Below are 242,772 nucleotides of genomic sequence, written 5' to 3'. Positions count from 1 at the left end.
TGATATATATATATATATATATATATATATATATATATATATATATATATATATTCAGAATAAAAAGTTTTATTTGAAAGATGACGTAAAATCCGTTTTATGAGGTAGAGTTGCAGGATGTGATGTCGCCGTCATTCACAGACAGGTATAGTAATGTACGTAGAGGTTGTGAGCATTGCTAAATAGTCATCTATAGCTGTAAAACATTGTATCAAAATATACCCCAAAACATATAAAATCACACTGCAGGCAGGAAAGACCTATATAAATAATAAAAGTATATAAAATAAGGAAAAACTGGCTGCTGAACACACATCAATCAGCATGTAAAAGCATACAAAAGGCCAAAAAAGCATAAAGGGACAAGCACAGGCCACTGCTCACATGGTCAAATATACAGAATTTACAAATAGTAATAGACATAATAACAATAATTCAGTATCACATAATAAATACAAAGGGGGAGATTTATCAAACATGGTGTAAAGTGACACTGGCTCAGTTGCCCCTAGCAACCAATCAGATTCCACCTTTCATTTTCCAAAGAGTCTGTGAGGAAGGAAAGGTGGAATCTGATTGGTTGCTAGGGGCAACTGAGCCAGTTTCACTTTACACCATGTTTGATAAATCTCTCCTAAAAAGTCAACAATATATTTTAAAGATAACCCTGTCCACTGGGAGGCGCTCTTAACAACTCACTGAATGAATGAGAGAGATGTAAGGATGGACTAGGAAACTTCTTAGGTATATCCTTGGTCAGTTTTTTTTTTTTAATTGATGAATCTGTATTTTAACTGTAGCTAAGGCTAAGGCCACACGCCATTGTTGCAATCCGTTTTATTTGCAAATAACAGATGAAACGGATGGAAAAATAAACGCATTTCTGTGCAACCATTTTGATCCGTTTTTTTCCAGTGACTTCCATTATAAAAAGATAAATCAAAACGCATCCGTTTTTTTAACTTACACAACAACAGGGCTACAGGGTTGTAGTTTAAAGTCAGGGCATGCTGAGAGTTGTAGTTTACAGTCAGGACATGCCGGGGGTTGTAGCTTACAGTCAGGACATGCTTGGAGTTTTAGTTTACAGTCAGGGCATGCTGGGAGTTGTAGTTTACAGTCAGGATATGCTGAGAGTTATAGTTTAAAGTCAGGACATGCTGGGGGTTGTAGTTTAGAGTCGGGGCATGCTGGGGGTTGTAGGTTACAGTCAGGGCATGCTGGGGGTTGTAGGTTACAGTCAGGGCATGCTGGGGGTTGTAGCTTACAGTCAGGACATGCTGGGAGTTGTAGTTTACAGTCAGGACATGCTGGGAGTTGTAGCTTACAGTCAGGACATGCTGAGAGTTGTAGTTTACAGTCAGGATATGCTGGGGGTTGTAGTTTACAGTCAGGGTATGCTGGGGGTTGTAGGTTACAGTCAGGGCATGCTGGGAGTTGTAGGTTACAGTCAGGGCATGCTGGGGGTTGTAGCTTACAGTCAGGGCATGCTGGGGGTTGTAGGTTACAGTCAGGGCATGCCGGGGGTTGTAGCTTACAGTCAGGGCATGCTGGGGGTTGTAGGTTACAGTCAGGGCATGCTGGGGGTTGTAGGTTACAGTCAGGGTATGCTGGGGGTTGTAGGTTACAGTCAGGGCATGCTGGGGGTTGTAGCTTACAGTCAGGGCATGCTGGGGGTTGTAGGTTACAGTCCGGGCATGCCGGGGGTTGTAGTTTACAGTCAGGACATGCTGGGGGTTGTAGGTTACAGTCAGGGTATGCTGGGGGTTGTAGGTTACAGTCAGGGTATGCTGGGGGTTGCAGGTTACAGTCAGGGCATGCCGGGGGTTGTAGGTTACAGTCAGGACATGCTGGGGGTTGTAGGTTACAGTCAGGGTATGCTGGGGGTTGTAGGTTACAGTCAGGGTATGCTGGGGGTTGCAGGTTACAGTCAGGGCATGCCGGGGGTTGTAGGTTACAGTCAGGACATGCTGGGGGTTGTAGTTTACAGTCAGGACATGTCGGGGTTGTAGTTTACAGTCAGGACATGCTGGGGGTTGTAGCTTACAGTCAGGGTATGCTGGGGGTTGTAGTTTACAGTCTGGACATGCTGGGGGTTGTAGGTTACAGTCAGGACATGCTGGGGGTTGTAGTTTACAGTCAGGACATGTCGGGGTTGTAGTTTACAGTCAGGACATGCTGGGGGTTGTAGCTTACAGTCAGGGTATGCTGGGGGTTGTAGTTTACAGTCCGGACATGCTGGGGGTTGTAGGTTACAGTCAGGGCATGCTTGGGGTTGTAAGTTACAGTCAGGGCATGCTGGGGGTTGTAGTTTACAGTCAGGGCATGCTGGGGGTTGTAGCTTACAGTCAGGGCATGCTGGGGGTTGTAGTTTACAGTCAGGACATGCCGGGGGTTGTAGTTTACAGTCCGGGCATGCTGGGGGTTGTAGGTTACAGGCAGGACATGCTGGGGGTTGTAGGTTACAGTCAGGACATGCTGGGGGTTGTAGTTTACAGTCAGGACATGCTGGGGGTTGTAGGTTACAGGCAGGACATGCTGGGGGTTGTAGGTTACAGGCAGGACATGCTGGGGGTTGTAGGTTACAGGCAGGACATGCTGGGGGTTGTAGGTTACAGGCAGGACATGCTGGGGGTTGTAGTTTACAGTCAGGACATGCTGGGGGTTGTAGGTTACAGGCAGGACATGCTGGGGGTTGTAGGTTACAGGCAGGACATGCTGGGGGTTGTAGTTTACAGTCAGGACATGCTGGGGGTTGTAGGTTACAGGCAGGGCATGCTGGGGGTTGTAGGTTACAGGCAGGACATGCTGGGGGTTGTAGGTTACAGGCAGGACATGCTGGGGGTTGTAGGTTACAGGCAGGACATGCTGGGGGTTGTAGGTTACAGGCAGGACATGCTGGGGGTTGTAGGTTACAGGCAGGACATGCTGGGGGTTGTAGTTTACAGTCATGACATGCTGGGGGTTGTAGGTTACAGGCAGGACATGCTGGGGGTTGTAGGTTACAGGCAGGACATGCTGGGGGTTGTAGTTTACAGTCCGGACATGCTGGGGGTTGTAGGTTACAGGCAGGACATGCTGGGGGTTGTAGGTTACAGTCAGGACATGCTGGGGGTTGTAGTTTACAGTCAGGACATGCTGGGGGTTGTAGGTTACAGTCAGGACATGCCGGGGGTTGTAGTTTACAGTCCGGGCATGCTGGGGGTTGTAGGTTACAGGCAGGACATGCTGGGGGTTGTAGGTTACAGTCAGGACATGCTGGGGGTTGTAGTTTACAGTCAGGACATGCTGGGGGTTGTAGGTTACAGGCAGGACATGCTGGGGGTTGTAGGTTACAGGCAGGACATGCTGGGGGTTGTAGGTTACAGGCAGGACATGCTGGGGGTTGTAGGTTACAGGCAGGACATGCTGGGGGTTGTAGTTTACAGTCAGGACATGCTGGGGGTTGTAGGTTACAGGCAGGACATGCTGGGGGTTGTAGGTTACAGGCAGGACATGCTGGGGGTTGTAGTTTACAGTCAGGACATGCTGGGGGTTGTAGGTTACAGGCAGGGCATGCTGGGGGTTGTAGGTTACAGGCAGGACATGCTGGGGGTTGTAGGTTACAGGCAGGACATGCTGGGGGTTGTAGGTTACAGGCAGGACATGCTGGGGGTTGTAGGTTACAGGCAGGACATGCTGGGGGTTGTAGGTTACAGGCAGGACATGCTGGGGGTTGTAGGTTACAGGCAGGACATGCTGGGGGTTGTAGGTTACAGGCAGGACATGCTGGGGGTTGTAGTTTACAGTCAGGACATGCTGGGGGTTGTAGGTTACAGGCAGGACATGCTGGGGGTTGTAGGTTACAGGCAGGACATGCTGGGGGTTGTAGGTTACAGGCAGGGCATGCTGGGGGTTGTAGGTTACAGGCAGGACATGCTGGGGGTTGTAGTTTACAGTCAGGACATGCTGGGGGTTGTAGGTTACAGGCAGGGCATGCTGGGGGTTGTAGGTTACAGGCAGGACATGCTGGGGGTTGTAGGTTACAGGCAGGACATGCTGGGGGTTGTAGGTTACAGTCAGGACATGCTGGGGGTTGTAGGTTACAGGCAGGACATGCTGGGGGTTGTAGGTTACAGGCAGGACATGCTGGGGGTTGTAGTTTACAGTCAGGACATGCTGGGGGTTGTAGGTTACAGGCAGGACATGCTGGGGGTTGTAGGTTACAGGCAGGGCATGCTGGGGGTTGTAGGTTACAGGCAGGACATGCTGGGGGTTGTAGGTTACAGGCAGGACATGCTGGGGGTTGTAGGTTACAGGCAGGACATGCTGGGGGTTGTAGGTTACAGGCAGGACATGCTGGGGGTTGTAGTTTACAGTCCGGGTATGCTGGGGGTTGTAGTTTTGCAGCATCTAAAGGGGCACAGGTTGGAATCACAGCTGTAGCATGCAGAGGCGCTTCTATAAGCCTGCGTTCACACATTCAGCTTTTTTATGTGATTTCATAAATAAATGGACAGTAAAAAAAGAAGCTTGTCGGCAGAATAAAACCACTCGGTCCATCTAGTCCGCCCTTATATTATTTCCTCTCCAATTACCTCAGGTTACATAATATAGAAATCTGTTCCTGGCTACGGCCTAAAAACTGCATAAAGAATTGGACGTGAGAATGCACCCTCATAGCTTTAATGAATGGGGGGAGGAAAAGGTCATTGTTTTGTTATTAATATCACGCAACTCAATAAAGCTGATAGAAAAAAAAAATAACGTCACTTCAAATACTCTACTCCTATTGGTTCGTCCGATTGCCCCGCCTATCGAGTTGGCCAATGACCTGCCGAATTTCTGTTAACAAAAGCCCGGCGTCTTCCTTGTTCCATTGGGCGCCACGCCCCGCCCTAAGAGGTTTGCGGCCAATAGTCACACGGGAGCATTCTGACGTCACCTCGAGTAGGCGAATCATCACGAGAGGGAGGAGCTTGGATTCGGCCTTCTCTCTTCTAGGCCAAGCGGCAGGGTCAGCTCGTAGCACACGTGGAGGTGTAGCCGGAGAAGAGCAAAGGTAAGAGGGTCCGGGGATTCGGCGGTCCGGTGGGGAACAGTTGCGGGATAAGTGAGCGGACGAGGAAGCGGAGAGTGCGGCCGCTATACAGGATGTCCGGGCAGATCTGGCGGGCGCTGCTGTATATGGCGGATAGTGAAGCCCGCGGGACACGATCTGTGAGTCTGTGGGGTCTGATAGGCCATAAGGCTTAGGCGCTTACTATATAGTGCGTGTGTGATCAGTAATGTCGGCTGTATACAGGGAGGACGAGGCCCGGGGACCGAAGAACGGGCGGTATAGCGAGCATTTCCGGTGTGAGCCGCAGCACGGGCCCGGTCTTTATCTCCCAATACCGAAATGTTATCTTGTTTAGTATAAATAAAGTTTGTTGTGACGAGCCACATGTTCTGTTCTGCTAAGACCCGTGCTCGTTTCATCAAACTTTATTTATATTTAATTTTCTATATATAACAAACTTTATTTATATTCATATGTATCAAAGCTTGTGCACAGAAATCATAGCATGGCAGCCAATCAGAGGCTAGCTTTAATGTATAACACGGCTTCTGAAAAATTAAAGCTCGGATCTGATTGGTTGCCATGGGCGGCTGCTCTGTACCCCCAGATTTGGTATAAGTCCCCCCTGTGTGTGTATATTCTCAGTCTATACTGTCAGGTGCTCGATATTCCCTGTTAGTGTGGGCAGAGGGCGTTTGCTGTGCTAAGACTCCACCTGTACCTTAAAGGGGTACTCCGGGTGGGGGTTATTTTTAGGGTATGGCTGGGAAAGGGGTGGAAATATAGAGGCCGCCGGTCACTTACCTCCCTGGTTCCAGGTCCTGGATCGCACTGCCCCGTTCTCCCGTCTGGATGCCGCTTCCTGGTCTGATCAGCTAAGCCATTCAGCAGTCGTAGTGGAATCCCGCACCTTAGACCAGGAAGCGGCAGCCGGACGGGAGACGGGGCGGCGCGATCCGGGACCTGGTGCTGGAACTGGGGAGGTAAGTGACCGGCGGCCTCTATATTTCCACCCCTTTCCCGGCCATACCTTAAAAATAACCCCCGCCCGGAGTACCCCTTTAACACTATTGTAATCACAGAGCCATACGAAGCTGAGATACAAGGCAGTGTCTAGAAACAAAGTTGCAGGTGGACGCAATAAAGTGATCATAGGGGTCATTGCAGCTATTCTCAGGCTTAGATTGTTGGGGTCTGACTCTTGCAGTACCACGCATTGCCCATCATACGGCAGAATGGCAGTCAGGCCGTGACTAATCCTGAGACTTGGTCACAAAGCTGTATAACCCCCCTGTGAAGGAAGCTCTAAGCAGATTTATCATGTGAGGGGATTACAAACAGCACGCCATACCTCAGCTTCCTGAAATCTTTAAGCTTTGGTGGCTTGTACACTACGCAGCGGTAGACGCCATTCCGTTATTTGGGTCAGTAACATATGACTTTCCTCTCTTAGACACAGACACCATGACGGAACAGGATGTTGAGAATGAATTGTTGGACTACGAAGAAGACGATGAACCCCAGGCACCCACCGAGACCCCCGCACCGGCCGGCAGGAAGGAGGTGAAAGGCTCCTATGTGTCCATCCACAGCTCCGGCTTCAGAGACTTCTTGTTAAAACCCGAACTGCTGCGAGCCATCGTGGACTGCGGCTTTGAGCATCCCTCAGAAGGTAGGTGTTATTGTAACATTGGTGTCTAACCTGTCGCCTTACAGCTGCTGCAAAACTACAGTTCCCCTAATGGCTGAACAGTCACGGCTTTTGCTGTGCAGACATGATGGGAGTTGTAGTTTTGCAGCAGAGGTTACAGGTTTACCACCTGTGGATGATACTGGGGGAGTGTGTACATCACAGATGCCACTGCAGCCCTCCAGCTGTTGCAAAACTACAACTCCCATCCTGTCTGCACAGATTTGTTTTTGGCTGTCCAGGTGTCATAGGAATTGTAGTTTTGCAACAGATGAAGGGGGTTGAGTTTGTTATCCCTGGTGAATGTGTGAGCTAAACACAGTCCCCTTTTAGGGTATATATGACTGATCTCTCTTGTGGGAGTAGATGGGAAATGGCAATTCATCCTGATCAGACTATATATGTATAGTTGTTGATCACTTACTGGGTATAGACTTGTTGTGCTCGTTATACCGTAGTGTTATTGCCTGTCGTAAATGGACAGCCTCGTAGGCCCTAGGCTGTCATGGAGACCAATGTATGTCTCATGACTGCAGCCAGGAACAGTAAATTGCCATAGCTAAACCTCATTGGTGTATTGGCTGTTTGCTGTGGGGAAACAAGGCTGGGATTAGTGTTGAGTGGATTTGCCATTCTGTTTGTTTGGGTTTGGCAACATTTTCCAAAACCGAATGTTCGGCATTGGGACTCCTGGTGGCTGGAGAAGTTGTATCAATGATTTCCTGGACTCCCTAGGGCGGCATCCAACTTTGTTAGTCACCATGCTGGGCGTTTAGGTTTGGAGCATGTTGTCGCTACCCCAATGGTTCAGCAGGTCTGCTCAACCCTGGTTGCGATCTGAGTTATCACTGCTTCCATCCTTTGCAGTGGGATATTGAGTATATTAAGCCATGAAATGCCACTAATGACGCACCCACTTTAGAGTTGGCTACGTCCATTTGCTAGAGGCGAGGTACCTATGAGCGGTTTTGGATTGCAGCTTGGCCATATAAAAGCTCAGTGTTGCCACCATTTGAAGTCATGGCTTGTTACATGCATCCTTGGCAGTGAAGAGTTAATAGTAGATGATTGGCAGCAGAGACGTTTGGACACTGCAAGCTTCCCTAACTTTGTACTGATTTTCTTGCTCTCTCATTGCAGTACAGCATGAATGTATTCCTCAGGCCATCCTCGGCATGGATATCTTGTGCCAAGCCAAATCCGGTATGGGGAAGACCGCCGTCTTTGTCCTGGCCACTCTCCAGCAGATTGAGGCAATAGAAGGACAAGTCTCGGTTCTGGTGATGTGCCACACGAGAGAGCTGGCCTTCCAGATCAGCAAGGAGTATGAGAGATTCTCCAAGTACATGCCAACAGTGAAGGTAAGTCACCGACAGTGCCACCCTATTTGTGTGTTTTTTTTTTCCCTTTTGTGGTATTATGGATGTATTTACGTGACTATTGTGGTTACAGGTCGCAGTGTTCTTTGGTGGGCTTGCCATAAAGAAGGATGAAGAGACAATACGCAAAAGTTGCCCTCACATTGTGGTCGGGACTCCCGGGCGTATCCTGGCACTTGTTAGACAGAAGACCCTTAGCTTGAAGAACGTCAAACACTTTGTTCTGGATGAATGTGACAAGATGCTGGAGCAGTTGGGTAAGGAGTGTGAATTCCCCTTTAAATTTATTCCTAGCAGGGAGTAGGGGGGTTATAATCAGAATTTCCCCTCACAGGTGTCAAACTCGTGGCCCTCTAGCTGTAGCAAAATTACAATTCCCATCATGCCTGGACAGCTAAAGCTTTGGCAGTCTGGGAGTGATAGGAATTGTAGTTTTGCAAAAGCTTAAAGGGGTTACAAAAAAAAGTTGCAAAATCTACAGCTAGACAGGAGACAATACCGGGTCTGTCTCTGGAAGCAGGTGGCCATGTTTTTGTAGCACTGGATAACCCCTTAAAGGACCACAAACTTCCTGCTGTGCACATTGATTTCACATAGTGTAATGCTTCATCAGCACCATCAAGTGGCAGGACATGAGATTGCACAGTGTTATAAGTATGTTATTTGCTCTTCCTTTAGATATGCGTAGAGATGTGCAGGAAATCTTCCGTCTGACCCCGCATGAGAAGCAGTGCATGATGTTCAGTGCCACACTCAGCAAGGAGATCCGTCCGGTCTGCAGGAAGTTCATGCAGGATGTAAGTCCCACATCTTATCTATGTAATGTAGCTCAGAGCTTCACCTGCCCTTTATACTGGCTTAGACTTTTGCATCTTCCACGGCAGGGTTCTGCTTAAACTTCACCCGAGACATTTCTATTATAATGACCGGTTAATTGTAAGATGTCGTCTTTGCCTCCATGTGACTAATCTGTTTTCCCTTCTCTTCAGCCTATGGAGGTGTTTGTGGACGATGAAACCAAGCTGACACTTCATGGTCTTCAGCAATATTACGTCAAGTTGAAGGACAGCGAAAAGAACCGCAAATTGTTTGACCTGTTGGACGTGCTGGAGTTTAACCAGGTTAGTATGCAGCTGCGGTTGTAGAGGGTGGTAGTGGGGAAGGGTCATATACCTACTGAGTGATCTGACAACCACTTGTGAGACATTAAAGGGGTTATCCAGGATTTAAAATAACAAAAAACACAGGAACACTCTTGTGAAAATAGTGCCACCCCTGTCCTCAGGTTGTGTGTGGTATTACAATTAATGGTACTGAGCTGCAAAAAAGTACCCAACAGGAGATGGGCTGTTTCTGGAAGAAAGTGGTCATGTTCTTAAAGGCCTGGATAACCCCTTTACATGGAGGAGTGTAATGCTAAAGGGCACACACAATCTGTAATCACTCCAGTGTAGAGATGAGCGAACCGGGTTCGGGTTCGAGTCCATCCCAACCCAAACTATCGGTATTTGATTAGCTGTGGTTGCTGAAGTTAGATAAAGCTCTAAGGTTGTCTGGAAAACATGGATACAGCCAATGACTATATCCATGATTTCCACATAGCCTTAGGGCTTTATCCAACTTCAGCCGCCACCGCTAATCAAATGCCGAACATTCTGGTTCGGGATGGACTCGAGCATGCTCCAGGTTTGCTCATCTCTACTCCTGTGCCATGATTGGAATGAAATGGCAACATAACCTTTAGGTTTTTCCATAAAGATATGATGCAGTAGTTTCTCCTGGTGTAATAATCAATACTATGTGTATGTTTGTTTCTCTTATAGGTGGTGATCTTTGTAAAATCTGTGCAGAGGTGCGTGGCCCTGGCACAACTCCTGGTAGAGCAGAACTTCCCAGCCATTGCCATTCACAGGGGAATGGCCCAAGAAGAGAGGTGAGTTCTTGTGGTGTGAATAGGTGTTGTCCAATCACAGTGCAGATGCTAACTAGTTGACTCCCACCAACAACTCCTTTACGATTCCAAGGTCGGCCCTTGGTAAATGAAGTAGCAGTGTGTGTCTTTAGCCGCCCCACTATACTCATTTTGTGTGGAATATCTATCTATTGTAGCCGAGTACAAAGTAATGTGGAGGCCCAGCACCATGTGTGCTGCTCCATTTACTTGGAGGGCAGTTGGCATCCCTAATTTAAAGGGGTTAACCAGTATTAGAAAAGTACAGATACTTTCTTGGGGAAAACAGCGCCAGCCCTGTCCTCAGGTTGTGTGTAGTATTACAATTTAGCTTCATTTGCTTCAAACTGAGCTGCAAAACCCACATCCAAACTGAGCAAAAGGGTGGTGCTGTAAGAAGGCGGCCATGTTTTTCTCGACTTGGATAATCCCTTTTATAATATTACTTGTGTAACACTAACTGCAGCTCCATACCAGGCACTACAGTGATGTTATGATGGTGCTGTATATCCCTGACTTGTCTTAAGATGGTGGATTAACATTTGGAGATTGTTCTGCAGGCTTTCCCGATACCAACAGTTTAAGGATTTCCAGAGAAGAATCCTGGTAGCTACTAACCTCTTTGGCCGTGGTATGGATATTGAACGAGTTAATATTGTCTTCAACTATGACATGCCTGAGGACTCTGACACATACTTGCACAGGGTAAGAACATAACTGATATCTGGCATTATGTTTTCCCTTAAGTTGTACAGTCTAGTGTGTATTTCAGTCATCCCTATGCCTAATCCCATTTCTTCTCTCTGCTCCAGGTGGCTCGTGCCGGTCGATTTGGCACCAAAGGTTTGGCTGTTACTTTTGTGTCTGACGAGGAAGATGCCAAAATTCTGAATGATGTCCAAGACAGATTTGAAGTCAATGTTGGAGAGTTGCCGGATGAGATAGACATATCCACTTACAGTAAGTATTGTGGTTGTTCCGACCCCCCCCCCCCCCAAATAACAAAGATGTAGTGGCCCTTATGGCTCTTCTCCTATACGCTTTGTGCCCTTGGTTGGGGATGTTGCTTTATTGAAGTGGTTTGGGGTTAAGGAAATACCTTTAACGCCCATTGTAAGATTAGCTATTCCTTCAGTGTCTTTACTCAGACACCCCCTGTAAGAGATGAGCTGTATATGTCGGCCGAATCAGTAAACTGACATCCAGACGAGCAGAACACGTACTAATATTTATTAGCATAGTTTACAAATACAGTGCATCTCTATATAAATAGGTACCTTAGGCAGAAGCATATTGCATACAAGAATATTTACACAGTCGTGAAGAGTACTGACACTTTTTCCTCTCTGCTCTCTCCACAGTTGAACAGAGTCGATAACCCTGCCATCCGTTCTCCAGCGTGTCTCCTGGCTCCTCCTTTGCTTTCTTATCTGGCCGCACCAACCATGCCGGGAACAATTCTTCTGATTTTACAACATTGTGGGATTTGTTTTTTTTTTTTTATTCATGGCTTTTGTGTAAAGAAGGGAAAAATTAAAAACTTTTTTATGGTTTGGATCTTGTGTTTGTGACATCTTTGAAAAAACATGGAGTTTAAGGTCACTTAGTGGCACAAGGTGGGGGGGGGGGGTTTCCTTGTTGAGGGAAAAAAAAAATAGGGAAGACTATAGGACGGTTTTCAGGAAGACTGATTTAAGGAGTCCAGTAGTAGCCGTGTACCGCTCATCATAAGCCAGACTCCTTGCCTGTTTTACTCTGTAAGAAAATAGAAAATGACATATTAGAACATGCGGTTTGCGGTACAGTAACCATGATGATCTATTATTAAACTCCTAAAGCTTCTCTATTTCCTGAGCAATTTAGGGAGTTAAAGGGGTACTCTGGTCTGGGGGTATTTTTTACCAATGTCCGGGAGGGGGTGGCCCCGTCCCGCAGCCGCTTCCTGGTGTGAGCTGCCGCATGAGATGTGACATCTCAAGGAAGCTCAGTCATTCAGCGACCGAGGCGGGACTCCACTATGGCCGCTGAATGGCTGAGCTGCCTTGACGTCACGTCTCATGCAGCTGCAGGGCGGGGGTACGGGGCGCCGAGATGCTGGAACCGGGGAGGTAAGTCACCTGCGCCCGTTTGGTAAAAAATGCCCCCAGACCGGAGTACCCCTTTAACACTGGGGCTCTGGTCACTGTAGGTAACAGCTGCCTTATTTATCATGACTTGCGCATACTCCAGAGCAGGTTCAGATTCGCTGGATTTACTTAGTAAATCCGACATGGGACATAAGGGACAAATTCCCCTATTGTGGTAACCAGGGCTGTGGAGTCTGAGTCGGAGCTAGCTTTGGCTGAAGTCTGAGTTGAGTCGAAAAAAAAATGTACCGACTCCAGCTTTAAAAAAATGTAGAATTGAATTTTGATATGAATTTTACAAGTTTTGCTCATGAATATATATTATGAGCAACATTCTAATAGGACACTGGCCCGATTACATAAGGGTGGTCGGGGAATATATCAGTAATAGGACACTGGCCCGATTACATAAGGGTGGTCGGGGAATATATCAGTAATAGGACACTGGCCCTATTACATAAGGGTGGTCGGGGAATATATCCGTAATAGGACACTGGCCCTATTACATAAGGGTGGGCGGGGAATATATCAGTAATAGGACACTGGCCCTATTACATAAGGGTGGTCGGGGAATATATCAGTAATAGGACACTGGCCCTAGTACATAAGGGTGGTTGGGGAGAAGTTGTCGGTCACTATTTGGCAGTTTGTTTCTGAGCTGGAAGAGTCCATTGTGTGGGGGGAGATCTGTGCTGTTCTCTTCCTGGATGACTGTATATGAGCAGCAGTGTAATATAAAGATATCCTGTGTAATATAGAGGAGGAGAAGACATAGGTAGTGTAACAGTAACCTCTGTCCTCAGTGTGGTGTTTTCTCTCTGGGAGAAGATTGTGTTTTTCTTGTGTTCTATGGCTGCAGCTGTGTGTGTGTGTGTGTGTGTGTGCTATGGCTGCAGCAGGCTGTGTGTGTGTGTGTGAGATTGCGTGTCCCCACAGTGTCCTTCTATATCACTATGTGTGACCCCCTGTATATCACTATGGCTGACCTCTATATTACAGGTATCTGGCATTGTTAGCAGTGTTTCTGTGTGTATGGTGAATATTAGTTAGAAACATAGAAGATTGTCAGCAGGAAAAGACCACCTGCTCCATCTAGTCTAGTTGTGAGTAGTTCAGGACATGGAGGCTGGAGACTGGCTGCATCCACTGCACACAGGAGAAGCTGCTTTATATACAGTATTCCTTTATTCCCTCAGGAGTCGCCCCAGGATCATGTAGGATATTAGGGAGAAGCTGCGGAGTCAGTGTGATAGATAACTCCCCTGGTATATGACCGGCCATTTATGAAAGAGCAGGAGTCTGAATCGGTCCTGATAAAATTCAGGAGTTGGAGTTGGAGCTGCGGCTTACCAACTCCACATCCCTGGTGGTAACATAACACCTGTATGATAAATGCTTCCTACTAAACAGGTTCTGCCTTCCATTGTTCAGCATGTAGTTTTGTGTTATTAAAAGGGGAGATGCTTTGAAGTTGCACTATGACCTACAATTGTCAATACCTAGTGGGCACTAGATCTGTTAGCTGGCCATTAATGTGAGCATTGCGTCTGGGACATCTTGATTCTCAAAGTGGCCTGTTCTATGCTCTGAGCCAGGATGGTGCCCATGGAGTCCCTGCAATGCCATTCTGCACAGGGATCATCCATGAGAAGCAAAGGCTGAGTTCTGATCTGGCTATGTGTACAAATCCTAAATGGTCAGTTGCTATATTAACAAGTATACAGGATGAAGACGTGGGTTACACTGGGAATCTTTGGGTACGCTCTGACACCCCAGTTGCCGCGTTTAGACAAAACCTTGCTCTTGTGCATTGGTGAATGGGCACATGATTCACTGTAAAAATTGTGCATCCATTGGCCACCACATGTGGGTGTAGATTCGTCTGCACCCTTAGGGTTTGTGCACACTACGGAACCCGTGAGGATTACCCGCTGCGGATTCCGAAGCTCGCGGCTGTGCACATCGACACCTGTGCCATAGACTCCATTCTATGGTCAGCCAGATTCTGCCAGCTGGCCTCAGAATAAACGGGTTCATTCTTCGGGCAGACGGCCGAATCTGCCTGACTATAGAATGGAGTCTATGGCACAGGTGGAGATGTAAGTGGGAGACCAGCGGTGGGTGATCCTCCCTGGTTCTGTAGTGTGCACATACCCTCACCCATTGTATGATTGCTTCTAACTATGGAGTTCTGGCTCCTCTGGAAAGCTTATAGGACACAGTTCATACATGGTTGGACTTTGGCTGCTCCTTACCTTGCTGGTTGTGTGTGAATTGCTGGTGTCGCTGAATTCAGAGTAAATCGGAGCCTTGAAATGAGCGAGAGCACACAGCCACATCTTATACTCCTTCCGCACCTAATGAGGAAAGACGATAGAGAATGAATACGGGCACATGCTGTATTATGATTGATTACAATTGACTTTCCAATGCCCCGTCTGCTGCTGCCCTCCTCACCCCACACAGCGCCCCCTTCTTTGTACCTTTTGGTGCATCAGGCAGTGCAGGCAGAAGATCTGTAATCCTTGCAGAGCATTGAGGATGGTGAAAGCGTATGCAAAGAAGAGTGTGGCAGAGCCGAACATGAAGAATCCGAAGGCCCAGCAAGACCCCAGGATACACAGCTGTGCCAGAGACGTCACCGTCAGGGTCCTAGAGAGGTTGTGACATCATTATTTAGCCATACAAGCACAGTAAAATGAATGGGATGTATTTGAAGACTGTCTAAGCTTCCACTGTCTTAAGAATTAGACGGTTATAGTAAATCTGGGCCTATGATTGGCTGTTTTATTGGTCTGTATAATGACCCCAAAATTACAATTTAACAGCAATAAAAGAAAAAAAAAAAAAATTGCCACTAAGTTCTAATAAAGTCAATAGGAGATTGTTCCCTAGTGGCCATACATTGTAATTGTACATCTGTAACTGGTAAGGCTGAGTTCACACTGCGTTTTTGCAGTCCATTTAAGGGGTAGTGCGACGTTTGACATTTCTTCACTAAATAACACACATTACAAAGTTATACAACTATATATAAGTGAATGGCCCCCACTCGTGTTCCCCCCACCCCGGAAGTATTGGTGCATTATACTTATGTGTTCGTTGTCGACCCCGGCCGCCATCTTGTGTCGACGAAGTTATCTTCAAGAGGCTGGCCGAACCACTCCATCAGTCCCCCTCTGCTGTGTCATCAGCTGCTCAGCCGCCATTGGATGAGCACAGTTATGCTCAGCCAATCGCAGCTGATGACGCAGCATAGGGGGGACGGCATGAGGGACGGCTGGAGCGGTTCGGCTGGCCTTCCGAAGATGACGTTGTCGACACAAGATGGCGGCCGGGGTCGACAGCGAACACGTAAGTATAATGCAGCACACTTCCGGGGTGGGGGGAACACGGGGAAGGGGGCCATTCACTTAGTTGTATAACTTTGTAATGTGTGTTATTTAGTGAAGAAATGTTAAACGCCGCACTACCCCTTTAATGTATATGTTTTTTTGAGGAAAAAAGGATGCAAAGGTTTGAATCAGTTTTTCTATTGACTTTCATAAAAAGAGGATCAAAGCGGATGTTTTTTTTGTGTACGCAAAAATGTGGTTGACCATGTTTTTGTGCATGTTAAAAGTAACCATTTGTAAACAGATATGTTAAACAGACTGCAAAAAACGCAGAGTGAACCTAGCCTGAGACCGTAAAATTGGCAGCTTTTTACGGGTCAAATAATACGGCAATAATTTGGCTGTTTTCAGACATTTTTATATGGATAACATAAATGTGATTTATACATAGCCTGAAATTATTTCTGAAGGTGTGGACATATTTTAGGCTGGTTTAATACTAGAATTAAAGGTATCAAAGTTCCTGTAGTTGGACTGATCCTTGAAGCCATAATATAGACAAAAAAGCCGCCATATTATGTTTGTCTGAAGTTGGCCTTAAAGGGGTTATCTCACAATCAGAAGTTGTCGCCTATCCATAACTAGGGGTTCGACCATTGAAACCTTCTACAATTATCGGGGCCAAGCTGAAATGTTTCCTGCACTCCCATTTGTTCTCTATGGGCCAAGCTCTGCTCTATCTTCAATGGTTGTTTGTTCAGATGACAGCTATCATTTTAGATTCCTCCATACGCTTGGACACTTGGTACAGCCGAGTGAAGGTGCGTGCACGCTACGGAATTCCCGCGGCGGATTCCGTCGGTCGTACCCACACTATTCTATGCACAGACGGATTCCGCCGAAAGAATTGACATGTCACTTCTTTCGCGGAATGCAGAATCCGCCCGTGCATAGAATAGTGTCTATGTCACGGGCGGAGATGCGCGCCGCCGCGTGCGGGTACGAGCGTCGGAATCCGCCGCGGGTCATACGCAGGAATTCTGTAGTGTGCATGCACCCTGATGTTGTATTCTCTGTAGATCCTTCTGTCAATGGGAACTCAGGAGGCCTCCATACACAGCGAGTTCAGCCGTCATGTCACAAGACAAGGCGTATGGCCACCTTTAGGATTTATTCACACTGTGTTATGGTTAGTAGTTCTCCTGAGCTACACACAGAACATGTCCATTGGCTAAAATGGGCCCAGTATACACCAGAAGGCGGTATTTTTGTCATACTTTTGGGTAATACACACTATTTTGTTACCTTTATTGGAAAGCATAGTTTATTAATGTATTATTTATAGTACATTGCATATATATTTGTATTCTTTACAATATGAGTGGATTAAAGGCCATTGTGAGACTGTATGGCTCCCAGGCCTTTACTAGGTGAATATGGCGGCACATAACCAGAGGTTGAAGGACATGTGGTAACAACTGAGCGTCACATAAAAAGATAGACATATAAAACATCCATCTTCTGTTGTATATTCCATCATAGACATAGATGTCAGTCACAGCTCACTCCTCATACACTGTACACCTATATCTCTCCTATGAGGAACAAGCTATCAGGCCCCGCCCCCTCCTCACTGCGCGCCATCCCCGCTCCACCACAGCCCGCCATTTCTTCTCTGATGACGTCACAAGCCGTTTTGGCGCCCAGAAGCGCAAGATGGCCGATATTTCCCCTCAGGAGAACTGTGAGGTAAAACATATCCACTGCCCCCCCCCCCCCCCCCAAAAAAAAAAAGTCATATACAAACAGCTTTAACGAATGTAAACGAAGAAACATGATCACTGGCCGTCATAGCACTGAGGAGAGACGAGTGTGGTGACAATGAGGTGAGTGGCCATTGATACAATACAATGTGTGTATACTGTGTGAGGTAAGTATATCGGTCTTGGGTCACCTACCTGATTCTTTTCAGGTTCCCATGGTCTGGGCTGACTGAAGACATCTTGTCAGCCAGTTTCCACACAGTGAGCACGAAGATGCCGCAGTTTATCTGAGGAGGAAAGGGGAAACAGTGAGGCCTGCAGGGGGCGCCATTGAGCTCGGGCTGAGGAAATTCAAGTCAATGCTTATGTCAATGTGGTGACAAAGTGTAGAAGATAGTATAACCCATTTTAGGGATCTATGTTTACATTATTTATATATCTATTCATCCACATCTATCTATTGTACAAAGCATCATCTCAAGTGCTCTGCAGTACCTGCCATGACCAGAAGGTGGTGCTCAAAGAGTTTTTTTTTTTTTTTTTACTAAAGAAAGAGGAGGTTGCTGGAAGAAATATCTGACAGGCTTACATTCACTTAGGGCTGATTTACACTATGGAATCAGCACAGAGAATCCGCTTGAAGCCCCTGCACGCGCACACTCCGTGCTAAATACCCCTAGCTATGTCTTTCAATGGGAGGTCTTGTCTCATATGCCTCCGCTGAAAGAATTGACATGTCAATTCTTTGAGCAGGGAGGCGCGCAAGATCTCCCATTAAAAGACATAGCAGGCGGGATTCGGCACGGAGTCCATTGGCCCTATTCACACCACATAACACAGGAAAACTGCACAAGATAACAATAACAGCCTGTGAATAATACAATGAGTAAGGTATGGATAAGTAAGGGCCCTATTCCACAGGACGATAATCGTTAGGGATGGTTCGTAATTGAACGATTATCATTTTGTTTAATGGCAGACAATGATTAAACGACCAATGAGAAATTGTTGGTCGTTTGATAGAATTTGGACATATTTTAATCGTTGATTGTTCGCAAATTGTTAGTGCATCGTCTGGTGTAATAAGACGTCGTTTGCAGTAGCGACTAGAGATGAGCAAACCGGGTTCGGGTTCGAGTCCATCTGAACCCGATCGTTCGCCATTTGATTAGCGGTGGCTGCTGAACTTGGATAAAGCTTTAAGGTTGTCTGGAAAACATGTATACAGCCAATGACTATATCCATGTTTTCCACATAGCCTTAGGGCTTTATCTAAGTTCAGCAGCCACCGGTAATCAAATGCCAAAAGTTCGGGTTCGGATCCACTCGAGCATGCTCCAGGTTCGCTCATCTCTAGTAGCGACGACAGGACGACCACATGAACGATCATAAGTAACGAATTACATTGTTCCGTGTAATTGGGTGAACAATTTTCGGTCGTTTGCCATAGCGATCGTTTATCGTTAATCCTTAATTGTCAAAAAATCACTTCATGGAATATGACCCTCACAACTATACAGCCCTGCTCAGGGCAGCATATAGGGCACATATAACATGAGTCCAAGAATACCAGACAACAAACATGTCAGACAGACAATCTAAGATTAGATAGAAACTAGGGATGGTCCAAACCCTCGGAGGTTCGGGTTCGTATGAACCCGAACGCTCGGCATCAGATTCCCGCTGTCTGCCTGCTCCGTGGAGCGGGTGGATACAGCGGGAGGGCCGCCTGGAAAAATGGGATACAGCCTATGGCTATGGCTGTATTCTAGTTTTCCAGGCGGCCCCCCCGCTGGATCCGCCCGCTGCACGGAGCAGGCAGACAGCGGGAATCATTACCGAGAGCTCGGGTTCGTACGAACCTGAACCGAACTCGGTTCGGACCATCCCTAGTAGAAACCCCATCCATATACCCGACACACGTTTCGCCTGCAATCTTCTGTTGGTGGCAGTAGAGAGGGGCCATGTTGCCCCTTACTGCTGCAACTCAATAGAAGTGCAAATGTAAATTAACTATATTTATTTTAATGAGGTTATATTACAAAGTATTTTTTCCCTCCAGATTACCCCTATAATTTTACTGAATTTAGAAGTAAATGCGTAGGACTTCAACATATGTGTCATATGAAGATCTACTTACCAGAATAATGACACACACAGGTCCCAGAAATGCCCATACAAATCCTTTTTCAAGAGACAGCCAGCAGCTAAAAAGTAGGAGAGGGGAGAGGGTTTACTGTACTTCATGCAGCCATTCACGTAGGGGTTTCTAAGGTCCAACAATGTAAATTTCTAAGCAAATTCACTCCTTAAAGTGACAGCCCTAAGGGTCCATTTACACAAAAAAGATTATCTGACAGATTATCTACCAAAGATTTGAAGCCAAAGCCAGAAACAGACTATAAACAGAGAACAGGTCCTAAAGGAAAGCTTGAGATTCCTCTTTTCGAATCCATTCCTGGCTTTGGCTTCAAATATTTGGCAGATAATCTGTCAGATAATCTTTCTGTGTAAATGGACCCTAACAAAAATCTGATAATTAAGAATTAAAGGGTTATCCAGGATTTGGAAAACAAAAACATAGATACTTCCTTGTGCAAAAAGCACCACCTCTGTCCTCAGGTTGTGTGAAGTTGTACTATTTAAGTGTCACTGTCGCTCTGAGTTTGAAAAAAAAAAGAGTCAAGCTCATAATGTAAGTCTATGGAGCCGGAATCTTTTTTTTTTTTTTTTCTAACACAGAGCGGGGAGAAGACGTGCTGCAGCGTGGTCCTCTCCCTGCTTGTTCTCCTGATCAGAACACTCGGACTCGGACCGATCAAAACTTTTGATATGTCTCTATGACATGTCAGAAGTTTTTTAAAACCACGGTGACACTTTAAGCTTTATTCGCTTAAGTAAACTGAGCTACAAACCCAGCCCTAATGGATCTTCAGGAACCTGATGTAAGCAACTTACCTGACCTGACTCCAGTGTTGCATCATGCTGCGCCCCGGAGCACTGTCCCGGCCCCTTAGAGGACCGCCCTGGCAGCCTAACACCACCAGAGTGTGTCCCTGCCTCACTACGGCAGTCCCTGGAAACCAGGGACACGGCTGGCCCACATCACAGGCGGGGGAGCTTTGATGCTAGCAGCTGTGCTGCGATTCTGTGGGGTTGACTGGCAAGTGTTCCTGCCAATCAGCCCCAAGCTGGGTAGGATCAAAGAGGCCGGTCAAATCATCTGGACTTGACCCCTGACCTGCTGTAAAGTGTGTCCACAACCAGGATATGACACTGGCTATTGAGTTTAGGCTTTAGCAAGCTTAGCATTCTATTATCCTCCGTGCAAGTGTTCTGGCTCTGACCTCTGCTTATTGTACTTTCACTATCCTGGTTTTCCACCTGCTCTGACCTTTTTTACTTGACCCGACTATCCCGTTTGCCTCTGTTTTTGTTTTGTTTGCGGTCCTCTGGTTTTGACCCGGCTTCCGGACCTTGGGCTGTTGTGTTTTGTCTGCCTTGTCCTCAATCTGTGTACCACTCTTATATAAGTTAGGGACTGTCACCATGGTTGTTCGCAGCCGCAGAGGCAAGTAATAAGGGACAGTGGGCAGGGGACAAGTGCAAGGTCCACTGTCTGGGTGTCCTCCCTTTGTATTTCCTGACCGGGTTTACCTCTGGTCCCAACACCTGATAACTTTAGGGGTGGTTTGAGTTTCTTCATTTAGAGAAGGCTTTCTTTTTTTTTTTTTTAGATTGCATTACTATATCTTTATAGCAGCCCATGCTTTGGGTTTCTTTTGATACAAAGCTCCATTTTTCCCTCCAACAATTTAAGGTACCAGGGACTCACAGTGGCTGTTGTGCTGTAAAAAGAATTAGCCGTCTAATCACTGACTTCCTTGTAAGCCTGTGATAGACTTGTGTTTATACACAGTAGCCAATCAGGGGAGGCTGAGCTGCAGGGGGAGGGAAAGAATATCAGACTCTGAACCAATGAGGAAACGAGGCGTGTCTGTGACTACATCAGACTCTCAGTAGACACTGTAGCTAAGCCTAATGTCATAGATCAAAGCTCTGTTCCAATGGTAAAAAGGCAGGCAAGTACTCCATATAATTTGTGTACATGTTAATGAGCCTTTAGTGTTATTCCATTGCTGACCTTAATATATGGGTATAATTCTCTTTTTCACTCACTATTTGTCAGTGCCGTATCCTTTATGGAATATTGCTGCGCTTATTGTGACGATCACAGCTGGTATACCATATCCCACTGCCAGGAGGTATCTCTTCTTCAGATGGGTGTTAAATACCTTAACCAGCATTAGGTATAGCTCCAATCCCTCCAGAGACATCCAGCAAAAGGCGCAGAGGTATAAAGCATGAAGAAGTCCTGCAACTATCCCACAAAGAACCTGATGCAAAAACATTCATGTTAACAAGCACAAAAATATATCATCACACCAGATCATAACATGAAAACCTAGTGTGGCTTTTCCCCTTTGGACTGATGGTGAATTGCTTAGATGAAAACAAATTTCTGAAACCTTTTCTTTTATAAATAATTCAGCCCATTTTGGAGTTAAAGGGATGTTCCCATCTTTGTTTTCGGCCCCCTCCAGCCTGTTTGTATTTGCTGGATGTGGTCGGGAAGCTGAAAAGTCAAAGCATGTGAGTTACGCAATGCCTCAAATTTGATTGACTTCATAGGAAGTTGCTTGAATGGTATCCTGAGAGATACGCTGTGCAACCTGCTGTGGTTGTTTTCGGCTTCCCGGTCAACCTATAACTGTATATATGTAACAATAATTGTATTCAGTTTTGGTATTCCATGTCCAATAGCCTCTTGTGCAGAAGTTGCGTTAAGGTTAATGTTTATACAATCTTTTTACAGCTGTGTTTTTAGATGGCAGTCATAATGATAGCGAAATACAGCCTAATTATGAAAATGATATTTTCTTTTTGTCTTAACATGATGTCCGTCTAAATAGACAGCCATGAAATGGCATAAAAAAAGGTTTGTGAACATAGTCTATGGGCACTAGCTGAGTTTAGCAAACCCTTTATTTTAATGAAGTCCCCTCCGACAAGCTGCTGATTATTTACTAATGGTGCGTTTACACAGGCAGATTTACCTGACAGATTTTTTAAGCCAAAGCCAGGAACAGACCAGAAACAGGGAATGGGTCATAAAGGAAAGACTGAGATTTCTCCTTTTTTCAAATCCATTCCTGGCTTTGGCTTCCAAAATCTGTCAGAATAAATCTGCCTGTGTAAACGCACCATAGCAACTAGATCAGCCTAGAAGTTGTAGATGACTACGTTTTCTTTGCAGTATCCCATTAAAGGCTTTATTGTAACCACCTCCACCCACATGGGAGCCAGTTTTTCTTTGTACTTACTAATGGAGAGAGGTTTAAGGGGGAACTTGAAAAAAAAAATTCAAGTCAACTGGTGCAAGAAAGTTATGTAGATTTGAAAACTACTTTTATTCAAATATCTCCAGTCTTCCAGTACTTATCAGCTGTTGTATGCCCCGAAGGAAGGGGTGTATTCTTCCCAGTCTGTCACAGTGTTCTCTGCTGTTACCTTTGTCCGTGACAGGAACTGTCCAGAGCAGTAGGAAATCTCTATAGAAAACCTCTCCTGCTGTGAACAGTTCCTGGCATGAACAAAGGTAACAGCAGAGAACACTGTGACAGACTGGGAAGAATACACCCCTTCCTTTGGGGCATACAGCAGCTGATAAGTACTGGAAGACTGGGTATATTCAAATAGAATTACATTACAAATCTATATAATTTTCTGAGTTCCCTTTTAATAAGTTCATATGGAAACTTTCTTCTCTGATTAAGATTTTCAGTCAGATAGAAGTATTTTTTAAGTTATGTGACATTGATCCTGATTTTTTTTTCAGGTTCCCCAAATACAAAATGAAGCAGTGAGTTGTGATGACAGTCTAGCCAGTGATAATTAATATTATTCAGGCTGAAAAGATTTACATCACGTTTATGGAATCATTGGGTCATGGACAGTCTGTAAAGATCACTCAGAAGACAATGGGTCATAAAAATTAGGTATGTGAGCTTTTTGAAGTATGATATAATTTTTTTTTATCATTCTTTGTGTGTTTTCTTAATACCAGCCCTATTTTAAATAAAGTAAAAAATGGCATAACTTTTTGGGTTATCCAATGTAACACATTTTTGGGATGCATGTTTAGCTAATGATTAGAGATGAGCGAACTGGCCGAGGTTGGGGTTCGTATGAACCTGAATTCTCGGCTTCTGATTCCCACTGTCTGCCCACTCCTGCAACCTTGAGGACCGCCTTGAAAACTGGGAAACAGCCATAGCCATAGGCTGTATCCCAGTTTTCTAGGCGGTCCTCAGGCTGTATCCACCCTCTCCACGGAGCAGGCAGACACGGAGCGGAGTGGGCGGCCATACGAACCCGATCCTCGGCCGGTTCGCTCATCTCTCCTAATGATACTTAAAACTATGGTAAACCACCAGTAGAGGGAGCAGAACCAACTATATCCTTCCACTTTATTATGTATTATCTTATACACTACTCACATTAAGATTAGGGATATTAGGCTTTTGGATATTGGGGTGGAATTTCAGGGTGAATTTAAAATGTACTTGAACATTTACAGGTGACCTACTCTCAAACTTTTGAATGCACATGTCAACTGTTCATTGTTTCCATACTCTTTGCACAATTAGCTTTTTCAGGGACCTTGATAGGTGGTGTTTGATGGTACAGTGTTGTTGGGTGTGACTAGTCAATACAGAACTGCCCTACACTGTGTGAATGGTACAGTGTCAAGACCATACTAATGGAATAACATCAGTAATCCAGTCATTGTGTCTCTGCATGAACAACACGGGTAATGTCGTCTAATGTCATCTTCATCGACAACAATGCTCTCCAACTCATAGAGGTCTCATCATTAGGAAATGACTGCTGGAGACTAAGGTGCTCCAAATGGAGTGGTCTGCACTTTGTCTAGTCCAAAATACCATAGAAAATCTATGGGATCAGCTGAATCTCCGTGTAGAGGCTCAATACTCTGTACCCCAGAACCTCAATGACTTTAGGGCCGCTCTTCAAGAAGAGTGGGATGCCTAAGCAGACAATAAGTCGACTTATTGATGCTGAGGGCTCATGACAAGTTATTGAGACATTTGTTGTTGGGGTATACCCACCACTGGTGTTGGCTTTTGTTTCAGTAAATTGTGTGAAATAAGGAAGTCCCCATTGCTGCTTCTACTTAAAGGAAATGTGTCAGAAAATGACTTGTTGTTTAAATCATGTTTTTATGTTAAACATATTTATTAAGAATTGTTGGTGACATTTTTTCTAATTTTCCATTTTTCTATCTATATTATAAATTAATTCTGAAATCTTGACGTTTTCATTCTCACCACTGGGGCTAAAACTAAGCTGAGAATTCCTATTGTGTCTGTAATGATAAAAGGAGGCTGCTGTAAAGTGACCTATACAGCATTGCAGCGACATGTGACCCCAGTAGATAGAGGAGACAATAGCAGCTGCCTGTGGAATGACCTTTTCATAGGTACCAGACTGTTTCACATTCATCTCACATTCACATTAATAGACTGTCTAATCTCATCTGTGTCCATGAGTCTTGCTGTAAAGCATGTCCCTAAACTCTGTTAAAAACAGCTCCTGCAAGATAGTGATACATGCCCTTTATATATTCTACTTTCATGATATATCTTTTATGTTTTCCATAAATGTTACCCTCAGGCCAAGTTTCCCTATGTTTTTGTGAGTAGTGTATATATAAAAATTAGTTGTTTCTTATGCGTGGCCAAATGACTGAACCAATCTGCTGCAGATTTGGGGTATCTAGGGTATAACTATATTAAAAGCTATAGTAACTAGACTTCTGGGTAAGGGTCATTGATCCTAGGATTTATTATGATTTCCAAGTTTGGAGATGGGATTTTTTTCCCTGTGATGTAGAAAATTGGCTTCCACAGGAGGATGCGTGTAGTTAGCTCCATCTAGTGGTGGCTGTAAACAGACAGATGTTTGTTTTATAGACACATCTCTGGCTGTGTGAGAGGTGATATGAGCAGAGCTCTGACCCCTTTGAAGATATGTTGTAAAATAATCAGTGTATCATTTTTATTCACATACCAAAACCATTATCTAGCACTATAAAATTATAGAGATATATACATGTAGCAGATGTTACCTGGTTGTGAGTTGCTGAGATTCCAAGTAGAAATATGCAGTTGCCAAGGAAGAGACTGATGCACAGGTGCATGTGGATTGTGTTTCGTTTACCATGGAGCGAACGGCAAAAGCAAAACGTGATGATTGCCAGAACGAGGCAGAAGATCGAGATCGAGAGCCCAATCTGTGTTATGAGATCCAACGTCCAGCTCTGTTCTACAATCTATTAGGAAACAATTTATACGTGGAATAACTCTACATGGAACTTATGTTCTTTCCTGGCAACATGCTGTATACTTCATTTTGAAAATTTATTAGTGATTCTGCTACAGTCCACTATTACCTAGCAAGCTATAGATGACTATAGTTATCCTATAATGTATGTGGATTATCGCAGATTACATAAATTACGTAAAGAGTAAGATTGGGAACATGTACATGGTACACGTTGTCTTGTAAAAAAGCAAATGCATTGTCAAGAGAATCTCACCTCAGCGTCATGCAGAAGCATCAACACGGCAAAACTGGTCAGGTGAGTGCAGTTGCAGGTGACTCCATGTTCATCGCTGTGCACCATCACACAACCTCTACTAGTCCAGATACTGTTTGGCACCGACCAGGACACACAACTCATTTTTCTGGACACCTGCAAAATAAAAAGTTTAGAGAACAGCTAACATTTCAGCGTTAAAAAAAGGTAACATTATTATTTGGTTTTAATTCGAATTTTTTTTAGAAATTAATTGAAAGAAATAGGTGATAAATTATTTTTACACCATGTTCCTGAATGCTGATAAACACATACATAGTAAATGTGGCCTAAGGTTGTCCAAAAGGTTAACCTTAGTCCTGAATTGCTGTGAGTTTCTTCATATTCCATTAGGCTATGTTCACACTACGTATGAGTCCGGCCGTAGTTCGTACGCAGCCGTACATGTGCGGCTGAAAGTACGGCCGTGGGAAAAATAGACATGCGGCCGGATTGCGAACATACGGGCGAACCGCAAACATACGCCCGTAGTACAGTTATGCTTCCTAGCTTGTTTTGAAGCGATCTGAAACAGGTCATTTACTTGGAAATCTTCGCCCAGCCCAATAAAACACACAGAACCTTTTGGATCTAAAAATCAAGTTCAATTTGGCTGAAATAAGCACTTCGTACGGGACCGCATGGAAATCCACGGCCGTGAGTTGGAACATTTCCGTCCTCAAACAATGGTCTTGTTCATTTTTCACGGCGCCGTATACGATCCGGCCCTAAGCTCATACGTAGTGTGCACTGTGCGGGCGTATATCGTATACTTTCAAGCGAACGCATCAACCTCAAAACTACGTGCGTATATTCGCAGTTCGCACTACGGCCGGAAAGATACGTAGTGTGAACATAGCCTTAAGTGGTAAAAGCGTTCAGTTGTGTAGATGTACAAAATGCATAGAAAGATCTTACTGTCTTTGTAAAATTCAGTGTCATTGATACTGGTTGTTGGAGACTCGATGTGTTACTGATGCCAAGGAAGACGCTGACCACAGGGGAGACAAGTTGAAAACTTTTACTGTTTGATATTTCTTCTAAAAAATCAGCTTCTTTCAGGATGTGAGTGATATTGGTATACTCCAGGCATCCTAATATTGCTACATCTGTTGAAGAAGAATAAAAATGATTTAGTTACTACAAATGAAATAATACCATGTGACTACGGGTAATGTGGATAGTAGTCACTCGTCAACACATCCCTTGTCTATATATCTCCATAAAGAGGAAAGCAGTACGTGAACATAACCTCTGCTCTGATAGACCAGACCCATCTATTTATTACATGGTTGATGGTTCATGTGTGACCTGAATTTGATAATACTTTTCCCCTTCAGTGCCTATGGACTGTATGGGCAGATGAAAACTTTAGTAGCTGTTCTTTTTGGGAAGAGAGGTATCACAATTTTTCAACAGGGGGGACTCTGAGCAACATGCGTGGAATTTGTATGATTATGTATATATCTACAGTTTTCTTATCTTAGTATTTTCTCATGATTTCTCCATTTTTTTTTATATTAGGTTTCAATATAACAGGTAGCCCAGATTTACACCTAGCCAAACCACAACCAACAAAAAAAAGTAGCAATTCTAGAAAAATGTTCCTTTGAAATGCTTCTAGGGAAAAGTTTTCTGTAGATTGCACACTTGGGCCTATAAGTTAGTTCTTTATTCTTCCCTCCAGGCTCTGCCAACATACAAGGTGTATGCCATGCCCATACGCTGTAATAGCTACTGTACATAGAAAAAAAGCTGTTTACTTGTATTTCCTGCGGCTGTTTTAGAATCCAGTGTAATACTGCTTTTGCTGCCTTGAACTGACAGTGTGCCACTATTCGAAGGACCATGTGAAACTTGAAAACCTGTGGGAACATAACTCGTTTTTAGGGTTCAGTAGTGATCAGTCGTATAATTGATCGTAAAGCAGTGTACAATGTTCAAGTCATAAGTATCAATCATTTATTTTACACCTATGCAGTGACATAATTGTAATGGGTGTCAGCTATTGACTAGACATTTATAAGCGTCACTAATTAAAAAACAACTTAATGGTGCGTTCACACCTACAGGATCTGCAGCTGATTTTCTGCAGCAGATTTCATTTAAATAACTGAACACAGCATCAAATCTGCTGCAGATCCTGTAGGTGTGAACGCACCCTAAGGCTATGTTCCCACTATGGGAATTAACCATCATTCAATGGCAAAAGGCTTCCGTATTTTCATAATGACAGCCACAAATAAAGTTCATGATCATTATTTGTGGCCGCCCTTTCGCGCTAAAGTCCCGTAGTGGTAACAGTGGTAGCCTAAAACATAATTTTTTGTAAATGAATCCGGCAAAATTGAGTTTTTCACTTAGCATTACTACTATTGATTATCAATAAAGGCGTTTACCCAGGGGATAGCATACTGTTAGGATATGCTATCACTTCATGATTAGTGGTGATCTGACTTCTGCTCCCCCCCTTCCCCCCTGTACAATGGCGTACCTAGTTGTGTAGGCTACTACAGACAGCCCCACAGTTTTTATTTTCGGTGCTATTGTCTTCTACTACCTTTTGGAATTTTATTTTATTTTTTTTTTTTATCTACCGGAAAAAGCATTTAAGAGCAACCAATATGTGACTTTCCAGATCAGCTGTTTGTAACGAGACATCCTCGGTGTTAGGTCGGGTTCACACAGGGTAAGACACTGGCCGTTCTGTGACCCGGCCATGTCACAGAACAGCCGGTGTCAGTGAAGTTAGTACTGGCCTTATAAACCTAATTTCTATTGAATTGGGACGCGGGCACGTGCGCGTGTGCCCGCATCCCAATTCACCATTGCACACAATGGAAAGTGTGGCCGGAGCTGCACCCTCCATTGTGCGAACTGACAGGTCTGTGCGGCCACTATTCAATGAATAGTGGTCGCACAAAACTGACATGTCAGTTTTTGTTGAGGACGCTTACAAACCTGGGAGGAGCGTATACTATGTGTATACACTCCGACCAAGATTCCATTGTTTGCAGCACAATGTAAATTATCAGTCATGGCCGTTGTTGCAAATTCAAACAATAGCCGTGATTAATTGATCATTTACGTTGTGCGAACTTAGCCTAAAGATGCGTTTCCATATGTGCGTTCAGAATGCAGCCAACAACCCCCCCCCCCCCCCCCCCACCACCATTTCTTTCTCAATAGTCGCACAATGTTGCCAGGATTATAGGGTATTGGTAAAGGAATGCGGGCTTGGTTACAGTTTGGAATGCATTGCACATGTGGACCATAAACCTGAACCTCTTCACAGTGAAGAACACACCATGGGAATACTCACTGATTGTCTTTTTTGCGTTGACATGTGACACAGATTTCTGTTCCACGAGAGCTAAGTTCTGTACTGTTTCTTCTACAGTTTTCAGGAGGCTTCCTGCTTTCTGTAATCTTTCAGTCTTATTGAGGTTGCTTAATCCATCAATCAGATCATCTAAGCCATCTATCAACTTCCAGAAGCAAAGAGGCAGAAATCTAGTTATTAAAGGGATCATTGTTTGCCATGTTCTAAGACTTTGTTCTCTCATACCCAGGAATGCATGGGTCTGATCATACATGAGAGGGGTGGTTTTGGCCACATGTGTTCTTAAGTATGTAAGATTGCGTCCTACGGGTAGCTTCACACGCAGCCGATTTCACTCTTTGAGTTCCACAGGAAAATCCACTGTGATTCCCGCTACAGTGAGTTTAAAAGGGGTTTTTATACAATGAAAATTCCACTGCTAGTATGTAACTACCGGCCTCCTTAACTAGCTGCCACCCGGAGCATACTTTACCTGGTCTGCTCTCCGGCTGCATCTGAGGCTCCAAACTCCCGTAGGTCCCGCTCAGCCAATCAGTGACTACAGCGGGACCTACGGGAATCGGGAGCCTCAGATGCATGAAATGATGAATGAAAATTTCGCTGCAAGTATGTACACTAACGTTCAAACGTTTAGGGTCACCCAAACAATTTTGTGTTTTCCATTAAAAGTCACACTTTTTCACCACCATACGTTGTGAAATGAATAGAAAATAGAGGCAAGACATTGACAAGGTTAGAAATAATGATTTGTATGTGAAATAACATTGTTCTTACATCACACTTTGCTTTCGTCAAAGAATCCACCTTTTGCAGCAATTCCAGCATTGCACACCTTTGGCATTCTAGCTATTAATCTGTTGAGGTAAGATGGAGAAATTGCCCCCCACGCTTCTAGAAGCAGCTCTCACAAGTTGGATTGGTTGGATGGGCACTTCTGGCGTACCATACGGTCCAGCTGCTCCCACAACAGCTCAATGGGGTTCAGATCTGGTGACTGCGCTGGCCACTCCATTACCTATCATAGAATACCAGCTGCTGCTTCTGCTGTAAATAGTTCTTGCACAATTTGGAGGTGTGTTTAGGGTCATTGTCCTGTTGTAGGATGAAATTGGCTCCAATCCAGCGCTGTCCACTGGGTATGGCATGGCGTTGCAGAGTGATAGCCTTCCTTATTCAGAATCCCTTTTACCCTGTACAAATCTCCCACCTTACCAGCACCAAAGCAACCCCAGACCATCACATTACCTCCACCATGCTTAACAGATGGCGTCAGGCATTCTTCCAGCATCTTTTCATTTGTCCTGCGTCTCACAAACGTTCTTCTTTGTGATCCAAACACCTCAAACTTGGATTCATCTGTCCACAACACTTTTTTCCATTATTCCTCTGTCCAATGTCTGTGTTCTTTTGCCCATCTTAATCTTTTTCTTTTATTGGCCAGTCTCAGATATGGCTTTTTCTTTGCCACTCTGCCCTGAAGTCCAAAATCCCGCAGCCGCCTCTTCACTGTAGATGTTGACACTGGTGTTTTGCGGGTACTATTTAATGAAGATGCCAGTTGGGGACCTGTGAGGCGTCTGTTTCTCAAACTAGAGACTCTAATGTGCTTATCTTCTTGCTTAGTTGTGCAATGCGGCCTCCCACTTCTTTTTCTACTCTGGTTAGAGCCTGTTCGTGCTGTCCTCTGAAGGGAGTAGTACACACCGTTGTAGGAAATCTTCAATTTCTTAGCAATTTCTCGCATGGAATAGCCTTCATTTCTAAGAACAAGAATAGACTGTCGAGTTTCAGATGAAAGTTCTCTTTTTCTGGCCATTATGAGCGTTTAATTGACCCCACAAATGTGATGCTCCAGAAACACAATCTGCTCAAAGGAAGGTCAGTTTTGTAGCTTCTGTAATGAGCTAGACTGTTTTCAGATGTGTGAACATGATTGCACAAGAGTTTTCTAATCATCAATTAGCCTTCTGAGCCAATGAGCAAACACATTGTACCATTAGAACACTGGAGTGATAGTTGCTGGAAATGGGCCTCTATACACCTATGTAGATATTGCACCAAAATCCAGACATTTGCAGCTAGAATAGTCATTTACCACATTAGCAATGTATAGAGTGTATTTGTTTAAAGTTATCTTCATTGAAAAGTACAGTGCTTTTCCTTCAAAAATAAGGACATTTCAATGTGACCCCAAACTTTTGAACGGTAGTGTAAGCCCATTCAAACTCACTGTAGCAGGAATTACAGGGGATTTAGCTGGGAATTCACAGCGTGAAATTTCCTGCGATTCGTTATGTGTGAAGCTACCCTAAACGATTAATTTTACTTCAAGCCTGTATATTTTTGCCATTTAAAGAGAAAAAGTAATCTGATATATTATACATGCATGTAGTAAATCACATTGGTGAACAATAAAAATGAGCAAGCTTATCAAAAGTTCAGTTTAGAAGTACAGCAAAAAGTTTAGTCTGGACCAAACAAACCTAAACTTCACCAGTATCAAAAAATTGCTTAAAGTGTCACTGTCGTTATAACTTTCAAAATCTAAATCAACAGTAGATGCGATATAAAGCAAGTTTGCAATTTACATTCATTTTTTTTAGTTCTGAAAAACGCAGCACTTCCTGTTTTCTGACTTTTTTTTTTCTCAAAAAACAGGAAACAGTCAGAAAACAGGAAGTCCTGTGTATCTCAGAACATCTGAGCGCTCACAGAGAGAAGGCAGTCATGTGACTGATGGATACATTGAGTGACTAACAACAACAGCATGATAACAACAAAAAATGAATGATGATAATGAATGTAAATTGCAAACTTGCTTTATTTCACATCTACTATTGATTTAGATTTTGAAAGTTATAATGACAGAGACACTTTAAGAGCCATAAAACCCTGTATAACATTGTTGGGTGACTAGGAGTTTACCTAAGTACATTTTTTTAGGGAAAGTTAATGGTAAAGGCTATGGGTAAACAGATGGTACCCAGTGGTAACTAACTGCCATTATTAGTCATAAAATGACGGCCATCCACTAAATTTCAACATTGTGTGAACATAGCCTTTCTGTGTTTCCAATCCACTCCTGGTTTTGGTTGCAATATGAGAACCAAAATACTGAACAAAAATACTGTGTGTAAACCCAACCTAAAAATGATGCAGCAATGAGTAGCAATAGGTTTTGCATCCAGAAAATGGAAAAACACCTTGAATTTGAACGTAAACAGATCACTTTTTGGATCTCTGAACTGTGACCCTGCTGTTTTCTCCCCAAATCCTCCTTTGCTTTTAGACTAAAGGCCCTATTCCACGGAACGATTATCGTTCGTATTCGGCCGCTACGGACGATAATCGCCCGGTGGAATAGAGTGCAACGATCAGCTGACATCGTTCATGTCGGCTGATCGTTGCAGTCGCTTGTTTTTCAACATGTTGAAAAACAAGCGACTGATATAGCAGCGATCTGCTGCCGGCGCTCCGTTGAATAGGAGCATCGGCAGCAGACGCTGCTATATCCTATGGGCTGCCCGGACAATCAGCGATCCCCTGGGCAGCCCCCATGCAGCTCCCCGCCGCCCCCTTCCGCACTCACCCGCTCGCTGCAACCGCATTGAATAGCGGCGGCAGCAAGCGGGGAACGAGGAGCAAATGAGCGCTGAGAGCGCTCGTTTGCTCCTCTAAACGACCTGTGGAATAGGGGCATTAGTAGGGACCAACTGCCAGTACTTCCTGGAGATTGCACTTGAATTGCGCATGACTTAGTGGATTGTAACCAAGAGCAACAGGTTATCAAAATAATGCAGGTACAAGGGGGGATAGTGAGTCTATATATCTCGAACAGTACATAAATGGGTTTTATAATGTGTACGGCTGGAATTTTGCTGCGTTTGGGCAGTAAGTTGGTGGCATATGTTGGAAAATCAGAAAAGGCTTTTACTGTGGCATCCTTACAGCAGGTATGTAGACTTTAATGGACCAGTTAGTCAACAAGTACACTGCACTATGTCTGCATGCCATTTTACTGGTATCATGAGGTATACCAGGTATGTATAGCTCAAATGTGATGTGAACAAAGTCTAAGTCATGTCTACCAGTCACATTTGTTTGATATCTTACCTTCTCCACCGAGAGCTTTTCCTGGCTAGTGACATTCTCACAATATGGTGTAAAGTTATCAGTTAATTTCTTCAGGTTACATTCAAACTGGATGACGAGAGACAGAAATATGTATTAATTCTCATGATCATATTTTCATCCTTGTTAGCCACTGTCAAGTACCTATAGAACCCCTTTTGTCACTCCTAAGGCCATATTACACAGCACGATATTAAGGGGGAAGTGAGTACCGACCTGTCAGCTCAGCGCTCGCTTCCCCCTTGTTCACTACTCATTGCCTGTGCTATTACACGAACAGACAGTGGGTAAGAAGCAGCAGGAGGGGCCACCTGAACAATCCTTAGGACACAGTCAGAAACATTGGGATCGGCACAACTCAACTCCTTTTTAGCCACTCATAGCCTACATGTATGTGCTCTTAAACTTTGCTTAACGTGGTGCAATAAACCAGAAAAAAGCAAGTAGCTCCTAGACAATCAACTTCCAATCCGTTGGAGGTTCTGGACAAAGCCAATAAAAAAGCATTTAGTAAACAACAGAAAGACTTGCTTCTTCCTAAAAAATATCATAAAAAACGCCCTGACGAATAAAGGAGAAGGAATAAACTAACACAGTAACGATCGTAACTAACAACCATCGTTCTTTGTAATATGGTGAACAATTTCAGGTTAACGATAAACAATCTCGTTTGCGATCATTTATTGTTAGTTGGTAATTGTTAAAAATCGCTTGTGTAATAGGACACTTAGATCATTCCGGCTGCCCATTAAAGTCAGCTGTGATCTACTGGTACCGCTCCTATTACATGAAGCGACGCAGAGCAGACCATCGATGACATGATTGTTTTATTTGAACATGATGAAAGACCACAATCAGCAGACATTGGTCTTCTTATAACAGGGCCTTTAGCTCCCCTTTTTAAACACTTTTTGAGATTTTTTTTCTCTCTAGTAAATGTCATGTTTTTTTTCTTTTTTTAAGTGAATGTACCATCATGTATGTCGCTTTAAGATTTTTACATCAAAAGACCGGAGCCGTGATGCCGTGGTCCTTCTTTTGAACCATGGCCCAATTCCTGTGCACGATGATTCTAATGGAGCTGCGTCACAGAACGGAGGGGTATCGTCACACTGGGGCCAGAGGGCCCACCCCCAGGCCGGGCCAGGGCCCGGGAATAGATGGGCATACCCACAACGATGCCAGTCTATTGATATAAAAATCTTAAAGTGATGTACCTGATGGTACATTTGCTTTCATTTATTTCTACAGATAAAGCCGTCACAGCACTTTTTTCAGTGATCTACACTACAGCCACAGCAATCTGAATCTAATGAAGCTCATGACCGGAAAGTCATATGTATATGTAATAGCTTGATTACTTATCCAAATAAACTTCACAAGCAATTTTGAACTGTTATGTGGAGTACCTCTCTCTATATTAAGGGTATATGCACACGGAGTGATTCTCGTGGAAAGCTTTGTGTGGAATCCACCGCTCGCTCCCCTGCGCGCCCAATGAAGTTCCACCTGTCACATAGGCTCCATTATATGCTCGAGCGGATTCCGTCATTCGCCAAAAGAAATTACATGTCTTTGGAGCCGGCGGAAAGAGAAGCGGGAGCGAGTGGCAGATTCCGCACAGTTTTCAGCACTAATTACTCTGTATGCATATACCCTTACGGGGACACCCCTTCTCCTGTTCCTAAAGAGAGGGCCCATCCTGTGTGTATCCATACTGTTATGTACTCCGAGATAATAATTTTTATTTATATAGCACCAGTAGATTCCGCAGCACTTTACAATTCTGTGGGTACATACATACACAAAAATCAGACATTACAGACACACACTTGTAATTATCAAACCATACATGAGGAATGAGGGCCCTGCTCAAAGGAGCCTACAAACTATGCGGAGAGATTGGCGGGTGACTGTCTCACCCAACACAGGTACGTTCCAATCCTATGTACAATGACTGGACCGTTTAAAGATAAAGCTCTTACTGCCTCTTCTGTCACCCCCAGTCCTCCTAGTCTGTAAGCTCTTTCGAGCAGGTCCCTCACTTCTTTGTATTTTTATTTTAATTCTTTAATTCTTTAATATGTGTATGTAAATGTAATGCCTGTATAAAGAATCGACAGCTGCGGAATCTGTTGGTGCTATACAAATAAATTATTATTATTATATTTTAACAATCTAATTTTAATTTTGATTTATGGGTTGCTTCTAAGTTTAGTATACTATCACATCTCTAGTGTAGAGTTCCAGTATTTAAATTTTTCTGTGGAATCTCTTACACATTTCCCACTTTAGGCTGGTTTACACTGCGTATATTTCAGTCAGTATTGTGGTCTTCATATTGCAACCAATACCAGGAGTGGATTAAAAACACAGAAAGGATCTGTTCACACAATGGTGAAATTGAGTGGATGGCCGCCATATAACAGTAAATAACGGCCATTATTTCAATATAACAGCCGTTGTTTTAAAATAACAGCAAATATTTGCCATTATATGGCGGCCATCCACTCAATTTCAACATTGTGTGAACAGAGCCTTTCTGTGTTTTTAATCCACTCCTGGTTTTGGTTGCAATATGAGGACCACAATACTGACTAAAATATATACGTAGTGTGAACCCAGCCTTAAACATCATTATATGCTATTCAGCCTTTTTCAATGATTTTGGAGTGGGAGAAAAGTTGAATTTGTATTTTCATTGTAAACCCAATCGGCAAAGGATAGCAGAAGGAGACCATGTATATCTTACCTGATCTTGTTCACATATCTCTTTTCTTGAAATGTATTTGCATTTTACTGGCAAAAAAATAGGTATATGATACAATTAGGCTTGGGGATATTGGAACTATTTATCTATCTAAATATATTTCCTTAAAAAAAACGTAAGCAAAATAATATTGGTAGTGCATGCAAGCTGTGGGATTATCTTTTCACCAGGATATTGTGGACACACGGTGTTGTCTGTGTTTTGACTTATGGAACATTGATATGCTACAATAATAGGAATGAACACAAGTTCATTAAAATTTGTCTTTTATCTGTAATAAGAGATTCTACTGTCCGACACCCAGAAACAAAGAGATAGTAGATATATGTAAAACCCTCCTCCTTTGCCCTAGTTTAATATCAATTTGTCTTTCATTAAAGTGGTTGTCTGACAAATTTCCTGTCCTTGTTTTGTTGCTATTGTTATTAAGCTATAGTCACCCGTTTAGTCTCTTTCCACCACCACTATGCCATTCCTCCGCTCTGGCTTTGTCTACAGGGCAGCAGCATTGACATGGATGTATAATACTGGTATATCTTTGCTGTATCCCTATAAACAAGGCTGGTGGGGAAGGAAGGCTGTAAGGGTCTATACTCACTGCTGATTATTGGCAGACTAGATAAGCGTCACTGCTTATGATCGGCCTGTGTTAAAGGGCCAGAGATCTACCGATGAATGAGAAATCTCTTGTTCATCACCTCTTTGACACTTAAGCACTGATCATGACATATAGCTGATAGATTCTCTTTAATGCTTGACAGTTTAAGGTGCAGGGGAATTGTTCTTGTGTGTCTTATGTTGTTTATTGAGAAGTTTGACGTAGCTTATAATGACGATAGGTGATACAAGGAATGGGAGGCAGAAGCAAGCGGTAATACAAGCAATACTGCCAAAGAAAATCCTCTGGGTTTAACTGCAGTGTGCAATTTAAGGGACCATTGATAGTCACTTAAAGCGTAACTGTCATATTTTTTTTATTGCAGAAATCAGTAGTATAAGCGATTTTAAGAAACTCTGTAATAGGTTTTATCAGCCAAAAAAGCCTCCTTCTGTACTCAAGAAGCAATCTCCCAGCCTCCCCCCCTGACTTCTTATCTGTGCATTATCAGGCAAACACGTCTTCATTACAGAGAAGCCAGTGAAGACGGGCTCTGCTCTCTCCATTCTATCCTTATGGAGGGGGGAGGGGCCGAGGTAGATGAGGGAGCAGGAAGAGGTGACATGAAGATCAGCTGTTTGTAGACTGTCTGGGCACCTAAAACGCAGGACTCTGGGGTCAGAAAGGTCAGTGCTTATCTATGAACTTGCTGAGAGAACATTGCAGGGTGTTGTGCTGTGCAGGACTGCTCCGTGCTCAGTCACTCCTAACAGCCCCTCCCCTCTTCATAGCCACATAATGGAGACAGAAATCCTGCTTTATCTGATGTGAGGGGGGAGGCTGGGAGATTGCTTTTTCAGTCCAGAAGGAAACTCTTTTGGTTTATGTAACCTGTTACAGAGTTTCTTAAAATCACTTGTACTGTTAAAGGAGAAGTCCGGCGAAATTTTTTTTCCCCCACTTCTTCCCTACATAAAAAGTTATATAAGTTCCTAATGTACACTCATGTCAGATTATGGTCCCTTACCAGACTTTCCCCTGGGTCTCCAGCTGCAGGAAGTGGCTTACTTCCTCATTCTGTGCTGACGTCACGACGAGTGCAGGGTCCCTGCTGCACCTTGGGTCGTGATGTAGGGCTTGCCACGTCACTGTACAGGCGTGCTCTGAGCTCCTGGCACGCCTCCCAGCCTCATGCATATTCATAGAGATGCCTCCTTCCTGTACAGAGACACTGACTACAACCCGTTCTGTACAGCAATCAGAACGGGATGAGGTGGGGGCTGCTGAGGGGGAGAAAGTACGGCAGACTAGAGCAGCCACACTGAGAACACCTCAGTGTGTGCTGTAATCAGATCGGGAGGAGGTGGGGGCTGTGGGAGAGAGCATGAGACTGGAGCAGGCAGGCTGGGAGCTCTGTATGAGCTGTGATCAGGACGGGAGGAGGTGGGGGCTGCAGGGGTGGAGGAGAGAGCATGAGATGCTGGAGCAGGCAGGCTGGGAGCTCCGTATGAGCTGTGATACGGACAGAGAAGGTGGGGAAGAGATGCTGGAGCAGGCAGGCTAAGAGCTCAGTGTGTCTGCTCTTACCAGAACGCTGATAAGGAGGCTGGGGAAAGAACATGACAGGCAGTGCAGGCTCACTGAGAGCTCCATGTGTGCTGTGATCAGAAGGGATGAGGTGGGGGCTGCAGGGGGGAAAGAACATGACAGGCTGTGCAGGTTCACTGAGAAGACAGTGTGAGCAGTGACCAGAAGGGGAGGAGAGGGCGGCTGTGTATACTATGTGGTGATTTGTTAGTGTAATTTACCATTTTGCAAAGCTGCACATTAGGTGTGCAGACACTAGCAGTGATGGCACAGAGGATGCAGGTGGCAGGAATACAGGCTAAGCACTGGGAGGGTGGTAACATTCAGGGGGTGGGACAAACAGCAAGGTTTGACTGAGTGGGCTGGACAAGGAGGAGAGGGGCGTATACAGTGGGCGTGACAGAGTAACAGAGCTTGGACAGGAAGTGAGGAGACACCAGCTTATAGTCAGAACGGGCGATGTGGGGGTCCGAGAGTGGCGATTCTGGGCTCAAACTGTTACTATACAAAAGGTGTACATGATCTCTTGTTTTTTTGGTTATTGTTTTTTTTTTAACAGACCCCGGAATTCTCCTTTAATATTTAATGTTTTAAAAAAAATGACCCTGAAATGACAGTTATGCTTTAAACCCCTGCAAGTGGCAAACAGGGAGAAAGAAGAGCCAGAAAGCAGCATGGAAGCCAAGATAGTCACAGAAAAGCCAAGGAGAAAACTAGAGATGAACCAGCTGGGAGAACCAAGAGATAAAGAGGGATCAGTATGACAATCATCAGGAGCGTATTAAAGAGATGGAGATTTAAAAAAGTATCCATTTACAGCTGGTGTGCATAATTGTACCTTCACTAGTGTTCTCTTCTCTCTTCTGTATATTCTGTGTGACCTTTTTGTGTTTTCTCATTCTATTTCTGCCTATATATATTATCTCTTGTTTTTGACCCAATCTTTCTGTGGTTTTGCCCTGCCTCTCTTTGGTCTCAGACATCTTTTCCTGGTTTCTAGGTTCTGGTTATCCCTTATTTGTGCCAATTCAGCCCTTGAAGTACCCTAATTTTTTCATTCAGACTGTTAAGCTTCCTACCCTGACTGCATAAGCGCCTAGTAAGAGTAGGGTACGTTGCCCAGTTGGGGGCTGCTGGTTGGCAGATTGTCCAAATAAGTAGGGACTGTGGGCTGGGTTCAGTTCAGCACTCACTGTTCCCCTACAGAAGTGACTGTTTCATGTTCTGAGCTTGCTGCTGAAGCTAATATTTTTTTTTTCTTTTGTAGTTTTCCTTAGTAATCTTAAAGGAGAAGTCTGGCAAAAAAATGTATTTAAATATTGTATTGCCCCCCAAAGTTATACAAATCCCCAATATACACTTATTACGGGAAATGCATATAAAGTGCTTTTTTTTCTTCACTTACTACTGCACCAAGGCTTCACTTCCTGGATAACATGGTGATGTCACTTCCTGCATAACATAGTGATGTCGCTTCCTGGATAACATGGTGATGTCACTTCCTGGATAACATGGTGATGTCACTTCCTGGATAACATGGTGATGTCACTTCCTGGATAACATGGTGATGTCACTTCCTGGATAACATAGTGATGTCACGACCCGACTCCCAGAGCTGTGCGGGCTGTGGCTGCTGGAGAGGATGATAGCAGAGGGATGCTTAGTGTCCCTCCAGTGCCCTGTGTCCCTCAGTGTCCCTGTGCCATCATCCTCTCCAGCATCCACAGCTCTGAGAGTCGGGGCGTGACATCACTCTTTTTTATCTAGGAAGTGACATCACCATGTAATCCAGGAAGTGACATCACCATGTAATCCAGGAAGTGAAGCCTTGATGCAGTAGTAAGTGCAGGGAAAAAAGCACTTTATGTGCATTTCCCGTAATAAGTGTATATTGGGGATTTGTATAACTTTTGGGGGGCAATACAATACTTTAATAAAAATTTTCGCCGGATATCTCCTTTAATGCTACTTGTTACATCTTTGATTTCCAAACACCTTGAGGAATTGATACAGTACATTACAGATCGTATCACCTTTTGTAAAGCTGACCACCTACATAATGCAGAGAATACATTTTATTAGCTTAAAATATAGCTAACTTTAATACAACACCTCGTTCATTGAGTTAAACAGTGCACATTTGTGTAGTTTATGGATGTGTTAAGGTCACTAGAGTGAATGTTACACTCATGCAGTTTCACTTCCCAAGTGTCAGTTTGAAAAACTTCAAAAGTTTTGATCGGTCTGGGTCGCTGAGTGCTTAGATCGGGAGAACAAGCTGGGAGAAGACTGCTGCACTCCCGCTCTCTGTTAGGGAAAAAAACCCACTTTCATTATGTAAGTCTATGAAGCGGCTTCTTTTTTTCTTACACAGAGTGGGGATTTGGACGTGCTGTAGCACCATCCTCTCCCTGCCCGTTCTCCCGATCGGTATGAGCGTGAACATTCAGATGCGGACCAATCAATACTTTGTCAAAAGTTTTTCAGTGATCCCCTAGTGATCTTTTTTGAACTTTTCTAGAATATTGAAAGTGGTAGTAAAAATAGAAGTGCTGGTCAAGTAAGCAAATATAACAGAAAAAAAGAATAGAAAGGGGGGTAAAGTATGAGAAGGAATAAAGCAAGCATCATGTGCCATGGCTGCAGGAACACTTGTATTCACCATTGCATTGTGGGTACTGTAATCCCAGTGAAACTGCTCTGTATCCTTCTTGACAGGAACAATTTATGTATGTTTTTTTCCCCACACATAAACCTTTTAAACCACATAAAGACTTTTCACACTTCACTATTTCTGTGGCAGAAAATAATAAAAACTTAATTAGGATTAGAAAAACATAAATATTCTGACATCTAAAAAATATTTGGTATTGTCACATGTGGAATTTTACCAAAGTATTAAAATAATAATCTTGGACGGGAAATGTCCTTGGGATAAACATCTCTCCTAAGATGATGATAACAGTAAAGTAAGTAATATAAATGCTATAAACTTATAAATGAAGAAAAAACAAAACACTAAACGCTAAAAGTATTGATCTCTGATCATTTACATTGATTTTTTTTTTTTTAGATAAAGATCAAAAAGTGCCATCTACTCAAAAACTACCAATTATGGCACAAAAAGTGACCCTTATACAGCCCCTTAGATTGAAAAATAAATGTTATAGGAGTCAAAATAGGGCAATTTTAGGTATATTAAATTCAAGAAAAATTTTCATTTTTTTTTAAAGGTAATAAAACAAAATCAAAACAAAGCTAGCATTGTAATTGTACTAACCCACAGAATATAGATAACATGTCAATTTTACTATAACTTGCAAGGCATAAAAATCAAATAGCCCTCAAATTTTCAAAATTCTAATTGTTTTATGGTAAAATAAAAGGTTTAATTGGAAAGAACAATTGGCCCCACAAAAAACAAGCCCTTATTTGTTTCGTAGATGGAAAAAATAAGTAATGAGATAGTTCAGACGTTAATGAGAAATTTAAAATGCAAAAATAAAAATTTCTCAGAAATGAAAGGGTCAAATTATAGGACCTTTTAGGAGTTTATGTATATGTAGTTCATAGTGAGAATACAAGGAAGCGGATGACATAACAAAACATGCACTAAAACCCTGATACTTACCAAATGCTGTGACATATGAGGGACGGTGGCTTGAGCTGGTCTATAGAGAAGCTGCTGGGCTGCAGACTGAACAATGTGACTCTGCCTGAGTAACAGCCTGCAGGAGGTTTTATTTTGGCCTTTATCAGGTAAATAGGTGCCGATGGCTATGTATGGCCACTGATCACTAGATTGGTGCTCTAGAGTCATGTCATGTGGTGTGAGATGTTATTATGGTTGAACATGCACCCTGACACTCCTTTCAAAGTCTCTGTGACAAAGTAAAGTACATGGTACCCTGCAGGACAGCGTATGTGCACACAATAAAGACCATGGCACAGAAGAGTCATCGTCATTCATAGTGCAGAAGACTTTTTCATTTAATACAGTCAGATTGAATATAAATGGAATAATAATGCTGTACTCACCAGAACATGTGTTGGAAACATTTAGGTATCCGCTAGCACAGAGGCACTTATATGAACCCGGAAAATTCTTGCAGACGGTGTTAGAACCACAGATACCCCAGCTCTTACTGCACTCATCTATATCTGTTGAAGAAGATCACATTCCACTTTTTAATGTGTTGTAAAAAACAAAACAAAAAAAAAACGTAGAAGAATGCACCTGTCAGCAGCCGTAGAATGGAGTCTGACTTTGTGAAAAACAAAGTGTTGCAACCACTAATACTTTATTCTATATGTTGTAGAACAGTCATGTCAAACTCTGGCCCGCAGTGCCAGTGCCATTGCAGCAGATTATAATATGGGTGGTCCAGACAGGCGCTCGGACTGGTTACTATATAAGAGACTATTTGGAGGGCTGGCTACTATATAAGAGACTATTGGCGTGAGCTTGCTACATTATAAGACTTGGAGAGAGCTGGCTATTATTTAAAAATATGGGGTAGTGGTGGTATTGTATAAAAGACTATTTTAGGGACTGGCTTCTATATAAGAGAATATTGGGGAGGACTGGCTTCTATATAAGAGAATATTGGGGAGGACTGGCTACTATATAAGAGACTATATGGAGGGCTGGCTACTATATAAGACACTATTGGGAGGGCTGGCTACTATATAAGACACTATTGGGAGGACTGGCTACTATATAAGACACTATTGGGAGGGCTCGCTACTATATAAGACACTATTGGGAGGGCTCGCTACTATATAAGACACTATTGAAAGGGCTGGCTACTATATAAGACACTATTGGAAGGGCTGTCTACAATGTTGGGCTCTAAAAGTAGGCCTGGCTAGTATGTGGGGCACTATGGGGGGGGGGGGCTACTACATGGGGCACAATTATGGGATTACCTACTGCTTGAGGGATATAATGGGTAACTACCATGTGGGGACAATCACTTTAGGATAGGCAGTGCCAGGAACGCTGTACACTGCTCTGACAGTGCCAGGAACGCCGCATGCACTCTTTATTAATTATTAGGGTTGTCCCACGACTTTCTAAATTTTTTTTATTTTGGCCCACTGTGTATTTGAGTTTGACACCCCTCTTGTAGAAGGACACTTTTTTATGTAGTTCAGTTTTATTTGCATAGCAGGTAGTATCCTATATGGGGCCCTGAAGGAGCCTCAGGGGTAAGGGTAAGTTAGGATTTGATGTGGTTGACAGCTGTTAAGGGAGAAGTTTGTGTAGACCAAAGGGACACTGAAATTCACAGTAGTTACATGCCTTTCATATTTTTCAAGGTTAAAGGGGTTGGACGCTTTCTAATAAAATGCTTAGGTGTACTATAATAGTAGGCCATGCTCCTACTTACAGTGAGTTGCCGCTGTGCCCTGGTCTTGACGTATGAGATGTTCTCCACTACGCCTGTATATGCCTATGGAGGACTCTGAGGGAGCAGCCTGGTAACAAGGGGTAGTAGCCTCTTATACTTTAAGACCAGGCCACAGCGGCAGCTCCTTACTGTAAGTCGTATTACTATTAAAGTACACCCAAGTGTTTTATTACAAAGTCCCCAACCCATTTAAAATATGGGCTGTAGGTTGCTTTCCCTGTCTTGCAATGGGACACCATGATTACGTCTTATGCTCCCAAGCCTAGATGTCAGGAATCAGGAATAGACCCAGTTTATTAGCAAGGTTACAGAGAAAGAAGCCAATGGCCTTATAAATGCTAGTATACATTTACTAACATGAGTAAACCTTCTGAGAAATTGCACACACTGTTTAGGGACTTCCTCACCTTGTGATTTCATAATCAACATTTATGTATAAATTAACTGGAAACACATAGGTTGAGATTCTTCTCGCATCTATAAGCCTGTGTTTGTAATAGCATTTCAATGAGGTTTTAGTGTATAACTTGAGGGCTGGAAACCAAGGAAGGATTTAAAGAAAGTTATTTGGCCAATCTTGAGTTAATATTTGTACCACCTTCCTCAATATTCTTTAGTGGGGTATAATATGCGCTGGAGACTTCACAACAAATAGACTATAGCTGTGGCAGTAATATTTAGGGGAAAAATAGCTTTATGTGGTGCATGTGTCATCTGTTATTGTTTCTTCTGCTGCACATCACTGACCTGTACACGTGTTCTCTGTTTTGTTGTTGGAAGGACAGAATGAGGTCTGATTATCCTTCAGGAAGCCGCCGTCACACTTACAGTAATAACTGCCCGGTGTGTTTTGACATGTAGTGCTAGAACCACAAACATGTGTGCGATCTCTGCACTCGCTTATATCTGAAAAATATAGTAGAGAGAACAAACATGTTTTTATTGTATGCCCGTTGAGTAGAAATTTTATACATCTTTAGTTGTTTTGCTGCATTTTCACAAAGTTATGGGAACATAGCCTCAGGGTGTATTCACAGAGTCAGGGATTTAACCCCTTCAAGACCAAGCCCATTGGTGCACGGATGTCCGGGTCAAATTAATGCAATGTTCCTCCCCGCCTTCTAAGAGCCATAGTGCTTTTATTTTTCCACCTACAGGGCTGGTTGAGGTGTCATTTTTTTGCACCATGATCTCTAGTTTATATTAGTATCATATTGGTGTAACAGAAAAATTTAGATTGCTTTTTTTTTTAATTTTTTTCTGATTATATAATTAAAAAATTCAGCAATCTTAGTGTTTTTTTTCTTCTTCGTTTACGCCATTCACCCTGCAGGAACAGTAATGTTATATTTTAAAGGGATAGTGTCGCTTTTTTTTTCTTTTTTTTTTAAAAATGTAATAATAAAAAATATGTGGCTTATTATTTTTTATTTTTTCCTTGGCATGTGGCATCAGTGTTGAATAGTACAGTGTCTGTGTAGGTGTCGTGCTATGACACCATACACAGACGCTGTACGGCACAAACAGCATTGAAGTGAACGGACGGAGTCCGTCCCGTTCACTTACACTGTGTTTCAGAAGCTGTGTGCTACGCATGTTCAAAAACATGCGCAGTACACAGCTGTGGGAGGGTGGCGGCGCCATTGTAAAGAAGCCTTTACTATGGAAAGTAATGTGTGCTGTGTGCAGTCCTGCGGCTGATGCCCGTCCCCATTATCCCTCTCTGCCACCCCAGCCCCCCTCCTGTTCTGGCTGATGCCCGCTCCAAGGTAGTGCGTCCCCATACACCTGCCCCAGCTCATGCCCTTCCCCAGTATCCCTCACCTCCGCTGAGCACCCCAACCCCCCGTTCCTCGGCTCATGGCCGCTCCCACTGCTGCTGGGGTGACCGCTCTGCCCCAACCCCCTCCTGTCACTGCCGGCAATTGCCCTGGGCCCCGCTTAAGTCCGCCGCCTCCAGCCTGGCAGAGCAGTGACCTGGAGCCAGAGCTGTTCCTAGGCTCCATTCACTGTCACGCTGCTACAGCTATCCCCTCCGTGTAACTGACAGCCAGCAGCAGCTCTCACAAGGTAAACTTACTACTGTGTGCTGCTGCTGTCCATGCAGCCCTCCCGCGAAACTCATAGCTTTCTTGTTTAGCTTCTCTGCTGCTCTGTCTCTTGTTACTGACAACCAGAGGCAGAGGCTGAAGGAGAAAGCCTCCATGTACACACACAGGCTCTGGATATGCCTGGAATAGCAGAGCTGTCACACAGGAGGAGACAAATCTCTATTTATACACTATATGCACACAGGAGGAAGGAGGACAGTCCCCTTTCCTCCTGTGTCTACATAGTGCATATATAGAGACCTGCCCCCCCCCTCCTGTGTGTATATATAGAGACCTGTCCCGACTAGAGACTTTTGGTCTGACGGCATCAGCGCCCTCTCGTCATGCCTGTGATCCCGGCCGCATAGTTGCGCACCCGCGAATATGCGGCCAGGATATTCCAGGGAATTCAACAGCAATTCCCTGGAATATCCTGGCCGCATATTCCCGTGAGCGCAACTATGCGGCCGGGATCACAGGCATGATGAGAGAGCAAACTGCTTTCAGACCAAAAGTCAGAGCAGTTCGCTCATCTCTAGTCCCGACCTGTGTGCAGGGGAGCTATGTGTGTGGAGCCTGCTGCACATCTTTCCTCCAGCCTCTCCTCCTCTTCCTGGGTGCTCCGTTCACAGGGAGCAAAACTGGCCGAATCCCGCCAGCCTCCGTGTCATAATGACCGTGAACATGTTCATTCTTCAGCGCGGAGAAAGGAGGCACGCGAGCCTCCTATAGACTGTCATTATGACACGGAGGCTGGCGGGATTCTCTGCCACGGAATTACGCCAGTTTTGCTCCCTCCATCACTGCTTTGGTTCATGCGCGGGATCAGCTCTGCTATGTAATTCATGGGATTGGCTGCAGAACGTATTGCACCAACATATACCGCAGCGCTGTGCATGGTGGGGCAGGCATTAATGTCGCAGAGATCAACGCAATCTCAGCAATGTGTAACATTTCAAAAATGTCTTAGGCCGCCCGTTAATTGTGTCCCATCAGGCTTAGTGCCAACCTGACCTGTCACCTGTGTAGGAAGATGACATGTTAGGCGCTGTTCATACTGTGCATTTTTATTTTTGAGGCAGCCCACTGTATAGGGAAGCATAGTCTGCTGTGTTTTCTTGTGACTCTTGAGACCACTAGGACACCATCGGGACAGTGAAGGCCTATGGTATGTTCAGTGCTAAGTGCTTTCAAGGGACATATGCAGAACGCTTGTGGTGAATTGAAGTGATTCCATATGCGACATTGTCACCTTAAAGACATAACGTGACAATACATTTTGCATTTTCACCTTTCTGTAATATTGATGACTTTCAGCATTTTAGCTATTTGCCCCCTACGTACCCACCTGTATAGTAGTGATGCCCCCTGTAGTGAAGCTGTCTGTGATTTTTCATGTATGAGAGTGCCTGTATGAGCTGCCTGTATGAGCTTGCCTGTATGAGTGTTCATGTATCAGTGTGCATGCGCGAGCTGCCTGTATGAGAGTGCATGCGCGAGCTGCCTGTATGAGAGTGCATGCGCGAGCTGCCTGTATGAGAGTGCATGCGCGAGCTGCCTGTATGAGAGTGCATGCGCGAGCTGCCTGTATGAGAGTGCATGCGCGAGCTGCCTGTATGAGAGTGCATGCGCGAGCTGCCTGTATGAGTGTACATTAAGGATGAGCAAATGTACATTAGTATTGAAATGCTTCGCTATGCTCGGCCGTCAGCCGGCTTCATTTGAGCTCTGCTCCGGGTGTTTGGAAAAGCTGGATACAGTTCTGGGAGAAGTTCCCCAGAGCTGTCCCAGATATTCCAGACACCTGGAAATTTCACAGGCTATGATATACAATATGTTTATTTATTTTTTAAAAATATTTTTAGTTTCATAATGGGCAAGGGGTATTTTAAACTTTTATTGGGATGGGGGTTTGTAAGTTTTTTTTTTATACCTTTAAAAACTTTTTTATTACACTTTTTAACATTTTTTTCACTGTAAGACATGCAATCATTAGATTGCATGTACTGATCTATGCTATGCCATAGCATAGCATAGATCAGTGTTATCCGCGATCTATGCATCGAGCCTGCCTGAGAGCAGACTCTATCCATAGATGGCTGATCCGACAGGACGGAGGTAAGTGGATTACACCCCCGCCCGTCTGTACAAGCCATTCTGCGGGGGTCCCGATCACTCAGTAACAGGAGCTTGTCCTGTCACTGACTACCTTCTGCTCCAGGGGCTACAAATCCGGATCTGCCGCGGGCAAGTGGGCGTCGTCAATCTCGTGGGTGCACGCGGTTGGCTTAGCGATCTAGTGAGCGAGTGGGTGGTGGAATTGGGAACAGGTGGCGAATGCGATCTCCTGGATGCGGACGGGCATCTCGTTGGTGTGGGTGGCCCGGTGGGGGGTCTCGTGGGAGGGGGGGGCATGGTGGCAATCTTCTGAGTGTGGGCAGGTGGCCCAGCAGATGGTGCTCTGACCTGCAGGAGGAGCAGTCACTTGCTGCACACCCGCACTCTGTGCACCAATAATTTAATTTTTTAAAAATTCTATTCAAATTTTTCTAATTCACCATTTTCAAAGAGATTTAAATCTATTCCAAAATTATAGGCAAATTAGTCAAAAACCCAAAGGTTTTTTTTCTTGATAACGAACAATGTGTCTCAAAAAGTGGTTATATGTAGTATATGTGCCAGCCGCTGTAAAAGATGCCACAACTAAATTCTGGCAAACTGTTCAAAATGAAAACTACTGCACCACATACAGTTGGCACTTGGTATGAACTGTAAAGTGTTCTTTTTTGGCACAGTTTGCCTAGAATACTTCCCCCACTGTGTTATTAGGTTCACCCACAGCACTTACCTAAGCAGTCATCTCCATCCTTTCTATACCCTGGTATACAGGGATACGATCTATTAACCGTCCCGTCTTCAGAGCAGATATGATTCCTGCACCTCTGTGTACCTGAGGAATAATAAAAGGAGTCAGTTCTGCTTTTCCTGAAAGCATCTGTATTCTCGCTCTTTCTGCTATATTTAAAGGGGGTTGTACGGCTTTTTTTTTTAATTTTTTTTAGCTAGATTTATTAGTAGTACACAATTGCCTAATCCCAATCCACTACTGCTCACCGCTTCCTAGTATCTGTCTAGAAATGTGTGCCAGTTACTGGCCTCAGCAGTATAGGACCCTTGAGGACAATGATGATCTGCATCAGTGACAAGGGTTTAGGGGCACACTTCTTTGTTGTGAAGTGGAGTAGACGCACTTTCACGGTTGAGCTCCCGAGTCAGTGCGCCTGTGCCACTTCATGATGCAACAGCACATGCGCAGTGTTTGTATGGGAAAAGGGTCCATAAACCAGCTCAGGGGCGTTGCTGAAAGGCCTGGAGGTGGGGAGGAAGCTCAGAGAAGCGTTGCAGCCCTAGGCCTCATCTCTTTGACCCCACCGCCACAGGAATAAAAATATTTTTCAGGAAATAACGGCACCAGCAAGATTTCTGAAAACAGCCATGCTCTTCTGTTATTATCAGCTACACTAAAGTACCAGCTTTAAGCTCTCTGCAGTGACAGAAACCCTGTGACCTTTGTATCGGACAGACATTTATACATACCTGGAGGTAGAGTTCCATTGGGACACCATAATTCTTGATTAGTTGTTGATTTACTGGCACCTAGAAAGGAAAAGACTGTTAGCATACAGAAATCTCTAAAGATTAATAAATGGAACTGTAAAAATAGCAAAATACTATTATGCAAATTTACTTTAAAGTGTCACTGTCATTATTTTTATTTTTATTTTTTTTGCAGAAATCAATAGTCCAGGCGATTTTAAGAAACTTTGTAATTGGGTTTATTAGCCGAAAAATGCATTTTTATCATGAAAAAGCAGTTTAAAGCTCTCCCCCCTGTCTTGATTGTTGTCTATGGAGGAGAGAAGATGAGGCTCCAAAACAGGACAACAAAGAGCTAATTTACAGCTACATCACCAGGCTATCTCCTCTGATGTCACCACTGACCTCTGAATACTGGATTTCAGCCGGCTCCCTGTTGTGTAATCCTTTGTTCTCTGCTCTCTGCTGTCGACTCATCTCAATAATCTCTCCTCCCCTCTCCATAGCACAGACAGAACCTGTCTGATTGAGATTTCCTGATTCTGAGCAGTGGATGGCAAAAAAGAGAGGAGGGGGGACCTGGGAAAAGTCTTTTTAAATGCAGATAATGGCAGATTTGCCAAATAAACCCAATTACAAAGTTTTTTTTAAATTGCCTGGACTATTGATTTCTGCAAAAATAAAAAATTTATGACAGTGATTCTTTAAGTGATTTTCCTATTAAGGTTTTTTTGTTGACATTTTGATAGGAATGAAGGCCTTCTTAAAGAGCTGTACAGCCTCCATGTTCTGCCATATATAGATACTCTCCACTGGCTACAGTGGGGTAGACTTACTATTAGCGGTCCTGTTTGTGCATATCTCTTTAGTGCCATAGTGTTTGATATAGCAATCTGCTGTGTGCCAGATCATTACCCAGGCGCAACAATGCACAAGGAGAAAAAGTTGAGACACAGAAAGCATTATGCCTTTCCCCATTGTCTCCTTATATCTCTGTACAGCATCCAGTGGTAAACAACACAATTTTTTAAAAACAATCGAAGGAATTACAATTATGAAATATTTACTAAATGGAGCCAGAATATGACTGACGGAATGTATTTTATAGCTGTGATATCTGTTCTTGAACCTTATGCACGGTCATATTTCTGATCTATTTTGGACAGATTTAATATTAATATGCATTTATCATAATAGGCAATCAATGGAACGGCAGCATGCCTGTGTGACTACACTTCATACTTACAGGAGACTGTGGCCCTCAGCTTTCAAGATTAGAGGGGTCTGATGAATAGGCCATAGGTGTTTTTGGTAAAACAAGATTTTAAGGATAGATTTTTTTTTTCTTCTTCATTGTAGCATTACAAGAACCATAACGTTTTTCGCTGCCAGATAGTGCCAATGGTAGTTTCTTCCTCATACACACACACACCTGAATGTTCATGTATTCCCTATGGAGAGGGTTATGCCACAGCCAGGCAGCTCTAGTGCAGACTTATTACTTTGACAACAAAAGGGTTGGGCTGCAAAACTCTTGCAAAACTCTCAATTTTTATAAGCACTGGTATTAGTGGTAGAGTCAGGAGGCCCCTTTACATCTGATACTGTCAGCCAAACCAGCCTCTTATAGACACCTTTACAGACCATTCATGCTCCACTGGGATAAAAGTACAGTGGTACCTTGGTTTAAGAGTAACTTGGTTTAAGAGCTCACAGTTTTTCAAAATTGTGACTTGGTGTAAGAGCATTGCTTTGGTGTAAGAGCTCCCTGTACTCGGTGGGAGCACGAGTAGAGGAGGGGCATGGTCTGCATAGCGGGGTCTACAGCCCTGTACTCTGACCCAGGAAGTCTCCCTCACCTTCCAAATCATAGCAGATCTACTTCAGGCTGGGGCTTACATCAGAGGACAGGACTGTGGAGGTAATCTCTCCATAGCTGTAACCCCTCTCTCCCCGGACAGAGTGCTGCATGTATGTGCCCACATATACCCTGCTCATTCCTTCATACTCCCTGCAGTCTCTGTCGGCCCTTGTGTTTCCCATCCTCTCCATTACTGTCCAGTAACTTATAATATCACATATTCTGCTGTTTTTGAATGTTTGTTTCATCTGTTTTCCATGTTATTCAGAATAATAAATCATTATTTTTGGGGTGTGGAACCAATTATCTGCATTTCTATGATTTCTTATGGGAAAATTTGCTTTGTTTTAAGAGTGAACTTGGATTACAAGTGCCGTCCTGGAACGAATTATGCTCGTAATCCAAGGCACCACTGTGTATGCAAAAAAGCTCCCTCACATAAGGAAAAAAAGCTTCTTTGCACAAGAAAAAATAATAAAATATTTCTTTTAATCCTGTAAACCCTGTTAAAGTTAAAAGGGTTGTCTAGTGAAAAACTTTTTCTTTTAAATCAACTGGTGTCAGAAAGTTATATAGATTTGTAATTTACTTCTATTAAAAATTATCAAGTTTTCTATGGGGATTCATAGAAAACCGAGACAGAGTTACTGTCTCGGCCACAGATGTCAGCAGAGAGCGCTGTGTCAGACTGAAAATAAAACACCACTTCCTGCAGGACATATAGTAGCTAATAAGTATGGGAAGGCTTGAGAATTTTTAATATTTCATATTTCTGACACTTCTGATTTGAAGAAAAAAGTTTTTCGCTGGACACCCCCTTAAAACTGCCCCCTCCCCAAAAGAGGGAACCTGTCATTAAAAGCCTGAGTACTTCTCTTGGACAGCAGTGCAGTACACAGTACTAATACATGCAGGACATACTTAAATCCTTGCTCTTTGACTCTAAAGCTTATATGTAGATACTGCTATCAAACTAGGACACTATCTGCCCATTCTCTCACATTGTACTCGGCATTTCCTGTCACGACTCTTCTCTCTCGCTGGGGCGGCTTTATATACTGTGTGGTCTCTATAGAAAACAGGAAAGGCTGCAAAATGATTTTTTAAACATATTTCAGATTATGATCCAGGGCAACATCTGGCGGCATTTTGATAAAAATCTTTTCTAGATTCTAACAAAACCAGGAAAGGCTTAGTCACCAACACATCTCACTCCTGAAATCTGTACGCGCTCTAAAGTTTTGTACTTTAGGTCGGGCCATAGTGTTATTTGCTGCTTAAGAACCTAGTTCAGATGGAGTGGCCATAGACATTAGGTAAAAGTAGGTTGATGGTTGAATAGACATTAAACAATCGTTTGATTAATGATTAATTGTTTTACAGATATGCACATTTTATTCCATGTCGTCAAATTTGTTACAGCTACATATACATAATCGTCGACACAGGGCGGAGGATGGGCGATCTTTATAGGCGTATTCTGGGAAAGTTCTGCGAGTATTCTTCCCTGAACGAGCGATCATTTATGTGTGAATGTTCTTTCGCACAATAACCATCTGTTATCTGTTGGCTATAATGATTATTTTTTGTCGAAGTTTATTTACTTTATTTGAAAATGACAAAGGGAAATGATTCAAAATTTTATTACATTTTATACTTTAACAAATATTTTTGACTTGGTACGTGTATTTTATTTAAATCCCCTTAGGGGTCTTGTATAATGACTGAATGTTCTTTCGCATGATAATGATCTGTTATATGTTTGCTATAATGATTGTTCCGTGGGGAATTGGGGGGGGGGGGTGCTAGGAAAGAATACCCTTATTGGCTTTGTTAACACACATCAAAAATAGAGAGAAGGCGGACGATTTTGATATTTTAAAAAAGTCAGTCTTTGCCGCAATTTTACTGACTGCAATGGCAATGTATTGAAGTCAATGGAAGACGGACGTCCAATGCACACAATGCATTGAATAACGGACGTTTTTACCGCGGCCGTCAAAATAAGGAACATAATCATTATTTTCAGACGTCTTTTGCAAAAAGCAGATGTTTTTATTAGTTCTTCACACACTTTTTTCTTTTGTCCCCGTTCTATCTCCGTTTTTACCATTAAACTCAATGGACTTTTCAATTAAGCCGCACGCAAAGTACGATTAGTAACCCCAAACTAGAATAATGTGCAAACACCAGGGGAGGCCAGGCTGCTAAATGACGTCTGTTATTTTAGACTCAAAATGACGGACGTAATTTTAAACGGAGCTGAAAAAACTTGTAAACATAGCCATTTACACTAAAATTAGTAAATGCCATAAAAAATAAACATCATGGAGGAAAAACTGCTCGCAATTTTCGGGTGCTTTTCATGGTGTTTTTTCAGCCTAAAAAACACTGTGCTAAATTCATGTCTAAGGGAAGCCTGAGGGCTTTTTCCATGGTGGTCTGTGTCACAGCCATGGCGGTGTCGCCTGCTCTGAGCCTCCACCACACCTGCTCTTCCCGCTGGCTGTTCTCACCGCACTCCGGAGCCCATGTGCAGGAGTTCCTGCTACCCCTGGACTTCACCTGTCTGCTCTTCTGCTCCATCCTGCTGTGCCCTGCCTAGGAGGCGGGGACCTGCACCGGATCATGCAGATGGGAAGAGCTAGTGTGCCCTTAATTGATTAACACCAAACACATCCTTGTTATAAACATGTCCACCTGCCCTGACCTCCCTTGTTGGAGCCTCTGCATGCTAAACCTTAGTATTGTTGTCCCAGCTCTCCTGCTGTGATTCCTAGCTTTGAATCCTGCTGTGTTGCTGCCTGCTCTCCTGCCTACGTGCCTCCAGCTGCACCTCACCCGTTACTGCTAGCAAGCCAAGCCAGGGTTAGCGACCTGGGGATCCCCTGCCACAGCAAGTCCATGGAGGCTCTGGTGAAGACAAGTGGCCCTTAGACTCTGCTTCCTGGAGCAGCAGTTCAGTGGATTCATGACTCCAGTCATTACAATCTGTAATTTCTATTAACACCATTTTCACAGAAATTGGACTTTTTGATCCTTGTTTATTCCAAATTTTTTCGGAGATATATGACAAAAACACAATTCTGGTATTTAGTTATGCGTTTTTTTTTCTTTTTAATACTGCCTTCACTGTGCACAATCATTACAGTTTAACAGTCCAGACATTTCTGCATACCAAGTATGTATATTTTATTTATTTTAAAATGGTAAAGGGAAAAATTAGAAATGTTATGACATTTTATACTTTTAAGAACGTTTTTAATTTTGTACCCTTTTTTTTTTTTTGTATTTAAATCACCTTAGGGGCCTTGTATAAGTAGTTATTAGAGTGCTTATATTGATAAATGCAATGCGTATTTATTGGATTGGTCTGTTAACTTGGTGATCTACTAGTACAGCCTGGTTATAGGAGGCTGTAGTGGTAGATCGGTTGGAAGTCCTCAGGCTGCTATGATAACTGATTGGCACACAGTGATTGCTCATTGGGGAAGCCGATTGGACCCAAATGTAGCAGCGTTTAACTGTCAAGAGGGCAGATGAGCTCACTTACTGTGGCTGTCAGTTGAGCTGAAAGCAACTGAGCTGAAAGCAACTGACAGTCACTGAAGGAGAAAGCAAGAGTCTGACTTTAAGGGTGGTATTACACGGGCCGATGGGGGCCCAATAATACCTGTAAACGAGCAGCGATCTGCTAGATTGTCGCTCGTTTACTGGGCCTATTACATGGCCCGATAATCGTTTAACAAGGGCTGCAAGGACATCGTTACCGATGTCGTTGCAGCCCTTGTTTAAACTACATACATTACCTATCCACGTTCCAGGGCTGCTCCTGCGGTCCGCTTCTGCCCGGGTCCCGAGCGCTCCAGCTTCAGAGTGGCCTGTCAGCTGACAGGCCACTCAGCCAATCACAGGCCAGGACCGCCGTGGCCTGTGATTGGCTGAGTGGCCTGTCAGCTGACAGGCCACTCTGAAGCTGGAGCGCGCGGGACCCGGGGAGAAGCAGACCGCTGGAGCAGCCCTGGAATGTGGATAGGTAATGTATATCGTCAGTTGCCGACCACGCACCGCTGTTACGCCATTACACGTAGCGGTGCGCGGTCGGCGCTCAACAAATATATGTCCAAACCTATATGAACGATCAGCCGATGATCGTTGTCATCGGCTGATCGTTGTATTTATTACATGGAACGATAATCGGCCGAATCGGGACGATTATCGTTCCGTGTAATAGTACCCTAAAGCAACTAAAATCTGCTTTTAATCCAAGATCTGTCCTGCGGTCTGTCCTAAAAACAACTTTTAAACTTGCAGCCCTATGGCCGTGGCCTAGAGTGTGTGTGCATTAGGCTGGCACAACCTCTCTGTCCCTCCTCCCTGCCCTCTTCATCATTAGGAATGCTCCTGGAACATTTTCTCCTGTCTGAACATTGCACAGGTGCCTTAATTATCCAGCCCATGTTCAGTATTAACACAGCTGATGAATAGGAGGCAATCTGTCTGGAGCATTCCTAATGATGAGGAGAGCGGTGGGGAGGGACAGAGAGGTGGTGCCAGCCTAATGCATACACAATCTAAGCCGGCAAGTTTAAAAGTTGTTTTTTAGGACAATAAATGCATCACCTGCCGAATGGATCCCAGGACAGATCTTGGATTAAAAGCAGCTATCCGAAGGTACAAACGGTTTGGGGGGGTCAGATTGTGGGTACAGAGTCGCTTTAAATCAACTGGTCAGGAAGTTATATAGATTTGTAATATACTTCTATTTATCTCTAGTCTTCCAGTACTTATCAGCTGCTGTATATCCTGCAGAAAGTGGTGTATTCTTTCCAGTCTGTTACAGTACTCATACTGGAAGAAAACATCACTTTTTGAATAGTAGAAATTACTAATTACTTTTGAATAAAGTAAATTACTAATGTATATAACTTTCTGCCACCAGTTTATTTGAAAGAAATTATTCTACAAAGTACCCCTTTGCTGAGTATTTTGGTCAGTATTTTGCAAAACCAGGAGTGGTTTGAAAACACAGTAAGGTTGGTATTACACGGGCCGATAGGGGCCCGATAATACCTGTAAACGAGCGCCGATCTACTAGATCGTCGCTCGTTTACTGGGCCTATTACACGGCCTGATAATCGTTTAACAAGGGCTGCAGGGACATTGTTACCGATGTCCTTGCAGCCCTTGCTTAAACGATATACATTACCTATCCAGGCTCCAGGGCTGCTCCTGTGGTCCGCTTCTCCCCGAGTCCCGCACGCTCTAGCTTTAGAGTGACCTGTCAGCTGACAGGCCGCTCAGCCAATCACAGGCCAGGACGCCGCGGCCTGTGATTGGCCAGGCAACTTGTCAGCTGACAGGCCACTCTGAAGCAAGAGCACGCGGGACCCGGGGAGAAGACCGCAGGAGCAGCCCTGGAACGTGGATAGGTAATGTATATCGTCAGTTGCTGGCCGCGCACTGCTATTACACGTAGCGATGCGCGGTCGGTGCCTGACGAATGTAGGTAAGAACCTATTTCAACAATCAGCCGATGATCGTTGTCATCGGCTGAACGTTGTATTTATTACACAGAGGGATAATCGGCCGAATCGAGGCGATTTGGCCGATTATCGTTCCGTGTAATAGTACCCTAAGGCTATGTTTACACACTGCTGAAATTGATTAGATGGCCACCATTTAAGGTAAAATAACAGCCTATATTTGTCATAGAATGATGGCCAACCACTAAATTTCATCAGTGTGTGAACATAGCCTTTCTATGTTTTCAATCCACTCCTGGTTTTGGTTGCAAAAATACTGTGTGGGAACATAGGACATTTAAAGATCCATATTAAGGCTATCATTTTGAAAATGCAGTCCATTCTGCAGGCAGCATCTTATAGAAAGGATGAGCTGAGCAGATTAATATGTAGTTTTGTAGTGAAAATTCTAAGATAAATTATCATTTATTTGTTTAAATTTCTGCTTATTCTGGGTTAAAGAGGATGTACCACCAAGGTACATCCCCTTGAATTTAACACACCGATAGAACGGCGCCGTTGTATCCAGCGGTATCGGGCCATGCTGAAGTGGTGGAGGTCGGCTGGCCCACCCCCAGTGGGAGGGAATTCTCTCCCCTCTATGACGCGGCTCCATTGATTTTTTTTTTTCTTTTTTTTTTTTTTAACTTCTTTTGGTTCTGTGGCAGGTTTGGCGTTTTTTGATTTTTCAGCAAACTGTGGCGTTTCTTTCTCAGAGTTTAATTGAATTTTTTTCTGTTTGTTTCAAAACCACATACTCCATTATGCGCACTACGGGGGAGATTTATCAAACATGGTGTAAAGTAGAGCTGGCTCAGTTGCCCCTAGCAACCAATCAGATTCCACCTTTCATTTTCCAAACAGTCTGTGAGGAGTGAAAGGTGGAATCTGATTGGTTGCTAGGGGCAACTGAGCCAGTTTCACTTTACACCATGTTTGATAAATCTCCCCCGTAGTGTGAACCTGGCCTAACAGTGCGAACCACTGAGTGCATGAGTGTGATTACAAAATAACAGTTGGTCTTACAAAAAAAGGAAAAAAGCCTTTATTACATCTCTGTAGATGGAAAAATAAAAACATTTTCGCTCCTAAAGGCAAAAAGGAAAAATGAAAACACAAAAATAGAAAATGGGCACAGACTTTAAAAGGAGCCCATATCTTTTTTTTCTACATAACTAAAGAGGAGTAACATATTGATAAAAGTTTTTTGTTTTTTTTTTACCTGTGGTACTTGGAGGTCTCGAACTTGAATGACCTGGGGAAAAAAAATGATTTAACGTTTTATTATGTATGGTAGAGATGGTTCGTTTTACATTTTAATGTAAGAATATGAACACTTCTGTAATTATATTGAAAATCAGAATGAAGCACTCTGCAGATATGAGTCTCTCTGGGTACAGACTGCACATAAACCGTGTACTGTCAGGGTACATTTCTCTGTAGTCTTTGCAGCATGCACTCCGGGCCTGTTCCCTTTGCACCTCATATAAGGGTCATGGCTTTCAGCTATAAGTGTAGGAAGGGGGCAGCTTAGCAGCTGTACCTTCACTACTCCACTAAGGAGGGGCCCAACAGAGGTCAAGTGTGCAGGATGAGGGGGGGGAGTAAATGCAACTCAAAAAACAAGAATGTCAGGAACTACATGTAATGATATTTTTGTATTACCACAGTGTTTTATGTAACATATACAATGAGATATCCCAGTATTGTGCTTCATACAGAAAAAGGGAACTATAATAAGAATTATTCTAGAAATTTTAGCCACTTAACAAAAGATACTATAGACTGTAAATCTAAACTTTAACTTAGTCTAGTAGTACAAGCTCAAAGAACAAAAAGCTATTACAATCTGTATAAAACGACTGAAATCTGTGTCTAATAATTTCTTACCTTCTAGGGGTCGAACGCCTGCCATACTTGTGAGGCCTGCAAAAAAGACATGTTACAGGATTAGCTAAAATGTCTCCCATTAGTGGCATCCAGTGGATTTATATTCTATACAAGGGCCATTCCATCCAAACTGAACCTTTTCGTAACACCCGTAACACCCAGTTAAACCTAGTAAAAAAAGAGTCTTAATGTATATTTATAACTTTTGTGGTTAAATTGTATTTTTTTAAATTAGCTGTTAAAAAAATAAATGTTTAACTAGGTGTTACGGGTGTTACGAAAAGGTTCAGTTTGGATGAAATGGCCCACAACCAGTTCACTTTAACAGCATTCTAAAAGAATAGATTTCCATTTTACAACCTACAACCTTTCATATGGATCTTGTTGAATTTGGGTTGTGTGTTGTGGCTTTATGAAGTGGTGCAGTGATGATCTGATGTGGAGAATGGCTTCAGTACGTGTTTGAGGACGCTTCATGGGGCCACAATATAGCTTAGGGACCGGTTCTAGTTGCTTATCTTAAAGTGAATCTGTCACTCCCTGACCGCCCACCGATCTGGCAGCACCACTGGATAGATATCAATAAAGTCATTTAAAAGATAACTATGTTGCCTGTGTCTGTATTTGTATTTTATTCAGGCCATGAAAAGCGTCAAGGACGCTTATAGTTCCTGGGTCCCAGCACCTCCACGATTTATAGTGCTGTATGTGCGCTCCTTTGCACAAAATACGACACACACGGAGAATACAGCACAGTAAGGTGTTAGGGGCGCAGTGGCCCAGGAAATGATGGGCCCTGCTTCCCTGACAGTATTCATAGCTCAAATAAAAAAGTTTATTCACGAAGCACAGACAGCAACAGTAAGTTCTGAATGCTTTTATGGATCTAGTGGTGTGGTCAGCGGGTGACATTCACTCTAAAAGATGTCTGCATTGGAACGGATTAGAGGTTACCAGGTGGTGGCTTTGTGCCAGTGCTGTAATGCCAGTGTTCTAGCTGGTGGTATCATTGTATCTTGAGGGTTCAAGTTTGCCTAATATTTATATGTTTAAAGATTTGATTCTAAAAAAAAAGATATACAGGATGGAAGACACACAGGAAATACGATGGAAAGATAAAATATATATATATTCAAGATATTAACAAACTGCAGGAAGCTAGTGGATGTAAGCAGATGTCTCCTGGAGCCCTGAATGGGCTATGAAGGGAGAAAACCACAAGGTAAGAAGCTAGAAACTTTATTATTAATAGAAAGCTGGTTAGATCCGTGGAATAGTCCCAGCAGTTGTGGTGGAGACTTTGTACAATAACATCATTTACACGGCAAGAAACCAACATAAGGAATTTCTTCATTTCTTTATATTATTGGTGATAGACTGACATGGAAAGTGTTATCGTCCCTATGGTTGAGACTAAGAAAAAGGTTTTTATTCACCTTGAGCACCCGCCATAATAAGGCTTTAGGAAAGAAGCTCTAAGGGCCCTATTACACAGATCGTTCTGTGTAATTGGGGGCAACAATTGAAAAATCGTTCTTATGTCGTTGATCGTTCATTTAGATCTAAACCTAAAATCGTTGTTAATCGTTCGCTGATTGTTCACTGTAATTCCACATTCGTTCGCTCAAGTTCCGCATTTGTTCACTAATTGTTTAGTGTAATTGCACATTGTTCATTGTTTTGCTGGGATCAGAAGAAATAAACTAGGGATGGTCTGAACCTGCCGAGGTTCGGGTTCGTAAGAATCCGAACTCTCGGCAATGATTCCCGCTGTCTGCCCGCTCCGTGGAGAGGGTGGATACAGTGGGAGGACCGCCTGGAAAACTGGGATACAGCCATAGCCATAGACTGTATCCCAGTTTTCCAGGCGTTCCTCCCGCTGTATCCACCCGCTGCACGGAGCGGGCAGACAGCGGGAATCTGATGCCGAGCGTTCGGGTTCATACGAACCCGAACCTCGGCAGGTTCGGACCATCCTTAAAATAAACGATCTTAGTAATGATCGTAACTAACGACTATGGCTCTGTGTAATATGGTGAACAATTTCAGGTTAACGATAAACAATCTTGTTTGCGATCGTTTATCGTTAATCGTTAAAAATCACTCCATGTAATAGTACCTTAAAACACTACTGTAACAATTAGAGATGAGACATTGAATGCAGCCTTAGGGAGTCCTGGAAAATATGGCAACAGTCTATGTCCTATGGCTGTATTCATGTTTTCCAGGGAGTCTTAGTGCTGCATCCAACTTCTTTAGCCAGCGGTAATGAAATTCAGAGCGTTCAGTGTTCAGACAAACATGACAGACATGTACTTGAAGTTCTCTATTCTCTAGTAACAATCATTAGCTGGGCTCAACCCTTATAGTAAAGAATATCCCTTTAAGGGTTGGACCAGGGACATACTATACAATTTATGGCCTGCTTTAGATTGGCCCAACATTTAATACCAGCATCAGCTTTTAGAGTTAAATGATTCATCCTGTCAAGCACCCATATGTGTAATACCAGACAACCCGAGGGGAAATCCTAGCAAAGATGAGCAAAGATTTCCCTTATTGCAAAGTACAATGTGGGTGATTTTTACTTGTGTTGCTACAATAGAGACAAAAGAGAGGAAATCCCCACTGTAGATTTTTTTTCTTCACCCTTTAATGTGAATACAATAAGTTTTGCCACACACCTTTGCACATACCTGACCTCTAGTAGGTGAGGTCAAGAAAGGGTGCTGAGCCAAAACCTCAGCATTTTTAGGAAGCCAATTTTTATTCTTCTTAAAGGAAGCTTGTAACATTGTGCAGTCTGAACTGTTGTCTTTAGATTATTGCACATAAGGAGCGGAGCTGATTAACTTGTGTGAAAAAATTCTGTATAATGTAACTCTGTTTATTTAATTACACAATTTATTCAATTATTACAATTTTTCTGGATTTGATGTGACAAAAAATGCGCAATTTTGCACTTTGAATTTTTTTGGGCGCTTACGCCATTTACCGTGAGAGATCAGGAATGAAATAAATTAATAGTTCGGGCAAATACGCACGCGGCGATACCAAACATGTTTATTTATTTCTTTTTATTTATAAAATGGGGAAAGGCTTTTATTAGGGGAGGGCATTTTTTATTAATAATTTTTTTTTTTTTTTTACACACATTCTAGGGGGACTTCTAGTATAACTACACTAATCTGCTGCAGCCAAAAGCAAAAGTGCCGAGCCAGGATCAGCGACATTACGGCGCAGACTCCGGTCGAGGGGGCAATCCCCCCCACTAGACACCAGGGAAGGGGAAAAGCAGTATTTTAAATGCAGCTGTCAACTTTGTGTGCAGTGGTGAATTGGGATGCAGGCACACACGGATGCGCCTGCATCCGAATTCACCACAAATGAAGATCATCCAGCTGGTACCGCAGTACCGGCCGGGATAATCATTCTGGTTAACCCCGGACCATTAGGAGGGGTTAACATGAAGGAATGGGCAGCAGGGGAAGGGTTAAAGAGAACCAATCATGGAAGAAAGTAAAAAAAATTTTATTCCCTAATTAGATGTAAATCGTAATTTTATTGACATTTGTAAATAAATATAATTCATTATTTTTATTGTCACGTTTTTGAATTATTCCCTTTTTACTTTCCTGTCTCGAGCCGGCTCTTTTCAAAAGAGCCGGCGCGAGACAGGAAACTCCCGTCATGCAGAGCGGCAGGAAAGGTTCCTATGATCCTTTGCCCGCCGCTCCGTTAATACACAGTGATCTCGCGCTATACAGCGCAAGATCGCTGTGTATTTTCTAGTCCCTCTTCTCTAATCTATTTATTAAGATACAGACTGCCTCTGCAGTCTGTATCTTTATACTTTACCTATCCTCTTCTTCGGTGCAGCAAGGCCGGCGCCGCAATCTTGATTACGTCACTTGCGTTCCAGCGGTGGAACGCAAGGCCCGTAATTAAGATGGCGGCGCCCGGCCGTGCGGCACTGAATCAGAGGATAGGTAAAGTATAAAGATACAGACTGCAAATGCAGTCTGTATCTTCATGAGGTCTATCTATGAAGATACAGACTGCATTTGCAGTCTGTATCTGGGTTATACTGTACCCGATGTACATCCCTGCTGCGATTTTGTCTGCAGCCCTCCCCATTAACCCCCTAGCCGCCGGACATAATACATTACCGGGTCCCCGTTCCTGCTTGCTTTGGGGCTCCCGGTGTCTTCACGGCCCGCCCGGCCAATCAGTGCGCTGCGGCAGGGCAGCGCACTAATTGGCCGGGCAGAATGTGCCGGGAGCCGCCGAAGCAAGCAGGAACGGGGACCCCCCGGCTGCAGGATCGCCCCCCACACCCCCCGGCCGCATGATCGCCCCCCGCTGCACCCCCCAGCCGCATGATCGCCCCCCGCACCCCCGGCCGCACGATTGCCCCCTGCACCCCCCGGCCGCACGATCGCCCCCTGCACCCCCCGGCCGCACGATCGCCCCCCGCACCCCCCGGCCGCACGATCGCCCCCCGCACCCCCCGGCCTCATGATCGCCCCCCGCACCCCCCCTCTGCACGATCACCCCCCGGCCGCACGGTCGCCTCCCCGCAGCCCCCGGCCGCACGATTGCCCCCCGCAGCCCGTGCGGCCGGGAAGTGCGGGGGGCGATCATGCGGCCGGGGGCGATGGGGGCTGCGGGGGGGCGATCGTGCGGCCGGGGGGTGCGGGGGGCGATCATGTGTATGCTGGCTTGGGATTGGTGGCTTTAAGGGAGCTTCTGATTGGTTAAGAGGCAACCTATAGAAAGAGTGTATCTGGGGCTTTAGGATAAAGTTTGCCTCAGGGGGACATGTAGGGATTGGAGGAGACACAGGGAGGGGGCGTGGTCAGAGCTTATTTAGAAGCTGGCACAGGGAATTTTCTGTCACTTTGCCCACGCTGTGGAAGATTTAGGAGAAAAGAATAAGTAGCTGCGACCCGCTCTCCCTCCCTCTGGTCTTGTATCGCTTATGTATGTTTAGTTTCTTTTCCTGTGGGGTAAAGCCGTTCTAATAAAGAAAAGGGCTTTCAGTTATATATATATATTTATTTGTTTATGACATGGTTGAATGTATGGTCTGAGCTGGAAGAGTGAGACTATTGATGTCTGTTGATATATTTATGAATTTAAGTATCTATAGGTTTTTAAAATGTGTCTATTTTAAAGAATTTTAATAAATTAAGTTAATACCAATTGTTTGGTCTATTATTTGATTATAGTAAGTTTAGCTTATTATAAAGGGTTACAATTAGTATGCTCTATTCCTCCATGTGACCAGGCCGGGTCACAGAACGGCTGGTGTTATACGTAGTGTGAACCTGGCCTATGAGTGACCCAACACATATCTGTCAGGACAGTATAAAGAGTTACCAAGGAGCTGCATGCTTGTAGGAATATAAAAGTTTGCCTCATTCAATACACCCAAACATTAACCAAGACTTTAAAGAGGTTTCCCCACCATACTTAGACATTAAAAAAAGTACAAGAAATGCATTGCTTCTGCTTGTATGAATAGAGAATATCCATCTGGACAGAAACAAAGGCAGATTTGTTTCACAAATTACAGTACTCATTCCCCCTTAGAAGGGCAAGGATTTCCCATTGACAGATTACGCCTAATCATGTTAAGCAGAAGTGTAGGAAAATAGTTTAAGTAGTTGGGTAGTAGTTTATATGGCTAAAGAGGGGGAATATGGGGGAAGGTTTCTCCTTTCTCAAATTGTGATGGAAATGTAACTGGGTTTGGGAGGGTCCTGTAAGGAAGGGTGTGGGAAGTTTTGGGAGAGAGGGTTTCTTGAATGCGCTTGGTAGACATTATCTTTGTGATATGTGAAATTGCTTTTTGTATAATAAAATTTATCAAAATAATAAAAAAAATACATACATTAAACAGATTAAATTATTTCTTTACTCTCTATAGTGCAAGATGTAGATTCTTTGACTCACAGGGCCATCTTGATACTATTGGATTTAGGCTGTCAGCCATCTAGAGGTCCAAATAAGTGGTAATATTTGCTAAAAAGCCGCTACTCCTATTGTCTGGCATCCAACAGCACAAATCACTTATGTTATAGTAAGGTCAGTGGTTGACCTGGACTGATTGGTGTAAGACTGTAGAAATTTTACTTTGAAAGTGACTGTTATTAGATGGCCCAATTATAAACTGTAAATGAGTGCTGATCTGCTAGATCGGCGCTCGTTTACTGAGCAATTAGACGAGCCGACTATCGGGCAGCAATGGCTGCACGGACATCGTTAGCGATGTCCATGTAGCCCTTGCCTTTAATATAAAATAATAAAGTAATAACTCACCTTACCACGTTCCCTGGTGTCCTCGGGCCTTCTCCGGTGTCCTATTACTTTATTATTTTATATGACAATCAGCCGTCAGCTGGGCATCGCTATTACATATAGCCATGCATGCCCGAGCTTCTTTATTATGTTCCTGCACCCCCTGCCTGCAGTGGATTTTTTGTATTTTCCCAGAGTTCTTCTTTAATAATCATAGTGCTAAACAACACTCACGTATCAGGCAAAGGGAACAAAAGCTTCTAAATAAAAAACGGGACCTTTTTGTTGTTTGTCTGACGTTTCAGCAAAGTTGCAGATTTTTAGTAATAATTGGGTTTGATGCTTTGTTACTGGCATGCCCGAGCCTTATGCTTCTAAAGATCTTTGATAATAAGAAGAGTGTTATAAGAGAAGTATAAAAACATGTTTGACGGTATGTGCTTAATTTCCTGTTATTTGTATTGCACCAGCATATAGTACGTTGTAAGGGTTTCAGCATGCAGCTGCAGGTTCCTGTGTCTGCTTGAGCACTGGAGAGTTCACCTCTTTTGTTACACAAGCTTTTACCTTTCTTTACATTGCCCCATGTGTTTACATTGGGCTGTGTAGATGATGCGTGATGGCAACTCACATTCCAGGAAAGCTCACTCCATACTATGACAGGAAAAGCAAAACAACATTATATCTAGTGCTACTGTTTTAAGGGGTTATCCAGCGAAAATCTTTTTCTTTCAAATCAACAGGTGTCAGAAAGTCATATAGATTTGTAATTTACTTCTATTAAAAAAAAAATCCCAAATCTTACCATACTTATTAGCTGCTGTATGTTCTGCAGGAAGTGTTGTTTTATTTTCAGTCTGACACAGTGCTCTCTGCTGACATCTCTGGCCGAGACAGGAACTCTGTCTCAGTTTTCTATAAATCGCCATAGAAAGCCTCTCCTGCTCTGGACAGTTCCTATCTCGGCCAGAGATGTCAGCAGAGAGCACTGTGTGAGAGTGAAAATAAAACATTTCTTGCAGGACATACAGCAGCTGATAAGTATGGGAAGATTTTTTAATATTTTTTAAGACTTTTTAAAGATTTTTTAATAGAGGTAAATTACAAATCTATATAACTTTCTGACACCAGTTGGTTTAATGAAAAAGATTTTCGCTGGATAACCTCTTTAAGGATTTCACGAGAATTACATAGTAGGGTTAAAAAAAGACACTTGTCCATCAAGTTCAAACTAGGAGGGGATGGATACAGGGAAGGGGGGTATACAAGGAGGGGATGGATACAGGGAAGGGGGACGGATGATGATAAGTTCTATACATATGCATTTATGTTACTTTGGTGCACAGATTCACTGTTCTCATGGTAAAGAAGGCTTGTCGCCTCCGGAGAACCTTTTGAGGAGGTTTTACCTGGAAGATTTTTTTTTCCCCATATTTCTTGTAGGGGCCATTTATATATTTAAATAAATGAATTGTATCTCCCCTTAAATGTCTTTTCTCCAGACTAAACAAATGTAATTCTATTAATCTCTCCTCATAACTAAGATGCTCCATTCCCCTTATTAGTTTAGTTGCCGTCTTTGTACCCTCTCCAGCTCTAGGACGTCCTTTCTGTGTATTGCTCAAATGTTACCAGGGTTCTGCTAACAGTAAATAATTTACTCTTTCAGATCAGGTTTTTCAATTTGAATAATTTACTTAAAAAAAAGGTTTATGTGCCTAGAAATTGCTGTTAAATACTTGTTATTACACACCAGTGCACCTTCCCTCTCAGAATGTCCACCTCGTGGTCAGTGCCAGTGGTCACATACCTAGTAGCTCGGTCTCAGGGTCTGAATCATCCTAATGAATGATGAGGGTCTGTAATTCCTGTTATTGTGCAGCTCAGCAAATAAGGGTCTTTTTGCATCAGCACTGGACACATTAAATGGACACTCATGAATTAGTAGAATAGCAGGGGGCACCTAAAACGTTACTATCTAGACATATACATATTTAAAATAAATAAATAATTCCAATTTTCATTTTGATCCATTTCACCCCAAAAATTGTTAATGAAACTCGATAAGTTATATAAACTCCAAAATTGTGCCGTTAAGAAGTACAGTTCAGCAATAAAACAAGCTCTTACGGCTATGTTGACATAATGATAAAAAAGTTACTACTCTTGAAAGGCGGAGAGGGAAAAAACAAGAAAATTGCTTGCTCAATAAAGTTAGTCTGTCATCCCCTGACCACCTACTGAGCCTGCAGCACCGCTGGGTAGATGTCCGTAAAAGCATTAAGAACATGCCTGTGTTTTTGTTTTAATAAAAAAAAAAAACCTTGAGGGTGCGTTCACACCTACAGGATCCGCAGCAGATCCGCAGCAGATTTGATGGTGCAGATTTGATGCTGTGTTCAGTTATTTAAATGAAATCTGCTGCAGATCTGCTTATTTTCCGCTGCGGATCCGGTAAGTGTGAACGTACCCTTAGGCTATGTTCACACTGTCAAAATGATGACTGTTTTTATTGCTAACGTCATTTGACAACAAATAACGTTCGTTAATTTTAACAGTAGCTGTCATTTTGACAGTGTAAACATAGCCTCATTTGGGATGTGCCAGGGTGGCAGGGCTGTCATCCCCTGTGCCCTAGCTTTGCTATTCCTTGTACTGTATGCAGTGGGCATCACTGATTTATGCCAAAGGGCGGGCATACAGCACAATGAGGTCAAGAGTTGCTAGGACCAAAGAAACAATAGGCCCCGCCTCCTTGACACTATTTACAGTCCAAAAAAGGATGCAGCAATAAAGGTACGGTATGTTCTGAATGCTTTTTTTTCTTTTATTGATATCTATCCAGCTCGGCAAGCTGTCAGGGGGAAAATGGGTCAAAAATGTCTGTTTTGCATGATTTTACATACCATAGCAATATTATTACAGACGTCACGAGAAGACCTAATTCCCAGATCTGGCAACATACCAGCTTTGTAAGTGGCATGATTTTAAGATGATTATTTTAACTCCATTAAAGCTCAGAAGCCAGTGTTCCTGCCCAATCCTTATCCAGAAAAAAGATAAGTCTCTCTCCTTTGGCAGGCAAGGTTAGCCTATTTATGGTTTACCTTGTCAGAGTGTTGACAGGACTAATCCTTGAAATTTTCTGCTATCATCCAGAGATTCCCTTGGCTTTTGATAGATAACAGGAAGGGATAGGCTCCTTTTTATAGTTGTTTCGTACTGTGGCTTTTCCTTGTCCACAATATTCTTTGTTTTTAAAATATTATCCACAAGGCTTTTCATATTCTGACTTCTATAACCTTTATTATTAGTCTACATTGACGTATTTTTTGCATTATGATCTGTACTTTTTATTGGTACCAAACTTGGGTGGATTGGACACATATTTTTTTTTTATTCCATTCTATCTAAAGCATGATATCACCAAAATTTGGCCATTTTGGTGTTTGGTGTTTTTCGTTTACGCCGATCACTGTAAGGGATCAATAATGGTTAATTTTAATAATCCAGACAATTTCACTGCTGGCAATATCACACACCTTTTTTTGTTTGTTTTTTATTTGAAAAATGGAAAAAGGGGGGTGATTTAAACTTTTAATAGGGAAGGGTTTTTTGTACTGTTAAATTAAACTTTTAAAAAAAAATTGCTTCTGCATAGCATTGATCAGTCAGATCAATGCTCTACTGATTAAGTCTACCTCACGAGGCTGCCCCGAAAGGTAAGTATAACCCTCCAGCAGCCACAGCAACTGATCAGCACTGCTGTTCTTTGTTGCGGGGGTGCCAATCAGAGCCCTGACAGGTCCAGTATCTATCAAGGCTGTCTGTGCATGCTGCGATCAATTATGATCATGGCATGCAGAGGGTTAAATTCCCGGGAGCGAACTCCAATCTGCTCCCTGTAATTGCAGACAGATGTGAGCTGTAACAAACAGCTGACACCCACTGCATATAGTGCGAGCTCAGCTCTTGAGCCTGCGCTCTATGCAATGACCGCCAGGCCGCCTTACAAAGGCGTATTGGCAGATGTTAAGAGGTTAAGCATATGGGTAAGGCTGTGTTCTCACAGCCGTCTTATGGCAGCCTTTTTGGACTGCCATCATTTTCAAAAGCAAATATTGGCCATTATTTATACAATCATGGCTGTCATCATGAAATAGCGGGCGTTATTTGCTTTGAAAGTGATGGCTGCCCAAAAGGTGCCCATTAAATGGGCCGGAAAAAAAGCACACACAGTCTGATCATAGCCTTAAAGTTTTTTGCAGAAATCAATAGTACAGGCGATTTTAAGAAACTTTGTAATTGGGTTTATCAGGCAAATCTACCATTATCTGCATGTAAATAGCCTTTTTCCCAGGTCCCCCCCCTCCCTCCTTTCTGTCATCCACTCTTCAGAATCAGGAAATCTCGACTGTTTTTTCATCAGTCGGATCTGTCTGGTCTATGAAGAGGGGAGGGGGGAGGGGGAAGGAGTGAGATTAGCGGGCAGCAGAGAGCTGAGAACAAAGGATTGCTCAGCAGGGGAGCTATTCAGAGCCCTAATTAGAGGTCAGAGAGGTCCATGGTGCCTGTCAGAAGAGAGAGCCCGGGATGTGAATGTAAATTAACTCTTTGTTGTCCTGTTTTGCTGCCTCTACTTTCTCACTCCATAGGAAAACCATAAAGACAGGGGGAGAGCTTCAAACTGCTTTTTCATGATGCCGACAATCGTTGTCATTGGCTAATGGTGTCTATTGGTCCTGTCCTAAATTCATCAGCCCCGACCATGCATTGCTACATGTAATAGGAATGCTTAGCAGGCAGCTGATGGTCATGTTAAAAAATAACATACCTGTCCATGTCCCCTGATGCTGGCAGCTCCCCGGTATCTTCCTGCCTTCTGCCTGATGTCTGCAGCTGCAGGAAACTACCATTCTCTGAAGTGACAGTCCGCTCAGCCAATCACATCGCTAATGATGTCTGTGCAGCACTTGAGCCATGTAATAGGCTTAGTAAGCAAGTGCTGATCTAGCAGATCGATGTTCGCTTACATAAGGTCATCAGGCCGTGTAATACGGCCCTTATCTGTCCCTCCATACTGCCATATCATACGGACAAAAGTAAAAACAGAAAAAAAATATTTAATACCAGTACCTCACCCCCTTCATAAAGTGATGGAATGAGAATACCTCTTTAAAAACAGAAACCTTGGTTTCTAGGGATGGTCCGAACCCGAACGCTCGGCATCGGATTCCCGCTGTCTGCCCGCTCTGTGCAGCGGGCGGATCCAGTGGGAAGACTGCCTGGAAAAATGGGATACAGCCTATGGCTATGACTGTATCCCATTTCTCCAGGCGGTCCTCCCGCTGGATCCGCCCGCTGCACAGAGCGGGCAGACAGCGGGAATCATTACCGAGGGTTCGGGTTTGTACGAACCTGATCCGAACTCGGTTCGGACCATGCCTATTGGTTTCTTCAGAAGTCCTTTCATTACTACTATAATTACTATGAGGCTATATGACTAAGTATGGGGAACTGAGCTAGTTTGATTTAACCACATAATTGTACTTTGGGTTTCTGAATGAATTTAACATTCTTCTTAATTTTGTGCACTTCCTTTTTCCATTAACATAGCAGAAGAAGAATACTGTATTCTTTCCTCCATCGGGCACAATATGAGCTTTCATTCAATGTCCTAAGAATATTTCTTGCCATTGTAAAGTAATAGCACACGAAGACTCTGTTCTCTTACTAGGATGCAGCTATTGGAATACCATAGGGTCACTGGGGCAGTTTTGCTATTGCAAGTGTCAGATTTTATACAAGGCTGACTTATTCGGCCAAACCCTGTCCTATGAGACCGCAGTCTGTTACTGGACGGCAGATCCGGCTCTGGGTGACACAATGAGATGCTTTCCCTGTGGCTGCCATGTAATTTCTTCTCCACGTTGGATAACCCTGATAGGATGAAAGCTGCTGTGTGACATGTTTCTCTATCCTGCTGGTAGTAGCTATTAGAACACTATGTCTACATTGTCACCTAAGCTATGTTTTAAAGCTACAGCTAATGGGTGTTAAAGGGTTTTCCTGTTTTATGGACTGACAGTTTGTCTGGACGTTCATTTATAGCTGTCTGCAGTATCCTACAAGTCTACAATTTGTTTCATTTCAGCTCAGCTGCATCCTTTACATCTGGAGCCCTTACATTCTGGCAGCTGGGGCATGTGATCCCCAATCTTAGCACCAATTCAAAGACTTCTTCTCTCTATAGTCCATCTAACAGACCCCTCCTCAGGTACCTCCTCTTCCTGCTTAGTTCCTTTATCCTTGTGATCTTCCCATGCCAAGAACATCACTCTGCTTATTATGTAGTTTCTACTGTAAGGGACCAGATGTGCAGTGATATAGTAGGTGAGCCAGTTATACAACTTCTCTCTACTTTCTTTTTCTGCAATTTGCCTTGTCCTAAGATTTGTGTATGTTGTTACAGTCTGCAGCTTCACGCTGCTCTATTCTGCCACCTGCTGACAGGAAGAAAACTATCAATTTCAGTAAAGGGTCTCTTAGGGTGCCTTTACATGTACAGTATCGCTGCGTATTTAACGCTGCGTATTTATCGCTGCGTGTTTGGTGCGATTTTTACATGCGAGTTTTGATTTTCAAAACTCGCATGTAAAAATCGCGATAAAAACGCAACGTTAAATACGCAGCGATACGGTACGTGTGAACTACTCCAAAGCTGAATCTCTCCACACACTGCACTGCTATGTTCGGACCCTCTGCATTGCTATTTACAGGAATACATTGAACACTCTGCACCACAGAGCTGTTGTCTCTTTTAGGGATACACTTGTATGTATATACTATGCTGCACTCTTTAATGTCAGGATTACCACTGATCATAGCCACACACGGGACTCTATGCACATAACTGCTGCAAGTCATTGGAATACACAGGACTCAATGAACCCGAGCCAATGCAGGCCTCGACATAAATCTCACTACATTAGAGTTGCCCATGTTCCTACACTGAAATCTATGCCAGCTTGTAGCCTGCGTGTAGGCATACATTGTGCTAAATATGGCATGAACTGAAGCCACATCCACTTCACCTCCTTCCACTCCCACCATCCTGCCCCCGTCCCCCAGGCTTAGAACGAGCAATAACGTTTTTTTTTTTGTGGTCCTATCCAAATAATGAGAGGACACATGTTCTATGTCACTGGGATCTATTAGCTTCTAGATGAGACTTGAAGCAGAGTGTGTTGAGACTCTGCCCCCTCTGCCTATGAAAAGCCAGTGGAGATCTATGCTACTGTGCGCTGGGGTCAGTAGAGAAGTCATTGCGATGGAACATTCTGTCCTAATACAGGCGCAGAAATGTGCCGCTGAACAGACTTAGGCCATGTTCACATGCTGTAAGACACCGACCGTTCTGTGACCCTGGCCAGGTCACAGAACGTCCGGTCTCTGAAAAAATCTTCCCAGCTGGTACTGCAGTACCGTCCGGATGCTCTTTCTGGCCGCACTCCCCACAGCACACAACAGAGCGTACAGCCGGAGCCGCTTGCTCTATTGTGTGCACTGACAGGGTTTTCTGCGACCACTATTCACTGAATAGCGGCCGCAGAAAACTGACATATCAGTTTTCTACAGCGCCGTAAGGGATCCCGGCCGGAGTGTATACCATCTGTATACACTCCGGCTGGGATCCCATAGAGCACAAGTCAGCATATCTTTTCGTGAAAAGTTTAGCCGTTGTTGCCGATTGCAACAACGGCCGTACTTTTACGAAAAGATACGTTGTGTGAACACAGCCTTAAAGTGAATGTGCCATCAGGTACATTGCTTAGTTTTTTTTTATCTTAACAGATTGGCACTGGTGCAGGATGCCGGTGGCATGGTCCGTTTCTCCCGAGCACCGATCTGGACGATACCTGATGGTACATTCACTTTAAGTCATCTGGGCTTTCTATAGTTGGGCGTACATCTTAAACATTTCTCCTACAGTGGCCGGGCACCTGCAGGTGGCCATGAGCACCAGCATTCTTAAAGGAATTGTCCATTACATCCTTTTTCTCTTTAATTCTAATTTACATATTCACCATACCATTTTTTTTTATTCTCCGTTTAGCATGAAATACAAGCAATACATTTAGTTACTTCTGCTGGGTATCACTGGAAACCGTCTACAAGTGTGCAACTTATACCAGCTCAGCTGACCTTGTGTAATACAGTAGGACATACAGCACTGTATACTTTCCCCTCCATCAGTGTACCGTACCGACGACCTTCACCACAATGCAAATCAACAGGCAAAATTAGTAGAGCTAACAATGAATACTGGTAGATGTCTGCTCTGAACGGTAAATACAGCTGTAGAGTATTACATGTAGCACCAAGAGAGTTAACAATATGGGATGGGGTCAAGTTAGACAGCAACTTCCTGGAGAAAATTCACAATGTAACGAAAAAAATCTAAATTGTGTAATTTTACAGTGTGATGAAACATTTCAAAATTTTGACTCAGCAGAATAATACCCTGTGAACCAAGTGATCTGTCCATCAGCAATTTACAACAGTGGAGGATTCATTGCATGCGTTCATGTAAAGCTACCTCGAATTTGTATAAACCAGGTCACCATAACAGGACGCCATATTCCTTGTACATTGCCCACTGCTGCCAGCAAGTTTATTTTTCTCCTGGCCTGTCAGAGGCAGCACCCAAACTAGGTTCTCCAAAGAAAAAGGACAGCTCTAAAATATTTGTAAGCCCATGTGACCAAGATGCCAAGAGTTGTCTATGTAATGCATGGCACAACATGTTGTCCGTATAGCTGTCAGCTGCCTCTCCTCTTCACCCCATACACATGAAGCTGTGGCTTGGCTGAACGTTCATATTGTGTAAATAGGAAAAGGGGAGGTAAGCTGCTGCCAGACACCTCTGGTGGTGGTTTATTTCACTGAATACAAAAAGGTGGAGTATTTGAAATCCAACAAGCCTATGTCCCCTCCATCCAACGTCATCTATCAGGTGTCAGCTGACTTTTCTCTAACATTCATAAGTGTCTCTTATGCTGCGTTTACACGGAACGATTAGCGTTCGAATTTGCACGATAACGATCGAATTCGAACTATAATCGTACGTGTAATCGCAGCGAACGATCAAACGACGACCGAGAAATTGTTCATTTTGATTGTTCCGTGTAAACAGTCGTTCACCGATTTAACCTATGTGCGAGATAGGCTTAAGCGATCACAAAACAATCGCAAAACGATTTTTCCGTACGATATATCACTCTGTCTAAACGCTGATCATTATAAAAAAAAAATCGTTACTTCGAAATCGGTAATCGTATGATCGGGCGAATTACGCTCCGTGTAAACGCAGCATTAGGCCTTGTGCTTCAGTTTCAACCCTCCCCAGTGCTAAAGTTCTGTACTACAAACCCTGAGTCAAGGGATTTTCCATAGCAGACAACCACTTCAATGTCCGGCCATTCTGTAATTGCCTGTTATTCTGAGGCTATTTTAGTCTAGTGCCAAAATTAACTTTTGACCATTGAGTATAAGAGTGAGTAATATACCTGTATATAGCGTATACATTAAGCTCTGAATAACCTCTCACAAAGCCTATATACTAGACAAAGAATACCCCTCCACAGCTACTTGACGCTATGTTTTCCTATGAAGGGATAAACACAGGACATTGGCAAAGAAACTGTTTTTAACTTGACAGTAATAATGCTGCAAGTTTTAGGGTGCGTTCACACCTACAGGATCCGCAGCAGATTTGATGCTGTGTTCAGTTATTTAAATGAAATCTGCTGCGGATCCAGTAAGTGTGAACGTACCCTCAGTGAACACACACTATATTGCACAGATGTGTGTGTCATTTTGTAGCGATAGCAATGCTCAGTTTGTAGCACATACAGCACAATGAGACATGATCAGCTGTGCCAGGTTCTAAGCTCAGCTCCTCTACATTGGGCAAGCTTAGTTCTGCTGGCTTCATTTATTAAATGAATATTTTATTTCCATACTGCATATACATTAATAAGACTCTACACTTCAGTACCACATGTTATATTGTTTGTGTTACTAGATGGAATTCTGCCTCATGAACAATCCATAATGCCACATAGCACAAGTAGGGTCAGCCTCTGGATTCGATCACATTATAATCCTCCACTTACTAAACACTTCATCATTATCACCCATGTACAACAGAGCCAGATGTACTATCTCAATGTCTAACTCATGGGTCCCTAAACTGCGGCCCCCAGCTGTTGCAAAACTACATTTCCCATCATGCCTGGACAGCCAAATCCAAAGCTTTCGCTGTCCGGGCATGATGGGAATTGTGGTTCAACAACAGCTGGAGGGCCGCAGTTTGAAGACCCATGGTTGATGCAGTCACCAGGTAATGGTAACACTTTCCAGATGTTCTCCAAATATTTTTTCATTGGAGCCAAACCAATAGTGTCTACAGTACTTTGTAGCATTGGTGGCCAACCTTTCTCCAGGTGTAGTGACGCCACAACCCCCACTATGCCTCTGTTCACAAAAACATGTATTCCTTCAAATCAACTGGTGCCAGAAAGTGCCAGAGCTTTGTAATTTACTTCTATTAAAAAGTCTACAGTCTTCTTGTACTTATCAGCTGCTGTATGTCCTGCAGGAAGTGGCATTCCTTCTAGTCTGAAGAGCAGGAGAGTTGTTTTTTTTTTTTTACATGGGGATTTGCTACTACTCTGGGCAGTTCCTGACACAGACAGAGGTGGCATCAGAGAGCACTGTGTCAGACTGGAAATAATACACAACTTCCTGCAGGACACACAGCAGCTGATAAGTACTGGAAGACTTGAGATTTTGAGAAGTAAATAACAAATATCTGTCACTTTCTGCCAACAGTTGATAGAATTTTTTTTTTCGTGAGAAACCTCTTTAATAAAAAAAAAAAACACCATAAAACTCAGTTTGCAGAACATCTGTATGTAATGTTAATATTTAAATTTTCCATTGATATAAGGATTTTCAAAAAAAAAAAAACACCCCCTCCCCCTAAGCGTTGCCATGGGTTACTTAACATACAGAACTATTTTGGAAAGGTAATATTACCATTTAAAAGAAGCACCATCAGACCAATTCCAGTATTCCAGAAGCGTGGCATAACAGCTGTTCTATGTAATCCAGTCTATCCAGGAAAAAGGCTCTGGTGTGAAGTATGCGCTGTATCTCTGCCTGTACACAGCACTCTCTGTCTTCTATTATGACTTCTTATCTTTCTTCAGAATCTCCGTCCTATCTGCAGACAGTTCCTCCATGTACCTCCGGGCAGGTTTTAGGGTCCGCCAACACTATATGCCCTGTTATTTCTCTTCTGAGTCCCTGTGTATAAGTCCTGTGTTAACTCTGTGTCTATTGTATCCTTCCTGCCCAGTGCTCTCTCTCATTCTGTGTACATTTAGGGGAAGTGACTGAAATAGGGGGTGTAAGAGTGAGGGCATGATCAGGATACAGTAATGAGGAGAAAAGGGAGGTGTGGAGGCGAAGAGGAAAAAGGGGAGGGGAAATACAAAAATGTTCCAAAGAGAAAATAGTACCCACAGAAATAGAAAGTAACCCGGCACAACAAGGGTGTATATTATAATTGTACAAGATCAGTCTGGCAGCACAACAAGCGAGTAGACAGTAATAGATATACAGAGCATGGGACCTATTGAGAGCATACAGTGACGTGGGGACTGACTGGAGCGCAGCATAAGGGGAGTCCCTCATGACAGGGATTTGACAGGCCAGCAAGCAGTAGTGCAGGGGTTAACGGTATAGGAAAACAGTGGGGAGCACGTGTACAGTGAGGGGGGAGGAGGAAAGAAAGGGGGTTAGTCCTGGGGAGGGATAATATAGGGGGTGATTGGTTAAGGGAGGGGTGGAGTAGCTGGGGGTGGGGGGACAGGTTATAAAAGTTGGCCACACAGGGGGGTCGACAGCCATTTTAGGTTTACAGTGTAGAAATCGCCCTCCCACTCACCCTTTAGGCTTATGGTTTTAGGGTTGTTTCCTTGGGGTACAGCAGCTGTGGGGACTAGGGTGTTCACTTGTTTGTCACGGCAGCTGTGTTGGCGGTGGGGGTCCTCGGGGTTGGTGTTGACTGGAGTGGACTTGGACGTGGTGGAAGGGGACCTTGGAGTAGTTCCGGACTCCCAGGAAAATAAACAGTGTTGGGGACGGGTGGCAGTAGTTAGCCACTGGCTAGGATGGGGTACGACCACCATAAAAGGGGGTCTAGCGATACGCACGCAGGTGCTTAGTTGCTGCCTCTGGGCCATGTTGCCCGTTGGTCAGAGGCAAATCCTGTGTGCAGCTGGTGTTAGGTCAGTAAAGCCGCCTGGGTGAATTTTGGGCTCCGAGGACCGCCCGTCAAATAGAAATATGTTACAGGTTACATGGTGGGAGGGTAATTGGACATGTTGGTTCTTTGATATGTTTATACTTTGTGTAATAAATGGCTGCTGTGGCCATTTAATTCCAGGACGTTGTCTGTTTATTGGGAGTGGGAGTGGCGGTTGGGGGGTGGGCAGAGCAGGCTGGGCCGTGATGGGGCGGAATGGCCTTGTCAATACCCTGGTCATGATAAATAATGTTTTTTTTATGCAGTTCATTGTAACATCAGCTCATAGGGACCCTAAACCTTAAAGTCAGCAAATTGTAAAAATGCTAAAGTGTAGGATATTTTACACAAAGTAGTCGTATAGGGGATGGGATAAATTGACAATATGATATATAAGATATACATGTTAACAGTTTTTATTCATAGTTAGAAAACCAAAGATTATAAAAAGTAAGATTTAAACCAGTGGAAAAAGGAAGCTTAGAAAATATAAGCAATAAATAAGGGAATGAAGAAGGGGTTATTATTGCAATTGGTGCACAACCCATAAGGAATGCCATGAGGGGACAGACTGACTGGTTTGGCCTTAAAGTGTCACAGTTGGTCACTTTAAGACAGACCCAAGGGATCCTGCAGGTTGTCCCACGCTCCTTGGATTGATCTGGAAAAAAGTGGGGCACTGTTACTTGTCTTGATTATGGTTTCACCAGGGCACAGTGTAGTGTAGGTGTCAGGTATGGTGGAAGTTGGGGTGCCCCGATGTTGTAGCATGGACAAAAACACCAGACACAGGGTTAAAGAAAAAAGAACTTGGGCAATATACTGTGAAAATACTGTTACCGTGGAGGTGATACATGTGATGCCCAAATGGGCTTCTTTCGAAAGGGATGTGGCTTATAAAAGGAGCATATCATAATTATCGTTATAGTGGCTACATGTACGATTAACCATCATATTAATTTGGGCCATTATCAGCCAGCCTTAAACTGCAGCATGCATGCATCCTCCCTCCCCCACTCCTCCCTATGTTGCAAGAGATGACAGCTGACTTCAATAGGCCACCCGGACGATGTAAGGGCCCTATTACACGGGACGATTATCGTGCGAAAAATTGTTATATTGTTGGAATTTAAATGATAATGGTTCTGTGTAACTGCAGGCAACGATCAAATAATCGTTTGTATGTCGTTAATCATTGATTTAGATATGAACCTAAATGTATTGTTAATCGTTCACTTATCGTTCACTGTAATTCCACATTCCTTCGCTTAAGTTCCGCATTTGTTCACTAATCGTTCACTGTAATTGCACATGGTTCATTGTTTTTCTGGGATCAGAAGGAGTAAACGATGTTAGTAACGACCGTAACTAACGACTATCGTTCTGTGTAATATGGTGAACGATTTCAGGTTAACGATAAACAATCTTGTTTGCGACCGTTTATCGTTAGTCGTTAAAAATCGTTCCGTGTAATAGGACCCTTAGGATTGTCTGGACAGCCCCTACTGCAGCTCCCCGCTCTTCCCCACTTGCTCTCTGTGCATGTAATAGCAAAGACAGCGAGCAGGGAAGCGAGTGCTTACCTGTCCCAATCTCTTTTCCCCACATTTCCGGCTCCTCACAGCTACCACTGACTCTTCTTTGTCTCTGCAGTGACAGGCAACTAGGCCAATCACTGACTGAGATGGGACAGCCCTGCGGCCAATGATTGGCTGAGCGGCCTGTCAGTACACATACGGGGCCAGAAGTGTCAGAGGCAGCTGTGAAGAGCAGGAAATGTGGGGAGAAGAGTCACCGGGACAATGGGGGGAGCCTGGAAATGTAAGTCTACAGTATTATTTTCCTGACACTGTCAGCAGCCGTGCATCCCTATAACATGGAGCGATGCACGGTTGGTGGCCAATCATTTTTAAACTTGCTGAAAGACTAACCTCAGCTAATGATCAATGTCTTTATTACATGGAGCGATAATCTGCCGAATTGGCCTGATTTGTCAGATTACCACTCGGTGTAATAGGGCCCTTACCCTTGTATATTCCATCCTGTAAGGATGCTTTTGTCATGATGTAATCAGTGTTGTTAACTTCACCACTCAGTAGTTACAGTGTAATAGCTGATTGTGTGTTATTCTACACATAGACAGAGGAAGACACCTCTGATCCCTCTTAACCCAAGGGACAGAAAAATCCAGAGAAAGAAACCATCCCAGGCCAGTCCTCTGCCAGATGCACACTTTACTGTCAGCAGCTATGTATAATGGACGTGAGCTTAGATAATTGAGGATGATAGACAATTCACATAGTGGTAATCTGTTTCTCACAAACAATCTGTTCCATCAGTATGAGCAATTCTCTCCAAAGATCATCATCACTGTGACTTATAATCATGTGGGATTTTTTTTTTGTTTTACCATCATGTAATTTCCAATGATAAAAAAGTCTGTGCAAGTAATCTATAATGTCATTTACTCTTATAAAATATCAAATCTAAATCAATTCTTTTGAATTTTTTTTTATATCTATTTAAAGCATGTAATACAGGAAATGTGACTCACTGTTAGTCATGTTATGGTTTGCAATGTTCTTAGTTTGTCTCATAGTTACAAAAAGTCTCTAATGGAAGAAGATTTAGTTCTTAGCTATTAGTGGAGTTAGCATAAACAATAAAACTTTAAGAAATTGTATATATTTAATATATACTGTATATAATATTAGCACTAGAGATGAGCAAACCGGGTTCGAGTCGATCCGAACCTGAATGTTCGTATTTGATTAGCTGGGGCTGCTGAACTTGGATAAAGCTCTAAGGTTGTCTGGAAAACATGGATACAGCCACTGACTATATCCATGTTTTCCACATAGCCTTAGAGCTTTATCCAACTTCAGCAGCCACCGCTAATCAAATGCCGAAAGTTCGGGTTCGGGTGGACTCGAGCATGCTCCAGGTTCACTCATCTCTAATTAACACATAATAAGTCATGGGTCCCTCTGTACCTTACCAGGTACAAAGCTACAGAGTTAAAATCAGCCACACTAATAGTATTGCTGATCACTGTAAAGTTATAAAAGTGCCTTTTTTTCAGAAGGAGAAGAATCAAATTTGCATATACTTACATCCTCTTAAGTTTTTTCAAGCCTTTTATTATATACTTATGTCACGAAAGTGCCGGACGAAGGTAGGGAACAGAACAAGACAGTGAGCCCCAGCCACTAGAACCCATCTTCTGTCCCTACCTACTTGCCTCAATGGCCCTAAACAGCTGCAGACAACCACGGTGACAGTTCCTGCCCTACACCAGGTGATACACAAAACAAGGACAGACGAAACAAACACAATAAAGAAGAGTCTTCAGTCCGGGTGGGCAGCATGACAAAAAAACGTAAGTCAGAAGGAGAGTTGGGGACAGGCAAGGAGGTCAAGGCAGGCAGCAGACAAAACAGGTAGGAAGATCAAGCAATAGGTCAGGCAGCAGAAGTAACAAAACCATGAGAGATGAAGCGCTTAGCTGAGTAAGGGCCCTATTACACCAGACGATTATCGTTCGCATAATCATTAACAAATAACAATCTCAAACGACCGCTATTGTGAAAGACCTGAAAACATTCACTCATTTCCATTGAACGATAATCGTTACTTATGATCGTATTTGCAATCATTTTTTCTTCGCTATTGCGTTCGTATCTACTGCAAACGCCGTCTTATTCAATGCGAACGATTTGCGAACATTTTGCAAATGAGCAACGATAAAAATAGATCCAGGTCTTATAAAGCGATCAACGATTTCTCGTTCGGTCGTTAATCGTTAACTGCATTTCAACCGAACAATTATCGTTTAGATTCGAACGATTTAAAGAAGTGTAGGCCACTGCAGCCAGCGCCACGTGGCATCGAGCGTTGGGCGAGTTTTTAAAGAAGTTACAATATACGAAATGTTTAGGGACGAAGGTATTTATTGTTTTCCTCACTTGGCACAAGAAATTACGTAAGGAGGAAAGGGCCCTTCGTCGACCGGAAGTGTAGGCCGCCGCAGCCAGCGCGACGTGGCATCAAGCATTGGGCGAGTTTTTAGAGGAGGGAAGTTTTAACATACCAAGTGTTTTGTGACAAAAGTATTTATTGTAATATTTTCCACCCTTGGCTCGAGAAATTACGTACGGAGGTAAGGGCCCTTTCGAGTGCGCGGTCTTCAACTGGAAGTGTAGGCCACCACAGCCAGCGCCACGTGGCTGTAAGAGTTGGGCAAGTTTTTAGAGGAGGGAACTTATAACATACGAAGTGCTTTGGGGAGAAGGTATTTATTGAAATACTATGCAACTGCTGCTATTTTAGTGGGCCACGCACCTGTCATCTCCAGTTCAGGTGTAGTTTTGCAATGGCATACAAGACCAAACCCAATATGGAGACAAGAGATTCTGCTTGAATTGCGTACGAGTGCGTAACAATGAATACACCCATAGGAGGTAGACAGGACAAAAAAAAATTACTCGCCCCACCTACTTGAACGATAATCTGATGCTTCTCATTCAGTTGAATCACTGTGAAGCGAACGATCAACGAGCTTAAAACGACCGCAAGAACGATCCGATTTAATGACCATCGCTTCATTGAAATGCGCAAACGATCTCAAGAAGCTCGAAAAGCGTTCGTTTGAGATAGTTTATCGTTAACGATAATCTGATAATCATCCGGTGGAATAGGCGCCTAAGATGCCAATCCGATCTGTGTACAACCGTATATATGGCTGTCGAGCTTATATCACAACAGTCATACATGAGTGCCCATTTTTGGCTGATAAGAAATGTAGCACATCTAGCATCTTTTTCTTCTTTTACTTCCTGTGCAGTAGAAATACAGGATACAGCATTTCTTCTGATTCACCAAAATTGTTTTTGCTTGCTAAAAAGTTTCTGCAGGATGAAGCATTATACAATAAATAGGTAAGGGCCTTATTACACGGCCCAATTTACAGGAGGAAGCGAGCGATGACCCGTCACTTCAGCACTCGCTTCCTCCTCGTTCCTCGCCTGCTGTTTGTGCTATTACATGTATAGACATCGAGCAGGGAGGAGCTAGGAGGGGGGGGGAGCTGCAGTGTTCGCTGCCTGGACGATCTGGTTGGCCCACTGTAGAGAGCGTCGGTCTGCTGCTGACGCTTCTGTTGTGGGGAGCTACAGCCGGCAGACCATCGCTATGACTGTCGGAATTATAGAGAAATGGTGGAAGACAACGATCAGCCAACATGATCATAGTGTTCAATTTGACGCCTACAATGTAGAAACATCTGCATGAAATAGAGGGCCCTATACTGATTCTGTAAAAACAATGGGAATTTTGTGACTACAAAACATGTAACTACCCATTGTGCAATCCAGTAACTGTCCTAATGTCTTCTGCCCTCATAGAATAATAGATACGGGTCAATACACATGACTGAGAGCGGATGACCAGTACTGTGATGTCCATATGATGTTGTGCCTTGTAAAGCCTCATCTTAAATATGGGTTTCAATTATTATTATATAAAATAGGATATAGGTTAGTGAATGCTGGTAGATAGGGCTAGATAGAACTAGATGACGGACTGGAAGGCATCATGGAGGAAAGATTGTTATCTATAGAATAGCAAACCAGAAGAGTAGTAATGGCAAGATGAGTATCTGAATATAAATGTAATGTGTTCATACATTGCAGTACTGTCTCATTTCAGTGAAACTTCTTCAGTACTGCAAAGAAACTGCAATGTGTGTGAACACCAGATAATAAGATAATAAGGAACGATCACATAAGGACCGGGTCACAGCTCTAGGTGTAGAAGTAGCAATCGCATCCAGGCCTAGTGCCTGACAGCCGCTCTGCCACAAAAGAACGTACATGAACTATAAATGGCACATGGTAGGCTGGAGTCCAGCAGTAACAGACTAGTTGGTATGGGGGGGGGGGGGGCAGTTTCAATCACAGAGGTCTGAGAAAGAGCTCTTTATGGATGCACATTTTTTCATCCTTACCAGTTATGTAACTATAGTAAGTAGCTGTATAAACAACACAATAATTGGTAAATGACATCAGCGCTGGCCTCAAGTTTAATGGTAAGTGGATATTTGTGGACTTTATTAAGAAGGGCTCTTGATATTTGGACATTTTTACTTTCAAAATGAGTTTTCTACTGGGAAAATTAAACCATGGAATTTGCCCAACCCCTGGGAATCTCAATAGATCAATTTTGACATGTGGGAGACTAGAGCCTCTTACATGGAATGTGTAATGGAAAACACATTTCCCTTTGATGGAAGAAATAATGTATCTTGCCTTTGAGACTGAGAAACGACACCTTTAAAAAATGGGCCTACTGCACGGATTCGTGTCATACTGGGAGTCTAAGGGAGGCTCGTGCGTCTCCTCTCTCCGTGCTGAAGAATGGACATGTCAATTCTTCAGCGCGAAGAGAGGAGGCGCACAAGCCTCCCATGGACTCCCAGAATAACACGGAGGCTGTGTGAACGGAGCCTTAGGGTATAAAAGCCAAAAAGATAGACCATGGGTAATTTTGTTTTTTGTCATCATTAACTCCTTAAGGATGATGCCAAATTTAATTTTTTGTTTTCCTCCGTGTCTTCTAGATAAGCCAAGTTTTTAATTAGAAAAAAATGTTTTTTTTTTGTGGGACATTTAACATTTAAGTTTTTTTTTTGGCCTAGGCTGCCATAACAACAGATCAGCTTCCTGCAGTCTTGTTGCGGGGAACCGATTCGTCCCACTAATGATGCACATCCCCTGTGTTTAGATTCTGCAGTTTTGACAACATTTACACAGTAAATAGCCTGGAAATTGCTAGGGTATGGAGCACACAGGATCCTCGAACCCGCTCCATAACAGCCCCTAAGGCTAGGTTCACACTGCGTTTTCAGCATCCGTTTAACGGATCCGTTTTTTTTAACGTCCAGAAAAATAGGGTCAGCAATGTTTTTTGGTCCGTTTTGGTCCGCCAAAAAAAACGGATCCGTCTTTTTTTTTATAATGGAAGTCAATGAAAAAACGGATGCACACAAATTAATCCGTTTTTTGCAATCCGTTTTTAATGCGTTTTTTGCAAAAAAACGGATGCGTTAAATGGATGCTGAAAACGCAGTGTGAACCTAGCTTAAGCAGTTAAGGAGGTATAAGACTGTGTTAACATTGAAATTTCAGAATTATTTGCCAATTTCCAACTGACAGGCCAGTGGGCATTGACAGGCCAATGGGGAGATGGTTGGAAGGTATAAAAAGAGATTTCAGATGTTTTCAGATGGAATTAGGGGAAAATCTGAAAGAAAGGAGAAATATAAAAAGGCTTCAGAATAGACTGGTAAATTTTCTTGTTAAGAACCTTGCCCCATATTTGATATTGTGCCCACATGCACAGGGCAGAGCTAGACAGTGGCATGTGAAGCATTTCTCTCTATATATTTAGCTCTCGGTGCTATGGATTAATGGTGTTTCTTTGGCCGCAAGCTTCACAGGATGATTTTAAAATAAACATATTGTTACTGTAAGGAAGATTTATTATCAAAACTATGTTGTCTTCTGCAAGGGCATAGAATGGGGCCAAATCTGCACCAAAAAATTGTGCCATTTTGGTAAAAGGAAGAATACACCTAACACATAATGTATGAGTCTGTTGTGTTCATAATAGCACTGTCCCTACCTCTCTCGGCCCTTCTCACATTGCTGGGCTGCTATGTATGCAGATACACAATAGCCAATTACTGGCGAGAGGGGTGATGACGGTGTGGGATCTCATTCCTTTTGAATACTTTAGGCATGTATAAGTTTTGCACCAGAATTAATAATATGTAGAAAATTGTGGAGCATGGCACATTTGTGCTAGAATTTACAACTTTATAAGGCTCGGTTCACACGTTGTAAGAGTGCGGCTGTATTTGCGGCTGTAATCGTGCGGCGGTATTTTTGATGGTTCGTGTGTATGCTGGGAAGTATAGGATATGCGGCTGCACAGTGCACACTCCGTATGAGTTTCGGGCCTGATTGTATCCGGGTCCGTAAAAAATGAGCAAGACCATTATTTCCGGCCCGAAAATGTCCAAGTCGGCCGTAGGAAGTAACATTCGGTTCCGACGGAACCTCTGATTACAGCCGGATAAATCCGGATTCTGATTTGAATAATTGATCAATGCGTAACGCCCCTTGATTTTAAAAGGCCCAAGTGAATGGGCTTCAATAGGTGACCATCCTTTTAGGTGTCCCGATCTGGAGCTATGGCACGACGAGTAGCGGAGCATGGTGGTGCTGGTCGTGGGCGATGTGGTTCCTGGCAGAGGGACATTGATGTTCCCCGCCTGATCGCAGAGGTAACTTTTCTCGAAGAATTCGACTAAGATTTCTCTAATGATTTTGCTTAGAAAATAGGATGTATAGTCTGTCTTTCTCTCTCTGTGTTTCTCTGTATCTATTTATCCCTCTCTCTCTATATATATATCTCAATATATGTATAATAATATGTAATGTATGTTGAACAAAAAATCGATATATATGTTTATATATTTATCTGATGTTGGAAAATTGTTTTATTTTACTTATCAATTCACACGGTGGTCTCGGCCAAGAAAGCCGCACCTAAGCCACATGTAAGACACATATGAATATCATGACTATTAGTCGTGTTTAATATCAACGGTTTTGTAATGCGAGACGGGCATGTGAATGTGGCCTTAAAAAAATAAATAAAAATCCTTAAACTATTCATTTCGCAAACAATCAGCATATTGTAGCGTGATGTGTTTCCTTATATGCTATAGTATTAATTTCGAGTGCAGTTCAAATATTAATGAACTACTTCCATATGTGTAATTTTGGATCCGTTGTGACTGTACCGTTGGTTTAGTTCTTCGAGTGTATATTTTTGTAACAGTTACATGGGTTAAATGTAATATGTATTTTTTGGTGCTCACAATTATGTAGGTCGCGTTTTTGATGCGTTTTTTGTGGGATATAGTGAATGTCAATATGATTAAGCGTTCGCACTCGATTGTTTAGTAAAGGAATGTTTGTTGAATGGTTATGAAATATATTTTCTAAAGGTTGCGTTTTTGATGCGTTTTTTGTGGGATATTGTGAATGTCAATATTATTCGTCGTTAGAAATGTATTGTTTAGTAAACTTCTTGTTTGGTAATGGCTTTTTTAATGGTGGATGATATGTAAGTGTAACTTTTGCCTGATCTCAGGTAGTATCCTAAATGGATGTGTTTTTGATGCGTTTTTCATGTAGCTTTCTTTGCCACGTTGTTGAATGTTATTGTCTGTCCCTCATTGAATCTTCTACTTAATGCAATACCTAACCTTCCATGTATTTAATTATCAATATATATTTTTAAAAATATATCAACTACTGTTTTATTGATAAATGTTGACTATAGTTATTCAAAAATGTCGAGATCTAGCACCATAGTCGTTGGGACATGTTTTATCCACACACTACTGATAGCAAAACACCACACACACCAGAACAACCACCGCAGTAGTTAAATAGTTAGCTTCACTCGTTTGCACATGTGTTGATGTATTTTCGAAACAATGTTGATTTTCTTTATCATCAGGTGTGAATGCAAAGCTCTCATTGAGCTGGTCTTGTGGACTACTAATTAGTGCTAGTTAAGATACAAAGGCTTTCCTCAATTAAATAATTGCACACAAATCTTAGTTTTTTTTCCTAAGTGTGTTCAAAGAGTTCTGGCATTCCTTTGTTTAGTGAGTCTTGGCTCAGTGGTTATTAGGCTGTGTTCATTAGATTACACAGGTGGTCTGTTGGAATCCCAACACCACTCTATGTAATTTCATTATGGAAAACATGTTATTCTTCAAATCGATGTAGGCACACAGAGAGGTGAAGTCAGATGGAGATGTCTATTGATTTCTGTGTTCATATATTATTTTTCAGGTGCGGTCCCGTCCACATTTGTGGGACTTGACTGTGCGTGGCTACCACGACCGCGTCCTGCGTCGCGAGACGTGGGAGAGTATAGCGGCTGTGGTAGTCCCACAGTGGGGCGATGTGACGGACTCAGAGCAGCTGCAGATGGGTATGTGGTGTTGTCAAATAATGTATGACCTAAAATCGTTACAAGAATGCCCGATATTAATACTAAGCCCTCGAAATAGAGTCAAATTATTATTATATATATTTTTCTTATCCATTTTTTCTTTTGTCAGTACGAGCAGTGGAGACACGCTGGTCAAGTGTGAGGGACCAGTACCAACGGGCGATACGCACGGAGGAGAGGGGTGGGGAGCCGACCTCCATGCGCTATGCGCCTTTGTTGGATTTTCTCCCGAGCCGCAGTCAACGGCTGTAAGGATATTAGTATTATTAGCTAATGTATATAGTATCATATAGTGTCCAATATATAATCCATGATATAAAATCTTATATGGGAGGAATTTATAAAAACTCTGCCTTTGGATATTCAGCTCAACATGCTCGATACTCACTGGCAGATTATATAATCCAATTTCAACCACATTCGGCTTTATGTATAGATTTTATATGAATGGCCAGACAATTATCTTAAATGTATACATATCATTTCACAACATACACTATTGCCATTATTTATAAGGCCCTAGTTGTGTCATGTTTATTAGCCTTCATGCTGGTGTATGTGACTGTCCACAGAGGGTTAATGTATCCTGATCAATCACAATAGTCCCCTTTGCTCACACTCAACCAAATGCTTACACACCACTCTGACTCATGCTTGAACATCCTGTCATTTAACTAAAATATGTTACTTTCTGTCATGGCGCTAGACCAACATATAGTGATTTTTGCAGATCACGGTCACTCCCTCAGTTGTTTAGCGTGTGCTGTAGGTGGGCGAGCCAGTAAGCATGGTGAATGAAATGGCCTTTTACATGCAGCGGATAAAGTTTAATATTTTGTGTCCTACTGTACAAAGCATTCAGAGAGCTGTTGGTCGCCCCACACTATTCACTTCCTGAATACTCAATGCTGGGTGGTCTCCTGCTCTCTCACTGTCAGTGTGGCCTGCGGGGATCAATGACAGGTACACAGCCCTGTTACTGGACGCTTGTGTCTCTGGTCACATTACTAACTCACGCCCCTCTCCATGATGTGTGACATGAAAAAACACTTGTTATTGTGTTGTCACAAGAATGCTTCCATGGCCACAACATGCCATGAAGATGAGAGCATTGTTGCCACAGTGAGAAAGGGGAAAATATTTCAACAATATGCATTATTTTATTTTTTATAACACACTAATGTGAAGGAGTTTGAATAAATAGTTGTATGTCGTTACCTAGGATGCTGATAGTACTACATAATGTATTCCTGTTAACAAAGCACACATTTCAACATAGTGTATGTTATCAAAACAAAACAATTCTATATATTAAGTGACTTTATGAATGTGTCTAGATTAGCTAACCTTTCTGTCTCTCCACAGAACCAGTGGCAATTTCTCAGAACCACCGGGAGGACAGGATGCTGGTGGTGCCGACGTTGCAGCATCCCAGCAGGAGGGGGACAGTGCCACGCCACCGCCATCACAGGAGCTTAATGTTGAGTACAAGACACCGGGTGCGATTTTTAGGTAATGTCCTGTCTGTGTCTACAATGGATGGTTTTACCTTAACCCTCAGTATTCACTAAGTGATATTCATAATGTAATATAATCTGTACATAATGTAAATATGTTTCAGAATCATATACTTATTTTACTTTGTTTTTTATAGATGAGGCGACACGGATGAAGGAGGCATCAAATGGACCACGGAGCAAGCATGCAGACACGCAATATGATTAACCCTTGTGTTGGGGTGTGTTCACACTTTACGTTGAAGACGCGGCACAAGTAAAGACAGACCTGGAGAGGTCGAACATGGGTTCTGGAATAACTCAGCTGTTCCTTCTTTGAAATATTTCGGGGGAGTTGAAGGCAGAGTGATCCTGAACCCGGACGTGTGGCAGCCGCAAGAGACGTAAAGTTCCGAGAGTGTTATTTTAAGATTTATGGCAGATGAGTTACGTCTGCTGATTACATTCTTTTTGCATGCTTAGTAGTTCTCCGCCTTGGTTCCATAGGATGCTTATCCCTTCACCCAAAAACCGCCCAATGAAAACATGAGTCTATGTTTCAAGCAGGAACACTTTCACTTTGGTTGGGGGTTGAATGGTTAACACTGTGAAGTCCGTGATAGGACTCTGAAAACTGCACTTACACAGATGGACTCTAATTGTCCCGTACACTGATTTAAGACTTTCATTTGATGGACACTTTGATGCACCAATACGGTGGAATTTGTTGATTTTGCACTTGTGTATAAAAGGAATGATATGTTCACTTAGATTTGAGCTTGAAAATGGCCGTGTGAGACGGCAGAAACGTCGTTTTGCTATTGTTTGCTGTGCTGCATCTTTGAAAATGGAATAAAATACACGTTTTTTCTTCACTACCCCTTCACTACTATCTCCTATCTATCTATCTATCTATCTATCTCCTATCTATCTATATTCTATCTATCTATCTATCTATCTAGCTATCTATCTATCTATCTATCTATCTATCTATCTATCTATCTCCTATCTATCTATCTAATCTATCTATCTCCTATCTATCTATCTATCTCCTATCTATCTATCTATCTATCTATCTATCTCCTATCTATCTATCTATCTATCTATCTATCTCCTATCTATCTATCTATCTATCTATCTATCTATCTATCTATCTATCTCCTATATATGTATGTATCTATCTATCTATCTATCTATCTATCTATCTCCTATCTATCTATCTCCTATCTATCTATCTCCTATATATGTATGTATGTATGTATGTATCTATCTATCTATCTATCTATCTATCTATCTATCTATCTATCTATCTCCTATCTATCTATCTCCTATCTATCTATCTCCTATATATGTATGTATGTATCTATCTATCTATCTCTCTATCTATCTATCTATCTATCTCCTATCTATCTATCTATCTATCTATCTATCTATCTCCTATCTATCTATCTATCTATCTATCTATCTATCTCCTATCTATCTATCTATCTATCTCCTATATATGTATGTATGTATGTATCTATCTATCTATCTATCTATCTATCTATCTATCTCCTATCTATCTATCTCCTATCTATCTATCTCCTATATATGTATGTATGTATGTATCTATCTATCTATCTATCTATCTATCTATCTATCTATCTCCTATCTATCTATCTATCTATCTATCTATCTATCTATCTATCTATCTATCTCCTATCTATCTATCTCCTATCTATCTATCTATCTATTCATCTATCTCCTATCTATCTATCTCCTATCTATCTATCTATCTATCTATCTAGAAAAAGGGGAAGAAGCCGCACCTCCGGTTCCAGGTGGCGGCTTGTAGTGAAAAAAGAGCAGTATTTATTGCAAGTAGCAAAAACACAAAAGAGATGCAACGTTTCCGTCTACTCCAAGACAATGCTTGGTCTTGGAGTAGACCATCCTGAAAAAAGTACTTTCTCCTAGCCTCCTTAAAGGGGTTATCCCTCAAAAATCTTTTTCTATCAACTGATATCTGAAAGTTATATAGATTTGTAATTTACTTCTTTTAAAAAATCTCAAGTCTTCCAGTATTTATTAGCTGCTGTATGTCATACAGGAAGTGTTGTTTTATTCTCAGTCTGACACAGCTCTCTGCTGACATCTTTGGCCGAAACAGGAACTCTGTCTCAATTTTCTATGAACCCCCATAGAAAACCTCTCCTGCTCTGGACACTTCCTGTCTCGGCCAGAGATGTCAGCAGAGAGCACTGTGTCAGACTGAAAATAAAACACTTCCTGCAGGACATACAGCATCTAATAAGTACTGGAAGACTTGAGAATTTTTAATATAACCTTCTGACACCAGTTAATTTGGAGGAAAAAGATTTTCGCTAGACAACCCCTTTAATGTGTTCTCTGTATGTCTTATTTATGTATAGTGTATTGTGAATAACGCCCCTTACATTAGAAACAAAGGGTTGGAGCCATACTGTGAAAAGAAGAATCCAAGAAAAAATGACTATTGTGGTGAGCCTTAAGTATTATAGAAAAAACAACTTTATGGATATAAAGTGCAAAGGAAATAGTGCAATTAGTCCAAAGTCTGTACAGTAAGAGTGTGGACAGGTGCTGATGGGCTAGGGTGCTGTCTGGGAGGTAGCCCTATTGTACCCTACCTATCCTAATGGAGGGACCGCTGTCAGTCATATAGTGAGTATACAGGCTGTCAGGGGGTAAGAGATCAGTACCCCCTGACAGCCTGTATACTCACTATATGACTGTCTAGTGTAGGGCCAGAGACCGTCTGGCAAAGGGACGCCTGACCCAGCGGTCCCTCCATTAGGATATGTAAGTTACAATAGGGCTACCTCCCCGACAGCACCCTAGCCCATCAGCACCTGTCCACACTCTTACTGTACAGACTATGGAGTAATTGCACTATTTCCTTTACACTTTATGGATATCTAATAAAGTTGTTTTTTCTATAATACTTAAGGCTCACCACAATAGTCATTTTTTCTTGGATTCTTCTTTGTCTGTTCTATAGACTTGCGGGAGCCACACATACAATAACTCAGTTAAGTACTTTCTCCTTTTTCATTTACATACTGTGAAAAGGCAACATTTAGTGATAAAAGGGACATGTGAGCCAATGCGAGTCCTAAAGTGCACCTGTTGTTATCACTTTCAAAATCTAAATCAACAGTAGATGTGATATAAAGCAAGTTTGCAATTTACATTTATTATAATAATTATTATTTTTTTTGTTATCATGGAAAACACAACACTTCTTGTTTTGTGACTGTTTTTTTCTCTCAAAGAGTCAGAAAACAGGAAGTCCTATGTATCCCAGGCCATCTGAGCCCTCACAGAGAGAAGGTAGTCATGTGATTGATGGACACATTGAGCGGTGACTCTCTGTACTGGCCGGAATTCCTGTGATTTGTCTGTGTTTTTTTAACCAGCACAAGTCAGAAAATCTGCCTTCAGGAGACTGGACCTGGATTTCTGGTAAGTATAGCTGTTATATAGCTGCCTTCAGGAGACTGGACCTGGATTTCTGGTAAGTATAGCTGTTATATAGCTTCCTTCAGGAGACTGGACCTGGATTTCTGGTAAGTATAGATGTTATATAGCTGCCTTCAGGAGACTGGACCTGGATTTCTGGTAAGTATAGCTGTTATATAGCTGCCTTCAGGAGACTGGACCTGGATTTCTGGTAAGTTCAGCTTTGTTTTCCATGATAACAACAACAAAAATAATGAATGTAAATTGCAAACTTGCTTTATATAACATCTACTGTTGATTTAGATGTTGAAAGTTTTAATGACAGGTACACTTTAGACCTAGTGGCAGATCAAGGGACAGCTTTGACTTCCGTAAAGTGAAAAATCTTTTAGCGAATATGAATGAGGGCTAAGACAGGTAATTATTATGTGCAGATTGAGTGTATTTAGGACAAGCAACAATATGGTGGTCCTCTCACTTTCACAAAAACAACACAGTCCTAAATTATTTGTTTACTTATTCCTGTTTCAAACATGTTTGAGGCATCTTGTGCGTGAGGTTTCCAGTCATGACACACATACACTAACTGTAGAGATACAGGCTCTGATCTACATTCTTGGAGATGGGAAAGTATAGATGAGATAGAGGTCCTTGTTGATGGTGGCAGCAGGATCACAGTGGGTAGGTGAGCACTGATAAGATGCCGAGCATTACCAGAACATATTTGCAGTGTTGTCTTACATTCACAAACTAATCCTCCGACTTTACTTGGGGACTGTTCATGTACATTTCTCAAGTTTGCAGTTATATAGGCTCTGAAAATAGCCCAAATAAGCTGGTTCCTCCTTGACGCCTCATTTTTAAGCGAAAGAGGAAATGGTCACTCTCATGCAATGTTTTCATTCTCTTATCTCCTGTGTGGTGGCTACAGAAGTTGCAAATGATCAGACCACCACTAAATGCCAAGTTGTAACCAAAGCAAATTTGTAACAAATACGTTATGTTCAAAAAAAGGTTCCCTGAAAATGGTTACAAGAAGCTCTGCAAAACCAAAACGAGTCTTTTATTTACTCCCCAAGACAACCTTCCCCATTAGTGTAGTATAGTACATATGTTACACATGGATCAAACTTCTTTTTAAATACATGTTCACTTTATCCAGCCAATAGAAATGTAGTATTTATAGTCCATTGCAATAATCAGCCCTTACTAGATGATTACTGATGATCCATAGTATGGATACTTATACACCATAATTTACATTAGGACATTTTTGCCTGGACCTGCTGCTCCTGAGTCCTCATACAGGTAAGTAATAAGAGAGCATATGATTTGCCCCACAGCTGACATCCGTGCAGTGCACACCGTGTCACTATAACTGCACCCCTGATAATTGCCACATCAAGCAGGAAACACAATGGGTGACTTCTCATGCCTGTTTTATCCAGGAGTTAATGCGGTAGCTGAGTGGTGCCTTGGGTTGCCGGTACACCCCATATGATCTTATATTACTTTACTGTATGGGGATTTGGGAGCTGCAGATCGATGCAAAAATGTCCTAATGTGAACTATGGTGTATAAGTATCCGGACTATGGATCATCTGTTTTAGTAAGGGCTGATTGTTATTGAAATGGACTATAAATACCACATTTCTATTGACTGGATGTAGTATTCTTTACTACACTAATGGGGATGGTTGTCTTGGAAATTAAGGGCCCGTTCACATTGAGTAAAACAGGTAGAATTCAGCGATAGGGTCTCAGCTTAGAATCCCGCCTGCGCCTGCGGCCATACGCTCCATTGTGTACAGTGGGGAACTCGGATGCGGGAACATACTGATGCACCTGCATCCGAATTCAGCGGCAGTAAAGATCAGTACCAGCTGTACTGCAGTAGCGGCCGGGGTGATCTTCTCTGACACCAGCCGTTCCGTGACCTGGCCGGTGTGTCACGCCATGTAAATATGACCTGAGGCAGGTCTGCCTGTTTTATTCAGTGTGAACATACCCAAAGGCAGATTGGGCTACTTTAGATATTACAGCTCTGTCACACTCTCCAAATGTAGATCTGTCCAGGTTATCCATGGTAGTCCTAGCTTAGAAGTACAATTACTGGTTACACACATGGGAGTAATGTACTGTAACTTATCGGAATATACTAGAGAGAAGCTGCTCAGCTTTTTCTAAACACCAGGGGAATTAACCTAGAGAGCGGAGTGCAAGTATGTAAGCCCATGTATCCTACTGGACTGGAAAATAGAGGAAGTACAGGACGACGCTGCTCTCAAAGCCAAGACAGGATCTTTTGTATAATTTGCATATCATATTTTGTTAAACTATCTTTTTACTGTATTTCCATATGTTCATAAATATTTTTCCACTGGTACATTTCTATACTTAATGTAAATTATTACAGAGGATCTACTGGACTTGAGCTAGTAAAGCGTAGGTAGGTACAAATATATGTATATACTAGCCATTAATTTGTGATTAATGGTTGCCGCAATGAGCTTACATAGGTATACACACATTCACACAAGCAAGCACACCCTACCAACCCTCACTCCCCCCAAAAACATCCAAAGAGACTTTGCAATATCAATGGTAGTGAGTTTCTCTAACCAATAAGACCAGATCTTATTTCTGAAAGCATCCGCAGTTTATGTTTAGTATCTTATAGAATGATATATGTGAATTAACCAATTTAGCCCACTGAGCTAAGCGATAGGGCCCTTGCACACTAGGGAAATCAAGCGCATAACTTGCCACAGATTCTGTGCCCTCTACCGTTTGACTTTCCGCCCATCCCACAGACTCCATAGTATGCTGTCTGCCTAAAGAACTGACATGTCACTTCTATGGGCGGATGGTGGAATCCGCCTGACCATAGAATGGAGTCTATAGGACTGGCGGAAATTCAATGGGAGCGCGCGGGGGGGGGGGGGGGGGGGGGGGGGAATGGAATGTTGGGCGAGAGATGGAATCCGTGGAAAGTTATCAGTACAATTTCCATAGTGTACAAAGGCCCTTACAGTGAAAGAAAGCAATGCATAACGACAAAGAAAGGAAGCAACATGTCACTTCAGCGCAGTTCCCCATGCCCTATTGAAGTCAATAGGAGCAGGATTTTTGACACCACTTTTTTTTTTGCAAAGAAATCAATGCAATTTCCATGTAAAGATGCAGTTATAAGCCATTTTTAACATATCCTAAGGCAGATGACGAGAAAAGGCAAAACTTTGTTCGATGACCAGACAGTGAAGAAACGTACATTGTTTAGTGGTATTTAAAACATTCATCAAATGAAGCAACCCTAGTATGCAGGATGCACTACAAATCCCAGCAATACAGTGTAGTACACCAGGACCACCAGACCCAAAATCAAAAAGGAGTACACTGAGCACTTCTTAGGGGGGTGTATGCAACACCTAATGCCCCCTTTCTGCCAGCAGCCGGTCACCACAGTGTGCTGGTTAAATCATGGTAGCAGCACTGCAACTCCCAACCAGCAGTCTGTAGTAATAGTATTAATAAAAGCTTTTAAGCCCTGAAAAGGTCTGTTTGTTTATATTGCTAGTATATACCCTGCCTACTGGAACGCTAAATCCTACACTGACACTCTCCCTGACCAGCAGCAGCTCTGTCCCTGATCTCTCACAGCATGCATCTGAAGCGAGCACTGCCGGCGCCAAGTTTTATATGGAAGGGTCATCTGATCTGGCCAACCAATCGCTGCTATAGCCATGTATGGGTCCCACGTCATCGCAGTCTCCTGCATGTTTATTGGCTGAGAAATAGCGCCCAAACAGGAAACGGATGATGAGATTCCCTCGAGTATCGCAAGATGCTCGTCCGAGTAAAGAGTACCATCGAGTACACTAATACTCGATCGAGTACCAAGCTCGGACGAGCATGCTCGCTCATCACTAATCAGTACCTGTCTTTAGTAAGTAAAAAAACAAATCTAGGTGATACGTTCCCTTTAAACCCTCCACTACACCTAGAGAACTATTTTCAAATTCTAAAAAAACTACTTGTGCAAACCTCTGCAGTTAATGTGATGTTAACAGGAAGGAACAAAGTCACTCGATGTTCTCTGAGCTGATGATGTGTTCATTATAAAAACTTTTGAAGAGAAAGAAGATGAGCAATACAAAGGATACAGTAGGATATAATGTTTACTATCAAAGATAAATAAACCTTTGAAAAATGGCTGCAGAGTTAAAGGAGTATTCTCACCTTGACAAGTTATGCCCCATCTATGGGATTTGACATAGCTAAAATATTCCCCTATCATGATCACAAGTACAGGGATGCTGAAATCCCTGCTGGAGCTTTAAGCAGCTGCTGCAGATGAGTTCCTCTATCTTTGATGGCTCCATAGACAATGAATGGTGTTGTGTTGTGTATGTGTGGCCTTCTGCAGGGTCTCCATTATCAAGATTACAGGGCACCCCAGTGGTTGGACCTCTGCGATCTTGTAGCTATGTTCTGTCTCTTGAATACTGTGGACAGGGCATAACAACATATGAATACCTCTTTAAAGGGGTTATCCAGAAAAAATCTTTTTCTTTTAAACCAACTGGTTTCAGAAAGTTATGTAGATTTTTAATTTACTTCTATTTAAAAATCTCAAGTATTCCCATACTTATCAGCTGCTGTGTGTGCTGTAGGAAGTGGTATATTCTTTCCAGTCTGACACAGTGCTCTCTGCTGCCACCTCTGTCCGAGTCAGGAACTGTCCAGAGCAGGAGAGGTTTTCTATGGGAATTTGCCACTGCTCTGGACAGTTCCTGTCTCGGACAGAGGTGGCAGCAGAGAGCACTGTGCCAGACTTGAAGGAAAACAACATTTCCTGCAGGACATACAGCAGCTGAAAGGTATGGAAAGACTTGAGATTTTTTAAATAGAAGTAAATTACAAATGTGTATAACTATGTGAAACCAGTTGATTTGAAAGAATAAGATTTTCGCTGGAGTACCCCTTTAAGGTTTTAACTAAAAAAAAAAAAAGATTCTAAAATCTTACAGAAAGGTTCATTTAAAGTGACAGGAAGTAGTCCAAGATAACCGTATCAGCGTGAAAAGGGCAAATACAATAAAGAGAACTGCAAATGTTGAAAATTTAGGGGAAAGAATAAGAGGAAGAATGAACACAAGAGAGATGGTGTAATGTTTAAAGCGTGAGAGAGATAACATAGATGACGTTTATGTGGTTATTTACATCATATAAGTTTTGATGCCTCTTTTCAGGTCACAGTTTCCCAAAAAAAAGGGAAATTCAGAATTGTGTGTGAAAGGGAAGAGAGAGTCATTCTGGGAAATAAGACCCTAGAGAAGGGACAACAGATGAGTATCCTGCTGAAAAGCTCTTGCCAGGAAAAATATATTGCTAATAGAATCAGCTGGCTCTAAAAATAGAAAGCAACCACAGGAATGACTTAAACAAAGCCTATGATGGACATTGACACCATTTCAAATATTTCAAATACTTTCATTTTTCTCATTTGGAATTATTTTAGTTGTAACCAACAGAAGCAGGCCGTAACTTGTGTCTGGTTCTGTGAAACCTGTTAGCACTACAATTTTTAAAAATCGTAGCCTTCCCAGCTTAACATATTTTCTCAATCATTAAAAGGGTTATCCAGTGCCACAAAAACATGGCCACTTTCTTCCAGAGATATTATGACTCTTGTCAGGTGTGGTTTAAGCTCCCTTCACTTCAATGGAACTGAGTTAGGGCTCGTTCACACCGAGCAAAAGTGGCGGAATTTCAAGCGGACACCACTTGAAATTCCGTCTGTCACGTTATTTCAAAGGGATTTCTTGTGTGCCTCTTCTGTCAGCCTAAAGAAATGACTTGTCAATTCTTTGGGTGGAGACCGAAGGTGCATAAGAAATCCCATTGAATCCATGTATCAGACGGAATTTCAGTTTCTCAGATGGTAAAGCTGCCCGTTCTCCTTGGCAAAAAGCCTCCAGTTCCTGTAATCTGCATGCTTGAGATTTCCGCAGAGTGGCTCAATGATATTGAGGTCAGTAAAATGAGATGACAACTACAGAACCTTCACTTTGTTCTGCTGCAGCCAATAACAGGCCGACTTGACCTTGTTTGGATTGTTGTCATATTAGGTACCCCGCTTCAGTCACTGATTGGCTGAGCGACCAGTCCATCAGCCAGGACAGGCCTTGACATCACGGGGGAAAATGGCTTCTGGTGAGGGTCGAAAGGCCGCTCCAGCTGCTCACTGCGGGCATGGGGGCTTGTAGCAAACACTGGACTTCTCCTTAAAGTGGAGTGTACCCAACTTAGTGAGACAGGGTTCAGGAGAACAAACTTTGACAGAAATGCTTGAAGGTTATATTCTTCATCAAGGCACAGTACTTTAAGAATAGTTGCAAACAGTGGCTTGTGGTTTCCTAGAGATGTTGCTAAATGGCCTTTTACGCAGGGAGTGCTCAATTAGCCCATGACATTGTCAGAGATCAGCCTCTCATCAGTTTAGTTGATCTTTTGTGCGTCCGTAAATTTTACCGTTATCAGCTGCACAACAGTAGCAGAATTCAGCTCACCGTGAGATGCTTGGATGTGTTTGTCTTCCCAACGAACAATGAGGATAGAGCACTCACCTCTATTTCCCATGTTCTTTATTGTAGCATCCTGTAAAAACAGACTTCATACGGAGACCATCTGCACATCCCTCTGTGGAAACAGGACATGTGTGGCTGATAATGTATTAAAACGGGTGCACAAATAATGCAGCGATGGTGATGCCTTGGGTCATTGATCGGGATGACCCTTCTCCAGCCTCTAGTAACTATAACCTGTAGTATTATTACATGCTAGAGATGTTTCTAGGCCTCTTTTAAATTATTTTAGTAATTCGCACATGGCAGTTTCTTCTGATTTTCATAGTCCCACTGCTCTTACAGAAAAAATCCCTTTCTGTACTGGTGTAAAACATTTCTTCTTCTATTGTAGGTATAGAGGATGCTCCTTTGTTACCATTGTGGTCTTGGGTATAAATAGATCATGGGGGAGATCTTTGTACTGCCTCCTGATATATTTATACAGATGCTAGGTTGCCCTATCATTTTTCTAAAGTAAATAATGTTAATCCCCTTTGTAATTGTTGTTGACCATCCATTCAATTAATAACTCTGGTGGTCTGACTTTGAACCTGTTCCAGCCCCACTGGTGCTCCACTCCACAACATTGCCCAAAACTGTACGTAATGCTGCATGTACTATCTGACAGAACTAAAAAAATTACGAAATATTTCACTTACCACTATATAGATGGTGGGATGCCTTTGAGTTATCCTATGTTTTATTGAGGCCTTGGTATATACATGACCTAATTTGTAGCTGCTTCTCTGTTTTTCAATGGAAACCAAAATTCTAAGTCTTTGTCTATGTGGCTATGATGTCCTGTATGTAAGCGTATGATATAACTGTTTTAAATGTCTCTGTGCCATCATATGGCCTAACACAATGAGCGATGATCAAACCCAGATACCTTTTAGAACTGGGAGCAGTAGAAATATTAGAGTAAACATTAGAAATAAGTGAGTAATATTTGCAAATTTAAATATTCATACATGTACACTAATATACTATGAATCTACTTGTGTAGCCAAGGTCTGGTAACTTCTGATCTACCTGCACTGTATGCATCTGATACTACCAGCTTTGTAAGAGCTTGATACCACCTTCACTGTAAGTATCTGATACTTCCAGCATTGTAAGAGCTGGACACAGCCTGCACTGTAAGTATCTTATACTACCAGCTTTGTAAGAGCTTGATACCACCTGCACTGTATGCATCTGATATTACCTGCTTTGTAAGAACTTGATACCACCTGCACTGTAGGCATCTGATACTACCTTCTTTGTAAGAACTTGATACCACATGCACTGTAAGCATTTGATACTACCAGCTTTGTAAGAGTTTGATACCACCTGCACTGTAAGCATCTGATTAGTACCAGCATTGTAAGAGCTGGATACCACCTGCACTGTAAGCATCTGATACTACCAGCATTTTAAGAGCTGGATACCACCTGCACTGTAAGCATCTGATACTTCCAGCATTGTAAGAGCTGGACACCGCCTGCACTGTAAGCATCTGATACTACCAGCATTGTAAGAGCTGGATATCACCTTCCCTGTAAGCATCTGATACTACCAACTTTGTAACAGCTGGATACTACCTGCACTTTAAGCATCTGATACAACCAGCATTGTAAGAGCTGGATACCACCTGCACTATAAGCATTTGATACAAAATAAAGGATTATTCAGGTCACTACACCCGCCGCAGTTCACCCGCCAGAAGCATGGCAGTGCAAGCATTACCAACAAACAATAGGATAAAAGCCGGCAATCCTGGGATTCGCTTTATTGAATCCTTGCATACAAAAATAACAAACTCTGCGACAGAAGTTTGTCTATCCAAGCTGTGTGTAGGCAGTCAACTGTCAATCAGCTGCTGGAGGGCGGGGAAGGGGTGTGGTGACAATCTTATTTTCCTGCATATTAGGAGAACGGCTGAACAAAATGACGTAAGTAATACACCGATCTGTTCAGCATTTCTGTCACTAGTTTATGCCTCCCTTATTCTGTCCAGAGTAATCCAGAAGAGTCTGAATACAGATTAGGATCATGTTTAGTACAGCATTTAAATAATAACATAACAATAATACATTATGCTAAATTACATTCCATAAATAGTGATGACAAAGGCAATTTGGTTTTATAATTTTTCTGCTTTTTCTAATATTGGCAGCGGTTTTGTTGATTATGGTTTATCTACCAGTTGTTATGTCGTGTACTGTACCTTATCTCTGTTCAGTGTATCTGAAGAAAACAGTTTCACATAGTTCCACTGAATTTACTTAACCAAACAGATGATAAGAAGATAAGATACATAGAAGAGCCTAATATGCCAGTGCCTGCACCTACTCCTGTTTGTACCTGTCTTTGCATATAAGAAGGAAGTATATCCTAACAAAAAATCCACTATAGAAAAGAAAACCGAGCAAGAAAGCTTAAAACAGTAAGGGCCGTATTACATGGCCTGGTCACTAATGTAAGCGAGCGACGATCTGCTAGAGCCTATCACACGGCTCGATAATTAAGTAGCAGGGACTATATATATAAATCATTAGCGATGTCTGTGCACCCCCTTGCCTTAAGGGTAAAATAGTAACTTTATACGTACACTCCCCAGTGTTCTTCTAGCTTCTGCCTGCCCCCCCCCCCCCCGCAGCCGCTGCTGGCACTTCTAAGTCTCTGAAGTGACAGGCTGCTCAACCAATCACTGGCCAAATAGGACAGGGCCGTGGCTTCGGCTGATCATTGTCTTTATTACACGGGGCAATAATCTGCTGAATCGGCCTGATTGGGCAGATTATTACTTCGTGTAATAGGGCCTTTAGGGTTTGTTACACAAATAATATTGGAGAATGGTATAACTTTTAACCCCTTAAAGTGATACTTCAGGCATTCAGCTTTTTTGATATGTTGCTGCCCCTGCCCCTTTCAATCCTGTAAGTCCCTCAGTTCCTAGTGACCATGGCATTTATAAGGTTAAACTGCAGAGCTCAGCAGCAGTCTAGTTTTTGCAGTTGTGATGGGAGCGTACCCACATTTGCTACTCAGCCCACTGATAACCAGGGTGTACATATATGTCCTGGAGTGCCAACGACATGGCTCCCAGTACATACTTGTATGCCCTGGTGTGAGAAGTTAACTTTACTTGTAAACTTAACCCCTTTAGATTTTTTTGATGTACTGTTTATGTATATTTAGGACACAGATTTAACAAAATTCTAAAAATTTTCTCTTTTCTCTTAATTAAATTTGATGGAAATATGTTTTTTTTTAGATTCCCTAAGCTTGATTGACAGTCAATGGGCTCCCTGCAATTTTGTCATGGAGAGCGGATCCAGACCATTACACCACCTTTTGCCTTTTAAATGTCAATGTTAGTTTTGGCAGCGGCATCTAAATAGTAGAATAGCTACCATAGCGTTCGCTCCATCTCAGCAATTAGTAGCAGCTGCTGAAAGCTGACAATTTCTCTTTAAAGAAGTCCAGCGATAATTTTTATTAAAGTATTGTATTGCCCCCCAAAAGTTATACAAATCACCAATATACACTTATTATGGGAAATGCTTATAAAGTGCTTTTTTTCCTGCACTTACTACTGCATCAAGGCTTCACTTCCTGGATAAAATGGTGATGTCACTTCCTGGATAACATGGTGATGTCACTTCCTGGATAACATGGTGATGTCACGACCCGACTCCCAGAGCTGTGTGGGCTGTGGCTGCTGGAGAAGATGATGGCAGGGGGACACTGAGGGACACAGGACACTGGAGGGACACTAAGCATCCCTCTGCCATCATCCTCTCCAGCAGCCACAGACCGTACAGCTCTGGGAGTCGGGTCGTGACATCACCATTTTATCCAGGAAGTGACATCACCATGTTATCCAGGAAGTGACATCACCATGTTATCCAGGAAGTGACATCACCATGTTATCCAGGAAGTGAAGCCTTGATGCAGTAGTAAAAGCAGGAAAAAGCACTTTATAAGCATTTAACTTAGTATAACTTTTGGGGGGCAATACAATACTTTAATAAAAAATTTCACCGGACTTCTCCTTTAAATACATAATATCTATATATCTCTATAATCTGTTTGTGTTATCTTTTTTTTTTTTTTTGCTCTTTTCAAGTGAACCAGAATGTGTATGTGCTGTACAGTGTTCACAAGTGTTACTTCCTTTTCAGGTTTGTCTGCAACCTGTGAAAAGATAGTGTGAAATATTTCTTTTTGTTGCTAGCACCTTTCTTTCATTTACAGCATCTTTAGGTCTTAGGTTTATACTGAGGTTTTATTTAAAGGAAAACTTACAGGAAGTTAGAAGAATCTAACCTATTGTTATGTTTCTATTGGGCCAGGGGCACTAAGTAAAAAGGTAGCACATAATGAATACCATATTAATACAAAGAAGGATATCAAAACAATGAAGTTGTCATTGAAATAATTGTTATTGGGGCACTGTCATTGTCCCTGGTATAAGGTCATCATGGCTGTTATGTTTATTAGGGTATTGTACAGTTTTGAAGTCACTCTTATTGTTACTGTTCACTGTGATTAGTACTGTTATGAGGTCATCATAGCGGTCATTGTTTTAGGGCCACTATGGTTATCACTGTTATGAAGGCATTGTTGTTGGTACATTTATGAGGTTCTCATGGTTGAAATTTTCATTGAGGCATGTGGCTGCTACTGTTATGATGTCGTTTATTTTTCCTTTGTTTTTGGGACTTTGCCACTGTAACACATTCCAAGCTTTGGCTTTGTCTGCCCAGGCATTATGGGAATTGTAGTTTTTTTTCAACAGCTGGAGGGCTAGGGGTTCGCCATTCCTGTCCTAGAAGATAATGGTTAAGAAAAGACTACATAAAGAGATTTAACCTCTTAAGGACTGGGCCAATTGTCACTTTTGCGGTTTTGTTTTTTCTTCCCTTAATGCGTCATTGAGGGTAAGGGCCTGGCTGCAGATAGCAGCCGGTCCTTACCGTCTATGGAGCAAGCTCAGCTCGTGAGCCCGATCCACCCGGGACCCCGGCGGGGCGAACATTTACGCCCTCTTTCGTTAAGGCACAGGCAGTGGGGGTGTAAATGTACGCCCACAGTTGTTAAGTGGACAACTATTTGTTGGAGTCAATGGTAGTTCCCAAGTTTCCTCACCATTATCTATACCCTGTATCTACACTATTTCCTCTTTTCACTTTTTTGCATAATGCAAAGAGTTTAATCAGGGTTTAATAAAGAGCCGAACTTCTGCATAACACAAAGACGCAAATTTATCAAAACATTTATAGAGTAACAGTGCAGCCATTGCTCATAGCAAACAATCAGATCACTTTTTTTTATTTTAGGTAGTATCCCCCTATGTAGCTATCTCCTGTGTAGGTAGTGCACCCCCCCTCCCCTATTAAATGGTATTCTCCCTGTAGGTAATTCCCCTGTAGTTAATCACCCCAGCAGTAAGCCCCCCATGTAGGCATCCTCTCCCTGTAATAAGAAAAATAACACCCGACCCAGTACTGGTTGATTATAGTTGGAAGTAAAATCCCTTTTTGTTACAGATGTGTAATTTTACCCTTTCAGTTTCACTCCTGATTTTGGTTGAATAAGAGTAACCAAAAGAATGACGGAAAAATTATGTGTGAACATAGCCTATAACTGTATATCTTTATTCAACTGTGTAGTCTCTTCTTATGTGTGACTTCAAAAAGGGTTATTGAAGACCCACTTAGCCAGTCAGCAGTATCTCCCCCCCTCAAAAATAAAAAATACTGTTCCCCCCAGTAACCAAGTCCTAATGGTGGGTATACACCTTCAATAACCATTGAATAGTTGAACATTCGGGTGAAAGTTATCTCCTGTCCTCTCCATATATATTAAAGTGTCTCTGTCGTTATAACTTTCTAAATCTAAATCAACAGTAGATGTGATATAAAGCAAGTTTGCCATATACATTTATTATTATTATTTTTAGTTATCATAGAGAACATGGCACTTCCTGTTATCTGACTCTTTTTTTCTCAAAAAACAGGAAACAGTCAGAAAACAGGAAGTCCTATGTATCCCAGGCCATCTGAGCGCTCACAGAGAAGGCAGTCATGTGACTGATGGACACATTGAGCTGTGACTCTCTGTACTGGCCGGGATTCCTGTGTTTAGTCTGTTTTTTTCAACCAGCACAGTAAGTATAGCTGTTATATAGCTGCCTTCAGGAGACTGGACCTGGATACAGTAAGTATAGCTGTTATATAGCTGCCTTCAGGAGACTGGACCTGGATACAGTAAGTATAGTTGTTATATAGCTGCCTTCGGGAGACTGGACCTGGATTTCTGGTAAGTATTGCTGTTATATAGCTGCCTTCGGGAGACTGGACCTGGATTTCTGGTAAGTTTAGCTTTGTTTTACAGCATGATAACAACAAAAATAATGAATGTATATTGCATACTCGCTTTATATCACATTTACTGTTGATGTAGATTTTGAAAGTTATAACGACAGGTACACTTTAACCCCTTAGCGACCCATGACGTATCTAATACGTCATGGCGCCGCGGGGGGTGTTCAGAGCGGGGTCCCGCCGGGACCCCGCTTTGAACGGCGCTGATCCCGGCTGACACGTGCAGCCGGGCAGGGCCTCTGTTAGCCGGCGCGGGTCCCGTTGCCGCGCCGGCTAATTAAGCACTTCAATGCAGCTGTCAAACCTGACAGCTGCATTGAAGGGCTTCAGACATCACATCCCTGGTGTCTAGTGGGTCGGATCTCCCCCCCGCGATGCGATCACGGGGGGGGAGATCCGTTCTTCTGGCCGTGCCGGGCCTCAGCGTCGGAATGACGCTGATCCCGGCTCGGCAGTAGATTGCTATGGCCTGCAGCAGGCCATAGCAATCTATGACCGATCTCATGGATCTTTGCTGTGTATATACACAGCAATGATCTCTATGAGAGATCAGTGCTATGTATATACAAGCCCCCCAGGGGGGCTTCTAGTGTATGTAAAAAAAAAAGTAAAAAAGTGTTTTTATTAATAAAAAATCCCCTCCCCTAATAAAAGTCCAAATCACCCCCCTTTTCCCATTTTATAAATATAAATAAATAAATAAATAAATAAACATATTTAGTATCGCCGCGCGCGTAATCGCCCGAACTATTAATTAATCACATTCCTGATCTCGCACGGTAAACGGCGTAAGCGCTAAAAAATCCCAAAGTGCAAAATTGCGCATTTTTGGTTGCATCAAATCCAGAAAAAATGTAATAAAAAACGATCAAAAAGTCGTATATGCGCAATCAAGGTACCGGTAGAAAGAACACATCATGGCGCAAAAACTGACACCTTACACAGCCCCATAGACCAAAGGATAAAAGCGCTATAAGCCTGGGAATGGAGCGATTTTAAGGAACGTATATTTGTTAACAATGGTTTGAATTTTTTACAGGCCATCAGATACAATATAAGTTATACATGTTATATATCGTTGTAATCGTAACGACTTGAGGAACATGCATAACAAGTCAGTTTTACCATAGGGCGAACGGCGTAAATGCAAAACTCCCCGAAATCAAAACAAATTTGTTTTTTTTTCAATTTGACAGCGCAAATGATTTTTTTCCGGTTTCACAACATATTTTATGGAAAAATTATGCCTGTAATTGCAAAGTACAATTGGTTTCGCAAAAAATAAGCGCTCATATACGTCTCTAGGTGAAAAAATGCAAGCGCTATGGACTTTTAAACATAAAATGGAAAAAGCAAAAGCGCAAAAACGAAAATTGGCTTGGACCTTAAGGGGTTAAAGTTTGTCCCGAACACTAAAGATCCTAGCAATTATTTTTTCTACTTCCTTTTCTCTGTTTTTATTAGTGATGATTTTAGTCAGGAGAGAAAAAGCTGCTGAATTTTCTTTGGATTTTGTTCTCTTGTAGTACTTTTTTTTTAAAGAGGCATCAGACTTTATCAGGATGTTGAGCTCATGAGTGGCATTCATGGTTTTCCTACACAGATACAGGAAGGAAGCATAGAGACTCAGGTGGTAACTTGAAGTAAGCTTTATTTATGAGAAGAAAGCAAAATACTTAGAGGCAAATTTGTTTGACTACAGACTTAAAAAGGTACCTGTCATTTCAGGTGACTTTTCAGGTTGTATGGGGGACACTTATGAAGTCCGGCATTTTTTTACGCCGGGCTTACAAATGTCCCCGCAGCTCAGGGGATATATATAGAGGCGCATTGCCTCTACATAAATCCCAATCCCACTGAGCCAGTCCATGCGAAAAATTTGAAACCTAAGCCAGCTCTGAGCTTGTGTAGGTTTCAGTATAATTTTTTCACAGAAAAAATGATAAATGCGGTGCACGCAGAGGCCGCGCCCTCTGCGTGCAGCCGCACCCCCCATAAGGCCCCCTCTCCACCCCACTGGCAAAGGTGGCGCAGATGCGAAAAAAATATTCACAAAAATACCGTTTGCAAATATTTTTACACCGATTTGCCCCATCTGCGCCTACAAAAGGCATTTATGCCTTTTCATACATGTCCCTCTATGTGTTACATAAGGATTAGCATCATTTCTGGCCATTACATATTGTATATATGACATTTTTTCTGCTGATTTCTGCTTTGCAAGCTAAACTGGTAATTTTCAGTTCTCCCAGGGCAGGAGGGGGGAGCTTAACGTCTATGGTGTCTTCACACACAGAGGAGGAGAGCTTGCACTGTCTCTGTGCACAGCACAAAAAGTTGCAGCAGTAGCATGTAAGCCATGAACAAGATGAAAAACCTGTATAAACTATATATAAAGCCCTGAGGTGAGATCTCTTACACAGCTCTCTGCGTGAAATACAATCTAGCAGGGAAGGGGGTGGAGGGAAGATGCTTAATAACAGGAGAATGAGGCATTTTTGTCTGATAAGATATATTCCAAGGTTTCTTATATTCTCTTGTACTATTCAAAGTGCCTTTTTGTGATAGTCTTCAGTAGTAGCGTTTTGGTGGTTGTTTATGACAACATCAAGACAAATCCAGTCGGGTGGATGAACTGTTACCTGCCACCTGCTCCAGAACGCTCTGTATCAGTGCATCCGTTGTAATGGGCTTTAAAAATACCTGCCCATGATTCTGCCTTTCAATGGCAGCCCGTGTGATAAAGCAAAAGTCTCAGAAACTGTTGCCACCAAAGTCTGGGACACAATGCTGGTGTGACCTTTTGGTGGCTACAGCTAGTACTTACTATGCCCATCTACGCTTTACAGCTTAGCATAGTACACATGTACAGGTGTCAAACAATTTCAGCATAATGGCTGGTCTGTACATTTGGTGTGGTGCACTGTCCCTATGTTTTTACTGTAATAGCAATGAAAAACTCACAATTTTACAGCAGTTGTAGAATTTCAGCATTTTCACAAAATTGTGCAAAAAAGGCAATAGTAACACAACAGTATAAAGTATTGTGGAGAGGACTGTCGGTAGGTATTCATTGCGGTGCACACATAAAGAAGTTTAAAGTTATAAAGAGGTTTGTGGGTGAGGAGACCTGAAAGAGTGATACTGCAGATCAGCATCCATTCTAGGCTATGGGTGAGCTAGCAGAGAAAAAGAGCGACATCATGTACAATGGTCCAAGAAAGTTTCACTCATCTGAGGTACGATGCGTGGAGTCCCTTAAAGGTGTCTAACAATCTAACACCACGACTCCCATCATCTATCGGACTACTATCCGTGGCTGATTCGCTCTGCGCCAGGCTTCCAGGGACTCCACGCATCGTACCTCAGATGAGTGAAACTTTCTTGGATCTTCTCACCGAATTTACGGACCCTCGGATGGGCAGCGGGCATTAAGTTGGTTCAGCTAAAGCTTCAGGCGGTGTCGGGCTCGTAGCGCGACCGCCAAAGGTGAGCAACACCATATCTGAATTAATTGGACACAATATGCTACAGTAATACACTATGTGCGCCGGGCGCTGTTTTCTTCTATTTCCAGTATCATGTACAATGGGGCTGACATAAGTGCAGATCATGGATAAACGGGTGCTGCTCTGAAGGTCACATGATTCCTGCAGTGCCAAAACCCTAGGGAACTAATAATAACAACAGAAAATTGACCAATTAACTACAATGAACCAGCGTGTCATAGGGAGCCTATAGCCAAGGAGAATCTTGGAAAACCCCTTTGTGGATCATGTCACTTGATGGAATGCCACGATTGCTTCCATACTTGATCACTGCGGGTGGCAGCAGTCGGATCTCCATTGATCTGATTTAAACCGGGGAAATATAAAATAGACAATGATACAGACACCCCATTATCTGTAAGCATTTGTTTGTTTCCATAAAACACTGATCAAGGAATGGTTAGCCACACTGACTTAGGCTATGTTCACATAAATAATTGACATACTTATTATTTCAATGGCTGTATCAAACAACCAAACAACGGCCATTGTTCAATACATTGTGTGAACAACAGCCGTTGTTTGCATTGACTTCAAAGCAACACATTTCACTCTGAAATAAACGGACGTTGTTTTAATGGAGAGCGGCTGTTCCTGTCATAAAATCTACGTTGTGTGAACATAGTGAACTGAATGAAATACTGTGCATAATATTAGAAAAATGCTGTGGAGGTACAAGAAAAATATATAATGCCACTATGTGGCATTAAAAGAAAAGCTTAAAGTGTCCCTGTCGTTACGACTTTCAAAATCTAAACCAAAAGTAGATGTGATATAAAGCAGTTTGCAGTTTACATTCATTTTTTTTTTTAAGTTATCATGGCGAACACAGCAATTCCTGTTTTCTGACTCTTTTTCTTGGGAAACCGTCAGAAAACAGGAAGTCCAGTGTATCCCAGGCCATCTGAGCGCTCACAGAGAAGGCAGTCATGTGACCGATGGACACATTCAGCCGTGACTCTCTGTACTGGCCGGAATTCCTGTGTTTAGTCTGTTTTTTTCATCCAGCACAAGTCAGAAAATCTGCCTTCAGGAGACTGGACCTGGATTTCTGGTAAGTACAGCACGATAACAACAAATAAATAATGAATGTATATTGCAAACTTGCTTTATGTCACATGTACTGTTGATTCAGATTTTAATAGTTATAACGACAGAGACACTTTAAAGTGCTGATCTAATTCATCCCTTCGGAGCGCTTCCACCTGGCTCATCCATATTGTAGGCTGTTCCAAATTTACTTTCTTCTAAGCCTCAATGTTCTCTTCGTTGGTCAGATTTTTTCTTAAGCCTATCTGGGGAGGAACAAAAAGGGAGATTTAGATTTTAGAACAACTTTGCGTAGGAAAATGAATGCTGTAGTGGAAATGTACCCATTTACTGCCCATGTTAGGGGCGGAGTCATCCGATGACTGTTTGCTTCTTTTTTGAGCTGTGTTGTACAGTTTTCTGTACTCTTGTCTCACCTGCAAAGTACAAGACAACTACTAATAATAACTCCTTTATTTATATAGCAACAACTTATTCTGCAGCACTGTATGTTTTGCTATCACTCAGATCTGTCCCAGTCCCCATTAGGGCCCACAATCTATATTGACCTGTCTGCATATTTTGCAGTATAGGAGGAAACCGGAGCACCTGGATGAAACCCACACAAACACAAGGAGAACATACAAGCTCCTTGCAGATGCTGTCCTTAGTGGGATGTGAACCCAGGACCCTAGGCCAGCAGTGCTAAATGACCAAATTAAAGCGAAGATAAACTGTTCAGATCAACTGGGGTCAGAAAGTTATACAGATTTGTAAATAATGTTTTTTTCATAATTTCCAGTACTTATCAGTACTTATTCTGTGCAATTTGTTGAAACATTAGTATTTTACAAATCTATATAACTTTTTTGCTAAACCAGTTGATTTAAAAATAATTTTTATTATAATATATTATAATAATAGTTTAAATAAAGGAGTATGCCAATATATTCCAAGCATTTTGTGGTGACCTTTGGGGGGTATAAATATTTTCCAAGCAAATCGTTACATATGAATGAGGCAAATCTAGACACAAAACCCTACACATCAGGGTTTAGTATCTTGTCTGATTTCCTTTGGTAAATTTGGCAGGGTTTTTACATCACACTTGAGCCTGCCGCTGGTGGAATTCTGAGTTTTCATTCACAGATGATGATGATGGACATAGGGGTTAAACATGATGACATTTCACTGCCCGACGCATTTGTTCTCGGAGAGATAAGCTTTCTACGTCTACGAGGCCATGTCAGGGCTTGTTTTTTTTCAGGAATAGTTGTACTTTGTAATTGCGCCTTTCATTTTACCATAACATGTATGATGGAACCCCAAACATATTATTTATGAAAATATAAATTGGTGAAATCGTAAAAAAGAATGCAATATGGTAACGTTTGGGGGGTTCCTGTGCCTACGTAATACACTATATGATAAAAGCGACATGATACCATTATTCTATAGGTCAGTCCGAACACAACCATATGCAGGTTACACAGATTTCTAATGTTATATATTTTTTTAATTAAATCCTTTTTTTTTTTTTTGCAATTACGCTTATAACAGGTTTCGTTTTTCACCTACAGGACTGTATGAGATGTCATTTTTTGCGCCATGATGTCTAGTTTTAAATAATACCATATTTGTGAAGATTGGACGTGTTGATCACTTTTTATTATTTTATTTTATGTATAATGTAACAAAAATCTGCAATCCTGGCCCTTCTTTCCCTCTTTTCGTTTACGGTTGTTATATTTTAATAGACCGGACAATAACGCACGCTACGGTATATAATATATTTATTTATTTTTATATGTTTTATTTATACAATGGGATGGGGGGGGGGTGATTTCAGCTTTTATTGGGGAAGGGGCTTCGGGGTATTTTTAAAAACATTTTTTTTTTTTAACACATTTTAAGTCCCCCGGGAGAACTGTTACATGCAATCAATAGATTGCATACACTGATCAATGCTATGCCATAGGCCTGTGGCAGACTCAATCAGCAAAGCGCCAATAGGACCTCACGGAGGAAGGTAAGAGACCTCCGGCGGTCCGTTAAAACAATCTGGACCCCTGCAGTCACACTGTGGGGGTCCAGATCGGTAAGTGATAGGAGTTGCTCATGTCACTTACACTTAAACACCGCAATCGTTGCGTTTAAGGGGTTAATGGCAGGCTGCAGTGTGATCGCTGCGGCTTGGCATTAACGGTGAGGGCCCAGCTGCTCACTGCAGCCGGCCCCAACCTGCTATGAAGCGTGCTTCGCTCCTGAGTGCGCTTCATGGCACCTTAGACATCCAGGACGTACAGTTACGTCCAGGGTCATCTAGTGACAGGCGGCCAGGGTGTAACTGTGCGTCCAGGGTCGTCTAGTTAGGGGTTAATTTTGTTGGTCTCTGCTTTGTATTTCCATTACATTTTAAATCCACTCCTTTGGTTAAAAAAAAGTGTACAAAGCTGCTACAATAACGAAAGTGTCTTTATAAAAAAAAAAGAAAAATGCGTTTAGCCCCTCCCTAAAGATATTCTTCTTCTAATGACTTTACAGCTGCTACATATTTTGTTTAGGAAGAGCTCCAGGCTATAAGTCAGAATGCCGCCATTGGATTGTGGATTGGGAAGGCTGAGTACATTATACTGGCAATATGTCAGGTTGCTGTAGGTTACAAGTTATGGTTTACCATACATATACTTAGGCTGCTTTAATGCATGGCAGTTTTTTGGGAATCAGCCATTGAAGTAGATCCAGCAGGAATCAGAAGTATAAGTCCTTCCTTTGTAGCTCCCGGTCCATTTGAATCCACCCTTAGGCTATGTTCACACAACGTATAACTACTAGTTTTGTAACATTAATACAACAATAATTCCAATTTACAGGGAAATACTAAATCAATCGCATGTGCAAAACAATATACCCTGCAATCAATCAATACCAATGTGACAAGGAAAACTCAAGAAACTACCAAAATATACCACAAACACTGAGCACAACTTCCTTAACCCTTTGAGGACCAGGCCCAAAATGACCCAGTGGACCGCGCAAATTTTGATCTTAGTGCTTTCGTTTTTCCCTCCTCCCCTTCTAAGAGCTCTAGCACTCTCAGTTTTCTATCTACAAGCCATGTAAGTGCTTGTTTTTTACAGGAATAGTTGTACTGTGTAATGGCGTCATTCATTTTACCATAACATGTATGATGGAATTCCAAATATATTATTTATGAAGATATAAATAGGTGAAATCGTAAGAAAGAATGCTATATGGTAACGTTTGGGGGGTTCCTGTGTCTACGTAATGCACTATATGGTAACAGCGACATGATACCATTATTCTATAGGTCAGTCTGAACACAACCATATGCAGGTTACACAGATTCTCTAATGTTATATATATTTTTTTATGAAATCCTTTTTTTTGGCAATTAAATATTAATAAAATAGGCCTATTGTGACGCTTATAACGGTTTTATTTTTTCACTTATGGGGCTGTATGGGGTGTCATTTTTTCCGCCATGATCTCTAGTTTTTATTAATACCATATTTGTGAAGATCGGACGTTTTGATCACTTTTTATTGATTTTTTTTAATATATAATGTAACATAAAATCGGTAATCTGCGCACTTTTTCCCCTCTTTTCGTGTACGCCGTTTACCGGTCGCAATGACGCTTGTTATATTTTAATAGATCGGACAATTACGCACGCTACGGTATATTATATGTTTATCTATTTATTCATTTTTATATGTTTTATTTATATAATGGGAAAGGGGGGTGATTTAGACTTTTATTGGGGGAGGGGTTTTGGGGTAGTGTAATAGTGTTTTGAACTTTTTTTTTTTTTACACTTTTGAAGTCCCTTTGGGGGACTTCTACATACAGTACTTTGATTTATACACTGATGAATGCTATGCCATAGGCATAGCATTGATCAGTGTTATCGGCGATCTGCTCATTGAGCCTGCCTGTGCAGGCTTAGAGTAGCAGAGCGCCGATCGGACCGCATGGAGGCAGGTAAGAGACCTCCTGCAGTCCGTTTCAACGATCGGGACCCCCGCAGTCACACTGCGGGGGTCCCGATCGGTAAGTGACAGGGGACTCCCCCTGTCACTTACACTTAAACGCCGCGGTCGTGCCGCGATCGCGGCGTTTAAGGGGTTAATGACACGCGGCAGCGCGATCGCTGCAGCGTGTCATTACCGGTGAGGTCCCGGCTGCTGATTGCAGCCGGCCCCCACCTGCTATGAAGCGCGCTCCGCTCCGGAGCGCGCTTCATAGCGGGAATAACACCCATGATGTAAGGTTACGTCATGGGTCGTCTGGGGACAGACTTCCATGACGTAACCCTACGTCCAGGGTCGTCTAGGGGTTAATGCAAAAAAATTCTTTATTAATAAAAATAAAATGAAGATGTCAGAACATAGAAAATGAGGGGGTGTGCCAGGGAAACAGCAATATGGGTAAGACTTGACTACTATCTGTATGTTTCTTTGGGCTAGTGGCAATCATATGAGTGTAACGTTTACAGGTCCCAATTGTGTTTAGGCGGTTAGCCTCACATGCACCGATGCACTTATGGATTTTGAGATTTATTGGGATCATGTTATTTGTACTATTGATTGAACCTGTGCCCTTTGTATTTGTAATATTTCTTCACTCATAGTCTTTTTCATTCATATTTTGTTTCCCCTGGTTTGTTGTACTGTCATCACCTTTTCCCTCATTTTTTATGTTCTGACATCTTCATTTTATTTTTATTAATAAAGAATTTTTTTGCATTAAGGAAGTTGTGCTCAATCAGTGTTTGTGGTATATTTTAGTTTTGTAACATAACCTTACTTTCAATGGGATCCCGGCCAGAGCGTATACACATCTGGGATGGGATGGGCTGTGATCCATGCGGCGCCGGAAAAAAACTGACATGTCAGTTTTTCTGCGGCCGGAATTCATTGAATTCCGGCCGCAGAAAGAACTGTCAGTGCACACAGTGAAGCGAGAGGCTCCGGCCACTTGCTTCACTGTGTGCTATGGGAAGCTCTGATGCGGGCAGGCGCTCGCTGATGCGCCTGCATCAGAGCTCCGCGGCTGGAAAGATCACCCGGCCGGCACTTAAGTACCGGCCGGGATAATCCGGGCTAAGACCGGCGTTCCGTAACCTGGCTGGGGTCACAGAACGGCCGGATGTTCACAATGTGTGAACTTAGCCTAAGTTTTGGCTGAAAGCCTCCGGTGGCAGTTAAAAAAATAAAAATTGTGTTTTACGGCAACCTGAATATAATTTTTATGATCCTTACGTAATTATTACCTGGTTGTTGAACAGACAATGTACAAGGAAGATGTAGACGCCCTGTAGACTGTTACATATAGTAAATAGGTAAGATATGACAAGGGAATGACTTCCAAAGTGGAAGAAGCCAATACCCCAAGTACAGCCAAGAATAAATGCTTGAGCCATGGTTTTAAATGTCAGAATCCTAAAGAGGAAAAACAGGAAAATGAAGAGTGAAGTGAAAGAAAAATAAAAATATTAATCCAGTAATTTATAAATTATAACTTAAAAAAAAAAAAAATGGTATTAGACCTTGCTGAGATAAACTTACCTATTCTTATTCAGGGTGGATACATTTGTATTCAGAGAGGCAAGCCTGATCCTTAGGAATATGAAAGTGAAGACTAAGAGGATGGTGTTTGTCTGGGAAGGAGAATGACATAAAAAAGGTAAAAGGTTCAGTCCTATTCACACAGTTTGAGCGGGAAACTTGTGGCCACCAGGAAGTACAGTCACCTCGCCTTCAAGCTGCATCTGCCCTGTATTATTTGCAGACTCCCATCCAGCTCTGTTTTTTCTTATTCTGTGTCAACTTTACACCAAACACTGAGCCGTAATCTGATATCCAGGAAACAAAGTGATCCAAAAAGCTGTGCGGCGCATGATTGTATCTCCATTCCCTAATCTCTATTAAGCTTGTCAATAGAGGCATCTCTCTTTCCAGGGAGAACCAGCAGGATTATGAATGCAGCTCTAGGCTATATCTAGAAGAATGTGTGGACGGATTCTTTTTAGGAAACCTAGAGAATTTACTAAATGTTTTATATGTACAGTATATGGAAATTTGAAGAGTAAATCAATGTTAAATTTATTGTAATTCCCAGTCTATTATTACGGTGTGTACTCACAATAATGAAAGCAGCGACTGGACCAAGGAAACTCCAAATTCCTGACTGGGATTTGAGCCAATAACTACAAAAAAATATAAGATAAATATAAATACAAACCCTTTATGGAGGCTCACTTTATATTATACATGTAAATATAAACAGTATGTATACACTGCTTTGTTTGTAATGGTGTATATTCTGAGCGGCCACAAGGGTCTGTTCTGGGTCCTGCTCTTTTTGATATGTGTGTGAGTGACATAGGAGAAGGTTTGGTAGGTAAGGTTAGTGACATAGGAGAAGGTTTGGTAGGTAAGGATAGTGACATAGGAGAAGGTTTGGTAGGTAAGGATAGTGACATAGGAGAAGGTTTGGTAGGTAAGGATAGTGACATAGGAGAAGGTTTGGTAGGTAAGGATAGTGATAGAGGAGAAGGTTTGGTAGGTAAGGATAGTGATATAGGAGAAGGTTTGGTAGGTAAGGATAGTGACATAGGAGAAGGTTTGGTAGGTAAGGATAGTGACATAGGAGAAGGTTTGGTAGGTAAGGATAGTGATATAGGAGAAGGTTTGGTAGGTAAGGTTAGTGACATAGGAGAAGGTTTGGTAGGTAAGGATAGTGACATAGGAGAAGGTTTGGTAGGTAAGGATAGTGACATAGGAGAAGGTTTGGTAGGTAAGGATAGTGACATAGGAGAAGGTTTGGTAGGTAAGGTTAGTGACATAGGAGAAGGTTTGGTAGGTAAGGACAGTGACATAGGAGAAGGTTTGGTAGGTAAGGATAGTGACATAGAAGGATTGGTAAGTAAGGATAGTGACATAGGAGAAGGTTTGGTAGGTAAGGATAGTGATATAGGAGAAGGGTTGGTAGGTAAGGTTAGTGACATAGAAGAACGTTTGGTAGGTAAGTATAGTGACATAGGAGGAGGGTTGGTAGGTAAGGATAGTGACATAGGAGAAGGCTTGGTAGGTAAGGATAGTGACATAGGAGAAGGTTTGGTAGGTAAGGATAGTGACTAAGAAGAAGGTTTGGTAGGTAAGTATAGTGACATAGGAGAAGGTTTGGTAGGTAAGGATAGTGACATAGGAGAAGGTTTGGTAGGTAAGGATAGTGACATAGGAGAAGGTTTGGTAGGTAAGGATAGTGACATAGGAGAAGGTTTGGTAGGTAAGGTTAGTGACATAGGAGAAGGTTTGGTAGGTAAGGATAGTGACATAGGAGAAGGTTTGGTAGGTAAGGATAGTGACATAGAAGGATTGGTAAGTAAGGATAGTGACATAGGAGAAGGTTTGGTAGGTAAGGATAGTGATATAGGAGAAGGGTTGGTAGGTAAGGTTAGTGACATAGGAGAAGGTTTGGTAGGTAAGGATAGTGACATAGGAGGAGGGTTGGTAGGTAAGGATAGTGACATAGGAGAAGGCTTGGTAGGTAAAGTTTGTCTGTTTGCTGATGACACAAAATTGTGCAATAGGGTTGATATTCCTGGAGGTGTCAGTAATATGGAGAATGATTTAGCTTTACTAGATAAGTGGTCCAAACAATGGAAACTGCAGCTCAATGTTTCCAAATGTAAATGAATGCACATAGGAACGAGGAATCCTTTATCCGAGCATCATATTGAAAGTACTGTGTTAGCAAAGAGTTCAGAAGAGAAGGATTTAGGGGTAGTGATTTTTGACACCTCACAACCAGGCGGTAGGGAAAGCAAATAGTAAGCTGGGCTCATATACATTATATATATATGCTGGGCTGTATAGCTAGAGATATAACCAGCAGGAAGAGGGATATTGTGATCCCGCTGTATAAAGCTCTAGTGATACCACATCCGGATTACTGTGTCAAGTTCTGGAGACCTCACCTACAGAAAGTTATTGATAAAATAGAACAGGTCCAAAGACGGGCTACAAATATGGTGAACGGTCTGAAGCATAAAAATCTGGAATGACTTATGGATCTACACCTGTATAGCCTGGAGGAAATGGGAGACGTGATCAAATACTTTAAATATGCAAAATATTGCAAGGAAAAGATTAGAAGCAACATGGAAGTTAATTTTTTACTAAAAGAGTAGTAGATGCTTGGAACAAGCTTCCAGCAGATGTGGTTGGTAAATCTACAGTGAATGTAAACCTGCCTGGGATAAACATCTATCCTAAGATAATAATAAAGGAAATAATATAAGGGACTAGACTGGGCCATGTTTTTTGTTTTTTTTTTGCCGACAAGCTTCTATGTTTCTATGTCTGTTACTAGAGATGGGACCGAACCTAACTACAGGCAGCGAACAGGAAATACAGTGGAAGGGAGACCCCTAGTGGCAAAAACTTGACAAACATTGCTCAGTGAAAAACATGTTAAATATGAGTAAAGTGAATTGCCCTTCTGTTGCTGCTCACATATACTATTGAAACACAGTTCCATGATTGAATATAGGTTGTATAAAATGTTAGTCACCATTTAAAAGTTTCACCTAAGATTTTATAGTTTGAAGAAGGAATCTGGGCTTTGGGGATGCCAGGAGAATTTATATTGCATACTGTAAAGTTTGGGGGACATTGGCATGGGAATGTGTTTCAGTGCTCGGATCCTTTCTTCTAGTGATTGATACTGTTAATGCTCCAGTATACCAAAATATTTTACAATATACAATATCTAATTTTTCTGCATAAACATGACTGTGAGCGGACAGTTTCCCTCTGAGAGTAGAAGTCTTTCTTATCTATCATTGTAAGTTATTTGTTGTTGACTATTTGTTTGTATAGACTTCAATAGTTGTAATTTTAATGGCTCATTGTCTTTCCCTAGCTTTTAAACTTCTACAAAATTAAGTTTTATATTAAGACAAGAATCTAGAAATCTAAAAAAAAAAAAAAAAAACCTTATTAATGCTTTTTAGTGCAGTTTGTGCCAAGACCAGAAGTGGATCGAACAGGAAAGAGAAATACAAGTTCTTCCTTTATATTTCCCATTTGAATCCACTTCTGGCTTTGCAGTGGCAGTTTTCCAAAAAACTGCTATGTGTAAAGCCAGTATAAAGGGCTTTTCTAGGTAAAATGTACTGATGAGCTAACCACAGGATCAGTGTCAGTGACCAGCAATGGGCAGACACCCAGTACCCACGCCAATAAGCTGTTCAGTGCTGCGCTACACATTGGACCGAGCTTGTCTCCATTCATTGTGTAGCAACGGTGTTGTGTGACTTCCGCTTAGCTTCTATTCACTAGATCAGCGCTCGTTTACTGGGCTTATTCCACCGCCCAATAATTGTTTAGCGAGGGCTGCATAGACATCGTTACCGATGTTCTTGCAGCCCTTGTTTAACCCCTTAAGGTCAAAGCCAATTTTTGTTTTTGCGCTTTTGCTTTTTCCACTTTATGTTTAAAAGGCCATAGCAATTGCATTTTTTCACCTAGAAACCCACATGGGCCCTTATTTTTTGCGACACCAATTGTACTTCGCAATGACAGACTTTATTTTTAGAGATGAGCAAACAGGTTTGCCCGGTACGGGATCCGGTTCGGATTTTCCCAAAAATCCGAGTCCGATCGGATTCAGATTTTTGGAAATCCGCTACGATTTTTTTTTTCTTGCTCTCTAAAATGGCAGCCACCATTCTAGAAAGCAGGAAGTGTTCCGGGCGGGGAAAGTGCTTTCCCATGATGCCCGGAACACATCCAATCAGCAGGGATCTTGTACTAGCCCACCCCCAGTGTGACGTCGGTATTGCTTTAAAAGGATCGGTCACATGACCGCACCACGCAGTGTGTAGAGGGAGAAAGAGAGAGAGGAAGCAAACTGCTGTTGTGTACTACAGACTACTGAGAAGATATAGTGGGAAAGGAAAGGAAAGATTAGGAAAGTGGAGAGGAGAAACATCTAGTGATTGAGAGAGAAATATAGAGAGGGCGAAAGATAGATAGATTAGGCATAGGACAGAAAAGGGTGCACGGAACCAAAACGAGCAGTACAGATATACAAGTCCTATACTTCTGATCCTAAGAGACAAAAATACCTGGTTCAGGTGTATAGCATTGTATCTTAAAAAAGTGCTATATACCCAATTTCTATACTTGGACCCTTCTGATTGAAAGTGTGTATATCACATCCGTCTTATCCTGAGAGACTAAAATACCTGGTTCAGGTGTATAGCATAATATCTTAAAAAATTGCTATATATATATATATATATATATATACACAATTTCTATAGTTGTCCTATATATTACAAGTCCTATATATTACAGAAAATACTGTTCTCATCTACCAAGTCTAGAAATCATAATTTGAATATGAAGTCATGGCACAGCGGCAGCAGGAAACCTCACAAAGCGTTTCAGGCAGAGGGCAGGGCAGAGAGTCTGGCTCAAGGGGCAGAAGAGGAAGTAGTGCAGGAAGAGGGTCCAGTGGCAGGGTCGTGTCCAAACATTTAATTCCACAGTCCTGGAGTGGCTGGCTCACACATCGACGTCCACAAGGATGAGTAGTGACACAGCGAGCCAGGTATCTGTGGGTACCTCGGACACAACCCTGACTTGGCACGGTCACGCAGCAATTCCCCCACGTCCTCCATCTGACATCCTCAGCAACATCCCGCTAACTTTTGAACCGCCGCCTGCAAGGGAACTGTTGGAGTATATGAGATGCCAACTGCTCTTTGATGACGATGAGCACGTGGAGGATGAGACAGGGGACAATCAAGTGCAGGGCATAGCTGTGTCGGAGGCGATATCAGAGCAGGCCCATGATAGGCCTGGCAGGAGAGCAGTAGGCAGTAGACGAGAGAGGGCTGGGCAGGAGCCTGATGAGGAGGATAGCATCATTCTGGAACCGGATGATGCTACATCGGATGTTACATAGGATCCACGGCAGGATTTGGCTTATTCAACTGATTCGTCACTCGGGAATCCATCCGCCAGCAGGCCTGCCACAACTAAGAAACAGACATGCAGCAGTAGTCAACTAACAAGTCGGAAGCGTAACCAGGACAAGCAGATGACCACTGGGGAACCCTCCTCCACTGCAGGTCCTAGTATCGGCAGCGCCCGCCCATCCTCGCAGCCTGTCTGTCATAGTCTCTACACCTCCCCTGTGTGGCAGTTTTTAAAAAGTGCCCGGAGGATACCTATGGGGTGATCTGTCGCCTGTGCGACAGGCGCATTAAAAGAGGCAAGAGTTGCCATCCTGGCACCAGCGCCATGGCTGCCCATATGAAGCGCCACCACCTTTCCGTCTGGGAGAAACGGGGTGATAGTGGGTCACAGCAGGCCCAGGGAGAGCCGCGGTCAACAGCAGCAGGAATCAGCAGTAGTCAGGGGGGCCTTTCACAGAGTCAGACCTCCTCTGTGGAAGGGAGTGTGTCTTCACTCCCTTCTTCGGCTGGTGGCCCCTGTGTTGCTAGCAGTAGGCAGCCTGGCATCATGGAGTCCCTATACCAGAGGCAGACATATGCACCCAGCAATCCCGCAGCAGTCAAGCTGAATGCCCACCTGACCAAGTTGCTGGTGCTCCAGGCTCTGCCGTTTAAAGTTGTCGACTCGGCACCTTTTTCGTGAACTGATGTGTGCAGAGCCACGGTGGAAGGTACCGAGTCGACACTATTTTTCCAATACAGCTATCCTGGCCATGTACAGTATAGCTATGTGCGCAAAAAGGTTGCTGACTCGCTGAGCCATTCAGTGAGCAGACATGTACATTTAACCACAGACATCTGGAGCTGTAATTACGGGCAAGGGCAGTATATGTCCATTACTGCTCAGTGGGTAAATGTAATTGTTAGGACTCGGGCCGTGCGGTCGGCTCCTGGCATCGCCGATGTGTGCGGCCAAAGCGTTCATAACAACCGCCTTGTCCGGTTGCTGGGGGCGCGACGATGGCGTTCATAGCAGCCGGACTCCTCATGTTTTTCACCTACTCTGCTCTGCTATTCCATGTTGTAGCAGAGGCCAGGGTTCACTCCCCTGGCTCATCAACATAGGTGTTGTGTGTGCTCACTGATTGTTGACTTACAGCTGACTCACCAGTAAGGGCCCTTTTCCACAGAAAGATTATCTGACAGATTATCTGCCAAAGATTTGAAGCCAAAACCAGGAACAGACTATAAACAGAGATCAGGTCATACATAAAAGCCTGGGATTTCTCCTCTTTTCAAATCCAGTCCTGGCTTTGGCTTCAAATCTTTGCCAGATAATCTGTCAGATAATCTTTCTGTGTAAAAGGGCCCTAAGCTGTCAGTATCTGTGCAGGACCTGGAGCCTTAGGGCCCTTTTACACGGAAAGATTATCTGACAGATCAACTGCCAAAGATTTGAAGCCAAAGCCAGGAATGGACTATAAACAGAGATCAGGTCATAAAGGAAAGCCTGAGATTTCTCCTCTTTTCAAATCCATTCCTGGTTTTGGCTTCAAATCTTTGGCAGATAATCTGTCAGATAATCTTTCTGTGTAAAAGGGCCATTAGCTCCAATCAAGCCTGAGGCTGGGACTACAGGCTCCATAAGTACCAGCATTTGTATCATGTTCTTGCCTGCGATAGTATATAGCTCCTAGTTTACTTGACCTAGCATTTTCCTGCATTTATTCTCTGGTTACCTGACTTCAGCTATTAACCCTTTGACTACCCCTCTGGACACGATTTTGTACTTTGTTGCTCAGTTGGTTTTGACTTGGACTCCTGACTTTCCCTTTATTGTGTTGTGTATTGTCTTGTTTTGTTCTGTGTTCCACTCAGTGAGATCAGGGACTGCCGTCCAGTTGTCCGTTGCTATTAGAGCTTCTGAGGCAAGTAGGTAGGGGCAGCGGGGCGGGTGCCAGCTTCAGCGCTCACCTGTCCTTGTGTTTTCCTGTCTCTATCTTAACAGTAATATGGCTGGCGGACCCGCAGCAACTTGGCCAGGGAAGGGCGATGACACCACCCCGTTGTCACAGCAGAGTTCCTGTGTCGCGGTCCTCCTCCAGTAGGTCCAAAACCTCCTCAACCGCCAGTGTTCCTCCCTTGTACCACTTGGGTGTAGCACGGAGGTGTCACGCTGTGCTGCATCTAGCTTGCCTGGGTGAAAGGAGACACACATGGGAAGAGCTGCACTCCAAGCCATCTTAAAGTTGGGACGGTGGCGAGTGACAATGGAAGCAACATTCTCTCCACGCTGTGTCGAGGAGGTATGAGGCCCGGCCCGTGTATGGCACATGTTTTAAACCTAATAGTTACACACTTTCTAAAGTCTTCATCCCAGTTACAGACTGTGCTGTCAATGGTTCGAAAGCTGTGTAACCATTTCAGTCATTCAAGTCGCTCTCACCATATCCTCCTCGACCTGCAGTAGAGGAATGGTCTTCCCAACCATCGTCTCATTTGCGATGTAGCCACGTGGTGGAACTCCACCCTCCACATGTGGACCGGCTCTATGAGCAGAGGAAGGCCTTGACTGATTTCCTCTTGATGCAGGTGGACACGGGGACTCCCCTGTGAAACCTGGAGGTCGGGCAGTGGCAGCTCATGCGTGAAACCTGCCGCTTGCTACGACCCTTTGAGGAGGCCACCTTTCTGGTCAGTGGGCAAGACACAGGACTGAGCGCCATCATACCCACGCTTCATGTACTGGAGCTGATGCTGATGCGACTCAGTGGCGAGGGGGAAGAGGTCTTGCCACTGTCACAGCCTGGGTCGCTGGAGGAAGGCTTGGCGGAAGAGGAGGGAGAGGAAGTTGAGGAGGAGGACCTGAACACACAGGAACTCTTAGGGGAGACGGGTGGAGGAGAAGGAGATGAGCCTTCCTGCCAGACCAGAGGGGGGCCAGAGGAGGATATGCAGGGCTATGAGGAGGATGGAGGCAGTAGCCATTGGCAGTATGCTGTGGAGACGGAGGCGGGGACTCCTTCCCACTCCCTGGTGGAAATGGCTAAGCGCATGTTGATATGCTTTCAGGCTGACCCACGCTTGCAAAGGATTCGTCAACGGGTCGAGTTCTGGCTGGCCACACTACTGGACCCACGGTATCTCAACAAGCTGTGTGAATTCATTCACCCTTGCCAACGGGAGGAAAAAATGAATTATTATAGAGAGGAGCTGGGTGCACAGTAAGTGGCAGCCTTTGGAACACGACACTCTCATTCACGCCGTTCCCACCAGGGCCACACCAGCAGCGCTGCCTCCTCCACATCCTCCTCTAGCAGCTTGGGTGGCATGAGCAGCGGCACCAGTCTGAGCCTGATGTCCATGATGCACGCTTTCATGCAGCCACAGGCCGGGGTAACAGGGGCACCCGCACAGCAGCAGGACATGGCAGCACACCTCAAACAGCAAGTCCAGGTGGTTTTGGACTCTACGTTGCCACCTAACGTCCCCGAACCCCTGGACTACTCGGTAGGAAAATTAGATGTCTGGCCACAACTTGCTGAATTTGCTTTGAACATACTCTCCTGTCCGGCCAGCCGTGTGTCATCCGAGCGAGTTTTCATATTGTCAGTCCCAGGAGAACCAGATTGTCCTGTGATAGTGTGGAGCATCTGACTTTCTTCAAAATGAACGCCACATGGATAGATAAGGACTTTGTGACACCTGCTCCTGATACCACAGAGTAGGATTTGGTTGTGTTGTCACCAAAATGTAGGACCTTTTCTGCTTCTATTATGGCCTATATGTGAACTAGACCGTACTGGTCATTCCACCATTCCTGCTGCTGCTGCCCTGCTACCTCTCGCCTGTCCATGGACCTCATTATTCTGCTTCCGCTGCTCATGTCACCCCATTACAACTGCTACTCCTGCCCTGGCCTTCATGTTGTCTACTGCCACTCCTGCCCTGGCCTCCATATAGGCTACTGCTGGGCCTTCACTGACCTCCATGTTGACTACTTCTGCTCCTGCCCTGGCCTACATGTTGGCTCCTGCCGCTCCTGCCCTGGCCTCCCTGTTGGCTACTGTTGCTCCTGCCTGGCTTCCATGTTGGCTATTGTTGCTCCTGCCTGGCCTCCATGTTGGCTACTGCTGCTCCTGCCCTGGCCTCCATATAGGCTACTACTGGGCCTTCACTGGCCTCCATGTTGACTACTGCCGCTCCTGCCCTGGCCTCTATGTTGGCTACTGCCGCTCCTGCCCTGGCCTCCCTGTTGGCTATGCTGCTCCTGCCTGGCCTCTATGTTGGCTACTGCTGCTCCTGCCCTGGTCTCCATATAGGCTACTACTGGGCCTTCACTGGCCTCCATGTTGACTACTGCCGCTCCTGCCCTGGCCTCTATGTTGGCTCCTGCCACTCCTGCCCTGGCCTCCCTGTTGGCTACTGTTGCTCCTGCCTGGCCTCTATGTTGGCTACTGCTGTTCCTGTCCTGGCCTCACTGTTGGCTACTTTTGCTTCTGCCTGGCCTCCATGTTGGCTACTGCTGCTCCTGCCCTGACCTCCCTGTTGGCTACTTTTGCTCCTGCCCTTGGCTCCATGTTGGCTACTGCTGGGCCTTAACTTAACTGGCATCTAGGTTGACTACTGCTGTGCCTGCCATTGCCTCAATGTTGGCTACTGCTGGGCCTTGACTGGCATCTAGGTTGACTACTGCTGTGCCTGCCCTTGCCTCAATGTTGGCTACTGCTCGGCCTTAACTGGCATCTAGGTTGACTACTGCTGTGTCTGCCCTTGCCTCAATGTTGGCTACTGCTGGGCCTTGACTGGTATCTAGGTTGACTACTGCTGTGTCTGCCCTTTCCTCAATGTTGGCTACTGCTGGGCCTTGACTGGCATCTAGGTTGACTACTGCTGTGCCTGCCCTTGCCTCAATGTTGGCTACTGCTGGGCCTTGGCTGGCATCTAGGTTGACTACTGCTGTGCCTGCCCCTGCCTCAATGTTGGCTACTGCTAGGCCTTGACTGTCATCTAGGTTGACGACTGCTGTGCCTACCCTTGCCTCAATGTTGGCTACTGCTGGGCCTTGACTGGCATCTAGGTTGACTACTGGTGTGTCTGCCCTTGCCTCCTTGCTGGCTATTGCTGCTCCTGCCTGTCCTCCATGTTGGCTACTGCTGATCCTGCCTGGCCTCCATGTTGGCTACTGTTGCTCCTGCCTGGCTTCCATGTTGGCTACTACTGCTCCTGCCTGTCCTCCATGTTGGCTACTGCTAATCCTGCCTGGCCTCTATGTTGGCTACTGCTGATCCTGCCTGCCCTCCATGTTGACTACTGTTGCTCCTGCCTGCCCTCCATGTTGGCTACTGCTGTTCCTGCCTGGCCTCCATGTTGGCTACTGCTGCTCCTGCCTGGCCTCCCTGTTGGCTACTGCTGATCCTGCCTGGCCTCCATGTTGGCTACTGCTGCTCCTGCCTGCCCTCCATGTTGGCTACTGCTGCTCCTGCCTGCCCTCCATGTTGGCTACTGCTGATTCTGCCTGGCCTCCATGTTGGCTACTGTTGCTCCTGTATGGGCCTCCATGTTGGCTACTGCTGATTCTGCCTGGCCTCCATGTTGGCTGCTGCTGCTCCTGTACTGGCCTCAAATGACTATTGCTGGACCTCCACTGGCCTCCAATGACTACTGCTGCTCCTTCACTGCATTTGTGACCTTTTTCCTGCATAGACCCTGTAATGGTGAGTTTCCTGCATAGACCCTGTAATGGTGAGTTTCCTGCATAGACCCTGTAATGGTGAGTTTCCTGCATAGACCCTGTAATGGTGAGTTTCCTGCATAGACCCTGTAATGGGGAATTTCCTGCATAGACCCTGTAATGGTGAATTTCCTGCATAGACCCTGTAATGGTGAATATTGAAGTCTAAAAAAAAAATTGACTTTGAGATATCAAAAAGATAATGTTGTTACTGACATGTAGAGCCCTAAATTCAACCAAATACACTACCCCCGTATCATATAGATGCTTTAAACTATGAAATCTGAAGAAATCCGAAATTTGGTCGGACCGAACTTTCCAAAAAAATCCCGTCAGACCGAACTTTTGAAAAGTTCGCTCATCTCTAGCCAGGAATGGATTTGAAAAGGAGGAATCTCAATCTTTCCTTTATGACCTGTTCTTTGTTTATAGGCAATTCCTGGCTTTGGCCTCAAAAATCTGTCAGATAAATGTCTCTGTGTAAAGGGACACTTAGGCTCTGTTCACACAACGTCAAAAATAGAGAAAAGGCGGCCACTTTTGCTATTTAAAAAAATGTCCGTTATTGACACACTTTAACTGACTGCCATGGCAATGCATTGAAGTCAATGGGAAAATGGACGTCCAATGCACACAATGTATTGAATAATGGACATTATTACCGTGGACGTCAAAATGTTCATATTTATTATTTTCGGACGTCTTTTGCAAATGGTGGATGTTTTTTATTAGTTGATCACACAGTTTTTCTTTTGTCACTGTTCTTTCTCCGTTTTCACTATTAAATTCAATGGACTTTTCAATTAAGCCGCACCCAAAGAGCAATAAGTAACCAAACTAGCATTGCAAGGGGAGGCCAGGCTGCTAAATATCCGTTATTTTAGACACAAAACATTGTGTGAACATAGCCTTAGGGTGCCTTTACACAGAGACATTTGTGACAGATCATTGAAGCCAAAGCCAGGAACAGACTATAAGGAGAGAACAGGTCATAAAAGAATGGACTTATATATGCAAGACAAAATGAGTAGAAAGAATTTTTTTTTAAACAGATAAAAAAAAAAATTCTAATAAAATGTCCCAATAAAGATTTATATTACCCCTTTTCCTATTATACAAATAAAAATATTTAAAATTACATAAAAAATAAACATATTACATATCGTAGTGTGCGGAATTGTCCGATCTATGAAACTATAACAATATTTTTGCCGCACGGTGAATGGCATAAATGAAGGGTTTTGAAGCAATGAGAATTGTTCCCTTACAATAATGATGCCAATGAAAGGGAAGAATGAGAACTGGACACCCTGGACTTGGATGAGGTAACATTGGGGAAAATGTAAGACCTGGTGGCTCATACTAGGGCCCAGTATCTTGACGGCTAAGATACAGCAGTGTAACAGCTGAATCCAGATGTCCCAGTATTTAAGGATCATTTAGAGAGCAATTGTGGATCATACACAGGAACATTATGCGGCCTTGCACCTTTGTGGATTGAATACTTGAGATGGAACCTGTAGCGACTCCCATTCCTGAGCCAATGAACTTTAACCCCTTAGCGACCCATGACTTACCTGGTACGTCATGGTGCCGCGGGGGGGAGTTCAGAGAGGGGTCCCGCCAGGACCTCGCTCTGAACGGCGCCGCTCCTGGCTGATATGTGCAGCCGGCGAGCGCCTCTATTAGCCGGCACGGGTCCCGTTGCCGCGTCGGCTAATTAAGCCTCTAAATGCAGCTGTCAAACCTGACAGCTGCATTTAGAGGCTTTGCCCGCATGTCCCTGGTGTCTAGTGAGGCCGTTCTCCCCCCCGAGATGCGATCGCAGGGAGGGGGGGAGATCCGTGCTTCTGGCCGGGCTGGTACTCAGCATCCCAATGACGCTGATCCCAGCTCGGCAGTATATTGCACTGGCCTGCAGCAGGCCAAAGCAATCTATCACCGATCTGATGGATCTTTGCTGTGTATATACTGTGTATCTCTCTATGAGAGATCAGTGCTGTCTATGTACAAGTCCCCCAGGGGGACTTCTAGTTAATGTAAAAATAAAAGTAAAAATATTTTTTTATTAATAAAAAGCCCCCTCCCCTAATAAATGTCCAAATCACCCCCCTTTTCCCATTTTATAAATAAATAAGCAAATAAATAAACATATTTAGTATCACCGCGTGCGTAATCGCCCGAACTATTAATTAATCACATTCCTGATCTCGCACGGTAAATGGCGTCAGTGCAAAAAAATTCCAAAGTGCAAAATTGCGCATTTTTTGTTGCATCAAATCCAGAAAAAATTTAATAAGTGATCAAAAAGTTGCATATGCGCAATCAAGGTACCGATAGAAAGAACGCATCATGGCGCAAAAAATGACACCTGACACAGCCCCATAGACCAAAGGATAAAAGCGCTATAAGCCTGGGAATGGATTGATTTTAAGGAACGTATATTTGTTAACAATGGTTTGAATTTTTTACAGGCCATCAAATAAAATGAAAGTTATACATGTTATATATCGTTGTAATTGCAACGACTTGAGGAACATGCATAACAAGTCAGTTTTACCCCAGGGCGAACGGCGTAAACATGAAACTCCCTGAAATAAAGACAGATTCTTTTTTTTTCAATTTGACAGCGCAAATGATTTTTTTCCAGTTTTTCAGCATATTTTATGGGAAAAAAATGCCTGTCATTGCAAAGTACAATTGGTGTCGCAAAAAATAAGGGCTCATGTGGGTCTCTAGGTGAAAAAATGCAAGTGCTATGGCCTTTTAACCCTTTAAGGACATGGCCCATTTTCGTTTTTACGTTTTCGGTTTTTCCTCCTTGTGTTTAAAAGGTCATAGCACTTGCATTTTTCCACCTAGAAACCCACATGAGCCCTTATTTTTTGCGTCACTAATTGTACTTTGCAATTACAGGCTGAATTTTTGCATAAAGTACACTGCGAAACCAGAAAAAAATTCAAAGTGTGGTGAAATTGAAAAAAAAAACGCATTTCTTTTATTTGGGGGAAATGTGTTTTTACGCCATTCGCCCTGGGGTAAAACTGACTTGTTATGCATGTTCCTCAAGTTGTTACGATTAAAACGATATATAACATGTATAACTTATATTGTATCTGATGGCCTGTAAAAAATTCAAACCGTTGTTAACCAATATACGTTCCTTAAAATCGCTCCATTCCCAGGCTTATAGCGCTTTTATCCTTTGGTCTATGGGGCTGTGCGAGGTGTCATTTTTTGCGCCATGATGTGATCTTTCTATCGGTACCTTGATTGCGCATATATGACTTTTTGATCGCTTTTTATTACATTTTTTCTGGATTTGATGCGACCAAAAATGCGCAATTTTGCACTTTGGGATTTTTTTGCGCTGACGCCGTTTACCGTACGAGATCAGGAATGTGATTAATTAATAGTTCGGGCGATTACGCACGCGGCGATACTAAATATGTTTATTTATTTATTTATTTGTTTACTTTTATTTAAAACCTGGGAAAAGAGGGGTGATTCAGACTTTTATTAGGGGAGGGGGCTTTTTACTATTAACAACACTTTTTTTTTTTTTTTTTACACATATACTAGAAGCCCCCTGGGGGACTTCTAGTATATACACTTGGATCTCTCATTGAGATCTCTGCAGCATAGATATGCTGCAGAGATCCATGAGATCGGCACTCGTTTGCTTTCGGCTGCTGCAGCCGAAAACGAACGAGTGCCGAGCCGAGGACGGCGCCATCTTGGACGCGTCCCCGGCCGGCATCAGTAACGGAGATCGCTCCTCCGGGAGAAGGTCCCGGAGGAGCGATCTCCCCCACTAGACCCCAGGGAAACGTTGCCTCCGGTAATTGGAGGCAGCTGTCAACCTTGACAGCTGCCTCCGATTAGCTAATTAGCGGGCACGGCGATCAGACCGTGCCCGCTAATAGCAGCGGTCCCGGGCTACTCGCGGCACCCGGGATCGCAGCACTTCAAAGCGGGGCCGCCGCGCGGCCCCGCTTTGAAGTGCAAGTGCGGACATATGACGTACCGGTACGTCATATGTCCTTAAGAGGTTAAACATAAAGTGGAAAAAGCAAAAGTGCAAAAACGAAAATTGGCTTTGACCTTAAAGGGAACCTGTCACCCCCCGTGCCGGGGTGACAGGCTCCCGACCCCCGTTAGAGCCCCCTATACTTACCTAATCCCGCCGGGTCCCGCTTCTGGAGGTGGTCGGGTGATGAAGATCTCAGCCGCTGCAGCCCGGCGCGCGCGCTGAGAGATGAGTCCAACACCCATAGAGAATGACAGGAGAGTCCAGCGCTCCGTCATTCTCTATGAGCGTTGGACTCATCTCTCAGCGCGCGCCGGGCTGCAGCGGCTGAGATCTTCATCACCCGACCACCTCCAGAAGCGGGACCCGGCGGGATTAGGTAAGTATAGGGGGCTCTAACGGGGGGTCGGGAGTCTTTCACCCCGGCACGGGGGGTGACAGGTTCCCTTTAAGGGGTTAAAAAGAAGTGGTTGTCCCCCCAATGCCCACTCTAGAGCACTGGGAAGGTAAGCATGGATGAGGGAGACTATCTTTGCACAGGAACCCCACTGAACACATTGGCTTAGTAACCAATGTTTTTTGTTTGTTTTTTTGGCATTGTGGCTGGAACTATGGTAGTAATATTTTTTGTTCTATGACTTTTTTTTAGCTTTTTTGGCGAGCAGAATAATCATACTTTACTCTGCTGTTTTAACTGCTGAACATAACAGAAATGAATGTGAATGCAGCACTATTTCCCTATCACAACAAGCGATACCACAGCATGACTTGATGGCTCCCACTATTAGGGGGTCCCTCTGGCACTGGTGATATCTGTCTTACAATAAATCGGACATTGCTTCCTGGTTTCCTTTTATAAAAGAAACCATGGTTAAGGTATAAATAAGTCAAAAGGCAAATTCTGCCTTTACATATTTGTATATACAGACAATGACATCTCTGCCAAGTTCCTTCTAGGTATTCAAATGTATCATAAAGCAAGAATTACTACTGAAAACTCCTTGGGTTTTCTTTATATTATACAATCATTTCTGGCTTTTTGTTCTGTCATAAAGTGGTGGATCCAAACCAGCAACACACAGACCCCGAAGACTTTTATAATGGGGTCTTGGTGCCTGTTGTTTTACCGTAATAAACCGTTCTGCATACTGGGCTTTTCTCTGTCTAATGTGGTCCAATCTGTGATGGAGCCCCCAACATAAATGTGAACAGGGCTTTAGGCTGATTCCGTCAAAGCCTGCAACAAATATTGAAATAAATAAGGAACACAGCGACATCTAGTGGTCACCTAGTAGTAGTGTAAAGACACAAAGACACCTGTAAATGTTAAAGGGAACCATTCACCCTGTGGCCCCTGGCAGAAACTGACATACAGTGACATAAAGGTCAATATACTTACCACATCGCTCCCGGTCCCGTCCCGGATCCCGTTGTTGACACGGAGAAATCGCCGATTCTTCTTCTCGCGCCCATTATGGTAATGAGCGCCGCCGGGCCCCAAGTCCAGCCTTCTCCCCGCCTCCGACACTTGATTGACGCCGGGTCTTCTTCCTCCTCGTCTTCTTTCTTCTCGCTGAATCCCGCGCAGGCGCCATGACAGTCATTTTCGGCGCATGCGCAGTTCACAATTGAAGCCGCTCCGCAGCTTCACTGTTTACTGCGCTTGCGCCGATTGTCTCGAGCACGTATCCTGTTTACCGCGCAGGCGCAGAAGAGGTGACGAGACCATCGCAACGGCGCCTGCGCGGGAATTCGTCAGAAGACCGAAGACGTCAATCAAGTTCCAGGAGGCGTGGATGGGCGGCGACGAGAAGAGGACCTCATGAATAAGTTGGACTCGTTCGTCGTTTCCTATGGACGTTGGACTCATCTCAGCTCATTACCATAATGGGCGCGAGAAGAAGAATCAGCGATTTCTCTGTGTCAACAACGGGATCCGGGACGGGACCGGGAGCGATGTGGTAAGTATATTGACCTTTATGTCACTGTATGTCAGTTTCTGCCGGAGCCACGGGGTGAATGGTTCCCTTTAAAGGGAATCAGTCACCACATTTTTTGTCTATTAACCACTTGCGATGCCTAACAAGCATGTATACATGGGGGAGATTTATCAAACATGGTGTAAAGTGAAACGGGCTTAGTTGCCCCTAGCAACCAATCAGATTCCACCTTTCAGACTCTTTGGAAAATGAAAGGTGGAATCTGTTTTGTTGCTAGGGGCAACTGAGACAATTCTACTTTACACCAGTTTTATAAATCTCCCCCATGTCTGTTTTTAAAATGATTTAGTTCCCAATAATTAAGTTTTAAGACTGCCAGATGTACATTACTTCTAAGAAGGCATTGTGTCAGGGAGTCAGTGTTATTTACTCTGCTTTTGATTGACATAAAATTTTTGGTGAGATATTTTCTAATTTTCCATTTTACTATCTATATTAGAAAATAAATCCTGAAATCTTGCAGTCTTCATTCTGGCCACTCGGCTTATTACAAAGCAGAAACTTTCTGTTCTGTCTGTGATGATAAGTAGGGGGCTGTCGGAAAGTGATCTGTACACAATTACAGAAAAGGGTGACCCTTGGTAGATAGAAAAAGAACAACAGATTATGCTCAAAGCTTAGCCTCCCCTTACTTTACCTGTAGAATGATTTTTGAACAAGTCTTAGCAGTTACAGAGCATACTTACAAGTGTGTCCCATATAAAGAATAGACCCCCCCCCACACACACACACAGTGCCTGTATCACTGACAGAGCTGCTGTGTGTGCTGGGAGCCTCCAGCTTGTACTGTGAGATAGAGGCAGCGATCATGGTCATCATAGTTAATCAGTTGCCTCCATCTTACAATAGGACCTTAGCAGTAGATGTCAGCATGGGAGCAGCACAGGTAAGTATCAAATACTGCAGAGGCGGTTACAGTGTATTATATCTCATTAAGGAGGATTGTGTGTTGTGGGTGAGCACAGGGGGGCACAGTGTGGGGGCCGCAGGTGAGCTCAAGGGGGGGGCGATCCCTAGCAGAGTATACCCAGGGGAAGGGGGACTGATGTGGGTGGCACAGGGAAAGATGATGCTCTCATTGGTTAGCTGACCTGCCCATGGATCACATAACCTCGTGAGGGAAGAAGAGAAGAGGAGCGTGTCGGAGTGGCTGATTCCATCATCTGAGAGGAAGGAACAGAGTGGCAAGCGGAGGAACGGTGCAAAAAAACAAAAATAGAAGCATATTACACAATGCAGGTAAATATGCTTCTACATTTAACTAACTAATAAAAGTTTTGAGAGGAATACCCCTTTAACTAGTTCCATCATGGTTCCCGTCATTGTATGATAATTAACAGTGCTGTCTGTCTAATGTGGTGGAATCTGTGACAGAGCCAACATAGGTGTGAACAGGGCATAAACCTGTTTTCATCAGATCATTCTAAAGCAACCTTTGGTCAATAAAATATGGAACAGCGACATCTAGTGCTCACTGACCAGTAGTGTACATGTAAGGACTTACCTCCATTAAATTATAACAGAGAAAAGATTAACATTACCATATACCATAACAGCACTGGCTACTGTAGTTTTAGCACTGACTTAGTTGCAGTGCAGTGTGTTGTATGTTTTGTATCTTAATGATATTATCTTTTTTAATAAGAATTGAAGTATTGTTTGTAGAAGATGATTATTTGAAACAGAGTAATTATTGGCAAAAGACAAGGCATACAGCTAATGTTAGTTCTCCCCGATCCTATGGGTAAGGGGACAAGTTAGTTTTACCTATTTAATTTCAGTGCTGCACATAAGTTGTAGACAGGTTATCTTGTACAGCCCCTAACAGTAGGCCACATTTATGGCATAATAATAGAACAAGCTATGGGTCCGTTTACACACACAGATTATCTGCCAGATTTTTGCAGTCAAAACCAGAAATGGATTTGAAAAAAAGAGAAACCTTAGTCTTACCTTTACCTGTTCCCTGTTTAGAGACCATTCCTGGCTTTGGCTGCAAAAATTTGTCAGAAAATCTGTGGCTGATTAAAAAAGATTAAAATTTGCATTCCTTCCTGTGCATATATGTAACTGATATAATATATAAAGACTAGAGGTATACTCATTGCCTAAGGCACATCTCCCTAGAGCCACCTGCTGGGTACCTGCCCCATCTTCCAGTATCTACTCACCACTGGCTTCTTCTGCTTTGCACATTGAGCACAGCGGAGTGTTTACTATGCAAAGCAAAAGCAAAAGTGTTAAATTATCGGCAACACTACACAAGTTTTCTAAACACCACACAACACACATTACCCCATAACCCTGCTCCCTATGTTAACTTGCAATCTTTCTCTCTCTCTCTCTATCTCTTTTTAGTGGTGCACAGCTTGTTCAATGTTGGGTGCCAGCCAGGGGCGGGCTGGGCCTGGGGGCAGGGTGGCATCTGCCCCCCGGGCCGGTCTTCCCCTGTACATTAGAGGGCCGCACTGAGGCTGCTTACCTACCCAGCGCTCTCCTCTGTGCCTCATAAAGAAGCTGCAGGGCCGGCCTGTGATGCGGGCTGAAGCTGCTGCTCCCCCCCCTGTTAAGCCCCGCCCCCTGTGGACTCGGACCACGTTCCTCCTGGCCCGTGACTTACTGCCTCTTCTGAAGGAGTACTGCCAGCAGCCTAGAGATTAGACTAAAATCTCCTCACTAAATAGAGACATAAAACAACAATGTCTCCTTTCCCCTATACTACTCAGGATAGGATGTTGTTTTCCCACCCTTGGCCAGGTGATCACTGTGTGATGTCAGTGGTGGACGGGGTTACAGATGAGGTGTTACAGTGCCTACCTTTCAACAGAAGAGACAGAGATCATGTGACCCCGGTCTCAGAAGGGAGGAGCAGGACAGAGTAGTGGAGACAGAATGGACCAGGAAGTGAGGATTTTCTGCCGCTTGATGGTGTGAGTCAGGATGTGCTGCAGAAAAATTGCCCAGTTGATGTAATAGAAACCTATTACACACAAACTTAGATTATGGGTGGGGATTGAACAGGGTTAACACATGAAGGGGAAGCAATCTCATGAGGAGGCCACAGGCCTAATGGGTGCTAACAGGCCTATGGTTACAGAGTGACTCAGAGTGACAGTACATCGCTTGAGTTGCAAACAGAAGGAATGAACACACATTGAGGCTTCACAGGGAGGGTTACACATTTTAGAGCAGTATTAGATAAGTACAACACAGACTGTGATCAAAGGCAAACTTTATTCCCAACTGCATATAGCAGCTATAAAAAAGAGTGCATATATGCAGAGTGCATATATACAGCTTCTCAGCCTTCACATTATTAACTCCTCTCTGCCTTAGACATGTTAAAGGCCATACCCCTGGCCTATCCCTCATCTGCATGAACAGGTGTCAGTCAACAACTATATCAAGCTGGACCGTAGACTCAGCGCAGCATTGCTGTCAACACCAAGCAATAAACGTTACTTTTCAGTGTACAATGTACAAATGATATGATATTGTCACATCATGTAACGTCACAGCTGACAGTGTATGTGAAATAGCATTACAATGAACATAATACTGTAGTACACAACAATAATAGGCACATATAAGAACATATATACAGTATTCAAGAAGAAATTCCACTGCTACTCATAGCCGTCGGACTTTCGCTGACATGATATTGACGGCCTGGGCCCTTATCTTTTTTCTCATCATGAAAAGCCCATTTCATTAGGAAATTAAAAAAAAAAAATATTTAAAATGTAAAATTTTAGGGTTAAAATTGGTGAAGACTGGTGTACCCAAATAACATAATACTTTATATAATAACCTTTCTCTGGCATGGAAAGATTTAAAGGACATAAGGACATTGACACATATTTATATTGTGCTAGGGTCACATTTAACATAACAAACATGCTATTCTCACCTCACTTCACCTCACTCGCACTGGCCGTAGCATTGTCCAACTTAAAGGGGTTATCCAGCGCTATAAAAACATAGGCACTCTTGTCTCCAGTTCCGGTGTTGGTTTTATAACTCAGTTTCATTGAAGTTAACGAAGCTTTATTGCAAACCCCACATTCATTCACTTCAATGGAACAAAACCTACACCTTAACTGGAGACAAGAGTGGGGCTGTCTCTGGAAGAAAGTGGCCATGTTTTTGTAGCGCTGGATAACCCCTTTATATCAGCTGTTAGTCTGTCTAGGAAGTGGCCGCGAGAGTGTTCAGTGAGGGACCTGATGTCACTGCCGAAGGACCCTGTGGTAGCATGTTGAGGTAAGAATAGGCTCATTTTTATGTTCTATGCAGCCTTAGCACAAAAAAAGAGAGTACCCCTTTAGAAAAGAGCTGTTGCCAACTCGAAACAACAGTATTAACATCGTTCTACATTGGTTCTACATTAGTATTAAGATCGTTCTACAGTGTCTTGATATGACCTCCTGTTCCTGGGATATATGTTTTTATAGTTTGACAATTTAGTAAATAGTCAGATGGGCGTGAACTTTGATAATAAGAGGGACTATTGGCCCGTTTACATGGAGCGATAATTCACCCAATCGATCGTTTATCGATTTTGAAGCAATGATTTGATTTTTAAAACAATCATCGTTTAGATGAAGGGATAAATCCTTTGCAAAAATCGTTATTGCGATCGTTTTAAGATCGCTTAAGCCCATCTCACACATTAGGATGAATCTGTAAAAGACAGTTTAGACGAAACGATCTGCGATTTTTTTTGCAAACGGCCAACGACGATGTTGAAAGACCATGATGAGCAATTTCTTGCTCGCCGATTGATCGTTTGCTGTGAAATTTCAAACGATAATCGCTCCGTGTGAACATACCATAATATGGTATATTGTTGGAGGTGTAAATGTTTCACATTGTGGGTGGTGTATGCATATCACACTCCCTGACTGTGTAACCACACCCATAACCTGATATTCACTCCCATTATAGAAATTAAGTTCATGCCCATTTGACTATTAACTGAATTGTCAGACAAACTATAAACCCACATATCTCAGAAATGGGAGGGCATATCAAGAAAATGTAAAATTATAACTTCTTTTTTTTTTTCTTTTTCTTTTTTTACAGATCTAATGTTTTATTCACTGAAGAGCAGCATAATCTTCATTGTAAGCTATTGCCAGTGCACGGCCTTCTCAGCCTCCGAGCTCTGCTCGGTATTCACAGGTTTAGTAATTTCAGTTAAGTTCATCTGAGGAAGGAAAAAAAGGGGATTTAGATTCAGAATAACTCTGGGTGGGAAAATATATGTTGTAGCGGAACCTTACCGATTTAGTGCCGGTGTTAGGGGTGGAGCCATCAGATGATGACGGCTTGCCGCGCTTCCAAGGTCGGAAGAAGACTTTTCTGTACTCTTGTTTCACCTTTAAAACAAGAATAAAAAAAATAATGAATAGATGGAGAATAATCATCTCTGACAAATCTTCTCAGCCCCTTTGAATTATATGTATTGTCATTTTTATTCTGTTCAGTCTGTATAAATGAGGCACATCAGGATGTGATTCAGTACACCTATCAGGATGTGATTCTGTACACCTATAAGAGATGCTGTTTTTTATTTATTTTATTTTTTTTACCTGTCTCTAACCTCTCCTTTTCTATGCACTCTCTTCTCCACCACTTACAGGAGCTGTTACATACATCCTGTAGGAAGTAGTCCCATGGGGAGAGGAAGTGTGGGTCCTTTCTGATTCTCAGTGAAGCAAGACACACAGATCAGGCATCCTTGCTGAACTTAGCCAGGAGCCTTTCTTTCTATAAGCGACACTTATATTCAAGATGCAGTGCTAAACACTAAAGGGAGGACAAATCAGAGAACATCTCAACACACGCTGTGAACATATCTACACAGTGCAGGACAGTATCCTAGATTGAGGAACCGATCTGGAAAGAGCAAAGCAGCCAAAGGCCTACGTACTCTCTCGCAGCACAGGTGACACCGGGACACGCTTGGACACTTTGATCAACTCAGGTGACCAGTACTGGGGCTTGTCACCCATGTAAGACGGGTACCCCTGCAGGGCAGAAGGTGGTTTATAGCGACAAAGGTCGAAACACGGGCACAAGTATTCTTCTTTCAAGTATTTCTTCTTCAAGTATCTCTTCTACTAAAGTTCCGGCAGAGCACACTACTAAACTGGGTTGAGACTCTCCCGACACACTCCTCTCTTCTCTTCTGAACTCTCTACTCAACCAAACTAGCCCTACTGTTCTACCTCAGCACTTCGGCATGTCTCAGTACAGATCCAGTGAAAGCAAGTTTGTATCAGTCACGTATTATATAATTATCCTGTATTACCAGAGATTTGTCAGTAAAGATCAGTTTAATTGTTCAACTGGGACTCAGTAATAATTGCACCAGCACCCGTTTACACAAGCTACACTGTCCTTGGGTCATTTTCCCCTTTCTGTGGGTGGCGGTACCGATGGTCCGGGTGGGTCATATCTCCACTCTGGACCACCGTGATAAGAGCCTAAGGGACCCATCAAAACCCGGCAGGTCACCGACCATTGGCAATGAATACAATCAACCACAAAATACTAAAAGCAGGTACAACACCATACCTGTGTGCTGAGTTAGCACTGGCATCACGAATATACCTCCATTGGCTCAGCTGTATTCCTACCACCAACATAACATAATCCCAGTGGTTGGGCACCATACAACCCGGTGCACAACATCAGCAGCACCGTGGCACCACATAATAGTGATGCGCGTCTGACAGCTGATGAATGTGTAAATAAAACAATGAAGTCCATACATTGCTTCTCCACGCTCCCGGAGTTCTCTTCGCTTTTGCCCGCTCAGCCAATAACTGGCCCGGACAGGACCACCACGGCCAGAGACTGACTGAGCGGCCTGTCACTTCAAAGAGCGGCTCTGAAGTTTTATCGGCAGTTGCGGGGAACGGGATAAAGTGAAGAGAACACCAGGAGTGTGGAGAGGTAATGTATGAACTTCACTTTTAAAGCAAGGGCTGCACGGACATTGCTATATACTGTGTGTATATATGTATATATATATATATATATATATATATATATATATATATATATATATATACAGCCCTTGCTGCACGTTAGTTGAGCCATGTAATAGGCTCAGTAAACGAGCGCCAATCTAGCAGATCGGTTCTTGTTTACTATAGTGATCAGCCCGTCTAATATACTAGTCAAGGTAGTCAAGGTAAGGTGTTGTGGGACACCATGCTGTGATTTACCAGCTTTATATGAAATATAATCTTCAAAAGTAATTATTACCTGGTTGTTGAACAGACAATGTACAAGGAAGATGTAGACGCCCTGTAGACTGTTACATATAGTAAATATATAAGCTATGACAAGGGAATGACTTCCAAATTGGAAGTAACCAATAACCCAAGTACAGCCAAGAATAAATACTTGAGCCAAGGCTTTGAACGTCAGTATCCTAAAGAGGAGAATAGAAAACAAAATAAGTGGAAACCATCAACCAGTTGCAGAGAAATTTACTTTAGAGCTTCATGTAGCCTATTTATCCTGTTACTTTAGGAGGTAGACACCTAAAATATTCACCATGTGCATCATGTACTGATCCTTACATCACTGTCCTTCATAGTTACCTATTGTTTTTCAGGGTAGACACATTCGTGTTCAGAGTCGCCAGTCTGATCCTGAGGAATGTGATGGTGAGGATTAGCAATATGGTGTTTGTCTAGGAGGAAGAATAATAATAAGGGAGATAAGGTAAAATATTTAGGAATTGCTATGTGCAGTTGGCACTTGCTAAGTTTCATTTTGAGTCAAGTTGAAGGTTAGGACTATACAGAGTTGCATCTAATGATTGTCAATGTAGTTGCACTGCAGCCTGTGAATTAACATACTTGCAAAAAATCCAAACCTGTTGTAAGATAAGGAGTATGTTGTTTATCTGTGATTTGGCCTTTTTTTTTAAAAGTGACTCTGTACCCCCAATCTGACCCCCCCCCCAAACCGCTTGTACCTTCGGATAGCTGCTTTTAATCCAAGATCTGTCCTGGGGTCCGTTCAGCAGGTGATGCAGTTATTGTCCTAAAAAACAACTTTTAAACTTGCAGCCCCATGCCCAACGGCCGGGGCTTAGAATATCTGTGCCCTAACTTAGCACCACCCCTCTGTCCCTCCTCCCCACCCTCTTCATCTTTAGGAATGCTACTGGAACATTTTCTCCTGTCTGAACATTGCACAGGTGCCTTAACGATCCAGCCCATGTGCCAGGCTGACACAGCTGATGAATAGGAGACAATCTGCCTGGAGCATTCCTAATGACGAGGAGGGCGGGGAGGAGGGACAGAGAGGTTGTGCCAGCCTAATGCATACACAATCTAAGCCTCAGCCGTTGGGCACAGGGCTGCCAGTTTAAAAATAGTTTTTTAGGATAATAACTGCATCACCTGCTGAACGGACCCCAGGACAGATCTTGGATTAAAAGCAGCTATCCAAAGGAACAGGCGGTTTGGGGGGGACAGATTGTGGGTACAGAGTCGCTTTAACAACCAAACTGGAACTCTGAAACTATGTGCACACAGTATTTTAAGACCAAAGTTCACATGTTCTCCACAAACTGTCCGTAGGAAGAGTATTTTTACCAAAACCATGAATGGGTCCAAAACACAAAAACGATGCAACTCTGTCCATTATAGTTTTACTGTGTCAGTCCTAATCTTGCTTTTGGCTAAAAATACTAACAAAGAAAAATATAAAACTGACCAAAGTACTGTGTGCGATGTTAGCCTGAAGTCTGTGTTCACACACTGTATTCTTAAAGTGACACTCTCACCCCCTTTTTGCATTCTGATTTCTCTACAAAGGTGTAAAGGGTAAATTTAGCAGTTTTCATTTCTTATTTTATATCATATGTCATGGTGCTTGTTCAAGTAAAAAGTGATCTTTTATCATCTGCAGATTGTGCTTAGCGGGTGGGGCTTCACGGCAACAGCATCACTTAGCCCTGTCCACAGTGCCACTGTTGGCCCCGCCCCTCCGTGACTTTATCGTTACATAGGCCTCCCCGCCTCGCTTCCCATTGGTATGGGCCGACCTAGAGGGGGTGGGGCCTAGACCTTTAATAGGGATAAAAACTGCTAAATTTACCTTTTACACCTGTGTAGAGAAGTCAGAATGCAAAAAGGGGGTGAGAGTGTCACTTTAAGCCTTGCTATGAGACCCAAGAAATGGCCACCAAAGTTGCTGGCATTTCATTTTAAAGCGGCACTATCAGCAGGTTCGGGCCAGTGAACCTGCTGATATGTGTCAGCCGCTATTTACCTCCGGATTCCAGGGCTGTAAAGGCCCTATTCCACCAACAAATCTGACGACAGATTATCTGCCAAAGATTTGAAGCCAAACCCAGGAACAGACTATAATCAGAGAACAGGTCATAAAGGAAAGACTGGATTTCTCCTCTTTTCAAATCCACTCCTGGGTTTGGCTTCAAATCTTTGGCAGATAATCTGTCGTCAGATCTGTTGGTGGAATAGGGCCTTAAGTCATATTTCCTTGGGGTACGGTATGGTGCAGTTTTTCCGCTAATTGCTAATATGCTAATTAGCGTGCTCGGAGCATTTGGGGTGTTCCCCATGCTCCTGGAGCACCTGCTCGACCGCCCTAGCCTGCATCCTCCCGGCCCGCCCCACTATGCATATTCATATATTCAAATAGACCATTGTGGGAAACGGACGGCGGTTCAAAAAAGGGACCTTGGCATTGGCTCCCGGCGTCAATCAATTCAGGAAAAAAAACTAAAGTGATGTACTGTACCTGAAGGTACATTCACTTTAAACCATGCTGTGTAAAAATTCTTGATGTCATGTAGGAATTTATTGTAATCTTATTGTAAAAACCTTACATTTGTCCCTAAAGATCTATAATTTCCTGGTAGAGGTGGGTGCATTGTGTGCTGATATATCCAGCTGTAATGATATGTAAAGGAACCTGCACAAAGGGTTTGATGCTTAGCATCTACATCTAATCATATGCATAGAGATGTGTCAATAGACGATGTCAAGAGGGGTTTTTTTTGTCTTCGAATCATAGGAAAGTGTTGTATAGAACGCCCACAGCGCTGTGTCAGAAGAAGGTGATGTATAGCAGACAAAGTCAATAAGAAGATATGTAATTCCTCCTCCATTTTGGTCCATTTGGACCTTTGTGCGGAATGAACATTAGACATAAATACATAAAAATAAATGCATGACGAAAGCAAATAAATATGGCATAGGAATTATATCCTGCATAATAGATGAAGGCGGCAACTCCGATCTATTGGAGTGGAAGAGATAGCTGAATGAAGTGTGGAGTGAATGAAAACTTGAAGACAGCTTGCCTGTATGTGTACCAGCACTGCTCATGCCATAGGCTCAGGGCCGATTCTGGGGTCTCTGCCAACGCGTAACCAAAACCCCCCGCCCCTGCAGCCTCTCACCTGTCCTGCCGCAGCCGTCCCTCTGCCAACGCTCACCACTATCCCCCTCCGCGCTCCCGCGCCGTCAGTCAGCGGCTGTCATCGCCGCCGTCCCACCACCGACGATAACCGCTGTCCCAGCTCATCGCGGCCCCCGCTGACTCCGGGCACTCACGACTCGCTGAAGGACCATGACAGCTGCTGATTGACGGCGCTGGAGCGCGGCGGGGACAGCGGTGAGCGTTGCCGGCGGGACCGGACGGCTGTCATAGGACAGGTGAGCGGCTGCAGGGCTGCTGTCTGCCGCCCCCTGTAGGGGCGCAAAATCTGCCGCCTGAGGCGGAATACTCATTCCGCCTCATGGCAGAAGCGGCCCTGCATAGACTGTTTGGAGTTTGGAGACACTGCAGAGACAGGAACTGTACAGAGGAGTAGCCAATCCCCATAGAAAACCTTTTCTTCTCTGGACAGCTCCTGTCTCAGACAGAGGTGGCAGCAGAGAGCACTGTGTCAGACTGAAAAAAACCCACACCATTTCCTGTAGGACATACAGCAGCTGATAAGTACTGGAAGACTGAAGATTTTTAAGTAGAATAAACTATATATCTATATAACTTTCTGAAACCAGTTGATTTTTTGCTGGATAACCCCTTCACTAGCGGTCAACCGATCAGTAAGTAGATGCCCATTTGTTGGCTGATCGTGGCATTCTGCCCCATCAAAAAATTGTGGGCCGCACATCTCTCTGGGTAATAGTTGATGTACGCCTGATGGCTGTAGCCAAGAGCCACAAATCCCAACTCTCTAGTTACCCTGCCTAATCCAGTCATTGCAAAACCATCCAGTAGTATTATCAGGCTCTGATGAAGCTTTGGTGATTGTCATTCAAGTAAGTGTCATTTTTGTACTAAGCACTGAGCAGTAATCTTACATTGAGGACACAGACATGATGCTTGGTCTGGTATTATAGTATGTACTCACAATAATGAAGATGGCGACTGGACCAATAAAACTCCATATTGTAGACTGGGGTCTGAGCCAACAACTACAAGAAATAGAAGATAAATGCAAACCGTTATGGCGACCCATTTTATATTATATATCCAATATAATTATATGATTGATGACTAGAATAATACCTTTAACAATAGTGTAATTCTAGCCGTATATTGACCCTAGTAGCTCAGAAAGGTAAGTGACGCAACACAGGTTTCACTGGTCATACACTATATACATGTCAGTGTAGGCTCTGTGCTCTAGTTTAATAGTGTTATACATACAGGTGGGTAAGCATATAACCTAAGAAACTGTCTGTCTAGGGTCCAGTTTCTGTAAGCAGGTCCTTAGGATGGAACTCCTAGAGTAACCTGACAATTGAACATTAAAACACTCAGAGTCCATGTTTTGCATTACAGAGGGGCCCCCTATGAGTCATGGGCCCCTGGGCCTGATACAGTATGTAAATGATTACAGGTGTGGTCTGTGTGACACTGGATGTCAAATTGCTCCCCTGCTGTACTATAAAAAAGGCTCTCAGAAGTTACTTTTGGGAAGTGTACCTCTGGGCTTACAGGTTCTAGATAGCCCAGACAGACACCCTAACAAGCATGAGCAGCTCCCACAGTTTCCTTGTCCACCTTCATTACCCCTTGTCTCTGTTTGGACCATTTACAGGTGCTTAGCTATGGGAAATTTGGCATCACAGCACTTATTACATGTCCTGCCATTCATTGACATCAGCCATTGTCGTCTTCTTTTGCAGCTGTGTTGTAAACAAGAAATCTGGACTGCTACAGACTAGAACCGTATATGTGTTTCCCAAGAATATTGCAACACATCCTTGGCCTACCTAGTCGCCAGATTTATCAAGCATAAATGGAAACCTACAAGTATAGGCCTAACAGCAAAGTCTTGTGTGTCGGGATGCCATATGGGACCTGTATGCTTCGATGTTTTGCTCACAGATACATACACAATACAGAGGTATCCTCTCATGAGCCTGGAGGCACCATAAGGCTCCACATAAATTGACTATGTAATATAGACCTATAGGGTCTGAGGTGTCATTATGGTTTTTTTGTCATTTAAGTGGGTCTCATAGTTGGTCTGAGCATTAGAATCAGGGAAAGATACTTTATAGTAGAACGAATATGAATCTTAGAATGCAAAAAAAAATGTATTGTTTATAAACAATCGGCAACATACCAGAGGGAAGACAAAAAGGCACTTACTATGTATCTGTGCCATAGCCATCTGGCTGTATTGCTGCGGAGATCCCGACGATGACAGCAGGAACCCCAAACCCCATCGAACACATCAATGGGAAGTTAGACCGACGAGAGGTCATATAATTCACAGCTCTCAGGTTACGGACAGTCATGAACAACAAGAAACTCTCTATGGACATCCAGCAGAATGCACAGAGGAATAACAACTGAAGCCCACCAGCAATAACAGAGCAGACGACCTGTGTATAAAGGGGAAGGGGAAACCAGAGTAAGTACAACATGTTAAGATCTCATTGTACATAAGGTCAAAATGTTTTCCAGGGAGTATGAAGCAGACACAAGAGCTGAGCAAACCCAATACATGACAAATGCTGGCTCTCTATGGCAGCTGATACCTGCTGCCGATGGATTCAGACCCCATAGACGCCACAATCAATAAAGGAATAAAAGACCCCCTTCCCTTTGTCGCTGGATTGCATACAATGTGATTGTGGAGTGCTGAACAGTAACAATGACAACCAGGTGAAGGCCCCTGCTTGTTCAAGTCTTCCATGGGGACGAATAAGTAAGCCAAAAAGTAAATAAATATAGTTTTTAAAAAAATAAATTTTAAAAAATGGTCAAAATTGAAATAAAAAATACAGGTACATATACCAGAAAAATAAAACTACCGTATTTTTCGCTTTATAGGACGCACCTTTTGATAAGACGCACCCCTGATTTTAGGGGAGAAAAATAGAAAAAAAAATATTTTGCTCATTGTCACAGTTTGGAGATAGCATATAGTGCCCACATAGTAGCCAATCCCCCATAAAGTGCCCCACATAGTAGCCAATCCCCCCATAGTAGCCAGTGCCCCTCATAGTAGCCAATCCCCTCATAGTAGCCAATCCCCCCATAGTAGCCAGTGCCCCTCATAGTAGCCAGTGCCCCTCATAGTAGCCAGTGCCCCCCATAGTAGCCAATCCCCCCATAGTAGCCAGTGCCCCCATAGTAGCCAGTGACCCCCATAGTAGCCAGTGACCCCCATAGTAGCCAGTGCCCCCCATAGTAGCCAGTGCCCCCATAGTAGCCAGTGACCCCCATAGTAGCCAGTGCCCCCATAGTAGCCAGTGACCCCCTTAGTACCCTGTGCCCCCCATAGCAGCCATTTCCCCCCCTAAAACAACAAACCAGTAACTCACCTGTCCGGCGGCCCCAGCAGCTCCTGTCTCCCGTCGGCCGCGCGCACTTCCGACATCCTCCGGGCACAGGCAGCGGGGTACAGAGACGCTGCCTGTGCCGGAAGTGTCCTGCAACCTCTATCATGAATGATAGAGGCTGCAGAACACATCCAGGACACAGGCAGTCTCTGTACCCCGCTGCCTGTGCCCGGAGGATGTCGGAAGTGCGCACGGCCGACGGGAGACAGGAGCTGCTGGGGCCGCCGGACAGGTGAGTTCCGGGACCACCTCCGCCCGCTCGCTCAGCTGACAGCCGATCAGGAGCCCAGGAAAGTGCTGCTCATTGCACTTTCCCGGGCTTCTGATCAGCTCAGCTGAGCGGCGATGGAGGGGCAGGCTGGGCGGGCGGAGGGGATCGCTCAGAGCCGCTCACTATGCATATGCATAGTGAGCGGCAATACAGGGGGCGGGCGGGACGGCTTCCATGCGGTGCTCTGCACTGCTTGGGAGCCGTCTTCGCTTTATAAGACGCACTTAGATTTTCCTCCCACTTTGGGAGGAAAAAAAGTGCGTCTTATAAAGCGAAAAATACGGTAATATGTTGTGGGCACTAATTTATTTCAATTTTTTTTAAGCAGTAAAACACAATATACGATGTGTGTGTGTGTGTATATATATATATATATATATATATATATATATATGGCTGCAAACAGCTGTATGTGTCTGTTCTACCAGCTATTTTTTGTACAGTCATGGCCAAAAGTTTTGAGAATGATACAAATATTAACTTTTACAAAGTCTACTGCTTCAGTTTTTAAAATGGCAATTTGCATATACTCCAGAATGTTATAAAGAGTGATCAGCTTAACAGCAATTACTTGCAAAGTTAATATTTGCTAGAAATCGAACTTCATCCCCCAAAACACATTTTAACATCATTGCAGCCCTGCCTTAAAAGGACCAGCTAACATCGTTTCAGTGATTGCTCCATTAACACAGGTGTGGGTGTTGATGAGGACAGGGCTGGAGATCAATCTGTCATGATTAAGTAAGAATGACACCACTGGACACTTTAAAAGGAGGCTGGTGCTTGGCATCATTGTTTCTCTTTTGTTAACCATGGCTATCTCTAAAGAAACACGTGCAGTCATCATTGCACTGCACAAAAATGGCCTAACAGGGAAGAGTATCGCAGCTAGAAAGCTTGCACCTCAGTCAACAATCTATCACATCATCAAGAACTTCAAGGAGAGAGGTTCCATTGTTGCCAAAAAGGCTCCAGGGCGGCCAAGAAAGACCAGCAAGCGCTAGGACCGTCTCTTAAAAGTGTTTCAGCTGCGGGATTGGGCTACCAGCAGTGCAGAGCTTGCTCAGGAATGGCAGCAGGCAGGTGTGAGTGCATCTGCACGCACTGTAAGGTGGAGACTCTTGGAGCAAGGCCTGGTCTCAAGGAGGGCAGCAAAGAAGCCACTTCTCTCCAGAAAAAACATCAGGGACAGACTGATATTCTGGGAGGGGACTGCTGAGGACTGGGGTAAAGTCGTTTTCTCTGATGAATCCCCTTTCCAATTGTTTGGGACATCTGGAAAACAGCCTTTTTGGAGAAGACAAGATGAACGCTACCACCAGTCTTTTCTCATGTCAACTGTAAAGCATCCTGAAACCATTCATGTGTAGGGGTTGCTTCTCAGCCAAGGGAATCGGCTCTCTCACAGTCTTGCCTAAAAACACAGCCATGAATAAAGAATGGTACCAGAATGTCCTCCAAGAGCAACTTCTCCCAACTGTCCAAGAGCAGTTTGGTGATCAAGAATGCCTTTTCCAGCATGATGGAGCACCTTGCCATAAAGCAAAGGTAATAACTAAATGGCTCAGGGAACAAAACTTTTGGGTCCATGGCCTGGAAACTCCCCAGATCTTAATCCCATTGAGAACTTGTGGTCAATCGTCAAGAGACGGGTAGACAAACAAAAACCAACAAATTCTGACAAAATGCAAGCATTGATTGTGCAAGAATGGACTGCTATCAGTCAGGATTCGGTCCAGAAGTTGATTGAGAGCAGCCAGGGAGAATTGCAGAGGTCCTGAAGAAGAAGGGTCAACACTGCAAATATTGACTTGCTGCATTAACTCATTCTAACTGTCAATATAAGCTTTTGTTACTCATAATATGATTGCAATTATATTTCTGTATGTGATAAAAACATCTGACAAACACACATAAAAACCAGAGGGCAGCAGATCACGTGAAAATATAATAAGTAATATTATTTCTTGGATCAGTATGATCACATTGATATCAAATATATATATTTATTTGGTATCCATGTCATCTTAATGACCCACAAAGTAATAATACTTATAACAAATGGTGAACTACTTAAAATGATCACTGTCCCAACAAAAAAATTAGATATATGAATAAAAGTCAGAATTGCATTTTTCTCCCATTCCACCTCAAAATTTCCGATTTTTCAATAGCTTATATGGTACATCCAATGGTGTCATTAAAAATTCCATTTGGCCAAAAATAAAATACAGCTGTAGGAGTTAATGTAACTTTAGCAGGAAGGAGTTAATGTAACTTTACCTTAAAAGTCCGGAAACCAACCAAGTACTATTGTGGGTAACTTACCTTGTAGCCTGTTTGATGGAGTCCCACCAGAAACAGAGCTTGTCCAAGGAAAAGACAACTCCACATGGCTGTCAAGACAGAAGTGTGAACGCTCCTTAAAGGGCGACACAGGATGAATGTGAGGAGGGACAGCAGCAGGCAGAAGAGGGATAAACTTAGGCCAACTCTCGAGATAATTGTAAGAATGTAATCGTCCTATGAAAAAAGAAACAAAAATATTACATACTAACATTACACAGGTCGGCAGCTGCACTATGACCCTTCGGATCCACACTTGTGCCGGGCCACACAAAGGATCACTGGATCATTTGTGCAGCCCTTAAAGGCCCTAGTACATCAAACGATCAGCTGTACTTGGCTGACTGGTAGCCATTCCAGCCAATAATTGTTTGGTGTAATAGCACATGTTAAGAGACCACGATCAGCTGACATACATAATGTCAGCTGATTGTGGTCTTTCAACATGTTGAAAGATATCGATCCTGTCCGAGACGGTCTGTTATTCACCGCTCCATGTAATGGGATGATCTAAGGACCATCAGGACCGTCCGTCCTGCTGCTCCCCGACAACCCCCCCCCCCCCCCCCCCCCCCCCCGATCCTTGCTCACTCTTTGTGTAATTGAACAGGCAGCGAGCGTGGAACGAGGGGGAAGCGGCAGGTCAGCGCTCACTTCCCCCTCATTATGGTGCCTTGTAATACGCCCTTTAATTTCATCAATGTCGGCCGCCCATCACCGGTTCACCCAGAGCAATGTGCAGCCAATAACAATAATCTAAATAATTGCTTCTTGATCGCTGGCCCTTTTACATGAGCTGTTTATCGGGGATGAAGCTTCCTATGAACGTTCATACAGCCAGTAATTGGCCCCTTTAGAAACAAGGAGGGGGCTGAGTTTGCCTGAGCCGGAAAAAATGGTTGTGGGATCCCTCTCCGTCTATACAGAACTTGCACATCTATTACTGTACTGTACATCAGTAAGCTTGGATTATTTGTGAATTCTCCCATTAGAAATAGACCCCAGTAATAGGTAAATGAGCCCAAAGTCACCTCCGAATGGGGCAGTCTAATGCTGCGTTTATACGGAGCGATAATTCGCCAAATCGTACGATTAACGATTTCAAAGTAACGATATGTTTTTTATAACGATCAGCGTTTAGACAGAATGATATATCGTTTGGAAAAATCGTTATTGCAATCCTGTTACGATTACTTAAGCCTATCTCACACATAGGGTAAATCGGTGAAAGAGTATTTACATGAAGCGATCTGCAAATTTTTAGCGAACGACCAACAACGATTCGAAAACATGTTGAAAGATCAAAATGAACGATTTCTCGATCGTCACTTGATCGTTGATTATCGCTCAAATGCCATCGCTAATCGTTCCATGTAAACGCAGCATAATACTAGACCTTGGGTCCTTACCTTTAACCATGAAGATGTCAGTGATACATCAAACCAATAATCTACATGTCCATGTTTACTGGAATAGTAAGCAGGAATATTATATAGTTATCCCTTGTAATTCTTATATCCACAGTCATTATTTTACTTTTACCTAGAATCCTCTCTGTTCTTGTGGATAAATAAATAAATAGGTAAAACATTCTAATTTTTGGAACATAACCTGTATATTTACCTTATGTCCAGATGGGGCCATGAGTACCGCAAAGCTGGATAAGTGGTTGCAGGCGCAGGTGATGTGTGTCTTATTATTATCTTTAATATAACATCCATTTGTGCTCCACTTATTATTTTCAGGATCCCAGAACACACAGTTCGGACTGAAAGAAGGCCGAAGAACCTGAAATGAAACCTAAATATTTCTTGTTTATTTCAGCGAACTTATTGGTCTTCCCACTCTCCCACCCTCTCTAAATTTGTAAATTACTTTTATTAAAAAAAAAATCTCCTGTCTTCTAAACACTTATTAGCCGCTGTATGTCCTACAGGAAGTGCTCTGATACAGTGCTCTCTGCTGCCACCTCTGTCCATGTCAGGAACTGTGTAGAGGATTTGCTACTGCTCTGGACAGTTCCTGACATGGACAAAGATGGCAGCAGAGAGCACTTTGTCAGAGCACTTCCTGTAGGACATACAGCAGCTGGTAAATATTGGAAGACTTGAGATTTGTTAATTTGAAAACATTTTTGGCCTGAGTACTCCTTTAACTTTCAATACTACAATAACCATTAACAAGTTTTGCTCACTCTTTACAACTAACAAACCCAATTCCTCATTTTACAAACCTGGATAAGAGCAAGCGTGAATGACACTTCTGAAGTTAGATTGAATGTAATGGCTCCAGTAACCACCTTTGAATTGACTTTAGCCTCATCATTGTCCTTTCTTGAAGAAAGTGCTTCATTCCCATTAAAGGTGGCGTCAAGGTCTTTGTAGACAATAAAAATGGCACCATCTATTGGAAGAATGTCAATCAATATATACAATACCATATCTATGGTGTGTATACAATGAATTAGGTACAAGTCTCAGTGCACTTATTGTTGTCAAACAAACTGTCACAAAAGAAGGCAGGTACAATTTTTTGACAATGTAGTGAGAAAGTTGTTACTGATAGTACTGTCCTGATAACAGGCCTTACACCCTGCGTTATGCTGATTCTCATTGAGAAGAAAAGGTTGAAGGTACAGAGTCTTATAGGCGGTACTGTATGAGAAGAAAACTGATCCTCCAGAGGTAGCTACCCTTCAAGTTAATGTCCACAACATGTCAGTACAGTAGTGTGGAGATTTAAAGTGTACCTGTCCTTAAAACGTTTAAAGTCTAAACCAACATAAGATATGATATAAAACTAGTTTTCAATTTACATTTATAATTTTTTTTATCATGCTATATAACAAAGCTATACTTACTTGTATCCTGATTCAGTCTCCTGAATCTTTTTGGTCTTGGTCTTATTAAAAAAAAGAGGCTAAACGCAGGAAGTCCCGGTCATCTGCACTCACAGAAAAGGCAGTCATGTGATTGAGAGCAAATTCGTCAGAGTCGTGACCCCCTGTACTGGCCGGGACTTCACGTGTTTAGTCTCTCTTTTTTAAAACCAGCACAAGACTAAAAAGCTTCAGGAGACTGGACCTGGATACAAGTAAGTATATTTGCCATGATTAAGGGTTATACCCAAAACGAGTCGGCGCGATTTTTATTACTTTGTTATTTTTTATTTATGTTTCATTAAATTTTCTACATTTTATCGGAGCTGTGGGATCCATTTCCATTTTTTCTATATTACAATTAAGTATAGCATAAGAACTAAGAAAATAATCATGATTGTAAATTGCAAGCTTGCTTTATATGACATCCCCTATTGGTTCAGATTTTGAAAGTTACAGTACAATGACAGTGCCTAATTAATTATTTTAGAGCTGGGAGTTTTGATAGCGGAGCCCCACATTGGCCGCTGACTGGCTCAGCAGACCTGACACATCACGACCCCGCTCCCACTCAAACCAGGAAGCATCCATCAGCGGTATTCACCTACCAGCATTGGAGCCAGGGAGGTCAGAGCATGTTATTTCTTTTATCCTCTCCAGCACTTGTGAAAAAAGTCTGGACTACACCTACGGTATGCATGAGTACAATCTCTTAAAGGGAAATTATCAGCAAGTTAGTCAGATCTAACTCGCTGATAGCTCCCCATTTTGCACAGGGTGCTGAAGATGAAGGTATATCTTTTACCTTCATCCGCTGCATCATTTCCTTGTTGTTTGTAGTTTAATCCAGCATCTGGTAAGGCTGTTAAAAAAATTGGATAGGGGGCTGCTGCCCCCAGAGCACCGATCCGCCCCTGCCAGGCCCACCCCTTCTAATGATTATTAGTAATGCCAGCCAAGGACGGGCCAGATCAATGCCCAATAACCCCGCCCAAAAGGTCCAAATGCCTTACTGGATGCAGGATTACACAACAAACAGCACGGAAATTATGCTGAGGATGAAGGTAAGAGACACACCTTCATCCTCAGCACACCATGCACAATAGTGAGCTATCAGCAGGTGATAATTTCCCTTTTAACATCCACACTTCTGACTACCTGTATCTCGAAATGAACATGGAACTTCCATAAGGTTTTCATTTACTGTCAGTATAAAGGAGGGGACATCGGTAGTACAAATGTCACGGGAAACTTTCATGGAGGCATCTGAAAAACAAAGAAGTAAATAACCAGATAAATACTAATTTCTACTCATATCCAATGTAAGCTTTACAAAGAGCCAAAGGTTTTGGACCCAAATAGAAAATCATAAACATTTGCCACATAGTAAAGTGACACTGTCACCCCCTTTTTGCATTTTGACTTGTCTCCACAGGTGTATGGGGTAAATTTACCAGTTTTCATACCTTATTTTACATCATACGGAATGGTGCTTGTCCAAGTAAAAAGTGATCTTTTATCATCTGCAGATTGTGCTAAGTGGGCAGGGCTGCACAGCAACGGCACTACTTAGCCCACCCACAGCACAACTGTAGGCCCCGCCTCTCTGCGACGTCATTTGAACTTAGGTTCTACCCCCTCATTGACCAGTGAAACAGGCTGGCCTAAAGGTCTAGGCCCCATTCCCTCTAGGTCGGCCCATTCCAATGTGCTAAGTGGATGAAGCCCCACCCACTTAGCACAAACTGCAGATGATAAAAGATCACTTTTTACTGGAACAAGCACCATGATGTATGATGTAAAATAAGGTATGAAAACTGCTAAATTTACCCATTACACCTGTGTAGAGGAGTCAGAATGCAAAAAGGAGGTGACAGTGTCACTTTAAAGCAACTCTGTACCCACATCTGAACCCCCCCAAACCACTTGTACCTTTGGATATCTGCTTTTAATCCAAGATCTGTCCTGGGGTCTGTTCGGCAGGTGATGCAGTTATTGTCCTAAAAAACAACTTTTAAACTTGCATCCCTGTGCCTAATGCATACACAATCTAAGCCACGCCTGTTGGGCACGGGGCTGCAAGTTTAAGGACAATAACTGCATCACCTGCCAAACCGACCCAGGGCAGATCTTGGATTAAAAGCAGCTATCCCAAGGTACAAGCAGTTTGGGGGGGTCAGATTGTGGGTACAGAGTCATGATCTCTTGTGTGGAGGAGTGGCCTATTGTGCTGAGTTTCGGTTGCAGCGTGTTGTTATTTACACACATTTAAATTGCCAAAAGAGACCAGGGATACCATTGGCACAATAGAGGTGTATAGGTGTCACTGTACCCCAGATGGTAATAATGTCTGGCATGTAGGTATATTCTCCCATGATTCTCCCATGATTATGCTGACTACTGTATTTTACAATGTTTTTGTTAACTGGGTATCACATATTGGTTTATTTTAGAGTAAGACCATTAAAAGCTAAGTTCTTGGGTGAACAAATCTTCATTTTAGCTGGGAAGATTAGATATAATTGGATCTATGTTATACCCAGGGCCGGCCTTAGAGTAGATGGCGCCCTGTGCGAAACTTTCTTTTGGCGCCTTTTTGCGATTACACCGTTAACTGTGCAAGATCAGCAATGATCATTTTATAGTTTGGACAATAACACTTCAGATATCAGAGTATGCTGGGGGTAGTAGTTATGCACTGTTTCAGCTATGAGGGTATACTGGGGGCAGTAGTTATGCTCTGTTTCAGCTGTTGGGGTATGCTGGGGGCAGTAGTTATGCTCTGTTTTAGCTGTTGGGGTATGCTGGGGGTAGTAGTTATGCATTGTTTCAGGTTTCAGCTATGAAGGATGCTGGTAGTAGTAGTTATGCTCTGTTTCAGCTGTTGGGGTATGCTGGGGGTAGTAGTTATGCAGTTTCAGCTGTTGGGGTATGCTGGGGGCAGTAGTTATGCAGTTTCAGCTGTTGGAGTATGCTGGGGGCAGTAGTTATGCATTGTTTCAGTTATGAAGGATGCTGGTAGTAGTAGTTATGCACTGTTTCAGCTGTTGGGGTATGCTGGGGGCAATATCTATCTATCTATATATCTCCTATCTATCTATCTATCTATCTATCTATCTATCTATCTATCTATCTATCTATCTATCTATCCTATCTTTATGTACACATACAACATAGTATATCCAATTACCAAAACCTAGTGATCTAAATTTTTGACATGAAAAAACTACTTTCATTTATTTGTATATCAACAGGGTTTTAGACAGATCATTCTATAGATGAATATAGTATATACAGATATACAGTATGCCTTTAATAGATAGACATGAGATAGATAGATAGATAGATAGACAGATAGATAGATAGATAGATAGATAGGAGATAGATAGATAGATAGATAGATAGATAGATAGATAAATAGGAGATAGATAGGAGATAGATAGGAGATAGATAGATAGGAGATAGATAGATAGATAGATAGATAGAGATAAAAGAGAGGGAAAGAGGTAGATGGGAGGGAGGATAAAGAGCTAGACAGAGGAGAGAGAAGAAGCATCAGGCTTACATCAGGGGCAGAGGATACTGGACGCTGCAGGAATTGCTAAGGAGGAGGGAGGAGGCACATGGCTAGGCAGAGGTCACAGGTCACCACATTGATGCTACTGAGAACGGCTGACACACACAGCTGATGACACTCTAGTTCAGCAGGCCATTGTGGCAAGGAGTAAGTATCCCACCCGTGGTGGGTGCCGGGGCGGGGCTTGTCAGCGGGGGCGGGGCTTGTCAGCGAGGGCGGAGCTTATCTGGACGTACCCGGGACGTTAATTTGCCAGGTCCCCAGCCTGTCTGGCTTCAAGAGCGCCCGAACCAACCCCCATGCAAGGAGGGCAGGTGGCCAGCTAGGGGGGCGCTCTGGCAGATAGACAGAATGTCTGTCTGCCAGAGCAGTTAGATGTGCAGCTGACTGTCTGCCAAAGCGCCCCCCTAGCTGGCCAGGAGTGATGCGCCCTTTGCAAAGGCACAAGTCGCACACCCCAAAGGCCGGCCCTGGTTGTACCATACAATCATGGTATCTGTTTCAGTTATTTGTGAAGGACCATGGCCTGCTTCTCCAGACTCCACTTCTTTCTCACTCCTGTGTATCATTACATTTCTTCTATGTTCAACCCAAATTACTAACCTAGTACCTGTCCCACTGTGCCTCCTTGGCCCTCTCACCTGTATCTGACTTGGCCTTTTCCTGTCCCTTGTGTACCCAATCAATATCTGACTACACTTTCCTGACCGACCCCTCCTTAGTGTCAAATACCTTTATCTCCTGTACCACTGAGCCCGCTACTGCCCACACCAGGCCCATGCTTGGTAAGCAACCTATCATCAGGTACATTTGCTTTAATATAAACCATGTATAGAACGAAGCCGGCGCGGGGAAGCTGGTGTCTCGGTCTGTTTTTTGAACCGCGGCCTGGTTCCCATGTACGGAGCTGTTCTATTCACGGGTACCGGGCCGGGGCTGAAGCACTGGAGACATCCCGGCCCGCCCCCAGGAGGAGGAAACCCTCGCCCCTTGATGATGCAGCTCCCTGTGGTCCTCGTCCATTGCCTTGTTACAGTTACACACGTACTCACTTATCTGAGGTGTTGAGATGGTTTGGTTCCTAGGTATATCAATAAAAGACTTCAGTATAACTGTCTCCATAGTCTTTAGGATGGTTGTAGCGATCACACTAGTTTCTGGGTTGTTAGCGGTGGAGGAGCTATTGCTAAGTAAATTAAAGGTGTTACTGAGTTGATTTGTATCCTGTTCCACTTTCTTTATGGCTTCCTATGGAGAGAATGGGGAAAGAAGAGAAGTGTTAGTGCGCACAATGAACAACAATAAACAATTAGAGTTTCTCTTTTCAATACAATTTAATATTTTAATGGAGTTGTAAATGATCCCATAAAAGTTTTCAGGCAGTGATAACAACAGATGGTAGTACACAGGACATCTGATTTTTATTTTTTTTTCTTAAAGGGGTAGTTCACAAAAAAATCTTTCAAATCAACAGAGATTTGTCATTTATTTCTATTAAAAAATCTCAAGTGTTCCATTACTTATCAGCTGATGTATGTCCTGCAGGAAGTGGCATTCTTTCCAGTCTGGAGACCAGGAGAGCAGGGGCGTAGCTAGGAATTTATGGAGCCCCATAGCAAAAAACTGTATGGGGCCCCCTCCCCTTCGGATAATAAATAGTACTAGTGAATCAAAATAGTGAATCAAAATTCTATAACATGCTGCAACACAAAAGAAAAAAAGTTAGAAAAGGAAGACAAAGAGATCTTTGCTTCACTGCTTGTGCACCTATGACCCCTGACCTCTGGCACACTTTCCTACTTGATTGCAGCAGCTGGAGAACAGAGATCAGGGGTTATCAAAGGAGTGAAGCAAAGATCTCCCTGTCCTCTGCATATTAACCCTTTTTATGTAGCAGCATGTAAGTGAACACTGGGTCACTTACACACAGCAGTACTTAAGGGGTTAAGCAGAAGGACACAGGAGGCTCTTATCTTCCCTGTGCATCCGGCCCCCCTCCTTGGGTCCTATAGCAACTGCCTTCCCTGCCTCTATGGTAGCTACGCTACTACAGGAGAGGTTTTCTTTGGGGATTTGCTACTGCTCTGTACAGTTCCTGACATGGCAGCAGAGAGCACTATGTCAGATTAGAGAGAATGCACTACTCCCTGTATGACATACAGCAGTTGATAAGTACTGGAAGACTTGAGATTTTTTAATAGAAGTAAACTATAAATCTCTGGCACCAGTTGATTTGAAAGAATTTTTTTGTGAACTACCCCTTTAAATTTGCATAAGGTTTTATAAAATATACATAGATGTACTTCTAATTGTTAAAAGAAGCACAGGGACCTTATTCCTATCATGGGCTTTGGGCAAAGGAGAAGTATGAGGAGGTTGGTAGGAGTAAGAACATCAACAGAATACATACACAGACATTATTGCATGTTATCCCATTGATAAAGCTCAGATAGTAATGCGTGTTACTATTATGTGTCACCACATGGAATTATCATTTGAGCAGTGTATAGCAGCATTGTGTGTGGTCTGTGTAGTAGGTACAGGATATGATGAATGCATAAACAGCTATATGTACAGGCCTATAAGTATTATGTACTCACCTCCTTGGTTATATTGCTATTTGAATTACAGGTAGTATTCAGAAGCGCAAATGCAGCTTTCAGCACCATACAGGAAGCATCCTACAAGTATACAGATAAAAATATTACGGACGTTACTATCAGGACTTATAGTCTGCATTCAGTAGATGCTGATTTTTTTTCTTTTACCTAATCTGTTTCTATTTTTTTATTGTAATTTTCTATTTTTAGTATGTTATTATAAGGGCTGCCATCTTGCCTGAGCTATTTTAATAGCTTTTAGTTACACACTTTACAGCAAGGACATAGACCATGGGCATAGACACAATACACATTTCTAGAAACATAGAAAATTGGCGGTAGAAAAATCTTCTGGTCCATCTAGTCGCCCCTTATATTATTTCCTTTGTTATTATCTTAGGATAGATATGTGTTGTTTAACCATGAGTGTTTTTGGTATTGCGCAGCTGAGGAGGTTCATGGGTTAATGTTTTATTGTATGTCATGTGTTATTTTTGCCCAATAGGAGATGCTTTCTACTTCTGCCAAATCTCTATTCTTCTCTCTTATGCACAGACTCATCCCCACCACTCACTTGGCCCCTGTAGGAGGATTGTCTTGGTGGAGGGAGTGTAGTTCTGAGTTCTAGTCAGATTCTCGTGGGAGAAAGACATACAGAGCAAGTGTCCCTGCTGTAGCCAAGCCAGGGCCTGGCTTATGCCAAGAAACTTGTCTGAGACCAGAGGTTCAGTCTAGTCTGAGACACCAAAGTGTATAGATGCAGCTAGAGACAACTAGTCCTTTTAGTATTACTTCTACTATATCTATTATGCAGTGCTAAGCACTTTAAGGGAGAAGAGTCCAGGAACACCCTAACCCATGCTGAGAACCAGTCTAAAAAGTGCAGGGCAGTATCCTAAGAACCAAAGGAACTAGCCTGGATAGGATAAAGCTACCAAAGGAAGGTCTATGTATCCTCACAGTGCAGGTAATTGGGGCACCCCAGGAAACTTATCTTCACCCAGATAACCACAGCTGGGGCTTGTATCACCCTATTAAGATGGGTAACTCAACACTGTAGGGCACAAGGTGGTCAGACATAGTCTAAACATGGGTACAAGTAAATGTCTAACTACAAAGTATTGTCTAAAGTTCCGACATTGCAGAGTACATTGCTACACTGGGTCAGGGCTACAGCAACCAACTCTTCTCCTCTACTCTACTCTACTCTACTCAACTCTCCAGGCACTGCTACAACTACCTCTACTTCTACTCTATTTCTCTAAGCACCTCCTCAAGCACAAACAAGTTCCTGCACTAGAGTCTGTGTGAAGATTTATCTATACTACTGAAGTGTATTGTATTGTTGAAGGAACTTACAGTACAGCTTTGATTTTTATATCACTGGGACTCTGTTATACTTTTTACCACCAGCACCCATACACACACAAACTGCACACCTTGGGTTATTTTCCCCCTTCTGTGGGTGGCAGTACCAATAGTCCATAGTTGCCACTCAGGACTACCATGACAAGAGTCCAAGGGACCCTCTACAACCCGGCAGTCATTTGGGGATTACAGCTAGCCACAAATTCAAAGCAGGTACCAACATCACACCTGTGTGCTGGACAAGCACTAGCGTCACAACAATACCATCTCTTTCTGAGCTGTCAGGCACATACCATCTAGTGCCACAAGTGGGAAAAAAACTACCACAGATATATGTTTATCCCAGGCAGGTGTACATTCACTTACTGTACCCACTACATCTGCTGGAAGTTTGTTCTAAGCATCTACTACTCTTTCAGTAACGTAATATTTTTTCATGTTTCTTCTGATCTTTTGCCTAACTAACCTCAGATTATGTCCCCTTGTTCTTGTGTTCAATTTCTTGTTAAAAACCTTATAGGGCAGGTTTGTAAGCATGCTCTATGACCTTTGTGATAAGTGTAAAGGTGATTCTTACAATGCAAAGAGATTGGAGACAATTACTTATTAGTTGGATATGTTAGCAAACAGAAAGTGGTCAGCATTATATTATGCTATGATGTAAACAACAAATTTCAAAGTCACCTCCAAATGGAGTTTCCTTCTGGCAGACCTCTCTGGCCCTCTTGCATTTGAGGCCAATGGGTGTTTTAAATTCTGGCCCCTGCTGAATGCTTTATTGGGCATATTCAGCCTTAAATCTTACTTATAAGAGATGAGCAAACCGGGTTCGGGTTCGAGTCCATCTGAACCCGATTGTTCGGCATTTGATTAGCGGTGGCTGCTGAACTTGGATAAAGCTCTAAGGTTGTCTGGAAAACATGAATACAGCCAATGACTATATCCATGTTTTCCACATAGCCTTAGGGCTTTATACAACTTCATCAGCCACCGCTAATCAAATGCCGAAAGTTCTGGTTCGGATCGACTCTATCTGGTTCGCTCATCTCTATTACTTATACATGTGCCATAACAAAATTGTATGTAATATATGGCTTCTACCTAGAGAAGAGTACTGTACATTTACATAAGAACTTACTTGAGAATTCGTCCTAATACATTCCTCCAGTAACGGTGAGCTCCTATGTTCACATGCATCCTGCACTTTTTTGGCTAAAAAAAAAAATTAGCCTATGTTAGGCAAAATAATGCAAACTTTTTGTATTTTAATCAAATGACATTGTTGTGTATTAAAGAGTCACTGTCAAGAAAAATTATTTTCTACATGTCATCAGGCATACAAAACACAGCAATCGCTGAGCTCAGGGAGACCAGCGACAAAAAATCGAATGGAGTACTCACTGAAGAGTCTCAACTGATGCATTGCCCCCTATAAATTTAAATATGCAAAAGAGGGGTCTGTGGAGCCTCAGTTACGAGTCTCAAAACACAGGAATAGCCAGATATCCCTCCAGGAGAGGAAAGCCTATTTATGTTCCAATACTCGCAAACGAGTGGGACTTAAGGGGCTACATATCAGGGTGGTTTGGTGATCTCCCCACTGGGAGGCACCCCCTTGGCAATAGGCTTCCCTCTCCTGGAGGGATATCTGGCTATTCCTGTGTTTTGAGACTCGTAACTAAGGCTCCACAGACCCCTCTTTTGCATATGTCATCAGGCGTGTCAAAAGTTATTGATTACAGTGAGTACCACTGCTGAGACCTGTTGTGATCAGGACAATTGGGCCGAGGAGAGAGTGCCGCAGCAACACAATCAACTCCTCGGCAGGCTACTAATTCTGACAGCGTTGCGTTTGTCAGAATTGGCCGATATGGTAATACAGTCTGAGAGTGGATGGAACTGCTGCCGTGCTCTCTCCCTGCCTATATCTCCTGACTGCAGTCAGTCTAAGCAGTGAGACCCGCTGCAATCAGTAACTTTTGACATGACAGTGACTCTTTAAAGGAGGAGTCTCATGGAAGTTTAAAAACTACAGACAGGCTGGTAGGGGCAGAAAAAAAATAAACAACTGAACTCACTCACCCTCGTGCCCCGATGCGCTGCTCCCGGCCGGTGACTTGCAGCACTTCTAGCTGCAACATCACCTCTCTGGCTGAGTGATTTCCTACCCAGCCAATCAGTGACTGGGGCGGGACACTGCCCCAGTCACTTACTGGCTGAGTGGGCAATCACTTAGCCGGGCCATGACGTTTCAGCTAGAGAAGACGGGCACATGACATACCCAGTTTCCAGCTGAAGATGACAGCTGGCTGATGTGACCCAGGAGTGGTGCATCGGAGGCACAAGGACATCTTGGAAATAAGAGGAGGAGGCAAATGGAGACACAGAGAAAAAGACTCTTGTCATATGTGGGGTAATAACTTTGGTGAGAGCTTCTGTATATGGAGATTTATGGATTTTATTTAGCTGCAATTATTGCAAAAAATTAGTGTGGGCAACCTCATGACCAAAATGCATCATGACTTCCTGTTATCTGAATACCTTGCGTGAGTGTGAATAACTCCTGTGGATGTTATCATCCCATTGGATGCTAAAAATCCATCAAATATTAATAAAAGGTGAGTGACAATCCACAGTACTGTCATTTAAGTCACACAAAATGACAACTAATACAGTCAGGCCCCCTTCACACGTCCGGAAAATCTGTCCGGATTTCCTATCAGGAAATCCGGACGGATTTCCGGACTCATAGGCTAACATTGGACACGGACACCCTTCCGGATTTTTCCGGAAGGGTGTCCGTTCCGGAAAATAGGACCGGATTTTTTAGATCCTGTCCTATTTTCGTCCGGAAATCCGGCACGGACGCCCCCATAGAAGTCTATGGGAGCGCCGGAATCACGGGCATTTTCCTGATGTATATCAGGAAAGTGCCCGTGATTCCGGAATGGTAGAGAGCCAGGACCTCACCACGGGGCCGACCGCCCGCCCGCTCTGCTCCGCTCGCCCGCCCCGCTCGCCCGCCCTGCTCCGCTCGCCCTGCTCCGCTCGCCCTGCTCCGCTCGCCCGCCCGCTTGCTCGCTCCGCTCGCCCGCCCGCTCCACTCGCCCGCCCGCCCGCTCCGCTCGCCCGCCCGCTCCGCTCCACCCCCCCCCTCCCGGAAACTCACCACCGGCCCGCCGCATGCTCCGGACCTCCGACCGCTGCCGCCGCCCGGATCTCTGCACTGCACTCTGCCCGGACCTCAACCTCGCTGCCCGGACAGAGCAGGATCCAGGACAGGTGAGATTACCCTTTTGAGAATTACTACTCCCACCATGCTTTGATGGAGTTGCCAGGCCATGATGGGAGTTGTAGTTCTGCAGCCTGTGGCCATCCAGGTTGCAGAAGTACAACTCCCATCATGGCTCTGCTGGCAGGCCATGATTGGAGTTGTAGTTCTGCAGACTGTGGCCATCCAGGTTGCAGAAGTACAACTCCCATCATGGCTCTGCTGGCAGGCCATGATGGGAGTTGTAGTTCTGCAGACTGTGGCCATCCAGGTTGCAGAAGTACAACTCCCATCATGGCTCTGCTGGCAGGCCATGATGGGAGTTGTAGTTCTGCAGACTGTGGCCATCCAGGTTGCAGAAGTACAACTCCCATCATGGCTCTGCTGGCAGGCCATGATGGGAGTTGTAGTTCTGCAGACTGTGGCCATCCAGGTTGCAGAAGTACAACTCCCATCATGGCTCTGCTGGCAGGCCATGATGGGAGTTGTAGTTCTGCAGACTGTGGCCATCCAGGTTGCAGAAGTACAACTCCCATCATGGCTCTGCTGGCAGGCCATGATTGGAGTTGTAGTTCTGCAGACTGTGGCCATCCAGGTTGCAGAAGTACAACTCCCATCATGGCTCTGCTGGCAGGCCATGATTGGAGTTGTAGTTCTGCAGACTGTGGCCATCCAGGTTGCAGAAGTACAACTCCCATCATGGCTCTGCTGGCAGGCCATGATGGGAGTTGTAGTTCTGCAGACTGTGGCCATCCAGGTTGCAGAAGTACAACTCCCATCATGGCTCTGCTGGCAGGCCATGATTGGAGTTGTAGTTCTGCAGACTGTGGCCATCCAGGTTGCAGAAGTACAACTCCCATCATGGCTCTGCTGGCAGGCCATGATGGGAGTTGTAGTTCTGCAGACTGTGGCCATCCAGGTACACTAGGGGCTGTGTGGGTACCTGTGATTTATGTTGGCATACTAGACCATCTCATCAGGAAATCCTGAAGGTTTTTCCTGATGGTTTCCTGATGGTAAAAACGGATTACTGTCAGGAAATCCTGATACTATCCTGATGACATTTGAGGTCTCCTGATCAGGATTTCCTGACAGTAAAAACTGACACGGACGTGTGAATGGGGCCTCAAACCAAAAAGCTTTTCTCCTGTGACAGATAAAAAATAATAGGAAGGAAGAAAATAATAAAAAAAAAGATTTTTGTACCTACCCACACATGTGTTGGATTCACTTACGTATCCATCAGCACAATCGCACTTATAGGAGCCCAGCGTATTAGTGCAGATGGCGTTAGAGCCACAGATATCTGGTTTCTCGCTGCATTCATCTATATCTGGACGATGACATAAAACAATGGAATACTGTAGTTTTGCACCGATTAGACAAACTAACATCAATGGTCATCCATTTCTACTTGAGGCAGAAGTAGCTGTGTTTTTAGAGAGTATTTTAGCACAAATTTTACAGGTCAAAATTTGCACCCAAAACAAAAAAAAAAAAAGAGAATATGAAACGCATTTCAAGGTGACCTTGACCACCAGACGGCCACGACCCCACAGTTGCAGAAAATCCATTTAGTCGTGTGACTGGGAATTTCCATAGCCTATAACAGCCATTTTATTCAAAATATAATCCAATTAAAGGAGAAGTCTGGCGAAAACTTTAGTATTGTATTGCCCCCCAAAAGTTATACAAATCCCCAATATACACTTATTACGGGAAATGCTTATAAAGTGCTTTTTTCCCTGCACTTACTACTGCATCAAGGCTTCACTTCCTGGATAACATGGTGATGTCACTTCCTGGATAAAATGGTGATGTCACTTCCTGGATAACACGGTGATGTCACTTCCTGGATAACACGGTGATGTCACTTCCTGGATAACATGGTGATGTCACGACCCGACTCCCAGAGCTGTGCGGGCTGTGGCTGCTGGAAAGGATGATGGCTCAGTGTCCCTCCAGTGCCCTGTGTCCCTCAGTGTCCCCCTGCCATCACCCTCTCCAGCAGCCACAGCCCGCACAGCTCTGGGAGTCGGGTTGTGACATCCCCATGTTATCCAGGAAGTGACATCACCATGTTATCCAGGAAGTGACATCACCATGTTATCCAGGAAGTGAAGCCTTGATGCAGTAGTAAGTGCAGGGAAAAAAGCCCTTTATAAGCATTTCCCGTAATAAGTGTATATTGGTGATTTGTATAACTTTTGGGGGGGCAATACAATACTTTAATAAAAATTTCTGCCAGACTTTTCCTTTAACTATGCCTTACCATTCCTTATGGTGTGTCCCACATTGTGCTTCCTTATAGAGTGGGTACCATGCCCATGTTCATTGGGCAGTAGTAACATGATTTAACTAATAAAGCTAAAGTACAGTAGGACCATTTGTGGTTTTGAATACATACGGCAGCCATATCAGATTCCACTTTTCAATCCTTACAGGTGGAATCTGGTTGCCAGGGGCAACTGAGCCAGTTTCACTTTACACCACGTTTGATAAGTCTCCCCCATGTTTCGTATATACAGTCCATAAGTGGACTGTATGTACGGACTGAACGGTTAGGGCTGTCTTGATCATAATTAATTATGATGACATGGTTGTGTCAGCTCAGTAGCCCGGTAGTGTGTCAGCCCTGTCAGCTCAGTAGCCCAGTAGTGTGTCAGCCCTGTCAGCTCAGTAGCCCGGTAGTGTGTCAGCTCTGTCAGCTCAGTAGCCCGGTAGTGTCTCAGCCCTATCAGTTCAGTAGCCCAGTAGTGTGTCAGCCCTGTCAGCTCAGTAGCCCGGTAGTGTGTCAGCCCTGTCAGCTCAGTAGCCCAGTAGTGTGTCAGCCCTGTCAGCTCAGTAGCCCGGTAGTGTCTCAGCCCTATCAGTTCAGTAGCCCAGTAGTGTGTCAGCCCTGTCAGCTCAGTAGCCCGGTAGTGTGTCAGCCCTGTCAGCTCAGTAGCCCGGTAGTGTGTCAGCCCTGTCAGCTCAGTAGCCCGGTAGTGTGTCAGCCCTATCAGTTCAGTAGCGCAGTAGTGTGTCAGCCCTATCAGCTCAGTAGCCCGGTAGTGTGTCAGCCCTGTCAGCTCAGTAGCCCAGTAGTGTGTCAGCTCAGTAGCCCGGTAGTGTGTCAGCTCTGTCAGCTCAGTAGCCCGGTAGTGTCTCAGCCCTATCAGTTCAGTAGCCCAGTAGTGTGTCAGCCCTGTCAGCTCAGTAGCCCGGTAGTGTGTCAGCCCTGTCAGCTCAGTAGCCCAGTAGTGTGTCAGCCTTGTCAGTTCAGTAGCCCGGTAGTGTGTCAGCCTTGTCAGTTCAGTAGCCCAGTAGTGTGTCAGCCTTGTCAGTTCAGTAGCCCGGTAGTGTGTCAGCCCTGTCAGCTCAGTAGCCCAGTAGTGTGTCAGCCCTGTCAGCTCAGTAGCGCGGAGCTTTATCTGTTTCGGAGCTAACTACATCATAATGAATTATTATCAGTTCAGTCCGTGACATACAGTTTGCTTACATGCTGAATATACGGAACGTGTATTTGGACCTTTAGTATTTTACTTCATCTTTTCCTTTCCCAGGGTGCATTGCATTACAATTTTGGGACGCACAGCGTTGCTGCTTAGACCACACCCCTTTTTATGTATCACAATACCACGCCCCCTTTTGGTCCTAGCAGAAAAGTGTCTCTGAAGAGTATAAAAAAAAGAGGAAGGAACATAGGAAAAATAATTCTGTACCGACCTTGACATGTGTTGGAAATATTTCTGAATTCTGCAGCACAAGTGCACTCATAGGAGCCCGGGGTGTTGCGGCAAAGGAGGGTAGAACCGCAGATATCTGGTTTATTACTGCATTCATCTATATCTGTAGCAGAAGATCACATCAGCCAATGGATAATTACCAAACTAACCTCAATGTACTGTACATCCATTTTTATTAGCGGCAGGATTTACAGAGAGTTGTTTGAGGTGTGGAGATAATGCTGATTTTATACATAGAAGTGTTAATAGTTTTATTTTAATCAATTTAGCAACTTAAGGCCCTATTGCACAAAACGATTATCCGCCGTATTCGGACGACTTTCGGCCATCACGGACGATAATCGCTTTGTGTTATAAAAGGTAATGATCAGCTGACAGGCGCAATGACGGCTGATCGTTGTCTTTCAGTGTCTTTCAACATGTTGAAAGACCAACGTTTCAAATAGCAACTATCTGCTGCCATTGTTCCCTGTAATAGAAGCGGCAGCAGCAGACTGCCGCTATCTCGTATCAGCTGCCTGGACGATTTAACGATCGCCCGGGCAACTCCTCCCACCCCCTGCTCTTACCCGCTCACTGTCGCTTGCTCCTGCTGACCGCTCCGTGTAATAGGAGGTTTACGTCCTCTTACCAGTATCGGTCTTCTGAAGTTTTTTTGGTTTTGGTGAAATTCGATTGTATAAACATTTACAAATTAGAGCCATTGGACCACTGGGGATGTTCCTTTAGACCCCTCACGCCTCACGCTCACGCCTAATTATGCATATGCTGCACTGGTAAGTGAGAACTATCAGCAGTGTTTTCCTTTAGGCTATGTTCAAACAATGTATAAACAACACCCGTTGTATGTAGTGAAAATTGCACTGAAATCAATGCACAACGGCCGGAAATAATTGACATGCTTATTATTTCGACGGTCGAATCAAACAATACATTGTGTAAACAACAGCTGTATTGACTTCAATGCAACCCATTTCACAATGAAAAGAGCGGCCGTTGCTTAATTTAAACCAACAGCCATTGTCATAAAATGTTGAATGAACATAGCCTTAAAGCGACTCTGTACCCACAATCTACCCTCCCCAAACCGCTTGTACCTTCAGATAGCTGCTTTTAATCCAAGATCTGTCCTGGGGTCCGTTCGGCAGGTGATGCAGTTATTGTTCTAAAAAACAACTTTTAAACTTGCAGCCCTGTGCCAAACGCCCGTGGCCTAGAGTGTCTGTGTATTAGGCTGGCACAACCTCTCTGTCCCTCCTTCCCGCCCTCTTCACCATTAGGAATGCCCCAAGCAGGTATTCTCCTATTCATCAGCTGTGTGAATACGGCACATGGGCTGGATCATTAAGGCACCTGTGCAATGTTCACTGCAGAGGAATAGGAAAAATCCTGCCAGTAGCATCTGGTGTGAATAAAGTGTGAATTCCTTTTGGAAGTGCGGTCTCCATCTTCTCTTTGGATATCCGATACGAACCTGGGTCCGGTTTGGTGAGACGTGCACCCGCATATTGTATTTTTTCTAGTGCTGCTGAACATATTTTTGAAGTGTTATTTTTTAGTTTTAAGGTTTTTTTTTTAAGCATTTCAGCGCAAAAAGGTTAAAAAAACTGTGCAATTTAATGCATGGCTTGCATTAAATTGCCCAGGGGTGCAATACATCCAAAAAAAGTACATTGCACTCTTTAATGGCTGTGAAATATAATATAAAACACAGACAGGTAGCAACCAATCACAGCTCATTCTGATAAAATGAAAGCTGAACTGTCATTGGGTGCTGTTTGTCTCTGGCTGTCCAGTCATGATGGAAATTGTAACAGCTGTAGGGCTGAAGGGTCCCCATCCTGGTTATAGTCCATGGTGTCCATGGAAGTCTTTTTGTACAGAATAATTATATGTCTCTTTGTTGCTTCTGCGGCACATCACTGACCTGTACACGTGTTCTCTGTATGGTTGTTGGAAGGACAGAATTTGGTTTTATTATCCTTCAGGAAGCCGCCATCACACATACAGTAATAAGCATCTGGCGCATCTTCACATGTAGTGTGGGGACCACAATGATGTGTGCGCGATCTGCACTCATCTACATCTGAAGGACAAAGGAGAGGAAATTTGAAAGAAAGTTTTTCTCTGTGGTTTAAAAGGAATCTACTGTAGGTAGCATTAGGTTTTACAAACCACTGGGACTGATCAACAGGGAATCACTTTAGGGTGCGGTTATCTGATATTTAGACTCACAGTGACATGTCGGCAACAACTGGGTCGGCAACATGTAAGTAACCCCTTCCTGAATTTTGATGTGCTATTATATCCTGAGGGTGGGTTCATACTGAGGAATTCTCGTGGATAATATCCGCGGAATTCCGCTGTCTGTGCACGCGCACGGCCGCACGCCTTTCCGCCGGCTCCATAGACACCATTCTATGGGCCGGCGTATTCCGCTATCCGCCGATCACTTCTTTTGGCAGATAGCGGAATACGCCGGCCCATAGAATGGTGTCTATGGAGCCGGTGGAAAGGCGCGCGGCCGTGCGCGCGGACAGACAGCGGAATTCTGCGGATATTATCCACGAGAATTCCTCAGTATGAACCCACCCTAATGATGGATGTTATATATGGGATCAGGCTTAAACCGGGTTCACACTACATATAACACTGGCCGTTCTGTGACCCGGCCGGGTCACAGAACGGCCGGTGTTACTGAAGACTAGCCTAGTGATGATCTTCATTTCTGGTGATTTCGGATGCAGGCACATCCGCATGTGCCCGCATCCCAATTCATCGCTGCACACAATGGAGTGTGCGGCCGAAGCCGCATGCTCCATTGTGTGAACTGACATGTTCTGTGCGGGCCGTATTCAATCAATAGCGGACACAGAAACCTGACTTGTCAGTTTTTTGTGCAGCAGGATGGAATCCGTGTATACGCTTTGGCCGGGATTCCATCAATTCACATACACTGTATGTTTTGTATAAATCACGACCATTGTTACAAATTGCAACAATGGCTGTGAGTTATACAAAACATATGTTGTGTGAACATGGCCTTAGGAGGTGAACCCACTTCAAACTTGCCTGGTACTGGTTGGTATTTACAGCTGACACTTTCATCTGTAGAACAGTCTGTTGTCGGTGGTTTAAAGGGGTATTCTGCTCAAAAAGAAATTTCATTTGTTGCTGCCCATAGGATAACAAAAAGCATACTCTTACCTTTCCGCACTCCCCTAGTGTCACCTTTCCGCACTCCTCTATGTTATATTCAGGTCAATGTCTGAGCTATCCCACCTCCACTTCTGAGACAGACTCATATGGGGGTGACAGCTCATTTAAGCCAATCCCTGGTTAATATGGGACGTCACTGTGGCTGTCACCCCTCAGACGAGTCTCTCCCGGAAGTGGAGACAGGGTCGCCCAGCCGGGGACCTGAAGATGACGTAGGAGGACAGCGGGTAGCTTGGAAAGGTAAGCATACACCTTTTGTTATGCTTTTCCCCTGGGCAGCACCATATGAAAAGTTATTTTTGAGTGGAATACCTTCTTAACTCCCTAGATTCTAAGCTCAATAGGGACACCTGCAGGGAATTATTTAACAGGTGCCAGTCCTGTCCAAGTCCTAATAGGCAACCCCACAATGCAATTACAGGGTGTCAATTGGTTGGTCTGAGGACCCCTGTGGCTGCAATGTTAGATCTACAAGTGCAGACTGCCATAGGCAGGCTGTATCAGCAGAGCACAGATACAACAGTAGTATTGCAGTATACCATACAAACAATTCAAATATTGTTTCTACAGGTAGGTGAAAATGATACATACTCTGAGTCGACGTTCCTCCGGGACAAGTCAAGCCTTTGGTTGTGTAAAAAAAAAGAAAGAGAAAGAATAGACAGTGTCAGTGATAACACATATGATGATAATGTACATATATTCCTAATAACAAGCAGACGGGTCAGTGGTCTATGGAAAAGGACAAGATCTGCTAGTTTCCTAAAGCAAGAAACCCCTTTACCCCCAAACAGCACTGACATCATTTCTGGTTATATAACATGATGGGTGCACCTCTGTATTATTACTGACACCGGACCGCCAGTCGCCTGTTTTTAGTCTTATATAATAGTATCAGATACAGTATATAACTATATACAGTAATAGCACAGTCCTCACTGACTCCACCAGGGTGTGGTATATAATAGTATCAGATACAGTATATAACTATATACAGTAATAGCACAGTCCTCACTGCCTCCACCAGGGTGTGGTATATAATAGTATCAGATACAGTATATAACTATATACAGTAATAGCACAGTCCTCACTGCCTCCACCAGGGTGTGGTATATAATAGTATCAGATACAGTATATAACTATATACAGTAATAGCACAGTCCTCACTGCCTCCACCAGGGTGTGGTATATAATAGTATCAGATACAGTATATAACTATATACAGTAATAGCACAGTCCTCACTGCCTCCACCAGGGTGTGGTATATAATAGTATCAGATACAGTATATAACTATATACAGTAATAGCACAGTCCTCACTGCCTCCACCAGGGTGTGGTATATAATAGTATCAGATACAGTATATGTATTGAGCCCGACTAATTAAGGAGGGTGCAGGCGGACTGCATGTGCCACTCTCCATAGTCAGATACTGCTGCCGCATGCTGGTGCCGCCAGGAATGAGTTAAAGTTTGCCTGTCCTGTGTGTGTGTCTCTATTCCCTCCCTCTCCATGCTTGTGCTCGCCCCCTCCTCCAATCCTGTGCTGCCGCGGGTCTTTTGGCCTATGGAGATGCTCGGGGGGTGGTGAAGAGGCGGGCACAGTATATATACATGGGGCTCCCTTACCTCAACCCTTTCCGCCACTTGCCGTGTTTCCCTCCCTCCCTCCCTTTTGTCAAATTTTCTTTTAAAAAAAAAAAAAATAAAAAATAATAAAAAAAAAATAAAAAAAATATATAATAAAGAGAGACATATATATATAGATATATATATAAAAAAAAAAAAAAAAAAAAAAAAAGGAAGAAAGAAAATGGAGATTTCTTTTCCATGATTGTTTTTCTAAAGTTTTATTGCAAGTCACAGCTTGGCCTGAAGTTTATATGGAGGATGATTCGGAGCAGCCAGACATGTACGGCGGGAGTCCGCCGGTGGCATACCACGGCTGTTGCATCGGTTGGTTGGCACTGGAGAGTGCCGGGTTACTAAGGTTTTAAAGTTTGAGAAAAGTTAATAAAAGCTGTGGCCGATCTCCACCCAGCAAAAGGAAGAAGTTGTGTGTGTCTTTATTCCTGGCGGTAAGGGGTATGGGCCTTGTTTAAGAGTTCATGGAGGTCAATGCAGTCTAACTATATACAATAATAGCACAGTCCTCACTGACTCCACCAGGGTGTGGTATATAATAGTATCAGATACAGTATATAACTATATACAGTAATAGCACAGTCCTCACTGCCTCCACCAGGGTGTCTTATATAATAGTATCAGATACAGTATATAACTATATACAGTAATAGCACAGTCCTCACTGCCTCCTCCAGGGTGTGGTATATAATAGTATCAGATACAGTATATAACTATATACAGTAATAGCACAGTCCTCACTGCCTCCTCCAGGGTGTGGTATATAATAGTATCAGATACAGTATATAACTATATACAGTAATAGCACAGTCCTCACTGCCTCCACCAGGGTGTGGTATATAATAGTATCAGATACAGTATATAACTATATACAGTAATAGCACAGTCCTCACTGCCTCCACCAGGGTGTGGTATATAATAGTATCAGACACAGTATATAACTATATACAGTGTTCAGCACAGTCCTCACTGCACCCACCATGGTGTGATATATAACCAGGCCAGACACAGTATCTACAGTATATATATGCCCACTGCACCCACCAGGGGGTGATATATAACCGTGCCAGAGACAGTATCTCTCTCTCTCTTTACACCATGTTTGAGAAATCTCCCCCTATGTCTTATTTTCGGAGTATGTCTTATTTCTCTCCCCCTGGCTGAGGGGAGAGAAATAAGACATCCTCCCTGCAATACGCACATCATTGCTGGACTGGTGCGGCTGCGGGTCCTGGCGGCGGTAATATTGTGTGTCCGGACGTGCGAGCGCTGTTGTGTGTTGGGACATGCGTGCTGCGTTGTGCGTCGTGACGTGGATCGGACGTTGGGGGCCGTGGACCAAGCTGCTTGCAGCGCTGGCAGTGAAGCTCCACAAAGGGATTAGGTGAGTCGTGGGTGGCGGCGGGTGGCGGGCAGCCTTACTGTTCACCAGGCCTGCCCCCCCCCATCCTACTGTAACTATGGCGGCACTAGCGTGGTGTCCATAGTACAGGATAGAAAATGTCATAATGCAATTTTTTGCAAATCATGGTATAACTGTAGCCAGGAGACAATACACCACTGAAAGTATAAGTGTGCTTGGGTGGCCATGGGCCCCCCAAGAGCTCAGGGCCCCGGGCTACCACCCAAAACGGACCAATTATAATCCACTACTGCCTGCTGCTTCCCATCCCACCTGTGGCCGATTGATCGCTCTCTGACCATACACAGCATAGACGGAAACCTGCCAATCAGTGGCCACCGTGTGGAAGGCTCATCAGCTCATGAATATTCAGGACTACTGACATCATTGGTAGGACTAGTGGGCTGCACTCAGCGTCTGGGACAAAAATGTTAATAAAATCACATGCATGAAAAGGCGTAAGTGATAAATGTTCTGTGACTGATTAAAAACCAGCCATGTTTTACATGGCGTAACTATTGACATGGTGATTTCACCAGATCTCACCCCTGAGACCCTCTGTGACCCTCTTTTGCTTTTGCATCATAACAGTCAATGAAGCCAAAGAGTCAGATGTCTGGCTGGTCGGGGAGTGGATCGCACTGCTACCAACCCCCCCAGCTGTATCTCGGGATGGGTTCTAGGAGTGAGACACAGTACAATCAGTAAGTTTTCATATGTCTGATGATGTGTCAAAGGTTACTTTAAATGACAGAAACGCTTTAAGAAAGCGTAAGGAACCGTCTCACCAACCACATTGTCACCAATAACATCCACAGCCCTACACAGTGACTGTAATGTAATCTTGTAATCTCATGTCCTTCTGTCACTTGTAGAAAAGTCTTGTCCTGGAAGATGGCATCTGTTTGGCGGCATGCTGATACCCACCCAAAGTAGATGGCTGGTTAGTGATGTGCCTACCTTCACAGTAATCCTGTTTTCTGGTACTCGGGCAGAAGTAAGAGGTGTTTCGCTTGTCACATATACAATAATAGCTCCCAACTGTATTCTTACATGTTGCTCCATTTCCACATCCATGGGTCTTGTTACATTCATTCAAGTCTGAAAGACAGAACATATTCTTGCACCTAGGCTGGGTTTACATTATCACTGATACAATGGGTAACCGTGGGACATTGTTGGATCCATCGTACGATGGACATCACCCATGTCTGACAGACCTCGTTGACTTATGGGGTCCATTGGGCTTTGTCATGGTATCTGTCATGTTGGGGAGAATGTATTCAAGAATAGAATTACATGCTGTGTTATTCTTCTGTCAAATCTGATGGAACTGTTGATAGAGCCTCGGACAGTAGTATGAACACAGCCAAAGTGATTGGCTTGACGTGCGCCACGGACGACTGCGGCAGCACCTCTCGTGTCCCCCCGTGCTCTTGTATGGCTGGTGGGGTGGGTAGATGTTTGGATGCCTGGGGGTCTGAAGGGGTCGGATAGTTGTTTGTATGGCTGGTTTACTTGTTTGTATGGCTGGGGGGTCAGGTACTTGTTTGTTTGGCTGGAGGTTCAGGTAGTTGTTTGAATGGCTTTGGGGGTGGAAGGCTGTAGGATTTGAAGGAGCTTTATGTCACCGTTAGAGGGTCACAGCAGTGGCCCAGGGGTTAGGGGGGAAGGTGCTGGGCGCCATTTACCCTGAGGCCAGCCCTGTTATACATAAATCATGCAGGGCAGGGAGGGGTGGAGGAGGCAGCTGGCATGCATGCTGTTGCTCAGCTCCACCACCGTAAAACTGAAAGCTATAGTAGTCCTGTGATAACAGAAAGAACAGAGCGCTCACCTTTACAGTATAAGGAACCCTTCTTCTTACATTGGTAATAACCTTTTTTGCAGCGGCACACGGTATGGTTACAGTTCGCATTTGAAGGGCAGATCCAGTTGCCTGTGCATGATTGTTCACCTAAGAGGAACACATTGGTTCATATAATTACACAGTTATTGATATTTTGTTAAAAAATCCATCAATTAGTTTCTCTGTTAATTTTAAGGGTTATAAAAATTAAAAAATGTAAGTAAATACCTGACCATTCACACTGCCTTAAAAAAAAAAAGCAATGGCGTTTTTACTGCCGTATTTCCAGGATTTTTTTTTTTTTTTTTTCCCAAAAAACGCCAGCGGCCAGATGTTAGGTGGAAGTTTATGATCCGCCTTAGGCTATGTTCCCACAATGTTTTTTCTTGTCCGTTTATAATTTTTTAAATGACGTCCGTTATTTTTAAGGATTGGCTGCCCGTCAGTGCAGTGACAGCTGCTGGCACATTATTCTGGTTTGCATGAACTGATTGCGCTTTGGGTGTGTCTTTAATTGAAAAGTCCATTGAATTTAACCCTTTGGACCCTATTGCACCAACAGATTATCTGACAGATTTTTTTAAGCCAAAGCCAGGAATGGATTTGAAAAGAGGAGACATTTCAGTCTTTCCTTAATTTTTCTTTTAAATTCAACAAATTTTATTTAGTTTTAAGAACATACAAAACCCACCCGTTTGATAGGAATCTAAAATAAGAAGTAAAATTTAAAAAACAAACAAACACACACACTCCGGCTCACCCCCCCCCCCCCCTCCTCCTCTGTATATTAGTTACTCCCATAAAACCCTTCACTATAAAAACTGCACCCCTCAAAGTATTAAAAGTAACATTTCATAAGTCTATTAACCCTTTAGGTGTTTCGCAGGAATTTAAGCAAGTTGGAGGGGAAATTTGAAATTTTCATTATTTTGGCAGATATTCTATTTTAATTAATTTTTTCCTTTACACAGCAAATACTAACTGAGAAATAACTCTCACTATTTATTCCACTTATTCCAGTGTTTCAAGAAATCCCCCATATGTAGCCGCAGTGCGTCACCTGACTCAACCACGGGCCGCAGACATGACAGAGACCTGGTGTATTTTTGGGGTCTTTTCTTATTTCAGGGTTTTTTAGTCATTATACCATGTCACGGAGGCCTTGGGGTGCCAAAATATTTGTGTAAGACGGGTTGACGTTTCCATCGGTACCATTTGGGGGGACATGTGACACCCTAATCATTTTTTATAACATTTTAGCAGCAGTTTTTCACCATTTTTTTGGTACACTGTTTACTATACGTTACATATGAGATGTTATCGTTATTCATCAGGTCGGTACGATTACAGTGATATCCATGTTATATAGAGGTTACTATACATTACATATGAGATGTTATCGTTATTCGTCAGGTTGGTATGATTACAGTGATATCCATGTTATATAGAGGTTACTATACATTACATATGAGATGTTATCGTTATTCGTCAGGTCGGTACGATTACAGTGATATCCATGTTATATCGCGTTTGTTATAGTTTATGGTATTTATACTATAAATACTGTTTGTGTCTTGCATATTGTAAGAGCAGCAATATTTAAATTTTTTCGTCAAAGGAGTTATGTGAGGAATTTTTTTTTTGCGGCATAAGCTGACGTTTTTAGTGGATTTTTTTTGCGGCATTAATCAGGCAGGATAATTAATGTAATGGGTTAATAGATGAGTTAATAGACTTGCGTGGCTCCGGGGGGGATGGGGGGGGGGGTCGGGTGGTGAGGGAGAGCATGATGTTCCTGGAACGTCATATTGCAGCAAGGGGTTAACAGATATCTCTGTTATACCGTTCAAGTGTACCAGTTACGGCCTTCCATTCAATTATAGTAGGAGTCTTTCCTTTATTACCTGTTCTCTGTGTATAGTCCATTCCTGGCTTTGGCTGAAAAAAATCTGTCAGATAATCTGTTGGTGTAATAGGGTCCTTAAAGTGCCTTTACACTGAGAGATTTTTCTGAAAGATTTTTGAAGCCAATGCCAGTAACAGACTATAAACAGAGAACAGGTAATAAAGGAAAGACTGAGCTTTCTCCTCTTCTCTAATGCATTCCTGGCTTTGGCTTTAAAAATCTGTCAGATAAATCTATGTAAAGGCAGCCTTACACACAAAGGGAGTAATTTATTACGGACTTTGCGCCTATTTTTAGGTGAATAATTGGATTTTTCACCCATTTTTGGTCCAAGTTCTATTTATGAACCAGTATTCGACGGGCGAATATTTTTTAGATGTGACTTTTTTTTAATTTGCCTGTTTTGAGTATTCACCCAAAAATTCAGATAATCCTGGATTAGCGCCCAATTTATCATTAGCAACTTTTTAAAAAGACGCACAAACAGGTGCAGCAGGCCTACGTCTAGTCAGCACCTTTTTACTTAGATACATTCACTATGACAGTGCTACATTTTAATAAATCACTAAATCACAAAATATTGGACCAAAATATACACACCACTTCTCATTCGAATAGTTGAACACATTAGACTCCTTAGTAAATGTTCCCCATAGAGTTTTTTTTGGGTGGTGTTTTTTTCGTCCCTGGTGTTTTTGAGGCTTTGGCAGTTTTGTCAGCATGCTGAGGGTATGGCTTTGTTTTTCTCCCCTATGCTTCAATGAGATTGTTCTGGTTGTTCCAAAAATGCCATTGCTGTACATATGGCTTTTTTTCCCACCTTTTGTGGTCCAGCAGCTAGGTCATTTGATGGCAGAGAATCTAAGGAGGAGAACTTGGTCTTGGCACTCACCATGACGGTGGCTGGGGAATAAACTGCATGGTTCTTGCTCATGTAAATAGCATGACCGAGACACAAGATATCATTCCAATCCCCTCCCTGATCTCTATATAGATCTGTCGGCTCACAATCATTCATAGAATCCCTTTATTCCGCACAAACATAACTTTTGATATGTTGCTGCCCATGGTGAGACTAACAATTCCCTTCATACTGGTTATTATTTTTTCACAAAAAGGCACAAAAATCTGTGTGCAAGCCTTTCTCTCTTTCTCCTTCTCTTCCCCCCTCCATTCTAAGACAGCTGATGTAAACAAGTCCCTGACTGGCTTTATCTGCAACTTTGTAGCTTCTTTGTAATGGGGGAGGGGGGTTAATCACAGTGAGTTCATCAGCAACTTGACCTCAGAATAACCCTCCCAGTATTACACAAAAGCTACAATGTTGCAGATAAAGCCTGCCAGAAACTTGTTTACATCAGCTGTCTCTGAAGGGAGGTGGAGGAGGGGGAGATAGAGAGAAAAGCTCACACACAGATTTTTGTGTTTTCAACAGAAAGCAGCAGCTCAAAACTGGGGGAAGAAGAATAAATAGATAATAACAAGTATGGAAGGAATTAGTCTCACCATGGGCAGCAACATATCAAAAGTTTGTGTTTAGTTTGTGTTTGAGTTTAATACCCCTTTAATATCACTTCTGAAACATTCTCTGACCTTGAAGAGGTTGATCTGTTACGCATTGAAGCTGATCTTGGGCCATGGCAAATATAGTAATGCCTGTGAATGGAAAACGAAAGAATTGTTTTACTACTGTTTTTTTTTTATTTTTAATTTTCCATAAATAATATACAAAACAACAGAGTTGTAGGAAGCATTATTAAAAATCTTAACCCCTCCCCCCTCCTTGTTTTACTACTGTTGTTTCCAAACTTTTCCAGGAAGCCCCCAAAACAGTTAACAAACCCACCAAGGAACTCTGACCAGCCTGTTAGCATACTGTACTGTGTATAGTTGGAGGAACACTCAGGCCTCAGGCCTATTAATGGCACATGCTTGGTTGGGGGGGAGGAGCCTGTTTACCACTTATCTAGTAAAGCTACTAGATTACAGAAACTCTTGGGAACTAGAAAATTAGAAAATGTTATCAGCCAGAATTGTCACTGAAGCCCTGGTGCATAATAATGGCAGTCAGTAAAGTTCATCCCGGACGGTACAGCAGTACTGGCTGAATGAACTTCATTTCTTTGGAATTTGGATGCGGGCGCATCTGTGTGCGCCCGCATTCAAATCACCATAGCGCACAATGTAAAGTGTGGCCGGAGACACACTTTACATTGTCTGCTCTGGCATGTCAGTTTTTTGTGCGGCCGCAAGGAATACCGTCCGGAGTGTATACAGAGTGTATACACTCCGTCCGGGATTCCATTGCAATCAATGCAATGTATTTTTTCATTTAATAACGCCTGGTGTTACAACAAAAAAATTTATGAAAAAATATGTTGTGTGAACTTAGCCTTAGGCTGTTTCCAATAAGTAAAAATTTAAGCACAAAAAGACATCCTTCTATTGGTAATGACAGACGCAAATAATGTTCATGGTCAATATTTGCAGCCGTCAATATCAATAGACGGCCACCTTTGGCCATAAAGTCACGGCCTGTTCCCACAGTGGGAACATAGTCTTAAAGTGAAACCTAGGGTGTCTGGAGGAAGTATATTTCCATTTTTTAGCAGTTAGCAAAACAATCTAATGGTACTCACGTATACAAATATTTTCTGCCAGTTCCTCCAGTTTTACGCAAATAATAGGCAGTAAAAGAACACAGCGTTAGTGTATTCTGGTACATATGATATTTGTTAGGACGGAAAGTCTGACTTTCTCTTTTTACAAGATGAACTTCCTACAATGGAGAAGTGGAAAATGTTTGAAAAAATCCAACAGCCCACAGATGGTTAGGCTATGTTCACGCTATGTAAGTTTCGTAATAATCATGGCTGTTGCAACAACGCCTGTGATTACTACGGAACCTGCAGCTGAGAGCATCCCTGCCGGAGTGTATACACATAGTATACGCTCCGGCCGGGATCCCTAGCGTCGCCGTAAAAAAATGACATGTCAGTGCACACTATGGGGCAAGCGGCTCTGGCCACACGCTTCATTGTGTGCAGCAGGGAATTCAGATGCGGCGCACTTATGCAGGTCCAGGTGCTGAGACCCCCAGTGATCTCTAGAATGAAGGGGCAGAAGCTTTCAGCAGTGCGCACTCTGCCCCTTCATCTTCGCTATACGGAGATGAATTCCGTAGATTGCTAATACAAGCAGTCTATGGAATTATACTGGGAGCCTATGGAACTTCCAGACGGAAGTTCCGTAGGCTTCATTATTATTCAGTAGACTGCAGTTATAGCGGAGATGAAGGGGTAGAGCACATGCTGCTCAGCACTTCTGCCCCTTCATTCTAGCAATCGGCGGGGGTCTTAGCACCCGCCCCCCCTCCCAATACGCACTTCTGACATGTCATAACCGGTCCTATTACACGAGCCAATTCAGAGGAGCAAGCAAGCGCCGACCTGTTAGGTCAGTGCTCGCTTGCCCCTCGTTACCTGCTCGCTGCCAGCACTATTACACGCGCCGACAGCGATTTAAAGATCGTCTGGGGAGCCCATTGGAGATAGCGGAAGTCTCCTGTCGGCGCTCCTGCTACATGGGGCGGCAGCTGCAGATTGTTTCTAGGCTAAATATTTGTGTTTCAGCCTGTTGAAAGACAATGATCAGCCAACATCGTGCATGTAGGATGATCGTTGTCTTCTATTACACAAAGCAATTATCGGCCGTAATATGTAATACGGCCTTATGCCATGTCATAGGCCAGTCCTTAGGATGCCATTTATCCAGTAGTGAAGCTGAGAAGCCTCTATTTTCTGGATGGCTCCGGCAGAGAAGAGTTGAGGAGCCATGAAATAAAAAAATGACCCAGCATGCTCAGTAAACTTCTGCTTTGCTTTATTTAGAATTCCGTAAGAACAGGACAATTCACGGACACAGACATAAACCAACCCTCCCTACTAGGTATAAATGCACATAATACAGGTGTATTCACTAATTACATAAATGCAATACCATTGGGGACAAATTTACAAGTGAAATACACAATACCAGTCCAAAATACAATACATATAAAAATCTAAAAGCTAAAAACATCTTACGACTATTGCATTGTATGTATAACACTGTCATCCTACATATGGTATTGGATACCACAAACGCATTGCACTACTGATCACAATGTGAATAAGTATTTTAAATGATACCAAAAACGCAATGCAACGCCGGTTCCAATTCACCTCAGTACATCGAAAATATTCATAGCCAAAGAAAGGTTACACACCATATTGCTAATGTCACTACACAGACCTGCTACAAATAATAAAACGGTAATTCCTTACGGATGTTAAGGCCATATGGCATACTAGTTTTAGGTGTATACTCCCAATAAGATTCTCTGACTCTAAGACGCTTGACCAAGTGTCCTCCTCTCATTTTTTGAACTACTTTTTCTATCCCATAAAAAACAAAATTCTTGATGGAACTTTGGTGTGCTTGTATAAAATGTAATGGTGCTCCTGACTTTTTTCTTGTCATATTACCTTTAATATAGTTAAAGGGAACCTGTCACTGGGGATGCAGGCACAGAGCCCGTCTGACCCCCCGGTGCAGCCCCTGGATACTTACCCTTTACGGCGAGTCCCACTCCTGGAGCCGGTCCCGGGACGAAGATATCAGCGCCCAAAGCCGTTTGGGCGCTGATATCTTTGTTCCGCTCCAGGAGTGGGACTTGCAGGAAAGGGTAAGTATCTGGGGGCTGCACGCGGGGGGGTCAGACGGGCTCTGTGCCCGCATCCCCAGTGACAGGTTCCCTTTAATGTGTTCTAATGTTTGTATTTTTAATTTTTGTGTTGTGCATTCTACATATTTTTATTGCAACTTGTGCATTCAATTATACAAACTACATTTGTAGTGTCGCAATCTATATGTTGTTTTACATCATAACATTTGTTTCCTTCTGTGTCATAAAATGACTTACATGGTTTACACGAATGTCTACTGCATTTAAAGAACCCAAATTGTTCCTACCAGGTTGCTCCTTGTTTTTTTTGTAGTTATTGTACTGGGTGACAACTAGAGATGAGCAAATTTTTCAAAAGTTCGTTCCGACCGGACTTCCGGATTTTTTTGAAAAGTTCGGTTTGACCGAATTTCAGATTTCTACAGGTTTCATAGTTTAAAGCATCTATATGATACGGGGGTAGTGTATTTGGTTGAATTTAGGGCTCTACATGTCAGTAACATCAATATCTTTTCAATATCTCAAAGTCAATTTTTTTAGGCTTCAATATTCACCATTACAGGGTCTATGCAGGAAAAAGGTCACAAATGCAGTGAAGGAGCAGTGAAGTGTAGTTTTATTCTACACACATGCACAAGGTATATATTTGTGTTTCAGGAAAACACGTACGTCATATACACTCTGGCAAGGGTCTAAGTATAGTACTTGTATATCTGTATAGCACTTTTTTTATTTTATTCTACACACATACACAAGGTATATATTTGTGCCTCAGGAAATCAAGGGCGACAGTATAGCACTTGTATATCTGTATAGCACGTTTTTGTTCTGTGCACCCTTTGCTCTCCTATGCCTAATCTATCTACCGGTCTATCTTTTGCCCTCTCTATTTTTCTCTCTCAATCACTATATGTTTCTCCTCTCCGCTTTACTAATAATCTTTTTGTCTTTGCTTTGTGTTGTGCGGTCATGTGACCGCTCCTCTTAAAGCAATCCCGATGTCACACAGGGGGTGGGCTAGTGCAACATCCCTGCTGATTGGATGTGTTTTGGGCATCATGAGAAAGCGCTTTTCCCGCCCAGAACACTTCCTGCTTTCTAAAATGGCGGAGCGAACTTCCAAAAATCCGAATCTGACCAGACTCTGACTTTTGGAAAAATCCAAACCGGATCACATACCGGGCGAACCGGTTCGCTCATCTCTAGTGACAACATGTCACCAAGAGTTCTAGCTTTTTTGGGAACAATGTGACAGCCATCAGTTAAAATTATAGCTAATTTGGAATCCTCTTTTAATATATGTTTCTATTAATAATAGATTTTACTTTATTAAATCATGGATTGTATGTCATGGACACTACCGGTTTCATTTTGTTACATGTTTTTTGTTGTTTTTTCCATGTTATTAGAGTATGTCTGTTTCCGTGTAACTATCTGTTTTGCCCTGTTACAGTGTTGATTAGTGTATCCTCTTTGTTTTCATCTATTATCCAAATCACTAACTTCATTTTTGTACATCCCTTTATCCAAAAATTTTCTTTTGAGTTTAGTGCATTCCCCAATAGGGATGGTGTGTGGAGGGTGATTGCTGTCAGACCTCAACAGTGTGTTCCCAGATATTGGCTTCTCCCTATCTCTCCTGTTAATTGTAAATCCAAAAATGCTATACTCTTTTCCTGTAAATCATAAGTAACCTTAAAGTGGTACTCCAGCGAAAAGCTTTTTTCCAGTAATTAAAACACATTACAAACTTATATAACTCTGTAATATGCTTCAATCACCTATCTCCCCCCCTTCCCTATCTTTCCCCCCTCTACCCCCTCCCACCAGGAAGTGAAGTAAACTCATTCTTACCTAATGACTGTTGACCCCAGGCTGCTCTGGGGCAGCCATTTTGTGACAATGACATCAAGAGGGAGGTGGGTTTAAGCCCTGTTAGGCCAGCCTCCCTTTGTTGGATTGCTCAGCTTGCTTAGCTCTGATTGGCTGAGCAAACTGTAAGCCATCTAACAGTTCTACAGAGTCAGTTAGACATCAAAGGAGACAAAGTGCATCATGGGAAAGCCCAAACCAGGAAGCTGTGCCTATGCAGATGATGTCATTGTCACAAAATGGCTGCCACAGAAAAGCCTGGGGTCAACAGTCATTAGGTAAGAAGGAGTTTACTTCACTTCCTGGTGGGGGGTTTAGGGGGGAAAAGATAGGGAAGGGGGGCAGATAGGTGACTGAAGCATATAGCAAAGTTATATTACTTTGTAATGTGTTTCAACTACTGGGAAAAAGCTTTTCGCTGAAGTACCCCTTTAAGATTATAACAGTGGTAAGGGAGACACATCGCCCGACCATATAAGCAATATGTCGTCGATGAATCTCCTATACCACTGAACATGGACCAAAAAAGGATTGTCAACTGAAAAAAAGACACACCACTGTTTTGCATAAAGTATTTGACATTAAACTTAAAAAAAATGTTCGGTAACAAAACACACATGCATCCATCAAAAATTCCTGTAATTCATTAGGCTAGGTTCACACTGCGTTTTTGCAATCCGTTTTTTTTCATCCGTTTTTTTTTGCAAAAAACTGATGAAAAACGGATGAAAAAAAACGGATGCATTTATGTTTATCCGATTTGATCCGTTTTTTCATTGACTTCCACTGTAAAAAAAAACAGATCGAGACGGATCCGTTTTTTTTGACGGACACAAAAGTAGTGTCAGCTACGTTTGTGTCCGTTAAAAAAAAAGCGGATCTGTTTTGATCCATTTTTTTTACAGTGGAAGTCAATGGAAAAACAGATAAAAACGGATGCACACAAATGCATCAATTTTTTTCATCCGTTTTTTTTGCAAAAAACGGATTGCAAAAACGCAGTGTGAATCTAGCCTTAGAGTAGTTACTATATTTGGTGAGATGGAATTGCAATGCTGATAATGCAACTTTCCAGGGTATGCTGGTGTACAACAAAGCGACATCGCATGTTAGCCAGTGCTGACAAGAGTTGAGGAGCCCTGCTCTGGACAACCCGATATAGGGACTGTCTGGCTGATACAGTGAGGGTCCTGTAAGGATCATTTATAAAGTATTGCTGGAAGCTGCGGCCACACTGAAAAAATATATAGCCCAAACTCTTCTGATGACATGGCGCTTTAAAAAACAAAAAAGGAGAATAATAGGAACAGAAATTGCAAAATGGACAGACAGATAAAAAAAATCTTACTAAATTAGCCAGACCGCAGGCCACTTCCTCTAAAGTTTGTTCACACTATTCTAGTTCTAAATTCTGCAGAATTGCTTCTACTTACAATGCCACAATGCAGAACCTTCCAGTGTGAACTCATTTAACGTCCTGACATAGCATCTTAGAAGACTACAAAAATTGTGGATCCTCCTTATTATATACAAATGGACTTGTTCTCTTGTTCTTGCGTTTCAATTTTGAGATGATCCTTGATGTTTTTCCTGGTGAGCCGTGGTCATCATGTGGATACCACTCTTTCTAATAGAATCATGAATGATGAGCATGTCTTATGGTGCATTTACACAAACAGATTTATCTTACAGATTTTTGAAGCCAAAGCCAGGAACAGACTATAAACAGGGAACAGGTCATAAAGGAAAGACTGAGATTTCTCCTCTTTTCAAATTCATACCTGGCTTTGGCTTCAAATCTCTGTCAGATATCTCTCTCTGTGTAAACGCACCATTAGTGATTTGTCAGTGAGCTCTAGATGTTTCCCCAGGCCCACCACTTCTGGAAACGTTCATCACTTTTCAAGCGTGCATTTTCATATTAGTGTTTACTTAATTTGCGTAAAAAATATCAAATTGCTGCAACATGGGTGATGAATGATTTTTTATTTTTTTTTCCAAAAGGTTGCATGCAATAAATTTTTCTAAAAAGCCATAAATCCTAAGCAATGCCTGCTTTTTAGGCCAAAAACTAAAAGTAACAAGTATGGTAAAACAATAAAATGCATAGAAACGTTGATTCAAATATATAAAAATTTGTACAAAATGTGTAAAAAGCTGGAACTAAAAGTTTTGTGAGTTCCCCCCACTGACTGTTACTGTTTCATGTAGTCCCAGAGCCTTATATATGGCTTTGTAATCCTTTGCATACTAGCTCAATAACTTTCTATCCCAAAATATGCTGTTTTGCGTAACCTCCATGGAAGTTATTGGAAGTTGCATAAACAGCATCAAAGCACAAACTACACTTAGATCTGCAACTTTGAGTTACGTAAACACCTAACTAGAAAAACCTCAATTTGTTAAGAAAAAGAGTGTTAGGGTCCTATTACACTGAGCAATTTTTAATGATTAACGACTAACGATAAACGATCACAAACAAGATTGTTTATCGTTAACCTGAAATCGTTCACCATATTACACAGAGCCATAGTCGTTAGTTACGATCAACAATGAACAAACAATGAACAATGTGCAATTACACTAAACGAGTAGTAAAAATAAAAAGAACTGGAGCGAACAAATGTGGAATAACAGCGAACGATTAGCGTACGATTAACGATAATTTTAGGTTTAGATCTAAATCAACGATCAATGACATACAAACGATTTTTCGATCGTTGCCTGCAATTACACAGAACGATTACTGTTTAAATTTGAACGATATAACAATTTTTCGCACGATAATCGTCCTGTGTAATAGGGCCCTTATCCCTGTTCCTCCATGTCCAAGGCTTACTTCCGAGACGTGGAATCTCAGGAAGTTAGCACCGGGCAGCAGAAGGCTGCAGCCGTCTACTGCTCCCCAGACAACCCTCTTTTAGGTTACAAACCCACTTGGCGGGTCTGCAGCGAGTCTCCATGCTGCGTTTTTGCAGCGAGACTCGCTGCAGATCCCGGCCCTATGCTTTTAATGGCAGACAAACACGCAGCAGGGATGTACATCCCTGCTGCGAGTTTGTCTGCAGCCCGCCCCATTAACCCCCCGGCCGCCGGAGCTGATACTTCACCTGATCCCGGCTCCGGCGGTTCCCGATGTCTTCAGCAAGCCGGAGCGGGGACCAGGTGAAGTATATGCTTCAGCCAGCCGCCCGCAGCCCCGGCCGCCCGATCGCCCCCCCGCAGCCCCGGCCGCCCGATCGCCCCCCCCCCCGCAGCACCGATCGCACGCCCCCCCACAGCCCCGGCCGCCCGATCGCCCCCCGCAGCCCCTGCCACCCGATCGCCCCCCCGCAGCACCGATCGCACGCCCCTCCGCAGCACCGATCGCTTACACGCCCCCCTGCAGCCCCGGCCGCTCGATCGGGTGGCCGTGCAATCTGTGCTGCGGGGGGGGGCGTGCGATCTGTGCTGCGGGGGGGGCGATCGGGCGGCCAGTGCTGCGGGGTGGGTCGATCGGGCTGCGGGGGGGTGATCGGGCGGCCGGGGCTGCGGGGGGGCGGCCGGGGCTGCGGGGGGGCGATCGGGCGGCCGGGGCTGCGGGGGGGGCGTGCGATCAGTGCTGCGGGGGGGGGCGATCGGGCGGCCGGGGCTGCGGGGGGGCGATCGGGCGGCCGGGGCTGCGGGGGGGGGCGTGCGATCAGTGCTGCGGGGGGGGCGATCGGGCGGCCGGGGCTGCGGGGGGGCGATCGGGCGGCCGGGGCTGCGGGCGGCTGGCTGAAGCATATACTTCACCTGGTCCCCGCTCCGGCTTGCTGAAGACATCGGGAACCGCCGGAGCCGGGATCAGGTGAAGTATCAGCTCCGGCGGCCGGGGGGTTAATGGGGCGGGCTGCAGACAAACTCGTAGCAGGGATGTACATCCCTGCTGCGTGTTTGTCTGCCATTAAAAGCATAGGGCCGGGATCTGCAGCGAGTCTCGCTGCAAAAACGCAGCATGGAGACTCGCTGCAGACCCGCCAAGTGGGTTTGTAACCTTAGAGATGTTTAGATTCAATAGGACTAGGATTGACCAACTCTCCGCATTTATGGCGCTAATAAAACCCAGTTAAGCTTTATTTACATATATATTTTTTCCCCCCAGAATTTTTGTTTTGCTTTTATTATGTACTCCCTTTTTCCAATTTGAGTATTCAAATTCATAAAAACAAACAAAAAACCCATCAAAGTTTGTTCTGAAATGGTACATGTGATTACAACCCTGCCAATTACTTGGTTTACTACAGGGGCAATTATTTTTTTCACACAGGACCAGTTGGCGCTCAGTAACATTTTTTCCTAACTAAATGGAATTATTATATAAAATTTGTGGTGATCCTGGATGATTTCTTAATGTTTCAATTTGTTTGAAGATCTGGAACAATTAGGTATAAAACAAAAATTGGGGACAACAGGTAGGAAGAAATCCAAATGCTTTTTCATTGCTCTGTAGGTCAAGGACCATTAAACCAAAAACATTCATTATCTTTCAATTAGTAGTTATTAGTAGTGTAGAAGTGTATGGCATCACATCTGGTAATTTATGGATTTTCTCCTTAGGGAGGGTTTCTCTCATTTTGTTTTTGTTTTTTTTAACAATTAATTTTGTTTTTAATTGCCCCCGATGCAAACTGAGAACTGATGACATCACAGCAGGTAAGTGTTTTCTAAAAAGGAATCCAGATGTCCCTCTGGCATGTGATCTGGAAGCTTACCATATGGCGGGAAGCAGGGCCTGCATCAGCACAAGCCTTACCAGGGCAAGTGCCAGGGCCCACAGAGAGGGAGAGGAGCTCGGTGTTCTAATGTTCAGCCCCCTCACTGTAGTGCAGGGTGAGGGGCTGAACATCAGAAGACACAGGAGAAAGGACAGGACCTGCACAGAGAGAGAAAAGGGTGAAGGACCCGATCACATGACCTGAAGGTCCTCAACCTTACAGTGTGGAAAGCAGCCTGACAGAGAGGAAGAAGACTGAACTGTAAGTGCTGTGTGTTAGTAAGTCAGTGTCTGTGTCAGTCAGTCAGTTTCAGTCAGTGTCTATGTCAGTATGTGTGTGTGTTAGTGGTGTCTCAAGTGATTGTGCATAGTGTGTGGACGATGGGTGCATCGTGGATGGATGAGGGGCCCGCTGAGGCTCTGTTGCCCGAGGGCCCGCACAAACCTGGAGCCGGCCCTGACGGGAAATCTAGCTACAATTCTGACTCTAAGGGCGCTAATACAGAAAAATTCTTTTGCAAAAAATCGTTGTATCGTTTCAATTTAAGCAATAATCTTTTCATGTGTATGCAGGCAACGAGCAAACGACTAACGAAAATTTGTTCTTATGTCATTGATTACATCTTTTGAGAGGACCATACAATCGCTGTTAATCGTTCTCAAATCAAATAAAAATGATCGCAATTGCGATTGTAACCAAGGACTATAGTTCTGTGTGTTATGGTGAATGATTTCAGGTCATTCACAAAAGTGCACGCTTTCAATCGTTTATCATTAATCATAGACAATGAAATATGGCTTTGTCTAATAGGACCCTTAAAGCCAGGGTCTGGCCTTATTTCCCTCCCAGCGCTTTGATGGTGTTGCTCTATTACATTAAGGTGCTTCTATGTACAGGTCGCTTAAATGGCTGATGACCGAAAATCTAAGAAAAATTGGCTTAGTTTCCTATAGCAGCCATTTAGAGCGCAGCTTTTATTTTCAAGGATTTCAGTGTGAAACATGCTTACATAGTGTGACATAAGATGATGACATCAAATAAAAAAAAAAAATCTTTGGCGTGTTGAAATTTGTAAGAATGAGGACAACAAAACTTTTAGAATACATTTGGTAACTGTGCCCCCCATTTTGTGGTGGGTGAGGCAATTTGAAGTTACTGGGGGTCATGGGAAATGTACGGGCCGCCTAAACATTTCAAAAGAAGCAGAGAATAAGATTTCAGCTGTGTACGAACATAGGGGGAGATTTATCAAACATGGTGTAAAGTGAAACTGGCTCAGTTGCCCCTAGCAACCAATCAGATTACACCTTTCATTTTCCAAAGAGTCTGTGAGGAATGAAAGGTGGAATCTGATTGGTTGCTAGGGGCAACTGAGCCAGTGTCACTTTACACCATGTTTGATAAATCTCCCCCATAGTCCTAGAAAGTAGACTTATCCTGACTAGATGGAATCACAGGTGACATAATGCATGCTATGAAAACATCTGCTCAGTGAAAAGGCTCCGGATATCGCAGGCAGACCACCAGTAGAGATTTGCTATTTGTCCTGCCCTTGACAGCCGGTCAATGACCAGTTGTCATCACCTTTGCAGGTGTGTTTTGAACAAAACCCAGACTGGAACATATAGTATTTTGCAACAAATCCAGGTTGTTTAGGATGTGGTGATGGTTGGGTCGGAGTATGGAGGCCTTGTTGTCTTTGCTGTTGAGCGAATTACAGCCCCCTTCTGGTGTGATCAGCTGAGGGGCAGTCATAAAGAACCAGGACCAGGAGCACAGGACCAGCTGTAACATCTGTGGGCAAATGTGCTATAGGATGCCATACAAAACCTGTATCCTCCATGCCCAACAATATCTCATCATATCATATCCAGGCTAGCGATGCCCAACCATATCTCATCTTGTATCCAGGCTAGCGATGCCCAACCATATCTCATCTTGTATCCAGGCTAGCGATGCCCAACCATATCTCATCTTGTATCCAGGCTAGCGATGCCCAACCATATCTCATCTTGTATCCAGGCTAGCGATGCCCAACCATATCTCATCTTGTATCCAGGCTAGTGATGCCCAACCGTATCTCATCTTGTATCCAGGCTAGTGATGCCCAACCATATCTCATCTTGTATCCAGGCTAGAGGGGCCCAACCATATCTCATCTTGTATCCAGGCTAGTGATGCCCAACCATATCTCATCTTGTATCCAGGCTAGAGGGGCCCAACCATATCTCATCTTGTATCCAGGCTAGTGATGCCCAACCATATCTCATCTTGTATCCAGGCTAGTGATGCCCAACCATATCTCATCTTGTATCCAGGCTAGAGGTGCCCAACCGTATCTCATCTTGTATCCAGGCTAGAGGGGCCCAACCGTATCTCATCTTGTATCCAGGCTAGTGGAGCCGAACCGTATCTCATCTTGTATCCAGGCTAGAGGAGCCGAACCGTATCTCATCTTGTTTCCAGGCTAGAGGAGCCGAACCGTATCTCATCTTGTATCCAGGCTAGAGGGGCCCAACCGTATCTCATCTTGTATCCAGGCTAGAGGTGCCCAACCATATCTCATTTTGTATCCAGGCTGGAGAGGTCCAACCATATCTCATCTTGTATCCAGGCTAGTGATGCCCAACCGTATCTCATCTTGTATCCAGGCTAGAGGAGCCGAACCGTATCTCATCTTGTATCCAGGCTAGAGGAGACGAACCGTATCTCATTTTATATCCAGGCTAGAGGGGCCCAACCGTATCTCATCTTGTATCCAGGCTAGAGGAGCCGAACCGTATCTCACCTTGTATCCAGGCTAGAGGAGCCGAACCGTATCTCATCTTGTATCCAGGCTAGAGGAGCCGAACCGTATCTCATCTTGTATCCAGGCTAGAGGAGCCGAACCGTATCTCATCTTGTATCCAGGCTAGAGGAGCCGAACCGTATCTCATCTTGTATCCAGGCTAGAGGTGCCCAACCATGTATCCAGGCTGGAGAGGTCCAACCATATCTCATCTTGTATCCAGGCTAGACGGGCCCAACCGTATCTCATCTTGTATCCAGGCTAGAGGTGCCCAACCATATCTCATCTTGAATACAGGCTGGAGAGGTCCAACCATATCTCATCTTGAATCCAGGCTAGAGGTGCCCAACCATATCTCATCTTGAATCCAGGCTGGAGAGGTCCAACCATATCTCATCTTGAATCCAGGCTAGAGGTGCCCAACCATATCTCATCTTGAATACAGGCTGGAGAGGTCCAACCATATCTCATCTTGAATTCAGGCTAGAGGTGCCCAACCATATCTCATCTTGTATCGAGGCTGGAGAGGTCCAAACATATCTCATCTTGTATCCAGGCTAGAGGTGCCAAACCATATCTCATCTTGTATCCAGGCTAGACGGGCCCAACCGTATCTCATCTTATATCCAGGCAACAGGGGCCCAACCATTTCTCATCTTGTATCCAGGCTAGAGATGTTCAACTGTATCTCATTTTGGTTCCAGCAGTAGCGGCCCAACTGTATCCATCTTGTATCCAGGACGTTCTTTTCATAATGAAATGATTTGAATTGAAGTCAATGCAAACAACATCTTTTTCCACACAATTTTGCGAACAATGGTCGGTGTTCGCCAGAGCTTTAAAAATGCTGAATATGTCATTTATTATCGACCAATGTTTTTTTTTATTTTTGATCCGTTCTTTGCAATAATTTTAAAGGAATTTTATAACAAGACACAACCAAAAGGGACAGCAGCCAATATTGGGCTAAAATGATGTTTCTACAGGTGATATGGCAATATCAGCAATAGGAACATGCTAAACCACGGCCATTGTTTGTACAGCGTGTGAACAGAGAGGGAGATTTATCAAACATGGTGTAAAGTGAATCCGGCTCAGTTGCCCCTAGCAACCAATCAGATTCCACCTTTCATTCCTCACAGACTCTTTGCAAAATGAAAGGTGGAATCTGATTGGTTGCTAGGGGCAACTGAGCCAGTTTCACTTTACACCATGTTTGATAAATCTCCCCCAGAGCCTTCTCCTGTAATCGCTTCCATATAACATCATTACATTCACACATAAAAAGTTTAATTTAATTCCTGCAACTTCATGGTGCTTTATTTGTTTTTGCCAGTGAGTATATTTTGATTGGAGTTCCCCTTTAACTATTTGTACCAAGCTATATGCAGTAAGTTAATTTCAGTGGGAAATACAGCTGTTATTGCATGAAACTGAGATTACACACAGATAGATGACATAATCCATTGGGGAAATTGGGGAAGAGTCACTACTGCAATTAATCGTTAGAAAGTTTTAAAATTAGAAAGTGATCTAGTAACAGAGAACTTCTGACATATTACCCGATATAAGCTTTTTTATGCGCATCTGCACAAGTTGCAGATGTGAAAATAGGCACATAGAAACCAATGGAGCAAAATTTATTTGCAATTATGGACATATGTTGCGGATGTGTGAATGAGGCCTAAGGCTTTGGTCACACATAGTTTTTCCATCAGTCTCTTTTCAACCAAAACCAGGAGTGGAAATGACAGGGAAAAACTGACGCTGACTGTACTACTACTGTACTGTATATGCACTCCAGCAATCCTATACAGTACAGAATGGGAGATGGTGGTGCACTGACTGTACTACTACTGTACTATATATGCACTCCAGCATTCTTATACAGTACAGAATGGGAGATGGTGGGGCACTGACTGTACTACTACTGTACTATATATGCACTCCAGCAATTTTATACAGTACTGTACAGGATGGGAGATGGTGGTGCACGGACTGTACTACTACTGTACTGTATATGCCTCCAGCAATCTTATACAGTACAGAATGGGAGATGGTGGTGCACTGACTGTACTACTACTGTACTATATATGCACTCCAGCAAGCTTATACAGTACAGGATGGGAGATTGTGGTGCACTGACTGTACTACTTCTGTGCTGTATATGCACTCCAGCAATCTTATACAGTACAGGATGGGAGATGGTGGTGCACTGACTGTACTACCACTGTACTGTATATGCACTCCAGCAATCTTATACAGTACAGGATGGGAGATGGTGGTGCACTGACTGTACTACTACTGTTCTGTATATGCACTCCAGCAGTCTTATACAGTACTGTACAGGATGGGAGATGGTGGTGCACTGACTGTACTACTACTGTACTGTATAGGCACTCCAGCAGTCTTATACAGTACAGGATGGGAGATGGTGGTGCACTGACTGTACTACTACTGTACAGTATATGCACTCCAGCAGTCTTATACAGTACTGTACAGGATGGGAGATGGTGGTGCACTGACTGTACTACTACTGTACTGTATATGCACTCCAGCAATCTTATACAGTACTGTACAGGATGGGAGATGGTGGTGCACTGACTGTACTACTACTGTTCTGTATATGCACTCCAGCAGTCTTATACAGTACTGTACAGGATGGGAGATGGTGGTGCACTGACTGTACTACTACTGTACTGTATATGCACTCCAGCAGTCTTATACAGTACAGGATGGGAGATGGTGGTGCACTGACTGTACTACTACTGTACAGTATATGCACTCCAGCAGTCTTATACAGTATAGGATGGGAGATGGTGGTGCACTGACTGTACGACTACTGTACTGTATATGCTCTCCAGCAATCTTATACAGTACTGTACAGGATGGGAGATGGTGGTGCACTGACTGTACTACTACTGTACTGTATATGCACTCCAGCAGTCTTATACAGTACAGGATGGGAGATGGTGGTGCACTGACTGTACTACTACTGTACAGTATATGCACTCCAGCAGTCTTATACAGTACAGGATGGCAGATTGTGGTGCACTGACTGTACTACTACTGTACTGTATAGGCACTCCAGCAATCTTATACAGTACTGTACAGGATGGGAGATGGTGGTGCACTGACTGTACTACTACTGTTCTGTATATGCACTCCAGCAGTCTTATACAGTATAGGATGGGAGATGGTGGTGCACTGACTGTACTACTACTGTACTGTATATGCACTCCAGCAATTTTATACAGTACTGTACAGGATGGGAGATGGTGGTGCACTGACTGTACTACTACTGTACTGTATATGCACTCCAGCAGTCTTATACAGTACTGTACAGGATGGGAGATGGTGGTGCACTGACTGTACTACTACTGTACTGTATATGCACTCCAGCAGTCTTATACAGTACTGTACAGGATGGGAGATGGTGGTGCACTGACTGTACTACTACTGTACTGTATATGCACTCCATCAGTCTTGTACAGTACTGTACTGTATGTGAAGCCTCACCAGTGGTAAACCCACCACATACAACCCACATTCCAAAAACCGAGCAAAGCTTGAATTCTGAACATTACTTCCAGGTAAAATTTAATTTGAATACCGCGGTATTACTCTACTTCAAGACTGGGTGCCCAAAAAGTGTTTGAGAACCAATGCAAACTTTCCTTGAATTCTGATTGAATTCTGAGCAGTTTAAGAACTGAGGTACCACTGTATTATATTTAAAAAAAAAAAAGAAAAAGAAATCTTATGTATTAACAGTCCATAAGCAGTTGTTAGTGTATATTATAGGCCCTAAAACTATGTATGCCCTAACAACTTAGAATATGGTCTTGCTTCTATTGACCCTGAGCCGTCCTAACTATGAGCAAGCGCGATGACCGAGCTCACCAAACCTTGGAATCCTGACATAAACTAATCCTAACATAAAGTTCATTCTCAATAAAGCTCTGGTAGACCATAATAATCCACATTCTAACCTTCTATCATAAACAACGGACAGTGACTGACCCAACAATTGTATAGTAACATGACAAATCACACATAGACACACAGTATTACCGAGTATCAGCAACAGGAAATGTGTGGCGAACCTCTGATCCATTCCAAATTCTTTCATGTTCCGGATCCGTTCTGTATAGTCTTGGTTTGTCTAGCATCAGAACAGTTCCCACTGTCTGTCAAGTAACAATTTCCATTTGGGATAGCTGCATAGACTAGGATCACTTTCCCGTTGTTTCCACCACTACCACTATATCCAGTCCAGTATCTCCAGAGGTCTTACATACAGGTCATACCGGTTCTCTCTTCTCGGGACTGGTCGAAATGAGAAGCTTCTTCTAAATATTCTTATGCACCAGCTGTATTTCCTGCCTTTTTTTTAAATTCTGCTCTATCCTGTATACATTAGAAGTGTCCACTGACTGTCATACGTCTGTTCTACTTTTAGCATTTCTCTTTTGCCATGTCAGGTTGTGTAAGTTTTAGAGGAAGTTGTAGAGGTTGGGGGGGGGGGGGGGGGGGGATCTTCTGGCTACTATACATAGTAAGTAATGGGATGGACAATATGCAAGCAAGGAAATTTACAAGCTACATCCTTTGGCTGTAGAGAATCAGATATAGTGAATGTCACACATGGCTGTGGAGCTCCAAGGCATTCATGTAGACATAATGGCTCAACATACATCTGTGCATTCTCCTTGTTTAGCCAGTAGCCGACAATACTCATCCTCCATTGTAAGATCCTCTCACTCCTGTCTGAAGGAATTCTCCAGATTTGCACCAATTTGGTGGATTAGACAATGCAACTTCCTCGTAGTGTTCCTTGCGGCTAAAATAGAAAGGTGTCAGAAGACACAGGGCATTTCAGCTTGCCATGTACAGTTGTGCTGAAAACGTTACATATCCCGGCAGAATTTTTGATTTATTGTCCTTTTTTCAGAGAATATAAATGATAACACAAAACCTTTTTCCCCACTCATGGTTAGTGGTCGGATGAAGCCATTTATTGTCAAACTTCTGTGTTTTCTCTTTTTAAATCATAATGATAACCAAGAACATACAAATGACCCTGATAAAAAGTTTACATACCCCAGTACTTAATACCGTGTATTGCCCCCTCTAACACTAATGACAGCTTGAAGTCTTTTGTGGTAGTTGTGGAGGAGGCTTTTTACTTTTTCAGATGGTAAAGCGGCCCATTCTTCTAGGCAAAAAGCCTCCAGTTCCTGTAAATTCCTGGGCTGTCTTGCATGAACTGGGTGCTTGAGATCTCCTCAGAGTGGTTCAATGATATTGAGGTCAGGAGACTTAAGTGGCCACTCCAGAACCTTCACTTTGTTCTGCTGCAGCCAATGACAAGTCAACTTGGCCTTGTGTTTTGGGTCGTTCTGGGCTGATGAGTGCAAATTTGCCTCCAGTATTTACTGATAATGTTCCTCATTCATCTTTCCTTCAACTTTTACCAAGATTCCTGAGTCTTTGTAGCTCGCACATCCCCAAAACATCAGTGATCCATCTCCGTGCTTTACAGTAGGAATGATGTTCCTTTTTATCATAGGCCTTGTTGACATCTGTCCAAATGTAACGTTTATGGTTGTGACCAAAAAGTTCGGTTTTGGTCTCATCACGTCAAATGACCTTGTTCCAGGAGTGTTGAGGCTTGTCTATGTGCTGTTTGGCCTATTGTAGATGAGATACTTTGTGGCATACGCGAACTAACGGCTTTCTTCTGGCGACTCGGCCAAGCAGCCCATCTTCGTCAAGTGCCTCCTTATTGTGCATCTTGAAACAGTCTAATCACTAGTTTTAAGAGAGTCCTATATTTCAGCTGTTGTTATGTGGGTTTTTCTTTGCATCCTGAAAGTCTCTTTCAGCAGAATAATGCTTTGTCCACACAAAAAAAAAAAAGTTTAGGAATGGTTACAGGAACCTTACAAGGTGTTGGCATGACCTCCAGATTCCCCATATGACCTGGAAAATGTGCTAGAAAAGTCTGAACTGTGAGGGTTCCACCCAACAAAAGGACTTAAAAAGGGGTATTCAGAACTAACCCCCCCCCCCCAGGATTGGGGATACGTATCAGCTGCTGGGACTCCCTGTGATCTTGAGAACAGGGACTCAAGTCTGACTTGTTTCACTTGTTTTGTAATAGAGTGAATTGCCTTAGTGCAGCACTAGGATATCTTCGACAGCTTCATAGACAGTAAATGGAGTGACCACGGGTGTGTGCAACTCACCGTTCCATTCCAAAATAAGGACCCGATTACACAGGACGGTTATTGTGCAAATTATCAGTATGTCGTTCGAATTTAAAACGGATGTACCACCAGGTACATCCTCTTTAATCTGAAGCCACGAATTGAACGGCACCGTCCCGGTTCCCGTGCACTGCGCCGTTCTATGCACTGGAACCTGCTGGTGCTCAAGCACTGGAGGTAGGCCGGCCCGCCCCCAGTGGGAGGGAATTCCCTTCCCTGTATGACGCGGCTCCCTTAGAATGAATGGAGCTGCGTCACACAGGGGAGGGAATCCCCTCCCACTGGGGACGGCCCGGCCTACCTCCAGTGCTTGAGCACCGTCCGGTTCCGGAGCATAGAACGGACCACGGCACTGGCTTCCCCATGACGGCACCGTTCCCCATGACAGCGCCTGGTGGTACATCCTCTTTAAACAATAATCGTTTCATGTAAATGCAGGCAACAATCAAACGACCAACGAGAAATCGTTCATCGTTGCTTACACCAGAATCATTGCCAATTATTCGCTGTAATTGCACATCATTCCTTTGATGGGATCAGATGGAGTAAACAATCGTAGTGATGATTGCAATGTACAACTATCGTTCTGTGGCATATGGTGAACGATTTCAGGTTAACGATAAATTATCTTGTTTATCATTAAAGGGGTAGTACGGCGTTTAACAATTTTTCACTAAATAACACACATTACAAAGTTATACAACTTTGTAATGTGTGTTATGTTAGTGAATGGCCCCCTTCCCTGTGTTGCCCCCACCCCGGAAGTGTGGTGCATTATACTTGGGTCGACGACGTCATCTTCGGGAGGCCGGCCACACTACTCCAACCCTCTCTCATGCCGGCCCCCCCTCTGCCGCGTCATCAGCTGCTCAGCCGCGATTGGCTGAGCATAGTTAGCGGACGACAGCGAATACGTAAGTATAATGCACCACACGGGGAAGTGGGCCATTCACTTAAATTACACACATTACAAAGTTGTATAACTTTGTAATGTGTGTTATTTAGTGAATAAATGTTAAACACCGCACTACCCCTTTAATCGCTGATTATTAAAAATAGCTTTGTCTAATAGGACCCTAAAGCCCCTATGTCACGGACTGATCTGGAGGAGCAAACGGGTGCCGACCTGTCAGGTCAGCGACCGCTTGCTCCTTGTTCCCGCTTGCAGCTGGCACTATTACATATAGCAAGTGAATAAGAGCATGGGGGCTGAAGGGAGCTGCAGGAGGGGCTCCAAGGAGCCCATAGGAGATATCGGTGGTCTGCTGCCGCTAATATTGCACAGGGCAATGGCCAGCAGACCGTAGTTATTGTTGTAGTTTTTTTCTACATGTTGAAAGACAAGGATCAGCCAACATTTTGCATGTCGGCTGATCATTGCCTTTTAACACTAGGTATTACACCAAGCGATTATCGGCTGTAAATACGGCTGATAATCAGTTGGTGTAATAGGGCCTTAAGACTCTGGTTACCATTCTTGAGATCGTAGGAGAGAGGTGTGTTATAACTTAACACCTATTTAAAGGATAACAATAATATTGGGACATAATAATAATAAAAATAATAATAATCTTATATATATATATATATATATATATATATATATATATAGCGCCAACATATACAGGACTCCCTCACAGGTCTTGTGGAGTCCTGGACAGTCCATATTTTTTTTTTAGTTAGCAACAGAACAAAATGTGAAAAATCACATAGCTTACAAATATTGTACCAGTATACAGCACCAAACAATCCGTATTTTACTGTATGTTACTATGAGGTTGTAGCTAAAATGGAATAGGATAATTCCCATGGGATCACCCATTACCTTGACATAAGGAATAAACCCTGTGTTTTTTGGGATTTGGGGTGATGACATGGAAATACCTTGTGTTTTTAGCCGGCAGCGTCTTCTGTCTAATGCTAAATTGTAATTGAACATTAAAATAATACATAGAGCTTAATTTCAGTTCATTGTATATTCGGGTGGGTTTTATTGTTCGGTAATAAGGGGTATGCTCTTTTATATCAGGCAATTGATCAAAACTAATTACTTTTAGAATCTCTATCATTCTTGGATGTTTCTATGTTAGAATGGTTTTTATTGTTCAATAAGCAGAGATATGCACTTGTATATGAGGAATTTGATCAAAACTAATTACTTTTAGAATATCCATCAAGCAGTCTGTCTCTCTCAATTTTGTTTTTATCTTGATGTAATTACGTGGCGTGGTGGAACCAAGACATAAGCCTTTTAGGATAAATTACAAGACCTTTGAGTATGTCTGCAGATGTGATGACCAAACCAATGACGTGATTTCAAGTATCTGTCATGCATGAAGACCAAATAAGATCCGGCAAGGTGAAGGTGACCATAGAGATCAAGTTCAAAGAAACGTAGAAGATTCCCGGCAGGAAAAGCCCCCCTGGTCCATCTGGTTACATTCTGTTTCTGTACATTTCATAAAAACATAGAAGATTGTCAGCAAAACAAGATGACTTGGTCCCTCTAGTCCCCATATTAGTAACTCCTTTTTTATTATCTAAGGATCTATATATGTTTATCCCAGGCAGGTTTACATTCACATAGAGCCCTATTACACGGAACGATAATCGGCCAAATCGGCCCTATCCGGCCGATTATCGCTCCGTGTAATAAGCACAACGATCAGCCGATGACAACGATCATCGGCTGATCGTTGATATAGGTTTGGACCTATAATTGTCGGGCGCCAACCATGCATCGCTACACGTAATAGCGGTGTGCGGCTGGCGATTTTCAGACTGTATACATTACCTAGCCTCTCCTCTTGCGCTCTGCTTCTCCCCGGGTCCCGCGCGCTCCAGCTTCAAAGCGGCCTGTCTGAGCTCCCAGGCCACTCAGCCAATCACTGTCTGGGACCGCTGTGGCCAGTTATTGGCTGAGCGGCCTGTCAGCTCAGACAGGCCGCTCTGAAGCTGGTGCGCGCAGGACCCTGGGAGAAGAAGAGCGCAAGAGGAGCCCTTCAGCCTGGACAGGTAATAAATAAAGTAAAAGCAAGGGCTGCAAGGACATTGGTAACGATGTCCCTGCAGCCCTTGTTAAACGATTATCGGGCCGTGTAATAGGCCTAGTAAACGAGCGTCGATCTAGCAGATTGGCGCTCGTTTACAGTTATTATCGGGCCTTCATCGGCCTGTGTAATACAACCCTAACTCTAACTTAACCTAACTTTTTCATTATCTAAGGATCTATATATGTATATACTACTCTTTCAGTAAAGTAATATTTTCTCACGTTGCTTCTGATCTTTTTCCCCAATAACCTCTCACTGTGTCCTCTTGTTCTTGAGTTCAGTTTTTTTTTAATTAAAACACTTCCCTCCTGAACATTATTCCTTTAACATATGCAAACTGAAAGTCTGGTTGGGGGAGGGTGAAAATTAATATTGGGCAGGGGATTGGGGGAAAATAACAAAGAACATATGTTTACCGGACTTCATGCTCGCGTTGCGCCACATTACCGAGTTCCAGTACCCTGCCAGATGCCATTTTCTCCCAGCTGTGAGGTACATCGCGACCCGGCTGCCATGTCACTGAAGGCTGGGATTTAGCCTGCTCAGCCAACTGGTAACTGCAGCAGTGCCCCACCCCAGTCACTGATTGGTTAAATGGGGCATCTCTAGGCCGGGTTGTGATGTAGAATCAGGGGTAGATGTGCAGGCTGTTGGCAGGGTCCAGGAGCGGGCCACTGGGACAGGTAAATATAGCTTCTTTATTGTGTTCCCCTCACCCCCAGGCCGAAATAATTTTTTTGCCCCCTTCCCCCCAGCTGAGCTTTCGATCATGTCCCCTCTTTCCCATCTTTCCTGCAGGTTATACAGATTTGATTCAAAAGATCATTTGAGTTACTAGTAGAGATGAGCGAACCGGGTTCGGGTTCAAGTCCATCCGAACCCGAATGATTGGCATTTGATTAGCGGTGGCTGCTGAACTTGGATAAAGCTCTTAGGTTCTCTGGAAAACATGGATACAGCCAATTACTATATCCATGTTTTCCTCATAGCCTTAGGGCTTTATCCAACTTCAGCAGCCACCACTAATCAAATGCCGAAAGTTCAGGTTCGGATGGACTCGAGCATGCTCCAGGTTCGCTCATCTCTAGTTACTAGTCTTTAAAGAGGATGTAGCACTAGGTACATCCTCTTTAACCTGAAGCCACGGATCGAACGGCACCGGCACGGGGAAGCCGGTGCCGCGGTCCGTTTTCCGGACCGAGGCCCAGTTGCCTTGCACTGCACCGTTCTATGCACAGGAACCGGCCGGTGCTCAAGCACTGGAGGTAGGCTGGCCCACCTCCAGTGGGAGGGAATTCCGTCCCCTGTATGACGCGGCTCCATTCATTCTAAGGGAGCCGCTTCGTGGAGGGGAGGGAATTCCTTCCCACTGGGGGCGGCCAGGCCTACATCCAGTGCTTGAGCATCGTCCGGTTCCAGTGCATAGAATGGCGCTGTGCACGGGAACCGGGCCTCGGTCCGGAAACCGGTCCGCGGCACCGGCTTCTCCGTGTCGGCGCCGTTCGATCCGTGGCTTCAGGTTAAAGAGGATGTACCTGGTGGTACATCCTCTTTAAATCCAGTTATGTATCGCCTCCGGACTATAGTTCAATTCTGAAAAAAATTATGCCTGGACCCCCCCCTCCTCACTAGAAACACACAGTAAAAGACTTGCCTAGGACACAGCAATATACTACAGGCTTTCAATCTGTGCTGGATCGAAAATTGAAAGGGAACCAAATAGCACGATTGTGCAGATATAGCTGCACTAAGTACCGATCGTACACAGCTTCCCTACCGTATATACTAATGGCCGTTTGCCTGTCAATCACCCCCGCAGAGCGTGCTGACAGGCAGAGAGTCAGGACTTAGAACTTTGTCAGAAGGGGCCAAGGCAAAATTTCTAAAACTGCACAGTAGCAGCAGTAGATGAATATTGGGGGGCGTAGCAATATTGAGGGGGAAGGGGGTGGTTATTTTTTTTTTTATTAGGTATAACTTCAGGAAAACCAACATCAACATGTTCTCAAATCGTCGTTGATCGTTCGCAAAAAAATCGCAGATCGTTCCGTGTAAACATTCTTTCAATGACTTCACCTATGTGTGAGATAGACTTAAACGATCGCATAACGATTTTTCCGTACGATGTATCGTTCCGTCTAAACGCTGATCGTTAGAAAAAAAACATTGTTCATTCAAAAATGTTAATCGTGCGATCAGGTGAATTATCGCTCCGTGTAAAACCACCATAAGGGTCCTATTACACTGAGCGATTTTTAAAGACTAACGATCGCAAACGAGATTGTTTATCGTTAACCTGAAATCATTCACCATATTACACAGAGCGATAATCATTAGATATGATCGTTATTATGATCGTTATTGCGATCGTTACTATGATTGTTTATTCCTTCTGATGCCAGAAAAACAATGAACAATGTGCAATTACACTGAATGATTAGTTAAAAAAAATGCGGAACTTGAGTGAACGAATGTGGAATTACAGCGAACGATTAACGAACAATTAGTGAACGAGTAACCATAATTTTAGGTTCAGATCTAAATCAATGATCAACGACATACGAATGATTATTCCATTGTTGCCTGCAATTACACAGTACGATTATCGTTTAAATTCAAACGATTTAACGATTTTTCGCACGACAATCGCCCTGTGTAATAGGGCCCTTCTTCCCAGGTTTTGTTCTTTAGTAATAGAAATGGTGTTTGGATAAGAAAAGTGGGATGTCCTGGCATTAATCTGTACTTTGGTCTTTAATGCAAATTATCCATGTACAATTGCTTATCAAACACATATGATATATAAGCTAATGTCCAATAATGTGACTGCAGCCTCTGAGACAGACCCTGAACCTCTAATAATGTGACTGCAGCCTCTGAGACAGACCCTGAACCTCTAATAATGTGACTGCAGCCTCTGAGACAGACCCTGAACCTCTAATAATGTGACTGCAGCCTCTGAGACAGACCCTGAACCTCTAATAATGTGACTGCAGCCTCTGAGACAGACCCTGAACCTCTAATAATGTGACTGCAGCCTCTGAGACAGACCCTGAACCTCTAATAATGTGACTGCAGCCTCTGAGACAGACCATGAACCTCTAATAATGTGACGGCAGCCTGTGAGACAGACCCTGAACCTCTAATAATGTTACTGCAGCCTCTGAGACAGACCCTGAACCTCTAATAATGTGACGGCAGCCTGTGAGACAGACCCTGAACCTCTAATAATGTTACTGCAGCCTGTGAGACAGACCCTGAACCTCTAATAATGTGACTGCAGCCTCTGAGACAGACCCTGAACCTCTAATAATGTGACTGCAGCCTGTGAGACAGACCATGAACCTCTAATAATTTGACGGCAGCCTGTGAGACAGACCCTGAACCTCTAATAATGTGACTGCAGTCTGTGAAACAAACCCTAAACCTCTAATAATGTGACGGCAGCCTGTGAGACAGACCCTGAACCTCTAACAAGTGACTGCAGCCTGTGAGACAGACCCTGAACCTCTAACAAGTGACTGCAGCCTGTGAGACAGACCCTGAACCTCTAACAAGTGACTGCAGCCTGTGAGACAGACCCTGAACCTCTAACAAGTGACTGCAGCCTGTGAGACAGACCCTGAACCTCTAACAAGTGACTGCAGCCTGTGAGACAGACCCTGAACCTCTAACAAGTGACTGCAAACAAAAAAATTGGTTAGCACATCCAATAGAACTGCTATAACTATGCAGATGTGTGCTGTCCTGCATTATACTACACCTACACATCCTGGGCATATAGGACCCATCCCCCTGGGTGATTCAGACAGGGATCCTACATGTTAGCACTAGCCCAAAAGAAGCATATCTATAGTGTAGACAGTAGAGCATGCCCCGTTGAGGTCATCTTATCGTGGTTGCATAGTACACACTCCTTGATTAAATGGTATGCTAAGAACCTCATTTTTTCTAGCAGTATGTATGTATATATATAACACGTTGGTGTTTGCTTCTCTAATAATGTGATGTAGCCTGTGGGGCTGTCTCAGGTTATCAATGTTTATGTACACCAGGTTCAAGTGGAGTTCATTTGAACATACAGAAAATATGGCTTTCTATGGGGCAATAAGGCTGCATTGTGTGCAAAGAACATTTCCTCCACTCCTGGTTCATAACATATAGACACCCCAAAAGCTCAGTTTGTTTTCATAATGTCTTCCTCAGAAAGAAAATGAAGAGGGTGCCTACTTCTCGTTTCCCCACAGAAACCTTCTGAAACTCACTGTGTGTGCCATGTGCTTTGCCGCAGAAGTCTTTCATCTAAGCATGCAGGCTTCCCTTTTTGGAGACAGAATTGGTCTCGATGGATTCAATTAGACATGAGTGAAGCCGTCCGCTCATCAAGTCGGCTGGATGTCAGCGCTGCTCTGCTCCCCGCCGCTCCACCCTGGGTCCTGGGGAAAAGCTGCATCCAATCCTGGGAAACCCAGGTTGGATCCAGCTTTTTCCGGCATCCTGGGGAGGAGCGGCGGGGAGCGGAGCAGCAGACTTGATGAGCAGAGCGCAAAGCAAAACAATTTGTGGGGGATTTCACATTCAGATGGGTATAACCATGGATTTTCACACAATTAACCTATAATCTAGTGGGGCTTGTAGAGGTTTCTCTCTATGCTAAAGATCACCTGTTTAGCAGGCATATCTATGAAGCACTTCGTATGGGTTTCTACATTTTCAAAAGTCCCTCAAAAAGGAGAAGTTGTGAGGGAACATGTTGTAAGTCCTGATTTATAGATAAGATAAGAAAAACAGAAAAAATGTACCAGTATTTTAAGATAGCATGTTTATCAGCTACATATATGTGTATATACAGTATATATATATATATATATATATATATATATATATATATATATATATATATATCACAATGAAGGCGTATAGGGTGCTGAAGATGTTTCATACTACTGAATACACTGCCTTGAGTATTATAGCACTGTGCAAAAGTTTTAGGCAGGCGTGGATACAGCAAAGTAGGATGCTTTCGTACATAGAAGTGGTAATAGTTTATTTTTATCAAGTAATGTGAATGTCTCAAATATGGATTTCTCCTTTGAAGAGACACCACGGGGAGGATTTGTCAAGACCAGCGTACTCATACGCCAATGTAAAATTAGGTCCCCCCTTTTCCCCGGCCGAATTCACAAAGAGGCACACGCCTTTTAGTGAACCTGGGCCCGGCGTACCATGCATACATCATGATAAATGAGGTGCAGGAGGAGGCTACACCCATCAGGCGAGCAGGGAATATGGCAGGCGTACGCCAGCGAGAAGGGACAAATCTGGGTCTTCACCCTGGTGTACGCCCCTGCCGGACCCTTCATGAATATCCCCCCATAAGTCCATGTCCATTCAGGATTGGTGGAGTGTGTCGGCAGGTTGACATCCGGCGGATTGAACCTGTTTTAAGTTCATGGAATCAGTCCCTGTAAGGTTCTGTTCCAGAGACTGCTATAGGACATTTTTAACAAATGGGGTTATCTATGATTAAAGAAACATGGCTGCTTTCTTCCAGAAACAGTGCCACTCTTGTCTTTAGTTTGTGTGTGGTATTGCAGCTCATTCCATTGAAGTGAATGGAGCCACATTGTAATACCACATATAACTTGAGGACAGGGCTGATGTTGTTTTTGGTAGAAATCAGCTATGTTTTTCAAGTCCTGGATAATCCTTTATATAGGTGCTGTGTCACATACAGATACAGTCTACGCCAGGTGTTTTATTCTAATAAACAGTTCATCTTTATTTATAACCTAGAATAGTGTATATAGACCCGCAAACAGTCCATAAAAAGTAGCAACAATTTCCAGTTATACAGTCTCCGTCTACTGTCGCTCACTCCCAATGTTGTGCTGCGTGTCTCACACTTTAGCTGTCTCACATGTTCGGTGGTAACCTGACTGTCTCACACTTATTAGTCCCATCTTAAAGAGGATGTACCATCAGGTACATCCTCTTTAATTTGACCCACCGATAGAATGGTGCAGTCACGGGGAACCCGGTGCTGCAGTCCGTTTTTCGATCCGTGGCCCGGTTCCCGTGTACGGCGCCGTCCTATGCTTGGGGGCAGTGCTCAAGCACTGGAGGCGGGCCGGCCCGCCCCCAGTGGGAGGGAATTCTCTCCCCTCTATGACCCGGCTCCATTGATTCTAAAGGAGCCGTGTCATAGAGGGGAGGGAATTCCCTCCCACTGGGGGCGGTTGAGCACCGACCCCGTACCCGTGCATAGAACGGCGCCGTACACGGGAACCGGGCTGCGGATTGAAAAACGGACGGCGGCAACGGCTTCCACGTGACGGCGCCGTTCTATCGGTCGGTTAAATTCAAAAGGATGTACCTGTTGGTACATCCTCTTAAATACACAGGAAGTGTCTGCTCCTTGATTCACTGGCTACTGTGGGTCACTGGCTTGAAATTGGGAAACTGTATTTCCTGGTAACCAGGGGATCCTGTATCTTTGGTGGCGCCGCAGTATCTAGCAAATGTGGACAACAAAGACAGAGATTGAATGACATAGGAAGAAAAGCTATAGCCTGTTTCTCCAAAAATAATACCTCTAAAATAGGCCTAGCTTAAGTTTTTAGAGTAAGCTTGAAATATAAGCCCAACTCAAAAAATAAGCCCTAGTTTCAGTCTGCACCTCCAGCACTAGGTTATGTCACATGCCATCATGGAGAAGGAGAATACGCATACCGTAGCTCCCAACCATCCTGGACAAGTGCCCCTCTTCCTTCCGCCACTGTAGGGCAAAATCCGTAAAAAAAAAACAAAAAACTATCTGTAAAGAAAGGGATTGTTGTTCAAATAAAGGCCTATCCGAAAAATATGCCGTAGTCGATTTTTTTAGAGAAAAAAATAAAAGATACTGTCTTATTTTAATAATTGCAGTAACATCAAACCCGATCAGGGGCTCCGTTAAGAGCCTCTGCTGTAGAGTCCATTCAGAATCCCAAATAATTTTTTTTCAGCATTTTTTTCTCCAATTACACTTCTGTAAAATGACAGACATAAAAGCTAACATACCGCATTAAAGTCAATGGTGCCTCTTAGGCTTGGTCCATGTCCATTGGTGCAGAAGTCTGTTTTGCTTTATTATCAGTGCGCATGGCACCTGCGACGGATGCCAAAATAAAGTTTTTGGCTGGTCTCCCTGAGATCAGTGATCTGTTTCTCTTATGATTCTACTAAGCATTGCTCCCACCTAGCCAGAATCCTGCTCCACACTGATGAGGGGCAACACCCCGAAACAGCTGTATGTAGATGGAACCTGGCCTTGGTTTCCCCCTTGTCATTACATTGGCTTATAGGGCCACTTAATATGGTGGTTTCCCTGCAGGAGCCACCCCTTGGCTGGGTCCTTCCCGGAGGGATATCTGGCTAGTCCTGTGTTTTTAGACTCTTAAATGAAGCTCCATGGGCTCTTTTTTGTATATTCGTGTTTTCGAGAGAGCAATGCAACTAGGACTTCACTGTATTGAACGCTTTAGCCGGCAGCCGACAATAGACAGTGGCTGGTCTACCTGAGATCAGTGATCTGTTTCTCAATAAAGTCTGACATAGTGTGAACCTAACTTAAAGAAGAATAGGGTTACCACGCACACACAGAAGACCCTACACTCCTGTATTAAATAAACGTGTCCTGCCATATGGTGCCCCCCATACAGCACTGTTTTAGTCTTCCCTAATATAACTACCAGTCAGGCCTGGATTGTCATGGATCCCATATGTCTCCATAATGGGGGTCTCCCTAGTTTAGGACTCCCTTCTCCTAAGCCAGAGACACTGTAGAAAAATCAGGCCATTGACTTCAAAGGGCACCACGTATGGATTATTGCCAGGAGCCCTACAGTATAGGAAGGCATAGTCAATATCATATTACCCTATGTGTACAGGAATGATAGAGCTGCTTATTTGTGCAGAAATCTTTTTTTTCTCGTATAGTTTTAGTTCTAATGATGTCTAATAATTCATTTTACACCCTCAGATGCTAAAAAAAAAATAGTAAATAAGATCGTGGCATAAAAATCCATTTCAATTCACCACAGGCAGGAACAAAAATAATTAGATTTAGATCCATTAATTCAATTTAGTCTTTACGTGGCGAGCATTACAACCCTCACAACTAGCCGAGATTAATAATTAAACCCGTCATAAACTGCACTAAATGGGGGGATTTGGGGGAGCAGATTGACTGTGCGCTGATGGGAAATCTGTTCATTTATTGAATCTCAGTTTTAACAATCAGTGAGTTCCCTATATCTTCCTATGTGGTAAAAGGGGTACTCCGACATCAGGTAAAAAAGGAGGACTCCGACATCAGGTACAAAAGGGGTACTCCGACATCAGGTAAAAAAAGGGTACTCCGACATCATGTACAAAAGGGGTACTCCGACATCAGTCTTATTGATCTTATTTGTAATCCTTATGGTCCGTTTACACGGGACGATAAATCGCTCAATTGATCGTTAAAACGATTTTGAGTAGCCGTTTTTTTTTCCCAACAAACGATTTGCGTGAGAAAGAGTCGGTGAAATTGTTGAAAATCGATTGACATGAAAAGATCTAGAAGCGATCGAGACATGATCAACGATGATTCGTGAACATGGTGAAACACCACGTCTGCCGATTTATCGCTCGTTGTTGATCGTTAAGAGAGAGCGTTTACACTGGCAGATAAGCAATAAGATTTGGTCGTTATTACGAATTTATTAACGATAATAGTCCCGTGTAAACGGACCATTAGAAACATTCCTGGCCGTAGATTAGTGACAGCATCTATATTTCTGGGACCATATCTTGTCTTACCCTTTGTGCTGGGATTCCTTGCTTGAATTTCGACAGCAGTAAGATCCCTCCTCTCCTGACAACTGCCCGTTCTGCTGCCCTGGTAGGTGCTCTTTGCTTTATAAAGGGGTTATCCAGTGCTACAAAAACATGACCACTTTCTTCCAGAGACAGCACCACTCTTGTCTCCAGTTTGGGTGTTGGTTTTATAACTCAGTTTCATTGAAGTTAATGAAGCTTAATTGCAAACCCCACCTGAACTGGAGACAAGAGTCGTGTTGTCTCTGGAAGAAAGTGGCCATGTTTTTGTAGCACAAATAAATAAACATGCTGCCACAGTTCTAAAACCAAACCAAAAATCCATTTACTTTGGGGGTCTTAGTTTTGTATTTTGTGGCTGTACCTCTCAGTTGAGCAGAATGCATTGCTTTCTCTCAGTTGATCACAGTCCTCCCACCCTGCCTACTGCACTCCCACTGCACTCCTCCCAATTATCATTTTACTGCAGACTAATGAATCAAATGTCGCATGATTGTGTTCCCATGGACCAGAGCATGCTCAAGATTTGTTCATTTTTAGTAATTACACTATGTTAATAAGTTATGTAACGTGGACTGATTATGTTTTGATAAAGCTTTATCTCTGATATCGGAATTCCCCTTTAATCACATGAAATATCTGTAGATCTTTATTTAGTCCTGCCTCACACTTTTAGGCTGGGTTCACACTGCGTTTTTACAATTCGATTTTTTCATTTTTGCATTTGTGTGCATCCGTTTTGATCCGTTTTTCCATTGACTTCCATTGTAAAAAAAAAAAAAAGGATCAAAACGGATCCCTTTTATTGGGCGGACACAAAAACGTAGCTGACACTACTTTTATGTCCGTTAAAAAAAACAGATCCGTTTTGATCAGTTTTTTTTTTTTTTTTTTTTTTTTACAATGGAAGTCAATAGAAAAACGGATGCACACAAATGGATCCGTTTTTCATCCGTTTTTTTGCATAAAACGGATCACAAAAACGGATTTCAAAAACGCAGTGTGAACCTAGCCTTAGTTGTCTCCAAAGGAAACTTTTCTTATACCTGTGCTGCACACCTGCCCCGTGCTTCTTGTCCCCTCCACACTCTCTGTGCCCAGTCTCATCTCTGCCCAGTCCTCGCTACATTGAATAGTCTACTCTATATACCTGAGGATGGGTATTCAGTTGCCAAATTGATGCTGCACGCTATATACACTGCTTGACTATTTTGGCATATGAAGAATAAAAACTTACATCGTGATTCATGTCTGGTTTGCTGACTTAATATTTCCTTTGGATTAAGTTTTGGTGGCAGCGAGGCAAACCACAAGCCATCGGTAGGAAAGTGCTGTCCATTATGCTGAATCAGTTTTAGTTGCCTTTGTGTCCTTGGTCATTTCTATTATTTTGCTATCCTCTTCCCATTATCCAAGTTTTGGCCCTTGGTTGACTTACGTCTGTACCTGAAATTTAGGACCTGTCTGTTCAACCTCTGTTCCCATTTCATAGAAACATAGAAGACTGTCTGCAAAAAAAGATGACTTGTTCCCTCTAGTCCCCATATTAGTAACTCCTTTTTCATTATCTAAGGATCTATATATGTTTATCCCAGGCAGGTTTGCATTCACTTACTGTAGATTTACCAACCACATCTGCTGGAAGTTTGTTCCAAGCATCTACTACTCTTTCAGTAAAGTAATATTTTCTCAGGTATACACAGCCCAGCATACCATTAAATATATATATATATATATATATATATATATATATATATATATATATATAGCCCAGCATACCATTACATATATATACAGCCCAGCTTACGATTTGCTTTCTCTACCCCCTGGTTGCACTGGTGACTTATTTTAAGGCTGTGAGAAGTCACTACCCCTAAATCCTTCTTTTCTGAAGCCTTTGCCAACACAGAGCTGCCGACACCGTGGCTAGTGCTTGCAATTTTGAAAATTCTAGGATGGGACCTGTATTTGCAGTGTTAAGAATGGCAAGTCCAGGTGTAGCCTGCATTTATCAGTGAATCGCTAGTGCTAGCTGCTTCCACAAGGGCCTGAAATTAGCCAATAATTGTGACCTGCACCTAGACCTGCCACTGTTTTAAGGCAGTGTTTACATGTTCCCAATTGTGTTGTGGTTCTTTGTTTATGTAATTAGAGCCTAACTAGTTATAAGGACTCTAAAATGCTGTCCAAATTGACTGTCTGGGTCGTGCCATGTGATTGGCATTGCCAGGCTTCATCAGATTGTTTATAACAAGAAAAACACCAGCAATGAAGCCTGGTAATGGTAATGCTGATCACATGATAAAGTCCAGGCCATCAATTTAGACAAATTTTCAGCTGCCAAATAATCAATTAGGCTCTTATTGTGTAAACAAAGACTGTATTGTGGTATTGTGCCAGAACCTGGTTTGTATGGATTTTTATACTACAAAATGGGGTGTCCACATGGGGAATACTATCTATGGGAAGGTGGAGTGGAGGTGGGGGTTACTTACTTACTGGAGGGTTAGCTATGCTTACATGGTTGGTTACTACCTCGTGGATATAACTACCTCAGGGAACTACCTATAAAGAGGGGGATGTATACATGGAAGATACTACCTAATGGAGGACCTACTTACATAGAGAGGCCTAACTACTGCCTTGGGGAATTACCAATTACTAGGGGATAGATAGGAGATGAATGAATTAAAGGAGAAGTCCAGCGAAAATTTTTATTAAAGTATTGTATTGCTCCCCAAAAGTTATACCAATCACCAACATACACATTACAGGAAATGCTTATAAAGTGCTTTTTTCCCTGCACTTACTATTGCATCAATGCTTCACTTCCTGGATAACATGGTGATGTCACTTCCTGGATAACATGGTGATGTCACTTCCTAGATGACATTGTGATGTCACTTCCTAGATAACATGGTGATGTCACTTCCTGGATAACATGGTGATGTCACTTGCTGGATAACATGGTGATGTCACTTCCTAGATAACATGGTGATGTCACTTCCTGGATAACATGGTGTCGTCACTTCCTGGATAACATTGTGATGTCATGGTGATGCTCAGTGTTCTCCAGTGCCCTGTGTCCCTCAGTGTCCCCCTGTCCCTCAGTGTCCCCCTGCCATCATCCTCTCCAGCAGCCACAGCCCGCACAGCTCTGGAAGTCGGGTCGTGACATCACCATGTTATCCAGGAAGTGACATCACCATGTTATCCAGGAAGTGAAGCCTGAAGCCTTGATGCAGTAGTAAGTGAAGGGAAAAAAGCACCTTATGAGCATTTCCTGTAATAAGTGTATATTGTTGATTTGTATAACTTTTGGGGGGTAATACAATACTTTAATAAAAATTTTCACCGGACTTCTTTAAACCTAGATCAGCTGTCCACACCTACACAAACACACCTGCACAAAATGCAGCTCTTCGAGTGTCTGGATGTATACGTGACAGTAAGTAATACTATTTATACCAAAATTGCTTTCAAATCTGCAGAGGAAAATTGCTATCATCTAGCATTCAGTTACCATAACAGTCAATGGATATCTAATATACTGAGGGACGACTTCCCCGCAACGAGAAAAAACAATATGCAGATGAGGTCTCTGGAATCCAAGGCAAGGTTTTATGAGACTTCTCAGTAAAGGCTATTACTTCAAACAGGAGAGCCAGAAAGTCTGCAGAGACATCACAGCTCGGGGTAGAGACAGGGCTCTGGGAAGATGCAGTTTACCGTACAGGTGTATAAGGAATATACAGTATACATTAGGGGGGATTTATTATCGTTGCAGATTCGCCCCTTCTTCCTGGTGTATGCCAGCTATAACCCCTGCTCGGCTGATGGACGGGCTGTGTGTGTTGGAGGGTGCCTCCTGTGCTTGATTACAGGAGAAGTCCAGCAAAATTTTTTTATTAAAGTATTGTATTGCCCCCCCAAAAGTTATACAAATCCCCAATATACACTTATTACGGGAAATGCTTATAAAGTGCTTTTTTCCCTGCACTTACTACTGCATCAAGGCTTCACTTCCTGGATAACAATGTGACGTCACTTCCTGGATAACATGGTGATGTCACTTCCTGGATAACAATGTGATGTCAATTACTGGATAACATGGTGATGTCACTTCCTGGATAACATGGTGATGTCACGACCCTCAGTGTCCCCCTGCCATCATCCTTCCCAGCAGCCACAGCCCGCACAGCTCTGGGAGTTGGGTCGTGACATCACCATTTTATCCAGGAAGTGACATCACCATGTTATCCAGGAAGTGAAGCCTTGATGCAGTAGTAAGTGCAGGGAAAAAAGCACTTTATGTGCATTTCCCGTAATAAGTGTATATTGGGGATTTGTCTAATTTTTTTTTGGGGGGGGGGGGGGGGGGGGAATACCATACTTTGATAAAAATTTTCTCTGGACTTCTCCTTTAAGGTTTACATATGGAAACAAGCGTAAACCATGCATTTTTGCACAATGCCTGTGCCGGGCTCAGGGCCAGATACTAAGCCTCTTAGTAAATCTGGCCGGTGAAAAGGAGGCGGGGCTTTATTTATGATTGGCGTACAAGTACGCAAATGCCCCCCACGTTCTTAGGTACCTACCTTTTTAATTTTTTAGCAATTTCATAGACTCTCATTGATTTTAGAATGTATACAAACTCATCTTTGTGTTTCCTCTTGCAGTCCACTATGCAACAACATAGCACATAGCATGCAACTTCCTGCCAGATAGTAGAAGATAGTGACTGGGACTTTTTAGTGAGAAAACATATTTACAATGTACAATCATTTCTGAAACTGTCTTGTATGGGAGATATAGACTTGTGCCTGCATTGTTTGGATAGCAACCGTTATGGTGGGCCAGGCATGCTCAGTTCCACTCGCAGTCTCCAGGAAGTACTGGCAATTGGTGTCCACTGTGCATGTAAGCAAGGGGATCGTGGGAAAGTGTGTGCCCTGTTGCCTGGCAACAGCAGGGTCACAGTTTAGAGAGGAAACCAGGAAGTGATCAGATCCATGGGGGCAATAAACTGTATTCATCATGTCATCAGCATTACCAGGCTTCATAATGTGATTAGCATTACCAGGCATCATCATCTAAAATGTGGAAAGATCCAAAGACACCGCAGAGGTCTTGCTTAGTTACATGGCCACCAGGGGCATGCATGGTGTATGGAGGTCAACCTAAGGCATGAGCTATTAAGAGGTCTTGCATTAAAGGGGTACTCCAGCGGGGGGGGGGGGATGCGTTTCAAGTCCGCTCAGATCCCGCCTCCACTGAGTGGCTGAGCGGACCTGAGACGTCACGTCTCGGGCCCGCATCAGACACCCTGTAGCGACCGGGAACCGGGCACTGAAGCGCCGCGATGCGGAACCGCTGCTGGAACCGGGGAGGTGAGTGGACGTCTTTTCCCTCGGCCACCTCCTCTTCGGTCCTAGCAAAAAAGTGCCCCCCCCCCCGGCGGAGTACTCCTTTAAGCCTCATTGTAACCATTATTATAGCGTGAACTTTTCAGAGACTCCCCCCTCTCACCCCCATCCGTTACTGAAACAACATAACGTTTTTGGCAAGTGCGATTTTAATTGTGAAAAGTGTACAATGTCAGGCTATGTTCAGACAACGTATCTTTTCGTAAAGCCATGGCCAATGTACAACGGCCGCGATTATTACGAAAAGGTACGTTACCTTGCCGTGTATGGGATCCCGGACGGAGCAAATACTCATAGTATACGCTGTGGCCGGGATCCCTAGTGGCGCCGCAAAGAATGGACATGTAAGTTTTTTGCGTCCGCTATTCACTTAATAGCGGCCATAGAAAGTCCTGTCAGTGCACACTGTGGAGCAAGCGGCTCCGGCCACTCACTCCATAGCGTGCAGTGGAGAGTTCTGATGCGGGCGTGCACGGGTGCGCCCGCATCAGAACCATGTGGTCGAAAAGAGACTGTGGAAAGCAGTGATACTATGGAAATCTCTGCCACATGATGTTGTCCTGGTTGTTTCATTAAATAAGTTCAAGGGAGGCCTGCATGCTTTTCTTGAAAAAAATATAATATTACAAGTTTCAGGGATTTCCGGGATAATCCAGGGATTATTCTGATTGCCGCTGGAGCCAGGAAGGAATTTTCTCCCTGCGATGGGGCAATTGTCATCTGTTTCTTATGGATTTTTGCCCTCCCCTGGATCAACACAGTAGGTTTTCTCAAGGTTGAACCTGATGGACTCTTCTTTCAACCTTATTAACTATGTTGCTATCATGTACTCACCATTGCCAGGCTTCATCATGTGACCTGCAGTACCAGGCTTCATCATGTGACCTGCAGTACCAGGCTTTATCATGTGATCAGCAGTACCAGGCTTCATCAGATTGTTCATAAGAAAAATACATATGATGAAGCCTGGTAATGCTGATAACATGATGAAGCCTTGTAATGCTGATGACTTGGCAACGCCCAGACCGTCACTGTAGACAGAATTGTGAAGCCCACATAATCAATAAGGCTCTCAGTAACAAACGCAACAAAACTGAGAATGTGTGAACACAGCCTATGGAGTAAGATCTGAAATTCGTCAGCTGCTACAATCTCATTTATAACATGCTTGGTATCTAGAGGAAGGTACATATTCCACCTTCTATTTTCTTCAGTAACACACCTTAGGGTTCTTTGCAGTATTAACCCCTTAGTGGCTGACACAGCCCCTTCCTCCTTTCTTTAATGGAGCTACTAAGAATAGTATATAAGAAAAAAAGGAGAAAAAAAAAACTCTCTTTCTGACTTGTATTGTCCCCGTTTGTGCAGATACGAGGGGGGCATTATTAATAAATCTTCTATATAAGGCAACTTCTATTGTAGGTTTTGTAAGTAAATCTATAAATTAGATACCACGCGGACAGGCTGGCGGGGGTCCTGGACAATAAATGGTGCTGGTTTAGCGCAGGGGACAGAGCGACGCTGTTTAATGTGTGTGACAATAACTGGCACAGTGGTAACTAATCTTTGAGACGTGAATGACAGCTTTCTACCAGCTGCTGATCATTCATCGAGAAAGGGGATTAACCAGTGAGGTTTTACTGATGATCCTGTGTGGGTATTTCAGGTACAAGTGCAACAATGGAGAGAGCTATTTAGCTGCTAATTCTCAACACAAGGTTAATGCTTATGTAAATGACAGAGAAATAGAAGAGGAACCCAGCTGGCTGAACAAGGGATTAGACTAAGGTAGACTCAGATGTAGGAAGAGAGACATTCATAAAACAATCCCCGTATATTACCACTAAGCCAGTGACTCGGGTAATAGGATCAGAAATTAACACCAGCCAGGAGGGAGAGGAAAGCCTCCATATATGAACATGCAATCAAAAATATCTAGGCTTTTTTTTTAGATTTTTCTACAATAGTGTGTCTTCAAGAACAAAAGTTGCTTAAAGGGGTACTCTGGCGAGAAACCCTTTCTTTTGAGTGAACTGCTGTTAGAAAGTTATGTAGATTTGTAATTTACTTCTTTTTAAAAATCTCCAGTCTTCCAGTATTTATCAGCTGCTGTATGTGGTGTGTTCTTTCCAGTCTGACACAGTGCTCTCTACTGCCACTTCTGACACCAGCTGATTTGAAAGATTTTTTTTTTCTTATCATTGTATTTAAAAAAAACTAATTTTAAAACTCATTTGGACCTGAAAAATAAATAACTATATTTAATTTAAAACCAGGGGAATCGAACCAAAGAAGAAACTGTTGCTGGTCTCAAGACAGGTGATTAATCCCTAGACCACAGCTATAACACAGGCTAGGAGATTCAACTATATGTGATTGCAGATGAGTCCACTGTTGGCAGATACTGACTGACAGCTGAGGGAGCAGGAGTCCTGACAACATTGATTATTAAGGAAGGATTGGTGAGGCGTGCCAAAGTGTGGCTCAAATGCTCAACCTTAACTTCTCTTTGACTCTTCAGTACAGTAGGAGACGTGAGATTGTGCATAATCCACTTCATGGACAAATTACTAAAAGGCACCATGCTCACTAAGGGACTGCAAGCTACAGCACACTGTCACCACCTTAGGTAAGGCCCGAGTGCTGACAGATTCCCTTTAAAGTGTTACTGTCGTTATAACTTTCAAAACCGAAATCAATGGCAGATGTGTTAAAAAGCAAGTTTGCAATTTAATTCATAATTTTTTGGGTTATCATGGAGAATGGGGCACTTTGCGTATTTAACCCCTTCCAGGGACGTCATGAAAAGCAGTGGCAGAATGCATCATGACGTCCCTGGACGTCATGGCTTCTCTGCCTCCCCCCTCTGTTCTTAGATGCGATCGGGCAGCAGGAGAAGGCTGTGTCACACAGCCTCCTCTTGCTGCCACTGCCCAGAGAGGAGCCGATGCGACCGCAGCGTCTATGGGGAGATATGCTCCTGCCTGCCGATCAGGTGCCTGGGAGGAGGCTGCGGCACATGCTGCTGTGCTCCCCCCAGGCTTCCCTTCTCTGCTGCCGAGCCCCCCCCCCCCGTGTGGCCGCCCGATCCCTGTGCTCCCCCATCATGAGCCTCCCCCCTTCAGATCGGGTGCCTGGGAGGAGGCTGCGGCACATGCTGCTGCTCTCCCCCCAGGCTTCCCTACTCTGCTGCTGAGTTTCCCCCCATGCAGCCGCCCCCTCCCCGTGCTCCCCCCCCCCGTGCGGCCGCCCCCTCCCCGTGCTCCCCCCCCCCCGTGCGGCCGCCCCCTCCCCGTGCTCACCCATCTCCCGTGGCTCCCTCTGCATTCTCTGGCTCCGGGAGGGTATCCATAGCAACCTAGACGCTTCCCAGTGCGTCTGGGTTGCTATGATTTATAATGATCAGGCCCCTGCACTTTGGCAGGGACCTGATCATTTGAATGATCTGTCAGTGTAATACTGACAGATCATTCAATAATGCATTACAGCACAGATCATGTGCTGTAATGCATTATAGATGTGAAAAAGTGAAAGTAAAAAAAAAACACTAAACACATACATACATACATAATTAAAGAAATAATTAATTACAATAAATAAATTAAATACATAATAAATAATTAAAATAAATAAATATATATATATATATATATATATATATATATATATATTAAATAAATATACACATTCCACATCCCCCCTTTATAAATGATCCCCTATAAATAAGACACACATATTTGGTATCGACGCATCCGTAATGACCCCGTCTATTAACCTGTTACATTAATTATTCCACCAGATTAACGCCATTAAAAAAAATAAATAAAAAACTAACAAAAATGACAATTTATAGTTAATCCCGCCCCTTAAAAAATAAAGAATAAACCTATCAAAAAGTCACATGTACCCAAAAGGTGTACCACTAAAAGCGTCAGCTTATGCCGCAAAAGAAAAGCCCTCTTATAACTCCATTGGTGAAAAAATTTAAATATTACAGATCTTACAATATGCAAGACACAAATAATATTTATAGTATAAATGCCATAAACTATAACAAGAGCTATATAAAATAGATATCACTGTAACCATACCGACCTGACGAATAAAGATAACATGTCATATGCAACTTATAGTAAATGGCATACAAAAAAATTACGAAAAACTGCTGCAAAATTGTGTTTTTTATTTGTACCACCTCAGAACAAAATTAATAAAAAAATGATGAGGGTGTCACATGTCCCCCGGAATGGTACCGATGGAAACGTCAACTTGTCTTACACAAATATTTTGGCACCCCAAAGCCTCTGTGACATGATATAATGGCCCAAAAAAAACTGAAATAAGAAAAGACCCCAAAATTCCCCAGGTCTCTGTCATGTCTGCAGCCTGTGGTTGAGTCAGGTGACGCACTGCGGCCACATATGGGGGATTTCTAGAAACACTGGAATGAGGGGAATAAATAGTGAGTTCCATTTCTCAGTTAGCATTTGATGTGTAAGAGCAAAAAAATGGATTAAAATGGAATATCTGCCAAAAAAATTAAAATGTTAAATTTCCCCTCCAACTTGCTTAAATTTCTGCAAAACACCTAAAGGGTTAATACACTTGTGAAATGTTACTTTGAATACTTTGAGGGGTGCAGTTTTTACAGTGGAGGGATTTATGGGGGTAACTAACATACAGGCCCCACAAATCCACTTCAGAACTGAACTGGTCCCTAATGAAATCAGAATTTGTAATTTTCCTGAAAATTTGAAAAAAAGCTGCAAAATTTCGAAGCCCTCTAACATCCTAACAAGTAAAACGACGTTCACCAAATGACGTCACTATAAAGCAGACATGTTGTAGATGTTGCAGTAATAATTAGTTCATGTGGCATGACTATCTTTCTTAGGAAAAAAGAGTCTTGAAGATAAAGAAACATACATTTTTCATTTTTTTTGCGCAAATGTTGTGTTTTTTACAAAAAACTACTGAGTGTATCAACCAAAGTATACCACAAACATAAAGAGGAATATGTCACAAAAAAACAGTCTCAGAATAATTGCGATAGTTAAAAGCATCGGAGAGTTATAACTACATAAAGAGAGACAGGTCAAATTTGAAAAATAAGCCCTGGTCATTAAGGCCAAAACAGGCTGCGGAGGCAAGGGGTTAATGTCTTTTTTCCAGGTATTTTTAATTATCAAGTTTAAACACTGGAGCTTCAGGAGACTGGACCTGGATTTCTGGTAAGTTCAGCTTTGTTTTACAGCATGATACCAACAAATTAATGTAAATTGCAAACTTGCTTTATATCACATCTACTGTGGATTTACATTTTGAATGTTACAACAGGTTCACTTTCAATTTTAGCAAAGCACCAAAAAAAAAAACAAAAAAAAAACAAAAGACAGCTGTTTCGGGGTTATCACCCCTCATCAGTAAAGAGCTGGGTGGCTATCGAGTTGCCAATTGTTATGGGACTAAAAGGATAATAATTTTCCTTGAGCAGAGCTTCATAAAGCTGTATGGAGGCATACAGGTTATTCATGCTCCACGGGGAATTCTGAAAAGAAAAGATAGGCAAAATAGCTCTATCTAGGCCATAGAACAGGATGAGGGATATAAGTCTCTATTAGAGATGAGCGCAACTCAAGCACACTTGATTCCGAGCATTCACCATTTGAAGACATGGATGCAGCCTATGGCTCATGGCTGTATGCATGTTTTCCAGGACTCTCTAGGGCACCATCCAACTTCTTCAGCCACAGGTATTCAAATGCCGTAACAATCAAACTCGAGCATGCCCGTGTTTTGCTCATCTCTATGCATCTTTATGACGGTCTCCTCAAGGAGAATTACTATCCCTTTGGTTCTACAACAGTAGGCCTCTCAGTAACCTGCCAGCACCCTCTGTACTTATGAGTAGAGATGATCGAACAGCGGAAAATCTTAGGTTCTATAGAACTCGAACCTTGTCAAACCTTCTGCATTTGATTCCCGATGCTTCCCGGTCCGTGGGGAAGGAGGAGACAGCCCGGGTACCGTCTGGAATTCCAGGATTCAGCCTAGGTAATAGACTGTATCCCGAAATTCTAGGCGGTACCCGGGCTGTCTCTTCCTTCCCCACGAAGTGGAAAGGCAGCGGGAATCAAATGCGGAAGGTTCGACAAGGTTCGGGTTCTATAGAACCTAAGATTTTCCGCTTTTTCGATCATCTCTACTTATGAGGAGCAATATCCTGGAATCAGCTGTTGGTAGATGGGAAGTCTTTCCTTTTGGAGAAATCCCTGACTTGGCATATATCCCTAGTCATGTTCTAAGACTCCTAGTTGGAGTGGAACACTGACATGAAGGGAAATCTAATTTTTCTGGTGTGAAAGAGCCATGTTTCATATCCTTACTGACCTTCATGTCAAAAGAATAGCAGCCATACATTCAGGTTAATATAAAGTGGTATCTTCGAGGGGGTGTCTGGGTAATGACTATATGTACATATGGGCACAAAAGAAAAGAAAAATAACCTCGAAATCAATGTAATAATACTAAAGTACTAGCTGTTCCTCTGACTGATGTGGACATAACGTTATCATGTAAACTGAATAGAAGTGGAGCAGATTTAAAAGGGGAAGTATATTACAAATCATTTCCCAGTTAACATTCTCTTCTCAAGCAAAACCTGTGGTTATAACACACAAAGCCCCTTTAAGATGGTTGTCTTGTACCTAACAGAATAACTGCTGTGTGCGGTTGTGTATGTTTCTTGATACTGTGTTATATTCATTGTACACACCTGAGCATACATTGGTTGCCCACTTACCTGTACCTTTGAAGATTATGATTTGTGTTATCATTTTTTCTTTTACACAACTATACTACCAGCTTGCTCCCTGAGGAATTGTGACAAATGACTGGCGCATAAAGAAACAGGTTGGAGTGTTGGTATTGACTATACCACCATATATTGGTTATAAAATTTAATTATCTAGATATACTATCTGCATTGCCACATTTTGGCTGTAGTAGGAACTAATTAGCCAACAATAGTACACGTTATATATCTATATCCCCACTCACTCCTATAGGCTACGTTCACACAGAGCAAAAGGGGCGGATTACGCCTGAAATCAACTGACGCTGAATTCCGAGCAGAATATAAGCAGAATGTAAGCAGAATCCCTGCGTATTCCGCTAGGAAAGTGTTCAGCTCGTAATCAGCTCTTGACAAATTCAGCACGGAATACTCGAGGAATCCGCGCTGAATCCGCATGCATTCAGCGCGGAAATTCAGCGAGTATTTGGCGAGTAAACTAGACTATACCAGAATATATACTAGAATCCTCCTCCCCCCTTTTTTCCCCATTTCCGCGGTGATCCCGCGCATAATTTCCGCTCGTATTACGCTTGTATTCCGCGCTGAATACGCGCGTATTCCGCACTGAAACAGAAAATCAGAGCCCCATTGGTTTGTATAGGCTTCTGCTAGCGGAAGAATGAACATGTTCTTCTTCTGGCGGAAAGCGGATTAGTTCTGTGCGGAAATTCCACAGTGTGAACTGCAGAGCAGAATTTCCATTCAACACAATGGAAATTAGCTCTGCACCTATTTTAACGGCTGAAATTTCAGTGCTGATTCAGCGCAGAAATTCAGCCGCTTTTGCTCTGTGTGAACGAGCCCATAGGGTGAGATCAAGGCCTTAAAGAAGGTCTGCGCTTGGGATCGTCCTTGGCAATATAGTAGTAGTTGTAAGTAGTGTGAGAAATAGTGTAGTGTGAATCTCCATACTCTCTCCTCTACTCCCTATTAACCAAAATTTTTGCTTCATATCACCAACATTGTTTGGTTTTTTTATGCTTTTTTTAATTGAAAAATGGTAAACATGCTGAGATTTGATTTTTTTTTTTCCTACAGAGGGGATTTAAAAAAAAAATTAAACTTTTGTTATTATACTTTTTTAAAACTCCCTCTAGGAGACTCCAATAGACAATCATGTGATTACTTATTGAATGCAATAAATGACTCTTGCAGTGCATCAAATGAATTTATCAGCAATCAGCTAGAACAGCCTGCCTGTGGTAGACTCTCAAAGTTGATCAGTCATGGCAGACACTAAAGTTTTCTAAATAACATGTACATAACAACACATTGTCCCCCTTGAACCATTGATGCAGTGTATGGCCACAACCAGAGAACGTCCTTGTTTGGCAATTTGGCCTTATTTTCGGACATCCATCATTTTGCTGCCAAACAACGTTCCTAATTTCAAAATGTGTGTTATTTTGAAATAGAGTAATACCTCTGATCTTGAACACAATCAGTTCTCGAAGACTGTTCCAAAATCGAGCAGTTCAAGAACCGAGCTGTGTGTTACCATGGGGAACAATGTAAATGTCTTTAATTGTTTTTTCCATGGGTCAGATGCAGAGCAGATTAGGGTCCAGCTCCGTGGACCCTTCTCAGGGCTGCAAGTGACCTTGCTCCGGTGCTGGCCACGCTTTCCACAGCTGATCCTTCAACCTTCATTGTTTATTGACAGTAATCGATTACATGAAAGCGCATGGAACAACGTCCGTAGTGTATGCACACTGTATACACTATGGCCGTTGTTCTCTGCAGCCACACAAAATAGGCTATGCTCACAGTGTAGAGTATGGCTCCCGGACGTACTTTACACTATGGTCTATGGTACATTGGAGTGCGGGCTCACGCGAATGTAATGAATTCAGTGATGTTCATCCGGCTGATAATGCAGTATCTGCCAGGTGAACATGTCAGACAGCTGCTGATGTTCTCACAGTGTGTGAACATGGCCTTAAATTGGTTCTCCAGGCTAAAAGAACCAATAACACTTTCTTCCAAGACCAAACCAGCACCACTCTTGTCTTCAGTCTGGGTGTGGCTGTGCAGCTCAGTTTCATTGAAATAAATGGAAGTAAATTGTAATAGCACACACACAACCCGAGGACAAGGGTGGCGTTGTTCGTACAAGAACATAGCTGTGCTTTTTCTAATCCTGGATAACTCCTAATGATAAAGATACAGCTAGTACATGGAGTAAGTGGAAGAGTCCCCCTTACCCACATTATCGCTGTACCATTCAATCACTGACGTAAACCTTGACATCAATGTAAGATTGAAGAGAAGTTCTCATTAAGTCATTAAATCATTGACCTCGTGGTCTGAAGGATGCTTTATGGTATTTTATCACTATGGAAATCCAGCGGTAGAGGGTCATTTCTATGATTTGCTTTTAACAATCGAACCGTTCACTTATCTCCACATTGCGGCGTCTTATAGAAGAGCATATGGTTGTGTGAAATAAAATGCTTCTGTGAACGCCGGGATGTTTGTTCTAGATGGTGCTCTTATGAGGAAGATGATTCTTCTGCATAATGATTCAGACTAAATTGTGTGCCAGCCTATGTGCCAAGCATTCCAAATTGAGATTGTGTTATGCATGGATGATACCAAATTAAGCTACAATGTAAGGAGGACGACATTGGGCGAGCTCGAAGACATTCATTATTGCTGTGTCACTATGCAAAATGCCTTCATTACAACAACACTGTAGTGCCATTCACTTCTCCTTTAGCGATAATGCGACGTAGAATGCATATAATATACTGTCTATATTCCGTCTGGCCCGGAGGACGAGGATGTCTGAATATCTTTTCCATACGAGCTTTCTGAGGATCTCATTCCAGCATTAATATGGAGACTTTCCTCTTTGTTGCTATAAATACCTCCACTCCTCTCGGAAAGGTTCTCCTTTAGGTTTCTGTACATGAGTTCAGTGATTCATGTCCATTCGGTGCACAATGTCTATGATTTGGCTTTTTCAAGATGAGCTCAGGATTGTGTGAAGCTTCCAAACCATGGAAATCCAATTCACGTGACTCCGAATGAACATCTGGATTTGGCGTTGGTTTCCAGAGGTGATTTGGAACTTGATTTAGACATCTGTACTTGGTCCTATTCTGTGAGAGCGCCCAACATTTCCAACCCAGGCTCTTATCTTTTTTGTTGTTGTCCAGACCCACAAGCAGTATCCGCTACTTAGAAAAAATGACAATGGACGTTCCTAGTATATGATAACATACATATTACCTCAGTTCTGTAGGGGTAATAATTCTACAGCACTGTCCCTGTCCCCATCCAGACTCACAATCTACATCATACAAAGGCTTATTACCCACACTGCAATCCATCCTCATTGGTGTGTGTGAATAAGGGCTTGGTATCCCATGCTGTAATCCAATGAACAAAAGCATAACACTAGAGATGAGCGGGCTTTGAAGTCCGCTCTGTGCCGCTCCTCCTCAGGTGCTGGGAAAAGATGGATCCAGTCCTGCGGAAGCTTAGTTCCTACTGTAGATTTCGCTCATATCTACACAACATCATATCGATTAAAGCTCAATTCTTTGTCTTTAGTGATGAGCGAGTAGTATTCGATCAAATAGCTATTTGAATGAATACTACACTATTCGAACTATTCGTTTTCTATTGAATATTTGGTCGAAAACGTAGTAAAAATTCGATTAGCCCTCCCGTCAAGGGACAGACAATAGGAATAGGCACCCAGGCTGGCTTCCCCTGCTGTCCCAGATGCATTCCAGTGGTGTTGGCACTATTTCCTGAGGTGTCATTGGACTTGGTGACCTCCAAGTGGTCAAATATTGATTTCCAAGTATTCCCGAGTATTTTTCTCCCATAGACTATAATGGGATTCGATATTCAATCGAATAGTCGAATATCAGGGGTTATTCGAATCGAATTTGGAATTTTTGAATATTTTACTATATGATCATCTCTATTTAAGTTGCATATATTGTGATGTATGTCTTAACACAAGACATACATCACAACTGTGCACGAAGAATATGCTTGTCATGAGAAGGAAAAAGTCTTTTCCTTCGCCCTATTTCAGGGCTATGTTATGAACAAGTTCACATAGAGGCTATGATCACACTATGTTATTATTGTTATTATGGAATACGGTTGTTTAATTTACATAGTGTGAACATAGCCAGAGCAACCAGCTACCCTCACGGAAAGCGTTGTGTGGACATCAACAACGTCCACATATCTGCGACGTTTCGAGGATCAACACCCTCTTTCTCAAGCCCTTGAGAAAGAGGGTTTTAATCCTCAAAGTTTATTCCACGAGCAACAATGGTACTATTCCATTTATTCCCCTTATTTTAGCTATAATAGTATACTTGCCTTCTCCTCGCCCAGTGACCCCTTTGCCGGGTAGCCTACTTCTGTTTACTTATCTTAAAACTTGCAAATAGAGAACAGTAACTTTTATTACATTACAAATGCAATAAAGGCAATTTACAAAAAAAAATCCTGACAAAACAAAAGTAATTTTAAGCATCATTTAGCCTGATATACATGAGAAAAACTAATCATTTTACAATAGAACTATCCATTACAAAAAAAAATTGAAAACTGAACAAAAGGTTAAAACTATATGGCGGTGGCAGAGAGAAGAAAAACGGAACATCATCTCCTCCGCTACAAAGATTGATGGGACTGGTAATTGTTACACAGAGACTAGAGCCGAGCAAACTTCATCTGAACCTGAGCGTGCGCCATTTGATTAGCGGTGGCTGATGGAGTTGGATGCAGCCCTAAGGAGTCCTGGATGCAGCCATAAGCGTGCTCAACGTTTGCTTAGGTCTAACAGATCCAGCAGAGACTTAGGAGCTGTTTCTCATTTCCCCCTCATTCCATTATCACTTTTGAGAATAAGAATCAGAATAAGTTTGGGGCAGAAGCACATAGCAACTGACCCTTAAAGTGTCCCTGTCGTTATAACTTTTAAAAAATAAATCAACAGTAGATGTGATATAAAGCAAGTTTGCAATCTGCTTTCATTATTTTTTTTTTAGTTATCATGGAAAACACAGCACTTCCTGTTATCTGACTTTTTTCACAGAAAACAGGAAGTCCTGTGTATCCCAGGCCATCTGAGCGCTCACAGAGAGAAGGCCGTCATGTGACTGATGGACACATGTTTTACAGCATGATAACAACAAAAATAATAATGAAGTTATATTACAAACTTGCTTTACTTCACATCTGCTAAAAGATGCTTTGGCTGTCCATGCATGTCCAGGCATGATGGGAATTGTAGTTTTTTAACAACTGGAGGGTCGAAGGTTCCCCATCCCTGATATAGAACATACAATGCATTTAGAAAATCTTTTTTTCACATTTAAAGGGAACCAATGGGCCCAATTGGGCTGATATGGTTCCCTGGAGCGCTGTATAAAGCTCCTGCAGCAGCCGCCTCATGTACCAGCCGCGGCTGCTGTAGGAGCTTTGTACTGGAGAAAAATGAGTTTAATCACTTGAGCACGTGACAGGCAGAGGTGGGGACATAGTCATCTGGGCGGCTCCCCGCCCATGTCTAGTCACCGCTCTCTGCCTGTAAGTGTGCTCAGAGGAGAAGATTGACAGGCAGAGAGGCCAGTAACAGACTTCTCTGCCTGTCAATCATCCCCTCCGAGCACGCTGACCGTCAGAGAGAGGTGACTAGACACGGGCCACCCAGATGACTACCTCCCTGCCTCTGCCTGTCGTGTGCCCAAGTGATAAAACTGGTTTTTCTCTGGTATAAAGCTTTATACAGTGCTCTAGGGAACCATATCAGCCCAATTGGTTCCTTTTAACTATGTTGCAGTTAAAAGACAAAAGATATGAAAGGAAAACCAAGCTATGAGGAGGGAAGAACAGCCTGTAGAGCTCAAAGACAGGATTTTGTGGCGGTACCGATCTGGAGATGAGGGGCAAAGAGTTTCTGTTGTGCTAAAAGTTCCCAAGAGCACAGTGACCTCCTTAATCCTTAAATGGAAGAAAAGTGGAATAACCAGTTCCTAGAACTGGCATGGCCACCAAACTAAAAGAAATGGGGGAAGGGGGTGATAGTCTTGGGAAGGGGGGTGACCAAGATGACCAAGATGCACAGTAGGGGACACTAAATATGGGGGGATGGAGGGTACAAGGACCAACTACACAGGGGGAGGGCAGTATAAAATATGGGAACTACCTGCAGAGGGGGGATGGAGGTATACAATATGGGGGCATTACTGTGGGAGGGAGATATACAGTATGGGGAAGATCTACAGAGGGAGGTATATACTATGGAGGCCTAACTACAGGTGAACTTACAGTATAGAAGCCTAATAACAATGGGATAATAATAAAATTTGCATGGTGCCAAGAGATTCCACAGCACTTATGTGCAGTATGGTGGCTAACTACCGTATAGAGCAGGGCTCCAGTGTGGGGGCATACTGTGTTTCTCATAAAATAAGACCTACTTTGAAAATTAGCCCTGGCCCTTGTTTATTTTTGGAGAAGCACGGTAAATAGAAGCCTCTTCTCCGTTAAATACACATGAATGCCGCCTGGAGTTTGAAAAATAAAAATAAAGCACCTAAATGACTCTCAGACTGTAAGGAACAAGATTCTCTGGTCTGATGAAACCAGGATGGAAGAAGCCAGACAATGCGGATGCCGGACACCTGTCCAACATCATCTTTACAGTGAAGCACGGTGCTGGGAGAATTACGCTGCGGGGTGTTTGTCAGTGGCTGGACAGGGAGACTGGTCAAGGATGAAGAAAAGCTAAATGGAGCAAGGTACAGAAATATCCCTAATGAAAACCTGATCCAGAGTGATCTGGACCTCAGAATGGGCCAACAGTCACATTCTAGCAAGACAATAGGCCAGATTTGTCACGCTGCATAACATAGAAACTAGTGTAAACTGCTCACAGCAACCAATCTCAGCCCAGCTTTCAGCTCTGATAATATTACATATAATTGCAAGTATCACTGAACTGACCAATGCTAAAAGACAGCTGGAGGTCTCTGATCACGTCACTTGGGTAAAGACAAAAATCCTAAGTATAAAACAAAAAAAAAAAAAATCAAAAAAACTAAAAGACAATAGAATTTTTTGAAAGGATGACATCTCACACAGTAAGGGCTATACCATCTGTATGTGGGATCTAGTGTGTTATGAAGAGTCAGCGCTCTTTTGCTTCTCGTTCCCCGCTCACTGCCGCCGCTATTACACACGCGTGACATGGGTGAGTACAGTGGGGGCCGTGCGGGGGGAGAGGGGTTGCCCGGTGATTGCTAGATGGTCCAGACAGCCCATAGTAGATAGCGGAGTTCTGCTTCCCCCCACTCCTATTCCATGTAGCAACGGGAGCAGATCGTTGTTATAACAGTTGCTTGTCTTTCAACATGTTGAAAGACAAACGACAGCGCAACGATCAGCCGACATCGTTGCATTACACGGGACTATTATCGGCCGTAACGGCCAATAATCGTTCTGTGTAATAGGGGATTAAGTGCCCTGCAAGAGGGGCAACCCTGATCTACAACCTTAACCTGATCAATCTTTTGATCTTTCAGGGTCGAAGTGTTGGGACTGCAACCGAATGGGAGAACAAGCAGAGAGAAGTCAAAGGTAAATATATGACATACAAAAACATGAAGACTATAAATGGCAAGCCACCAGTAACAAATAAATAGGAGAAACAACAACAGAAAAACAAAATGTGCAGATGATGACACTCAAAACCCATCAGATATAACTCCTTCCAATAACTGCTGTGTAATATATGGGTAACATGATACATCAGAATCCATGATGTTTATTTTTATCCACTTGCAGCTCATAGAAACGTACAGGTAACATTAACATTAACTTCTATGGTAGAATCTAAATAGACTGTTAATGTTTCAGTGGTTTCTTTTTTATTCATTTTTTTCACTGTATAGAAGTCTGCTCTATTGTGTACAGTAAAAAAGTATAAACTGAATTCTGTTGAATTCTGGGAAATGGATGGCATACAGCAGAATCCATCTGTTATACAGTGTATGGCTATGTGCACAGGGTCACGGAACAGTCGGTCTCTGCACAGATCATCCCATTCGGTACTGCAATACCGGCCAGATGATCTTTATGGCCGTAGTGTTCTAATGAGGGTGCATCAGCACGCGCTCGCATCAGAACTCCCCATAGGCTACAATGAAGCAAGCGGCCGGAGCCACTCGCTTCATTGTGTGAACTGACAGGATTTCCTACGGCCGCAATTCACTGAATTGCAGCCGCAGAAAACTGACATGTCAGTTCTTTGCAGCGCCGCACTTTGCAGCATAGGCTATGTTCCCCTCCGCACAAAGGACGGCCATTGTTGCCGATGGCAACAATGGCTGTACTTTTAAGTAGTATGTAGGTTTTTTTTTTTATCCTTATCAATAGTATAAAATGTGTAACCATGCAAACCAAGCCCTATTATCATACGCAAAAGACATAATACCGTCAACAAGATCTCATAGTGACAAGTGGTTGTCTATCAGTTGGGTTTTCTGCTAGACCGACCCAAAAATGTATTGGAAAGCCACAATCCCAGGGACGGACCAATATAAACGATATTGAGGATGGAATTAACAGCAATGTTTCTTTGCATCTTTGCAGATGACACCAAGCTTTGTAGTACAGTACAGTCTATGGAGGATGTGCAGATGTTACAGGATGACTTAGACACACTGAGTGTTTGGGCGTCCACTTGGCAAATGAGGTTCAATGTGGATAAATGTAAAGTTATGCACCTGGGTACTAATAACCCACATGCATCATATGTCCTGGGGGGAGTTACTCTGGGAGAGTCGCTGATAGAGAAGGATCTGGGTGTACTTGTAGATAATAGACTACAGAACAGCACACAATGTCAGTCAGCTGCTTCTAAGGCCAGCAGGATATTATCATGTATATAACAGGCATGGACTCTCGGGACAGGGATATAATATTACCGCTCTATAAAGCTTTGGTGCGGCCTCATCTGGAGTATGCTGTCCAGTTTCGGAACCCGATTCATAAAAAGGACGTTCTAGAGCTGGAGAGGGTACAAAGACGGGCAACTAAACTAATAACGGGAATGGAGAATCTTAGCTATGAGAAGATGTTATGTAGAAGATGACCATAGGTTTCCATTGTCTAATCTACATACATTGCCTTTTTTGAGTCCTGCAACCAAACTAAGCTATAAAAATAAACTTCTCTGCTACTAAATAACACCGGTGTATTCACAGTAAATCCACAGTGACGGTAAGTGGTCTGAGCCTAGAGCATGCGATCAGCGGTCACTTAACACTAAAAGACGTTGTGGTCAAGCAGAAGAAATAACCACAATATCTTAAAAAGAATTGCAGTAGTAAGGTTCCCTTCATATTAGGAAGCAGTAGGGGTTGTACAGAATTTAGATAGACTTTGGATCACAACAGAGAGCAGCACCTCCATGTTGCCCAGGGATAGGGAACCTTCCAGCTGTTGCAAAACTTTAATTCCCGTCATGCCTGGACAACCAAAGCATGATGGGAATTGTAGTCGTGCATCAGCTGGGGGACCAAAATTTCCCTATTAGCATTGAGCGGACCTGTCAAACTGTTCTGATTTGGCAACGTTCTCCAAACCTGAACACTGTGTAATTTATTCCCCACGGCTGCGGAAGTTGGATGTTGCCCTAGGGCTCCCAGGAGAACATGGATACGGCCTATCCAACGTGTGCCTCCACGAGTAATCTGATGCTGAGCGTTGGGGTTTGGAGAACGTTGCCGAACCCGAACTGTTTGGGTCAGCTCAACACTACTCCCTATTCCTAGTCTAGACAGTTGGCGGAGGCGGTGCAAGCAGGCATACAACCCTGGTCAAAGATGGCAGAAGATCACACCAGTCCTTCATAGTAGCGAAGACTATGTTTCTTGATCATCAAGATGGGGGAGATTTATCAAACATGGTGCAAAGTGAAACTGGCTCAGTTGCCCCTAGCAACCAATCAGATTCCACCTTTCATTTTGAAAAGAATCTGTAAGGAATGAAAGGTGGAATCTGATTGGTTGCTAGGGGCAACCGAGCCAGTTGCAAATGGTCCTATATACAAGGCCATGTATGTTCTAGTGAGTAGAGCGCTGCAGCATTTTATTTATTTTATCTCTTTTCTATGTACAGTAGTTTGATACAGGATCTTTATTGACCGGCAACTTTTATCATGAATTGCGTCTAGTTAGATGAATTGATCACTAACACTTGATACATGATAGAACTAAGCACTATTACAGATGAGGAAAGTTTTAAAAGTTAGGTTCATCAGGGTTCGTTGAACCTTGAGGAAAAATTTGCGCTAGTCCGAACCTTAAACAAACCTCACTAAAACAGCTAAAGAATTGAAGGCGTTTAGCTGGTTTAGTCAAGTTCAGCAATTTTGCTCATTAATACTTACCTGTCCACGCACCCCTAGTGTCCTGCACTGATCACAGCCGCCTCCACTTCCTTAATGAGATGAGAGAGGCAGCCAATCACTTGCCATAGCACAGTCCCACTTCAGTCAGTCATTGATTGGCTGAGCTGGCGGTGGCTGTGAAAAGCTGGTGACATTGGGGGAGCACAGACAGGTAAGTATTATTGAGTGCTGTCCTGTCTCATTGGCATAGCAGGCTGGAGCTATATGTGACCAGAGACTCTTAGGGTACTATTACATGGAACTATAATCGTCCGAATCGGCCCAATCCGGCGATTATCGCTCCATGTAATAAATACAACGATCAGCCAATGACAACGATCATCGGCTGATCGTTGATATAGGTTCTGACCTATTTTCATCGGGCGCCGACCGCGCACCGCTATGTGTAATAGCGGTGCACGGCTGGTGACTGACGATATACATAACCTATCCACGTTCCAGGGCTGCTCCTGCAGTCTTCTCCCCGGGTCCCGCTCGCTCTAGCTTCAGAGCGGCCTGTCAGCTGACAGGCTGCCCGGCCAATCACAGGCTGCGGCGGTCCCATCCTGTGATCGGCTGAGCAGCCTGTCAGCTGACAGGCCACTCTGAAGCTGGAGCGCACGGGACCTGAGGAGAAGCGAACCGCAGCAGCAGCTTCACTACTGCAGAAGGCTAAGGTGATCTGTCTATAGTAAGTGGCGGAAACAAATACCTGATGTCTATGGGAAACAAACAGTGTATGACTATATTTACAGTGAAAAATTAGATGCCCCTATCCAGGAACAGTATATATATATATATATATATATATATATATATATATATACTGTATATTTTACAGTTGTAAACAATGGAATTGTCAACAGGGATCTATCTATCTATCTATCTATCTATCTCCTATCTATCTATCTATCTATCTCCTATCTTCTATCTATCTATCTATCATCTATCTATCTATCTATCTATCTATCTATCTATCTATCTATCTATCTCCTATCTATCTATCTATCTATCTATCTATCTATCTATCTTCTATCTCCTATCTATCTATCTATCTAATCAAAGAATTCCGCAGCACAACCGTATGGTGAAAAAATCCAAAATTGTGTTTATTCCATTTCAGTAGAAAATTCCATGCAACGTTTCTGTCTCTTCCCGAGACCTTTCTCAAGCATAAACATAGTGAGTAACACATCCATTTTATACACACGTGAAGTCAGCTGTAGTAGATTGTCAATCAATGTGACGTCATAGTAAAGGTGAAATCATTCACAATATAGGGTCCAGAAAAGGACAAAGTGTACATCAATATACAATTCCTTGTGTATTTATATATACATAACACAAAATCATAGTAAAAAAGTGCTGTGTTTAAAATATACATAGTACGTAGTTTGCTGGGCGGAGTCAGCCACCACTCTCCACTGCTATTGGTTCTTCATTCACATGCCTTCATTACAGGACGTCATCTCCCCGGTGTGCAACAGCCTCTCAATGCAGGTGTGTGCAGACTCTCACTCTGCCCATCCCTGTGGGTGGATACATGGGAGGACCTATGGGGGCTCGCTTCTGTAGCTCCAATCTCAGAAAACAAATATTTTATTACATGATCATGCTAAAACTTAGTAGTACATCTGTGATCTTCAAGGAGCAGGGGCCAAAATAAGTACAACTAGCAAATCCAAACGGACTATCACTATACGGAACTCCATCCATTGAACTCCAGGTTATCCGGCCTGACGCTCTAGCTCCGTGTTCACACACAGCGCTACAGCGAAAGTGTACTAGGGTATCTCAACCGCCCTGCAAACAGAGTGGGAGATCCCCATACCAGCATGATCATGTAATAAAATATTTGTTTTCTGAGATTGGAGCTACAGAAGCGAGCCCCCATAGGTCCTCCCATGTATCCACCCACAGGGATGGGCAGAGTGAGAGTCTGCACACACCTGCATTGAGAGGCTGTTGCACACCGGGGAGATGACGTCCTGTAATGAAGGCATGTGAATGAAGAACCAATAGCAGTGGAGAGTGGTGGCTGACTCCGCCCAGCAAACTACGTACTATGTATATTTTAAACACAGCACTTTTTTACTATGATTTTGTGTTATGTATATATAAATACACAAGGAATTGTATATTGATGTACACTTTGTCCTTTTCTGGACCCTATATTGTGAATGATTTCACCTTTACTATGACGTCACATTGATTGACAATCTACTACAGCTGACTTCACGTGTGTATAAAATGGATGTGTTACTCACTATGTTTATGCTTGAGAAAGGTCTCGGGAAGAGACAGAAACGTTGCATGGAATTTTCTACTGAAATGGAATAAACACAATTTTGGATTTTTTCACCATACGGTTGTGCTGCGGAATTCTTTGATTATTTACGGGGAGACGTGGATTCGGTCTCCAGCTGCTGGCACCCTTGCACCGGTTTGAATAGAGTGCACTTCATACTGGACGTTTATCTATCTATCTATCTATCTATCTATCTATCTATCTATCTATCTATCTATCTATCTATATATCTATCTTCTATCATCTATCTATCTATCTATCTATCTCCTATCTATCTATCTATCTATCTATCCATCTATCTTCTATCTATCTATCTATCTATCTATCTATCTATCTATCTATCTATCTATCTATCCATCTATCTTCTATCTATCTATCATCTATCTATCTATCTATCTATCTATCTCCTATCTATCTATCTATCTATCTATCTATCTATCTATCTATCTATCTCCTATCTATCTATCTATCTATCTATCTATCTCCTATCTATCTATCTATCTATCTATCTATCTATCTATCTATCTATCTATATATCTATCTTCTATCATCTATCTATCTATCTATCTATCTATCTATCTATCTATCTATCTATCTATCTCCTATCTATCAATTCAATTCAATTCAATTCAATTCAAAAAAGCTTTATTGGCAGGTCCAAAATAAACATTTAGCATTGCCAAAGCAACAGAGTATAATTGATGGAGTGTGGGGGAGAGGGGGGGTCATTTGGGGAGGAGGGTGTATACGGGGTAAAGGGCAGGATTGGGGGATAATAGGGCGTATAACAGTCCATGGTATCTTATAATCCTCTCAGCCGGTGGCAGGTGGAGACATACTGGGCCGCTACTTCCATGGTGGTCTCCTCTTCCCCCAGCAGAATGTGGAGTTTCCTCTCCTCATCTATGGAGGTGAAGCCCGGGATGATGGTGGAGAGTCTCTGGAAGTAGGTGTCCCTGGTGGATGAGTATTTGCTGCAGTGTAGCAAGAAGTGGGCCTCATCCTCCAGGTCTCCCTGCTCACAGTGCCGCCACAGTCGGCTCTCCCGCGGCTTGTATGTCTGTCTGTGCCGTCCCGTTTCTATCTCCAGGCTGTGGGCGATCAGTCTATAGAGGCTTAGGGTCTGCCTGTGTTTGGGGTGGTGCAGCCTCTCTAGGTATGGCGCCATGGTGTAGTCTCTCTGCAGTGACTGGTAGATGGTGAGTTTCTGGGAGTTACTTATTTCTCTCCTCCATTCCTCTGTATATTGCCCCTGGTATGTCTCTATCACCCCCTTTATTTGGGATTTTGTCAGGGCATGTTGTGGGGTTTGGCTGGACTGGTGGTGGATGCCCTGTTGGAGGGCACATTGGGCTCCATGGCTCAGGGAGGCTTTGTGGTGATAGGAGTCTGGGTTGCTTCTCTGTAAGTGCGCCCAGAATGAAAGCACCCTCTTCTGTACCTGGAACCATAGTGGGAACCTGCCCAACTCTGCCCGACACGCCATGTTGGAGGTGCTGCGATGGACCTGGAGGAGGTACTTGCAGAACTCCAGATGAAAGGTCTCTGTTGGTCCCATTTTGACTGGTCTGGGTAGGTGGCCGGACCCCAAACCTCACTGCCATAAAGCAGGATTGGGGCAATGACGCCATCAAAGATTTTTAGCCAGACCCTCACTGTTGGTTTGAGGTGGTACAGTTGCTTTCGTATGGCATAGAAGGTTCTGCTGGCTTTTCCCTTGAGGAGCTCTATGGCAGACTTGAAGCTCCCTGATTGGTTAAGCTCCAGGCCCAGGTATGTGTAGCTGCTGGTGTTCTCCAGTACTGACCCGTTTAGTGTGAAGGAGGAGGAGATGGAGGCTTTTTTCTGACCCTTCCTCTGGAACACCATGACCTTGGTCTTCTTAGAGTTGATGGGTAGTGCCCATGTATTGCTGAATTTCTCCAGGACTGACAGGCTTTCTTGGAGGCCGCTCTCTGTGGGGGACAGCAGCAGGAGGTCATCTGCGTACAGTAGGAACTTCACCTCACGGTCATGCAGAAAGAGGCCGGGGGCTGAGGAGTCCTCCAGAGCTGCAGCCAGTTCGTTGATGTAGATGTTGAAGAGCGTTGGGCTCAGGCTGCAGCCCTGTCTGACTCCTCGACCCTGCTGGAAATAAGCTGTCCTCTTGCCGTTCACCTTTACGCTGCATTGGTTCCCAGTGTATGAGCTCTTGATGACATCATACGTCCTCCCTCCTATCCCACTCTGCAGGAGTTTCAGGAATAGGCCCGGATGCCACACGGAGTCAAACGCCTTCCTAAAGTCCACAAAACAGGAGAAGATCTTGCCCCGTTTGGTGTTGTGGACATTGGTCTTGATGAGGCTGTGCAGGGTGTAGATGTGGTCGGTGGTGCGGTGGTTCGGCATGAAACCGGCTTGACTTTTACTGAGGACCTGATGCTGTGTGAGGAAGGTGAGGACTCTTCTGTTGATGATGCCGCTGAATAGCTTCCCCAGATTGCTGCTCACACAGTTCCCACGGTAGTTCGCTGGGTCGTATTTGTCCCCACTTTTATGGATGGGGGTTATGAGGCCTCGGTTCCAGTCTTGTGGGAAGTGTCCGGAGCTCAGGACAAGGGTGAACAGTTTGGCCAGTGCAGCGTGGATGTCTGGCGGGCTGTATTTCAGCATCTCGGGCGGGATGCCGTCAGCACCACTGGCCTTTCTGCATCTGAGTAGAGTGATGTTCTCCTGTATTTCCTGTGTGGTGATTGGCCGGTCCAGGGGGGTCTGGAAGTCCTTGATTGCCTCTTCCATGTGCCTCAGTTTTGTGGTGATTTCTTTTTGTTCCTGGGTTTGCTCTTCTTCGGGTATGTTTTTGTAGAGGTCCCTAAAGTAGTTGAGCCAGATGGTGCCATTTTGGATATGGAGAGAGTTTTTCTTGGGCTTTGTGCCGATATGATGCCAGGTCTCCCAGAATGAGTTCTCCTGGAGGGAGTCCTCCAGCTGGTGGATCTTGTGGGAGAGGTAGCTCTGTTTTTTCTCTCTGAGGGTGCGCTTGTATTTCCTCTGTAGGGTGTCATAGGCTTCCCTCGCAGTCTTGTCATTGGGGTCTCTGTGCTTTTTGTTTATCTATCTATCTATCTATCTCCTATCTATCTATCTATCTATCTATCTATCTATCTATCTATCTATCATCTATCTATCTCCTATCTCTTATCTATCTATCTATCTATCTATCTATCTATCTATCTATCTATCTATCTCCTATATCTATCTATCTATCTATCTATCTCCTATCTATCTATCTATCTATCTCCTATCTATCTATCTATCTATCTCCTATCTATCTATCTATCTATCTATCTATCTATCTCCTATCTATCTATCTATCTATCTATCTATCTATCTCCTATCTATATATCTATCTATCTATCTTTCTATCTATCTATCTTTCTATCTATCTCCTATGTCTATCTATCTCCTATGTATATCTATCTATCTATCTATCTATCTATCTATCTCCTATCTATCTACCTATCTATCTTTCTATCTATCTCCTATCTATCTATCTATCTATCTATCTATCTATCTATCTATCTCCTATCTATCTATCTATCTATCTATCTATCTATCTCCTATCTATCTATCTATCTATCTATCTATCTATCTATCTATCTATCTCCTATCTATCTATCTATCTATCTATCTATCTATCTATCTATCTCCTATCTATCTCCTATCTATCTATCTATCTATCTATCTATCTATCTATCTATCTATCTATCTCCTATCTATCTATCTATCTATCTATCTATCTATCTATCTATCTACCTATCTATCTATCTATCTATCTATCTCCTATCTATCTATCTATCTATCTATCTATCTATCTATCTATCTATCTATTTATCTATTTTTCTCCTAGCTATCTATCTCCTATCTATCTATCTATCTATCTATCTATCTATCTATCTATCTATCTTCTATCTATCTATCTATCTATCTATCTATCTATCTATCTATCTATTTATCTATCTTTCTACTATCTATCTATCTCCTATCTATCTATCTATCTATCTATCTATCTATCTATCTATCTATCTCCTATCTATCTATCTATCTATCTATCTATCTATCTATCTATCTATCTCCTATCTATCTATCTATCTATCTATCTATCTATCTATCTATCTATCTCCTATCTATCTATCTATCTATCTATCTATCTCCTATCTATCTATCTATCTATCTATCTATCTATCTATCTATCTATCTATCTATCTATCTATTTGCCCTTCGGCAGCTGCAGTGGTTGTTCATCTGATATGTATCAGAACACTACATTGCATAATCCTTGCACAAGGCACTGTGCGGTCTGCTGTAGGGAATATGAACTACCCCCTGCAATATAGGAGCTCTCATAGGATGTCAGGAACGTGACCACAACAATACATACACTGAGATCTAATAACGCCTAATACTCCTATGTATGCACATGCTGGGCCTAATGTATGTGACTCTGAGAGGGATGAGATGGCTTCCTGCATGACATCAATGTTTTATATATTAATATACAGGCCACCGCGTCTTTCCATATACATAACTGCATGCCGAGGACGAGAACAATGAGAGGAATTTATTTTCAGAGCTGGGAATGGATAAAGGGAGATTACACTCGGAACTGTCAGGAACATGGAGGTGGACATGACATTGTCAAATCTAGATGCACAATCTCCAGGCAAAATTATATTTTGTTGTCACTAACGCGATCAATTGTGTAGCAGCCTCTATATCCCTTTAATAAAGTGACAGCTATTGGCATTTTCTTAAAAGGGGCACTCTGTTGAAATTTTTTCTTTCCAATCAACTTTCAAAGTCTTCCCATACTTATCAGCTGCTGTATGTCTTGCAGGAAGTGGTGTACTTTCCAGTCTGACACAGTGCTCTCTGCTGCCACTTCTGTCCATGTCAGGAACTGTCCAGAATAGTAGCAAATCCCCATAGAAAACCTCTCCTGCTCTGGACAGTTCCTGTATCGGACAGAGGTGGCAGGAGAGCGCTGTGTCAAACTGGAAAGAATATACCACTTCCTGTAGGACATACAGCAGCTGGTAAGTACTGGAAGAATTGAGATTTTTAAATAGAAGTAAAGGAAGGGGGAGAAGGGGGAGACAGAGAGAAAAGCTCACACAATGATTTTTGTGTTTTCAGCAGAAAGAAGCAGCTCAGAACTGGGGGAAGGAGACTGAATAGATTATAACAAGTATGGAAGGAATTTTTAGTCTTACCATGGGCAGCAACATATCAAAAGTTATATTTGAGTAGAATACCCCTTAAACCCCTTAACATTTCTCTTTAATGTAGTGGATTTTGCCTGTGATAAATGTTGTAAACCACAGTGTAGATTCATGGAGGACTGACAAACTTTCCAGCCCAATTTCTGTATTGATTTTGTCAGAAACCATTTTCATTATAAGGCTATGTTCACACTACGTAAAACTACGACCGTAGTTCTCGCCGCAGAACTACGGCCATAGTTTTGCGGGGTGGGACATAGCTTTATTTTTAATGAGATCCCGGCCGGAGCGTACACACATCGTATACGCTCCAGCCGGGATACCATGCGGCGCCGGAAAAAACTGATGTCAGTTTTCTGCGGCCGGAATTCAGTGAATTCCGGCTCCAGAAAGACCTGCCAGTTCACTGTGCGCTATGGGAAGCTCTGATGTGGGCCACGCTGATGCGCCTGCATCTGAGCTCCGCGGCCGGAAAGATCACCGGGATGATCCGGGCTAAGACCGGCCGTTCCGTGACCCGGCCGGGGTCACGGAATGGCAGGTTGTTCACGTAGTGTGAATGAAGTAAATTGCAATGACTTTTTTTTTTATAAAATAATTTATTTTCACCTCTTGATATTGAAGCCAGTCGGAGACTGAGGCTCCCGCCATCCCTGAGTGTTTATACTGGACGCACAGTCTACTGGAAGTTGTGCCTATAGTACAGGGATGGGGAACCTTTGCGCTTCGGCTGCCCAGGCATGATGGGAATTGTAGTTTTGCAACAGCCGGAGGTTCCTCATCCCTGCTATAGTATAACATAACATACCAACTCTTATCAGACAGGAGTATCACTCCCAATACTGTCAATCAAGCAAACATTGGATGACACTGAAAGGATTTGCACACTACAAAGTGCTGAATCACCTGTCGCAGTCGTCGGTCCTATAACAAAGCTTATTCTGTGTTGATTTCTAGGTAGGTGCCCCCATACTCTCCAGGCCACATCAAGCATAGCAAAGATCCCCATAGACTAGCAGACGTGCTGGCGAAATGAACCCCTATGGCGCCTATATACCACTCTGTAAGCCACTTCCATACACTTTCCGTGACTCAGTCATAAGTCCTATCGGCCAGATATACTTACCGTGTTTGTTGACTTTACACAGTTGAGAAACCACTTTAAATTGTGAGATTTCTCAGTAAACTACAGGAGGAAGTAAGGTCACACCAGCACAAACCAAGAGCGAGAGCTGGGGAGGGGGGAGACACACGGGGGCTTACAGTGAATTACAGAGAAATTATCGGAGTATTATACTATTAGACATTTTTTTAATATTTTAGTTTTAAGTGAGCAACGTAGGTGGAAAGACAGACAGCGTGGGTGTTTTATTTAATGACTCAGTCTCACTTTTTTTCCTATAGAATTTTAGAATTTTTTTTTTCTTACTTAAGTAGAAAGTTTACTTTGGATGTAAAAGTAGACTGTAAGGGTGCCTTCACACAGAGAGATTTATCTGACAGATTTTTGAAGCCAAAGCCAGAAATATATTTGAAAAGAGGAGAAATCGCAGTCTTTCCTTTATGACCTGTTCTCTGCTTATAGTCTGTTCCTGGCTTTGGCTTCAAAAATCTGTCAGATAAATGACTGTGTGTAAAGGCACCATTATCCACATCCCTTTAGACAACTAGGGGGGGAAAATCATCGTAATCAGCTGTCACTGGAGGTCTAAGGGAGAAATTTATCTGACAAATTTATGAATCCAAAGCCAGGAACAGACTGTGAACAGAGAACAGGTAATAAAGGAAAGACTGAGAGTTCTCCTCTTTTTAAATCCTTTCCTGGCTTTGGATTAAAAAATCTGTCAGATAATCTCTCTGGAAATGCACCATTAAGAAGTGGAGGATCAATGTCCAGTTCTACATGAATGTTATATGACTACATCAGTGAGAAACTGTCCTTAACCCCTTCCCTCCGCAGGACGTACCAGAACATTGTACGGGGGGTGGGGAGGTTCAGGGAGGGGCCGCGTGGCAACCCTGCTCTAAACTGCAGCGATCCCGGCTGCTTCCTGCAGCCCAGGAACGTGGCTATTAGCCCAGGAACGTGGCTATTAGCAGGTGTGGACGATTGCCGCACCCGCTAATTAGGACACTTAAATGCAGCTGTCAAACATGACAGCTGCACTTAAATGTCCTCTTTAGCCCTCCATCCCTGGTGTCTAGAGGCGGATCGCAGGTTGGAGATCTGTTTCACTAGCCGGGCTGCGGCTCAGCATCGGAATGATGCTGATCCCAGCTCGGCAGTCAGGTTATCAGATCTGCAGCAGACCAGTATAATAGAGCACTGATCTGATGGATCAGTGCTCTGTTACAGTGCTTCTCAATTCCAGTCTCAGGCCTCACCAACAGGTCATGTTTTGAGGATTTCCTTAGTATTTCACAGGTGATATAATTATACTCAGTGCCCCAGGTATTCTCACAGCTGTCGGCTACGTTCCCACTGCATAAAATAACGGCCATTATTTTCAACAGCCGTTATTTTGAGGCCAAAACAACAGCCGTAGAATTACTATCATACGGGCTAGTCTAGAAACTACGGCCATTGTTTAATTTTGATTCCTAGTATGATTATAAACGGGATGAAACAGGTCATTTACTTTAAATACTGCGCCCAGCCCGAGAAACCACTCAGAAATTTTTTTTACATCAAAATCAAGTTTAATTCGGCAGATATAAGTTTTACGTTCACGGCCGCATTGAAATCCACGGCCGTTGTTGCAGTATTACCGGTCGTAAATAATTGACATGTATATTTTTCACGGGGCCGTATAAACAACGGCCGTTATCTGATACATAGTGTTAATTCAACGGCCGCAGTTACATTGCATTGCAGTCATTATAGGGAACCTCAAAACAACGGCCGTAGTTTTGCGGCGTGGTCAACGGCCGTTATTTTACGCAGTGTGAACATAGCCGTCCTTTGTATGGGATATCCTCAAAACATGACCTGTTGGTGAGGCTTGAGGACTGGAATTGAGAAGCACTGCTCTATTATATACACAGCATTGATTTTAATGGGAGATCAGTGCTGTGTATATAGAAGTCTCCCAAGGGACTTCTAATTAATGTATGTGAAAAAAAAGTGTTTTTAATAATAAAAGTCTAATAAAAGTCTGAACTAGGGATGGTCTGAACCTGCCGAGGTTCGGGTTCGTATGAAACTTAATTCTCGGCAATGATTCCCGCTGTCTTCCACCTCCGTGCAGCGGGTGGATACAGCCGGAGGACCGCCTGGAAAACTGTGATACAGCCATAGCCATAGGCTGTATCCCAGTTTTCCAGGCGGTCCTCCGGCTGTATCCACCCTCTC

General features: G+C 43.3%; 3 protein-coding genes and 1 long non-coding RNA gene across 8 annotated transcripts; 2 read left to right on the top strand and 2 right to left on the bottom strand.

Annotated features, from left to right (window-relative positions):
- Positions 1-4,932: 4,932 nt before the first annotated feature.
- Positions 4,933-11,618, top strand: DDX39A (DExD-box helicase 39A). The gene is made up of 10 exons (XM_069945871.1): positions 4,933-5,041; positions 6,495-6,713; positions 7,872-8,092; positions 8,184-8,367; positions 8,789-8,907; positions 9,100-9,231; positions 9,934-10,043; positions 10,622-10,766; positions 10,874-11,021; positions 11,423-11,618. The coding sequence occupies exons 2-10, from the start codon at positions 6,506-6,508 to the stop codon at positions 11,437-11,439; spliced, it is 1,284 nt and encodes a 427-aa protein (XP_069801972.1). The 5' UTR covers positions 4,933-5,041; positions 6,495-6,505; the 3' UTR covers positions 11,440-11,618.
- LOC138767940 (adhesion G protein-coupled receptor E5-like) lies at positions 11,275-76,569 on the bottom strand. 2 transcript variants are annotated; one of them, XM_069945849.1, is made up of 21 exons: positions 76,220-76,569; positions 58,814-58,849; positions 58,146-58,178; positions 49,538-49,597; positions 48,789-48,890; positions 44,598-44,756; positions 42,475-42,597; positions 41,099-41,230; positions 36,234-36,280; positions 33,464-33,550; positions 29,330-29,495; positions 27,771-27,872; positions 26,926-27,116; positions 25,969-26,124; positions 25,498-25,701; positions 21,465-21,682; positions 19,426-19,492; positions 17,481-17,572; positions 14,671-14,839; positions 14,443-14,544; positions 11,275-11,816 (listed from the first exon to the last, which is right to left on the bottom strand). In XM_069945849.1, the coding sequence occupies exons 1-21, from the start codon at positions 76,269-76,271 to the stop codon at positions 11,787-11,789; spliced, it is 2,328 nt and encodes a 775-aa protein (XP_069801950.1). In that variant the 5' UTR covers positions 76,272-76,569; the 3' UTR covers positions 11,275-11,786. The 2 variants fall into 2 exon arrangements, with proteins under 2 accessions (XP_069801950.1, XP_069801959.1); XM_069945858.1 differs by lacking the exon at positions 41,099-41,230.
- On the top strand, positions 17,112-143,129 carry LOC138767963 (uncharacterized). Of its 4 annotated transcripts, none has more exons than XR_011358894.1 (5): positions 17,112-17,271; positions 23,185-23,344; positions 137,989-138,101; positions 140,537-140,646; positions 142,975-143,129. It is a non-coding gene; the product is annotated as an uncharacterized lncRNA (long non-coding RNA). The 4 variants fall into 4 exon arrangements; XR_011358891.1 differs by lacking the exon at positions 17,112-17,271 and adding an exon at positions 17,321-17,408 and having other exon boundaries at positions 137,989-138,087; XR_011358890.1 differs by lacking the exon at positions 17,112-17,271 and adding an exon at positions 17,321-17,408.
- On the bottom strand, positions 136,163-195,367 carry LOC138767935 (adhesion G protein-coupled receptor E3-like). The gene is made up of 21 exons (XM_069945839.1): positions 195,025-195,367; positions 178,422-178,484; positions 174,911-175,030; positions 174,034-174,174; positions 170,621-170,653; positions 168,738-168,896; positions 166,791-166,913; positions 164,293-164,415; positions 160,950-161,023; positions 158,444-158,524; positions 156,896-157,091; positions 153,425-153,532; positions 151,622-151,791; positions 151,012-151,176; positions 149,371-149,565; positions 145,573-145,808; positions 144,323-144,386; positions 140,523-140,614; positions 140,182-140,350; positions 138,189-138,284; positions 136,163-138,112 (listed from the first exon to the last, which is right to left on the bottom strand). Exons 1-21 carry the CDS (start codon positions 195,080-195,082, stop codon positions 138,035-138,037), a joined length of 2,544 nt encoding a protein of 847 aa, XP_069801940.1. The 5' UTR covers positions 195,083-195,367; the 3' UTR covers positions 136,163-138,034.
- Positions 195,368-242,772: the final 47,405 nt, after the last annotated feature.

The sequence above is a fragment of the Dendropsophus ebraccatus genome, chromosome 1 (assembly GCF_027789765.1).
Source record: "Dendropsophus ebraccatus isolate aDenEbr1 chromosome 1, aDenEbr1.pat, whole genome shotgun sequence".
NCBI lineage: Eukaryota > Metazoa > Chordata > Amphibia > Anura > Hylidae > Dendropsophus > Dendropsophus ebraccatus.
Note: the sequence above shows the minus strand (reverse complement) of the source record. Positions and strands in the feature narration are given on the sequence as shown.

Bases quoted from the DNA above. Each gene is read 5' to 3' on its own strand.
- LOC138767940 (XM_069945849.1), bottom strand. From the start codon at position 76,271: ATGCCACGCTTCTGGAATACTGGAATTGGTCTGATGGTGCTTCTTTTA. The intron at 48,891-49,537 runs GTATGTATAAAT...ATTATTCCTCAG, and splicing joins CAATGGAACTCTACCTCCAG to GTACACAGAGGTGCAGGAAT. The intron at 27,873-29,329 runs GTGAGTATTCCC...ATGTTCCCACAG, and splicing joins CAACGCAAAAAAGACAATCA to GTTTTCAAGTTTCACATGGT.
- DDX39A (XM_069945871.1), top strand. From the start codon at position 6,506: ATGACGGAACAGGATGTTGAGAATGAATTGTTGGACTACGAAGAAGAC. The intron at 8,368-8,788 runs GTAAGGAGTGTG...CTCTTCCTTTAG, and splicing joins CAAGATGCTGGAGCAGTTGG to ATATGCGTAGAGATGTGCAG. The intron at 8,908-9,099 runs GTAAGTCCCACA...CCTTCTCTTCAG, and splicing joins GCAGGAAGTTCATGCAGGAT to CCTATGGAGGTGTTTGTGGA.
- LOC138767935 (XM_069945839.1), bottom strand. From the start codon at position 195,082: ATGAAAGAATTTGGAATGGATCAGAGGTTCGCCACACATTTCCTGTTG. The intron at 161,024-164,292 runs GTAGGTACAAAA...TTTTTTTTTTAG, and splicing joins TGAATCCAACACATGTGTGG to CCAAAAAAGTGCAGGATGCA. The intron at 138,285-140,181 runs GTAATAATTACT...CTTGTTTTAAAG, and splicing joins ATTGTCTGTTCAACAACCAG to GTGAAACAAGAGTACAGAAA.